At 35.6% G+C, this 264,801-nt stretch overlaps 5 protein-coding genes and 1 long non-coding RNA gene across 9 annotated transcripts; 4 read left to right on the forward strand and 2 right to left on the reverse strand.

Annotated features, from left to right (window-relative positions):
• The first annotated feature begins 9,137 nt into the window (after positions 1-9,137).
• LOC128991086 (uncharacterized) lies at positions 9,138-17,583 on the forward strand. Its single transcript, XM_054413813.1, has 7 exons — positions 9,138-9,322; positions 9,989-10,094; positions 10,995-11,081; positions 12,156-12,344; positions 12,900-13,039; positions 16,362-16,540; positions 17,357-17,583. Exons 2-7 carry the CDS (start codon positions 9,995-9,997, stop codon positions 17,382-17,384), a joined length of 723 nt encoding a protein of 240 aa, XP_054269788.1. The 5' UTR covers positions 9,138-9,322; positions 9,989-9,994; the 3' UTR covers positions 17,385-17,583.
• Positions 17,584-20,719: 3,136 nt separating this feature from the next.
• LOC128990079 (CD151 antigen-like) lies at positions 20,720-61,434 on the forward strand. Its single transcript, XM_054412313.1, has 6 exons — positions 20,720-20,996; positions 44,046-44,164; positions 49,449-49,640; positions 58,525-58,698; positions 59,365-59,520; positions 61,009-61,434. The coding sequence occupies exons 2-6, from the start codon at positions 44,069-44,071 to the stop codon at positions 61,156-61,158; spliced, it is 768 nt and encodes a 255-aa protein (XP_054268288.1). The 5' UTR covers positions 20,720-20,996; positions 44,046-44,068; the 3' UTR covers positions 61,159-61,434.
• A 2,274-nt stretch (positions 61,435-63,708) lies between these two features.
• On the forward strand, positions 63,709-71,090 carry LOC128989356 (probable cytochrome P450 6a14). Its single transcript, XM_054411242.1, has 4 exons — positions 63,709-63,786; positions 66,848-67,901; positions 69,949-70,073; positions 70,901-71,090. The coding sequence occupies exons 1-4, from the start codon at positions 63,709-63,711 to the stop codon at positions 71,015-71,017; spliced, it is 1,374 nt and encodes a 457-aa protein (XP_054267217.1). The 3' UTR covers positions 71,018-71,090.
• A 2,788-nt stretch (positions 71,091-73,878) lies between these two features.
• Positions 73,879-166,582, forward strand: LOC128990315 (uncharacterized). 3 transcript variants are annotated; one of them, XM_054412646.1, is made up of 17 exons: positions 73,879-74,088; positions 120,805-121,080; positions 121,882-121,990; positions 123,081-123,105; positions 123,875-124,021; positions 125,427-125,574; positions 126,792-126,985; positions 127,976-128,055; positions 133,599-133,663; positions 135,168-135,269; positions 136,158-136,280; positions 137,720-137,920; positions 144,938-145,138; positions 146,214-146,530; positions 147,708-147,906; positions 164,782-165,189; positions 166,443-166,582. In XM_054412646.1, exons 2-16 carry the CDS (start codon positions 120,805-120,807, stop codon positions 165,163-165,165), a joined length of 2,571 nt encoding a protein of 856 aa, XP_054268621.1. In that variant the 5' UTR covers positions 73,879-74,088; the 3' UTR covers positions 165,166-165,189; positions 166,443-166,582. The 3 variants fall into 3 exon arrangements, with proteins under 3 accessions (XP_054268621.1, XP_054268619.1, XP_054268620.1); XM_054412644.1 differs by having other exon boundaries at positions 164,782-165,161; XM_054412645.1 differs by having other exon boundaries at positions 127,979-128,055; positions 164,782-165,161.
• LOC128990316 (arylsulfatase B-like) lies at positions 148,480-163,631 on the reverse strand. 2 transcript variants are annotated; one of them, XM_054412647.1, is made up of 8 exons: positions 163,523-163,631; positions 157,514-157,673; positions 155,626-155,849; positions 154,770-155,031; positions 153,938-154,095; positions 150,183-150,318; positions 149,551-149,703; positions 148,480-148,989 (listed from the first exon to the last, which is right to left on the reverse strand). In XM_054412647.1, the coding sequence occupies exons 1-8, from the start codon at positions 163,619-163,621 to the stop codon at positions 148,568-148,570; spliced, it is 1,614 nt and encodes a 537-aa protein (XP_054268622.1). In that variant the 5' UTR covers positions 163,622-163,631; the 3' UTR covers positions 148,480-148,567. The 2 variants fall into 2 exon arrangements, with proteins under 2 accessions (XP_054268622.1, XP_054268623.1); XM_054412648.1 differs by lacking the exons at positions 157,514-157,673; positions 163,523-163,631 and adding an exon at positions 157,238-157,280.
• A 52,296-nt stretch (positions 166,583-218,878) lies between the features above and the next one.
• On the reverse strand, positions 218,879-220,918 carry LOC128990434 (uncharacterized). Its single transcript, XR_008490524.1, has 3 exons — positions 220,873-220,918; positions 219,695-219,847; positions 218,879-219,024 (listed from the first exon to the last, which is right to left on the reverse strand). It is a non-coding gene; the product is annotated as an uncharacterized LOC128990434 (long non-coding RNA).
• Between the last annotated feature and the right edge of the window lie 43,883 nt (positions 220,919-264,801).

Below are 264,801 nucleotides of genomic sequence, written 5' to 3' on the forward strand. Positions count from 1 at the left end.
ATTTTGTCAAATGAAATGGTACAGTACTTTGGTTTTGTTACTGTAGTATAATATTGGTGGGGAACTGTTTTCTGCAGATGCAGCTTTAATTATTGTCTGTGTCTTCACCCCGTTGCGATGCTTGGGCAAAGCAACTAATTTATAAAACTTTTTTCAAACGAAAAAATTCTATTAATTTGTACAATAGTTTTATACCTATGTAATAAAGATGAACGTGTCCTCAATCAACCGTACACGAAAGCCGTCAACAGGCTTACATGTTACAGTTTAAAAATAAGTAATCCTTTCTTTAGTTAAAGTCAATGATGCCATCATGTACGTTTTGTATATGTTTGTGTATATTTACAATGTGGTATACAAAATACAATTTTCATTACACTGTCTCAAAAACAGCCGCCACGGATCGTTTTAAGTCACTAAAGACAGCTTTTTGTGGACTAGTCCTTAAATTTTTACGACTCGAATCATATTGTTATGTCAAAGCTTATGTCAAAAACAAATCAGCTGTTCTGATCCTTTAAAATGCTTCAACAATATATAAACAAACTTTGTTTGTTTCGTTCCCTTTTAATCAAACGGTTTTGGCTATATTTTGTATTTTCCGCTATAATATATGACAATGTAATGAAAAATATTGTTCGTAACTCGTCCTAAAATGCTTTTTTTGTGACTTAATCGAATCTCACACGATATCGTCCCAAAAAAGCCTACTTTAGGCGACTAGTAACTAAAACTACCATTTTAGATTTTTTTATCGTGTAAGCCATAAATGGGAAAACAACTACTGTGAGTGTGATCCGAGAGTCTCGTTAAGTCTATTTCACATAAACGAATTTTTAGAGACCAATACAACATTGTAAATGGTAGATTCAATGTGTAGCATGTAAAATCTCGGTACCACAAACCAATTCCTATTAGAAATGTTTTGCTTTGGAGTACCCGTGCGAAAAGTGAATCAAAGAAAACAAACAAAGTGTTAGTCATGAAGTCTCTTGAGGCCGCTAACATTTTTCACATTTTAGCAAACGTTTTCTCCTGTTTCTAAGATCCGGTTTGCATTCGACGTGTGAACGGTTTGTCAGTTAGCACAGAGTATATAACAAGACTAGTGAGAGTGCATAGAGTACAGTGTCAAAGAGAAAGATGGGGCGAACATTGTACTTACTCTGTGTTTTTCTTCTCGTCACCTGCGTTCGTGCTGCCTCTCTCCATCAAGACAACTTAGGTACAATTATTACATTTTACCTACTTTAGGAAATTACATAATTACATAATATGTCGAATTTAGGGAATTTAGGTAGGTTCATTTTTCTGTAATCAATACTGTGTTTCAAGTTAAGGGATTTCTTTATACTATAGATTGTAATATTTGTTTATTTTCACTTTTACGTTATAAGAAATCCAAAATGAGTACGTCAGCCCGGTGCGCTATCCACTACACCACCGAGATTTAAAATTCGACCAAAAAGGGTTCTTGTGAAAGTAAGCTGTCATTAGATTGATTATTAAATAATTGTACTGAACTCAAGAAAGGTTGTGATTTCTAATTTAACAAAAACTCAATCCAAATATATATCAATAACACAAATGTCATAAGTTACCTTTTTTGTTGGTTACCTTGTGTTCGAATATTCGTTGATTTTTAGTCACTGTGTATTTCATAACAGGTGTGGCATCTTCTGATTTGTATAATACTTTTATTCGTATACACTGTAGGCCAAACTAAGGTGGTTGGGTTAGATAAGAGCATAACATCTTTAGAAACATTGATATTAATACATAATTATTAAATATTTTACTGTAACAATATAACCTACCACCGCAGAAATTAACTGTATACTTAATACGTGAAATTTCTTAACACGTGTGTTAGGTTTTACAAAAATTAAACTAACGTTGACCTCTCATAAGTTTTCTTTACAAAATACACTAGTAATTATTGTTCTACATGGTGACTTGGAATTGTTGGGGCCATAATATGTACACCATATACATTTTACAAACATAAGAAACACTCTTGTTAAAAAAAAAATTATATTTAAATTTCTTGAGGGAAAATTTAGTTCAAACGTAAAATATTTAATGCGTTATTACGATTTTGTATACTGTCCGTTGGAAAATGCATTACAATATAAAGGTTAAATTAGTTTGGCAGTGGAGTAATAAACGCGTAACTCATGAAATAATACAACATAAACTGATTAAAAGAAAACATAACTGATTTATGATTATATTATGTATACAAATAAAATACCACATTCATCAATCACAAAGCTCATCATTAGGAACTTTTAATCGAAAATTAAGTACATATGCAGGCAAGAAATATGCCCAAAATAAGTTTAGTGGTTATGTTAGCGGTTGAGGGCAGAGTTTACTTAAGTAGTTATCGTCCAACGTCTCAGAAATTGACGGATCGCTTGGCTGTGTTGAGTTGTTTATTATTCAAAGCTTTGCCTCCCAATTTCGAGAGCAAACAATTTGTCAAATAAGTCATCGTCAACTTAGTTCTCATTATTGGATACTTTTCTCCGAACTCCTTCTTAACACTCTTTATTTTGTAAGAGATCTTTGGATTAGTATGGTTAGCTACAGAAAATAGCTTTGAAAACTATTCTGTATGCGTGAGAATTTGTATGATATACATATAATAATGGTTCAAGTTTACTTTGTCGGTTGAGTAATATGTTAAAATTAATGATGTTCAATTCGTGATGACTTTAAGGGAGCCAATTTTATTTTTTGCAATAAAACAACTTACCGTAACTTCAGCAGGTCCGTATAAGTTGATGCACTTTTACCGTCGGAGTTTTTATTTTCTTCTCGTTATTCATGTTACGTAAAACCGTTAAAGTTGATAGCATCCCAAGTTCAACACATTTGAAAACAATAAAATCTCCTCGAGTAAAAATATGTTGCATATAAAAATTAAACTGTAATGTAGTGAGCATATCAATGAATAGTGTATGTATATTTTTATCAACAAAATTAATATTAAAGATTTATTTTTTTAAGATTAGCCAAATTTTGTTGATAAACACGTTGGGGAAATAAAAGTATCAGAGATATAGCTAGTTTTTAATCATATATATTATCATGATTTACAATATTCATAAATTCAAAATGGCATCAAAGTCGTATATACCCATGAATAATACCTTAATGCTAATTAAACGCACAGTAATACTTGTTGATAATCATGCCTTCAAATTCTTTTAAGAAACCTGATAAAGCAATTATTTAATACCACAAGATATTTTAATGAAGAGTAAAAAACCCTAGTTTTTGCAACAGTGGGTTTATATTAATACCCAAAGACAGTGAGAATACTTAGAACAATATGTTGTATATTGCTTCTTAGCTAAAATTTATTCTTAAATATTTAATCAAATAATACATTTAAATTAAAATGCAACTTTGAAACATGTTCACTACACAAACACGATTTATAACAGTGGCCAGTTTCACCTCTTCGCAGTTGAAGGTAAAATTTAATCCACATGGATTCGAGATTGTCATCCAATATTGGGGATTATACGTACGAGGGATCACGCGGAACGCAGTTGGCCTTTCAATAAAGGCTATCGACCAGCTGTTCAGCAAAGTACCACCCTTTCAGCTGGGCTCGTGCCAACCCAATTAAATCTCTTCATAGATTTGATACAAATCGATCAAATCCTTCAATTGAGTGGCTATTTTACGGTTCATTCGGTTAATTTAAGCACGGGAACATATTTAACTTGTATTTGTGTGTCTTGGGTATCTGGAAAACTACGCTGACGATTTGGATGAAAATTATTACACAATGTCTCAATTACTGTGAATTATCATTTTTTAATCGACTATATTATATGGTTGGGTAGCTGAGGGGTTATAGTGTCCATCTTATAAGAGATCCGGTCTTGAAAGGTACGATTAGCTTTTGGTTATTCGAAACTGGACCTTGCTGTCCTTTATAAAAGGGACAAAACATCTTCTGCATTGGAAGACTTCTACCAACAGTCATTCGGTAACAGTAATAAGCTAGGGTCAATGAGAACATAATAAAGATAATAATTTGAAGAATATTCATTCTTTAAATCCGAATTTCAGACATTGTATTGATGGAAACAATTATATTTAACCATATCTCTGCAATCTAATGTCACTAGCACTACCCTTATTATTTAAATCTAATCTTCATATTCATGAATTCATGTCTATTTTGAAAAAAAGATTTGGCACTTTCCTGTTTTGAGGGGCTACAGTAATTACTAATTTAATAAGGAAGATTCATTATTATCGATGGTTTCCTTCCAACTTCTCGATATTTTTTATTATTCGATATATAGATATTAATAAAATTGAAACTTATCAGCTAACAACTACGATAAAAAAATATTGGTCAAAGTATCAACAAACAAAAAAAGTTATATCAAAATGAAACTGTTCTTAAATAACCTAACTAACCAAACTTGCTGTAACATTTCAAAATTCCGTTTGATAGACTATTTCCTCATATGTCTTTTCTGTTATCAAACGGAATTTTGAAACGGTAACTTAGCCTACAGCAAGTTTGGTTAGTTAGGTTAGTTTAGAATATTTTCATTTCTTAATCCAATATACAGCCTATTATTTTTTCCTAAACAAGATTAGTTCTTAATCCTATTCTCTAATACGAGCCATAACTCAATAACTCGGTAATTGAACCAAGTATAACCTAGACATATTTGCTATGTCTGTTTGTCTGTCGGTCTGTAATTTAAATTTGTTGAAGATTTTAAAACAAATGCAATATGGATCGTAAAGGAAAACAAAAATATCGATATATCGAAAAGAAATCATTGATAATAATTAATGTTCCCGTTAACAGGAAAGAACTAAAGATTTAAAAAAAGCTTCCTAGTTTACTTAGTAATTAGTGAGTCCTATGAATGCAATCAGTCTATCTGAAATATGATTACCTAGATTAGTTTGAACCGCTACAGTAGTTGTACATCAAACCCTGATAAGAGCCCAAGCACGCATTGTGATGCTCTATTGTTTGTTGCACTGATTGTACACAGCAGCAGGTTGGTGTAATCGGTCACAAGCTGATTACAAGTTTCAATAGACCACATTACTAGAAACTTGTAATGTATTATATTAGGCACTCCTCTAAATTCTGTGCTATGTTTCAAACAAAATCCAACTTCGTCAATAACACAGTTGGAGTATTAAGAGCATCAAACATTATTTGAAACAGTTAAGAGAACTCATAGTGGTTGGAGCGCGAAACCTCTGTTGGCATATTGTTGCTTGGGTCCAAAAATATTATCCTAGGATACCTTACGTAGACTATGAAAACCTGGCTGGGTGAAACCAATGCCACACTAAAAAAAACACAACTAAAAAAGGTTTTTTAGTGTTAACTTGTTGAAACTCGATATAGGAGAAAATAGTTCCAAATTCCAATCAAATACTCGTTATTTAACTTGGCTCTCTCCTACCAAAACTTAATCCCCAAAGTAATCAGCTGTTTAAATTTCAACAAAATGTCAAAACAACGTTTATGCAAGTATGGGCTACAGACTTTTAATAGTCAGGTAATAAACGAGCGACCTTTCATCAACTCTAAAATACTGTAAATGAATGTCTTGAGGATTGCTAGGTTAAAATTTCCATCATAATAAATTGAAATTCCACTGAAACTTAAATAATAAAAGCCAAAATTAGTTGTAAGTAAAACTTGAGTTTCCTTTATATTGCTTATACAATCAAAATAAACAACACCGAGCCATGGGTCGGTCCCCAGGTACTCTATACTATACTATAATATGAGTAACGTTAGCGCACAATGATTTTAAAACCGGCTCCTATGATTTCCTCCAAATTGTAATGGAATATCTTGGTTTTAGGCTAAAAAAATAACCATGCTAGGCTCTGTTTTGGGAAAATTCGTTTGTCGTTAAAAACTTAAAATGAAATCTAATATTTTTATGTAGTCTTAAGGACTGTCAAGCAGCCATGACAGTTTTACGAAGATGTAACTAAATGAATTGTAACATCTGCTTGTAACAAATCATCTACTGTACAGTAGCAAATTGCTAAATACGGTTCAGAATAAAAGGCCATTCCTATCCTATGAATACTATTAATTGATCATTGATTATTTAATACACTTGGGGTGTATGATGGGATAATTATGACTGCTAAAAATTGTTAAGTCTTTTACGCAAAACTACAAGACGCCTGAATGGGCACGTTTTCCACGATCACATAATAAATATGTGATCGTAATTATATTATATTTTTAACCTCTTTAACAAATTAAACGCCTTGAGCAATGCTTGGTCCCCTGGTACTTATCCTTGTACGGATGAGTTGAAGGCAATATTTTCCGTATAATTCATGGAGAAGGCTTCTTGACGCTTACTATTGTTTAAGTTGCGTGTGTACTTAATAAGTTGTTCTAGACCCAGACGCCATTTCAAGAATCAAGAATTTGTATTCACCACAGGCTTCGTACAATTCATACATTGGATGAACGTCATTAAAATCTAGTGGAAACCTTACAATTTAATCCAGTTGATAGTTATTGTATGTTCCAGTAATAGTAGAGAGACAGCTGAGACCAGCAGGCAGCAACTGGTTGTGTGCCAACTGGATCCCTCTGGGTGTCCAGGTCAATATGTGTAGTCTTCTGCTTCGTGTTCCTCAGATTACCTTCTCTCAAAGTTTCACACAATGTTGTATGTTCCAGTGAGAGAAGAAAGACAGCTGAGACCTGCAGACAGCAACTGGTTGTGTGCAAACTGGATCCTTCTGGGTGTCCAGGCCAACGTGTGTAGTCTTCTGCTTCGTGATCATCAGATTACCTTCTCTCAAAGTTTTTACATATGTTGTATGTTCCAGTGAGAGTAGAAAGACAGCTGAGACCAGCAGGCAGCAACTGGTTGCGTGCCAACTGGATCCCTCTAAGTGTCCAGGCCAACATGTGTAGAGTTTTCTGCTTCGCGTTCCTCAGATTACCTTCTTTCAAAGTTTCACACAATGTTGTATGTTCCAGTGAGAGTAGAAAGACAGCTGAGACCAGCAGGCAGCAACTGGTTGTGTGCCAACTGGATCCCTCTGGGTGTCCAGGCCAACATGTGTCGAATCTTCTGCTTCGTGTTCCTCAACAGAGTTCCTTCAACCTCAGGATCGTCCTACCAAGGCTGCGTTGATGGATCTTGCAACTGTGAATGATAACGGCCATCGTTCTACCCACCGTGAAAAACGTCTGCAATATTCGACAATTTTGAGAACCGAGCAGTCCACTCTCACAAACACTGAGTCTGATACCCAAAGAAATCTTGTTTATTTGGCTTGGCTCTCAGTTGTGTACCAAGAAAACTCTAACATTGACCCTCCAGATGATTGTTTATTATCAAAATTACTTTCATTGAATTCCAATCCACACCATACTTCAAGCACATACATGGTATTTTGTTCTTGAAGTAAATTTAGCATTATGTATTTTTTTCAAATACTTTAATCAAAATAATGGTGTATCAAACATTGTTACAAAATTTTTATAGCTTACAATAAGAAGTTCATCGACGTATACTAACAATGGCGGACGGAAACAAACGTTTAAATTATTATTTATGCTATGGTTATAATAACGTAAAATAACTCAAAGCTTTTAAAAATTACCGAACTAATGGCTTATAAAATTCCTTACACCATATATAGTGCATACCAAGGGACCAACTTAACTACTACATCAGTAAACGCTAATGAAAAAAGAAGCTCATTCTTCTTTGAAAAACACAAATTTTTATGTTTAGTATTTGATGTTAATTAAAAATGTTTTGTACTATTTAATCAATTGTAATGAATGGATATTTCCTTTTCTCATTTTCTGTTTTGTTTGCAATTGTTTTTGTTACAATAAAATACATAATTTAATTGGTTGCAATTATTTCACCACGATGAGCCAACCCGTAAGTCTAAGAATCTTGAAACGTGCCACCGACTTTGAACAGAGCAAGTATAAACATAACGGTCTATTTGAAGGCCTTGAATTCTCAGCAGTGGTCTAGGGCTAATAGATATCTCTAGTATGTATATATATATATATATATATATATATATACATATATATATATATATATATATATATCAATGTATATCTCTAGCCCTGGCAGTGGTCTACAGGGATGTCTGTCGCACATCTGCCTCACTTGTTTCGTGGTCTGTGGATATGATGATTAGTAACGTCATATGAAAAATGTAGACCTCGGTCCGTGGAAATAACCACAGCATCGCATGTATGTGACGATCGGTAGCGAACGTGCTGAGGTTTAATAAACGAGCACGTAATATGTTGGGTTTAATCTATGATACTCTGTACTTGGAATTATTTGGTTTGGTAAAATCACCCTTCAATAACTGTTTTCATAATATTTTCTTAGTTGAAAATCATATGTGATTTGTTTATTTTAGACTCGATCAAATACGGATTCTTTTTTTAACATCTTATTTAATTTACAATCTGTTTAACAAAAATAGAACAATAAGCAAATATGATAAAATTTAAATACAGTAGTTAGTCTTTATCCAGCAATAAAGCTAACACACAAACTTTGCATATTGGTACAAAGTTTAAAGTCCATAAATTTCTAAACACAGTTAAACTTAAAGCAAGGTAGTTAGTATGGTACTCTAATTTCTTTAAGTATTTGGCACTTAACCTTCAAATTTCTTCTTTGACCGTTGGGGTTCGACAGCCCCTGTGAATCACTTCGTTAACCATGGTGCCTGGAGAAAGTGCCTTAGAACCTTAGATTGGAATCTTTGGATGACGTTCAGATTTTATTCACTGGATGTTACCCACAGTTGGATACCATACGTCCACACTGGTTTTAGAATAGTTTTGTATAAAAGTAATTTATTTTCTGTTGTTAATTTTGAATTTTGATTTAATAGCCAAGAATTATTAAAGATAGCGAACGTGTTTTAGTTTTAATCTATGATACTACAGTACTCTATGCTTGGAATAATTTGGTCTGGTGAAATCTCCCTTTAACAACTGTTTTAATATTTTCTCCTAACACTAAAAAAAATAGTTAAACATCATATGGGATTTGTTTATTTTAGACTCGATACAAATACAAATTTTGAAGATTCAAAATGTGTTATCAATTTCGGATTTTAAATTGTTCCAAAAGTGTTTTTACATGAACACACAATGACAACAGGAAGTAAATTGAATGCAAATTGTTTGAAAATATTTGTGAAAATTCTGTGAGATTTTAAGTGAGGTATTGTTTTGTTGAGGTTATGTTTCTAAAAACAAACTGCAAGATTTAAGTTTTTGGTGAGTAAGGAATATAATATAGATAAATTATCTTACGTGTAGACCATAGATAAATATATGTTCTGTTTTGAGAATAGAGTCTCTGTGTATTCAAACCGTATAGAACTATTCAACCATTGCATATAATTTGAAATTGCCTAAGAGGAATGAAATGCATGGCTGACTTTGAATGTACAGTTGGTTCCATAATTAGCCTGTACTAAATACAATCTAATATTGTCAGCTTAGTATGATTGATAAAGATATAATGGAATTTGTTTTTAATCAATTATTTTCAGTACCCGAGTTCTTATTTGGTGTTTACTTGCCTACCAAATTTATCTTTGTATACAGGTACTTTGCAATGTTAATTTGTTTTCAAACTTTATTGTGGATGGCTATTGATAGGTGTGAATGAAGACTAGCTTAGTTCAGTTTTAATCTTTGTCCGCAGCATGGTAACCTGATTATTTAGTCCTTGACGAGGTGAACTTCCCCTCTGGGTACCATCCCTCTGGGATGTTGGTAGTTAGTTTTAGACTAGTACGGCATAGGTTACAAGCCGTACTTACGCCCCAGTAAGTTTGCACTACTTTAACTTTAAAGTAGTGCAAATTTACTGGGGCTAAATATAGTATAGATATACGTGGAAATGGTACTGTTAATTAATTAATTTCTCTCTTGTAGTCTGGAATGGCAACGTTCCAAAATCGGGGAAGAAATCCTTGCACCAGCTACAAAAGAGAAGGTAGAACTAAGCAAAACGTTTTTGAATGTTTGCCTTCATCTGGTGGTAAGCTTTTACATTACAACCTACCACAGTATTTGTGCTATATTATACATAATAATAAGAAAAACAACTGTATGATTAATCTACTTAAACATTTAAAATATACCACTTACATCAACAGCTCGTCATCATAGACTCACAGATCTTGTGGTTGTCTGAGGATAAAGAACTATTTTTATTAAGGTACATGGGAAAGCCAAATAGTATCTCTTTATATGACACTTCAGTGTACATGAAGATAACGCTACACTAACGAAGTAAACCATATTAAATGTATTAAGGTATATAAAAAAAGGCTACAACTTAAGTGCCACAAGCAACTATTATCCTTTACTTATTCCTTCATTAATTGAGAAAATATCACTTCACACACATTAATTCAAGTTTATTTTCATCAAGCTATTTTAGTCTTTCAAATGGTACATAAAGTGGCTTGACGTCCAAAATCCTTAACACATTAGCTATGCTGAAAGTTCTACATGTTTAAAGGTGTATTTGGCCCCTGCAAACTTGTTTATCATATTTGTCATTGGAACACCATCAAAACTAGGATATTCCTTATTATTTTCAGTGGAAGAAATCTCCAACACAACGGCAGGTAAATAGTACGTGCTTTTACTATATCTGTAAATATGTTCGTTTTTCGTGTCACCAAAAGTAGTTTTACGAAAACTACTGGACCAATTTTTAGAACGTTCTCGTTTGATGGTGAAGACACACTGATGTGTTTTGAAATTATGGTACCTCTAACTAATAAATTCACCAATAAAACCAATAAACTTCGTTTAATGCTGACGTCGAGGTACTTGAATTAATTTAATTATTACATCTCACTCCATGGCATTAGTTAGAAATAATGAATCAGCTATTTTTTTTTTCAACTGTAATTGTGTCTTTTGACAGATTACCAGGGCGGATGTGAGGGGAAAAAATTCAGAACAGAGGGTAGAGCTAACCAAGATGTCTACGAGTGCTGCCCGCCAACACCATGTAAATATTACCATTATATTGAATTCCAAACTACAAATGTTGTTAATTTACACCTAAGGTGGATCAAAAGTTTACTTACGGTTCAAGCCAAAACTGTTTGGATTCGTCACTGGATTTAAGATGAGGATTGGATGGATGATGAAAACTTTCAATTCCAACTGTCCCCACTCTTATCCTAACCTCTCTTCTCAACCGTTGTACAGTACAATACCAGCATACGAAAAATACGGTCCAGTCATCTTGCTGAGACCACCAAATCCCTGTTTGACATCTAACATTCATTCGACTCAGAATGAATTCTCAACGTATAGTTATTATGCATCCCTAATCAGAATGTCTGTGTTTGTCCATAAATGAACAAAAACGTCCTGAAGAGTTTCAACATAAATTTCATAGTGTGGTAAAGATATAAGAAGAGAGCACAGATTAAGTATTACCCATATATGTTTTAAATTGAGCTAATATCTGCTTATGTTTGTACAAATGTTGAACTTAGTAAGTAGTTTCAGTAAATGACAACGATAAACTTATTTTCATGTTGAGGTTTAGGATAGCTTTTTGATGGTTCAAAATTGGACCAGCTATCCCTGATCATTGGGCTATAAACATGAGACTGGCTAATGAAACAGCTGATCATAGCCAGTAACAAAACATCACAGTCTCACACCATTCTACACTCTTCCTTCCACATAGGCTTAAAATACGCATCGAGACGACGTCCCCATCTCAAATGAGAATTACAGAATAGCCTTGGAACCAAAGCTGGTTTCTCAATGTAATTTGTGGGTTGCCATAAACCAGTTAAAATTCAACCTATTATCAGATACCACGAAGAAATTAATCGTGACACTTTTTTGCCAATCCAGTCCGGGATGACATCCTATTCACAACAAATGATAGGCCTAGTAATAAATTAAGGCGATGATGCAATTTTTACCGATTCAGTTTTCAAATATGGAAAAGCTTGCTGGAATACATCCTTCAAACTATATGGGCTAGGTGAACAGATAAAATTCTTCATAGAAACATGAATGTATCAGTCGATCCTAGGGTATCGTGTACTTTCCCTTGCAGTGGAGCTGAGATGCAGTGTGTGCTACACAGCTGAGAGGGATGGTTGCAACCTCTGGACTTGTGTTCCCTTCGTGTCCTACTCTGTACTCTGTGGACCGACTCTGGCCGATCTGCTGGTCCTGCTGCTCAACCTGCTGCCCATGTCCTTCCTCGCTTGTCTTGGCATCGCCCATCCACGCTGCTGCAAAGGTGAGAGCAAACCTGCTTACAGAATGCTTCGGTTAAGATCCAGAGGGTCGTATGTTCTATACTGAGTATGAACTGCTTTGATGAGTTGAAACTGGACCCAGCTGTTCTTGATCACTGAGATTTTTAATGGTCCTGGAAAAAGAACGATTTTATCTTAGTCAGTAACCAAATTATTTCAATCACCCATTCAAAAATCGTCCTTTATTAATCTCCGCCTTGAAAAACACACTCAGTGGTGCCTTGTATGGTTCTAATCTAAACTAAAAATCCCCACTAGTCTTTGATATTTGATTTAGCATCGTACCAACCGAGTGTGTGGCTATTACTGGTGTGAGGAAAGAACCATAGGTGATGTATTGTAGCTATGTTACTAAACAAGATGAAATATTCTGTTACGAGTGAATTTATGAATTTAGGAACTTCACTTTGAGGTTATTTACCAAGTTATGATGGAAAGTGTGTGCATTACTTGTTCAAACAACATATGGAGCTTAAAATTAAGCTATGTAATTTCTAATTATTATCTCCCTCTTGCCTCATTTTCTCTTTCTTTAGAAAAAGCCAAACCATTCATCAAGAACTGCAACCCAGAGAAGAAGCCTCCGCGGTGTGTTCCAGTCAACAGGTGTGGAGACAGGCGAGAGGTGAAGAGAACATCTTACCCTAAACCTGAGGCTGGCGACACAAGCTCCTGTGTGAGTTTTATGGTTGTAAACCATAATACGTAATTTTGAGTTGCTAAAATCTAGATATTTTAATAAAATGGTGTGTAGAGTGATCTATAACAATGACCACAGTATTTATAGCTGGATAAAATAAAAGGTCACTTTTGCGGCCCTGAGAATGCCAGTAGCTATTTGTTGGTTCGAAACTAGACCGAATTGTCCTTGATCATTGCTAATATACTGTATTGTTTGCTATGTCAAAAGAAAGCTCTGTAGACTCATGTTTTACCCCCATTTTGCCCTCAATGTCTGACGACAGCCAAAAGTTAATTTTAATAAATAAATAACAGATGATTTATGTTGAGATAAAACTATGACCCATTCCATTACTGTATGAACAATTGAACTTAACTGTAGTTTTAGCGAATTTCCCATACAGGAAATTCCAGACGTATATCAACTACTGCCGTAGTACTCATGGTAAGACCTGGACCCGGGACCGATTTACTTTTTCGTTTTGAGGACCCTATAGGCCAAAACGCCATCCGTTCAGATTCACATATTATATGTGTCCGTTAGCTTAGCACGATAACTCGAGCAAAAATTATCCGATTTTAACATTTACGTAACACACGTGTGCAAGTGGAATATTGTACAATATGTAGCCTAACCTTTTTTGATGCGTGTTTCATATTGGTTGAGTTTGAGTCCGTTGATGGTGACCAACTGTTTCTTTGAGGAGATAGATCACAAGGCTACATTTCGAACGATTGAATAACAAGAAAAAAATTTTAAAAATAAAACTAACTGTACATAAAAAATACAGGAAACTACACTGACTGTGTTCAGCAGATCTCTAAGGACTTTAGATCTTCACGAGTGTAAGTTTAATGTAGGATTGAAGACATTCGCACACCTAAGAGTTGCGAGGTTATAGACGGAGTTGCATATCAGTATCAGATTCAATTATTTGTCGAGTATCTCTCGTCAACTTCCGACATTGCATCTGTCACGCTTATTTCTCGCTTATCACAGACATTTCTCTCCTGCTTTGAATATCAAATATTTGCAGATGGTTTGGATTTCTTTGCGGTGTACTCTGTGCAGTTTTAAATTTGTTTACGAAATTGAACTTTTGATTAATACTTTGTTCGGTAAAAGATACATTGTTCAACAACTTCTATACCAAAAATATTTTACTTAAATTTTTTTGTTCAGTGTACCTATGTCCTGAATAAATTATTTTTAATATTACATTACATCAATAGTTGTTATTTTGTATCACTAATCTGAAATCGTGTGTAGTGGTAAAAGCTTGGAACTTTGGTCCCAAAGACCAGGGTTCTAATCTTGCCAAACACCACGGGGTAACTAACTAAAATGTATTTTGACGTAGTGAAAGCCCATTGCGCTAATAGGGCAGTGTGGTGGTTCTTCACTCTAAGTTATTTAGCCATCGTCACCAGCTAAAAGCTGTGACAACATTTTTATTGAAGTTGCAAACCATTTGATAGCTGCGGAGTTTCTATGGACTATATTGAAACATCGTGACTATGAATATAATATATTCATAGTGTGTTTTTATGTGTTTATAATATATAAGGTTTTATATCTATACTATTATATAAAAATCTAATGGTGTCTGTCTGTATGTGTATTACTAATAGGTGCAAAAACTACAGAACCAACTGGGCTTAAATTATACAAAAATATAGCTATCATACCAAGGACCATTATAGGACTATTCACATTTCAATACTGACCTAAGCTTTGCCCCTTTGGCTTTAAGAGTTCTGAGGTGAACAATTTAAAAGTAAATATTGATTTGTCTCCATGGCTGTGATGAGAACACTTAACAAGGTTTGTTTACATTTGTTTTGACATTTGTAAACAAGAAGAACTGCTAAACTGCATATTTCAAAATATCAGACAGCTGATACAAAGAAATTAAATATAATATTTTCCATAACTATGAGTTAGGTTTATTTTAATCTAACCTATGCTTTTATCATGGATTATTTATTCTAAAACTATGTCAATGATTATAGAAAAAAAGATTCTATAACCGTTGCTGTATCAACTCCGGCTCTGCTTTGGAATGAACATAGCTTTCAATTCACATTTACTTTATTTGATACATTTATTATTTGTGTTTTGCCACACAAATGATTAAATTAAACCAAGGAAAATATCATAAAACTAAGCAGTACACAGTGTTCTTTTGTTTCTAAAATCAATGAAATATCTGTTACTATGTTTACTTAATGGTAAGTGTGAAAATGTAAAGGCAATGGACGATGGAACTGATTAAAAGAACGAGTTTGTATATTAAGTTGTTTGTTGATATTTTTGTAGAGTAGAATCAGAGATGCAATGAAACATATACTGTATTTGCTATTACATTTTTTAGTCCTTGATGCTTTGATAATCATAATAGTTTTGTCTGTTGTCTTTAATGCTAAATTATTAGTTTATTTTTTATAGTACCTATAGATATAGTTTCTTTAATATTTCAAAAAACTGTATATTTCTAAAGTTTATAACAGCTGACTTAGTTTTGCTAATGATTTATTGTGAGTGAAGAAACTGAAGATGGAAGGATTTGTGATTTAATATAAAGAAGAGTGAAAATTTAAAAAAAAGTTTTTCTCATATCAGCCTACACAAGATTTAAAATTAATCAAAACCAAAATGGTGGTATCCACTACTTACCAGATTTAAAAGTCATATAACTTAAACGTTTCTATTAAGGCTATACAAGTTGAATTTTGTTTCTAAAAGCGGCGGATGTGTAACTATTATATATGCAACAGATGTAAAGATAAAAATGTTTCTATTTTGTGTCCTCTTCCCGTTGCAAAGCACGGGTACAACAGCTAGTATAATATATATTAATATATATATATAATATATAATAATATTAATATATTATATATAAAGGCCAACAGTAACGTTCGAAGACTAGTGGTATAAATAAGTCGTGGACAAGTCGTGCACTGTTTAGGATATTGGATACTACGAATAGCTTTCTTCCATATGAAAGCTTCGCAGCACAAAAGGATTTCATACTTAGCTGGGTTTTCCTAGGCGCGGATTCGGCGAGCGGAGAGAGGAACGCGGAGAGCGGAATTGAAATTAACATGGCATTCCGCTCCGCTTCTAGGAAAACAGTAACATTAAATTGCCTAAGACAAGTGGAGTCCGCTCTCCGCGTTCCTCTCTCCGCTCGCCGACTCCGCGCCTAGGAAAACGAAAAAGCTGAAGTCTCTTAGACAAGATATTTTCCTCTTTGTAAGGGATCTCCATCAACAAAAACACAATTACATTTAGATTTTGCTAATTGTTATGGCAGAACGATGACATCTACGCTTGGATGCACGGAGAGTACGAAGCTCTGGCCCAGGAGTTGGCTGAGATCAAGAGATTGACGACGGAAGACAACGACACTGACAACAGAGATTTGCTGCAGGCTAGGAACTACGTGCTGGACAGACTGGCGGAGATGCTGGCAATGCGAGAGGAGATAGAGAGGTTGGTGGCTATTAGTGTCATTGTTATGATACTATAATCCCTAATCTTAATATATAAAAGAATGTTGTGTTAGTTACAGCGTTTATAACTAGAAAACTACTGAACCAATTGGCATGAAAATTTACAGGGATATTCCTTAGGTACTATAATAACATAATAGCCTGTTTCCGTTTCAAAAACCCTTAAGGGACGCGTCCTATGGCCCTTTGCAGTTACCATGTTAATCTTATGCTAACCTGAAGGCAAGTGAGCGCAGCGAACGAGCTCCAACCTAAAGGTGAGTGAGCGTAGCGAACGAACTTCAACCAGGACGTGATTGAGCCATGCGAACGAGCTCATCTTGAAAATGAACGAGCATTTGACATAAAATCACATAAGGACAGGACGACGTCTGTCGGGCCAGCTAGTAGTGTTAAATATTCAATGTTAGTATATACTGACTGACTTCAGGGTAAACATGTATCAGTTTGTCAGTGATTCACAAGCTACAACCGCTATACCTAGTATGTACACGGATGGTCTGATTCACCCTTAGCCGACTGGTGATATTGTCTCACATGAGCTGATATCGTTATCTCCTGATACTTACTGTGCCATCAGAGAATTGGTCCACCTACTAAAAATTATTATACATACTCACGATCAATATCAGTTGGCCTGGTAACCGGTCTACTCCCTACTCAAATGTCAATTATATTGATCTTAAATGTCTTCACTTCTTAAATCTCTTCGCTTCTATATTAGTTTTTGTAATTTGCATAGTATTTTGGTTGTCACACATATTTTTCTAATTTAAAATCTGTTGTATGTTTCCAGAAAGGAGAAAAAGAAGCAGAGTCGATGATTTTGGATATTGCATATCTACGGCAAAAATTAACTCTCAACATACTCTTCATTAATTTTTATCTTTTGTGAAATTATAGTCTGTATAAAATTATGTTTGTAAAAGCTGTTTCGTGGTTGGCATGTATTGAAATACAGCCCTTGAGTAAACCTTCGAAGATAAGGAATGATTGTATCACGAAGTAAACGGTTAAGATGGAGATCTGTGTAGCTTCATTAATGACTAAGATCAGCCAATGCTAAAGGAAATTTTTATAAAAAGTCCTGTGATGAAGGACAACAACTGAGTCCATTTAACCATTGACTTTTGGATACTGATAGTCAAAGATTTAACCATCGACTTTTGGAATACTGAAGTACACGTCTAAACCATATGGACCAGCTGTCGCCAATTTTTTTAATTAAAAAGAACATAGTTGTGTAGGCCAGTCACAGATTGCACCAGTGTCTGAAATTCTATGTTCTACCTTATTTATTGTTTGTTGCTACCAAGTTAATGCGTTATAACAGCTGCTATAGCTCACAGTAAGTTATTCCATTAAAACGTTGGTGTATTCGACAGAAATCAGTAATTTATATACAAGATATCATTTGATTTTTTACTAAGATGGTATTTTTTGTTTCGATACCACCCGTACACATACTTTTACAGTAGTACGTTTTCACCAAGAAACGCAAAATAAAATTATTCCCCCTAAATCACATACGAAAAATCCATTTAAAATACTTAGAACATGATCAAAGCACAGGGTGTTCCAGAAATGAAGGTTACGGGTTCGAATCTCGAAATGTCCTGATGACAACCTATATCTCATTGTACAGTTTTAGAAAGGTCTTGAGTGACATTTTGGTTAAAATAGAACTCAATTATCTCAATTAGTTTTAAAATGGCGGCTACATTTGTGAATTTTCGCGTATTGACGTAATACCCTGTATTTTCGAAACCGCTAAACATGTTTCGTTCTTACTGAAAATTCGTAATCCTGGTAAACAGATTTACTATGACGTGTCACATGTAATAATTTTCAAACTGATCTTTTTTTTTGTAGTGTTGGTAGTGTAAATAAAAAATCAAATGGCAAAATATTTAAAATAGGATATCATTTTAGGTGTCTTGTTAAGATTAACAACTTTCCAATTTAAACCTAATGTACATTTCTTTTAGTATTTGAGTAATAAACTAACTAAATTTTCCCATATAAAATGCATGTTAATTTCAAAAGCCTAAAACTAAAAAAGATATTGTTTGGTAATGCAGTTACAGTAAAGTACGTACTATTACGGATGGTACACCTCACCCTGTATTTTAACAGTACTAATATTTTCATTTATTCATTTTGTTTAAGATGCATTAAATTTTTTCTTAGCCCTCGTACCATGTATTTGAACGTAAAAAACTGCGAAAGAAACAATAAATTATCGTATTCCGGCTAGAAGAAAAAAGTAATAAGGTTTTAAGAGATATTTTCTTACTTGTTGAAAGTACGTAAACCGCGCTATACTATCAATGTATAGCCTGAATGATATTTCTTACATGAGAGGACGAATTAATAATATGCGATTGCCGAATTACACGGGGATAGAAGATCATTTTAACTTTTACCAGCTAGTAGCAATAATTAGGAGTTGCCTCTGCGTAAAATCTTTTCCGCGCAAAAAAATATAGAAATATTTTTTACCTAGTTAATGAAAAAACTTAAAACTAAAAGCTAAAGCAATGAGTTTTGAAACTTGGTAATCAAGCAGAGTGGGTCATGCTCTTTAGAAAGGAATCTTCAGTCCCGTGCCACAGCATTTCATGTATGTTTTATAAGTTATAATTACATTTAATAATCAGTGTATTGGACAAGAGTTGTATTTTGTTGCAATTTTTTAATTCTTTGTTTAGAGGTGATTGTTATAATGATAGTAATTTAATGGGGAATTGAGGATTCCTTCAATAAAACCCCAAACCGATCTTTTTTATTTTTATTGTAACAATGGTCTCTTCTCAATTGTATTGGTGATTATTATTTTTAACCTTGATTGATTGCAAAACATGTTTTTAAATTTAAATTTCCAAAGTTTTTCGAGTTTTAAATTTAAAGTAGCCTATAGTTACATACGCAAATAACCCTGGCCGATTGTATATTTGCAAAAACTAAAAACAATAGTCGATATGAATTTACCTCTTTTCACTGAATGTTGGATTATTGTATTTTATTATATTTGGTTTTGTATCAGTCATACAAAACTAAAACTAATTAATTATTGCATTTTATATTCGGGATGGTAAACAGTTGTAACAGACAGTATTACGTATTGCACGCTAAACAATATGTGAACCTAATTAAATAAACAAGTAGGTATGCTAGTGATGATTAAACACTCGAACATATAATAAAATCTACAGTTCTGCTGGACCGATTTTATTAATTAATGGGTCATTAGAAAGCTCATCCCTGCAGATTTCCAAATAATTATGAAATATTATTTTTGTTAGTGTTTGTGGTAAAAATAAAAATAAATGTTTTCCATAAGAAATACATAGAAAAGAGGGGTGTTCATTTTTTTTAAAGGCATGTTTTAAGTATTTTCATTGAGTATTTTCAAGAAATGAAAATATTAAAATATTAGAAAATATTAGATTTGTAGGAGATTTTATTCTCTTTCAGATTATCAGCATCCCCTTTTTTGAGTTTTTGGTTTCCTCCCCATTTAAAAGTTATCTGCAAAAATGTAAGCGACCTCCGAATTTATTAGTGGTGGTGAGGAAATGCTGATTTAGGCTAGATATTTTTTTACTTTGTACAACTAAATCTACAATCCTTTGGGCCGATTTGATTAATTAATAGGTAAATGGAAAGCTTAATCCATGTAGATTTGCAAATAATCATGAAAGTTTAATTTTTTTAAGCATTATTAGGGTAGTAAGGGGTTTGCCGGTATGCATAAATTTGATCATATGGAACATGTGTTAATAAAACAGCTGATTATTGTATTGTTGTTTCCTTGTGTTTTCTTGGTTTACATGTTGTAAATAAATCATATATTATGTACTATTTTAGAGACTGTTGTATTTAACCACAACAGGCTCTGTTGCTGTTGCTAGTTATATATACATACGTACATTATAAACAAATAATAAAAAATAGTGTTTCAAACTCCATTTCCACTACTATACTTACTCCTTTTACATCAAATGCAAATAGTTCACAAGCCTATCTAAAGATAGCACTGACAGCGCACCGTGTTCAATCTACCTTACCGACCTAGTTTCAAGTGTCGCCGACAGGAGCTCTAGCGTACAGGACACAGTGAACTGCTCTGCAAGGAGTTCATTCCGGTACGGGTACATCAGCTGGGCTGTAGTGTATAGTGTAGTGGTTGTGTAAAAGTTGCTAGCGCGCGGTTGTTCTCAAGGACGTGGTTGTTATCATCAACAATTAGCCCTTTAACACAACTCTGATAACGCCGTTATCGTAGCCGTAGGATGTAAAACGTGTAAAGTGTGAATATTTGCATCTTGATATTTTTAAATTTAGAAAATTAGGCCTAGTTTGCCTGCAAAGATTACGTGATGGATTTATAGTGTGATTTCTGCTTGTGTGCTTGAAAAGGAATTCTTCAACAGGTAAGATTTTTCTTTTTTAAATTTAAAAACGAATTTTAGGAATAATAAATGTTTATTTAGAATTTTGTTTTATTTATTAGTAAATTATCACGTAGATTGTAAAAGAAAATTATGTGAATGATGTAGTTTTTATGGTTGCTTTTTATTTGGCATACTGGGATATTGCTTGATTTTTTGCTTTTTTTTAACTGGGCTATTCTAATATCGATTGAAACTATGATAGCCTAGTTTAATTTTATAATAGATATATACTATTTAAAAATATCGATTATTAATCAATATTTTCAATTCGATCGATGTAAGCATTGCCCAGTAAAGAAACTGTACCCCTTGATTTTAAATGTTTACCATTTTGATGGATCGTATTTATTAATATTTAGGAATATGTACTACGACTCCGACATGGTATATTGTTTGAGTGTATAGTAAACAGATGACGTCTTAAAATCTTACGCAAATAAATATATAAAAATAATACGATGAATATAAAATGAGAATAAGGTTTAGATAAAAACTGGATCAGGTACTTTAACTTGGTTTCAATTTCATAGGAAAAGAGATACAACTTTGAATTTTATTGGATTTATTAAAAGAAGTATTTTCTTGTTAACGCTAATATTCTATTATATCTATGTTCACTGCCAAATTATTAATTTTTGAGTATTTTTATGAAATACTGAATATCCTGCTGTAGCCATTAGTTAACAACTTTACAAAAAGTATACACTTTTAAAGAGTTTAAAATGAAAATATGCTATAGCATGTTAAATAACTCACCACACTGGACTGGACCAGTTGTAAAGATTTTTTCAATTTATCAGGAGTCGACAAAGTTTTATAAATAATGCCAGTATTCAAGATAAATCATAATTTACATTGTTGTACGTTACTTCACTAAACTAGGGCCTATGTTTTATTTTTAAAGTAATCTCATGTAGTATGTTACAAAATCTACATTGTTATTGTTGTTGTTTATCACGGTGTCCGTTTCAATATTTTTATTCAGATAGAGCATAGAGCATGGTTGAATAAACCTTCTTTTTACAGTAATTAGACTATGCATTATTTTTAATGCTACTACCGAAGTTATCTCACTCATATTCTGATTTGTGATTTTTGTAACGGTTATTTAAAGTAGTGTAGGGTACAAGAAGTTGTTTTATCTTTATTCTTTCATTTTTTTTACACCGGGTGCAACTGCAAATACAAAATTTGCATCTTCTCCAGGCTTACCAAGTAAAAGAACGCTTTTCTAATCATATCCATGAACCAAAGCTCCCGGACAAAATCAACAGTTTCAAGTCAAAGGGTTCCCTTCTCTGGACTCGAAACCAAGGCAAAGTCAATAGTCTTACAATTGACATGATTTTGTCAGGAATTGCTGTGTTTGGGCACTTGTGTCAACCGACAATAGATTGTAACATGTATTGTTGCAAATATATAGCATTTCATACTACTATTATTCGCATTACATAAGTTATTTTATTGTAAATTGAAAGATTATGGATTTTCAAGCAGCTTATCCAGTTTAATCTAACCTCCAGGAGGTAAGGAGGTATTCTTAGACGTCGGTTACGACAGGAGCACACTTGTGGAATACATTGACTTCCAGGTTTATTATAATTCATTATGTTTATCATGTTGTGATTATTATTAGCTGCTACATCTTGACTCCTTAGTAAAGTATACTTCGTTAAACTTTCTTATTGCATTCCTTCATGTTTGAAGAAGGTACAATTGGAAAGGAAAGTGTAAGCGTGCTCATGATAGTTTGATCCACCCAATAAAGACTACAACAAATAACATAGCATTGAATAATCCTTCGGTTTAATTTATATATCCAACTTTACGGAAGTTCCCATACCTTCATAGAATTAAATTATTATATTACTGGTTTTTCAAGACTAGGCCTATCTACAGCTTTAACATTGGGATCAGAAGTCTACTTCTATCTGCAGTCCTAGGTTTTAGCCTCCTTCAAGGTCTAGTTCCCTTTGTATCTTTGTCAGCTCAGCCTCCCGTGGACTCCAGACTCTCTCACACCCACACACGACGGCCCGGTACACCCTAGTGGGCGTAGACCTCCCACTATCCTAGACCCTAGACGTGTTACTGTTTCTTTAATAACATCTGTGATTAAATATTGTAACTTTATTGTTCTTTAGTCTCAACGGAGGTAATTGACATCCTTGACTAAACGTGTTGAGAATTGGTTCCAAAATAATTTTGTTGTAAAAATCGTTCATATAATTTCATTAGCATTTTACATTGTAATTGTTTTACAACAGACTTATGTTGTTAAACAAAGTGTGAACGAGAACACTATTTTTTCAATAATACAATAAAATTTGAAGTTTGATTTCTTTTGTGTTGTAATTAAACTATAACAGAACTTATCCAGTTGTTATTGTAGACCAACGTTATTTTCCACTTTACATGCTCGTCAGAAGTTTACATTAGGCTTCATGGAATTTCTATTCATTTACTTTCTCAAGACAAGTTCAACTGGTGTTTACAACTGAAATTGTTGGCATCGCATCATATTGTGAAATATAAACTCTGTTTCTAAAGTAGTAATGTTTTTCATACTAGAAAAGTTTAGGGTGGGGTAATGTAGGTAGACTAAATGCTAATAAGTTAATTTAAGGTGGATTTTACGAGTACCGTTTGGTTAAATTGCCAAAGGTAAATCTTTTGCTTATAGTTTGAACATTTATTTTGGGTTGAGGCAGTTTTAAAGAAAGTTAAGCGAGAAATATAATGGGAAACAACAAAATGCCTCTTAAACTGGAAGATACAAACTCTAAAATTGAGTTTAGCTGATCGGTGACTGATAAATCTGCAAAAGAGTATGTTTTGAATAGTATAACCCATGCAGCATCACATGATGGTGTAGTATGATTAAACACACTTGTAAAACAATTAGCCTAACGCCATTTCAGTTAAAACAGCTGTTTTGATGACGATCATTGCCCTATTAACTCCGGGGTTATCTGTTCAGTTGCTTTCGTCGATTTATCATCTGGCAACGGGCTATTTCGTTGTTTTCAATCGAAATCTGAAAGCCTTTTGTTTTATTTATTGTTTATAAATCTTCATGAAGTTTAAATTATTGTAACATATATGTATTGCCGTAGAATATATCTCTTCAGCCACTAAAAAAATAACTACGCTCCTGCACACGTTTTGCTTTGCGGTGGCTTAAGTTTGTGTGTTGTTCTTATACTGTAGGTAACATGTATCACGTACCCATTTTCTGGAAATTAATTAAATTTGTGTACATGTTGTAAGGTTGATAAGAGAAATCTCTTAGCCTGAACAATACATTTTTTGACCAATTTCTTGGTATGACGTCACCACGTAAACAACGCCCACCACTAGTGATTGGGGAAGAAGCACGGACTTCGGTTCCTGAAGTCCCAAGTTCGGGCGCACATGAAAAGAGCCCAAAAACTCAGGCAGACGCTTGGAAAGCGCCCGGACCTCCAAGGTCCCTCCCAGGACGGTGCGAAAAGAGCCCGGGCTCTTCCTAGAACGTTCACAACGGGTCTTCAAATGAGAAATAACCAATAACACAGTTGAAACGCATCAATTTATTTACAATATTAAAAGATACACTGTTAAAAGATACATTATTAAAATATAGATTATTAAACTATTTACATTACTCAAAGATATAGTCTGCTTACCTAACCTAACCTAACCCAACCAAACACAACACTATTTCAGAACACGAGTCAGCGTCCTCCTCCTCAGGTACCTGTGGAGACCCTGGCTCTTTCCATACTTAAGATTAGTTAACCTTATTGGGGATTAAAATTTCGGGCTCTTTTCATGTGCTCCGCCAAGTTCATATCCATCCAGTACATTTTATGTAAGTGACAGTGCTACTCTCAATGCCTAGACGAACGTGTAAAACGGTTCTGGGTGTTGGCTAGAGCTTGGGACAAAAGACACAAAATAACCGATTGGCAAAATTTGAGCCCCAGCTCAGAACCGCTCTAACTTCTATCCCAGCCACTACCGGAAGTTTTCACAAGGTTCTCCGACGTCTATTCACCGTCCCAGACTCTGAGATGTTCGTGGCCCGAGGTCCATCAATTACTCTAACTGATGGTCTAGAGGAAGCCGTCCAAGCCGACCAGCGAGTCTTTGTCATTAGCAGACCTCTGTGAAATTGGGCTTCTATGTTACGGACCCACCTCTCACCTCTACTACGGTGAACGGGTTCGTAGCGTTTTGAGCGACGCGATTCTATCGAAATTGACACAACTAGAATATAGTCTTGAATTCTCTAACGTGAATAATACAATTATCAGTTTAGAAACATCAAAATACTACTGCTCTTTATAAGAATCGAATTATTTGTACTTTGAGAGCAATAAACCCTCTCAGCTAGCAATGATTCTCGATATAACTCTTTATTTATTTTAAATATGTTAATAAGACCTAAAAAATAATTTATCCAAAATACAATTATGTACAATTTATGCCTGTGGTTTTGTGACTGATTGTCACTTAACATTCTGTATGTGACAGCTAAAGCATATGTTAAGTGACGATCACAAAACCACAAGGCAGGCATAAATAACCGTACACATTGCAACACTAGTCTGCCTAAATAGTATGAACTGCCAAGTAAATTAATACCTTCATATATGAGTGCAATATGTTTTTAAAATATTTAAATTTTGAAGATGATAGTTTGTCAACATGTTAAGTGATGTGTATACAGTATGATATGAACTAAAATATTAGCTGATGTTTTTTTAGGTGCTATTCATTTTTAGTGAACACGCCTTAACTTTGGGCATCCTTATAAAACGTGTAAAGTACATATAATAAAATTTCTAAGCACCGACTATATAAGTATTTCCATTTTCACCCACTCCAAACAATATTCGTGTCCCGAAATTTTTAATTTTTCATGAAGTTACATCGTTCTACTAAATCCACATATAGCCTACCAAATACTCACGGGGAGTCAAATACTTATTATGATAACAGGTGTTTGCCATAAAACCCAAAACGGTTTGGCAAAGTGTAAAAGGAGAAATGGACATTTCAAATGTGAAATGAGTTAGTGACATTAGATGACGGAAGTGTCTGTTAAGGGTGCCGGTTGACCAGATGGTACATTATCTACGGTATCTGCTATCTTCTGGTAACGGAGCAAGTCACCAACGTGCTGAAACCGGTTACTGAAGGTGCTTAACATCAACTATCCTCCGCTCATTACACCGCGGCCTGAGACACTGGACACTGTACACAATATTGTACACTGTAAACCGTACACTAGACACTGTACACAATATTGTGCACTGTACACCATATTGTACACTCTACTACACTATACACTGTACACAATATTGTACACACTGTACTGTACATCGTACACTGTACACAGTAAACAACGATTGGTGTACAGCGCCGTTGGGTTGACAGTCCCCGCTGTACAAAGGTAATAATTCTGATGAGATCAGCTCTATACATCGTGCACTGTAAACCTATTACTATACAACCAGTATTGCACGATTCCGTTCACCTATAAACGGCGACGCCAGTTTGTGAACGATTCTTTCGACAGATACATTTTAAATAAGAAAATTATATTGTAATCATAATGTTAGGTAAGCGAGTAACTCCAAAACATCGCCTTAAACGATTTCTTTTTGACATGAGTTTTATTTCGATAAAAGAACGTTTTGTAAGAACATCACATTACTATCCTCATAACATAATATTGATTATTGAATATGCACTATATACCGATCATAAGTCACATTCAAATGCCTAGTTTTTAATTTCATTTTTATCGTTATGTAACTTAAAGCAATACAAATAAATTTTTACAGCAATAGATTTTGTGTGTCAGACGCTCCCTAAACATTTTCCGTTCCGTGTTTGCATTTTCTGAAGGTCACTGCGAATCACATGCAACAGCTGTTTATGAATAATACAAGTGACACACCATAGAGTAGTGTTGATGCCTAGACCGGCCTGGTACCAGATCTCTGTGTGTGTGTTTGTAGTGCACAGAATGTTAACTGCAGTATTGCATCGCAAGGCCGTTTGCTCTGTAGTTTGCGCAACCACCCGCCACTTGCTCCAACGTCAATTAATTTCTGCAGTTGCGCAATAGTCGAACTCGTTAAACTAATTGCCTTTTACTGAAATTGCTTTTTGTATAAGATAATGTTCTGCAACTGTGTATACTTTGTTATAACATACTGTACTATCACTAAATTGGCATAACTGTTGGTGTGTTTGAAGCAACCATTTACTTTAAAGAGGACTGCTAGACATTTTAAATACTTCTAAAATCACTTGTGTATCCACACAAACCTTCTCAAGAGTTAAAACCAATATTTAACGCAGTAAGGGTAAATAATTCAAGTTCACATTTTGTTTAACCTGTGGTACAATCAACATTGCCAACGCATTAAGTGCTAATCGATAATTTATGTAACTCGATAAACTGTAGGAGAGAAGTCGAATAAGAAGTCACGAAGTTTAGAAGGCACTGAAGAACGTATTTTATCCATTCAATTGAACTGTAACTGGTATTGTAATACACATACACGTACGAGTTCCAGTGACCAGCGGCCACTAACAGTGGATCACATATCACATCACATCAGTGGGCGTCGACCTGCTTTCTCTGGTTAATGTATTCTCTCTAAACGTTCAACCCAAAACGGTCGTGAACAGCACATTAATCCGTCTGTTTCAAAACCTACGTACCACGGTCTGAGCGTAGGCGGAACATGTAAACAAACTTCTACTTGGAGCAAACTTCGGGGAGCTTGGATTTGATCCATTACAAACTGTAATCAATCAATCCAAAAGAGACAATACAATCTCAATAGTAAGCGATCAATCCAAAAAAGGCAATACGATCTGAACAGTAAGCACAACAAATAGTAAGCTATCAATCCAAAAAAGACAATAAAATCTCAACAGTAAGCACAACACTCAGTAAGCTATAAATCCAAAAAAGACGATAAAATCTCAACAGTAATCATAACAAACAGTAAGCGATCAATCCAAAAAAATACAATAAAATCTCAACAGTAATCATAACAAACAGTAAGCGATCAATAAAAAAAAATACAATAAAATCTCAACAGTAAGCACAACAAACAGTAAGCGACCAATCCAAAAAAGACAATAAAATAACATCTCTATATTAATCGGTTTAAAAACTATCGTTTCATTAACCATGCGGGATGGTACGGAGGTGCGTTATTTGGAACTTGGATGACGCTTTGACGATGAGTTTAGTAGTTATTGTAATCATTGTAAACGTTCAATGATTCAAATGTTTTCACTGAAGTGATGAAAATTTATTCAATTGTTAGAAAACTGACGTTTCAATTTAGTCAATTCATGGAGACGTGCAAGATGAGTGTAGCTTTGATACAGACTAAAATCAGCTGTTTCATTAATCAGGATAAAAACAACTGACTGTTGCCCTGGATCACGGGTCAGATACAACGGGGAATGAATGTGTCGACAAACTTTGAAGCTACCAACGTTCTACGAAAAATATACATGAATTTCACGTTTTACCAACTTCTTCAAATCCTTCATCAACTCGGGAACGGAATAAGGCGTGAGCAAATTTGGAATCTAGATCAATATTTTAATTTTAAAGAGGACTTGGATATTATTCAATGTCAATGCTGAATGCTCTTAAAGATAAACACCTCATTGAACGGTTTCAACCCGATGTTCAGCAGTACATAACAACAAAGCAGACAAATGTAAAGAAATTTTAAAAGAAACTTTGACTATACACTCATGCTATTTACCCAGAATTTTGAAATAAAACAGCTGTGTTCTTGACATGCCATATAATAACTGTTAGTTTTAAAAAGAGGAAAGCGTCAATAAAAGTGAAACTTTGGACCAGCTTTGTGAATGAGTGGCAAACATCAGGTGGGTCTGTAGCCTGTAATGCATGGATGCCCAGTGTTATAATAGGTGACCTTTTATGTAGTGGGTGGAGTACATGCGCAATTAACTATAATTGGACTTTCAGAAGGTTCGACGGTTGGTATGAAATTACGCTTGCAAAGACGGTTGAAATAACATTCGGTTATAGACTACTACTACTGTACCGTACTTATTTTACAATGCAATATTGAATAATCATATTTTAAGATAACCATTGATTAAAAGTGTAACACCGTTAATTAGGTTTAGAAAACACAAATGTGATTTTTCTATAATGATGAATTTTTTTGTGATGATTTACTTATCTAAAATATTAGAGTTCAACTTAGGCATTTAACATTTAAAATATTTTGTGAAGAGTGTAATAGTGTATTTAGGTTATATACACATTTTAACACGTTGGGTGCTGATGACGGGAATTCCCGCCATTGCTTAACATTGAAATAAATGCAATTTTCATGTTCAAACATGTCAACGGCACTTTATTTAAGTGTTAATCAGTCTAAATAGGTTTACCACGCATGGATTATATTTTTGGTTAATTCTTATTTTTGCCCCAAAATAGTTGTTGAATGTTTAAACAAATGTTTTTATAGAGACCAATTTACTAGAAACGGAGACCACAATATTAATCATTAATAACTGTTTTTCAACTTTAAACAATTATTAATACCTATATGTCGAATTAAACATCACTTTTGCAAGAGTTTACTTACTTTCGCTACATTCGCTAGAAACGAAAACCTACCCCTTGTTTTTCACTAAAAGTTCAGTTAAAATATAACTACAGCTGAAAACAGGTATAGTTTCTAAATCATTCGACGAAAGACTTTTTGGACTCTTTACAAAACACAGACACACGTGTTTACAAATATTACAAACACAAACGTGCTACTGTTTTTCTCTGCCAACGTAAAATTCAACAATGAACACCGACACAAATAGAGGTTATGATCTAACAGGCACTGGCGAATGTCCATGCAATTATATCAGCTGTTTACTCGTTATAGTCCAGGCAACGAATGCTAAAAAAAGGGTATAGAGGGAAATGTTTGGAACACAATTTCTGACTTCGTAACTTTGTTTAGTATAGTTAGGAGGTTAACATACCAAAAGTCCCCGCCTCTAGTCCTTGTGCTGTGGGGGAGGGGGGGGCTTGAAGGTACCATTTTTCGGTTTTTTGCTAATATCTCGGAAACCATGCGTCCAAGCAAAATTATGCTAATATACAAAATGAAAGCTTATTAAATTTCCAGCAAGTTTGTAATTTACTATTTTTTTATATCTTGTATGGTTTTCGTGTTATTTGCCATCCAAAGTTTGTAAATTTGGAAAAATACATTTTTTCGTCATGTTTTTTGTCATTTTTGACAAGTTGCCTCTCAAACTATGCACCTAAAAAATAAATGCTGGGCATAGGGTTGTAGAGAATTAAATTCCCTTCAATAATATATATGACTTTACTAGTTTACCTCCTTCCGTTCAGATTTTAAAGCAAATTAACCGTCAGTAAAAAAAAATTAAATTAAATTAAAATAAAATTTAAGAAAATTAAAATCTAGCGTTGAGCAAGGAATTTGAAGTCTTGCAACAGCTGATGACTACTTAATATTTCAGTTTATCACCTTACAAAGTCAACTAATTGGTTGGTATATTCACTATCATGTAGCTAAGGTAAGTGATGGGCGTCTAAAAATAGCACAGATACACTATAGAAAATATATACTTGTGGGCTGCCTAACCAGCTTCCTCACACTTTATGATCTAGACTATTGTAATGGGAAAATATGGTTTTTTAACCATGTTTAGGCATATAAGAGTGTCTATATGACACTGGAAACCAATCACAACCATAAAATTGAAACCAAGACAATTGACATGTTTAAGTAGGAATTAACATAAAACATTACATTAGTGAGTAGCCTTAGCCTACTATTGAATCAATTCAGCCTTGCTATCTTAGTTTGGAAAGGACTACCATCCTCATAATCGTTTTTATCCTCTTATTCTCTAAGAAAGAAGGTAAGGGACATCTTTTTCTGGCACCATAAACTATCTTAACAAGGATTAGATGATATTTTGAACGCGATTCTACTGGATGTAACAAAAAATCTTCAGCATTTGAGAAAAGCAAGGTTGCTTATGCGAAGTTGTATCTGAATTCGCCAGTGGCCCAAAATGCATCATCTGTCTTTCACGCCCCCTCTCCAACACCACCCAAATACAAAAGGTAGGGAAAATGTACATCTTGATTTGATATGGGCTTCAGCGAGAGAGGTATCGTGCACTTCAACTTCAATCTATACAGGTAGAAGTCAATTTTTAAATCGATGGTCTCCATGAAGCCTAATATCTCTTGTCTTCCTCCGACCGATGGTGCTTTCAAACATCGTTTCCTATCATGTACATTCCAAAAGGTTCAGCTGTGGCTGGGAAATAACCTGCCTTCTCTTATGTAAGAGTGGAAAAGAATAATAAAAACTCTGTAGTAACAGAGTACACTCAGCATGAAACTACACTGAAGGATATCCTCAAAACTGTTTTCTGCCTATGCACATAAAACTGTACTCGTGCAAAATCAGGTAGCAAAAAAGCAAGCCTAAAATAAGTATGCCAAAAATGTCAAAATGTTGTCCCTGGGAAAGATGACTAAGAATATGAAGAAAAACAGTATACCTATTTCCAAAATAGGTCCGATGGAGAAAAAAAGGATAAAAATGATGAGGATGGTGGTAGTCCTTATTAAACTAAGATAGCAAGGGATAGAATAGTAGGCTACTTACTGATGTAATTTTTATATTAATTCATTCAAATGTGTAATTTATCTTTATTTAAATTTAATGGTTGTGATTGGTTTCTAGTGTCATATAGACAATTTTATATGCATTAACATGGTTATAACACCATATTTTCCCATTACAATAGACTAGCTAGATCATCAAGTGTGAGGAAGCTGGTTAGGCAGCCCACAAGTATATATTTTCTATAGTGTATCTGTGCTATTTTTAGACGCCCATCACTTACCTTAGCTACATGATAGTGAATGTTCCAACCAATTAGTAATGTAAGGTGATAAATTAAAATATATTAAGTAGTCAACAGCTGTTGACTATTTAATTTAAAATTAAATTTAATTTAAAATTTAATTTAATTTCTATACTGACAGTTAATTTGCTTTAAAATCTGAACGGTAAACTAGTAAAGTCATATATATTATTGAAGGGAATTTCATTCTCTACAACCCTATGCCCAGCATTTATTTTTTAGGTGCATAGTTTGAGAGGCAACTTGTCAAAAAGGACAAAAACATGAGGAAAAAATGTATTTTTCCAAATTTACAAACTTTGGATGGCAAATAACACGAAAACCATACAAGATATCAAAAAATAGTAAATTACAAACTTGCTGGAAATTTAATAAGCTTTCATTTTGTATATTAGCATAATTTTGCCTGGACGCATGGTTTCCGAGATATTAGCAAAAAACCGAAAAATGGTACCTTCAAGCCACCCCCCTCCCCCACAGCACAAGGACTAGAGGCGGGGACTTTTGGTATGTTAACCTCCTAACTATACTAAACAAAGTTACGAAGTCAGAAATTGTGTTCCAAAAATTTCCCTCTATATCCTTTCGTTGCCTGGACTATTACAAAAATATCTTGAATGCAAGATGCAACGAGCGCTGTGGTCATGGCTAAACTGGACTAATGGATTCAGCCAACTATTTTTAGAGACTTCAGTTTAGCCAGTTTTGTATTTTTTTGGTGTTAATTAACAAACTACGAAATTTTCATATAAAATCATTAAAAAGAATCGCAAAGGGCAAAATGTTTGATTTTGACGAATAAAATTTTTTTAAATCTTATAATTAGGATATATTCGTTTCATAGTTTCATTGTTTGGCTTTGTACAGTTTTTAGCTACGATATGAAGATTAAAATTACAAAACTACTTTGGATTGTCAATAAAAACATTAGGTGAGTTGAATGAAATGCTTACAGATCTATGGATTACATAACTATCATGGGATTTAAGATGCAACAAAAGTGTATGTTAAGTTAAATTTAAGTAAATGCAGATGGTTGTGTAGAATTGTTACTGAATAATATAAACTGTTTCTTTAACCAAGATTATGTAAGCTACTACATACAGTAGCTGGATAGATGTGGGTAAATGAGTAGTCATCAATCATAATGTCACCAGTCCTAAATAAACAGTATCAGCATTCTGACACATACTTTCTCCCATAAGATTGTCAACAACCTTTCTCATGTGTAAGCGGTGAGAGTAAATATACGGAAATGGGATTTGTACAATTTTCTTCAGAATTTAAAGGACTATAACATACTCAATTTTTATCAAAATCTTTCTAGCCAATTTTGGGAAAATCCGATTTTCCGTTATTTTATGGGGCTTTTTATGGGAAAATAACATAATTTACCATAACTTTTGAACCGTAATTTTTACAGATATAGCATTTGTACCATTTTGTTCAGAATATAAAGGACTATAACATACAAAGTTTTTATCAAAATCGTTCTGGCCATTTTTGGGAAAATCCTATTTTTCCGTAATTTTATGGGGTTTTATGGGAAAATCCCCATTAAAAATAAAAATTTCTAAAATATGAAAAAAAAACTATTAAAATTGTAAGGGCCATAACATACTATGTTAAATCAAAACCGGATTTTTGTCAAAAATCCTATTTTTCGTTATTTTATGGGATTTTTATGGGAACCAGGGGGACCCAAAACGAATATATCCACTCAAAACTCAAACTCGAAAATTTTGACGAAAACAATACTTTCTCCATATACTATGGTATAGGGGGAGAAAGTAAAAATCAGAAGCTTTTGATGATTTGACTTGACACTGTACCCAGCTGTTCTTTAACTTTGACTTTAGCTAAATAACCAGCTGAACACATTGGCAAAGCTCATTTCATTCATTTAACGCTAAATTATACATACACCTTGTATGTCGTTTGCTTAAAACTCTAATAAAATCAGATAATATTATTTAACAACTTACAGAGCCGCATTTTTGTGTACTATATAATTTTATTAGCAACTATTCATTCAAGCTAGACATTGAACGAATTTCGATACTTGCAAGTGAAGCAACAGCAGTAATCAACCTTGATAAATCAATCTACCAGCATTTGCAACGTTGCATACAATGCAGGTAGTACTGCATACTAATTGATGGTGACATCTCAATTTGCATACATTTATCACTTGATTATTCTTCCATTACGAAGGTCGACAACCGAAAATGTCAGTGATTAAGGTATTGTTCTGATTAAAATCCAAACACTCCATTTTAAAAGGAATTTTAGATAACTAACAGTTTGCAAGAACTTCCTGATCCTTATTTGTGGATTTGGCCATTGCACCAAGAGAAAAATATATTTAATAAAATATGAGGATGGACAGAATGTGCTCAGTTATTCATCAATGTTTGTGGGTAATATTTACCAAATTCCTGAATAACTTAAGATCCGTTCGAGCTACAAACTTGAAACTTATTATGATTACTATACTGTGTATGTTGAAAACCGTGTACGAATTACACTTCAAGTTTCTAACATTTACAGTATTTAAATTGCGAATCTTAGTATTTAATTTTGACTTCAATATTTTAGTTTTAAAACGTTACAATCGGCAAATTTGTTTCATTCCATCCCTCGGTAGTTTGGGGATCGAGGTTCACTAATGTATGGACATTGACTATATATATTTACTGTAGATATATACAGGGCGACTAATATAAGTGTGCCAGCATTTTTATTTGAAAACTATAAGAGTTATCAAAAAAAGTTAAATGATAAGTGCCTTGAATTTTTATATTAAAAAATTGTAGTCAAGTCGAAAAAAATATTTTAGCTGCCATTTTTCCAATATGGCTGCCAACTTTGATTTTTCTTATGGAACACCCTGTATTTTATGATGTATTCAGGTAGAAAATGTAATTTTAAGACAATTTTACTCCTGAATTTTTTTTTCATTAACCTAACCGTTTCAAAGATAATAATGGTTAAAGTTGTGAAATTTAGAATAGTTTTAGAATAAAACAGCTAGCATGCTTGCTCAGGCCTTTATCGAAACTCTTTCTCATGCCGAAATTTCAAAATTCTAACCATTATTATCTTTGAAACGGCTAGGTTTATGAAAAGAATCACAAGAGTAAAATCGTCTTAAAGTTACGTTTTCTACCTGAATGCATCATAAAATACAGAGTGTTCCATAAGAAAAATCAAAGTTGGCTGCCATATTGGAAAAATGGTGGCTAAAATATTTTTCGACTTAACTAAAATGGTTTGAATAAAAATTCCAAGGCACTTACCATTTAACTTATTTGATATCTCTTAAAGTTTTCAAATAAAACTGTTAAGCGAGAACCTACTCTCTATTGGTGAACTTCCCCAGTGAATTGAGACATGGGTATTTAATCTCTGCAGAAAATTTTAAAACATCCTCCAGTTCCAAGAATGCACCCCGAGTTCATGGAGGAACCACACACGTGGTGTTCCAAGAGTTCGCACGCTGTCCACGAACCACCTCCAAATATCGACCACGTTTTATCGGCTGTACGTTGTGTGGTGCCAATTAGGAATTGATTTACTGTCCGACGTAAAAGGCACGGATTGGAGTATTGTGGTCGGAGGAATGCTCCTAACAAGCGGTGTATTTTGATTCTGCCGGACCCAGCGGCTCGGAACTTGTAGTCAATTAGCCAAATTTGGCAGAGAATACTCGCAGAGAGGCAAGACGTGTAGATACAGGCATGGGCTGTCGTAGAAACGTATGTCGGTATTTCCACAGAATAAATACTAGACACTGTATACTTTATTACTTTCTCTACTAGGCTATCACTGCATTTTCAAAAAGCATTGTATTAAAATGTGGTACGATTTGAAACCACACTGTTACATTGGGCGTAGAAGAAATCATTTCAGTAATTCCCACCTGGGAAGATAAAAACTATTTTGATATTTGAACAAAATTAAACATAAGAATGTTTGTGTGTGTTCACTGATCTGAAAACCATTTAGCTAACACGCCTACAATTAAGTAAAGAAGCAAAATTGAACAAGGTTTTTAGTTCTATATTTTAAATGACATTTAATTCCTCAGAAAAGTAGCATCGTAATAGATCACATACATTATTTTATACTGCTATTTCTTAATTTATTTACAGATTTTACATAGGTTAAGTTTTGTTATGTTGAATTAGCCATGTGTTTTAATTTTCACAGGTAATGTTTTTATCCTAAAGTCACGGTTCATACTAAGTTTGATTTTGTGGGAAATTTTAAATAAAATCGGTAATCTTCTGCTGAAGAACCCAATCCTAATCCTCCGAAGTTAACCAACAATACGAGTGCATACCGAAATTGCCATCACATATCACACATGGCCGAGTTATCACAATCAGAAAGCGACGCACAGCAGAATATGTGATAAGAGGCGTCGTCTGCGATACTAGCCAGCTGTCTATGCAAATCAAAAACAGAACATCTCACAGCACCAGCTGTTTTACATTAGGAGCTGTCAACGACTCTCAACACTCGACACGAATATCCTTCAACACGGACATGCGGTCGACGCTCGTGTTGCGACTGCTTTGACGACACGGTCGTGTCGTATGTGTAAATAATAAATAAATGTATTTTAGTGGCTGAGGTTCTCCAATACAGTTTCCGGTGGACCTACAGGCCAAGGGTCAAAGGTATTAAAATAGCTAAAAATCATGATTAACGTGATTTGAACCTGGGCCCTCTGGCCCTTGTACTACATGGTATTTCCATTAAAATCAATTTTTGTTACTTTGGCAGCAATGCACATCAACAAGCTTACTTTATACTAAATATGCAGGGTGAATGTAGAATGGTGTGAGATGACTTCTGTTGCTTTGTTACTGACTAAGACCAGAATTAATTGATAAAAGGACAAGGACAGCTAGGTCATGTTTCGAACCAACCAGCTACTGATTTATCTTAAAATTGAACTAGTGACATTTTGACTTTCAGGTGATTACTATAACCATTGAGTTACTTCCCGCTATCACACACAATGTTGTCTAGATGCAGCTTTATAAGAATGGTGACAATTCAAGATGCATAAACGTATTTGTTAACACCAAGGTTATGTCCATGCTAAAATATATACATGCTAAAATATATGTATGTGACAATTTACTACCAACCATATTTACACATTTTTGTTTTACGTTTCATCCCCTACAATCACCTTGTAACACTACTGAGTTGATAAGTATTAATCTCATTACATTTGTATCACGTGATCTCTGTAAATTAATCTATCTCAGTCGCAACAATGAAGATAAGAAATCAGCTGATTGAAGATCAATGACAGCGACAAGAGGATGATGTTTATAAACAGTCTAGAGACGCCCAGCTGGCCCAGATATACATTGTATATGTCAGCTGAGAGAATATATGGGAGAAAGGATGCCAACTAATTCCTTCTCGTAAATGGTTTTCTTAAAATAAACCATACGTATTATTAGTTTCTAACGTTTTGTGTGTTTTAAAAACTAAGTTGTCTTATTGTAAATTAAATCACTTTAATATCTTTACTAAACCTTAAGTACAGTATACTTAAAAGTGAAGCTTTGGTTAAGTCATTTTTAACAGGTTTTTACCCCATGATAGTACAGTGCGTTCCAAATAACCCTTAGCGAGACAGGTTACATTATGTAAGTAGAAAATTACTTACAGACATGATTTTGATGTCACTAGTTGTGAATAATTTTACATGTAAGCTAAGTAGGTACACTGTGGACTCCAGGTATAATTCAGTACAGGGTTTGGCGGAAATATGTCATTTAGAAAAAATGCATAAGTGCTTGTAGTTTGTCTAAAAGAATGATAAGTCACATATCTTTGATCAAAGGCGTCTCTAAATATATTTTCCTTCTTGGAGTTGGAGAATAAAGCTATCCTGCCTTAAATAAGAATTTTTATAAGAGCCATATTAGGTAGGGCTTACCCGTCTCAAGACTTAAATTTTGATGCAAGACAAAAATTTTCTTGACATTCATATCGCATCATCGGTTATTCAAAGGTCAATCTTTTAATATTTCATAATTTTTGCACGTGAAATGAACAAACCTACAATTTGCCAAAACTGCAAATTAACTTTTGACACACCCAGTGTTAGTGAAATACCAAAGTTACCTAGAAAATGTGCAACTTTACTTCGGAAAGTTGTATCGTATATTCCCTAAATCTAAGCCACGACTTGTATCGCCAGATCTCGTGTTTTGTAGGCTATTAGCCAGATTCGGCATCACATCTCCATCTCGGAGTTGGAGACGCCCTGATGGTAGATAGCGACCACTACTCTTTGAGGCACACAATGTATCAAATCGTACATCATGTCTAGCTTCAAAATAACCAGGAGTATCTCCTCAACATTATCGCATGCTAAAGGGTTCGTTACTCGTATCTATGACAAAAGAAAAATATTTGACTAGATGGGTTGCTCAGTGGTTATAGTGCTCATCGTAAGACTGATGAACTGATGAACAAAAGTTTACCAGTCTTAAAGTTTACAAATAATTGTACCCAGCTGTCCTTAATCTGGGCTTTATGAATGATTCTGGCTACAGAAACAGCAATAGTCACAAGCTACACAAGGCATCACAGTCAATTCTTGTTAGACTATATTTTAGTAGTTATAAAATAATAATTTAATAAGACTATTTCAATTTTCAATATAACATCTTCAAACCATTACAGTGTCAAAATTATTTCATGGAAATAAAATAAAATAAACGTCTTATAACACTTAAAACACATATTTACGCTTATACTGTTACTCACAAGACGGTAAATATACGTAAAAGATGGTAAGTGGTGAACAATTTCGATTGGACACTCCAATAATCATCAGACCCAGGCGAGTGTAGACCCTAACAGTATAAGTGTAACTATATGTTTGTGTTATAAGACGTTTCTTTTTATTTACTTTCCGTAAATTTAACAACACATACAATGCTGATCAAGAAGTTAACTATTCCATGTCGAATCTCCAGATTGAAAATTCATACTTTCATAAATCACTCAACTTTTTACGGTGGTGATTAAATGTATGTGATAACAGAATGATCAACAATCTTAAAATAATATTGTTATTTATTCAACTGTTAATATTTATCTTTTGAATATAAAACGTGGATGTATACACATTCAATACAACCAATCGATAAAAGAAAAGTATTATGTATTCTCTTTTAAATTCAAAATTACCAGTGGTCAAGAAGAAAATTTGTTTATGAAAAAATATAAATTTTATGTCAATAGTTTTTTCCATGAACGATTGAAGGACGTACCATCTGAGATGTTAAGCTCCAAGTGAAAATGTTGGTGTCCACCCAACTAACCTTGAATAAACTATAAAACATTTTTGTCGAAGCGAAGAGATATTTTGTACATTTTATGGAATATATTTAGTCTATTTAAAGGTGAACCGTACAGTAGTTTACATCATAGTTTCCTCCTAGGTGTATAGTGATAGTGATAATGGTGCAGATGGTATTTTATCACTAACCCCTCCTTGCTCCTTATCACTGCTTGTATGGCAGGCATCCCATGATAACACAGGACAAATATACCCACGTTCGTCTCCGTTAAGCCATATTATCATCTAGACTTCATGGATGTAGACGTAGACGCCTCGACGGATGGATTAGAGTTATTCACTTCCTCTGAGAAGATGTCTCTGGCGTCAATTCTCGCTCTATACTCCAGTAAAAACTATAGTTTATTTTCTGGATAGGACTACTAACTGGTTACTGTAGTTTTTATTGACTGTATTGAGACAGGGGCAAAATGTTGTCCTAACTACGAGCCTTTTATCTAGTCTTGACCATTTATCAAATACACAACTATACTATCATTTTATCACCTAACAGTGGCGTAATTCTAAAGAGCACAGAATCTTGTGCTCGCTGTGTAATTAGTGCTGAATAGAGATAGAGATTATTTACGTCGGTTGACACACCAGGGTGTAGAAGGTGTAGAAGTGAGTAAGATGGCTAACAAAAAGATTGACTTTTGATGATCATAATCCCGATTTTCCTCAAACTTCTACCGACCGTCTACTAAATGTACAGTACGTGATCAACTTTAACCACCCAGCTACCAAGAGAAAGTTGTACAACCTTAAACTTTTGCACATCTGCTTGAAATATGGCAGAATCTCAACCTCATCCTAAAAAGTCTTCGTGAGGCAGTAAAACGGATACAATTATTTTTCATGTCAGGAACGAAACTTCTGCAACTCTGTACAAAGAGGTAATTACTGACGTCGGAAATTCCAGGACATTTGCCATCAGAATTCCCAAGACTCACGTAGTATCTCTGTCATGATGTCTCTCTCACTCATGATGTCAGTGATGGTGATGTCCACGAGAAACGTGCTATGACATCATCTACTCTGACATTCACCGTACCTCTCCCACCGCCTTCTGAATTGCAGATCATCCGCCACAATGGCGCTTCGTTTGTCAACTTTTCACCTTTTAGGAAGAAGTCTGTTTGCTTTTTTTCTGAACGTGTCGGCAAATAACAGTTTTTTGAGTGGATTTTATGGCTATAGAAGCATTTTTGGACTCAACTATCAAGAAAATAAAGAAAAAACAATATTAAAAGAATTAAAAATGGCAATTTTTAAATATATTCTTTCATTTGACATTATGTTATTTGTTAAAGAAAATGATGCTCAAAAACTATTTTATTCACACTTAAAATAATATACAAATACACATACGCAACAAAAAAATTTCTCTTCAATTTTTTCCTTAAAAATTGGTTTTTCTTTAATTTAAAAATACAAATCGATGACTCATTAGGAAATTTAAAAACTCTATTAATGCAAGGAATAGACAAATATAAATCAATAATAACCAATAAGTATTGTTTTAAGGATAAATTCATGCAGAGGATGAACAAGTTGGAAGCTAAGTCTATATTTGGATCAACTGATATTATTTTACAGTTCACGTTTTCTTGACTGACGTAGCACGTGCCTAATATCCCGCGTCGAATAATAACTCTGCTGAAGACTCAAAGTACGACAGACCTATCTCTGTTGATTTCTCAACCGATTTCAAAACGTTGTTGGTACCAAACTGCTTGCTGCGTATAGTTTGGAATAAGACGTTTTATAATCAGAAACCTGTGGATTTGGATGTTTTAAAAAGCTTAGAGATTTAGATAGACGAATAAAGGGGACCTCACACCTTCATGACACTAGAAATTGTCATTCACAGTATTATTTTCCGATGACGACCGCCAATAACCTTGTCATGACGAAGTTATAATAGCAAACTTTGTGTTGCTCTGTAATATGCTGAACAGTTATCATTGGTATCACCGGAAACTGACAAGACTTCCAAGACCCACTGGAGATAATAACTCTGTGTTGTTCAGTAATTTAGGACAGTCATTGACTTTGTACAGGACAAAACCTTTTTATCCTATTCCGAAGTTTTTCCATCCTGGTTTTGTAAGTTGTTTATTGTTCGTTACATTTGAGTGCGCTGATGTTTGAAATGTAGATTTTAAAATTATTAACAATTGGTTACGTGGCTATAAATTACTCTCAACTGATAGTGCTGAACATTTTCGTTCGTTTGTATTGACAACAACCTTTCCTTGTTTCATAGACTACACTCATAAGCATTTCCAATAGTTCATTTGTGTGAAATGAAGCCTACCCTCTCATTGCGAACACCTTTTTAGTTGCAAATGGGCCGTTATATACAGTTCAAAATAGTTTTACAGCTGGTTAAAGATTCTAAGAAGTATACGCTGAAATCGTCTGATCCTAAACAAAACAGAATCTACGAGGGAATTAGTTTAATCTACGGTTTACTATAGCGAAAACAAACTCGGCAAACTTGTTAGTGAACAACACTATATAAATCACGAGATAATTTATAATCCAATAAACGTGACGTCGCGTCCCTCGGATGTGAACGTCCCCTCAGCCCTTGGAGGTGTCAAGAATGAAGAATTGAAAGGAGCCGCCAGGTATTGTGGACTCAGGCTGGCCAGGCCTAATTGCTAGGTGATACCTGAGTTCGTAGAAGCTACAGGGTGTCTCACAATAAACCTCCCCAACGGAGGGTCGCCCTTATGTTGCCACTCCAGCCATCACCGGCTGTCAACCGTTAGGCACTCAGCTGATGTCAAGTATCGCGTTGAGTACATCGGCAGTTAGGAAGGGTTGAAACAACCCAGTTGCTCTGCATTGATTAGCGTATTAGAATAAGCTGTTAAAACAGCTGTTACGATATCGATGGCATTATAGTAGGTTAAATACGCTCCAGAATTACTTTCGTATCAGAATTAGTATCCTTATTGATCAAAAGATTGCAAAGAGGTGTTTGTCCGGTGTAGAGTTTGTAGGCTTTTATTGTTGCCACGACCCAATAATTTACAAAATTATATTTGTAAATTATTGCTTGTCCAATGGTATAACTCAAATAAAGTAATTGTAGGTGTAAATTGTTTTCTTCCTTCGGGAAAGTAAAAAATAGTGCAAAGGGAAATGAAAATAGCATAAATAAGCAACTTTGTGTCAAAACAAAATAACAAATTTGGTATGTATGTAGTCCTAGGAAAAAACATATTTTTCGTAAGGGGATAACTCATATGCATTTGTTTTGGTAATTTAATTTAATTGGGAGGACCTTCGCTACTGGGCAGGGTTGCCAACTTAGGTTAGGGAAAAATTGGAACGCCCCCTCCCTACCGGAGAACTAGGTGTCGAAAGAAATCAACTTCAAATTTATGTTTGCGTTAGTTTTTCATCAACAATTTTACATTGCCAGTCGAAAATTCGCATTTCTCTCTCTCCGTCATGCTTGTAACTGTCGTCGTGTAGGCCCGAGGCACAACGGTCCGCTCACCCATGGTGGAAGTAAATACCGCCAAAGTGAATGCTGATGCTGAATGTCCGCGACGCGACGCCAGCCGCCACAGCTTTCTACGAGTTCGCCAGTTTAATCATGGCAGTCGTGGCTTTACCACTTTCTATCCACTTCCGCGGCTCGGCACCCGGAGAAATCTTTAGTTAAATTGATTCGAAAGTTCGTGATTGTCAGTTCTTTTGTCGCATTGAAATGTTGAAATGTTTTCACTCGAAGTAAAAGTGCGATTGTGAAGTACGTTTGAGACGGTAAACCATGAAATGCCTATCAGAAGGGTGATAAGCGATATAAGAGTAACGTGTGAAAGTTAAGTGGAGATTGAAATGAATCAGCCTCTATAATTTTTCTGACCAATTTGCGATTTCCTGGAGCATGTTTAGTCATTGTAGGTCGTGACTAGCTGTTGATTCATAATTGAGTAATGTAACTGAATGGTACATAAATCATTTGATAAAACATTCCAGAAATTCCATAAAACATACATTTTATTTTACCCAAACCTCCCTTGTTTTTCCTCAAATAACGTATGTACGAAATAGTGTAGATCTTAGATAAAAAATAACCAGAGATCTTATACTCTGCATATACTTAGACCATGGTAACACGTATTTTGTGTAGGAATCTACGGATTTGTATCAAAATCAGATAAACTGAAATTTCGTACAAAATTTCCATAGAAGTAATAAAAATCTATCGTGGACCAGCGTGCGTTTGTACGGCTTTTTTGGCTTAAACATGAATTTATTTCGTGTTCAATACATGGTGTAGATGAAGTCCATCGCCATAGTAAATATTATTGATAATGGTTCAATGTGTCTAAATATCTACCTGGATAAAGATCAATTCCAATCTAACCATTCCAGGCTTTAATAAAAACATTTGGTTGAAGTGGTCGATTGAAGCCATCTGCATACGTATCCATTTTAGCACGCAGGTTTACAATTTTGGTTTTTAAACCTTCTTTATGGAGTATATTTGATGAAGTTTGGTGACGGACATTACTGACCCATGGAAACGCGACCAACCCCGTATAATCAGTTGTAGATAAGCTTACATATACGTTGACAAGTTATCGCACTCTGAAACAGTTAGTGGAGGTGTGAGATTATTATCTGTTTTGTTGCAGAGAGATGATGATGAGATAACGGCATGGCCACCACCACCCCCGCCAAGACCAGAGACTCCGACTTCTGCTCTGTCAACTTCCTCACCTACTTCTTCCACATCTTTAACATCGTCTTCTTGGTAAGTAGATTCGACTGCTTGCAATGTTAAGTGAATTTAATTCGTTGTTTAAGGCCCTTTCATAATTTAGACTTAGTAAGTAAAGGTGTGGCTTGGTTGTGATGTGTAATACAAATTTTGAGCACAGGAGTTTATACAAGCAGCTACGGAACTGAAGAACGATCAAGAAAGTCTGTTAACCCCTTAGTATTTTCCACCTTTAAAACGATGGAACTTAAAAAGTGCAAGCTCACTATAGTTTTAACCGTCATATTTCTCTATTGGGGGAGGTCCTTTGAATAAATTCTCAAAAATATCTAATGTAAGCCAATACAGAATAACACCTTATTTTTAAGAAATTGGTTGAAACACATTAACGCAAACCTAAATGAAAAAACAAACACCTTTAATTTTAATCGTGATTTTTTAACACTTCCTCCACAACACAATACGTTCCACTACAGTGAAAGGAGAGGGAAACGGTTTCAAATTGCAAAAACAGTTAGAAAATACAGTATGGACGTAATCCTAGAGTTTTATCGGTTTATGGTTATTCGCAAGAGGAATACAGTACTTAGAAGGTTTCCACACTTTCCGAACACCCGGTAAGTCTCGGCAACAACTCAGCGCAGACTCAGTACTCCTAGCACTACATACATCAGCAGATTCAGCACCTGTGCTGATGAGAGGATTGGGTTACAGACACGTGCAGCTTCAGCACAGCGCGTGCTACGTAGCGTAGGGTGCTGGAGTTCTGTCATACGAGATCACTGGAGTAGGCCTACTAGAGTAGAGTACCATTCGGGTCTTAGGGCGCTGATGTAGTGGAGCACGTGCACTAGAGGACCTCTGGAACGTAAGACTGCGTAAGAGTGCTAAAGCGTTCGGAGCGCTAGAGAAGCGTAGCTCTGAACAGCAAGACCTTTGGATAGCTCTAGCTTTGGAGGAATGCTAGTGTAGAATTGTTGGAGTACTGTATAGTGGATGCCCTAGAGTGGCGTCTGCTGGAGAACAGGTGTGCCCAGTGGCTCTCAGACGCCCACGCTGTCTTAGGAATGCGGCGAACCCACTGTGAAGTGGATCTTGTATGCAGGTCTGACCAAGGTAGAATGCAGGCTGTTGAAGATAACAGTATGAAAAGAATATTTGATATGTTTACGTATTTAGTATCCACGAGTTGTCTTTATGAAATTAGTGTACGCAATTTAAGGTTGGCAAAGACTCAGATCTCGAGTTTTCAACATTTAAAAAATCATCCAAGGAGAAAACGACCTCCACACACAAAATGCATGCCTATATGCAGAGTTATGACTTTAATTAGACTTACACTTGTACCACAAAATAAAGCTGACTCATATCTTTGACAACATGCTCTCGAGGGCAAACTAAGAGTTGATTTGATCAATGCATAGTGAACCTCAAATTGTTTGCTATCAATGTTTCGATCTCCATTACTTTCGTAATGTGTAATTTGTTCTCCGTTATCCCCTGCCCCCAATACAATCTTGTTACTTCACTTATGTCAAACCCCAAATAAACATAAAAAATTTTTTCTCACCTTATATTGCAAAGAAGAAGCATTTTGATCGAGACACAGAAGAAAGCTATAATATAATACTAATACATAGCACATGGTTACTAATACGGCACACGTTTTAACACGTATTTATTACTGTGGGAATGTACGCTCATGGAATGCACGCCTGAGCGACGTTTTGAGGTTAGGTGTCAATGTTTACGGCACTTGGCCACGGTTTACAGTGCACGTGTGTGGCCGCCATGTTAGTAAACATTCCCGCCATCGCGGTCTCGGCTCGCCACTTCAGACACGTTCATTTATTTGTGGCAACTCCAATGTGTATTTGTGTTCAACATGCAACGGGTCAAAAATAGGCCAATGCTTTCATCTGTACAAGTGAAGAAATTTTTACCTGTGGCCGAAATATAAAATTATATCTTTCAAAAACTTTGATGAACTTGCTACAAAGCAATGACCAAGTTAAAACTTTGACGGAATTGATTAAAATGATGATTCACTCTTAAATTCATCTGAAGGACCTTAAAAAGAAAGAAACTTTAAAATTGTATTTAATGAGTTAAAATATATTAAAAGAATTTTAGCTAATGCAGTAGCTTTGGCTGTATATAAACTACCACATCGAAACCCCCATGTACAATCGAGATTGTCGATGTAAAATAAATGTCTCCTTCTAATAATGTATAGGCCTACCTACCATTCCAAATAATGTGAAACTGTGAAAGAGCATTGTATTCTAAACAAAACCAATAATACGACCTTAACGTTTCCTTGGCTATCACAGTCAGCAAAAACATCTGCAAGAGGACGTAGAACTTCAATACAGTACCTCTTTTTATGAGAGGTTCATCCAGCCATGTTGTGTAATGTCTTTCAATAAAAACAAATGCTGCAACAGGATTTCGACTTCAGTATCCAATGTCAATGGCTAACAGGATGTAGGTAGGTGGAAAATTATAATTTGAAGTACGTATTTGGAGGAATCAAGGACTATATCAACTATTGGAGGAACAGGGCTGAAAACGGGTTGATTATACAAAACAATCTTGACAAATACACATTCTCATTTACAACTCAAAGAACGTTTTTGCATATTTGTAAATGATTGTTCACGTAGTATTGTTTATGTCTCTATTGTCCGTTGAAACATGTCAATGACGTTTGCATACATTCACTTTATTGATTTGGCTTATGGTGAACATTGTGGGATCTGAAAAACTAAATTATCATGAATCTGCACCTCAATAAGCCGTGTCAACCTCAATCATATACGCACTTGACAATAACCATCACCTTCACCACGAAATGCTTCTGTTCTAGTACCAAATCTTGCTAATGAAAAACCAAATGAAAAAAAGGATGTCAATTCAGTAAGCGGTGTAAATCCTAATTCCACATTGGGAACAAAACGGCCAACCACAATATAATTCTTCTCACATCAAATGTTGTTCACAGTTTGAAAAAATTATACCACTGCACGCCGATGAGCGAGACATTTAATCAGACACTGGTGACTAACAATCTGGCCTCAGTAATTTATCAAGCCGAAGAGGGAAAAGTCCTAAAACAGACCCAGAAGACTCAACACCCTGTGAAGTCATTATCACTCTGTCTTGTACCAAATCTTCCGAATCTCAATAGGCTATGTCAGTTTTAATAACACACCCAAGTGACAAAAGCCATCAGCCCATGCAATTCATCTTGAAATCTCACCCATGTATATTTATGACGAGAGAAATAATTACAGCATAGATCAACTCTGACAGAGACAAATGTGCTGTTTACACTTGCTCAGACCTAAATCGACTCCGACACTCAAGACTAATGTTGACGAACAACCAATTCACTCAATTACCGCTGAAAGTCGACATTAGTTTAGCGGCGTGATTGAAGGCCCGCATAGCGGTGAGTGTGTGTGTTTGACACGTGCCAAGCATAGCTTGTGGGGCCCCGCTACTGAAGGGCCCCAGTCAGGACGTCACTACCCCGATGGGTCGAGTGTGTGTGTGTTTGACACGTGCCAAGTTTAGCTTGTGGGGCCCCGCTACTGAACTGAAGGGCCCCAGTCAGGACGTTAACCCAGATGGGTCGAGTGAGTGTGTGTGTTTGACACGTGCCAAGCATAGCTTGTGGGGCCCCTCTACTGAAGGGCCCCAGTCAGGACGTCACTACCCAGATGGGACGTCATTACCACACAATGCCACAGCCCGGAGTGAACCATTGTCTCACGGCTCGGTGATCCTGGATCAATGGGGATTATAACAAGCGTACAACTCCATTGCTGAGTCATACCACGCTCAAATTGGATCCGGATGATCATGAGTCATTTTGAAAGTTACATGCGGGCTCATAGACAAAAGTTACTTGTAAGTAGAAACACTGTCACTGAAACAACTGGATTAGTTACAAATGTGTGTTACTAGTGCCTATGCACTTTTTTAGTAAAATAGTGAACTCTATACCTACTATTAGTTATGGAAACAAAACTTTATTCTTCAACTCCGATTTGATTTCTATTCTATTCCATGTAATTGGCTGTTGCATAATGAAAACAACTATCGGAACTTAAGAAACCAAACTTATAGAGCAAACATAAAGACAGTTGAGGTATCTTTTTGATGTCTTGGACTCAAATGTTTACTAAAAAAGTGTCGATTTTGACTTTGGGCGTTCATGGTACATAATTAGGAGATGAAGCTATTTGTAAGCTGGTCTCGTAATAATTAACCGTTGTGTAAAAACAATTCTGTAGTTTGTGCGTTTACCTGATACAGACACTAAGTCAGAAACAATAATTTACTAATAAATATTGATTGACAATAAGTTAATTTGATGCGGTGATTTCTTAGTCTTCGACTACTTAATCGTATGGTGGGGATAGACATATATTATGATCAATCCTATAAAACCATTTAAAATCACTCGAAAATTGCTGTAAATTCCAAGACTACCTCCGATATTACCTCTAGAACAGAGATAAATAATTGTTGCTTTCATTTTATCTCTCCTTGGCGAGGTTTCCAATCTGAACTGAGGAACAGTGAAACTTAAGATTTCACTATAGACAATTATCATATCATAATTTATAGAAACTTCTTGTACATATTTTGGACTATGAATTACTTCACTTTATTTCTTTTTTTAAAGGGTTGGTGTCCTCTTTTAACCCGGCAATTAGCTAAAGTCACAAAGAGCTGTGTGTGGAACTTGCCATGGACGAGACGGTACAGTAAAGAATAAATTGTAAAGTTAATTTAAATTCGCTGTCGTTTTTGTACCGTCTTTCAATCTACTAAGCATACTCACAAGTCACTCTTTTACCATGTTTCTGTTTATACCACTTTTTTGAAGTATGAATCTAGAAAATGTATGTGAATCACTACAGTTTTATCTAAGCTATCTAAACGAATTTGTTCTTGTATTCAGGTGTACTTCTTAATAGCAAGGGATCAAGGCTTAGTGGTTTAGTTAAGGAAGAGAAGAAAATCTGAAGAAGTTTAAAGTTGGTTCTTCATGGGTTCTACTGTCCATGAAGATGTGTCTATAGCCCAAATGCATTTTCAGGTGGGGGGATGCAGTGACTTCCTAGCTACATTAAATGATTCCCATTCCAAATTATTTATTACCATTTTGAAAATGTATTTGAGCTATCTCTAGCATAACCTCACAATAATCAATAGGAAGGTCTTGCAGAATTTTTGAGTTTGGGTTACAGTTGATTTGGGGCCTCTCTCTAGAATGTTAATTACACCTCTTTGGTTGTTCCAGCTATCAGGCTGTGGAGTGTTGGCTGTAGGTCTATGGTCAGTGATCTACAAGCACCAGTACGTCTCCCTGTTGACAACCTCCACCTACGCCCTCACAGGGTACGCCCTCGTCCTCGCTGGAGCCCTCGTCCTCCTGGTGGTCGTCCTAGGATGCTGCGGAGTGTGGCGAGAGAACAGATGTCTTCTGTTGGTGGTAAGCCGTGGCCATTGTTCTAGCGTTTTGCATCCCTTCCATAGGTATATTGGTAAACTTATATCGAGTTTCGGTTAAGTTGTGAATGAAAACGACCAATCTGTAAGGCTAGCAATTTCTACTTGCTAAAATTGCTAAACTTCGAGCGATCCTGACAAAAAGGTTCACTCACAGGTTTAACTTACTTGAATAAATTTTTTACCTTGAATAGATTCGAAATTTGACTATTCAACATGATTTGTCCATACAAATCGTTAGTTGATTCTGATTGGGAAAGAACTTTATAAGAAAAACCAACTGAAATCAGCATCATATTGTTGAATTATTGTGATCTTTGCTATTTTCTTAAAGACTTGTTGACTTAATTCTCTTAACAGGTCTATTATTCTAGATCTACACATGAATTAACGACGGCATAGTTAGTAATGGCATAGTTTAATATTGAGAGAGGTTAGAAATTTTGTAACAGAAAAAAAGACAAAAACTAACATTAGTCAAAGATTGTGTTCTTATAAAATGTAACAATGCTTTAGAGGGGGAAATCGCAACTTTTAAAGATAGGTGTCAAAATTAAATAACAGTTTACGTAATCGTAGATAGAATTATTGTCCCGTAAACGTACTCAGACCACTACCACCATTATACTTCAGGTGTAGGTTTTTCCCATCTTGCTTAGCCAAAATATGGCAATCCTAATCAGATAAGGTTTCTGCGTCGACCTTCAATCCAAGCAAGATGAGACTCAGCGTTCAACAGAAACCAAACACTTTCTCAGCACCGGAAGTAGAAGATGGGTTACTCAATATCCGGTCTAGACGTGGCGTCAGCAAACCCCTGAGACTCGAAAAAACAAGTAAAACATCTAGGAACAAAGAAGTAGTTTATAGTGACGAGATGTTACTTTGCAGTAAATTCAAAGTTACTGTTTATACAGTACCACTGTGGAGAATATCTTTCTTGTAAAACAGGTAGAAAACAAGTAAAACATCTAGGAAGTACAAATAAGTAGTTTATAGTGACGAGATGGAGATGTTACTTTGCAGTAAATGCAAAGTTACTGTTTATACAGTACCACTGTGGAGAATATCTTTCTTGTAAAACAGGTAGAAAACAAGTAAAACATCTAGGAAGTACAAAGAAGTAGTTTATAGTGACGAGATGGAGATGTTACTTTGCAGTAAATGCAAAGTTACTGTTTATACAGTACCACTGTGGAGAATATCTTCCTTGTAAAACAGGATTAAAACATGTAAACCAGCTAGGCAGTACAAGTAGAGAAACGATGGTGTGTGTCTAGATGTGTACACTGAAGTTATTGTGTGTACTTCTGTGAAAAATATCTTTAGTCTCTTGCAAAAAATGAAAAACACCTAAACCGAGATCGCTTACCCTATCAGAAGATCGCTGGTTTAATCCTGAGAAAAGTCAGTAGTTTTACGATGGTTCCAGGTGTTGATGATATCTGTTTTAATAAATAATGGTCCATACTACATACACAATATCTGATCTTAGCCAGTAAAGCTACATAGTTAACCTTTGTGGGGTTGGACCACGGTTGAACACATGTATTCGAACTTGATTTAACGTCCATGCATTTTATCAACGATTGAAAATTTCAATAAAGTCTGTATCTGTAAATATGAAGATTGTGTACTGTAAGAATTGAAAATAAGATAAGCATCTACGAGAAGGAATTAGTTGGCATCGTTTCTCCCATTTATTATCTCAGCTGACAACAATGTATATCTGGGCCAGCTGGGCGTCCCTAGACTGTTTATAAACATCATCCTCTTGTCGCTGTCATTGATCTTCAATCAGCTGATTTCTTATCTTCATTGTTGCGACGTTACTCACGATATAAACAAACAGCTGATCGATCACCTCGTTAGATGTCTTTGAAAGAAGCGGCTCTGCACAAGAGGGTTGCTCACAGCACAGTTATATTGTCTGTGCTCACAGTGTGACGTTTTTGTTTAGTGAATGCCATTCAAAGTGGTGGATAATACAGCAAATCAAATAACAAAAAAGTAAATTAACAGTAAATATTGGGCATAATAAACTTGACAATTTTACACTTTCTATCATAAATCAAACGAAGTTATAAACATTACCAATAGTTGACTATTAATCATACTATTGTAACATCTAAAAATTGTAACATTTTATAATTAAAGCTTGGTTTGATATACGTTTCATGTTAAAGTGCTTTAGTCGGCAAAGTTTTTCCTCGTATTTTACAGTAATTATTAAATATGCATTAAAGTCATCCTATTTGAACCATGAGAATTAGAAATCCATAAAATAACATGTTTATTCTGTCCATTAAACGGTAAATGGATGAAAGCCTAAAAAAGAAAATTAACCCCACTATTGATCCAACAGAGAACAGACACAATTAATTAACAGTCACCATAAATCTTGATGAACCCATTGATTAAGACTTTTAATAGATTTGTTGTTGGGCAACTTTGTATCTACTTTGTTTCACGAGAAGATGAACAGTGTTGAGATAGAACATTAGTTTAAGGTTATAATATAAATTTACGTTGTAATTGTTGTAATTTTTTTATTATTATTAAAATACTCCCTGAAGTAACTCACATTCGTAAAAAAAGAAAAATTCCAATGTCACGCGTAGTATGTGATGCATAAAAAGTATGATGTAATGACATGACATCATATTTCACACTCGTGAGTTAGATCTTAAATGTTTTTAGATTCTGCATAATTTGTATTTCAATTGGAGTTCCGGCATATAGTGCGAATGGAGTAATTTGATTGGCTGGTCCAACAGGGACAGATGGCAGGTGCAGATATTCGATATTTAAACTAATTATAAAATAAAACTGTTATAACCTAACCTAACCAACCAAACTTGCTAATAATGAACAATACTGTTCAATGAAATGGCGACCATACATAGTAGGTATTTTAAGCCAAGTATGAATGGAGATGAGTGTAGTATGAGTGGCGCGATCTTGTAGTCTTGTAAGTGACCAAGGCCGACATTCCTTAGACACAGCTGTTAATTAATAGCTTATACAGCTAATGGCGACTAAGGGACCTAGTGGAATCCGAACCACGTTTTTCCTTGGTATATACGAATTGGTCTAATGATCAGGATAAATCGAATGAAGCTAATCGTAATATTTTCAATCAATACTAGGACAGCCCATAAGAAACTGTACCCAAAGTCATGACATCATATGTATGTTTTGTCATATCTATGTATTGGTTTGACCGATATGAATAAATAAGTTACGTCACTGTTGGATCAGCCAATCAAAAGACTCCATTCACAAGCCGGAACTCCAATTGAAATAAAAATTTTGTTTCTTGGCAGAGATTTGCACACAGCAACTGGCCATAACAGAAACAGAATGTTACTTAGCGGAATAAGTGATAGCATAGCATCGTTTTGTTGTAAGATTTGTGAGGTTAAGACTTGACTGTTTCTGAAGGATATTTTTACCCGGTGTCTGGCTACTATCACAGGTATATATAGTCAATGCTATCACAGAAGCCGTTATCACAAAGCCTTGTGAGGTAATCCTCAGACAGCTCAGTCTCGTGTGTTTAAATATACCCACCTTGCCTCATATAAATTACTAAGCACTCGAGATATCACTGGGTAAATGACCTCACATTGTGTTCTTATCTACCTAGGTTTAGTAAGAATGAGGAAATCATTGTTGGGCAATTATATGTGGATGTTAGCATAGCTTTGAAACGTAGCAGATCATGCGATCATACGTTCTAAGAGTGTGAACTATCGTGTAGTAAATAATGTACATTTACTAATGAAGAGTCGTATATATATTTGCACCAACTTTGAATATCTTTGCAATCCTATTGCAGAATGATACAACTTTTAATCCAAGACTGGATGACAAATGGAGTCTAGTTTGACGGATTTGTATTATTTTCATAGCAACGGAAACCAATTAAGCCATTTTCACAATTAGACTCCACTGGTAATCTTAGCCAGGATGATCAATACAAAATAATACATTCACATAACTTAATCACGTTGGTTAAGCCAATTACACTATCTGGGAGGCAAATGATTTGCTGCATACCAAACAACACCTCTAAATGTACAGGAAATTAACAAGTTTTCAACAAAGCCGGTAAAAAATACGTAACAAAATTGCCATACCTCAGGAATATTTGTTCAGAGTAAACCGTAAAGGTAACCTTGCCGTTTTACGGTACACGTTTTTTCATAACCGTACATTTCGCCGATGTACAGGGTGTTTCACGTCGGTGGGGTAAAGTCTAGCATAAAACTTTGTAGTTGTTTTAGGATATGTCGTTTTTGAAACACCCTGTATTTTCTCTCGCAATGTCTACCAGAATACGTCTGTTCGACGACATGTTTACGATCGTCCAGATATACCTCGGTCACAATGCACGTGTTCAAAGACGTGGCGACCAGAGATGTGGGCGTTTTATGGCAAGGGTTCCGAAGAGTTTTATAGTGTAGTAAAATCATAATTAGCTCCGTTCAAAAGTGAACAGACTGATCAGAGATGGAGCGGTTGAAGAATTTAGTCACATTACCAGCTAGAGTATTCTTGGTGTTCAAGACTGGAATCTCTAAGAGATTTAGTTTAAGTTTAAGAAAGACGAAACACTGGATTCGGTATCATTGTAGGTACTTGTTGATCACTTAAATGTATTTTTCTGCCGAGAGGACGTACTGCAGAGGAAGGTTATGGCCGTTTACAAATCCTAACTCTAAGCATAGGAGGGACACGTTGCGTAAATGGCTACTAAAATAGGACCATTCGTTTGGAAACGGTAGTCACTAAAAGTTAGTTTTATGCTAAAATTGTTAAAAATACGAATCAGCAAGTATTTCATTCCGTTCAATACGTTATTTGAAATTACATTAGCACTAAAATAAAACAAACCTTGGGTGGCTGCAATATCCCAAATGAATACAGTATTGCTGGATATAGCTGAGGGAATAAAGTGTTCGCCCAAGAACCTTAAGATCGACTGATCATGAAAAAAGTCAGTACCTTTTAAATGATTCCCAACTGGATCCTGTTTGGCTTTGAATAGCTTGAGGTGGAAGAAACAGTGTAAATTAGCCATTAACAAAGTAACATATAACACTCCTCTCTACACTCGCCGACCAATCATGTTCTGCTGAGCTGAAAATGCTTACAAAGTAGAACGTCGCTTTGCTGTATCAGTGAAGCCATTAAGGATATAGTCCAGTTCAGTCAGGAATCCAGCAATATGTTGTAGAGGAACAAAGGATTTAAAATATGGTATACGTCGACGTCTGCTTTCATTTTTATTTTTTACTTCCTACTTCCCTACGGCGAAATAAAACATCTTGAACGACAAAAATCTACCATGGTGATAATATTAAGGGGAAATATTAAGGCGGTATCAAATTGTTGGTACACGCTGCATATCCTTTTGTCGATCAGGAAGGTATGCAAGTAAATTAAATGACACTTTGTATCTTGCTTTATGAACCGTTGAAATCACGTTTTGAACCGAGCGAGCGAGAAAAGAGGTCGAAAGACTCACGGTTTGAAGCGGTTCACTTCACATCTGCGACGAATCCGTAATGGGCCGTCGCTGACTTGAAACCACTTTGAATCGCTCAAATGTGGAATACAGCTAAAAAACTGTTCAGCTGAAATGTAGACGGGACAGTAGAAATACTCCTGGCTCAGGAAACATGACGATTTTCCACGTTCCTAGTTGATAGAAGTAGGCCTACTTGTAATTCAGTTTAATAAATAATGCCATATGCACATCAATGCTAGTGTATTATAAAATTAGCTCATTCACTATCATCATTGTACTAAGTACATAGGACATGGGCACACCACGTATTAATTTGTATTTAAGCCTGAATAAGGGTGGCATAGTAGAACAGAGTGAGGTGCTTTGTGCATATCTGTTGCTGACTAAAACAACCTTTTATTTAACCAAGACCACTTTTTAATTATAAGCCCAACTATCAAGAAGAGCTGGTTCGAGATTCGAATCATCAAAAACTGCTTACCGTTCTCTGAATTTAACCGGTAACCAACTGATGGCCTGGCCAGCCAGTAGCTTCTCGGCTAAACCCTCAGCCTTTAGACTAGATCTTAAACCTTATCAGCTAACAAAACCCCCATAGTCCATTTTACACTCACATTTCACTCATATTCAGGATAAATACACATAATTGTTTCTCTGTTTCAACTGAATCATAAAGTGATAGAATGATGAACATTCTCGTAGTTTGCGTTTACACAAAATAAACACACATACACATATAGAAATGGCCGATTTTTTAACAAGTGGTAAAAAAGATCAACCACTCCACCAAAGCCAATTTCATTCACATTTGAAACAATGGTGCTATCCCTGTTTAGAAACTAAACACTCTACAGTAAATACTTCGTAAAGGAGCCAAATCTCAACAATCCCATGCAGATTCTATACCAAATACAGCTAATTGACTACAAGAGATACAGATAACCCAGTTTGCTGGTTGGATGTGGGATAGTGGGGGTGGGGGGGGGGGGGGGTCAAAGTAAAGGCCGGTCTACACGCAAGGATTTACCGTACGTTTTACCTGCGCAAGTAAATCGTTGCAGTCAAATATTTGCGTGTAGACCGCAAAACTGTGCATTTTAAAGAACTGCGCGGAGACGGAAGACGGAGCGATAAAACTATTGCGGAGAGCATAGTTTTGACAACGTTTTCAGGCAACTCGTTGCGTGTGGACACTGTCATCCGTTTCAACTCCGTCTTTACTCTCAAAACCCCAGTATGCAGTGTTGTCTTCACGTGCTGTCAGAGGTATAAATGTGTTTTTTAATTACGATCGCAGATCTTCGCCAATGTTCCCGTGATTTTATTGTTGAATTCATCGAACTGTCCAGAAGTGTCCTTAATTTATGGAGGGTCAAGAGTAAGGAATATAGTGACTGTGATAAGAAAAAAGACTTAGATACTTTTGAAAAATACAAAGCAGTAGATTCAAACATGAACAGAGAAACTATTATGAAGTTTGCTGTCTTTTTAGTAACCTACGTCTTGACCATACGAGCGCCGTCGTCTCTCAGACTTATTTCTTTGCTTACTTGTAACACTGGCTGCAGAAATTGCCAGCAGAAAACACATCTTCCATGATATTATATGCACATACACTGAAAGTTTTCACAAAACTGCACTAAAAGTTGGTGCTGAAACCTGTACCGTGTGGACGCATTTCTTTGCAACGACTTGACTGCAACGTTTTACCTGCGCAGATAAAACGTTCGCGAAATCCTTGCGTGTAGACCGGCCTTAAAAACCCCGCTTGTTAAGGTGGCATTCCTCGTCGCCATATCCCCCACAAAGCCCCAACACGCCTTATCCGCACAACAATACATCATTCGCTAATTGGCTCGATGGGATCCACAGGCAATAAAGCCGAGAGCTCAATATTATGGAAATGAAATCAGCTGCGGTCGTTCTGCAGAAATGCAACGGCCTGTGAAATGTTTATGTGCCATTCCAGGGGGAATGTTGGTCTACTGGAACGGTCCCATTTGTTTTTCAGCTCATTTGGTTCTTTTTCTCGTGTTTGCGGTGCGGTTCCGAGCAATGGGTCGGTCTATGAGGTTGTGATTTCATTGGATTACGCTAAATATGTAATTGCCGTTTGGGGCTTTTTCTCCAAATTTATATCATATATAATTCATATCATGCATGTTTTCTCAACACGCATATTCTTTAGCTTCTCCAAAAAAAGCGAGCATAAAAGTAGGCTCCAAACAACTGGGTCGAAGAATCATCACATGGTGGGAATTTACATAGTGGTATAAAGTAAACGCTAAAAGTTGCTGATGGATTGATGTTTAATGGGATTTTTTACTATTGATTACTTTCAAGTATTAACCATTGATGTCTGGTGATATTGACCTTGTATTACAAGCTATTCCAATGCTTTGATAAATAATGTGTTAAACCAAGACATCCCAAACGGTTGGCGTATCTTCACCAGCGTCCGTCTATTTGTGGCAACACTTTAGTCGGTTATCTCTGGCACTCTGACTGAGCGTGTTCGTGAACGTGTCGAGGCGTTCAAGCGTGTACTCTCATTTGTATAACCACAGCCTTCCTCATCTCATCAACGTGTGTTAATTAAGCCATCGAGGAGGCCGTGCTACGGCGACACTGTCAATGATTAACATTAATTAGACGCAGAAAAAAAATACATAGAAGCTGGCTGAAAGGTTTTGCGATTTTATGTTTTACATCATACAGAAGGCTACTTTTAATAAGAACTTTATCTATCCGTGATTATGATTTCTGTGACGCAATTTTGATTTGGCAATTATGTAGGATTCCTTATCACATGATTAAACTTATCAAGTTGACGTAATTTTGCAGTCATCGGTTTCATCAGAACGGTTACGGAATGTTTGGAATCGAGTGTCACTGTAGTTGGCTTGGAATCGAGTGTCACTGTAGTTGGCGTGACAAAATGGATGAAAATAAAGATTAAGACTAGCTTTACAAATACTCGTATTGTATCCTTCACATGAAATTTCTTAGGGGAATACGTGAATTGGCTCTTTACTTACCAAGGCGAACACAATTAAAATGTATCACGCCTTGCCTGTTGTTAGAGTGATTTGAGATACAAACATAACTTAGTATGTAGTTATTGTGCTCTTTAGTTATCAGAAGGCTACCGGTTCAATCCCTAAAACAGTTGATCTTAGTCAGTAAGCAACAAAGCTATAATCTAATTCATTTAAAAATCATCCTCAACTCAATCTCAATTCAGGTTAAAATATGCATAATTTAATGGTGTGACTGCAAATCTAATTTAATCCTATTTAACCTATTGAATCTAATTTATTTTGTGGTACAGTACACGTTCCTGTTGCTGCTGATATTCCTGCTGGAGGTAATGGCAGGACTCCTGGCCTACGTCTATCAGGCTCAGATAGATGACGAGTTGTCTCACACCCTCAACGCCACCTTCCTGGAGACGTACAGGATCAAGAACGAGCAGACGGCTGCCATAGACAGAATGCAGCAAGAGGTTTGTGTGTGTGTGTGTATTTTTCTTTTAACTCATTGAGTTCTGGGCCAATTCGTCAGGCAGAAAAGTAATAACTTGCCTTTTGTTAACCCAGGCCCCCTTGGGTGTGGAGGTGGTGTCTTATTAGATTACTTACTACATCCTTGGCAAATTTCAAGTCTCTAGCATGTTTCTAAACGGTTCAAATCATAATTCCAAAGTAAGCCACTTTCGAGTTTATTCGCCATGTCTCCCCAAACCAGAGAAAAGTCTGAATTAAGGGGTTGTGAATGAGAATTTATTTAGCCAGTAAATATTTCATGCTAATTCGGCAGTATCGATATGTCAAATTACAATTCCGGCTCTGTTAGTTCAGGTGGGCAACTCATTACGAATGTACCTGCCTGTATATGGCAGAGCTATTCAGCTATTGATGAAACATTCAACATTATAAGTACAGTTACAAAATGAAAATACATCTTAATTTTGTTTTCCTCATTGTGGCCATGAAGGAATTAGAAAATTTAGAGCTTGATAGTTCCTATAAGGGAGGTCTGATATACAACTGTGGGCGAAAATAAGAAAATATGTCTTCCAACCTGAAATCCTCCGCAAAGATGCTCCTCCCTGTTAAGTGCAGGAAGCTTAAGGCTATGTCAATGTTATATGGTCTATTCCTCTTCACAGTTGGAGTGCTGTGGTGTCAACAGCTTCGAGGATTGGCAGTATTCTGTATGGAAGCGGCAGAGTTCTGAGGCTCCTGTGAGAGTTCCAGACACTTGCTGCCTCAGTCCTAGTCCAGGCTGTGGCCGAAGCATCAACCCCAGCAACATCTTCTATGCGGTACGTAATACACCAGTAAACAACTTGGAGACACTCTCTACATGGTGTCCTAGTTATTGTATATCGTATAGGTACTCAAATAATGTCTAAGCTCTAACAAAATATCATAAGGCTACAACCCATGTCAATGGTGGTTTTAGGAGGGAAGCCACAGGGAATGCTCCTCCGAGAATACTATTCTGGAGCCGCATCTGGCCTCAACCAGTCAACTTTTGATGTTAACTCAAGCTTTTTCTTAAAGGATAGTACTGAACAGGTGCAATTGTGCTCATGAAAAAAGAGAGATCTTTGTAATAGCATATTGCGTTACTAGTCCGGACTGGACGAGTGTGGTCGTGGGATTACCATATGAGTCCAGTAAACACATTTTGGACGAGAAACGTACAATATTTTTTTCCTACAGTCACCCGACAAAGTGAGCTTCCTTGCACAGGTTATAGTACAGAAAGCCTTACTTTGGTGCACAGTTTTTACTTTGGCGCACACCAGTATTCCAACCAAACAACACAAAACAGCGTGCTTTTATTAGGCACGTAATACGTGAGAAAATAAGTTGGCAACACTTAAAGATATTACGCCTACGATCAGCTGGTGCAGTGTTTCCCATTTCGTTCAATGTTTGGATTTAACCTAACTTAAAAACGTGTTGTATAGTGTTTGAAAAACTAATTGTTTATATGATTTATAGTAACTGTAGGAAAAATATAATGTGTAACACGAGTGCAAACTGCCTTTGCTGCACTCAAGAAACTTTCCAAAAGTAAACATTCCAGTAAACATTTCACTCGTGTGCAGCAAAAAATGCCACTTTGTCCACTAGTTACACAAATTACCTATTGCCATGCTACTCTATGCTGACGTAAGAATAAAAAAAAACCTGTTTAAGTTATATATTCGCATCAACTTAACGACCAACAATAACTACTAAGAGAGGTTAAGTTTTTGTTTATAACCACTTCTTCCCAAATATGATCAGCTGTTGTCCGGTAAAAGCTCATTACAGTACAATAGTACATAATGAAACCCTATTTGATTAAGCTAGCTGTTGGCAAAAAGCTGTTTTCCGGACTAATTTCATGCGTGGAAACTGGAAAGTCTATTAAAACAGGGTAGTATGGTGAAAAAGAATTATTTGATCACTAGAGCTTGAAAGACTTAAATGACCTAAGTTTCATATAGGAAACTTAGGTCATTCAAGTTTTTGAAACTAGAATAGAAAATAAAAAAATATAGAAACCATCTAGTCCATAGGTTAGTTATATTGATAAATTAATAACTACAGTGGAACCTTGATAACAAGTGTCATTTTCTTATTCTCTAGAATTTAGGTTACCTTCCCCTAACATAAAGGTTCTACTGTAAATTCTTTGAGTGTAAGTATTCTTCAAGCTTTAATTATTCTTTGAGGTACCACCGGTACAAGTATTCTTTGAGGTGTATGCCTTCAAGTGGTCCACTGTTTATCTATCTTATGATCTGCTTGTACAGGGCTGCAAGGACGGGTTTGTGGAGGTGTTAGTGGAGCAGCTAAACATCATAGGAGCGGTGGGTCTGGGTCTCTGTGTGATCCAAGTCTTCGGCATGATTCTGTCCTGCTGTCTCTACCTCAAACTTCGCTACATTACCGACTACGTCTGACTTCAGAATCTTCAAGATTCCGTCCACCTGTACTTAGTCAGTGGTCAGAGACATTCAGAGATCACTCTAATCCGTCAATTCTGTCATTGATGTTTGCTTTATTTATTTTCATTAAAAGATCTTCGCAACGCCTAGTGTATGTGTAACAGTTAGACTAATAAGGAAAATGTAGCTTGTTATCTTTGTTCCTTTATGTTTAATGTACTAACATGTAAGTTCTCTTGAAGTGTATATATGTAGGGAATATATGTGTAAATAAATATACCAGTAACTGAATTTTGTAGTATATGTGTTTTATTTTGTAATCTTAGTCTTTGAAGGATGGGTACTTGTGTGGTATTGGTGTTATCTGGCAATGTTATAGAAAGAGCTCCTACCCTCGTCTCTTGAGCTACTTTATTGGATGCAAGATTAACTCTACTTCCACTTACTACAATCTTTGCTATCATATCTCATCCAATAATCTAAAATCTTATATCTGACTAAACTTGTTCTGCAGCCAGGGATTTTATTTAATTTCATTTTTTATTTTTTTATTTTGCCGTGATCACGGCTGATGTTAATATTCCCATGATAGCGGGAGATGTTGACGGATCACGATTCAGCCCCGATCGTGGGTGGCGATAACGATGTCCCCTTAATAGAGGGAAATGTTCACAATTTTGCTTTGATTGCAGGCAATTCTTTTTGCATTTCTTTTCCACCCACGACTCCTGGCTTGATCCACCACTGATCATATTAGACAAGACAATCAAAGTCTTAGCAATTATCACCAAGTGTCATCTCAATTAAACATATTTGAGCAACAAAAACTCCATTTTTTTAAAAGTTTTGAGAGCTGTATGTTCGTGACAACCAAATATTTAAAAAAATCTTTTATTTGTTCTTATAAAAATCGTACTTACATGTTTAATGGACACACAATAATATACCAATTGTGATGTGGAAAGAGAATAGGGACCTCATGTCGGGAATTTTTGATTTTGAGTTTTATATATATTTGCATTCTCTATTAAATTCCGAATCAATTGGCGAAAGTACCACGCATGTATGATTTTTTTTTTGTTAAAGTTATAGAACTTTGAAATTTTGTTATAGAAAATTGTCATTTTGAGAAAAACTTATTTAAAAATTACAAATACCCGTAAAAACGGTGTTTTTTGTATTCAAGAAACGATTGTGGTATCAAAGAAAAGCTTATAATGTCCTCTTTGGAACTAATAAAAATTTTTGTCTTAACTCACGGTAGTTTTCATTCAAATAATTGTTTTATTGAAGCATGTCGTAAAAATTGCATTTCAGAAAAGGGACCTCTTGTCGGTCCTATGTTATTTCTCCATAAGATAAGAAAAGGTACCTCTTGTCGGGACCGCAAAATTGGTGAGATATTTTGTTCTCCGTGAACTGAACTTTGTTGTTGTTTTCTAAATTTCCACTAGAATGCAGGACAATTCATTTTTTGGACTAAAATCTGTTTAAAAAGTGAATATTAGAAATGGGACCTCTTGTCGTTATGGCGAAATAGCATTGAGCGACAAGAGGTACCTTTTCTCAGACCGTGTAGAGGCTAACAAAATGATTTATTTCGACCTTTTGCATCTTCAATTCGATATTTTAACCGATACTGTCCTGTGTTAAATGAGAATAATCGATAAAACCCAAAATTCAATATTTTCGACCTTAATTACTTATATTGGCCGTACTGAAAATTTTGCATCTCCGACAAGAGGTCTCTTTTCGCTTTCCACATCACAATTTATAAATTATTACATTTTTAATATCCTAATATAAGTACCATTAAACCTTTGGGCCATTTTCGTAAAAATAAGTTTGTGTGCCTCGTGTTAAGAATGAATGTAAAATTCCATTGGCACTCAGAAAAATCCACAGTTGGGTGGTGAAAGGGCGGCAAATTTAGAACTTGCCCCCTTTCCCTAGAAAGATTTGTAGCTGCTGCCCTGGTTGTTACAGGCTTAAGTTACGTTCGAATACTGAATTGTATACATAAGAAACAAACAAATAATCAAATCAATCTAATAGAGGAAACACCTAATTAATTATGGTGATATTTTAAGAATATACATTAAGTCAGCTGAAATTCTTAATGTTTTGTCAGATTTGTTAATTTATTCTGTTTGTTCTTTGTTTGAAGTGCATTGTTGGTGATGGCGAGTTAATGTTGTTCAAAGGTTTATTGGGGACATTTTCCATCACGATGGAAAGTACCATCATTTTTTACCATCGTGATGGAAAATGTCCCAATAAACCTTTGAACAACATTATTCTGTTTGATTGTTATTTTAATTCTAGGATCGGTTTTGCTTAATAAAACCTAAGTTTTCTTCTGAAAAGGTTTATTAAAATTTTAGTTTGATTATTACAATATTAGGCTATGAGGTACTGAGTAGGAGGATGAGTTTGGCAGGTCATATAATAAGAAAAGAAGACAACGCTTTACCAAAGGAAGTACTGCAGAACCACCCAGAAGTAAGAAGTCCCCTAGGTACCAAGTAGAAAATGACATAAGAAAACTGGGAAGAAGGAAGGAGGATGCAAGATGCAGAGATGTATGGTGGCAGTGTGCTGGGGAGGCCAAAGTACCATTTAGGGTACCAGTGGCCACAGCAAGTAAGTACCTAAGTAAGTAAGTAAGTATTAATATTACATGACTAGTGAACCTGTTGCTCGAATTAGAGCAATTGCAAAGTATTACAGACAGGTGTTATTTCAAAACGAATAACAGTCTTAATTTCCGATTACTTAAAAGAGTGAACTCAAAGATAATGTAATCAATCACTCCACTCCAGTTATGGAAACTGAAAACGAATTCACTCTAAAAACAAACTCTCATGAGTGTATCATGTGTTTACTACGAATAGCTGTAATTAATAAAAAATTTTCGTCTGTATAAGTAAACAAAATCATTTCTCGATAAGAAATAGGGGTTTTGATGGCCTGTAGGGCAAAGCCCGAGGAGTTTATTACAGGAATTGGTGAAAGGGGGCGTCTACACAAAAATACTTAATTTTGACACATCGTTTGTAAAAATCCGTCCATTATTAACAGAGGAGTAGTGTTTCGTAGAAATCGCCTTCACGTATTATATATAAGGATTGTCCAGGCTTTCTCGATTTTTTAAATTGTAATATGTACGAATGTAAATTAAAATAGTAAATATTTAATTTCAACAAAATCTGTAAATAATGTACCCAATGCGGTTCATTGAATTGAAAAATAAATAACAGCAATTAAATTATGCAGCTGAGTAAAATGTAAACAATTATGTTCTTCATAAGGATTACATGGGAACTTTAAAAGCCACTGGGGCAGAGCCCAAGAGACTTTTAAAAAAATGTAAGGTCAGTTTGCAAATCTACGCGACACGCTCTCTCCAATGAGACGTCAATGGATAAAATCGGTTAAGAAATGGCAGAGGAGTTCAACCGACAAAGTTTCATGTAGCGTATTAATTATATAGATTAGTCTGAGACTGAGAATTCTATCCATGGGCCTACTATAAACCATTATATATTCAATCACTTAACATTAGAAACAAATAGATAAACTGTTAAGACCAGAAAGATTTGAATGTCAACCTGATGTTCTCCCAAAGCAGCATTTGAATTCAAACATTGGTTGAAGACTTTTGAAAATTAATTATGTATCCTCTGTTGATGAAGTAAGTTTTGCGTAAAAACACACACAAAATAAAACAAAATAAGTAACAAGAACAAAAACCAAAAACTACTCATGTAATGTTACAATGTGCATACCACATGCAACAAGAGGTTGACCATTGTAGTCAAAATCATGGTAAAATGTTCTGGATGTTGCCCTTTTGGCCAGGATCAAAAACAGCAACGGTAGAACTGCTATCTTTTGCAGGCAACTCAAAAGGCATGCAACTACTTCTTGAGCCCATAGCACATCACATGCAGAATATGGCTGGGTGCTTATAGTGCTCGCCTAAGAATGAAAAGGTTGCACAATTGATCCTAAAAAAGTCAGTAGCTTTTTGGTGGTTCGAAACTGGACCCAGCTGTCGCCTGATCATTGAGCTTTAAATCAAATAACCCTGACTAATAAAACAGATATTATTAGTCAGTAAAAAAGCTACACAGATCATCTCACTCCATTCTATACTGATTCTTAATCATATTTATTTGGGTAAATAATATGCACCTAGGTGGTGTTCGCATCTCAATAATGAGAATAAGACTATAGACTAACCAACACAAGTAGACTTTTCATCCCATTGTACATTTTGAAGCACGTTTTTCGTGTCTAGTTCATGTACAGTGACACTGGGCGCTAGTGTTGAAAATATTTTGTTCCTATTATTTTAGGGTTAATCTAGATTTGTGCTTTACTGTTATCTATATAAAAGGCAAAGCCCTCACTGACTCACTGACTCACTGACACACTCACTCATCACTAATTCTCCCACTTCCCATTTACCTAGGAGGCTGAAATTTGGTACATTGATTCTTTAGGCATTAAATAGGAAAACTAAGTTGTTTTTATTCTGATCGGACTCTCGGGCTCCGCCCCAGTGGCTCTGGAGTTTCCCATGTTAGCCTTATGATTTTTCATATTTAAAAGGAATTAATGAATCTTAACAGCTGTTTCAATTAAACAAGTTGGTTCTGTTCTATGATGTTCAATTGCATTAAAGTTACAATGATTACCAACAGGGTGCAGCACTATTATTTATTTTAATTTATGACAACAGCTAATTTACAACCAAAAGGTGAGTGAGCGTAGCGAACGAACTTCAACCTGGAGACGAGTTAGCATAGCGAACGAGCTAACCTGAAGGCAAGTGAGCGCAGCGAACGAGCTCCAACCTAAAGGTGAGTGAGCGTAGCGAACGAACTTCAACCAGGACGTTATTGAGCCATGGGAACGAGATCATCTTGAAAATTAAGAAGTTAAACGGGGCAAAGCCCGCGGGTACAGCTAGTACTGTATAACTAGGGGATAAGTTATTGTTTATGATTAGATCGTATTATTTGGTTAAACGAGGTTTTGAATGACTGTAATAACGGGAAACAAATTGTAAACAAAACAGAACCTCTACATAGACCCTACGGAACTAACAATAAAATTGTCATCAGCTGTTCCATAAGGATGAAAAATCTACTAAGGGAGTATGTTTTAACTATGATTTTTATCTTTATACTATGTCAAGTGCCAAAATATTAACACAGGCAATTAAGCATTATCTTGTTTTGTCAGTGCAAACCCCTGTACACTGTATAGGAGTTTTCCATTACTTTTATCTAATGGATTGTATTATCATTTTGTTCCCTTGGAAAACCTGCCAGTATCGATAAGCGTGTAGTGTAGTTTGAACATCACCTTTTCTTTAGTTTTAGAAATATTTGGAAGTTTTTGGTTTGATATTGTTCTTTACAAGTGCTTTGCAATGTTTGTATTTTTTATACTAACACTGGTTACTGTACTATGTTTTATATATTGGTTTTTAACAAAAAATAACAACTATTGGAAGGACAAAGGTATTCAATACATTGAACCTGCTTTCTTCTATGGCAGTTGTAAAGATGAAGTATTAAACAAAGCATCATGGAGAGAATTTCCTAGAAAATGTTACAAAAAGTTCAAAAACCACCAATTTGGAGGAATATTCTATTTGAATTTTCCAGCATTGTACGTCTGTGATGTTAAGGTTATTGAGACAATTTTAGTAGAAGATTTTTCATTCTTTAAAGACAGGTGGGTGAAATTTAAAAACCCTTTAGTAGATTCGCTCACATTCGGCAAAGGAGAAGAATGGCGTGAAAGACGTCTTAGAATTGCTCCAGCCTTTGGTCCTGGCAAAGTACGGGGTATGTTTCAGCAGATATTTGGTGCTACGGATGGAATACTTAAAGAAATTGAAGACCAAAATGCAAGAGAAGAATGTATAGAAATAGAAAATTTAGCAAACCAGTTCTCTATAGATGTAATGTCCAGTTGTTTGTTTGGAGTAAATATGCTTCACTCCCGTGAAGCCATTCTGATTAAAAAAGCCCTCGATGAAATGTATGTTGTTTCAAAAAGTCACCCGATAATAACGATGATAGGGTTGAAGTATCCAAAGATTTTTGATTTTCTATACATGATCAAGGGCTATCGAGATGCAATTATTTCCTACGTGAATGTAATCAATGACATAATTCAATTTCGGGCGGCAAACAAAACCAAAAGAAACGATATTCTACAAGTTATGCTAGACTTGGAAGATCAAGACGAGGAAATAAGTGAAAATGTGAACAAATCTAAAGCTGAGCAAACTAATGTAAATAATGCAACTGTTACCTCTCAAAAATCTAAACATATTTTCAGCCATGAATTAATTGCGGCAACAATACATAACTTTTACCACGCAGGTATCAAGCCAACAGCCGTAACTATTATGTTTGCTCTTTATGAAATCGCTAGACATCCAGAAATCCAGGGTAATTTAGTAGAAGAAGTAAAATCATCATTGACAAAATGCAAGGGATGGAACCCTTGTGCTCTTGAACGCATGACATACTTGGATCAGGTTATTCAAGAGACTCTCAGGCTATACAGCTTCAACATTTCACTGTCTAGAGTCTTGACCAAACCCTACACCTTGCCTGGGACTAACGTAACTCTAGATGAGGGAATGAATGTTTTTGTTCCAATCGATGCCATTCACAGAGACCCAGAGTTTTATCCGGAACCAGAGAAATTCAGACCTGAGAGATTCGATGGTATTGATTTAAGTACTTTTATTTAATTTTCTATTAAACTACAGATTAGATTAGATAATTGATGCCGATATACCAGAATGAACATTTTTATTCAAAGCTCAGCTGTTTCAGGACCATTTAAGATCAAGGACAGCTTGGTCCATTTCCAAGCTATCAAAAAGATTTTGACCCTTCTAGGATTGGGCCAACAATCTTCTGATTTTAATAAGCTTAAAGTACAAGTACTCCATAGATAGACTCTTTTAAACAATATGCATACCAATAAATTAGAATAGCCTCGTAGATTAGTGGTTATGGTGCTTGCTTTGTAACAAAAAGATTAGCTGCTCAATCCTGAGAAGAGTCAGCAGCATTTTGATGGCTCAAAATAAGGATCGCAGCTGTCTGTGGTTTTCAGGCTTTCCCAAAGGTCATCACCAAAGAAACAGCTGTTCCTAGTCGTAAAACAGACCACAAAGATTATGCTACTCCATTCTTCTCGCTATGCTTCCATTCTACCATAGACAAAAAGAATTAAATATAGACCGTCAGCTGTGCTGCGGTTACCATAGGTTCTGGCGCACACCGCTTGGAGCACCACGGTAGTTACGGCGTACGCGCTACGTAAACTACAGCGGTGTGCGCCGGAACCTATGGTAACCATGGCAACCGCAGCACGGCTGACAGTCTATATTTCATTCTTTTTGTCTATGATTCTACTCACCATACAGTTACTCACCATATCACATTTAGCTTAAAATAATACAACTAAAAAAAGTGTTCTGCTGCTTTACAGGATTTTGATTTATTTATTGATTGAATTCCTCTTTTGAAGAATAAACTTCTTGTTGTAAATAATTTAAATTAGAGTAGCATCAAAGCAAACTCATTATTGTCTAAAAAAATATTCTTCTCATTTAAATAAGACAGCCAAAGGTGACAACTGACTGACTGACTACCTTACCTTTTGCTGACAATCATAAGTAGCCCACACACTACACCGTGCCAAAAACAGATGAAATATGCAATTGTGTCGTGAACACCGTACAAGCACGGCGTGCATTGGCATGGCACAGAGGAAATCAAAACGAGTTTGATTTTTGACGTGCCATTCCAAAACACGCCGTTTTGACGTGCCAGTGTGTAGCGGTCCCGTGCCAGGTTCTGGTATTTAAAAAAATGTTGACAGAGATTGATTCTATAATAGTTATTCTTTCTCATTTGTTTTTTATTCTACAGCATTTTGTCTTTGCCACGACCATTGATATTCATATTATAACACAATTGATCACATGCTGTATGTGATGCGTGAGCCGAGATGCAGTCATGGTTCTCTATATATTATATTATAGAGCACACATCCTCCACCACAGTCCTGTGAACCGAGTGCCGTGTTTGTATATCTGTTTGGCAGAGGTGTAAGGTCTGGACTAACCTAAGGCGGTTTAGTGCTGTGTAGTATATATTTTTTAATAATTAATTAAGTATGATCTTAAAACATGCCATATGTGTGTGTTCTGCATTTAATTTTTACGAACAGACGATGTAATTTGGCAGGTTGCAGGCTTCGCTGAAGATCAAGTGTGAGGGCAACAACGTCCCGTGCTAGGGCACGAAGTGCCATGCACGTGTAGTGTGTGGGCCACTTAAACGGTGCCAGACAGAAACGTTTCTTACTTTCTGAACAGCCCTAATTCATAACTGTTGGCATCCCTGAAAATATATGCCTCACTTTCACTAGCCCTGTATATAGGCTCCCACTGACTGGTAGTGTACTTCCTTGAACATATGGGATTGTCTGACTGCCTAGCTGTCACAGGGGATGTGTCAATGTGCTTTTTGAACTATGGCTTTTATGATAAATGTTCATGGCTATAGAACTAAACTGATCTTAGTCAGTAACAAAGGTATTGTCCTGTCGTCTCATTTATCCAACAATCCTTATTTGTTTTGGAAGACCTGGACTTTGCCTCCCCCTTCACTTTGCCTCCCTTACCGCGTACTTACATATTGCTTGTTGAATAATGCACTCTGGTGAGCACAATATAAACTAATCTAATGGCTACAGGTCATCACTACAAGCCTACCTCTACATTCCTTCCCTTCGGCCAAGGCCCTCGCATCTGTGTGGCTATCCGCATGGCTGTCACTACAGTCAAACTTTGCCTGGCTCGCATATTGGCTCAATACCAGGTAATTACTAGCCGGATAGTCAGTGCTCGGTTTGTGGGGGAACGTGTCGGAATGGAGTTCCGGTACCTCTCTTTCGGAAAGTTAAAAATATTGGTATAAATAGCTAGGTACTAATTACATTAAATTAGTTACAGTTCCGGCACCTCATTTTTAACAAATCAAGCACTGCGGACAACATTTTATGATGGTATTTTCACTAGGTGGTACCTATGGTATTTCAGCTAGTCAAAAGTCAAATAATAATTTTGACTAGTTACTTACCTCTGTTAAATGTTAATTCAATAGCTTACTTATATAACCATTGACAGTTTATTTTTGTTGGGATACAATAAGAATAACCTAGCCTTTATGTGTCACACAAAAGATTGTTTTACAAATTCAAGATGTGCTCTGACGTTGTTCTTTCTTCTTAAGCAGACTATGCTTTCAGTACAGTATATGTTGACAATCAGGTAACAGCCATATGGGTGTCATGGTTTTTGGACTTTAATTCACCAAGCTTGATGGTCTGGTATGTAGCTCATGAGGAATTAACTCTGACTGTGGTAGAGACCCTCATAAACAAAGCCAAGGTATAAGTTGACGAGATTAGTAGATGTGTTACACTTCTCAGGGGTTTTGAAACTTTTACCCTCCTTTTCTCTGCGCCCACTGCTGAATTGTGATAATATTTGATTTTGTGTTTACAAAATGGAGAAAAGAATAAACAATATTGCTCAACTTAATTGAACCCATCAATAATGCCTGGGAATCAAAGGGTTAAATTTATTATTTTGATAGTTAATTACTTTCACAAATTTCTTAATATTGATCAACACATTTTCCAGGTGAAGATTGCAGACAAGATGCAGCTTCCCCTGGAGCTGATTCCGAGTGAGTTCTACCCCAGACCTAAGGGTGGCATGTGGCTGCAGTTTGTGCCAAGAGAAAATGTCACACAGTAACTTATATGTTAATCATGGGACCATTGCTATCTGTAATTTATAATCCTATCCTGCACTAATTAAAGTATGATCAAATAACACACTCTAGTCCTTCAGATTCATGATTTTGGTACCTAAAGATGTGGAAAAACTTTCTACAACGTGCAAGGTAGAATAAGACTATTTTCCTACATATAATCTTTTATTTCTTTAGTCAATGATATAATGTTCTGAAATGTATACTGTACTTGAGTTCCAAATAAGTTTACACAATATATAAACTTGTTTGGAACTCAATTATACATTTTACATATTAGACAAATTACATGTTATGTAATTTGTCTTGTAAGGTTTACAAGAGCTCGATTTTCATTACAATGATTGTTTCCCATGTTAATCTTATGGAGAAATACGACAATTTAAAGGGCCCCAGGGCCTCACTCTCTAATTATATCCTAAAAAAAAGTTTCCCGCACAGCTTCATATTACGCTCTTTACAATGACAACAAAAACATGTCCATCGGTTCAGTAGTTTCGGAGGAGTAATTGTCACAAAAAACCTGCTTGCGTATAAGTATAGATATATAGATATAGATTTATGTGAATGAAATGTGTGATCCTCTAAACCAAAGATCTACAAACCCTTTTGACATCATCTTGTTATCAAAGTATTTTGTAGGTTGAAAATTCTTCCAAATCATTATAGAGTTCATAAAAATGTACTAAAGTAGTGTGAATTCCATAATTCATTTGACAGCGCATTATACAAGTGGAATGCAGCAATTAATAAAATACCAACATTTTATCGACGCCTGCAACTAAACGACGCTAACCGTTCAACTGTCGCGTGTATCATAGTAGTATCATAAGTTTGGAAGGAGCTAAAAAATCACGTTGGGCACAGAAACCAGACCAAGGACGTCAACATGTCATTCAGCGAAAGGTTCATCCTTTGGAAAGTAACGCACCCACGACATTACCATCGGCATTGCCTTTAGAGGAGTGGATTGCGATATGTTCGGTTAAATGACCGACACTTGAAAAGGGAATAGATACTAATTTTGTGATTGTAAAATGTAATAGATAGACCAGAGTCTATTTGGATTTTTGTACAATCTTTGCGTTACGTTTTCACCTTTAAATGCAAACCACCACAGATACGACAATAGTATTATAATAAGTAAGAGTTTACATACTATTCCCTTCTTTGTGGTATTACTTGAGCTTTGCTTATACCTGCCGTTTGCTTGGGGCAGAATTAAAAATAAAGGTTTTGCTGATCGAGATTGGTTTTGAGATTTTTAGTGCTTGAACGCTCAGAAACGCTTTTTCCTACAGTTACTAGACAAAGTGGGCTTCCTTGCACTGATTAGAGCACGCCAAGTAGTAAATTGGGGCATTTACTTGATTTTGCCACACTATTTTTTTTGCCGTACTCATTTTTTCCCCGATTTCGTTCAAAGCTTGTTAACCTAACCCAAAAACGTGTTGTATAGTGTTTGAAAGACCATAGTTATTTCGTTATTTGTATAGTTATTTGTATTTTGTCTATACAGCAGTTTTGTAAAGACTTGGTTTGAAGGTGTAAAGCGGCATAAACTTGAATGAGTTCGCGAACCAGCATGATCGGACCATGGGAACGGGGTTTTACGGGGGGTTTTATGGGGTAAAAATTGGTTTTTCGAATTCTTGATCCTCCAAACACAGAATTTCCCAATTTCTTCTCAGACCTTTTTGGAGAGCTTTAAAAAACAAATAATTCAGTATATCAAAGTTTTTTTGTACAATAATTGGTTACGGAGAAAATTCTAAAAATTGTTATTTTTAATTCCCATGTTATTCTTATGGAGAATATTGTAAAATGTTGTAGTTTGCTTGTTTATGGATATATTTTGATCAAACTTGGTAAATTTATTTATTTTGTACTAAGTTATTAATACTTTACAAAAAACCACACTTTTCATCCTCCCTGTAGCAGCAAGCCTATGTACTCATAAAACCTAATGTTAATTAAATACATTTAATTGAAAATCAATTCAAACAACTGGAAATTCGCTTAGTCGGCAGGTTTGCTGCGGCGGGGGTATTGAGTTTAGTTATTTACTTTAGACGCTCAAGTAGACGTACGTCTGCATGAAAAATCTGAAGCCTATTTTCATCTCTCTCGTGCCCGGTTGACGTTTATAATTTGTTACTATACTGGGGTCCCAAGTGGTCTAGCGTAATGGAAGTTTGGATTATATTAAATAAACTTTATACTGTATGAAAAAGTTTGCGCTACTCCGGGGCCTTTGGTAACCTCTTGAACGCAATTAAAATGTACACATTAAAGCTTGATTAGTGTAATCTTCATTTTAAAATTATTTAATACTGAAGCACATCGTAAACAATTGAGCAAAACACAAAAAATGCAATGTGCTTGCGCGTTTCCTTGATTTTGATTCTTTTCCCAAACCCATTTCTTTGACATGTGCATAATACAAATTCCACCATAGAACGTATGGTGAATTTTAGCAGTTTGAAAGTAAATGAAATTTAATGCATTTTGGTCAAAATTTACCCTAAGCCGATCCTATAAGCCAAATGGAACCTCTTAAACCTGTCAAAGGTTTGGGTCCATCAGCATTGTTGGCTCTTTATTTTCTGATCCTGTCTTCAGATCTATTGCTCCCTGATGATCATTATTGTTCCCGCACCTGTCCAGAGTCCAGACCCTGATACCGGAAGCTACAGTGTTGTCCCGGTTGCCTGGGCAGCGACAACGCCACCTGGGGGAGGGGGGGAGGGAGAGAGAGAGAGAGAGAGAGAACCCTACTCTGTTCTGTTTCTGTTCGTCTATCGTCTGTTTGTCAGTTCACCTGTCTCGTCCCGCAGTCCGCACGCGAAACCAACGTCGCTGCGCTGTGTGTCGCGCCGGTTCTATAGTTTCATTGTTGCGTAGACTCTCCCTTGTGTTTTATTTGTGTTTTACTGTTTCATCCAGTGTTTTGTGTAATGTATCACCGTAGACTGGACGAGTATCTAGTAGCTTGTGTTGGATGCAGTGATCAGTGATCCGTGCAGTTCAATAACCTGGACTCAGCATTGTACAGGTAACTTTTCTTATTTAATCAAATTTACTATCGTTGTTTGGTGTGCGAATAGATATTTTTGTTATACAATAATTCGTTACGGTACTGTATGGTTATGATTAGTGCTGTTTAGACTTGCAGTGGTGTTTACTGGTTTTTGCATGTTATTCTGCTTATACTTTTACAACTTGACGTAGCCTGTCATGACTAGAGCGAAAACTAAAACGATTATCATCGGAATTGTTACAACTTTGAAATGATAATCATCTTTATTTATCATTATGAGTGTCATTGTTATATTGTGACGGACACAATAACTGTAGCATATTTTAACCTGATGATGGTTTTGAGTGAAAGATAAGCGTTGATGAGTGAGAAATGCTTTGTTAATGTGTAGCTTTGTTACATACCGTCTAACGCCAGTAAAACCAGCTTGTATTTATAAGCAGAACCATTTTACTAAACCAATGATAAAGAACATCATGTTTAACCATCGAGAATAATAACAAAGTTAATTCTCTTTTCTCGGGATCGAACCAGCGACCCTTTGATTGGTGGTACAGTACCATGTTGGTAGCATTGTTACCACAGATGTTTGAATACAGTAATGTGAGATCAACTGCGAATATGCTATCAAAAACCAAAGATAGAATGAATGTGCATGTCACATTTAAGGTTATAGCTATCGTAACACGTTGATTCAGGAATAGAGAATATTACAATTGATTTGATGAGAGCAGTCTATTAAAATGCATTTTTACTTTCTCCCCCTATACTATAGTATATGGAGAAAGTATTGTTTTCGTCAAAATTTTCGAGTTTGAGTTTTGAGTGGATATATTCGTTTTGGGTCCCCCTGGACCCAAAAAAGTGGTTTTCGAAGTGATGTCTGTGTGTGTGTGTGTGTGTGTGTCTGTGTGTCTGTGTGTCTGTGTGTCTGTGTGTCTGGATGTGTACAGAGCTAGAGACTACACCTGTGGTCCGATTTCGATGAAATTTGGTATGTAGGTTCTAATCCATGGTATCTCCAGGCGTTTTTTTCATTTTTTTGAAATTTTGATTTTTAATGGGGATTTTCCCATAAAAACCCATAAAAAACCTGAAAAATCGGATTTTCTCAAAAATGGCCCGAACGATTTTGATAAAAATTTAGTATGTTGTAGCCCTTTAAATTCTGAACAAAATGGTACAAATCCCATTTCTGTAAAAATTACGGTTCAAAAGTTATGGTCAATTATGTTATTTTCCCATAAAACCCCATAAAATAACGAAAAATAGGATTTTAGACAAAAATCCGGTTTTTATTTGACATAGTATGTTATGATCCTTACAATTTTGATAGTTTTTTTCATTTTTTAGAAATTTTTATTTTTAATGGGTATTTTCCCATAAAACCCCATAAAATAACGGAAAAATAAGATTTTCCCAAAAATGGCCCAAACGATTTTGATAAAAATTTAGTATGTTATAGTCCTTTATATTCTGAACAAAATGGTACAAATCCCATCCCTGTAAAAATTACGGTTGAAAAGTTATTGTAAAGTATGTTATTTTCCCATAAAAACCCCATAAAATAACGGAAAATCACATTTTCCCAAAATTGGCTCGAACGATTTTGATAAAAATTTAGTATCTTATAGTCCTTTAAATTCTGAAGAAAATTGTACAAATTCTATATCCGTATATTTACTCTCACCGCTTACACATGATAAAGGTTGTTGACAAACTTATGGGAGAAAGTATGTGTCAGAATGCTGATACCGTTTATTTTATTTTATTCTATCCTTCAAAGAAGTATTAGACAGCTTCGTTTTGGTTATTTCAATAGTGTGAACAGATGGTTATGCTCTTTGGGCGTTGAACTTTAAAAAAATCGTTTGTCTGTCAAGAAACAGCTGATGTTTGATAAATAGTTACAAAGGTGCAGAACACAGATCATCGCTATTTTAATCCATTCTAAAAAACTCACACTGTGTTCATATTCAGTTTACAGTATATATTAACACGTACCTACCTACTGTACGCATAGTAGGTGTCTTTGTGAAATGTTAGTTTTGTATTACTGTACATCTTAGCAAAAGGTACGGTACTAAACTAAGTCTATGGTACTAAACAATTTCCTTTTATAATAAACAACAGTAGTCTACCTTTATCAAACAATAGTGTATAAAACCACGTTTCGTTTAGAAGAATTGTTTGGTTGTTTTGTTGTAGTGACCTAACGAACAGAAAGCTTACTTTTAGTAAAAAGTTTATTGTTGGTGATGTTGAACTTATGTTGTTCTGTTTCTTGGTGGGAATTTGTCTTCATTGATTAGTCAACTGGTTTTACTGACAAAACACAAAAGTCTGTGGTAAAACTGACAAGTCATGTTTTGGGATTTGAAATCTGATCCTCTACAGTTGCGATGAAACCTATACCTCTGCTGTTTTGTGGTTGATTTATAAATTACTAGATTTGTCCAATGGCTATACTTAATGTTTGTATATATATAGGTACAGTATATGAGTATTTGGGTGTAATTTTTTCACTGATAACTATTGCTATCCACTGATTCACTAGATTTGGCTAGTGCTTTGCTGTAGGGTGAGAAATCGTGGAAAGATATTATTTTTTAAACATTCTTTAAAAAAAATAAAAAATAATTACACTTAATATATTATTTTTATCAAATATAATCTATTGTTTTTATCGGGCGTACAGTATTACAAATTTGGTAACATTGGGAAACTTTGAACAAATATAGCCTATTGTTTATAAATTGCATGTAGGTAACGATTTTGACTTGTAATATACTTGTCATACTTACTTTTATTCTGTAAACTACTTTCACAAGCGTATCATAAACACCTTTCTATGCCTTGGGCAAATCCCTAAATCAAAATGTAAAACTTTGATATGTGATCTGTGTTTGTGATTTAGTGAAAATAATCTAATAGTTTACACGTGAACACGTGACACGCAAACTCACATAGACACATTCAAGTTAGATAAATTAGATTAATTTGTTGCCATAAAGGGAAATGTCAGCTCAAGCCTGTCAAAATGTTATGACGTTTAAGCTCTTTACAATAAAACCGCTGATTCATAGAGTTTAATGCGTAATGAGTTAATGACGTCATTATTATCGCCTCGAGGGGTAGGACTAATTAAGGTTAGTCACTGTTACCGAACACTTTCCTGCAATGTTTAACTAACTTTTGACTTTGCCTAGAGATTAGTGCAGTAGGCCTATATGTGAGTCGATTAAAACTTAGTACTAAACTAATTGTTGATCTAAAAACGCTTTTGATTAAAACCCTAAAAACAGTTTGGGTCAGGCTAGGTTAATTATTGCATTTTATTCATGTAAGATATTATGAAATTCAATATAATTTATTTTAAATTATGAAAATTGAATAGTTATCCTGATCTGACGCAACCTGTAAAAGTTAGGGTTAGTATCTTACAGATTTCGACCCTTAATGTATTCCCTAGAACTGTTGCATGTTTAGTAATTTAAAAATATACTATAGCTTAAGATACTCAGTGACGGTTTTATGTTAAAGCGAAAAATTGGTCCTTCGAACCGGATTAACTAGAAATCAACCATACATTTGGTATACCATTTAACCAAATATTTTCAGATTAATTTCAGATTATTTAATGTAAAAAGTTATATGTAATGTTTCTTTTTCTGAAAAATTGAATTGAATTGAAATGAATTTTGATTCCCATTTTTTATTAGGGTTTTTTTTATTGAATCGGCTTATAGTGAACTGTGGACGCTAGGTTTTAGCTTGGGATTGTTTTCACATTACTGCAGTGGTTAAAGGTTACGGCTTTATAACTTAGGCTAGATAAAATATTTGCGAATGGCGGGATTTGAACCCGGACTTCCGAGACCAATGTGAAATCAATTGAAATGATGCCAGTAAATAAGCTTACCATTCTAACCCAACACAACTTGAATTTAAAAGAGTTAACACAGCTTACGGGATTTCACTACGTGTTTAGGTACAAACAAAGATACATACCTCTTACACAATCAGGTAACATTTGCCCACTGTCATCCTCGGTTTCATTTACATCTTGTCATCTCAGGAACTCTTCTACAGCCTACTATTGGTCAGTTTTGCCACAAAAGGCATCACAGCTGTTTTGACCCAGTTACACAATGTTCTTCTTATTCGTGAGTTTACAGCTGCTCAGTTATAGTCTCCAGTATGAAGTCCTTTCGCTCTTCTCCTTCTTGGGATTCAGATTACAGGCTTGTCAACACTCCGTGAAGAGTTGTTATGTTTATTGCAGACTGACTCCACTCCAGCCCATCTGTGGACGATTTTACGAAGCAATATCCTGCAAGAGTGAGTGTTGTTGGCGGGAAGAGGAGTTCTTTGATTAGGTTTTGTGTTCCGTAACTGTTGAAATAAATGGATATTGGTATAGTAAAACGGTTTTGATTGCAATTGGAGACAAACAAAGATATTCCGTGCAGTTTAGTAGATCTATTCGTGCTTAAACGGAACATTAGTCAGAAATTAAAACGATGCATAACGGCTGCTACTAACTACTGTTATTACCAATGATTATGCATTTCTCGTTGACAACAAGGTACTGTGTTTTGGCTAAATTCTACTACCTATGGTCATTTTATTTTTATAATACATACTTTTAGGTACCGTTGTACCCAGTATTACACTGGCTTTGTAACGGGAATAGAATGTCTTGTTCTGTCCTTGGTTCAAGCTTCAACCATTTCACAGATACACAAGCCGATGCATTTCTCAACTCCTAGGTTTGTCTACCTTCCACTACGGATGGGCTAAACTTTCGATTTTAGTTCTATATCTTCAGGTAGTCGAATGAGCCAACTTTTTAACCTAGTCCAATTGAAAAGACAATTTATCGTCGTCACCTAGCATAATTGAGGCGTCGAGAGGCCAAGGAAGATATGTGACTTTAAAAAAAATGTTGTCATGGTAACGGGTTTTGTTAAAAAAGGGTGGAATTTCAACAAATAATTCACTTATATCCCTTGGCCTCCAAACTAAACACCTAAGAGTTGGAAGCCAAAGGGTATAAGTGAATTTATTTTTATTTTTATTTTATTTTTTATGACTATGAAAAAAATACAATGACATTTTTTAAAAAGTCACATATCTCCCTTGGCCTCTCGACGCCTCAATTCATGTCACGTCAACTATCACAGCAACAACAGAGAATATTTATGTACCACAATCTGTGAGTCGATCATCAACTGTGGTCTTTTAGAATAAAATAAAACATAGATGTCTACAAGTATCCAAAAGTCACTGCTTCTGATTACCATGGATTTTGCTGGGTAGTTTTCTATGGTCCAAAGCTTCAACTCTCTCGCAAAACCTTAGCTAATGCGTTCTCACACCTCGACTTCCAGGTTTGTCCAGAACACGCTCACATACCAGGCCATCTATCATCCCTGTGGCTGCCTGAACCTCTGGTAGAGAGTGCGATTTGCCAGGAGAAAGTAGATTTGTTCACACTCTGCCACAGCCTCCGGACAACACGTGTGGGACTGATTGAATGTCCTTAGCAGTTTACCGTTGCCAGGACTGATCTTATCGCCGTGTTTGGTGTGGCCGCTGTTTAATGGTATAGCACGCGTGTGCTCCCGCTATCTCCGCGTTCCGCCACCTCCGAACCCAAATCTGTCCCGCCACCTCCGAATTCTTGAGTGACCCTTATAATCCCGTCACTGCCTGCGTTGGTAGCTGTCATTGCATATTGAATTTTGTTAGTAAGTTAATAATTTTACCAAGATTAATACATTTTTGATCTTATTCCATATATTTTTTATTGAAGCCCCGTGGATGGAAGATTTAATGAAAATTTAACCCGTGTGTTAGGTTAGGTTAGGTTTGGTTAGGTTAGGACAGAAAGTCTTAACGCAGGTAGTAAGCGAGGATTATAGGGGTCACTCTGAAATTCGGAGGTGGTGGGACACGGAGGTGGCGGGACGCGGAGATAGCGGGAGGTAACCATAGCACGTAGAGGGATTGTTCCGGAGATTGCCTATCACGATTAGTAAAATGTACCTTATCACGAAGATTTGGGATCTGGAATATCCGGTCCTTAGGTGATAAAGTACTAAACCATAACGATGTTACTTACTTACTCCTGTGGCCACTCAAATTTGCCTCCCAACACGGTGCCTTCATCCTTCTCTTGCTTCTGTTAACAATAATGTACACAAAAACTAGCCAAATCGGAAAATCATAAAAGAAACGTCAACACAAGATGGCGTAGGCTTAGTTCTCTAGAGAACTAAGCCTAAGCCATCTTGTGTTGACGTGCACATTGAGTTCGGTTACCATCCATTTGTGCAGTTTGTCGTTTTTCTCTGGTTTGTAGTCTTCATTGTGGTTTTACTTGGTGTTTTCCAGCTTTTCTTGTTACCTCTTTGGTACTTTTTCATCCGAAATGAGGTACTAGATCCAAAAACCTTGTGGAACGGTTTTCGCAAATCATAACGAGTTTTCATAAGTTTCAGCAACATCACCTTGAATAACTCATAATCAACAATTCACTTTAAACAAAGGACATGTTTAAGTTTGCAACAATTACGAGTTAGGACTGTTATGTGAGCGATGTATCTTGACAAGACAAGACTAATCAATGCAGAGACAAGTTTAGTTGTAGATGAGGAGTGATTGTGGTGACAACTCGCTCAAGATGTAGGAAATCTTTAGTTAGGCATTCAAGCATTATTAGTCAATCTAGTTAGAACATTTTACAAAACTAGTCGATACACATCTTGGACATTGAAAATAACATTATGAGTCAGACGATTCCCACTCCCCCCATATCCTATCCAATCCGGGTTAGAATTCTCAAATTGTGAAAAGTTAGAATCCGTTTTAGCTGTTTCTACTTCACTCTGAAACCACTTTTAAACATTGAGACAGACGAAAGTCTTGTAATTTCCTTTCAGCAGACGTGAGGTTCATTAGGGACAAACCAGATCGGCGATCGTGCAAGAGGAATTAGCCGAGTTAGCCTCAAGGTCTTCGGCGTGGTGGACGTTCAGATACCAGAAGGCCGCGTGGTGAAGATGCGTGGGAAAGCTTACCAGTTTCTCCTCTGCACACATGTTACCGGTTACTACTTACCATATCCAAACACAGGTCGAGCTGGTATGCTCGGACATGCAACTCAAAGATTAGCCGTTATGTGGGGGGTTGGTGTTCACCTGGTAATCTGTATAAGTAATGATGAATTATTCTCAAATAAATCTCTTCGAATTCAGATTCAGCGCAAAAAAATATTTTGGTTCTGAAACATGGCGTTCTTAGAATTGTGAGAATAAAAAAAAAATAAGTTCAGCATTCTGTCAATTTGTACACGTATCCTTTCATCTTGGTGGAACTCCCGATTCTGAAAAAAAGGTTATCGTACATTTCATATTGTCTGAATTAAAAATCAAATTTTTGAAGGTCAGCATTCTGTACACGATCCTTTCATCTTGGTGGAACTCCCGTTTCTGGAAAAAAGTATCGTACAAAAAAGGATCTCAAATCGTACATTTCAAAATCATTTTTGCATCAAAGAAGTTCTATGTTTTATACTACAGTGCGGTAGGTCAAGAAATGATGAATTTTGCATTTGGCTATAGATACAATCCAAATTCATTAGTTGTTTCATCATTGGTCGTTAAAGATATTTTTTGTATTCGCTCTCGCTGTGTTTGCTTTGACACATTTGTCATGTATAAGACTTATAGAATAATTGTCTATTAAAATAATTTCCCATACTCAGTACATTGATGGCTACATTGATGAGCCCCAAACCTAGTTATACATTTATCCGATGAAGCCTCATCAACGCATTCTTGATTCAGTTAATTTAAAAAGTTTAAATAACTCAATTACTAACACAACTCAGTAACGGCGTAACGCTGAATGAACTGTAACGTTGCAAACCAATTATTGCACCGGACACAACCGAACGTAACTCAGGATTATCTAAGTATCGTTAATTATTGCAGCTTACATCACGCGGTTGAGTCTGTCGTGAGTGAGATGGTCGGTTATATAAAGGCAGAGCTTGACGCTGGTGGTCATTGACGCGTGACGGTCCAACTGTTTGTCATGCTACCAGGAGAAACTACCGTCACGCCGTGCCGAGGAACTGCTACTGTACTGTAGCCGCTACAGAGGAGTTTAGTGTCTGGGATTCTCGCTGCTACTGTACTTACTGTACTTGCTAATCTATAGATTACTTGAACTTCAGCAGGTTTTGGTCCTAACTTCACATAGGACGCCAGGGTCTGTCCAGAATGATTAGGCCTAGAGGGCGTTGTATATACACAAAGGGGTGCCGCCAGAAAATTGTACAATTGGGAGCAACTTACCAATGGGTATAGGGTGTGCAAAAATATAACGGGAGGACTCAAAAATCTTTGAAAAATTATTTTCAAGACGCATCACACGAAAATTAATTATGTTGCTCGTATTAACAGAAATGTCAATGTATGATACAGAAAGTTGCCTATTTTATTCACTATTCCATGCTCTAACTGATGAACTTTTGGCCTCTCCAGCCACTAGCCAGTCGTTGGGGGTACAGTACAGTAGTACAGTAGAACAATCGCCAACTTCAAGAGGATCTAGAAGAAGAAGACTCATGTATATTCCGTGCTAAACAAAACGGGCTACACCACTGGTAAAGATACAATGCTTGCACCATAGATTAATACTTGATATAGATAATTTTTCTACTACAATACCAATATACTGTACACATTTTTAGCAAAATAAGATAATCGTTTCCGATACACCCAATACTGTACTTAAATGAATATTCTGTTCAATATTTGCTTGTGTAAATATTACGTATATATGGCAAACCTAATTACTAATGTAGTAGCGTGCTTAACGCTTAATGAACAGTTATTCCTTCACTGTTACCCAGCACTGTAATAACAACAAACGTGAGGTTTGTCTTGTCTCACTTTCCACAACTGTGACATTGTCAGTCGTGAACAGTTTAATTACAAGTACCAACTCCAACTCTCTACAAAGATGGAAACCTTCACAATGAACGTGTTTTGTAGTGTCGCCCTGGTTGTCGTGGTCTCTCTGAATTTGACGGAGTTTTTACAACGAATATATTCGTAGTTTTGTTAGTCAACGTTACTGTCAATTGTTATTGATTCTATCACCATTTGGGAATACATTTGTTCTACAGTATAAATTGTTGATCAGAAATAAAATACTGTGCAGCGAATATTTTAGTCGATGCGGTTACCACAAAATACTCATGGAAACGGGAACCTATAACTATTCAGTAATATAATAATTCTTTAACGTTTTGGTTCTATGATCCAATCATACCTGAATAGAAGGTAATATTATTATTATTTATTAATAACTAACGTAACCAGTAGTAGGAAATGAATTCTAATACCTGAATAGGTTTGTTGAAAATGACGTTTCCGAAAGAGTGACACCTATGTCGATGAGCTTAAAAATACTACAAAAACACCAAAATACATCCAAATCGTTAGAGCCGTTTTCGAGATACCCAATATTGTATAGTTCTAAAAAATGAATGAACACTGTACAAGAATTGATTTACCAGAATGGATGGGTTTGACTAATCTTTATAATGCAAATATCTTGTTATTTTTTTAGTGACATTCAAGATATGCTATGGGCTATTGACATTTTCATTTAGATATTACAGTACCAAGGTTGAGATTACAAAATGATATTTTATTTGTCAAAAGTGTCATAAAAAGCATAAAATGTTAGGAGGTTAAAATTAATTAATGTGATCATAAAAGTCTTATTTTGATGACAAACCTCTTAAGTGCTTTAACATATTGTACATAAACCCACATGTTGTTCTCATGATATAATAACTCAGTTATGAATGTTCTGTGGGAACCACGTGGGAATTAAATATCGTAGTTATTTTTAGAGTGAAGCATAATAGGGTTTATTATGAAACTATATCGTTGTTGTATAAGTATACCATGAATTATTGATATTAATAATCGATCAAAGTCGAAAACTAATAAAAATATAATGTACTTTAAACCCCAAAATATGAAATCAAGTAAACACAACATCATTAAATTTCTTTTATCGATACATTTCGCAAAAAATTTTTCTTTAGACGTTCTGTAATGTTATTAAATTAGCTGAAGATTATTCAGGTCTACAGTGTCTACAGATGTCTTAAACAATTTCTAGGTCATTCCACATAGTTAAACCAGGAAACGCAAATAACACTTTTAGGAAACAGCTAATCGCCGATAAAGGACTCAGATACCTTCATGTATTGACATAACGTGTTTACCACACGCCTAGTTTACGTGTACGACACCAAGATAACAGCGGAAGTGACGCAACGATGTAACGTAAGGAAAATACTCTGGAAGTGTTTCATTTCATCACCTACAGTACAACCAACGAACTATGCTTATGCTAATAGTGTACAGTAGTTTGTATAGTTCGTAGCTCGTAGCCTACAACATAAACGTGATGCATAGCGAGTTTTCTTGTTGTGCTATTTAAAAATAAATCACGTAGCTGTTTGATAATTGAGCTTTTGAAAAATGGACTAGCTTAAAAAGTGATCTTGGTCAGTTGTAAAGCTTCACTCATCCTACATATCTCATTGTATTTGGGTTGTTTTGGAATCCACCTTTGCTGGTTGCAGCATCCCAATATCGTAATTGTGATACAGGTGGCGTTAACTTGGCAATGTGAGGGCAAACGTCTTGTTGAAAAGCTTCTCAATGTAAAATAGTAAACTCAGACAAAACTTGTTTCGGCTTTTAGATGAAACGTCAAACCACAAACTTCAAGGTTCTATCATAAAACACGCTCCCAGTTCTACGCAACGCGAATTGACAAAACTGTAATTGTATTTATATAGACAGTCTACACCAATATGTTTAACTAAGGTAAACTGACCAAAAAAACTTAATAAAAGATAAACCCTAACGCAGATAATCTATATTTAACTACTAGTCGACTAGCATGTAAAACACTGTCTCGCGCCGAAATGGAACTTTCGTGACGAGTACCTATTGAAAAAAACGACTTCATCAAACTTTAAAAAAATTATCTGATATTTCCTAATCTAGAAGTTTTTTTAGTTGTAACTTTGTTGATGTCAGGCAAAGTATTGTTTGTATAGCGAAAGTAATGTTTATGTCAGGAAAAGTCAGCTGATCACTATTTGTTTTTGGTGTATGGATATTGACTATTTTCGAAGATCTCAGCTGTATGGGAATGGTCTATTTTCGAATACAGAGTGATGAAATAGTTATTTGTGTAACTAGTGGTGAAAGTGGCACTTTGCTGCTCACGAGAGCAATGTTTACGCACGAGCCGCAGGCGAGTGCGGAATGATCTCGAGTGCAGCAAAGGCCTTTTTCACTCGTGTTACACATTATATTTTCCCTACAGTCACTATAAACCATATAAATAATTAGTCTTTCAAACACCATACAACACTTTTTTAGGTTCAGCTGGCAACACAAATGGTGCCCTAGAGAAAGTAGTACCCGCAGTCCGTATCACTCCGCTATTTTTCCTCGGCAAGAAATGTGCTCCGCGTTTTGAGAATATAGTTCCGTATGTTTTAGTAATTTGAAGTGGTTTCCGCGCCTAAAAAAATGCTTTAAAGGTATTTTCTTGTTTATTAAGATCGTAGGAATGTTTTAAAAATGTTTAAAAGAAAAGTCCAGAAAGTTCAGAAATACCGAAACTATAAACACGAAATGACAGGTTAAATCGTAGTTATAATAGTCAATCAGCTGATCATAGAATTATTATCTTTAAGTGTTGCCAACCTATTTCCAAGCGTACACGGATTACGTGCATAATAAAACCACGCTGTTTTGTGTTGTTTGGTTGGAATCCTGATGTGCGGCAAAGTATAAACCGTACGGCAAAGTATAAACCGTACGGAAAAGTATAAATATGCAGCAATTAGCAGCTTTCTGTACTATAAACAGTACAGGGAAGCCAACTTTGTCGGGTGACTGTAGGAAAAATATTTTACACTTTAAAACTGAGTAAAATATAAGTTGAATAAAAGCGCAATCGAAGAGAGGCTGATTCAATTACGTTATTTTTAGTAAATAAACTAGCTACAGCTGGTCCATGATGATGGCAAGTCTACCTATACGAAATCATGCAAAAACTTGAACATACTCCAACCTTTCACACACCTCCGTAGTTTCTCTGGTGTCTTTAATGTAAATGGTCCAGATTGTTGACCTTTCGACCACATTGACACCGCATCTGATAGTACAAGTACAGTTATTGTTGATTCAGCTGCATCTATGGATCCTCGACATCGTTGGTATTCATTAGAGATCGATGCTATCACAGTTCCGATGCCGACATCCTTTCCTGTCAGACATCATGAGCGATGTTCTACTTGTCTCAAACTATGTCTTAGAGCTTGAGGTCTTGAACATTCTGATTATGTGATAATGATTAAACAAACCGCATAGGGTGAACAAAAACTGTTTCATCGTTTGGTATTTCTACACAAATCGCATGAAAAACTTGAGTTTGTTCATTTAATGATGAACATATAATGACGAGTTGGGTAGGCCTACTATATTTTTTAGCTTTTCAAAGTACTTATTCAAAAAAAAATACTGAGCTAAAGCCCAGAGATGCAAAGCTATACAGTTGTGATTTAAATACTGTAAATACCGTATATTTATTTACTTTGTAGTTCCAAATGTCTGACATAGGACCCCTTAAAATCCTCTGGGGTAAAGTCCTTTTGACGGATCTGCACCAAACTTCACACAAACCATCCTTGAATGGTTTCGGAGTCCATAGGCAACATACAAATATATACATACATACTTACTCTGTTATAGATTTAGATATGGAAACTAATCAAACTACATGGAAAACGCATCCAGATTCAATATGGAAATAGGTAGTCAAGTGATTTCCTGTAGTAAGTAAATCGCTTGTAGTATTCCGTGGTCAGATCACTTGAAATCCATCTTCCAGTCGCGGTTGTTTTTGAAACTGTCGACTTAATTGACTTGACACTAAATAGAAGATAACTAATGAGAAATTTTATCATGGCGAGTAAATCTCTGAGTGGTTCCGCATTCCGTTGAGTTAAGGCTGGAAAGGTGTGTGAGATAACGTTAGATAAGGCTATGCCAACCCAAATATTGCCTTAAAACTACCGTGTTCCTGAAAATACCGTTGCCAGGAAATAGTTACTATGAGTGATCAGTCCAAAAAGGCCATAGACAAAAATAATTCCTATACTTGTATCCGTTAAGACGGTGGTTGTAACGTTTTGAAGCAAAATGCTATCAGAATACCGATTTACTTTAATTCGAAACAATTTTTGTCTTTCACGTTTGTTGGTAGAATACATAAAAAGGCTTATATAAAAAATATTTCCAATAATTTGTTGATTAAAAATGACTTCTCATAATCTCAAACAACCATTTTTCGACCCTCATTCTATATAATAATACCATCATACCATTCAACTCCAGAGCAACATTTAAATCCGCTTTCGCCTCATTGAGTCTGCTGTGGAACGGCTTGGCCGCAAAATCGCATTTTGGACCAACTAGTTGCAATGATAATCAATTCTGCTGGGGCAGGATGTCAGTAAAATAGGTCAAGGTGGTGTTTGTGGCTTATCCGTGTTAACTAATAAGATACAGTTCAGTTAGGAATTTTTGAACTTAGTCAAACAGTCCTCTAATGCAATCTTACGTCAGTTTGAACGCAGGAGTGCAAAATGACGTTTGTAAAAACTGTCCCGCCCTCAAAGTGCTTAGATAAAGTCTAACCGTAACTGTACAAGAACAGCTTCTCTAAGACACCATTACCATAAGGAACAACAATAACAAATGCACACAATGTTACATAAACACCATAAACCTCCCACGGTTATCCAACTATAGCCTCCGCAGATAGACGATCAAGCAGTACACACTGTGACTTTTACGAGTCAATGGGAGTATTATGGTCCTGAGAAACCGCAGTACCGCAGTACCGCAACGTAGGCCGGTGATTCCCGCTGATTGATGGCCGAGGAAGGCCAAGGTAGGACGGCATTGTTCTGGACTGTGTTGTGGATGCCTCTAGGTATGAATGGCGAACGGTGACCTTATGTGGTGAAAGCCGCGGTAGACGCTGTGTTATGCAGATATTGTGTCGTCATATCACCCACAACACGGGGAATGTGACGCACCTGACTGTGGTGATCTGTGACTGTAAGTAGGTCATGTGGGGAAGACATAACTAGAAGGCTAGAAAGATATGAAGAATAACTGCTTTAGCTATTCTCTGTGTTGAGGCTGAAGATGGGTTCTAACCTTTTGACAGAGTACATAACTGAAAGTAGGTCAGAAGGAGATGTAGACACGAAGAATAACTGCTTAGTAGTCTGTGTGCTAAAAAGAGGCTAACCGTGTGTAGAACTTGTTGAAACCAGGACTGCAAGTAGGCCTGAAAAAAGTATATGTTTAGAATAACTGCGCTCACTCATTCTGTGTGCTGAAAGAGGATTAGAACCTATTGTCAGGATACATAACCCTGTGAGTTGGCAATTCTGTGAGCTGGAAGATGTTTAAGAGTTTAATCGTCTATAGCTGGCTTATCTGAATATTTCATCTTGGCTCAAACAAATATACGCTTTAAAAAATCTTAATGTTTATCTCTTGAGGTGAAATCTAAAATATGTTGAACTTCAAAATACAGTACTAATAATTTTCACATCATCAGATTAAAATTTTTAAAAAATTAAAATTATTGTACCCATATTATAAAATAATGTTAAAAATTGTTTGGACTTTTTAAATTTTTAAAGTTGTAATATTGTTTAAATATTCAAAAGTTGACACCCACGATATTTCAATAGAGTACCAGAATTTCAACCGTTTTGCCGTATCTCAAGCCGTTTTCGAGATATAAGCGTTTTTAAGCAGTTTTATGGAATAGAAAATTTCGAGGTGTAGGAAAATGTCAAAAAGATCTGGTTTTTGAGAAATATATGTGGATTTGAAATGTTTATGGAGTTGAACATTTATATAGGGATGTATAGGCAAAGATCAGGGTTTTTGAAAAAGTGGCTAAAAAATTATCCCCATGTTATTCTTATGGGGAAAACGCCTAAAGTGACTTCATATTGTCCACTGCCACTACTTGGCAGGTTAAATTAACAATGTATTCTGAAGGACTCCCCTGAAATGAAGACTTTTTCAATACTTTATTAACATGGTAAACACACACAGGAAGAAACGATGATAAGCATTGAAGTACCAAGTACCACTAAGTGCCGGCGAGGAATTCTTGTTCTGTGTACGAAACAAATTTGTTCAGGCCGCATTCCTGGACCCTACACTTCCGACGACAAACAAGTAAAGATAACTGGGCATGTCTTTGTGGTTGAGACGGTGTAGAAAGTCGGCTTCTCTGGTTGTGAGAGAACATCACGTTTAGACAAAAACAAGATGTGACTGTGAGATGAGGAGAGCAGCAAAATACACAGGATCGTTCGACAACTCGACTATAGCGCCCTGCGAAATCATTTAATAATAATATTCATAGTCATAGAGATTTTTTACCATGGATAAACATCATATCAAGTAGAAGTATAGTAATGCCACATTGAATGTATTGCTTAGGGAGAGTAAAAGAAAAAAAATTTATCAAATCCTAAAAATCTTCGTGATGATGCACTTTTTACGTACTGTACTATTTAAAGAGAGCAATCCTTTAGTTGTATATTGTATAGTATTCTAAATAAAGAATTATGTGTTGTAGTTGAATTTGACTACAGGTAGTGAAAACCTCTCTATTTGTTCATTATTACGATCCAATGGCCATTCCATCATGTACAAATAGATAGTATGTTAAGAGCGGAACAGGTTACAATTGCCAAAGGATCAATAACAACTATTGACTTTGGATTCCGATGCGTTGTGTGTCTATTCCATCAAACCAACCAAGGTCAAAACAAGAGTGTGCAATCAATTCGATTATACTCGTACATCAACGATTTTGAAAGCACTTCTCAATTAGCGATAACCTTATTTGAAATTTCACAAGTTCATTATTGAAACCAATCTCAATAAACCACCAAATCGCAACATCCGATCTTCATCACTTTCACAACAATCGTGAATTGACAAACTCACCGCTCAATCCCACACGATGAAACATTCCGCGATCTCAGCACGAGAAAAATCTTTACGAGTTCGTGTTCCGGTTTAAATGACGCGAAGGAACTGTTAATAAAAGTCAAACAGAAATGGACGAGTTAGCAGTCTGCAGCGTGGTTATATTAAGCAAGAAACTATAAAGGTCACCGAGCGCTGCCGTTGCGTGGAAGTAATCAGAGAACAATCCGGGCGATGTACTTTCTACCTGCACTCCGCACTCTGGTTGACCTTTACACTTATACCGACCATCGCCTCTCGGAACTCTCGATCGTGCCCGACTGCAGACGACTCCTCGCCTTGCAGGATCCTGGATGTTTTTGTCTGTATGCTGATGACTCCTTTACTTGCAGGATCCTTTATCCGTAGGATGTAGACTCCTCGCCTTGCAGAATCCTGGATCGAATTTGTCTGTATGCTGATCGATCATACTGGAATGGTGGATACCATTCATATTCCAGGATCGTGTCTGCCTTTATGCTGATGGCTCCTACATTGCAGAATCCTGGATTTTATTTGTATGTATGCTGATGGCTCCTACCTCGCAGAATCCTGGATTGTATCTGTCTGTATCCTGATGGCTCCTACCTTGCAGAATCCTGGATTGTATTTGTCTGTAGGCTGATGGCTCCTACCTTGCAGAATCCTGGATTGTATTTGGCTGTATGCTGATGACTCGTTGCAGAATCCTGGATGTATTTGTCTGTATGCTGATGACTCCTTGCAGAATCCTGGATGTATTTGTCTGTATGCTGATGACTCCTTGCAGGATCCTGGATGTATTTGTCTGTATGCTGATGACTCCTTGCAGGATCCTGGATGTATTTGTCTGTATGCTGATGACTCCTTGCAGGATCCTAGATGTATTTGTCCGTATGCTGATGGCTCCTACCTTGCAGAATCCTAGATCGTATCTGTCTGTATGCTGATGGATCCTACCTCGCAGAATCCTGGATTTTATTTGTCTGTATGCTGATGGCTAATTTACTTGCAGGATCCTTTATCTGTAGGATGTAGACTCCTCGCCTTGCAGAATCCTGGATCGAATTTGTCTGTATGCTGATGACTCCTTGCAGAATCCTGGATGTATTTGTCTGTATGCTGATGACTCCTTGCAGGATCCTGGATGTATTTGTCCGTATGCTGATGGCTCCTACCTTGCATGATCCTGGATGTATTTGTCCGTATGCTGATGGCTCCTACCTTGCAGAATCCTGGATCCTATCTGTCTGTATGCTGGTGGCTTCTACCTTGCAGAATCCTGGATTTTATTTGTCCTTATGCTGATGGCTCCTACCTTGCAGAATCCTGGATCCTATCCGTCTGTATGCTGGTGGCTTCTACCTTGCAGAATCCTGGATTTTATTTGTCTTTATGCTGATGGCTTATACCTTGCAGAATCCTGGATTGTACTTGTCCGTATGCTGATGGCTCCTATCTTGCAGTATTCTGCATAGAGAATGTATGTAGGCGGAAAACGCTTAGTTTTGCTGGATGTATTGTGAAGTAGTTGACTCCTCGCATTGCAGGATTCGTATTGTGCCTGTGTGTAAGCTGTAGTCTCCTTGAATTGAATTAATAACATGGACTTCTTCCTAAAAACACGAGGGTGTTCGTAAACACAACATCCGTGACACGAAACCATAGGGATTCAACACATCCGGATCCGTAATAGAACGCTCGTATCTCGTCCATCATGCGAAGGGTTTATTTACATTGGCTGTCTGAATTGTGATTCAACTTTTGGAATTTTAAGATCATTAGGAAATGGGTGATTATTAGTTTCAAAAATAATAAACCTTAAGTAAAATTAGGTTACATTTTCAAGCTCTTTGTTTTTTGTGTGTGTTTTTTTTAGTTAAGTGACTTTGACACGAATTGTTTTGACTAAAGTAGTCTAAACAATGAGGTGATTCACTATTGTCAGAGAAGTTGCAGACTTCTTGTTGCAATAATGTAATAGATGCACTCCACCCACAACATGCAATTGGAATGATGTAACAATGGATGTGTTATACTTTGATATATTTTCAGCTGAACGTTTGCTTTTTGCCTTTCGACAACTGCAAGGCTTCTAAAATGGAAGTGGTGGAAAGAAGTTATGTTTTTTTTCGTGTAAAACAGTCTTTAAAAAAAATAATTTGTATGTGTTGTGATAAAATTTTCCCTTACATCAAAGTTTTGGTTTAGAATCCTTTTTTAATATGATAACCTAAATTGTGAGATGACATGTAATAAACTAGTTGTTTATAAACACCATAAAGAAGAATCGCCGCTCTCCATAAAACACGTTTAACAAGAATTGCTTCGGCGAAAGACAATAATCTCCCGTCTTCCAGTTTAAGAGGATGTCTCCAATTAGGTCTGATGGAGATTTAGTCTCAGGCACGTAGATTGTTTTTCTCCAGAGGGAGAGATTTCGCGTTTCCTCTTCTTTACATTCCCCAAACAATAGCTCCAGTGTAAAACTCAATACAAACTAAGACTTCTTTTAGAATACCCTAGCAAAGTACACAGCACATCGGCATTTTCAATTTCTCTAGGTGGTTCAACTACGTTGTAGTTTTGGTTAAGCTTCCCCTTGAGCAATATTTAATTATTGCCCTTCTTGCGCAGAAAAAAACTCTTAGTTTTCTTCAATATCAAGAACTCCAGTCGGCATCTTCATCATTTCCTCGTCAGAACTTTCCCCCAGTGGTGGCCAGACAAGTGTTTCTATTTACCATAGCAACCCCTGGATTTCCCGGGGAAGCACCCCACGTCCACTTCCCCCAGCGGAAGTGGCAATGACGTCATCGATGTACCTGGCACTGGCAATGCCCTTCAATTTACATGCGATAGATCCAATTATTCTGTTTGGTTTCCCCTTTGATCGTAACAGGAACATTAATCTTATCCATTTCGAGACAGGTTGGGGTGAATCCTTTAAAGGGTGTTTACGTTGAAATGTAGAATTAAGTGATGATGAACCTTGGGGATAGCGTGATGGTAAATACAGAAGACATAGTACAAGGAGAAATCCTAGATTACACTATATTATTGGATCTAATTTGAGGAAATTGGTTTGGTTTTGAATGTATTTTTCTCCAGTCAACACTATTTCGTTACAATGGTCAAGGACAACTAGGTACATTTCCAGACCATCAAAAGACTACAGACTTTTCTCAGGATCTAGTCTATAAAGATATATTTGGGAATATGCAAAACTCTTACATTTGAACAGATGTGCAACCAACCTTCCAACCAACCTTTGTATAAGATTTGTAAGATTACGAGTATACATTGTGTCCAATCACTGACGCAATTTTGAAATCATCACCGCAAATTAAATTTGCTGAAAGTCCTCTCTTTCCAGATTTAATTTTAGTCATCGAGCATTTTACAATCACATCTAAATCGATTGGTTTCCTAATGAAGACCTACCTAGAAGGGAAGATTCCAGTTGGTCGGTGGAAGGTTGGTTTATAAATTGACGAACAACTTTCTTGTTTCAAGGATATCATGATCATACACACGCTTCGCTTCACCCGAGCGGCCGGTGATTTCCGTTGCATCACTTACCACGACCCACCCATTTCCTTCCCAGACCGTCGTCCTCCTGCTCGGGGCGAGATTTCGCTCAAGTATTGATTAAATAGTGAACATTATACTGCTAAGGGAAAAGTGCCCCTTTCTCCGCTTTGTTAATGCGGTTGCTATATCTTCGGATAGGTATTATCACAGATAAGAAGGAAAATGGTTTGGAACTACAAAAAGACACGCAGATTATCGCCTTTAGTTATAGATAGTCGTCACCTGCAATGTGCACATTCTCTTTAAATTTTGTATCAAAAATCGTCATAAAGCCGCGCCGACTTAAAATACGTGAGCTTGACTAGGAAAAGTTTACTTTATTTAAATTATTTAATTCTTTTTAGAGCGTTTGATAGTTGTATTTTTTACAAAAATAAATTATGAATTTGAACCAATAAAAGAAAACATCTGTATTCTGTTGGTTGGTTTTGGCCTTTCGAATGCGTCGTTTTCACAACCTATACGGGACATGACTATAATTTAACATAGTTTGATGATCATTTACACGGCATTGTTAGTCAAAAATTCTGAACATTATGTACCTCTACAAAACCTTAAAAGAACTGTAACCTGAACCTTCAACAACGACCTTTCTGGCTCTAATCTGTATACGCGTTATTAAACAAAACAGTATTTACCAATCTTCCATGGATTTCAGAGCAACATTTTTAGTCGCCTATTCTAAACATCTCGAATCGTTACCTTCGAAGTTTCTACCAAACGTGTCTATCGCTGTATTATCACGGTCGACACCTGCTCAACTTTACCAGTCAATCGGACTTTCTCCCACGAAGAAAGCATTAGTCCCACGGTGTTTGGGCACTTGATAGTAATGGACGAGAGGTTCAACACGAAACACATTCACTCTCCTTGAGTCACTGTTTACTGGGTCCCATAACTCTCTTTGACATGACTTCGCAGGGAAAATATGTTACAACTGGAGAAGCATTCGATACCTAAAAAATGGACGCAAATTTAACGCACACCACATTTACTGCCGAGAATCTTCACCGTTTATTGAGATGGTTAGCAAATTATGGCGCGAAAATTAGGGATGGGAGCACTAAAGTCCTGCTGTGTTATTTGTTGCAAATCATAGGTAATCAGTTGGACCTTTTCATTCCTAAAAGGTAGATTAGCAGATCTGGTTCTATTTTACGTCCCCATCCATCATCAGTCCATATTTAGCCCTATAACTTCACCCTGTAACTTTTCTTCCAGGGCCATGTAGAAAAAAATTGTTTATTTGCAAAAATTCATCCGCGAGAAATAATCAGTTTTGTTATCACTGCTGTTACAAGAGAGATTCTTTGTTTGAAGTTCATTGTTGGTGATGGTGAGTTAATGTTGTTCAAAGGTTTATTGCGGACATTTTCCATCACGAATGTAAAAAACAATACACAACGTTTCGGGATCTGGAATCTGATCCCGTCTTCAGGTGAAAAAACTTAACTAACACATTACAACTAACAATACACAAACGCCCAACCTAAGTTGGAATACACTACCGAGGCATTGTGAGGTATTGTATGTTGTATCATGACTTGACTGCTATACAGTGTATATTTTTTGACTACTACCCTCGGTAGTGTATTCCAACTTAGGTTGGGCGTTTGTGTATTGTTAGTTGTAATGTGTTAGTTAAGTTTTTTCACCTGAAGACGGGATCAGATTCCAGATCCCGAAACGTTGTGTATTGTTTTTTACATTCGTGATGGAAAATGTCCGCAATAAACCTTTGAACAACAAGAGAGATGTTTTGCACAGTATGGGGTGAAAGGGTGAAATGTCTTTAGAATCTAAGAGTGACGATTGGTTGCCAAAGTTAAAAGTATTATTAATGTATCACAATTGGTAACTCGTCAGGAGAAATATTTGTATAACCTTTATCATTTTAAGAGTTTGATAATCAAACCCAACCATGTTAAAAAATAAGAATGGAGAAATACTTTTGGAAATTTAAAACCCTCACATTCGAGGGTTTTGAACCTAACCACCGCAATCTTCTCCAAATGAAGTATCTTCATATTTTCACTCAAGTGGATTTCTTCAATGATACAAAATTCGTCACAAAATTGAATCAAAACGATCAACTTTCCATGTAATTTTCTCTGCTGTTTTTGCTCATCAAACATTAGGGCTACAGCCACACAACCATTGCATCAATTACTGTCAATGCTTCGCAGAACCACATTTCCATTACCATCTCATAACCAGTAGGAAGTAGGTTCAATTTCGCTCCAGTACGATCCAGTCCGATGCGGAGCGACGCTAATCTGCTGAAAGGTAAATCCATTCTCTACGATTTCGCGACTGCAGTGGGTCGACGTGGACGTGTATGCGATGTTACCAGTCGCTTGGACTCCTTACTTCCTCCGTCGTAACACCTCATTAAATATGGCCGAATAATGGGACACTAGAGGCTCCCGGTGAAATCGCAGACATCGAACAGCTGATTATATTGATCAGCTGATTGTCAGCGGCGTCTGATCAGCTGATAACCCTGGGTCAGTTGCTGTGGTGTAATGCTTCTTGGTGATTTCTTTTGCTACAAAGAGGGAGATTTGTTTAAAATTATTATAGTTTGTAGTTTTACCCGAGTTTTCTGCTTTTCAATTGGGTGAACGCATAAGGGATGAGTGTAGTGGTTTCAAGCTAAATGTAGAAAGTTTTTGCATCTGACCTTTTCTTATACCGTACACGATTATATACGTTTACTATATTAGTTACCAAATTTCCTTTCGTCTTTATTCAGTCATCCATACACAGTAATAGAATGTGTAAGTGGCTAGAAATAAAAAGTGCGAATGTAAACTTTGTGGTTACTATTTTGTGTTGCCAAGTAGTCTTAAGGTAAACACCCCTATAGTAACCCTCGGTCTTCCGTGTGATAGTTATATTTAATGTCAGCATTGTGAATCTGTAGTTTTTATCATGCAAAGTGAACTAAATGATCAAATTCAATAGTATGAATTATTATAACTAATTTAAAATGGGCCCTTTTTATTTGTTCATGGTGTGATAAGCTTGTTGACCCAAAATGGACAAGTTGAATTAAAGGTTTGCTATCCCCATAACCTTACTGACATAATTTGAAAGTCGGAATCAAATCGGATTCGTTTTAATCTTAAAATCACATAACTTAAGACTAAACACAATTAAGACTAAAGTTTATAAAGCAGTTGAAATGTTACATTTAAGAAGTCTCTGCACGATCTTGATACAGTACCACAACAATACAAACATCAAGAGAGTTACTTAATATATTATTGCTCGTGGGAAAGTTGAGATATTCTATTCAGCCGTTCCCTCCCGCCGTGATGTGCTTGTGGACAGAGGCAGGCGATTATTTTCTCCATGCCAAAACAATTGTGACTTTCCATTCTTTTCAATCGTAACAAGATTGTTGATTCATGTCTTTTTGTTATTTGTTTGTTTATATAACTTCCTTTTGAGAGATTAAATTAGTTATTAGGCGACAGCTTGCACTTTTCTTTTCAGGCTCCAATACCTAAAGTAGGCCAAGTAGGAGATAGACGATTTTAAGCTCTTGAATTATTGTTATGGAGTGGAGTGAAAACTATCTTTAGGAGGAGTATTGCGGGATAATTCTGGATAGGGAGGCGGTGGACTGGTTAAAGTTGAACCTCTAGGTCCAGATGGCTCAGGTTTAAGCCCGGCCAATGACCAAAAGCGTTTAGTTGTGTGATGATGCCGTGACCTGGTGTAGTGGTCCGGAGTTAATAAAAATGTTAATAAAAAAAATACGCCTCATAGGCGAAAAGGATTTTTTTTAATTGAAGAATATCCTTCACTAAATAAAATCCATACGATAAATAATATTGATAAAAAGAGCCTAAACAAAGATTCCATCTAAACGATAAGGTGTTGGTGACTTTTTGGAATCGCTTTTCAACAGTTTGTAGAATTTACTATGTAAATTTAAAATTAGGAATTTTGTAGTCAGTATCAAGAATAGTATCAAATGATTTCTTAGAAACCTCTTTTACACATTTTACAGTATAGGTATGATATAGTTATATTCACACTCAAAATACCTGGGTTGCTGATTTTTTATAGCATTTGTTTGTTAATACATAAGTTAATTTTTTTCAATAATGCGATCCTGGGAAAAGTCCGTAGCATTTCGATGGACTTGGCTTAGCTTACCTTTATTAGATCATTAGGGTTTTCATAAATAATTCTGGCCAAGAAACTAGCTGACCTTAGTCAGTAACCAAACCATACTTTTCCATTCAACGCTCATCCTACAGTAATCTTCACCTCATCATAATCTTAAAATGCGCACTCTTAGTGCTAGTGTATCGGTGTGGTAAAAATCTAAATTATTCCTAATGGTATTGAAATCTAGATTAATTATGAGCATGATCTACGCCCTTCTTTCAAGGAGTACAATTTTCCAAAAATAGAAGGTTCAGCATGATTGACCAGTTTATGGGATCACATCCCTTTCACAGGGTCATACTGCAAGTGAACGGAACCAGTCTGCCATGCCAGAGCACGTCTCGTCCTACACATCATTCGAGGCCGGCATTCGGTAAAGGAAGTTGACGGAGTTGCAAAAAGAGGTTTTATGCGGTCACTACAGAAATAACCTACAAATTATCAAGCAATAAAAGTAGTGGACAACTTTCTTGGCGGCAAGTTTCCTGAAGAGTCTTGGCGACTTTCTATTTCTGCGGCAGAGGTCCTCCTGGATCCGTGTCACCGGGTCGGACGGGTCGTCGGGCGTCTTCGGACATTGTCGGACATTCTCGGGTGTTGCCGGACATTTCCGAGTATTGCAGGTTTCCTTGTGTATTCTTTTGTTGTAGTTGTATCATGTAGACCATGCATTTTCATTTATGCTTTAGATACTTTCTTTGGCTTTACATGTTACCTTCAGATACATAGAATCTGATCTTAGCAACAACGCTATAGGTGGAAGGACATCTATTAATTTAAAATTCTTCCTGCTTCAGCTAGGATATTTTCTGTTACCTCAAGATTTATAGAAACTTATTGTTGATCTTAGTAAAACACCTCACTCCACTGCCAGATACCTTTGTTTTCATCCCACTTAAGCCTTACATGCAAACTGTTACCTCCAGATGTGTTTAAACAGCATCTGTTAACATCTTAGTTAACAAAGCTACATAGGTAATCTTTCTTCGTTCTACTATACTCCCTGTACTGTATCCATTTTTTTCAATATTCAGCCTATATTACTTGCACACCAAGATGCGTCACTGTTTAAATCAAGTGTTTAATTTTTCAATAAATAACAAGTAAATAAATATCAAGTATTTCTATGGACAGTTAATCTTAGTACCATTCGTACATTTATCCACCATTGTCAAAGCAGTAAAGAATAGTAATGCATATTTAACTCAGATAGGATGGTAAAATAAGATGGTAGAGATTCAAATAGATATAAGGGATTTGTTTCAAATTTGATTAAAGATTTAGCAGGTATTACACTTTTAAAATTAAATGTATACAATTGTATCCTACCTTTGACTATTAATACAACGATCTACACATAATGACGTTATCAGTGATTTCGGTTTTGTGACTCATCATGGTTTTTAAAGAGTGAAACTGAAACTATTGTTGATAGCCAATCATAGCTGTTCAAGACTAGTTGATGAATTATGACATAAGCTTATAGGAAATCATGACTCAATTTATTTTATGCTTTGTATTGTAACAAACTACAAAATAGATACAATACATGGTGTGACGAAAAGCAGTGACAATACGAGTAGGCCTGGCCCTCTTTACTACATTATCTGCGTTATTAAGGATTGGAAACGGCAACAGTCCAATTATTTCAATTATTCCTCGTCCCAGATGAATAATATGTCATTATGTACAACGTAGTTTATATTTCTATCAATGTCTCCCGTTCCTCATTCCACGGTTCCTCGTTTCGGAGTTCTTGTTCAACAGTTCCAAGTTTCACAGTTCCCAAACACAGTTTCTCGTTCTATAGATATTCGTTCCACCATACCTAGCATCAATAATGAATAATTCAATAATCAGCTGTTCCACTGTTCTCCATTCCTAAAATCTCAAGTTCTCCATGCCACAATTCTCCGTTCCACAATCCTCCGTTTCGCAGTTCTCAGACTCAAAACTCTCCACTCTTCATTCCGTTCTGCTACAGTACTCACTTGTGCAGTTCTCCATCCCAAAATTCACCTTGCCAAATTTCGGAGTCCCACAGTTCTTTATTTCACAGCCCAAACTCAAAAGCTCTCAATTTCACCGTTCACATTTCTACAGTTTCCAGTTCATAATTCCCCACACCAGAGTTCCCATTTCTAGAGAGGCGACACCACGGATGCGTATTAATTATGCGTTTGTCTCAGAATCGTGTCGCGTGTTGCACGTGACATTGGCGGGGGATTTCTACATGAACGCTACATGTCGCCAGAGAGAAAATGATACAGTAAGAGGAACAAAAGTAAAACATTTAACAGAAGATGGTGGTATAGGACAGAGTTGTAATTATAATGATGAATGGCTTTACGGAAATAAACCCTACAACGGGATGCGTTGCATCGATGGACTGACAGGAACATTTTACAGGAATGTTAAAATTCTAGAACCTAACTAGAGTAATAGGTTTAAAAGGTAAAGTGGAAGTTGGTGGAATAAGGTTATCTCCAAGCATTAGGGATTTTTTCTGACAAATTCCTTTTGTGGTTTTTGATAAACTAGTGGTCGTCCAGTGGTCGGAAACTCGACAAAAAATATGCATTGTACAGGCTATTTTTACCCTAGCTGTAAATAAAACACATCATTGTAATTTCTTCCATTTGTTTTAAATTTTCTGTTTATTTTTTGTTGTTGTTATTTCGTCACCAGCATAACAACCCATAAGGCCAATGTTAATATTTTTGAAATTTCAAATTCTTTTTTTGTGCTGCTGAGCCTATTTCAATTTATAAAAGGCTGCACATCTACAGGAAAATATATCTTTTTAACATGCGTAGATTTTCCCTGCGATGCACACGAGCTGAGAAAAAATTGTGTAAAGAAACATGCTTCCATATTGAGACAAAACTCTAATTTTTGGAAAATATGAAATTGTCTGAACTAGTATAAAATCAAAGGTATGGTTAAAATAAGCGCCTTAAGTGTGCATCGCATACTGTTATGAAAAAGAAAACCCTGTGTCATAAATATACTTATTATTTCGGCATCTTAAACTGTAGTGTTTTCTATTTTTAAGCACGAAGTAAATTAAAATGAATACATTTTTGATACCAAAGTCGGGGATCAAACCAACTCAGATGTAGGAACCACTAATGGGGCTGAACCGGGGTCAAGTTAGTGTCACGTATTTGTTATTTATACTCTTCAGACCCTCATTTCCAAATATCTAATATTACGTTGTCATTCATCTTCTTTATCTCCGATTTCCCGAGGACCGGTTTCGAAACATACGTCGGCCGCTTTTATGTTACCGCTATGTCTGTCATTCCCAAACCACCCTGTAATCAAGGTGTCTTCTTTCACTAAGTATAATTTATGTATATTTTGGGTCAACGTAACTGGTTATATATTGTTTCTAAACCTTCGTTTGGTTTCTTTAGCATTTGATGAAGTGTTTTTGACATAACTATGTACTTAAATCATTTTTTTGTATATTTATGATTGAATATGATTATACGTTTATTAAAACTTGTATTTTATTACGTCCGTGTGTTATCGTGGTTTTATAGGACAACTAATAATTAATTGATTGTATAGGTCATCATACCAATATAACACCAGAAACAGCTGATGATATATGCAAGACTTGTAGGAAGTATCATCTTCCTAAACCCCTTGAAATTGTGTTTCCCAGCTAATTTTGATTATGTGACCTTAAATTAATCAGCTGATCTTGGTCAGTAACAAAGCTGCAAAAAACATCTCACACCAATTTTTTATTCATTATTGGGATTAATCTTCATCAGAGTCTTCCTGATCCCATGAAAGTATATACTCTATCACTGATCACTTAACGAAGCCGGCGTCATATTTCACCACGTATTTTCAGCCTTACAAAATGAGTGTAGGATTTAGGTCAGCTGTTTCTATATCCAGGAGCATTTAGCCACATGATCAAGGACTATAACAATGCTAAAATATCGATACCAAACGTTTATCCTTTCTACTCCACACACCTTAACACAATCCAATTTATTCCCAAAATCTTATCACCAAATCTAACCACAACGCCATTGGGTTATTACCTTATCAGGTCTAATTCAGCCATTGCGTCTCGTGAAGCTATATTATATTACCATCCGCAACTATAACTTTCCATAAGGTCAGGCATGCAGCGTGACCCATGCAGCCTTGGAGTCCGTTGCGTTTACCGTTCGCATTCCCTGGAGACGAGGTCTATCCCGGTGTCCAATCGGAAATCGGAATAGTCAATGTGTCACAGGAGGACCCCGTTGTATGGGTCATGCTATACAGGCTGTCCCGGTAGACCCTGGTCCCATTTGATCTGTTCGTTGCATCCAGACACTCATGTTACACGATGTATATACATGGGCCGAGAGTTTGGTTTGAAAACATCTTGTACCGAAGATGGGTTGCGGCGCATCCAAAATGTTTGCGAGTATTTGCGCTAGTTCAACATATTGGTCATTTCCTGAAGATAAAGTGATAAAGATTGGACAGTTAACATCTCATTTTTAATATTGCGGTTAGGTTGATACATTTCTTTCTTTAATTATTTCTCTTTGACTCAATACGGGGTTTGATGAACTAATGCATAATTCATCGACCACCTTCCTTAGTAATATTTCTAGACAAAAAGAACTAATCTTAACCTGGATCAAGACAAGTAGAAGGTAGGTATAATCTCTTCTAGGCAGATCTTTGCTGTACGGTGACTCAGTAATTCTATGGATTGACAAGCTTATCCTGTAAATATCGACCTTCGCGATGATTTCGATTGGAGCGTAATCGGTTGGAATTGGACTCGAAGACAAAATGTAAATATACTTATAATGATTACTAGTGGTCGTCCAATGGTCGAAAGCTCGACCAAAAATATGTAATGTACAGGCTTATCTACTTTCACCCCACGCTATAAATAAAACATATGATTGTAATTTATTTAATTTGTTTTGATTTTCCATTTATATTTTGTTGTTATTTCGTCACTAGAATGGCAACACTTAAGAACCGGGTTATTTTTTTTTGTTTCAAATTAATTTGTGTTCTTTTTTAGTCTATTTTAATTTATAATGGGATTCTGAACATCTACAGGAAAATATGTTTCCAACAATAGCCTATGCGTAGATTTCTCTTGTGGCGCACACGAGCTGAGAAAAAAAGGTTTTTAAGAAACATTCTTGCCTATTTATATAGATGTGTATTTCTGTTCAATCATGCTTAATGTAGGTTTGGTTTGAATATTGTCCGTTTTGTTTACATCAGTATGCATCTACTTACATCTCTATGAATAAAATTATATATTACGCAAGAAAATACTAATTTTGTTTCGATATTCTTCGTAAATACATTGGAGGCGAAAGACAAAGTCTCTTTGATGCGGGAATCCACCATCATAAAACCGCGAGTGGAACGCTTTACACGCTTGTAGTACCTGTAGAGCGTCGTAGTATAATCTGTAACACTGTAGCAAACGATGGACGTCTTGCCAGTAACATCGTAACATCGGTTAACAACCGGGGGGGGGGGGGGGGGGAGGGGAGTCAACGACCGACAGCAAATGAGTTTATTCCACCCGTATGAATCTACGATTTGGACTGATTGTATCGCAGTTTGCACCAAACATTGCGTCTTCCGTGTGTCGGTGAAGGTCTCGGCCGCCATTCATGTTAGAAGTCACAGGAAATTGGTGGTCAAAGAAATGACTTGAAGGTCAACTTGGTGAGAACAAAGATAATTTATTAATTTTGGTAAACTCTAACTAAAGAGATGTACATGTTCTTCTAAATTAATTGTTTATTACCATGACCAGTCAGTAGCACGATTATAGACGATTCTTTTTGTTTAACCATTCTAGCCGTAGTGGACAGAAAAAAAACCCTTACTTGGAGCATAGACAAAAAATTCTTTTTGTCTATGATTGGAGGTTTGTTATTTTATTGCTCCATCTGGAAATAAAATTATCTCGGCAACCCTTACAACGATCAGCAAGTACCTCAAACATTGAAATTATTCAACGTTACCAATCGAAATTGCTACGTAAAATTGTCGGACCTTAGTTTGTTACCGACAGAACACTTCATATAATAATTATCTGAGAATTCGAACGGTCAAAGAGGAAATTACAAAATCCAGTGAAAAATATATTATCAAATTCAAATCATCTTGCATTAAATTTATTGGGCAATCACAACACTATTTACAGACTGAAGCGACATACGATATTGGACCTCCCATTCTGTTATCATAATTATCTTTGTTAGTTAGTGTTGACAGTGGTCAATCACTATATTATATTCTCCAAGGCTTTCGAAAATGTTGTTGCTATCAAACTGTTTCTCACGAGATCCCACTGCTGTTTGAATTCTAACAACAACCGAAAGTAATGGATATGATCACCCAATAGTAATTTTGTACACACTTAGTCAAAATATCCCCGTTTTTCTGTCTGGTTAAAACAGAAACCTTTGCCTATCATGACTGAGCATGAACTAGCATCTCATGATGATATTCTAAATCACTAGATTTCCTCAACCAAACAAAACCACCTCAAAGACCTTCCAGAACCACAATAACGACACAATAGCTCATGTCCAGTGATAGGGACTATTGAAGGACACATAATCACCGGGTTCAGTTAGTTTCTGAGGAAATTCAGCGTCCTGTAATATCCAGCTATTTTCACGCTTTCCATGTCTATCGGGGAAACTGTAATCTATGGAACACTCATTGATTGCCTATCGGGAAATTTCACATTATGTTTTCCACCGCGGGACTTTCTTTGTTGTAGATGCGTTTACTCGGTATTAAACGTTTGGGTGTTAGCATTAGTTTTTAACAAATGTATTTCTTATGTTTTTATGTAATAACATTTTCAGTTGACCTTTTTCATCAAATTTATGGGGTCCATTGAGTACGTAGAGCTCGGGATTTTCATCTTGGAGGTGATTTTATAAAATAATTTATGGTTTTCATGTTTAAGATCAGTAAATCATCTAAAATCCCATCTTTTGATGTTCATTTCTATTTAGTTCATCATCATTAGAGGAATTCGAAAAAGGAAACGCTTTCTATGGTAGATTTTTTGTTAATACCATATAATTGCTCGTAGCCAATCAACTTTGTGCAGAAGCAATAGTGCAATGATAATAGCACAGAGTAAAGAAAGAAGTTATAAAATGTATTTATCTTTTCATTCTGTGGTAAAAGTACCAGTACAGTAAATGAAACTGAGGAGCAATTTTGACTCATTGACAATTTTACCAAACAATCAATTAATTGTTTCTACAGCTTTAGATACAACAATCGACTATTCAAATGTTTAACATATGGTATATACCAAAGTATAAAGAAACATTGGAATTTTCAGTAAATACTCTACTTAGCTTTGGTTTATGTCCAAAACATTTTTTCACACGTAGTTAAAACAAATTAGTTAACTAGCTGATTGGTTATAGGGCTGGTGTGGTAATGAGGTTCCTCCGGTTAAACCTTTTGCTGATGAAATTCAACCTCCGTGTACCGCTATCTCCGAATTTCAGAGTGACGCCTCTAATCCTCGGTTACTTCCTGCGTTAAGACTTTCCGTCCAAACCTAACCTAACCTAACCCACGGGTTAAATTTTCATTAAATCTTCCATCCACGGGGCTTCGCAGCCGTGGATGCAATGACAGCTAACAACGCAGGCAGTGACGGGATTATAAGGGTCACTCAAGAATTCGGAGGTGGCGGGACAGATTTGGATTCGGAGATGGCGGAACGCGGAGATAGCGGGAGCACACGGATTTTTTATGGTTTTACACTGGGTCCAGCTGTTCTTCGTTAAATCATAGGATTTCAATAAAAGATCCTTACTAAAGAAATAGCTGTCCCAAATCACCAAACATCCTACTACATACACACAATACTTGATTTATGTTTGGGTAAAAATACTCCCATTTGCGGCCCAATATTAATTGTTAGTAGTAATAATAGTTATAAATATGTAATCGATCATAAAACACACTCAACGATTATCTAAACCAATCCATAAACAATATAATCAATTATAATGTATAACTACTATACTACCACACTATCGATTCTATAACTTTAATTTAATTCTATTTAGATCGAACTATTCGATTATTCAACCCATTTAACCCATTCGGTCGGTCTAATCTACTTATCGATTTTAAAATCAATTAATCGATTATTCAACTAATCGGTTATGTAAATATCTCATTGATTTACCAACTCATCGATTATACAAATCGACCCATCGAATCCAATTATCGAATCCCCTTTGAGGTGCATCAGGAGCAAGGGCGATTGTCGCATTACGCAATGGTTATGTCGGTAGCCTTGCGATTCGACGCGGGGATGATCAGTGACCAAGGCTGCCTCTCTAGAGGTCCTTTGTAATCATCTGCTGATGACACAGACTAGAGACACACGGATGTCGAGGGTATCATCAATACTTCCTAAGGACAAGAGGAGGCGTACACATGTCCTGTATGGGCTTATGATGACAACTCATGCATCATCATCAGTCAAAGGATAAACACAGGTTTCCAATCATGGGAAGGTTGAAGAAATACCAATAACGTTTTAAGCCGTAGGTTAATGAGTAGGTTAGGTTGGCCGGTAAGTAGGAACATTGTGACATAGATATCAGTGTTACAAGTGATAACCGATCAACTTCATCTAATTACATTAACGCAGCATTCCAAGGACCGAATCAGTGACGATTAGCATTAGCTGTCGAGTATTATTGACGTATTTACCAGTAATATAATTGTTAAAAATACATTTAAGATCTTTTTTCTGTCATCTACTATGTACGCGTTTGAAAATTCTCGAAGTGAATAACTTAAGGAAATTGTATAGATAACGTCAACCTACAAAAGCCCTCCACTTGTCTTCACAGTGGTAAAAAAGATTTCACTGGGAAAGTTATGGTGATTCTCAGATATTCTAGATGGGTTCATGATTTAATTCATGAGTTTTTAATATTTAAAGCCTTAACAAACCTCACCACAGAAGTCAACAGTTTTTCAATCCATTTTAAATTTCGGTACTTCAGTATTAAACGGAGGCCACATTTTGTCAGCGCGCTGCGGCGGTTATGTTAGGTTGGGTTATCGTAAATATTATGTGTGTAGGACTTTCCTCGCTTCGTTATGAATCGAACGATACTTTCTATTATGATAACCCAACCTAACATAACCGCCGCAGCGCGCTGACAAAATGTGGCCTCCGTTTAATACTGAAGTACCTAAATTTCTTCCAATCATTTTCTCCAGATGTTCTTCAACCCCCTTGCCGTTCGTCGACGATTCCATTGATGGACTTTCTTCAACAGCAATCCCAAAGGGTACGCTCGTTAGTGCGCAATCCGGACCAGTTCACATGTAACCCGATGTTTGAGATGCTGAGCGCAAACGCACAACAAAGGCTGTGCCATTCCCAGAGGTTTCCGTGAGGCGGTTTCTCTTTGTTGAATCACGGTATTAATTCCCACTTATGAAATCGTGTCTCCATCCAGTGGCAACTTCGGTTTAAGCGTGTCACCTCGCGCGAGTTGGTTCTCACAAACAAGACGGGGTTTAGAGTGCGCCCCTGAGGAACGCCAAATTCTCTCGCAGACGCTGAGGAATGCCATTGAAGGATTAGTTACTTTTACGCTGAGGTTTTGTGAAGGATTTCTCGTGATTCTGGTATGACAATTCCCTTATTGGAATAGTTAAACGATAACTCTTCGGGGAGAGTTGGTTTCATCAAGCTGATGAAACCAACTCTCCCTGAAGAGTTATCGTCTTCGGAAGATGGCCATATGGTCAAATGGTTAAGCAACATCTATCTAAGCGATCTCCGATTAGCCCTTTTATTTGTTTACTCTTGTGACACACTTTTTGGTACTGATAATACAATATAGTCAACGTGAATTCCACTATAGTTAAACAGTTAGTAAATGCTCTTACCTTAACTGCGGTCTTCTTCAGTGAGAGATGAATGTGTTTGTCTTCGGGAGATGGTTGAAGTACTGAGCGAAGTGGCGCTGCTGCATGAATCACATTTCTGGACTGCAAACATTTAGCAACAAACAGTAAAGCTGTGTTTTCTTCGTAGATGGAATCTTGAAAAATTTTGGAAATATTGAACAGTTTAGTGGTAAATCATCTAAGTATAAAATACTGCAACATGTTTATTAGTTGTTTTATGAATGCATTTTAAAATTCCAAGAATATAAAATAACTATATTATGAATATAGCGAAAACCCCCGTACTATACAAAGTATTCTTTTCCAGAGTTACCTTTTTATATACTGTATAAACGTATACAACATATTTCAACTCGCATAACTATTCAAGGACGGTTCGTTAACCAGTTGAACGACTGCGATAAGATAAGAGGAAGCGCAAGTTCAGGAGACGTAATAATACCATTGTGTTAAACGATCAACCTTGCATAGCAACAAGTTCTTCGCTTTCATAGTAACGGATTTAATTAAAACAGTTGACACAAAATCAAAATTCTTTCTTTGATCGAGTTCATGACTTACGATAACAGTACACCCAGAGCACTGTGTTTACGAACAATTATAGACCAAACTCAAACAGTTAACGCAAAATTAACTTGCTTGTTTAGTTTGTCTGACATAATATTGTACCCGCCTGACAACGCGCTGGTTGAAGTGCCAAAATACTCGTTGCATATGAAAGGCAACATTCGTGACCTCAGAAATAAGCGTGTAGACCACGGGCGAGGTGACGACATCTGCCATCTCCCTCTCTCAGATGCAAAACAGAAAATTACACCACAAACATTGCCTCATATCTAGTCTACGTCGAAGTCCATCATATGGTAATGGTGCTAATAGCAGTGCAGCGTCCGAGGAATCTTGAATGCTGTTATTCTTGACAATAAACATTCATGTTCTGATGGGTGAAACACGTTGTTTGCTTTTCCGCATTTATTGTGTAATGTATTATGTTTGGTGGCTCAAGACATTATTATTTATCGAATGGGTTATAGTTGAGGTAGTTCTGATTGTTTGAGAGTCGAGTCTTATTCTATAGATGCATCTACAGCATATTTCGATTTCATTGTCTGACTCTCTCTCTCTCTACACGTACAAAATGTTGGCGAGGAAGATCATAGCTACTTTAACTGTACAGTGAAGACAAATCATGAGATTTTCACTTTACAACAATGACCTAAATGAGCGAATTAATTCTGTTCAAGAAATACAACGAATGGAATGAATACAAGTGAGATCAACAAGATTTACCACAACTACAGGCACATCCAAAACCCCTCCCTTGAACCGGACCTTAACTGTTTCTTCACCTGCCAAACACCGCTCTATGTTTGCTCTAGTTAGCTGTTTCACCACAGTTTAACCACACTTTGCTACCATGGTAACAATGTCGCAATTAAAGTTTAATTGCGCGTCGCAACCACGCAAGCGACGATTGCTCGGTCCATTGCTTGTGGTTATATCACCTTTCATCGCAACCGCAGAACGTTATGCCCCATCTGTCACATGTTGAGTGAAAGTCCTTCATAAGTAGGTTAAGTCTTCTGATTCGGAAATTGCGCTGGCGATCCTAGAGTCATTGGTTTGTATTGGAGGAGCACACAGATTATTGCCAATTTGGGTTGTTTGGGATGCAGCTAGTTGTTAAGGTGAACACATTTTTATGACTCAGATTTGCAAGTAGTATTTAAAATGACTGATGAACTTAGATTACTAGATCATACACCGAATCAACATTTGTCTCTGTAAAAAAACAATACCTACAATGTGTAATTCACAATTCGATGTTAAACAATTGAAAAAATAATTACCATACTCTCCAAATACAGCAATTAACATAATCAAAAATGTTTTTGATAATCTACAACCATGTAGAGAAAATTAACATTATACAAATTGTTTTCTACATAGTCGATAACCCTCTATACGATAAATGACCTTTCTTCTTTTCAACAAAATATTAGGTATTTATTTCTTATATTTTAGTTCTCTACATGGTTTACGTATTTCATATTCCGTTAGCCTAGTTGATGAAACATTGCAGCCACACAGGACATACAACGGTAATCAGTACCGACACAAGGCCTCAACTGGCCCGGAACACAACCTGAATGGCTCAACATACCACATACCGCTGTTGCTGATGTTGACCTGTAATATGACATACTATTGTTGATGTTGCCCAGGAATGTGACAAACCACTGCAATAAAGTGTCAACAATTGCCTCTTTAAGGTTTTGGAGTTGAGGGTCATCGATGTATATAACCTAACATGTGCATGTTAGGTTATATACATCGATGTTGAGGGTCAAAAAGGTTGCTGTGAACTGCGTTGAGAAACAGTCTTAGAATTTAAACGATGTTGAAGTCTCATCGACCTGTTCTCCTACATCACAACTGAGTTCTGTTCCTCCAAAATATTTCGTATTTCTTCATACTTTTTCAATGTGTTACAGTTACACACGTTTCCTTGTTACTCGCACAGAGTTGCGATTACAAGGGTGGGAACTACATAGAAAGTGATACAATTCAGGAGTGGACAATGCAAAGTTCACATGGTTGCGTCATCGAGGCTGGAGGCTGCACGAGCTCTGAGCATTAGCATATCCACGCGGACCGCATCAGATAGAGGATGGAGGATGGACCGCAGTCCGAGGGTTGGGAAAGTAACAGAGCGTCGGCGAGTGTCCGATGTGGGATAGATATTGAGCAGATATGCGAGGTTTGGTCAGACGTTTCAATAGTCGCTTGATTTTCAAAAGACAATCATACATTGGCAACAAAAACAGTAATAGAAAAGATTCTTCTCCTAGGCTCACAACTTATTAATCCTACCTGGCAATAAGTGAGATATAACTTAATTTACAGTAGTGATTATATCTCATTGAATCTCAGTAATAATTTATTTTATTGATAAATAGAACTTTTAGCTGTATTATTTTCATCTTTTAAGGACATGATGTATTGCAGTTAAAAGTTAGGATTAGTTTAACATTTCTAAATTATCGAGTATTTGGTATTTATGGATGGACAGAAGATAGAACACTTAACATTAGGAAGTGCCAAATGTTCAGTAATTATACAATTGTATCCACCAAAAATCATTTTCACCTTAAAGAGGATTATTAGTTTCAAAAAGCCTTTGTTATTATTTTAGTTCCAAATAACGTCTGGCTGTTTGTCAAGTAGCTACGACCATTTCCCTTGATGTATGCAGAATCCATTTTTGGGTACCCTGTTTTATATCAATGGATGTGCAAGAAGAAAGTTCCCAGTCTAATGCAATTTGACGAAATATTCTTTAATCTAAAGGTTTGAGTGTTGATGGGGTTAAATAAAATATCTACGTAATTAAGGATCGGTCAGAAATGGTTCAGACAATACAGTCATCTCAAAAACATTTTATGCCGGTGATCAAGTCACAAATTGTTCATAGTCTGGAAAGGTACTTTTCTTTTGTATTCCTTCTCGATCAAAGCCCCCAGGATCAAGCTATTCAGCTATTGTGTACACCTGGAGTTTCGCAGCACCGTCGGTCGTCATGGTTCTGCCTCCAATTAACATAGTCTGGTGCTCTGCTATCAGTGGTCGTGTCCACCGGCGTGGTTCCGCTTCCACCGTCACCCGACAACGTCCACGACCAGAGGCTTCACACTCCTCGACGGTCAAGTCAAGACTGACTGGCAATCTTCAGTAAATATTGTATTCTTACTTGGAGGCGGACATGTGGTGGAAGAACAATTCTGGAACCCATCGTGGAAATTTTGGATTCATTGTACATTTTAATTGTCTCCAAATCGAGAGAGAATCCAATTCTTGTAATGAATTAGCCTCATAATTAACCCTAAATCTTGTAATACTAAACTTGGAATGCATCGAGCAAACTGGCAAGGTTGTGCTGTAGTTGTCAAATGTATTTGTTATAAGTGGCCCAACAATTATAGAGAATTCTACACTTGCAAACACCTTTATCTGAAGAACAACCCTGACAAACGTTGTTGGGTTTGTCCAATGTATATGCTACAGACAAATATTCCAATAACGTTAAAGAGTCTACTCTTCTAGGCAGTTGGCCTTTACTTGGGGGCTGTCCATGTGCAGACAATATCCATGGATAGTATCGTGGATGTAATGGGTGATGGTGTTTTTACTCTTTAAGCAAATGGTCTTGGGGGAGGTCTATGTTGGAAGAATAACTTTAGAAGGCTACTAGATTTGTATATTATGTATGTTTTAAAAATGTTCCTACCTAAAAGGCTAGACAACCCCACTCTTTTGAACAGTTATCATTGGAGGAACTCCATGCTGAAGAACAATTTTAAAGAGCCAATTGAATGTTGAAATTCTTTTCTCTAAAGCATTTACGTCTTAAGTTCTATTTGTTTATTATTTGTTTATAAAACTGTCTAGTAAACCATCGTATCACAATTACACTGAACCAATTAAAACTCGACTCCTTTCTTGAGCAATCGGGAAAAGGAGCAAATTGTGAAGGGAATTACGTCAAACTGTCACAGTGTAAACTAGATTGATCTTGTAAATGACATTCAATCACGACTCTGTAGGAAATGGTTTCTCAAGAGGTTCAATATGAAATAAGTTTTGTTTGTAATTATGGAATTAGTTGTTTTACCCAAGCTTTTTAACGGGGAGATGACGCAGGAGAGATTAATGTATGTATTTTAATTTACCATGGGAAAAACGTTACCCACTTGCCATTAAATAAACAAAAACTGAATTGTACTCCTTAGTTCTTCATGTTGAATACAATCACTTGTATTTGTGTAGCTGTGTAATAATTCTATTAGCTCTCTTTGATAGTGTCTATGCTAAAGGCATTGAAGAAACTCGAGCGATTTCATGAGAAAGCAGCCAACCCCCCTCGAACTTGTCTTGTGGACATGCCGGAAATCGAACCGACAATGCACCGAAATTCCAGAATCTATGTTAAGCTTGTATTAACATTCGTCGTAATGTAAAAAAATCTTAAAACTGAATTCGGGTTTGTTGCTTTGGTTACTTAACAATAACCATTATTCCCAATAAGTCCACAAATAAACCTTTGACGCCCACGAGGCGAAATCCTAGGGGAATTTAAGGCAAGAAAGTGCCTAACGTTGAACGGGTCATATAACTGTGTGAACTATTAGCTAAGTCGGTTCTGTTGTTTTTGCAAACGCCCGGAGGAAACACACAGGACTTCTAGAAATATTATACTTCGCATGAAATAAGTTGGAATAAACACAACAAAATAGAAAATTAAATTTTGACCTGAGTTCTCCCCAGTTTACTCCAAAACCAAACCTAGATCAATTTAACATTTACTGATCTGATTAAAAAACCATCGTAAACAATGTATCCGTGTGATCGCAGTCGTTCACACTAGTTTCAAACCGGACGAGAAGCTGGTTATCCCAAGGTAAGAAGGGAAATTCATTTTCCCTGATTGCTTCAGACTTCAGCCTAGTCCTGCAATTATCCGACAACTCTGCGGACTTTCGCCGAGCGAAGATCCGTGAGATTTCGTGTGCGTGTGCGTGTACACCTACATTCGTGTGTGTTAGAGGTCTAAGTGCATGGGATGACAACATTTATGTTTTGTTCAGACGAGTCACCGTACTTACCAACACTTGGCGGCTCGATTAGATGGATTACAGACACCAAGAGAATTACTCACATAATTTACCGTTGGAGGCCTGGCATGGCACCATTGTAGAATGAATAAACTTACACTGTAGTTTAGCAGTGTAAAACTGTAAAGTGAATAATACAACTTGTTGTTTCCATGGAAACCAACCAATAAAATAATTTAACAATCATACCATGGGAATTTGTAAGTCCAGGACATTCCAGTGTATCGTAAGATTAGGAATGAAGAGATACATGCCCAAGCTAAATTCTATTTGACCCATTAGATACCGATAAAATATCACAAACTGTTCTATGTTTGCCTGAGGAAGTTTTATGACAAGCTCTGATGGGTCGATTAGAAATTCATAAAGAAAAGACAGGTTGATTTTATGTTTGCCTTTCCTCTGCTAAATGTTCCACGGGACGAGTTTATTGAATTTTAATTTCTGTTGTTTAGAATATTTTGAGCCATCGGTAGCCTCGTTCGTTAAAGTCACCTTCTCCATCGACTAATGGAGAGTCTAACAGTCCGTTAGAGCCAAAGTGGGGAATATTTTGTCTGTCTACTATCAAAACTCAATAGTAGCATACCTATCTCTGACTGTAGCTTAGTAGATATAATGCTCATATAACAATCTGAAGGCCACCAGTTGAATCAGGAGCATATTCAACATCTTTTTGATGGGCTTAAATCTGAAACCAGCTGTTTATGACCATTAGAACTTCAATAAATGACCCTTACTTTTCCTAGTCAAAAATAATACCAGAGTCGTCTCACTCACTACCTATTCACATTTGGGTTAAATAGGCCTTAATTTCGTCTTCGAGGTCATAGTAATGCAATGACACCTCAATCAAACCCACTTTAAAAGATATCTTGGAATTTCCTTGAATTATTTGCAGAACAGTTTATCTTTAATTGCAAAAACCTCCGGAGAAGATTAAGATGAATTTAAATTTTAGACGTTTCATGACCTTTTTATGGACATATATTTTTTGTAACTATTTATCATTATAGTGAGCATCTCTTAAAACTAAAAGTAAAATGTTCTGTTGTATTTATATTTTTTATGTGCCAGGGGACTAATATTGCCTAACAATGAGAAGTTTGCCAGTTAGATCTTGAGAAAAGCCGGTACCTCTTTTCTTGTGTAAACGGTACCGAACTGTCATCCGTTAACATTTAACAGTCTATTTCTGTTCAATTTTTTTAGACATCTCATTCATCTTCAACTCGTATTGGGTTATAATACACCTTTGTGCGTCCCATGATGATGGTGTCTGCCACTCCCATCACATCCTCCACATTGGGACGTCAGTTGGACGGGCCAGACATCAGACAGTCTCCCAGTTACGAGTCCTACATTGTTCTCATTTCTTGTAAACACGACGTGGATCCCCGTTACATAAAGGCCGCCGCGGGACCCCGGGACCATCTCTCTTGTTTCCCTCTCTCTCTTCCAGACTAGACATAGCCTGTAGGCGATGGGCTAGGCAGGCAGAACAGTATATCATAGGTACTGGACTACGGCACGCCTAACGCCCGCTCACTGCATTGTTTTATACTAACTGTTTCATTGTACTAAATTGTAGAAAGAGAGGACGACTTAAAATACGAAACAAAGTAGTTATTGTTCAAATTCGGTTTACATCAAATGTAAGCCAGCAACTATAGGTTATACAACTTATAGGCCAATTCAGCTAGGTTAAACCAGCTATATGTTGATCAAGTTATAGCTGTCCATGATGATTAGGCTAAGCACAAATTGCAAAATCCATCCTAAAATAAGATAAAATTTGAATGAAATAAACACACTAAAATTCAACCAACTTAATACAAAATACTGTACTACAACAAAATGCTACAAATGCAAAAAATAAGTACTACAAAATACTAAGTCTATAACACTAGACAAAAAAAAACTACTAAGTCAAAACAAGTGTCAGTCAATTGTATAAAAAGTAGCCTAAACTACTCAAAGTCAAAGGTCCAACATAAATAACAATTAAACACATTGCAACGGAAGCGAAACATTTTTTGAGACTCTCCCAATGTAGTATAATACTTGACTTAAGAATTAACAAACTATGTGTATTTGAGTGGTTATACAGTATTTGCTTGTCTAACAACCATTGAATGTGATCAGCACTTCACCGGTTTGATCTATAACTGGATTTTTGATTAATAAATGATCCCGGATCAAGAAACAGATGATCTAATCAGTAAAAACCTCATCACTATTTTATACTCAACAAACGATGTAAAAAGTTAGTATGATGTTTAACTAATTCTGCCAGTTTAAAATGTATGCTCAAAGTAAGTCTCTGTTTTAGTAAAGTAAACAGTTTTTATTAACATTTTAAAACAATTTACTCTTTTAAAAATTTACTACACAAATCATTGACAGTGCTAAAAGTTGGAGACTTGACTTAATATGCAGTGAAGTTTGTGAGAACTTCCATACGTCAGTCCGGTGAAGTAGTTCGTGCGCCAACCGCGACTTTCAACTTTATATAATATCAGAATGTATTTCTATGGCCCGTCAAGCACAATAGATGAATACGATTCTTCAAATACCATCCGTAACAAGAGAAATGAATCAACCGAACTGCGTTAGGTAACACAAAACGTGCCATAACGTACTGGACGACTAATTGAAGAAAAGCAGCTTATGTTGAATGGAAACGTGCGTGGTTAATAATCCCTTGTCATTATCGGCCAATGCGGAACTTTCCCTGTATAACTACGGAACCAATTAAGGCGCGAAACCTCAACAGCTGTTAACAATAGAGACATCAGCTGACCGATGTTTTACAGCTGACCGTGATGGTTAGCGCCAGACAAAAGGCGATGTAATTTCTGGTAATCCAGTGAATTTCTCCCCACAAACAGTATGGCTGTAACTCTCGTCTGAAAAAGGACGTAAGTAGTAGGTATTAAATTTGACTCGCGAAATAGCAGTCGAATGATTTCCTGGTGTGCTGAGAAAGCTGTAATTGCTGAGGTTTGCTAATAGTTTAAGCGCTTCTGTTTTAGGCTCGATGTATTCTTTTAGACGCCGTTACTACCCGGAGAACAATAGCACTATAGATAATTCCTGTAGTTTTCTAAACGTAATGATTTCCTGTACTCCTTCCGACAGTTCGAAGTTGACTGGACATCCGAAAAACTGAAGTAGTAAGAATTCTGAATTACCAAATAGTTTGATTAAACTATGTCTTCTAGTTTGATTGATATGATACAAAGAATAATTGTATGACCTAAAACGCAGCATCACCGGTTTTCTCAATAAGTAGGGCTTCTATGAGCTCTGAATATTCATATACATATTCACACAACCATATAAATGCTTCGTAGTAGTTTTGCTGTATTTAGTTTTTCTTGTATTACCGAATATTAGACAGTTCTGAATCAGCTACCGCAGCTTTCGGTTTGAGATATAAATGGTTTGAAAAAATGCATTGACGAACTCTGAAATAGCAAGAGGTATTCACGAGATAGATTTTTTTAATTTTTTTAACCTTAATTATTAAATAGTGAGATTTTGTATTATCAAGACTTTTGACTTTTGATGTATCTAGTTTTTGCAGTCTCACTTTTGAGATTGCATAGTTCACAGGTCAATCCTCGTACTACTGTGAGTTCTTAAAACTGCTTCGTATGGTTCAGTTTTGAACTACAGTACCAGCGAGTATGAATCGAACTTTTGAAAGAACAAGAAATGGAATTGGCCATGCATTTACAAGTTATTGACATTTTTGAACTAATAATAAGCTGAATGGTAAAAAATAGACAAGTATATGCTTTCAGTGTTGGCCATCAACATATATTTTCAAAAAAACCCCGTCATGTCTTTCTCAGCTCCTTGCAAACTATTGAATCATGAAGCCGTGCCTGGACACTTCACAGATCTTCTCGAAATGCCAGTTGCATCATGGTAGTGACTCGGTATTTCACACTTTTCCATCATTTGACACTTCGTGCATGATTTTGCCAAACCTCAACTAGTGGTTTCCAAGATAACCTCTGATGTGTGCCACTTCCACGATAAGTGAGAAAATTGACGCAATCTTGATAACAGTCATACCAAATTGGAAGAGTCGGGTTTGTCTAACCACTGTCATCTTCGACTGTCAGTGACCTCAGGAATTGCATCACTAATGCTTGTTGACATGTCTTGTTACTTCATATGTTGATGTTGTATACTGTTATTTATAGGTTATGTTTATAGAGGTTCAAAAGTTCAACACTTTATGATGTGCTCTTTCAATTCGCGATATCAAATTTATCATGCAAATCATCATATCCATCTATTATATTGTAAAGGTAGTTTTTCTGTGTGTGGGGGTTTGTTCCGGGTACGTAAAAAGGCTGGAGTGATGGTTGAAACTTTACAAAAAGTTAGTCTCTGAACCTAGCGAAAATATATTTATGTGCCTTCATGTACAGTATTTGGAATCATTCAGTAATAAAATCAGTTACTCGTGTTTGTTTATGCTGTATAATTTTTCAAAGTAGGCAATATTTAGTTTTTAGGAGCGTAGGGGGTCAAAAGTTCAGTCCTTCATCATATATCGTGTACATACATCACTAATTTTACCTCTCAATCCTTCACTCATTTTTATTAGCGAATTTCCCTATAGGGAAGTAGCTATTACCGTAGGTGGCACGGTAAGACCTAGACCCGGGACCGATTTACTTTTTCATTTTGATGTCCCCAGAGGCCAAAAACACCATTCGTTCAAATTTTATATATGTATATATATATATATATATATATATATATATATATATATATATAGACTTATATATATATATACGTCCGTGAACGCGATAACTTGAGTAATTTTTGTCCGATTTTGATGAAATTTGGTTTAAAGGTGTAAAGCGGGATAAACTTGAATGAGTTCGCGAACCAGCACGATCGGACCATGGGATGGGGCTTTACGGGGGGTTTTATAGGGTAAAAATTGGTTTTTCTCACTTTTGACCCTCAAAACACAAAATTTCCCGATTTCTCTTTAGACCTTTTTAAAGAGCTTAAAAAAACAAATAATTTAGTATATAAAAGTATTTTTGTTCAATTATTAGTAACGGAGAAAATTAAAAAAATTGTAAATTTAAAATTCCCATGTTATTCTTATGGAGAATATTGTCAAATGTTGTAGTTTGCTTGTTTATGGATATATTTTGATCAAACTTGGCAAATTTATTTATTTTGTACTAAGCTATCAATATTTTACTCAAAAACACACTTTATTAGTTTCCTTGTAGCAGCAAACCTAGGTACTCGTTAAACCTAATGTTATTAAAATATATTTAACTGAAAATCAATTCAGACAAATGGAAATTCGCTTAGTCGGCAGGTTTGCTGCGGCGGGGGTATTTAAGTATAAAATATGTAGGGTAACATTGTGTCTTTTCAATGTAATAATAATGACAACCTTGAGGATAATGGTCACTACGCTGAAGTTGATAACTCGACAACAGAACAAATTTTCAATGTACGAAAACGTGATAACTTATAAGAATTTAAAATAATTTTGACCACTACAAAATTACAATCTCTTAACCCTCAACTCGGCAAATCAGACAAATATCAACACTTTACCACATCAATAGCTGTCCTCCTAGTGGATCGGATCGCACCTATCAGATAATTCCATAACCTACAATTCCGAGCGCCAACCTTTGAATGGAAGCTGAGGGGGTAATTATAGGCTGATAGAGGTGAGATTGAGATGAGCGTGTGATACCACCTCACCTGTTCTGCAATGTACTGCCCTCGTGATGTAATGAACTGTAATGTGTGGAATTACCTCCTTATCTGGGAAGTAAAGCCACATTACAAACCAGTGGCTATTGCTCTCCCTGGTGGCAATTTAAGTGCAATACGCACTGATGTGGTATTTAAACATGGTTAATATTAGTCATGAAGCTACTTCAGTAGCTTCATTAACATTTATGATGTTGGATTAGTATGGTTTTGGTATTAGTCATGCATATATAAGATTTACGTTTTTGCATCTTTAACATTTAAATAAGCCTTAGGATATTTTCATAGACTTTGAATGATGCAAGTAGACTTTGCTTCCTATAGCAACTTCTCCAGTATGTTTTTTGCGTGAGTGATTTGAAAACCATTGACATTTATAGGGGAGATTGCATACCATGATTTTGTTTTTATGTAATGTGATGTGAACCTTATGTTTGATACCGCCATGGATACATAGTCCAATGACGTAGGTCCAGAAATGGCCTAGATAATTATTGTGTCTCTTGTTAGTGTAAGATTTTCATATTCGCGTAACAAGGTTTCTCGGTCTTTTATTTGCTTTACTTATCTTTGTCTGACTTTCGTCTCTCTGTTTCTCTATATCTAACTTGATGTCCCCAGAGGTAAGAAACACGGTTAAAATTGGTTTATTTTATTATATACACAATAACTAGAGTAATTTTGGTCTGACTTTGATAACATTTGGCATGAGCATGTAGGGTGGTATAAACTTGAATGAGTTTGCGAACCAACAAGAGTGGACTATGGATGGGAAAAAGGTATTGTGGGGTTTTGATTTGTACTTTATTTATTTTCCCCCTTAAACATAAAAATACGCAAGTCTCACTGCAATCCTCGTTTAGAGCTTAAAAACAAACACATTTTTATTGAAGCATTGTTGTACGATTGAAGGCTAGGGAGAAATTTCCAAAACTGAACCGTTTAAACATTGTTATTGTTATTGAGAAAAATTTGGCAAATTTATTTATTTCATCATATACTATTAAAATTTGGTCAGAAAAATCACTTTTTATCATCCTCGTAGTAGAAAACCGAAGTACTCTTATGTAAGTTATTTGAATAGAGTATACTATACGACTTGTTTGTGGAAATATTTTCGCGTCTGTAGGGTTGCTGTGGCGGGGGAATTGTTTGCCTCTTTTGATCTGACTCTATTTGTCTGATCTGGGTTTCTCTGCCCCTGCTTTGTTCCAATTGCGTTTGTATATCCTGCATTTTCCCACACCCTTCTAGTCTTAAACGTATTTCTCTTATTCGTGTGTCTGACTTGTATTTCTTCGTCTCGAATTTTGCTTAACTGTGTATCTGACTCATACTGCTTGTTCCAGATGGCGTTTACCAGCACGCTGCTGCCGCTGGCTGTGCCAGCCCCGGCGTGCCAGGTCTACGCCGCCAGCTCCGGCACGTCGGACTCCGGTGGTGATACGTCCGTCAGCTGCCACTCCGGCAGTACCCGGCCTGGCCCGGCGGCACGCACCCTCACACTCTCCCGTCGCCGCCAGGGCAGTCTAGGGTTCAGTCTGCGTGGAGGACGGGAGCATGGCACGGGGTTCTTCGTCTCGGCTGTAGAGCGAGGGTCTGAGGCCTACTTGCAGGGGCTGATGGTGAGTGGAGCGGAGGAAGGTTGAATGTAACATATTTGTGAATAATGCAAGTCTAATAATATCCTAACCCAGCCCCAGTTGACTCATCTACTGAAATATTACAACCACGCTGTTGTTGGTTTTACACATCTTGACAACATTTATAGTCCAATCATATAAGGAATTTCCCGGGGAAAAATTCCCAGAGTTTTTTTCTCAGTGGTTTCTTAAGTATTTTTTGGCGCTGAATCCGATTTTAAACTTTGCCACCTCGCCAGAGGTGAGCTAACTTCAGAAATTGCAAAAAACTAATAAAATACTGTACATACATTTTGCTGTCAGTTCTCACTCCGTAACTCAAACCCTCCTAGGTAAAAAAAATTCTATCAATGATAGTGAAATATCCTAATTTCTGTGTATAGTGTAGAGTTTACTAGTGCTTCTTGTGCTGGAATAAACATTTCCAATCAGGTAGGCCTGCTATTATAATTCAATCCCTTAAGACTTTGGGCGTTCTGTTTTCCGTTTAATGTCACATCCTTGACTTATTGTAAATTAATTGGAAAGTATATTGACATACAAAGTAAAAGGCATCACCACTAATTAATTTCCTATTAGTCCTTACAACACAGAATCCAGTAGGCAGGTACTTGTAAATATGCCAATACAACCATAAAAAGCAAACGTTCACTAAAAGCCTTGATAATCAGTTGCAAACAATAACTTCTCCTTCTGAGAGTGCAACCTTTCCAAACAGCTGTTAGGAAAGGTCAGGGAGGATTGAGTGGTCAGGAGTGTAAGTGATGACCTCGGGTGTTACAGGTCGGAGATCAAATCATCCGAGTCAACGGTCTACCTGTGGAAGACGCGACACATCGAGAGGTGCTACATCTCATACAGAGTCAGATTAATGTCACGCTGAAAGTCAGATGTAAGTTTATGCCATGAAAGTCTTAAATAATTGCAAAGAGCTTACCACATCCAGTGGCTCAGGATTAAACACCTGATGCTTGTTTTATCAATGCAGGTGGATTCACTGGTTCCTACCATATATCCAAGAGAAAGAGGATGTAAGGTAGCCCTCAAAGTTGGGCAAAGCTCAATGAAAAACAATCATACAGGGTGTCATTTTAAAAACGCAACCGATACTAAAGATATTGCGAGATACTTTTTAATGACGAACCAAGCTCATATTTTGGAATATCTGTTTTCTTTACTTCATTGCAAGTCAGCTGATTTGCATTGTTGCACAGTTATCGTCATGAGTTATGAGTCATAGTGTTATTGGGAACTTATTTTGAAAAAGACACAAACATGGTGTTTTCGCAAGTTCAAAGATTATGTTTTGTACATTAAAAGTAAATCATTGGTTTTATGCCAAGAAAATTTTTGAATAAGCTTTCCAGAAGTGGTCCCATTACTTAAATAAATTTTTATAGACTAAAATAAAATAAACTTTTCATATAATTAATTGTCTAAAGTTTTAGGAAACCGGATCAGTAGAAAACCAATAATCAAACACATAGAGCTTGTGAAACATCTGTTGAATCTTATTTACAAGAAATTCCCAATAACACTAAACCCTTATAGATATCCTTGCAACAATGCATATAAGCAGATTAACAAGGAGGTAAAGCAAACGGGGATACCAACATGTGAGCTAGATTTGTCGCTAAAAATATGTTACAATAGTTGTAGTTATTTAGACTGCGTAAAAAAAATAAAAAAATAACACTCTGTATCATCAGCGTTATTAGAAAAGGAAAATCTATTACTAAGAAATAAGAATGTACAGTATGGAGTGTATCTCGCACACACCATACTTTTGGAGAAATCTGCCACTTTGGGCAAAGGCCCATCTGGAAACACATCTCTGATGCCTACCCATTTGATCTTATGGTTCCCTACGATACTTAACTGTCTTTCCATAACCATACAAACCTCTAGAACAGTAGTTTATAGACAATATTTTGAAAGTTTAACCAGTGTTTGAAAATTCTAATACAATTTTTATTTTTCAGCTGTGGGGATGATTCCTATAAAAGAGTAAGTAATACTTTAATACCTTTACGCCACACTACGCTGTTTTAACAAACTTTCCACACAAGGATTTAGTCCAGAAAACAGCTGTTTGCCACCACCTTAATCAAATGGGGTTCCATTACGTACTACTGTATTGTAATATCTTGAATTCAAGAGGAACAAAGTACAAACTTTTTTTGAAAATGCTGGGAAGGTGGAAGGATATGACAGGATTTTTACAATTGGTTTTGTAGATTTCATGATGATTCTTTGGCCAAGGAAGTTAAAGGGGGCCAGTTAATAATGGATTTGGTAATTTATATGAGGGCCATATTAACAGGGGAATAACGTTTTGCTTTTTTTTTTGGTACTCCAGCAGACATCCCACTTAGAATAGCTACAGCCAATTTTGTTTTCAAATTGCACATGATAAAATTAACATCTTTCAGAGTGTGCTACTGTTTAAATACCTTTTTCCTCTATTTTGTTTTTGGTAAATATTTGATTTGACATAATCAGTACTATCGTTCACATAGTAAAATTTCTTGGCTTGGTGAAATATTTTGCATGTCCATATGGTCATCAGTAATTTACATCAGCAAGCACTATCTCTCGGCAGCTCAACTAAACTACTTAATTGGTTTAAACTGGCATCCTTAAGATGGGAATGTATGTCTACTTCTATTTACACTCAATGGATAGAGTACTTAACATTTATTGGAAAATGCCTTAACAGTTTTCTTTTATTAAATTTAGAATGGGAACTAACTAGTGTCATGTTCTCACCCTACAGCAGCAGTCAAGATTCCCTCACCTGGAGGTTGGTAGAGCCAGAACCAGGGGGAGGGGAGGGAGGGGAACCTCCAGATCCTCTCAGAACCTCTTGTCCCACTGCTCACCTCTTCATCAATGTCGCTCCTAAGGCAAAGCTAGGTTGTGGGTAAGTTAAACCATAGATAAAGCATAAACCCCTATAGTCCGTGAGGTTGGTGAAGGACTCTGAGGGATTAACGTCCCTTCCACCAACGCACGCGCACTCACCAGCAGGGCCCTACCTACCCCACGGTGCGTGACCGATGTGTGTGTGTGTAGGTGTGTCTCTGTGTGTGTGAGGGCTGTAATCCCTTAGAGTCCTTTGCCGGCCTCACGGACTATAGTAGATTTCTCATCCTTATGAGCTGAAGCCAATGTTATTGTCAGTTCTGTCTGGTGCAATGTAGAGGTGGTGTTTTGTTTACAATTTGTTTTTTTTTCTAGTAATTTAAAACCTCTTTTAACAAAATAAAACAATCTAATCATAAACAATAACTCGTCCCCTATTTATATAACCAAACAGTAAAACACAACATGAAATTAACCCTAAAATAATAGAAACCAAATTTCATCGACACAAGCGATCAGTGTCACCAGACATGATTGAACTAGACACAAAAAAGAAGATTCAAAATTTACAATGGGATTATAAGTCTACTTTATGTTGGTTAGTCTATAGTTAAACTGTACTTTTCCATACTACACTTAAGTAAAACAATGAAAGTGTGCAAAGTTATTAAGTACTGTACCTGTACCAATTAATACTAAGTCTCTCTTCTGAATTACTGCACGTTTTTCTCTTGAAGATGTTAATACTGTACGCCTACTTTGTTAGAAAAAAAACAAACACCAAGCTGGATTTAAACAAGGCCCCACTAGAAATTAGCCATGCTGCACGATCCATGACATCACACTAGTGGATAGATTTATTGATAGATTCACTGCAATATCCCATATGTTTCAGGTAAATAAGCTGCCTGTTTTTCAGATTTTAACGGTAAGAATTTAGTACAACTACCTCTGTGACGTAGAGTTGCGCTGTCCGCGCTGCACCATGGCCTGTTTTCTTAATTTAAACCACACCGATAATCATTTCATGTGCTTAAAACAAACAAACTTGCTATTGAAAGAAAATTACTTAAATAATTATTCATGTACAACCAAGCCGCTTTCCATTCCCTCATGAGGTTCAACAATACTAAACCTGGACAGACACGATTATATTTTATTGCTGCAATAAATATGTGAATGGATGTCTTTGGATTCTTAGAAAAGATTTGGCCAGTTCTCAAGTTCAGTGGGAAAAAACCAACCTCTATTTTTACCTGGGCAGGGACGGTTAAACTGAATAGTAGTTGGTAAAGGTAGTTGGTTAAGAAATAGTTCACTGCCTGGGATTTCAAGTGAGTTTTCATCAACGCTTTTTAAAGATATAAGAAGACTTTTTACTCATACTTTAGAAAAAGGATATGGAACATGAACTGCAAACATATGTAAGCTTCTCACAACCTGACCCAGTTTCTGTGTTACAGCATATGCAAGGGTCCAGAGTGGAAGCCTGGTATCTTTGTCCAGTTCACCAAAGAGAACAGTCTGGCTAGAGGCGCAGGACTGAGGCCAGGAGATCAGATTGTTCAATGTAACAATGTAGTCTTCACACCAGACACTGCCTTTTCAGAGGTGAGATATTGTATAAGGAGTGTATTTGGTAAAAGATAAAATTCAGCTCATCTAACAAAATTTGTCAATGGGCTTATTGATACGCAAAAGGTCATGGAAGCACTGAGATTACATCCACATCACCAAATCATATTCTTGGTAAGCTACAGTTGCAATAATTTACTTGAAGCTATTCTTAATGATGGATTGATAGCACATCTTAAGTGTTGGCTAGTATTTTTGCCAGTCACCAAATCGTCTCTTAGAGACCAAGGTTTGACAAGCTATATTACAGTCTAATTTCTTAAGAAGCCCATAGCCTATGACAGAATATGAGTGACATCACAGAGAAGTAAGGTACAGAGGAAAGGTTCAATGGAACACTTAAGTGGTGTCTAGCACTAGTCGCTGGTGTTTTGGGAAAGTCCAACATTTCACATCTCGCCCTCATATACTACAACACTTAAGGTGGAGGAAGACCCTGTGTCCCGTGCGATAACCAGCCAGTCAAGTTCTTCCTTGCTTATCACAAGTATATTTCCCCTACAAGCGAGTACGTACACTCACGCCCAACATACTAGAGCCCCCCTCCCCAAGTAAGGGGGGAACTTGCCCATAAGCAAGTTTCTTTTTTACCTCACTTCTCTGTTGTGTTATGCTATGATAACTTTCATTGTGTATCCATTAGACACCTGGAATATATTTTTCTGTGTTAAGCTGCTGAACTCTAGCCCCTTTCTAATAACTTCTTAATCACCCATTTCACTTTTCTTTTAAATATTTAAATTGTATGCTTATTTAAGTGCAATGATTAACAACTAACAGCTAGCCCAGTTTCAAAATAAATACAAAAATTACCCACCCCTACTCCATTAATACCAACATAACACGTCATAACCTAAACATGATCTTTAGTAACAAGGATTTGTCATTCTAACTACCTTCTCCTTTTTGTGGAGTTTAAAATATGATATCTGATCTGAAGTACATAATAGACATCTTAACTCTAAAATGTGTGTATTTTGTTTACTTTAACACTTAATACTTTAATACTTTTGATTGATACGTTGTTAAAATATTTTAGCCTATAACCTAAATTTTACTCTTTCAATTCTGAATACACTTAACTATATTAGTGTTTTATCGCTACAAATTTTGTTTTCTTATATATAAAGATATAGGGTAACAGAGTGATTATTAGTGTAATTTTCTAACATCAAATAATTTATGTCAATCAGGCGGTGTCCATCCTAAGATGTTCCGGAGTCCTGGAGCTAGTGGTGGTTAAGGGAGCGGGAGTGGATCTGTTCCCGGGGGAGAGTTCCGGATACAACAGCTCCGCATCCAGCCTCGCGGGAGACCAGAGTCCGGACACTTGGCCTCACAAGCGACTCTCCGTGGTCCGGGAGGAATCCTTGTTGGACACTGAGAGGTTAGTACTACGTACTACTGTTGATTAAAGTTTGTAAACTTTAGGTTAAAGTATGGATTATCCCTTAATAAACCTCAAGAAGTTTATGGAGTTCTGTACACTAAAATTTTTTTCTACACAGTTTTAATGAACAACAGACCATTGGCAGATCCAGAGGGGGGGGGGGGATGAATGGGGCGACCACCCCCCCCCACAGGGCATATATTTTTTGTACTACATGTAATGTAAAAATTTTGCCGCGATCGGCGAAGACGATGATAATGTTCAGATACCACAGGGGTTATTCAGGATTTTAAACCTAAGGTGGTTATTGTTTTTTGTTTTGGCTTCACTGCTTTTCTCGCCCCCCCCCCCTCAATCTAAAGCGGGATCTACCACTGCAACAGACTGTGACTAGGAAGGCTAGCTTGTTCATCCAAAATTTAACATTTGCTTTGTGGTCGTTGCGTTGAATAGGTCTAACTTGTTTTTAAAAACCAGTTTAATGTTTGTAGAGACTTACATAAAATAGATTTAAGTAACTGAGCGAAATTCTGTTAGATCAAAAATGAATATTATACAATTTAAAGTTTCCACCCATCCCATTAATTTGTACCTTAACTGTACCACAGAGAAATAAACAGAGAATACTTTCCATGATACGCTTGGTGTCTAGCTCTAGTGGTGGTGTCTACGGCAAAGTCCGCATCGACCTATCTCCCCATGTACTACAACGCTCATGGTGGAGGAAGACCCTGTGTCCTGTGCAATATGAATTTTGGCTCAGTGCTCGCTGTTCAGCCTCTTTCTTGCTAGCCACAAGTATATTTCTGCCAAAACATACCAGAACTGGAAGGATGATGATGGAAGGATATGTTTGTACCATAAACATATATCCTCTGTACCTTTCTTTCTCTGTGACGGGACTGAGAATATAGTTACATATTTTTGTTGTGTCACTATTTTGCAGTAGCATTTTAGAAGCAATATTACTTATGATTTCCATTCCAGTAGATTGTCAGGAGAGAGAAGCAAAGACTCAGACAGACCTGTTCATCCTTCGCAGTTCTCTGTCAAGCCCCAAACCACAGGTAATCACGTTGATGAAAATATTTACACTTGAATTCTTTCCAAAATGTTTACCTTGAGGTTTTTAGATGGTTATCATCAAAAGCGATCAATAACACCAAACAGTGAAACCTCAATTGTCCGACCAATCTCACTGAATCTGGACAGCCATTTGACAGCTGTTTATGAACATTTCTTACAGCTTCAGTAGGTAATGCACTACAGTAAAATATCCAGTTTTGTTTTTGCTTGCTGGTTTTTAGTGTGTGACCAGTGATTGCATTTAAGGCCGTTTGGCCGCTAGGCTAGTCTGAAGTTGAGGAGCAGTAGTTCTACCCGTCGCCACCGCGCGCGCTTGGATGTCCGTTTGGAGGCAGCGCTGTAGGTGTGTGTTTCAGCTGTCCCCCCTCACCCCTCCTCACACCACACACTGCATCACTGCTTCTCGTATACGCGAGGCCTGGCACGGGCACGGCCCGTCGTATCCGCGGTCCGGGCTAGCAACCCTGAACCAAATCACGTTGCTAACTGACACAAATCGACTATCTTATTTTGATTGGTGTTTGCGCTTACTGTTATAGTAATACATAATATTAATGTATCAATAATTCATATGTTTTTAACACACTGGCTCTAATAGTGTGACAGTAATAATAATAATATTTGAAACTAAGTCACACAGATTTTTTTTTTATTTGCCTTTGGATATTTTGTAATACTAAACCTCTTTTTGGGTATATTTATAAAATCAGTATCCTAGGTCAATGATGACGTTGTGCTCGATCTATGTCATTCATCTGTATATCTTTGGATAAAACCCGTCTGAGGTTGTGGTGGTAATTTAAATCGTATTCCTGAGGATTCTTGATCTCCTTCATTATGACATCAATATTTCCGGGCCTAATCCAAACAAAGTTCAATCATTCAAAAACGTTGATTGTAAACAAAAAGCTACCCAGATGAATTAAAATTTGTAAAAAATGGATTTCCCTACCCTTTCCTAAAAAAGTTGAGCAGTAAAATAATTTGCATACCCTTTTTTAAGACTCGTGTACAGAGCCTCGACTTTTATACATTGATGGTGTGCTTATCTCGGTGGTCTACTAATCTTACTATACTTATTTCCTATAATCAATGACAAAATCAGAGTAAATAAAATAACCTCATAGTTCTAGAGAGCGTTTTATATATTTTTAACCAGCTTATATTTAAAGTTTAAATCACAAAAATATATGAAAGCTTAAACAAGGTACCATACAATCGCAACACAACAAACACAAAGGGGCGGTTCACGAGCTCGGGACTTCATGGTCCGCGACCAGACGCTGGTCGCAGACTATACAGGGTGTTTTTTTAAACTTGCATCTTTATTTATGTAAAAACCGCAATAGATAGAAATATGCAGTTGGCGGGAATCATCTATTGACGTAGGGGGCACAATTTTTTTTAAAATTCAACGATACATTCACATTCCCCCTCTTTCCCCCCTGCCCCCAACTTATTTTTTTTAAACAGCAAGGTACCCCTTGTGACATACCAAATGAAAGAACATGAAAAAAGTAAATGTTTGATGAAAAAAAAAAATTGAAAATCGGTTCATAAATTTGAGAGATATTTCCCCCCCCCCCCCTCCCACCCGGAACTTAATTTTTTTTAATAGCAAGGTACTCCTTGTGACATATCAAATGAAAGAACATGAAAAAAAAATGTTTGATGAAAAAAAATTGGAAATCGGTTCATAAATTTGAGAGATATTTCCCCCCTCCCCCCCCGGAACTTAATTTTTTTTAATAGCAAGGTACTCCTTGTGACATATCAAATGGAAGACCATGAAAAAAGAAAATGTTCGGTGAAAAAAAAATTAAAATCGGCTCATGAATTTGTGAGATATTCCCCCCCCCCTTTTCCCATACCCATAACTTTTTTTTAATAGCAAGGTACCCCCCCTTGTGACATATCAAATGAAAAATAAATTTAACCAAACATTTTCTTTTTTCATGCTCTTTCATTTGATATGTCACAAGGGGTACCTTGCTATTTAAAAAAATTAAGTTAGGTGCAGGGGGAAAGGGGGGATGTGAATGTAACGTTGAATTAAAAAAAAATTGGGCCCTCTACGTCAATAGATGATTCCCGCAAACTGCATATTTCTATCTATTGCGGTTTTTTCATAAATAAAGATGCAAGTTTAAAAAAAAAAACACCCTGTACTGTATAAGCATCGACCAAAAAACGGGTTCACGAGTCAGAGCCTAATGATGTGAAAGCCGGGCTTATTGCTGGTCGAGACCAAATCAGAAGCGGAGCCTAATGACAGGGATTCGCAGGGGATTTTTGTTGAGACGTTGGTAAAAACTTAAAATATATAATTTGTATGGTCGCCATTTCATTGAAAAGTATTGAAGTATTAACAACAGCATGGAAACACATGTGAAGCCACTACTACCGACATAGGTACTTCCATACAATAGGATGGTCGTGAAACAAGGCTGAACCAAAACGTCCAAAACGATTATTTTTCGCATATTTTGTTGTCTCAATGCTCGCCTATAATAATATATCAAAGTTTATTGATTTATAAACACAACAAGCCACGTTCGTATGAAATCAGATAATGGATGTCGTTAGTGAAATATATTTTTCTGTGTGCATTATTGTAATTCAATTAAGATGCATGACATAAAATAACCGGGTATTTATAACCGTATAAATGCCTATTTTGCATAAATGCCCGACAATTTATGCAAAAAAGCTTAAAAAGCTTATTTATTTCAGCTGTAAAATGTTGAAATAATATTATGTGGTTCGCTCGTAATATTATTTACGTAAACAGCTATGGTTTTTTATTTACATTTTGTGTTGTTGCGATCTATAAAATTAGTTTCATTGGTATTACAATGCGTTTATATTTAGGAAAACATTGTTTTTTCCTTTGGGCATAGTTTCGAACTGAACATTTTATTTGTTCTGCTTTCATTACCAAACAAATAGCTACCATCCAAGCTTTACTAACATCAAATAAATTACCAGTTTCTCGATGAAAAGTGGCATCAGTCAAAAATATTTGTGCAACATTTTTTTCAATTTAGAATACTGTAATGGATTTTGTTGTCGGGAAATCCTTGCCTTGAAGTGAACGGCTCAAATGACTCATTGACGGCACCTTATTTGGAACATCTAACTTTGAATTCATCAAGTCATAAAAGGGTTTTAGTCATGATAACGAGCTGGTCCTATGCGAGGTAGTTGAGTGGTGGTACGCATTTGTTAACATAATACAGTATAGATATTTCATAGTCATATTCAATACACACGGTGACCAGTGAGTACAACACAAGACGGTGACATCACCGCGAACCGTACTCAACGACTGAAGGTTTGCTTGATGTTTCCACGGCAAAAAAAAAACTATTTATGATAATTATGTTAGATAACAGTGGTTTAACTGTGGCTGATTAGTTATATTTTTATTCTAAGCATAATTTTATCGTTGAATTTGTAATAACATGGGGTTTATCAGTAAAAATATCTTTGTTATGATACTATTTTGTTACGTGCATAATTTATTTGTCGTTTTGAGTTGTTTGATGATTTTTTTATGTTTTATGAGCCTTTTTACCATTTTTATTTTTTTTTGTAATATAGTGTTGTGGGTAATGAAATTCTTTGGAATCTAATAAAGTTAAGTATATTTATTTTATATGTGAAGGGGGACATGGTGTATCAGAATAATAAACTAGAACAAAGTTTAAATCACAAAAAATATATGAAAGCTTAAACACTAAGGTACCATACAATCGCAGCACAATAAACACAAACTGTCCTATGCAACTCGAACACGTGGCCGGTGACAGGTAGACAGTTGTTGAGAAGAGCGCGCGGGAACGAGGAGAGAGTGGTGTAGGCGCGGGGGAACGGGGAGGGACGAGCGTGCGCCCGCGCGCCGTGAGTGCGCGTCTGGGCACTGTACACACACGCAACGCCTCGCAACCGTATTTTGCCAACATTTTGTTTACCATTACATTCCTAAACTGTTTAAGTTTTTTAATGTTATTAATTTTTTATTTATACTTCCATTAGTTGTCCGTCTTATGAGCTAACTTTTGTTGCAATACCAACATTGATTTTGATTTTGACATTGATTTTTAAAAAAATGTCACATTTTTATTTATAACTTTTATGAAAATTGAAATAGCTCATGAAGTTAAGGTGCATTAAACAATGGTTTTTGTAATTTTTGGTGTCTCAGTCTACATCCGTTCTTGAGTTTAATGGTAAAACGAGAGTACACTTTAAAGCACTATATGTCACTTGGTAAATGGGGAAAAATTTTTAAAACCCTTTTTTTCCATTCTTAATAATAGCTTAATGAATTGGTAAGAAAAAAAAATAAAAATAAAATATTTTTAAAAATGGGCCGAACACCCTTAATCTAACCAGAGACACTTTCAAAATTGTGTTTTCATCTCAAGATAACAATGTCATTGTCATGGCCATAGACCTAATTCTCTGTAAATTACACCAAAGACTTCTGCCCTATAATTTTTAAAATATGTTTTGGGTCAAAAACAGCGAGTTGAAAATTTGGGTCTCTGACACTGGCACGCCATGCATTAGGTTAAAAAAAGTAGCCTCCACACTACTTCTAAAGACCAATAGCAGGGAGCGAGCTGGTGTAGTGGTTAGAGCGCGGGACTCCGGTTCCTGGGGTCCCGGGTTCAAATCCCGCCAAATCACCAATGGATTTTATTTAAGTGATAATGCCGTAACCCCTAGGTCTAGACTGTAGTAATGTGAAAAACAATCCCAGGCTCGTGCCTAGCGTCCTAGAAAAAAAAGACTAGTAGCAATTGCGGTTGTATAGAGTCATACACAGCTGTGCTAACAGACAATGATAACTGTTGCTTAAAGTTAGTAGGTAGTAATTCATCAGTTGAGAACATCATGGTGGTCGTTCCGGAATAGCACAGCCCGTCTTTCTATAAATATAATTTTATTAAATCATTAAGCATTTTCATTAATTTGGACGTTTTAAATCAAAGTCTGAATCAATGAGAGTTTATGGTACTGCTAAAATAATTGATAGTAATTGGTTTACAGTTTGAATTGTGACATAAGCGTTTTAAATGTACCATTAAGCTGAACAAGTCTAACTGGAAGTACACTAAACTTGCATTTAACTCAGATCAGCCAAACACATAAAATCTAAAATTACCATCAGGCTTTTGGTTGTAAAGTAAATCAGATTTTGATAAGCCATCATTTGGGTCGTCAAGGATCATCCTTTGTTGGTTTTTTTAATTGAAGCTAAAATTTTCTTTGATGACTATCAGTACTATTACCGTTCTTAGTTTTGATCCCTACCCTAATCATTTTTAGAGTTTTATTTTTATTTTAGAGTTGCCATAGTTGGTTTAGTCTAGTGTGAAGAGTAAAGAAAAATTAACAAGAGAGTCATGTGATAGCTACTTTATGGTATTAAATATTTTTGGGCTGGTAAAAAATATAGAATAAGTTTTAAATATTGCTATTGAAAGTGCTAACTTAAATTTTAAATGTTTTTCAGATGGTCCTTGTACAGTTATTCGTGTTGGACCAGACACAGAAAATGAGAAAACTCCTTGTACAAAGGTAATTATTTTGATCCCCTTGTTACATTATATTGGTATGTTTTAGCATAGAAACACTTTACTGCCCTTCCTATCCCTTTCAACTTAATCCTTGATAACAGAAAGGGCCTTTGTTATTGTAATAAAATTATTTTTAAAGATTTAAATCACTCCCTACAGATTGATTAGCTAATTTCAATACCAGCTGATTTCATTTCATTTACCGATTATTTACTTCAATGGTGAATTGCCAATTCAAACCGGTACAATTCAAAATTGATAATAAATAAAGTAATTGTTTCCCAAGATATGATTTAGATTTTAAAGCAATGTGTGGGTTTACAATTTATATTGTTTGTTTTCTCTATTTGTTGAAATCAGCTGTTTTATCCTCAAACAATATAAATGTGAACAGAAATATGCATGCACTATTATTTGCTGTGTTTTTAGCCTACAGTCCATGTTTGTTAATTGCCCAATGAACATAACCTTGATCTTGAACTTATTTTCCCTTTATGTAGGTTTTCCTTTCCTATATACGCTTTGCCTTTATTTTTATTTTAGAATAGTGTTTATTAGGAAATATGATAGTTCTAATTTTACTGAGGCCTGTTATTCAGTATGTGAGTATTTTTTTGTTGTGATGAAAACTATCATTCATAGCTTGTGCTAAAAGTGATTTTCTGGATGCAATTAGTTATTCAGACCCTCAGCTTTGCCTTGTTCTTGGAAATAACACTGATAAAAATAATTAAGCTAATTACATAAGCTTTGGCCTGACATGTTCGGCTTCGCCTTGCATTTGAAATTTGAAAATGACATTTTCAGTACCGGTATGCTAATAGTGAAATGAAATAATACTATGCTGAACGTGTTAATCAAATCATAATAAACTTTTTTTTATTATTCTGTCATAGCATCAATACGTTTTCATTGTGGGTTTTATGTAAATTTTTCTAATATGTTCATCTTTTTCATCTTCCATATTTCCCAATGCAGGAACTAAGGTTGCAAAATGATTGACAATCTACATGCAGTAGACTCCCTCTTATCCGGACACCTTTTAACCGGACATCTGTTTAACCGGACTACACTCGGCGGAAATGACATCTCTTTAACCGGACAATTTTTATCAGCACATTGGTTTAACCGGACTAGATCAGCAGGAAGTGGGCGGTCCTGAAACAACTGTTCTTGTGGGAAAGATTTGAGACCAGTTATCACATGAATAAATACAATGCTCTCCTAAATTTAAGTTGAATATCACAGTAAATGCTCTGTTTTAACAAGTTTTTGGGGATGTCGGTTTAACCGGAAAAACCGTTATCCGGACTGGCCTCGGTCCCGAGGAGTCCGGATAAGAGGGAGTGTACTGTACATCGTAAATTCAGCGGTTGTCTGTCTAATGACTCGACAATGAGTCGTTTTACTGTGAAAAGATTGACAACCACTTTCAACAATTGATTTTAAATTATACTTTCTACTGGTAGGCCTACTTAAACTAATTTTGTGTTTGATTACAACAGTTAGCAGAGATCTGCATGGTTTCGCAGCAATTAGAAACAAAGACAACGACGGTGCTTGTAGAAGTACATCAGAGCGGGGATGAAGAAACCACAAACAACCAGGTAAATAGTTGGTCTAATCTAGTGTATTTTTTGGGTTACTCTAACATTCAGTTTGTAGAACTTCCTGCATGTGCCAGTTGGAAAAGTAGCTATCACTCCACTCTGCTTTTCCAAAGAACCTATCACTTCTCTGGAAGTTACCCCTTTTATTTTGCAACAATGGTGATCATTCTTGGTCTAAAAAATTTATGACTACAGCACTGGTTTTCATTCGTTCTGTACATGTCAACTGAGCAGTGCTACCTGAGCCAACAGTTGTAGTTGAATATTTATTTTTAAATGTTTTGTCTAAAATGTTTGTGTGTGCAAGTTTAATATTTTGACTACCTAAATATGAGTGAAGATTGATATTCTTGACAAGGATTTTAACACTAATACCGAAACCCTACCAAGGCTGACGCTAACCGAAACCCCCAGTCTGTGAGACCCCATTTGAAAGTAATGGACCCCGCTTAGAAACACACAAACCAAAACCCTGGGTTTGTGAGACCCCCCTTTAAAATACACTAACGCTGGGCTTCTGAGACGCACATGTTATGAACAGACAACCCTGTCAAGGTCACAGCACCCATGCAAGATGAATAAACAATATATCAACAGGTAGGGGAGGATAATGGGGGAAGGTATTGGGGGAATGGAATTCCTCAAGTAAACAGTGTTGCTAACATGTGTTTGTGAAAATTCCCGTGGGCCTGTCAGACCGGAGTATTGGTATAAGTGTTAGATGACATAGTCTTTCACTGAAACGATCATTATCCACCCTTATAGGAGGTATAAGAATCGCAAGAAATCAAGGTGAACTAACCTCTCATTTAAAAAAATTCGAGCTACTACTTCCAAATTCAACCTATGACTGATGTTATTTTGAAGATTGACATTCTGTTACAGAGTGACAGTAGCTTGTGCCAGTTGACCAACAGTTCATCTGTCAGTTCCTTCTCTAGCAACGCCAGTGCTGGAGCCAACAGTCTCTGCAGCGCCATCAGTCAGGAGCTGCAGAGGAGATCTGAGGTTAGTTCTGAATTTTCATGTAACAGTTTTTTTTTTTATAGTTTTTCTGGTGTGAGATCCACTTAGGGTCACTACAAGACATGATGAGTTGACATTTTGTTTTAGCTCTATCAAGCATGAATAACTAAAGTTTAAGATTGCTGTGTAAACCCTACATCAGACCAAGAAGTTTTCAGCTCCTTGTCAAACAAAGGTGTCCCCAAAACCCCCTCTTTCCTGGACCTCCCAGTAAGTATGGGTCTGAGAGCCAGTACATTTTACTTTAGGTCTCGTCGATTTTATGACTGTGAAAATTGTGACTGTCTAAATCGGCTCGACCCAAATCAGATAGCTTTTGATTTCTTAAAATAATTATTACTATAAACCACTATGGGTTTACAATAAATTGCAGACAATCGTGTTGATATTGTTTTGTCAAGCGTAAATTTAGTTTCGGAAATTAGCTTTTGTTTGATCCTGCTTCCAGTAATTCCATTCACAAATACATCTCTTGAAATATTAAAATCCTGAAAATTGCAAAACACTGCCTGCTTTTTTATTTTTGAAACAAAACTGTCAATATTTTCCTCTTCCTCCTGTCTCAGCTGGAAAAAACGTATATCTCTTAAAAACAATATTTGAGTGTGGTTTAAAGTGATCGTCAAAAGCTTTTATCACATTATCATAAGACTCATCTTTTGAGCAAATTAAATGTTTCCACTGCATTTACCGCCAATGTTAAGAAAAAGGGCCTTCTTAATGTCTGACTGCTCTTCATTAACAGAGGCTATGAAGAGTATTTCAAATTCTTGTTTGAATTGACACCATTGTGTACTATCACAATCATTATAACTTACCAGTTAGCCGACACTTCATTTTGTTTTCGATTGTGCAATCTTCATAGACGCTGTTTGCTATTGCAAGAATAAAAAGCTTGCATTCACGGACATGGAGCAGCTTGCACACCACTATTATAAATGACCCGATGCGAGTTTGACCCAAAAATTGTTTTTGGTCCGAGTCAATCTCTTTAGTGCCAATCGCAACCCAATCATTTTTTCCGACCGTACCTTTGCTGCAATCTTTTTCCTAAGCCTGTGTCCTTCCTATAGTTACAGCACAAGTAACCTGTCTAGTTCATTATGAGTGTAAAACCTTGAGGTCTCCAAAGGCGCAGCCATACAGTTGCAGGTGTATCGCTAGTCCAGTGGTTATTATCTTGAGGTGCAGTAGGGATGGTTTTGATCCCTAGAATATCCTCAAAAGCATTTTAGAGGTTTGTACCTTTTCCCAGAGTAGCTTAGAAGTGTTTAAAATCCTTTCTTAGAAAATTCTATAAGTTTAAAGGGACTTCCTCCTTCTCTCCCCAATAATTCCATTTAAAAATGCAACTAAAGTGTAACTTTACTTGTACTAGTAGTTTTGGAATAACATAATTGTGTCATTTTTTTATTTTACAGAAGCGTGCTAAAGAGGGTCCCAGTGATCTAAGGCCACCCAAAGTTGATCTTCACAAATGCGGGATGGACAAAGAAAAGGTTGAACAGCATCAACAGCTGATGGAAGAGTTTAGAAGAGCTCATAAGAAGATGTTCGCTCATACACTTGGCGAGGAAAATAAGACTGAACCCAACCGGACTTGCGCACTTTCTTCGAAAGAGGTGAGTGAAGTCAACTGTTTTTTAATCAGAAAAGATTGAGGTTCATATGTCCTAGAACAATAGTCTATTTGTGTCCAGTTTGACATCTGGTCCTGAAGTTGCCTTACATAAGCATTCTCAGGGCCGGATTTCCAAATAGAGAGAGACCCTTCCTCTATGGGCGCAAGCCCCCAGGGAGCACACGTCGAAGGGGACATTCTTTTTTTAATGTCTATCTACAAATAAAAATGAACAGCGATAACTTAACTTAACATATTTTGCAAATAGATTTTTAAAAAATCTGGCTGATAAAGCATTCTAATTTTGAAGTCCATTAGAAGAATTAATTGTTGGTAAAGTTTACTATTTTACAACTTTACGCATCAAATTCGTTACGAAGGCTGTTGGGATGTTGTTGAGCGGTAGTGCCAATGCATCGTATTGTCACTACCACTATGCCGGCTCGGCGCTACTGCTCTGAGTGATTAGGGGCCCAAGCGCGTGCCAATGTCTAAACACTGTGACCACTCTCCTCTCACCAGGCAAAACAAAAGTTACTATCCAAATTTTTGATTAGCTTACAACAACCTGCATGATCAAGTTATAATATATCGTTCAATAAACTAAGACTTTGTCTATGTCTTTAACTACTTTAAGACTATGTCTTTAAAATTAAGGACACATTACTAATCTGAGTTTGCCATAGGAAAAAATCCTGATCATTCTCGTCAGTCCATCTTTTAGGAAAAATAAACTCAGGAACTTATGCCTTTAAAAGATTGTATTATCTTTGAAATTCCAAAGTTCTAAACATTGTTTTTCATGCCCTCGTGCGCTTCCATATATCTTAAGGAGTTTGTGTGTATGGAGGTACAACCAGACAAAACCTTTGTGAAATTTTAATTAGTCAAAAAAGAGCTATAAGAGCCGTTAAATCTCGAGTTTGATGAATCTGTAAGGGAGCATTTTATTAACCAAAATATATTAACCGTCTATAGTTTGTATATCCTTGAGTGTATTATGCATGTCAGGAAAAATAAAGCCAATTTTACAACACATGAAGATTACATAAATACAAGACCAGAAAAAAAAAATTGTCTTACCTTTTCACAATTAATTCTGAGCTATATAAAAAATACCCCCGCAGCAGCAAACCTGCAGACTAAGCGAATTTCCATTTGACTAATTGGATTTATACTGAAATGTCTACTTAAAAATATAACATTTATTCTTGATTTAAATAGAATTAGTTTAACAAGTACTTAGGTTTGCTGCATCAGGGAGGGTAAAACTGTTTTTTTTTTGTAAAATGTGAATAGTTAGTAAGAAATAAAAACATTTTCCAAATTTGATCAAAATATGTTCACAAACAAGCAAACTACAACAGTTTACTTATTCTCCATAAGAATAACATGGGAATTTTAAATTTACAATTTTTTTGAATTTTCTCCGTAACCATTAGGCGCATAATAACGCTTCAATAAAGGTACTAAATTATTTGTTTTTTTAAGCTCTACAAAATGGTTTGGAAAGAAATTGCTAAATTTTATGTTTTTTGGGTCAAAAATGGGAAAAACCTATTTTTACCTCATAAAACCCCCCGTAAACCCCCGTTCCCATGGTCCGATCATGCTGGATCGCGAACTCGTTCGAATAAACGTACGTTTACACGTTTGTACCAAATTTCATCAAAATCGGATCATTTTTGCTCGAGTTATCGTGCTGACGGACACACATATATATATATATAAATATATATATATAATATATGAATTTGAACGGATGGTGTTTTTGGCCTCTAGGGACCTCAAAATGAAAAAAAAAAATCGGTCCCGCGTCCAGGTCTTACCATTAGTACTACGGTAATAGCTTATTCCCTATATGGGAAATTCGCTAAAAACCATCCTATGCCGGTTCTGTATTCTTAAAACATATTCCAAACGAAATATTGAACATAGAAAATCAAAACAAGTTCAAAAGCGAACTCAAAAGTTTTTTGATCAGAAATGCATTTTACTCTCTTGAAGAGTTGTACGATTTAATCAATGTGAATGCTGATGCTACATAACTGTAAATTTCATAACTGAACAATTCAATGCAATGTACTGAGTGACGCTATTTATTGTATTGCTGTACATGAAACAAATACAGAAGTTTTGAATTTGAATTTGAATCATTATTATATCATAGAAAAGTAAGAATACAATTGAAAATCCACACAATTTTGGTTAGCCAAACATCCAAGTCCACATTTATTTTTCACATGTATCAGAGATAAATGATATCACATATAGGATATTATATTTTATTAGCAACTTTATTTAGTCTTCCAGTACTGATTGTGTATGAATTAAAGCTGAAGATGGCATTGAAACTAAAAAAAATTGTATGGGCTGGGACTGTTGGAAAATATTTGTGCAGTCGTCTAAAATCTAAAAACACTTTAGCCTGGCTCTAGGATTTTCAGTGTGTGACCCTGATTGAGGAAATGTTAAAAATCGTTAAAATTATGATGGCATATGGGTAGCTGAGTTTGCCTATTCATCAGAAGGTTGTCAGTTGCGTAGAAATTTAGTTGCTTTTTGATGGTTCTAATCTGGACCCAGCTACCAATTGTCATTTGGTTTTTATCAAGCTAAAGAAACTGCTGGTTTTAGTCAGCAATAAAGCTGCACAGATCGTTTTACTAAATTCTTAGCTCTGAATTTATATATAGCTCAAAATACCCATTTAATTTGTCTGTGTCACCATCATAAAGGACTTCAACACCCTCAACAGCATGTTTGCATTATTATTTTCTAGTAAACAGCTTTTCCATAAGCAATTATTCATGCAGAGAGATTAATTAAATGTTTAAAGAACTGAAGGTTTAATGTTTGTAGGTAAATAGTACAAGGGCAGTATTCTCTCAGTTAATCAGTGGGAACACCAACTCATTGTTTGAAGTATTGCTCCACAATAGACAGTTGTAGAGAACTGGTTGAGTGTGATTCGGGAACTGTTCATTCAATTAAAGTTAAACTAGTGTCTTGTTAAATAGATTATTAAAAATTCAATTTTTATATGCTTTCTTTCTTCTGATTTCAATTTTAGTCGGCAGATACTATTTTGTGGGAAATCTGTTGCTTAAAAAAAAATTTAATACAATTGGGTTTATTTATGAACATTATTTTCTAACAAGGCTAGACTGTTTTGATAATTACGTTAACATCTCATTCGTAAATGTATGTAGTAAATCACCAGTTAAATTTAATAAATTTTTTTTTTATTCAACACCCTATAAGACAGAACAATTAATTGTTGCTGTAAAGTAATTGTAAAATCTCCGTTTTAAGAGTAATATCCATTTTTTTACGTTTAAAATATTTAATTTTAAAAAGGAAAACCTCCAAGTTAAAGAGTGAAATCTTCATGTTAACATTTGAACTCTCTACATTTAAGTGAAAAATCTCTATGTTAAAGCTGTGGTTCACCAGTAAGTCTTTACCTCACAACAAACAACTACCTGAGATTATTACCTAACTCATTTTAGAGTTTAAGACAATTTAGAAGATGTAAACAAGTCTATTTGTGTGACAATTGGAGAAAAGCTGTGAGGGAGGGAGAGAGTAAGAGGGATTGAGAGAGAGGGAGTACTCAGTACTGCCACTAAGCTCTCACATTTCCCAGCCTCCAGTAGTATTACATGGTCCCCCGCTGGTCTATTGTGTTGTTTGGTGGTTAGTTGTGGTTGTGTCAGCGACAATTCACCATGCATTTGACTACAACCTCCAAACCTTCCTTTACCCTTCAGACATATCAGGTAGGCTTATCATTCACACTGATAACATGTTGTGGCTTAACTGTTACTATTTTGATCTCTCTAGTCTCTTAGTTGATATTAAATTCTTATTTGTAGGCCTATTGTATGTAATATTGAATCAAAATGGTAGGTACTTAAATTTTGAATACAAAAACATAAAAATAATAAACATTTGGTAACTTTAAAATTAAAAACCCCCGTAAATAAGATCTTAATATCTACAAAAGCTAATAGAAAATCTAAAAAATTCACAGAAACCATTGTTATTCGTATTAACCAATTATTCGTATTAATATTATATTTAAATTGGTTTAAATACCTGCTTCTAGTAATCCAATAGTCACAATTTTTCGTCACGCAACTAGTTTCGACTTCATACAGAAGTCATCATCAGGCGTCCAGTGGATGTCAAAATAATCACTTCATCTGAAGGTCGTCGATTCACACATGGTACATTCACATGCAAAAACGCACACGAACACGAACTATGTTTTTGACAGTTATCAAACAATCTTTTATGGATTTACATGAACTCATAAAAAGTTTAATAATATGTATGCTACCAAGCCCAACTAATAACTTATTTCCTTTCACTCTTATTGTAATAGAAATACTTTTACTTAGGCCTAGATTGTTTATGGAAGCATCTTTAAAAATAAAATGTTGTGTCACTTATGGAATTGTAAACAACTGCATCACATTTCCTATTACAAGTTGTTGTTGATCAGATTAATCAGGTTTATGGGATTTCTAAAGCTCTTTACTGCAGTAATGCAGATAATTTTGGGATTAGATGATAAACACATTTCAACATATCTAGAATGATAAAAGTGACATTTTGTTCCTATATAACTTTGGCTGTGACCTAACCCAATGTACATTTTAGAAATTATTTCAGTTCTGCCAAATTTGCTCTTTTTAAATATATTTTTAATTGTTTTGTTTACCCTATCAATATTTAAGTCAAGATTATAACAGTAACAGTCGCATTGTTATAAACCTTGTCATATAGTCACACAATATAGTCAAAAATAATATACTTGAAAATTATCAATTCTGTAAAACAGTATACAGCAATTTTAAGCTGATTAAATGAGGACTCATTAGTTTTTTAACAGATTCCCCTGTTGGGAATGTTACCATATTATCTTCATAGTAAGAGCTATGACTAGGACCACAATAACTTTATGTTTTATGGTCACCAAATGGACAAAAACCCTGGTATAGTACGGTGTAGTTCAAATTCACATAAGTACATATTTGTGTTTGTATAGCCACAATCACCCCTAAAAGATTCTTCCTAAAATTTAAATATGTGAAAAAATTTAAACATGACTTGATATACAGTCATTCTTGTTTTAAAGTGTTTTGATGTCTTTATTGCTGTAAGAAACATAAGATAAAGATATGCTTACTAAGTTTATTGTCATGATGTTTGATAGCTTTCCAGGTGAATGTTCTTTTCATAGCTCATTAGTTATAGCTACAACCATGAAAATGTTATCATTCTGTCACCTACAACACATGGCCTTGTCATTACAGTAATTTCCCTTTCTTTTGCACTAATGATTAGTGAAATATATCACTTTTCATCACATTTTAAAACACAAGTACTTTAGCCTGCATATATTTTTTTCATACAAAACCACCAGCTAAGTGAATGCTGCTGCTTGCTTTGATTAAGTTTTAGAATTTTTTAGCATTAAATGCAATGCCAATACTTTAAATCTAGATTTTTTCTGTTATTTGTTACAGAAAATATCAATATCAGAGAAACGCTGGCTAATAAAAACGTTTTTATTTTATTTTATTTATTTATTTTATTTAAAATGCATAACAAATCCTAAATTTTTTTTGAAGGATTTATTTTAATAGGATATAGTTTAACTGGCTTTACCAAAGGAAATTTAGAGCCCATGAGATTAGGGTACACAGTACGAGGTAACAAACATAATATTCTTTTGTGAATATATAATTCCCTAGAATGTACATTAGTAATTAAATTACTTATCAGGTAAGGTATTCCTGACTAATTTATTTTTTTTAAACACCTCTATTTGGCATTATGGGGTTTTCCGTTAAAATATAACCTATTTTATTATTTATTGTTTGAAAACATCATTTGGATATAATACTTCTCGTGTTGTTTTATGTTATTCACACTATCATTAAATAATAGTGATAATAATTTCCATCTTTTAGTTTTGACTGTATTGAAGCAGAGGCTGGGAAAAACATCTTTGAACTAGAATCTTACTTTTTTAAGCTACAATTTTCAAATAAGTTTATTTATTTGGAAAATTACAACATTCAGCAAGGACAAACAATCTAATCACAATCCAGAGTGATTCGCTTACAAGGCTATCTCACATTGCTGTGTTTACATAGGAAGTCTGATTAGCACTGGTGGTCGGAGATCATTGTTACTGGAACCGATCAATTAACGGCGTACCATTCCCATTTGGTTTTAAGGTTGTGTTTTAGCTTTTGTGCCTCATAGTGTTATAGCCTTGCCTGTTGAGCTAGACATTTTATTTCCGTGGTAAGTGGTATCATAGTGAGTTATGGGACAAGAACAACATGAAGTTAAACCTCTGACAGTAGATTGCTGTCAATTTCTTTATTTCTATTAAATGATACTTTTAACCAATCTAGACAGCAAGGTATTTATCATTTACACTATTTTATCTCAATTTTAATTGGTAATACAGTGCACCCTGATCAATTCGGACTCCCATTATACAGGTTTCACTTAATCTGTACAATTATTTAACGTCAGCTTCAAATTTCTCATAACAAAATTAATTATGCGACTCTGTAAACAGTCTGTAGTGTTTTTGCTGCACAGTTTACAATGTTTCGGTGATTTACATATTCAATTCAGAATTCACTATAAAAGTTTTGTTTTTGCGAAAGGATGTTTCATTACACTTGAGTGAAGCCAATAAACACTCGACTACTTCCTATTTAATCCAAACTTCCCAATTCATATAATCCTATTTGGAGATCAAAGTCATCGGAATTATTGTGAGAGGGCTTATAAAGGTTTAACCTATTAAAATAATATAGTAACATAATAAATTATCACTGCTTTAATCTATTTATCTCTACCCTTAGGAATATGAAGTGCCCTGGAACTCATTTTCAAATACGGTACCTATTTTCAAGGGGACTCCCATATTGCTGTGGATATAACATTGTGTTAATAAACAATTTGATGTAAGGTTTTGTTACAGGAAAGAGAATCCTTCAGGGTGAAGAGGCAGCAGAAGGAAGAACAATACGCTGTGAAGATGAGTCAGGAGAGAGCTCTCGTAGCTGTGAAGGAGAGAGATCTCCGGTTAGAGAGAGACAAACAAGATACGACAGAGACGGAAAGAGAACTCCTTAGATTGGGACGGAGACAATCTAGCTGTGTCCCCCCACCTCCCCCTCCTGTGAGTTAACTTTAATCAATAATCAGTATAGTTTATCATAGACTACTCAAATTAGCAATTCCATCTATATGGACCATCTTTTGCCAGATTTATAATGGAAAAAGTTGGAAGATATTCTCACAGAGTGTGGTACTGAATATTTGTTTTTTACCTTAGTTTTCAATACAATTCTAATACTGAAAAGATGTTGTGATTTTTACAAGTTGACCTTTAATTTTGGATTGTTCAAACAGTTGCCATTAATGGGAGAAATCAGTAATGGACAGTAGCACATTTTTTGTAAGGTCAATCCAATTACATTAAATTTTGTGGTTATCATTTAAAGATCTAGACAACGGTAACTTCTTTAATTTGGGTAAACGTTTGATTTAAGGCACAAAAATCGATATACACTTAAATATGAAATTATGTACTTTGTATAAGAAAATTATATGTATGGTCAAGTATATTCAACTATGGCATATTATTATTTAATAATATGGACATCTCTTTTCCTCTCTGCTATGACTCAGAAACCCATGACGACACAACACATGCAGTGGAATAGTAAACTACAGAATTTCCCTGTAAGATTACTTAGTGATAAACCTATTACCATTAAACCTTAGTTAATTGACCAATGAAATAGAATCCAATGGGGGCTGTGATCCTTGATATGAGTTTTAGAGTTAACTTGACTTTGACTGGTCCCAACTGAAGGTCCTATCTTCACCTACCTTGAAAGGGCTTTCTTATAGATTTCTGATTGCTATTTACTACCTGTGCCAGTAAAATTACAAGAATTAGGACATCAGTCAGACTTACTCCTAGTTAATGGTGGCTTTACTACCAGCAAAAATACGTTCCACCCTAATAGGGCTGGACTAGCAAATGTATTAACCTACCTATCGGCTAGCGTAAGAAGAAGTGATTTAATCAAAGCACAAATACTTTGAAAATAAAAAGAGAAAAAGTGGATCAGTAAAGCTATTACTTCTTCATATTAGTACACACAAATTTCAGTGTACATCTAGGAGATTATTTTTTAGTGTGGGAATGTTTTTTTTGTTGATTTAATTGTAATTTTCCATTACAGATGCCCTCAGACGATCTAGACTCAAAACCCACCAACGGCTTTGTACCTTTAGAAGCTACTCTGCCACCCTTCCCCCCAGATACACCGACCCCTGACTACGACCAAACCAGTCTGGCGTCCGAGGCGAGTTCCACCATCAGAAAGCCAAAGACAGTGGCACACAAAGCTGTGAACGGCAGCAAGAACGGCAACGCAGACTTTGTGGAAATGCAGTCTTTGGAGTCTTTCAAACTGACAAACCCAGAAGTCAGTAAACCCAAGCCTCCACCAATATACTTCCCTCCAAACGCTCACAACACCGTGTCGTCTACTTCAAGGTAGAGTCTAAAATTACACAGTAAACTTTAAACTACTAGGTATCTCACTATCGCGTGTGCGTGAATGATCAAAGTAGACTTCTGAAATCTTAGTCTTCTGGAGACTGACTGATTCTTGAACCAGCTAAAATACAAGCCTATGATTTAATTTAGCCAATGTTTCTTTTTCGGATGCATGGCAGCAAAATACAGGTACATCTCTAGGACAATCTTGAATTCAAAAACTGTCTTCATAGGATGACATGGGTACTCCCGATATAGACAGTACAGTAGACTCCCTCTTATCTGGACTCCTTTTAACCGGACATCTGTTTAACCGGACAATTTTTATCAGGGCATTGGTTTAACCGGACTAGATCGGCAGGAAGTGGGCAGTACTGAAACAACTGTTCTTGTGGGAAAGATTTGAGACCAGTGATCACGTGTCTAAATACAATGCTCTCCTAAATTTAAGTCAAATATCACAGTTAACAGTCCATTTCAACGAGTTTTTGGGGACGTCGGTTTAACCGGAAAACCAGCAATACGGACTAGCCTCGGTCCCGAGGAGTCCGGATAAGAGGGAGTCTACTGTAATTGGATTTCAAATTGTCTTTGTAATTAGTAGTAACGATGTTATCCAATGAAAATATTTTCTTGTCAGGTATTTTTGCTGTTCAACAATGCAGTTATCTTCCTGAGACCAAAAATGCACAATATAATCTTTTATTTATTTTATGTCAAGATTTTTTATGAAACATAAGCAGAACATATCCGTTTTTTTAATAAATGGTGGTTATTTTATTCTCATAGACTCAATTATAACAATCTGATAGCCACTTAAATATTTCAGAAATTTGGTACCAATTCAATGCTACTTTTGGATTTTAATACTGTTTTGATATACAATTTTGTTATCTTTCTAGAATGAGATTTACTCTCAAGATATCTTAATAGATACAAATCCAGAAAACAGAAGCTTATAGTACGATTGAAAATTGCTTTGGATATTCTTAGTGGCAAAACAACAAGAGGCTATATAAACAGAGAAATATTATAGAAAAGTATGAAGTCGTCTCTCAGGTTATAGAAAATCTAGCTTTTTATCCTTTTCCCATTGGATATGATTATGAGATTATTTTATTAAATATATTAATAATGGTTTCTATAATGGTTCAGCCGTTTTTACATCTAACAGCAAATCGTCAGAGGTGAAGCCCACAATAACTATCCGAGAGTATCCAAAGAACAACGAGAGGAAGAATCCAGAGAGGTTCCAGTTCTTGGGTCACAACGGGACCAGCCTGGGCAGTGATGAGCCAATCACAGCTCGGCTACAAGACGAACTCACGCAGACTCTCTCCAAAGCCAACCTCAAGTGTGATACTTCACCTACTGTGAGTACAATTCTCAGTTTTAAATGTCAATAACCTTATCAACCAGAAAGGTTACTAAATTGGACGCAAGCGTATCATAACCTATCTTCTACTCACAAATATCGATCCGTATACAACACAACAAACACAACTAAAAGCTGAACCGAACATAAGCTGCAACCTAAAAGTCAAGTTTTGAACTAGTGCCCTTTTATTGGACAGTGATGTTACTGGACCATTTATTCTGATCAATGGCGGATAGGTCTGGTGTACTATCCCGGCAAATACCCCGGCAAGAATACAGAACTGTAGATTGAGAGTTAGAATGCCATCTAGATCATGTCGAATGAACCTTAATTCACTTAACGCAGCTATAGGCATACTCAAAAAGTAGGTCTTTATTGAACAAATCCAAGGCAATTGTTGTGAGACTAATCTAGGCATGTAGTGGGATAAAAGCAAAAAATTACTCCACAAACAAAACTGTAATCAAATTAATTCAAGTAGCCTATTCTACAGATTTACTTCACTTATTACTTTTTACACACATTTAACTATACAGAACAATCATTTAAACTTTTCTCAATGCTAAAATTATAAATTTAAAGATTAAATGCTGCTAGTTTATGAAAAAAGATGTTTTGATATGAAAAATATTCATTTAATGTCACTAAAACCGGTTTCATTCCACCCAAATACTCCAATCCCCATCAAAGTTCTCAGGATTAGACTCTGGATCCTCTATTAGTGGAATCACAACAGCTCCTTTCCTGTAGGGGTCGATAACTTGTCGTTCTATGTGTTGTGTTGCCTCCGGTAGCTCGTCAGCAATGTTGTATTGCTCGCAAGGGTCCTCAAGGATGTTGAACAAGCAAGGTTGATCTACACATTCCATCGCTTGGTCAAAGTCATGATAACAAGTGATAGTCGCTTGGTGTCTTAGTTGGTAGATACCATCGATTGGGATCAGAGTTTTCATATGTTTCTGGACAGCTTGCCATGTCGGTGATTGAATCACAGTCCTCAGGTTGTACCTGGGTTGCCTGGGAGAGAATATTGTGTTTGTGTTCAAAAACATGTCTTCAGGGCCTCCTCTTGATGGTCCTAGGAATAAATACATTCTTTTAATCCTTCAATAGAGGATAATAAATGGATTGTATTATTTAATGGACAGCACTCCTATTATTGTAGTGAGAAGTGACACAATACTGTATTTTGAACAGAATATGGGTGAAGGATGAGAGTAGGATATTGGTAGAATGGAGTGAAAATGTGTGATATAGCTTTGTTACTGACGTTAGCTACCTTTGTCATTATTGAAGACCAATTGCGAAAAGCCCAATGATAAAGGATCATTTGAGCCCAGTTTCAAACCATCAAAAAGTTATTTTAAGAAGCTTATCTTTGACTGACGTTATTGGTATAACCTATACATATAACTCGATGGTATTCCAATTAAATTTCAATAGCTAGTTAGAAAACCCTGACTAAGCCTGTGTCTGGTTTAAGCTCGATTCACAAGCAAAAAATATTTAGAGGAGATACTCAATCATATTATTACTTCAAACGATTTTCATATGATTTCCGTAAAAAATATAATTTACTTTTTGAATAATGTTACTGTTCGGTTCTCAAGGTTAAACTGTATTCTCAAAGTTATGTTACCTTTAACGTATTTAAAAGTTTTGTAAATCGCGGCAACCATCTTCTTTTTGTCATCAACATCGATGATAACTTCTTCCCTTGGCCCTGGGTAGCCTCTAGATAAAGCTCTCCACTGGTCTATCCCATCGATGTCTGAAATCTTGCCTTTGTAGCCTGAAAATAAAATTAATTCAAGTTTAGAATCTTTAAAAAGTATTTGACCTACATAATAGCAAAATAACGTAAGGTTGAAATATTACTGTGTATGCTGATTTAGAGGCCTTAGTAATTAGAAAGTAGAAACAGGGTTTATTATCACAGGAGTTTCACCCAGTTATCATCAGACCTGAACACAACCAAAACCTTCCATGGTTTTACATTTTGAAAATTTGTAATGAACAGAATAGTGCGGGACACACACCCACTGCTACACGGGACGCCGAGATCCAGGCTGGAATTCTCATCGGATTACCTCATACCTGGATCATGTACTGCATTCCATCAGACCATCAGTAACCTATCAGTAACTTCAGGTTGAAATTGACTGTGAAATATTTCAATTATTGAATACATATTACCTAAAATATTCCCCATTTTGTGAGGCCTGCTATTCCAATAATACCCCTAATACAACTAAATAAAGATTTCTTTACCTGCTGCACTCAACAGTGTTGGTAGCCAATCTGAAATATGCATCAGATCATTGTAGATCCTGGAAGGTTTGCCAATCAGCGGACTCCAGATGAGGGAAGGAGTTCTAACTGCAGCCTCCCAAAGAGTAGCTTTTTGCTGTCAAAGCATAGTTATGGTTAAGTCAAATAAGTACTCCTATAATGGATAACTCTACTAACTAGCTACATTGCAAACCTAAAAAGCCCAAGTGTAGTAGTTTAAAACTTGTCTGCCAGTTTGCAGCAGATGTCAGGCATAGCTGAGACGTAGGAATTGGCTAACTCAGGAACTCGGTCGTGTGTCGGAACTGGCTAACTCTGGAACTGGCTAACCGTCTCAGTAAGGAATTGGCTAACTCCGGAACCCGCTAACTCGATTTTGTCTCGCGGCGGAATTCGCTAACTCTGGAAGTCGCTAACCCGGCCGCGCCCACTGCATCGGGCGTTGCCAACCTTGTGTGACAAAAAAATCGTACACTGCCGTATTTCAAAATGTAAGTGTCAATGAAGATACAGTAAATGTTAATGTTATCTGTTATCAATTCTACTTTTAAGATATATAACTAGCCCAAAGTAATTCAAAGACAATTAAAAAAATCATGAAAAAGTGTTTTTTTTTTATTTAACTGTACAATGGCCAATTAAATGTTTATGATTTCGATCTTAAATATATATGCCATCAGTATAAAAGAAAATAATAGAATATGAAAAATATTGAAAATTCAGTTTAATAGGTACTAAATAATTAAACCTCTACGAAATTAAGCCAAAATACACGCACAACAAAACACAAAATACAAGTTCTCAAACACGGAAAACAAATTTAATTGTAATGTCGTAATAAAACAAAATTATTAATTAATACGCAGTCATCAATCATCGTAACTTTCATAACTAATTCATAGATTTTAAATTAAATGTTCGTCGTTGAATCGTCCAACGTGTACAAATATGGCAAAGACTAAGTTTCATATCAATTTATAGAATAGCTGTAGATGCCTAAATCTATTCCTAATAGTTTAAACCAAAGCATTGTAGGCCTACTAGTAATTGCCTAATTCTAAAATGTGTTGAATATTTTAGTAATAATGTTACATGTTTTAAGTAGTTTTAGATTGTACACCTAAGCATCACTAGTAAATAATAGGAGAAGTTATAATATTCATATAATAAAACGTGACAGGTTTATTTTAATTCACGATTCTTAATCAACAACTTGACGGATTTTCCTGATTTGAGCGTTGGGTTTCCTTTATATTATGCTTTCAATCGAAATAAACTATACCAAGCCATTGCTCAATTCCCCGTTCCCCGGTACTGAGCTACTCAATAGACAATAGCTTTGTTTTTGGATAAGATCAGGTAATTTCAGCTATAGCCACCATTCATAAAAATGATAACAAACAAGAACGACTGGGTCCATTTAGAACCATAAAAACTCCAGACTTTTAAAAAGTAGGCCTACTGAAAGACGTAAAAATTAAACAAAATTAAGAGGATGACCTGAGTTCTAACTAATAGCCTACGATAACAGAAATTTACAGAATTATAGAAGGTTACAATCCCAGTATATAAAATACGATCTTAATAATTTTATTTGCAGAAGTTCACAAAATGGTATTTATTTTAATAAAAGAAACAAATGGTGGACTACGAAAATAGATATTTCATAACATGTAAAAGCTCCAAATTAAATGTCAGTATTATCTTTTTGCATCCCAATAAGCTACTATTTAAGTAAGAAAACCACATATAAAACATATCCCCTTATATTACATTACATTATTACATTTAGTACATTTCTCATCCTTATGGATCAGCGAGATCTGTCCGGTGCACTGTCTTTAGAGGTCGTGTTTTGTTTACAATTGTTTCTTGTTTTCAGTCATTTAGAACCTCGTTTAGCCAAATAAAACGTTCTAATCACAACTAAATAACATGTCCCCTAGTTATATAACCAAACAGTAAAGAACAAGTAATAAAGTTAACTTTAAAATAATAGAAACACAATTTCATCAACACTAGCGATCAGTGTCACCGGACATGAACTAGACACGAACAACGAGCTTCAAAGTTTACAATGGGATGTAAAGTTTACTTGTGTTGGTTAGTCTATGGTAAGACTATGATGCATTTACTACCCTAATAATCATAAGAATAATATTAATCATACTTCTGAATTTTATCGACTACGTTGCTTTTAATCCTAATTATTCGTAGGATACGACATTATGGTACCGATATAGGTACTACACTTTCGGCAACACTGGCCAAAAATCTTCGTGCTTGGCTCCCATTGGACGACCCGTGAGGCTTCTGATTGGGAGTTAGCGAGTTCCGCCGAGGGACCGAGTTAGCGACTTCCGTACGAGGACGGAATTCGCTAACCCGGCTCTAGATCGGGTTAGCGGGTTCTGGAGTTAGCCAATTCCGAAACCGAACAAGTTAGTGAGTTCCTCTCATTGACCAAATTTGAAGATAGGGCGTTTAACATGGGGTTAGCGAATTCCAGAGTTAGCCAATTCCGCGGACCCGCATAGCTTTATCTGTTTTTTTTTTTTTTTTCGTACTCGTATCTAGATAGGTAGTTGTAAGTGGACACGGTGATCATGTTACTCTTGTGTTCAATTAATTGAACGTTACAACTCAACGGCTTAATTAAGTCATAAAACAAATATGACACATTATGTTCATGAGCAAACAAGAAAGGGTTGGACCGTTGGACCCCCAGTTACTTTACTGGTACTTACTCCTCTCCAAGGGTAGTTGAACCCCCAGTTAAGTTACCAGTACTTACCCTTCTCCAAGGGTAGTTAGATCTCCAGTTACTTCTTTGGTACTTACTCCTCTCCAAGGGTAGTTGAACCCCCAGTTAAGTTACCAGTACTTACTCTTCTCCAAGGGTAGTTAGATCTCCAGTTACTTCTTTGGTACTTACTCCTCTCCAAGGGTAGTTGAACCCCCAGTTAAGTTACCAGTACTTACTCTTCTCCAAGGTTAGTTAGATTTCCAGTTACTTCTTTGGTACTTACTCCTCTCCAAGGATAGTTGGACCCCCAGTTAAGTTACCAGTACTTACTCTTCCCCATGGGTAGTTAGATCTCCAGTTACTTTACTGGTACTTACTCCTCTCCAAGGGTAGTTGGACCCCCAGTTAAGTTACCAGTACTTACCCTTCTCCAAGGGTAGTTAGATCTCCAGTTACTTCTTTGGTACTTACTCCTCTCCAAGGGTAGTTGAACCCCCAGTTAAGTTACCAGTACTTACTCCTCTCCAAGGGTAGTTAGATCTCCAGTTACTTTACTGGTACTTACTCCTCTCCAAGGGTAGTTGGACCCCCAGTTAAGTTACCAGTACTTACTCCTCTCCAAGGGTAGTTAGATCTCCAGTTACTTTACTGGTACTTACTCCTCTCCAAGGGTAGTTAGATCTCCAGTTACTTTACTGGTACTTACTCCTCTCCAAGGGTAGTTGAACCCCCAGTTAAGTTACCAGTACTTACTCCTCTCCAAGGGTAGTTAGATCTCCAGTTACTTTACTGGTACTTACTCCTCTCCAAGGGTAGTTAGATCTCCAGTTACTTTACTGGTACTTACTCCTCTCCAAGGGTAGTTAGATCTCCAGTTACTTTACTGGTACTTACTCCTCTCCAAGGGTAGTTGAACCCCCAGTTACATTACTGGTACATACTCTTCTCCAAGGGTAGTTAGATCTCCAGTTACTTAACTGGTACTTACTCCTCTCCAAGGGTAATTGGACCCCCAGTTCTTGTAAACTCCAATGTTTGGGGCTCCATTGTCTGATAGAAAAACTATAATGGAGTTCTTCAACATTCCTTTCCTCTCCAAGGCAGTGATCACACTTCCAACAGACTGATCAAGTTTGGAGACCATAGCTGAAAGTTATTTCGTCAGAACAATGAAAAAATTTAAATGATATTTGTCCTATATTTTATTACATATAAATCTTAAAATTCTTGTGAAAAAGTTTAATATCTTAGTTTGAATGCATTTAAATTAATTCTGCTATCTATAAACTATAAAAAGATTAACCCACTCAAAGTACAATATTTGAGTCAAAAAGATTAATTTACATAGAGGTTTTGGTCTATTGATTTTCGTATATGGATACTCTGATTCCCCCATTATCAAATTGTTTTTAGACCCCCACTTAATCAAATCAGAATTTTGATGCATTTTTGATCCATCGCACCAGGATCGCACACCCCTACTATTGGTTAGTAATTCATCTCTCAATTGTAATGGTCGTTTACGACCACTGATGAATTTTAGCTGAATTTCATGTGATATTGAGGTTAAAAGCAGATCTTAAGAAGTAGTATCATCAACAAAGGATAAGTCTGCAAGTTTTTTTATTTGAAGTTCATTGTTGGTGATGTAGAGTATGTCATTTAAGGAGATATTGTGGACCATCAAGAATCAATGAAATTTTGGTTTTGGCTGTGTGAAACCCTGATCCAAACACTAGAAATCTTTTAAAAGAAGGATAAAAATAATTGGAATAGGTATATAACAAAATTAGAACTTACACACTTTTACCTTTATTCACCTGCGTAAGTTCTCCTGTTGGGATCGCTGATGTAGGAGAACTTGTTGATCTCGTCCTGAGGAGCCTCTAGCCACTTGCCCTGGTTGCCGGCGTGAGAGGCCAAGTGAGCCATGAACATGAACATCGGCTTGTCTGGCTCATGGCTCTCTATCACACGGACAGCTTCTCTGGTGAACAGATCTGTAGCGTACTGACCTACCACGTCACACGCCGAGGAGTAGCCTCTCCTCATGTCGTGGCCGCTGTAGTTGAGCGTCGGAATCTGTAATGTGGAGAAGGATTGTTGAAAGATTTGTGCCAATTGACGAATAGAAACCTGCTGGTGTGGATTACTATCAATCAAGATTTGACCATGCCATGCACAAACTAATGGAAAGGAGGATGAGTTGTTCTCATTGAATTCCATTTAAGAGATGGTCTGAACATTAGATACGATTTCTATGAGGATGCCAGTTCAATACGTTTTGTGCAGTTTTGAAACATGTATGTCAAACCACCTTGTAATTCAACATTACAAATTACATGAGGAATCTCATTAGCACAAAATACTCTAGTATTTAGGTTTTTATTCCAAAATGACTCCAAAACTACCCAGAGCCTTGCCAATGCCACGAAGACGAAACCATTGTAATAGTTCTTCTTTCAAGTGAAAATAAAAACCTAGGTATTCTGTCAAGATAGTGTCAATGTCTTAGAATAAATAAGGCATATTTTTGCCACCTGATACACAGCCACTGTCTTGGCTCTTCACATTAATCACCTCTGAACTTCAAAAGTGTTCCATCACTGACATTTTACTCCTACAGCTTTAATAAATTGGTGGCGTAGCAACCAGTCAGAAACCAGATTTACTCACCGGGTTTTCATCGATATGGTCGTAGTAACTGATAGCTCCAGACCAGTAGCCGAAGTGAGAGTCAAACCCTCTCTGTAAAGGTGTAAACTCCTTCTTGTAGAACCCGAGATGCCATTTGCCCACCAGATGTGTGGAATATCCAAGCTCCTTCAGATACTGAGGAAGAATCTTCTCTGTCAGTGGAATACCTGCCTTGTGAGTTGGTAGTAAAGCATCATGTAAACCTGAACGGGTATATCATCAATAGTGATATCTTGTAAATAAATAATTAAACTTTACTTTAGGGTTACCTAGTACACAAATATTATTTTTTTTCAGACCCCTTTTATGCTATTCCCTTAAAATACCAAAAGTGGATGGATTTTTTTTCCAAACCTGCTTTCCATCAAAGACCTAATAGCCGTGCAATGATCGAAGCACAGTAACATGTATTTCACACTGGATATTCACTGTCCAGTGGTGATAGGATATTGCATTGGCCATTATCATCATCATCATGACTTGATAGATAGCAACTACGTCACCTAGGTGTGTAGAATTGAACAGAGCTGGTGTGAAGTCAACCAATTGTCACACCGATCCGGAACAACAACAAACAACATAAAATAAAGTGGTGTGTGCTTTATGACTGACTAAGATCAATGAATACAAACCCTTTAAGAAGCGCAATGCCTTTGTAAAAAATCAGTCTGGAAATTTTGAATTTTCAATAATTTCCACGTGAGCCGCTAGGCAAACCATTGCAAGCGTGCAGCCAAGTCAGGTGACTGAGTGAGAGAGAGTGAGACAAAGAATTGGCTTAGAGAGAGAGAGAGAGGTAGAGCGCGGCAGCCGTGCGAGCGATCGTAGTTGCGGCCTGGCGAAGCTCATTTCTCCGGCAAAATTCCAGTCTGACTATTCTACACAAGCATTTTGTTTCTTAAAGGGTTTGTATTGATTGCTAAGATCAGCTATTTCTATAGCTAGGACCATTCATTAAAAACCTAATGATGAAATTTTGATCATTTTTGAACCATTGAACCATTGGCTTGATCAAGTTTCGAACCATTAAATAATATCTACTAACCTTTCTCAGGTTTGAACTGGCAACTTTATTAGGCAAGCAGCGCAACCGCAACCACTGAAATAACGAGCCATTTCCCAATGAGTAAACTCTGGCTTATCAACTTAATGTTAACACGCTAACATTGAGCTACCGTGTCCGCTAGAATTGGACTGAACGAATCATATAACTTATGGGAGTAACTGAGTAAAGAGAAGCCCCCCACCTGGTTTGATGAGAAGCTTTTATAGAAAAACTCAACAAAACAACTTGATAGTGGTATGTACAACGTACCCGTGTGTACAGCGTATTTGCCAGTCATGAGGGAGGCCCGGGAAGGAGTACACAGAGGCTGAGTGTAGTGTCTGTTGAGAATCACCCCATTGTAGGCCAGAGAGTCAATGTTGGGGGTGGGGATCTGGTCAGACTTACCTGTGTGCACAGCGTATTTGCCAGTCATGAGGGAGGCCCGGGAAGGAGTACACAGAGGCTGAGTGTAGTGTCTGTTGAGAATCACCCCATTGTAGGCCAGAGAGTCAATGTTGGGGGTGGGGATCTGGTCAGACTTACCTGTGTGTACAGCGTATTTGCCAGTCATGAGGGAGGCCCGGGAAGGAGTACACAGAGGCTGAGTGTAGTGTCTGTTGAGAATCACCCCATTGTATGCCAGAGAGTCAATGTTGGGGGTGGGGATCTGGTCAGACTTACCTGTGTGTACAGCGTATTTGCCAGTCATGAGGGAGGCCCGGGAAGGAGTACACAGAGGCTGAGTGTAATGTCTGTTGAGAATCACCCCATTGTATGCCAGAGAGTCAATGTTGGGGGTGGGGATCTGCTCAGACCTACCTGTGTGTACAGCGTATTTGCCAGTCATGAGGGAGGCCCGGGAAGGAGTACACAGGGGCTGAGTGTAGTGTCTGTTGAGAATCACCCCATTGTATGCCAGAGAGTCAATGTTGGGGGTGGGGATCTGGTCAGACCCGTGGAAACTGACGTCGTTCCATCCCTGAAAATGGAAAACTAAAATACAACTGTAAAATGTGGGACTATAACAACAACTGTTACAAACTGTAAAATTAAGTAATAACGTTAATAAGCCGCATTGATTAGACACGGAGCATTGAAAATTAAAATGAAGATACATTTTCTAACTACATGCAGGATTCCGAAGTTAGTCCTGTCCCTGTAAATGTAATAATATCGAACAAACAATTGTGATATGAAACCGGCATATTTCAACCATTGTTCTGTAACAACCACGCACGGGAAGGGCAGAAACTCAATGATCGAATGCTGAGTAGAGAATTTAACACTTGGTTTATTACTTCAAAACAACAAAGTTACTTAATATGAGTTGCTATCAGTTGCTACTGTTCATAAAAACCAGATTTTAACAGAGACATGTCTACCGCGATGGATATGCTGGAGAGGGAAGGATAGTACCGCGTCTTCTCGACTCTTCCAAACTGACTAACTAACCGTCCCCCAGGTTCGGCAGTCCTACACGTCACATGGAATGATGACACCTCCTTGTCAGCAGAACAATTTGGCCACACATTCCATGGCAGGATAAAAACAACCGAATGTGATGTAGCAATCGATGTACCCAATACTTTGTGACACTCAACAAAACCCAAGTAACTGCAAGATTATGCTGGTAGCGGAGTTGCGACACACTTCTACTAACCTATTACCAATACTACTGGCAATAACCAAAACTGGGTTTTGGGCTGGTATCCATGATATTAAAAAAAATACGGTTAATGACTGCCTGACCATCACAGTTCCACCTATAAAATAGATTGTTTTAAATAAACTGAAATTGTGTTATCGAAGAAAAACCAAAAAGTTTGCAACAATAAACCAATGATCTACATGGTTTTTCTTGTGGGAAGGTTTTGTTGGATGGAAACTAACATTCTGTTAGTTAAATCATTGACTACTGGTATTGGATACTACTGAAAATGACAGGTAGTTCAATAACTGACAATCAAAATTACTTTTTGTGGCTCCACTTATGACATAACTTTTAGAAAGAAAATGTTAGGTGGAACTGGCACAGTTCTGTTCCATAAAGTGGAACGTCCACTTAGTAACTGAATGGATGTGGAATTGTAAAATAAATATGAAACATTGTATGAAACAAATACATCTCGTTAGTCTAGTTACATAAAACAAATGATAATTGAGACCTAGCCTATATGTGTTGTTTTACAGGACTATTAAACAGTAGTCCACACAGTAAAAATTATTGGTACACAGTTATGTAATACAACTGGTCCCATAAAAGGAATACACACTGATTCAGTGGAGTTAATGAATTCCTCATTAAATCCGCCAGTTCTTTGTTCTTGTTTGTCTTAGGTGTATAATTTTGTTTTTTACTACTGGGTTTATTTCTTATAACTGGTTTTCCTTGAAGTCATTGCCTATTTGCAGTTTCAGAGAATCTTTCAAGATTTTAGGACTTTAAAAGGATACAAAGTACTACAGTGTCTTTCTCATTTTTAGGCTTCCATGAAAATTTTCCTGTACAATCACGTTAGAAAAGAAAACTGAACTTGTTTTAGTACAGTACTTCAAGTGCTTGTATGCTTGTATAAGAAACTTGATGAGTACTACATTGGTTTGTTTGCTAAAAGAACGTTTTTAAAAAGATACAAGATTATATAAATGAAACAAGATTTGTGTAACAATAGTAAAAAAAAAAAAAACTAAAAAGTGTTCATAAAGTAGCTTTTAGTAAAAGAAATATGAGTGGACATCAGTTAAACAAGTATAGACTTCATAAAATGTAGTCTCACTATTTTCTAAAAGTTTTGTTGGTTCAGAAGTAAAAACACTAGACTGTAAAATGAGGAAACACTAAATACTCAAAAGAGTATGGATTAAAATATTAACGGCAAGGTTATTGCACGTTTTGATATTTCTTGAAATTTGAACAAGTGATGTTGGAGGCAATCTGAATTGTTCTGTAAAGGATATCTCATTAGGAGGATGTAAACAAACCCTGGCTAATTGACAAACTATATTTTATATAGTTATAAAAACTATATATAAGTCAATGTAATATTTGAATAAGATTTTTGAAACGTTTTGGTAGTAAATGTTTACCCAAAATGCAAAATAATGCGTTTACTGTAATGGGTAACACTATTATTAAAATATTTGTTTGCCAATGTATTTGTAACTACCATCTATCAGTAAGGCAATTATACTGGAACATTATGTGGACGAGGATTGTTTGCATTTGAAGCTGCCACAATTTGAATAAGGCCTTTTAAATATTCATACTTTGTTCTAAATCAGCTTTTTTGTTTCAATTAACTTAGTAGAGATTAGCTAAAACTTAACTGTGCTGTTTTATATGCTGTAATATACATAATAATCTATAATGTAACCTATAATATAATCTTTTTCAATCTACATTATAATCTATAATCTATATTCTATAAAAACATTATGGTCAGTCTGTCTCTCTGTGTGTGTGTTTGTTCAATTCAGTTCAAAATTCTTTATTGAAATATAAATGTTTTATAAATGTTGAAAAACTTACAACTATCCCTTATTTACTGATGAATAATGTGTCTTAATAGGTCCCTGATGTTAATAAGTAATTGATACTGATACTAGTCTAAAAGTCAATGTTAAAAGCGTAAATAGCGTACATTTTGAAAATAAAAAAATAGTTGCAGTATTTTCATAATAACACGTGGCTCAGCACAGTTTACATTTCACACTAGGCACCTAATAATTGTTATAAATCACTTACCTGAATCAAAATAAAGATTCTTATAAAAAAATAAGTTATACTATTGAGTTTTGTTTTGTAAAACCAATGATAGATGTGTGACTTTTTCATACAGTAAAATTAAATAAACAAATTTTGCTCTTCTGCAACCTCTCCCCATTAGGGATAAAACTAGTATAGCTTCAATAAACATGTTACAATTATAGGTCAACCTGAAAGAGATATGGGAACTCTACTAGTAGTAAATAAATAAAATAAATATATAAATAAACGATAAGTAAAAGTTATGTAAGCTAACAGGAAATGTTGAATTTGTTAGTCAATACTGTAGTGGGTCATCCACCTTAAAACTGAGATAGGATAATGACTAAACCACGACTTGCAACCTCAACATGAAACTAGACCTCATTTCCTCATTTCTCCATTTTCCAAACGTTTGTTGTGCCTCTACTATTTGAGTCTTGGATTGAAACATCATGATTATATTTGGAAATTAGATTATTTATTAGAAGTTATAGTAAGTGATGGAGCCATTTTACAAAAAAATATCTCTGAAAATCTTTGATTTGTTTTTGTTTTTCAATGAATTATTTATATACAAAATTGTATCTGCTTGTCTGTGATAGTTTGTTCTGGGTAAAGGGAACTCTACCCTGACTGAGATGAAATTACACAATAAGGTACATTGTAAACCTGGGTAAATTATAGACCTATTCACCTAAAAATTCCCTTGGGCTAAGACCATCGATCTCTATTATTACGCTAAGACCTCTGGAGCTTTAATTGGGATAGATTGTATAGTCAATATTAGAGCCAATACATGAAAGATTTTGTTTAATATATTTCTGTGCCAGCCCTAAGTACACTTAAAAAATTAATTTATTTTTTAAATCACCTACAGACAGAGCTTTAGGACTGACTATGGTAGATAAATTCAAGATTATACTAATCATGTTTAAATGACTAGACTTAGACTTTACATTGTCTGTAGATAAGATACAGCTAATACTTAATCACTCCTAATTTTACAGTATTTTTCATAAGTTGATCGGTTTAATGAAAATAAAATTGAAGTAAGTAATCCTACTTGACTTGGACTTATCTGCATTCTGGATGAGCAACAACAATCTGTAATGTATAACATGTAAAAAATAATCATTGGTTATTTTCAACCTGTTTGAAATAACAGAAATTGATACTGCAATTAAAAAAAGTGTTAAATTTTCAAAGAAAAATTTAAATTAATCAAAAAACAATTTTTTTGTCCTATGAAGCTAGGCTCGAGCCTGGGATTGTTTTTCACATTATTTCAGGCTAGACCTAATGGTTACGGCATTATCGCTTAGATAAAATCCATTGGTGACTTGGCGGGGATCGAACCGGGACCTCAGGGACTGAAATCCGTGCTCTAACCACTACGCCAGCTCGCTTCCCAAAAATAAAAAAATAATAAAATGATTAGTGACTTAAAACTCAGTCAATGAAGTAACTGATAAAAAGAAAATGTGTTCATCATGTACATATTTTATAGGAAGCAGTGGTTTTGATTAAAAGATGAGCAGATGCTATTTCAAGTTTGTTCCAAATGGTCAGAAACACTAAGTGCATGTAAATAACAAAAACAAAACAATTTACAATATCACTCACTATAAGTTGAAATTTTTATCGTGCATTAAATTTGTGTAAAGTATATTTTTATAAATTTACAACCAAAATCTTTAGTAAAAAAAAAATATAGACCATCCATAAATGCATGTTAACTACTGTAACCTGTTCCGTTGGTCGGAATTATTAGAAATTATGGAAAAAACCATGATAACCACTAAATTACACTGTAACAAATTCTTTTATTACAAACGCAGATAAATTTAATTTAAACAGTCAAATTGATTAGTAAATAAACGGTATCAGCATTCTGACACATACTTTCTCCCATAAGTTTGTAATCAACCTTTATCATGTGTAAGCGGTGAGAGTAAATAAACGGAAATGGGATTTGTAAAATTTTGTGTAGAATTTAAAGGACTATAACATAATAAATTTTTATCAAACTCGTTCGGGCTATTTTTGGGAAAATCCGATTTTTCCGTTATTTTATGGAGTTTTTATGGGAAAATAACATAACTTACAATAACTTTTAAAACCGTAATTATTACAGAAATGGGATTTGTACTATTTTGTTCAGAATATAAAGGACTATAACATACTAAATTTTTATCAAAATCGTTCGGGCCGTTTTTGGGAAAATCCTATTTTTCCGTTATTTTATGGGGTTTTATGGGAAAATCCCCATTAAAAATCAAAATTTATAAAATATGAAAAAAGCTATCAAAACTTTAGGGACCATAACATACTATGTTAAATCAAAACCGGTTTTTTTTACTTAAATCCTATTTTTCGTTGTTTTATGGGGGTTTTATGGGAAATAAAATAATTTACCATAACTTTTGAACCATAATTTTTAGAGAAATGGGATTCGTACCATTTTGTTTAGAATTTAAAGGGCTACAACATACTAAATTTTTATCAAAATCGTTCGGGCCATTTTTGAGAAAATCCGATTTTTCCGGTTTTTTATGGGTTTTTATTGGAAAATCCCCATTAAAAATCAAAATTTCAAAAAAATGATAAAAACGCCTGGAGATACCATGGATTTTAACCTACATACCAAATTTCATCGAAATCGGACCAAAGGTGTAGTCTCTAGCTCTGTACACATCCAGACACACAGACACACACACACACATACACACACACACACACACACACACACACACATCACTTCAAAAACCACTTTTTTGGGTCCAGGGGGACCCAAAACGAATATATCCACTCAAAACTCAAACTCGAAAATTTTGACGAAAACAATACTTTCTCCATATACTTGTTGTTAGGTATAGGGGGAGAAAGTAAAAAAATCAGAAAAAAACACTTTTACATAGGCCTACTAACTATCTATAAGTGTGAAGATAATAGGGTCTAGGCTTTTATGTAAAGACACAAATTGTAAGGAGAGTATAAAATACTTTAGTAAATACATCTGATCCAACTAATACTTTTGGAAATAAAAAAAAAAAAAAAACAATTAGAAAAATTTTACATACCAAATCATCTGCCAGTATATAGACAATGTGAGGAGGTTTTGAACCATCTTCTACTTTTGAACCAGCCACAAAATATAACAGAGAGAGGAATAAAAACATCTTGCTACTGGTCAGTACTCTGACAGACACACAGACAGACTAACCAAACAACCTTGAGCCCCCCCTCCTTGGTGAACCCCCCTCCCACCTGTACTTAGTTACCTATAATTGCTCACTTCATAACATAAGTACAGTTTGAAAAAAATAATGGCATCCTTACATAACTTAACTAGGTACTTGAACAAACATTTAAAATTACCTTAACTAAAACATGTTGTCAGCGCTTCATGTTATGGGAATAGATCATGCACGTTTTGAAAGCAATTAAATGCTTATTTTGTTTGGTTGTTGCTTATGGTCTAATATTTTACATTCCCAGCCCATTTACTTATATTGGGAACTCGAATGAAAGTAATTCGTAATACACTAAAATAACGCTTAGAAACTATTTACACACAATATTGAGTAAATAATATTTGGAATTGGAATCACTTATTTTCACTCTATTCGTAACTTGAACAGTTCATTAGAGACCAAATGATGACGGAATAATATACATCCCTGTAGATTGCTTGCTATGAATATATACCTTTGTAAAATTTACGGATCATTTGGTGTAGTGGTGTGGATCTAAAAGTATAAATTGCCTTTTCTAATGAACATGTTTAGATGAAATTACAATAAAGCAACTGGAAATTCCATTACTTTGCAGGTTTTGCAAATGTGATTATAATTGAAAATGTGTTAATCATTAGGAGATGTTTTCAACTAATTAGTGATGTTTTGATTTCCATAATAATTGAGAGCGGGAGAATGATGTAACATCATGCGAAGGTTAATACAGGAAAAAAATGTGTTTATTAATATAAATTTGTCAAAGTTTTGTGTGAATCAAGAAAGCTAGGAAATAGGTAAAATATATAAAGTTAATAGCATTATTGTTATGACTAAAAACTTAACCCTGATGTACTTGATTGGGCTTTTAAACAGCCTTGCCTTAAGAAACAATTAATTGCTAGAAGTCCGTAACCAACCTACATTACACCTTTATCCATTCCACCCTTGTCCTTTGGCCCTATTCGGGTTTAAATAAACAGCATTGTGTCCTCTAAATAATAATAACAATATGATAAATCAGGAAAATATTGTTTTATCAAATATACTCGACAAATACAAGTTTTTGAATGCTTTAGATCTGAAAAATTCTTTTCTTGTTACAGAATGAAACTGCGCCTCCAAGGCCTTCAGGCAAAAACACAGTAACAATATCCATCAGCGCTCAACCTAACCCTCAAAAGATGGAAAACGGGACCAAGCAACCTCCGTTCTTCTTGCACAACAAGAACGACTCGACCGGGAAAGAGAATCAGCGGAGGATCAGCACAACTGTGATAAGTCCTTCGTTCACGAATGGCAAGAACGAAGAAATCATTGGCAAGAACTGTGTGAGCTTCAACATGGGTCAAGGCAGAGATGGGAAGTCAGTGACTGTAGTGCAGCCTAACGGAATATTGAAGAACGGTCTAGCGGCCAACGTCGGCCAGATACAGACGAATCCTCCAGTCAAGTCTCCATGCAAGAGCATCAAGTTTGCTGGGATGTAGGTGTCAACTGCCTTCTATTTGAACGTAAGAATATTTTTAGAAAAAGTGTTTAAATACTGCTGAGTTTATACTGTTGGATGATCCGGACTCTTTTCACATGTGATTTAGAAATGTACTTATGGGGCTGAAGTACATGTATTTCTCATGTTTTATAGTCTGTCACAAAATTTTAGCCGGTTTAAAGGCAAGGTTTCCTTGGTTATCCCACCATTTCTTAGCCTTTGATCAGCTGTTGGCTGTTGTTTCAAAGAAAGCATGAGGTGGAGGGAATGAAATTGCTTCAAACCGCCAAAATTGTTTAAACAGAGTATAGTTAATCATGTTGTAAAGAGTCATCAAAATTCTTATTCAGATTTTTTGTTGTGAAAAAATATAAGAATGATTTAGGAAAATGTAAAAAAAACTATCTACTTTTCTTTTCTGTAGACTGTATTTTAATTAAAGATGTCTCTTATTTCACAAGGCACTTGCACTAGAGGATTTACGATATATGAAATGAGTCTTGGTTGATACAAACCAAAGGTGAGTCGATGGCTCAGTTGGTAGCGTCGCGGACTTCGGGCCCAAGGCAGCAATGTCGTGGGTTCAATCCTGGTCACTGCCGATAACATTTTATCAGTACAGATCACCTTTGTTTTGTACCGGCTCACCCCTTGTATACTGGATACTATCCACGCACGGGCAGTTAGTCTATGTGGACGGGCAAATGCAAGGTCAAAAGAGGCCGCCAACCTCTTAATAAAAAAAAGAACCCTTCTTTACAAACAATAAGCAATTAAACACTTCCAGGACCATAGGCGGATATATCCGCTTAACTTTTTGGCTCCCCGGACGGAAGGGTGATATTTCCGCCGATTATTATGACAGTTTATTAATTTTGTTATAGTTGATTGTCTATAACATAATTTTCTTTGTAAAAACGTTCTTTTATTCAATTATATCGTTAACCAATGTACAATACTAGAAATGTTTTTCTAGAAGAATAAAAATTTAATAAAAAACTATTTTTTATAAAAAAAGTTAACAAAATATAAAAAGCAAAAAAATATTTGAGGCAAAAGTGCTGCATAGGTTAGTTGTTTACAAAATTCAACAAACTATAATTATAAATAAAATATTTTTTGTTTTTATTTAAATAAAATAATTTTGCTGTATCTATACATACTGGGAAGTGTTAAAACAATAGATTTATACATTCAAATATTTTGAGAGAATAGTGAAAAATTATAATATTTCTAGTCAATAGATATTTAAGAAACTGTTCATTTTGTTTTCAGATCTACAGCAGAAGTTCAAAAACCAAAGAAGTGAATTATTGGAGGAGTTCTATTTAATAGATTACCATTGATAATCATTGTAATGTATTTGTGTATTATTATGTTTAATATTGTATAAAATAAAGTAAGCCTTTCCTTTTTATATATTGTGACTTTATTAAATAATAAAACCAATTTAATGCAGCTATGGGTCAAAAGAAAACACTATACAGTAGATAAAAAGCCAAATATCTTCATACCTGTTTAATACAAGGAAATGAATGAAATTAAAATACACTCATTCTAAAAGGTAGCGAATTTCCTTAACAAATCCATAAAACAAAAATTTGTTAACATACCAAAAACTAGGACGTGTTATTTGTGATATTGTTTATCAAGATATCTAATGGCTATAATTTGAAAACCCAAGAAAAAATATTTTCTTATCTTATACATTTTATCTAATAACTTTCCTTGATGATCAGAGTTCTAGACATTTTAACCTTGTTATTAAATAATCGAGTTTTCCTTACTCTCAAAACCTTTCGCTAACTGCGCTAACCTTTTTCACAGTTTGGATCAAAACTATTTGAACTATAAAAGATTGAATGAGAACCAGCTTTAAAAACAAAAATTTGTGAAATTCCAAATTAATAAGGCAACTAATTTGGCGGGAGAATAGTTAGTTATGGTGCTCGCCTAAGAATGTCGTCAGACCAAATTCTGGGAAAAATCAATTGTTTTTGATAGAAACTGAACCGGCTGATCTTTTCATCATAACAAATTGCCTTGGTTAAAAATACAGCTCATCATGGCAAGAAAAATATATATCATCCCATCTATGTTCAACACTCGTCCTTTACTCATCTTGGCCTTAAATACACCTTTTGGTATAAAATAAGAACCTTATCGTACCTTTTGAATATCTTTTTAGCGAATTTTCCCTATAGGGAAGTAGCTATTACTGTAGTACTCATGGTAAGACCTGGACCCGGGACCGATTTAATTTTTCGTTTTGAGGTCCCTAGAGGCCAAAAACACCATCCGTTAAAAATTCTTATACATATATACATATATATATATATATATATTTATATATGTGTCCGTTAGCGCGATAACTCGAGCAAAAATGATCCGATTTTCAAGAAATTCGGTACAAACGTGTAAACCTACGTTTATTCGAACGAGTTCGCGATCCAGCATAATCGGACCATGGGAACGGGGGTTTATGGGGGGTTTTATGGGGTAAAAATGGGGTTTTCCCATTTTTGACCCTAAAAACAAAAAATTTTGCAATTTCTTTCTAAACTGTTTTGTAGAGCTTAAAAAAGAAATAATTTAGTATATTGGAGCGCTGTTGTATGTCTAACGGTCACGGAGAAAATTCAAAAATAGTGTAATTTAAAATTCCCATGTTATTCTAATGGAGAAAATGAAAATTGTTGTAGTTTACTTGTTTATGGATATATATTGATTGATAAAATTTGGAAAATTTATTGACTTCATCCTATACTATTGACATATGGTCAAAAAACACTTTTTATCTTCCCCGTAGCAGCAAACCTAAGCATTCGTTAAATCTAATGTTATTTAAATATGGGATAAATATGTCTTATTTATGGAAATATTTTAGTACCTAAAAAAGTAATCAGACAAGTTGAAATTCGCTTAGTCTGCAGGTTTGCTGCGGCGAGGGTATTAATTGGCTTTCAAATGGCCCTGGCTGAAGAAACAGCTGATCTCGGCCAGTAAAAAAGCTACACAAACCATCCACTAAGTTCTACAGCAAACAGCTGATTGATTTATCACTTGACACAGAATATTGTCATTAGATGGTAGATCATCTCAACAGACTGCACCACGTTATTTGGCTTCAGATTTTTACATTACATGGAAAGTCTATCTATATTCACATTACATAGTGCAATCTTAGCTATACAGTAATTGTTACTTCCGAGCTATCATTGCGGTCTCAACAAGAAGTGTGGTGCAATATTAGATCGTGTTGTGTTGTAGCAAATGTTTGACGAACTAACAGATCAACAACTGGCACATCAACTGACGACTGCACTGTCAGCATAGCTAAGGTGACTTCCTCTACTGTAGTGTTTACATTCTTTTATGCATTGAATGACTTCACCTTAAACCATAAACACCCTTAAGCCATAAACCTGAAACACTAGAATACTCGACTAAACTGCAACAGGCAAACTACTAATAGACATCTGGATTTCTGGGATATGCAAATTTGCTTACATAACCAAACCTGTCAAGAGATCTATGTTTAGTAGAAGTCAGTGTTTGACACATCAAAAATTAATCAACAACATTAATCAATAAACATTGGAGGGGTTTCGTTCACATAAAACCATAGACTAAGAAACACATCTATGATAAAACTATGCTTTAAGTATAATTGAACTTTACTTCAGTGTGTAAAGTATATTATCTTTGATAAATATTTTCAAAAATCATTGCAGTTAACATAAACCCCAGTTAATACAGAGCTGATAATTTAAGATTAATTATTATAAGCTTAACTAATTTAACAAGTGAAGATAATTTAAGATATTTCGTAATTATAAATTTTCTTGGGAACGTTTCACAAACTCCAAACTCCACCAACTCAATGTAATTTGAAAAACAATTCATAGTTTGTATATTTGTTGCTCATGTTTAACACGTTTTATTTTTTTCTCGTATATATTTTTTACAACAAAGTAGGGGGGCCAAGATCCTCACCCAACCATTCTCTCGAGGTTGTTTCCAAATTAATTTCGTTACTTGGAACAACATCTGTCCCTGTTTACTTCACAGCTTTACTGCTAAGTTAATTTAATTGTATAACCTGACAAATTCGCCGGAGGAACAAAGGTAATTGTACCACCTTATTGTTACACCAAAACTCTTAGACTAACAACCAACAATAATTGTAGCTTTATAATGAATTCTCTTGTAACTTTACATTCGGCTATGGTTTTTTTTTCATGGTATTTTGTAGTCAGGCAATCTTTGATTTTTTATGGAACAGGAATGGAAAAAACAACACAAAATAATTTATTGTAGCAATGAAGCAAATGTGGATGCTTTTAACATGGGATGTGAGACCTAAGTTATAAAAAAATAAAAAGATCTTTATTGAGCCTGTGTTTTTCAGATACAATTCTGCTTTTCAAAACAACTTTTCAAAATATGCTTTTCTGCTTTTCAAAATATGCATACAAACAATTTCTACTATAATACGAGTAACGTTTGTGCATTGGCATTGGTTATTAATACACTTGGGGTGTTTTATTAGGCAATGGGATAATTACGACTGTTCAAAATCGTAGAATACTTTACTGTACAAGCTAATACACAACAAAGAGTATTGAGGAAAACCCAAGGACGTTCTGTAGTTTTTGACAATGCGCCACTAGAATGGGTGGTTGTTTGACAATTTCACGGATTGTGAAATAGAAACTATATGAACATAAACAAAAAAATGGCCCGAAAATAAACATGTTTGTATTATTATTTCAACGCAACTGTCAAAAAACATCCAAAACACATGTAGAGATTATTAGTATTAGATTCCATCCAGTGACGTCATTATTTTATATTTAGATCCACACTGATACTGTTTCTATTCTAACATCTGTGGACGATCCCATTGTTGCGAAGTTCCTTGATCCAATGACTAACATGTTGCAACCAGAGAGCACATGATATTAGCAGCTCGCAACAATGCTGGTCAACAGCTGAGATGTTAAACCTTATTACGAGTTTGTTATTAAATTTTATTTTTAGAGGTTTTCAATATTGAATGTTATTTGTTATGTTGTTTAGAGGCTACCATCTTGATGTACACAAAATTTGTAAAATTGGTTTAACCTTGGGAATTAAATAAATAAATAAATAAATGTTCTTCTGTATGGAAATTATTGTTAATTAAATTAAGAATGAAGAGGGAACGTCTACTGAAGAGAAATTGGCTTTAGAACTTAATCAAACGTGGCAAAATTTGAAAGTGGAGATAATTTACACGAAAAAATAAAGAAATAAGGTATAATATTTGTATAGGTTAACTCTTGTTCTAAATTAATAGGCATATTTTGGAATATTTTAAATGTAATTCGATTTAAACACTAGCCTCTTCCCACTAGTAAAAAGGCTCTAGACTCAAGAGCATTTAAAGGCTACGCCTTTTTTGTCTCGCAAAACCTTAAATTAAGCCCTTGAAACTACAAACTACATCATACAGCAGACAACCACATCTTAAAGTATTCGGAGTGTTTGCTTAGACGTTTTACTAACTGTTTTGCTGTTTTTGTGTCAACACTTTAACTTATTCCTGATAGAAGATTCATCAGTTGAATTCATTAGTTTTGCATAAAAAATAACATTTTCTTAGGCCTAGCACAAAACTATACGACGGCAATTAAATAATAAATCGGGCAGAGGAAACCCGATGTAAAATATCGGCCAATAAACTATAAAATATGAGATTAACTATTGTATAACATTAATTCGTTTATAACTAGTTAATTGTTAATTGTTGTTAATTGTTAGTGTAGTTAGTTAGTTAATTGTTTATAACTAATTAACATTAATTAATATTAATTAACTATTGTATAACATTAACAAAGGCCAAGATAAAAAAATGACAATACTGTAATGATACTATTTTTAAATTAGGAATTTTATTTTGGATTTTTTCACTGTAACCACACTTCATACGTAGTAACACGACTTCATTTAGGCCTATACAATGATTTTTAATGACCTGAGACAGGCCCGTGCACAAAATGTACAAATAGACCCAATACGTGAGCACTATAAAATATTTTTAATAATTTGTTTTATACATATTTTAGACTGTGTTTTATAATATCGTGGTAATTGTACATATGCAAGGCCTATGTTTTTTTACGTCTTCAATTAATTAAACACCACGAGCAATGCTCGGTCCTCTGGTACTTTATATAATCTATGCTTCACGCAGGCCAAAGAAATCTCTTCTACCATAGCCCATTTTATCAACTTGAGCCCACGCCAAAAACTGTTACTTCAAGCCTAGTATTGAAACATCTTGAACAAAAAGAAAATATAATATGAAACCAAATTTGGAATTAAACCAAACTTTATAACAAAGCAAAGAGTCAAACAACGGTTTAACCGCAATTCAAATTATTTATCCGCAGTAACAAATCAGTCTGCACCGCAACTCTACAATATATAACCACAGTCGCATTTAAACGTTATATTTGGCTAACTGAAATATAACAATGGTAATTATAACGTACAGCAGAGCGTTCAATTTCAGTGCAAGACTTTTTATAACAGTTTCCCGCTTTGTTGGTAATAGCCTGTTCAGCTGTTAATCCTAAAATGCTTGTTCTGTATGAGTTATGAGTTAAGTTTTACAGCTGGAGAAAGTGGGTGCGAATTATTGCCTATGCAGCTGTAAAATCCACTAAGATTTTTACCTAAAACATAGATAACTTATATATTTTTTAACAATTTCATGGACGATTTACATTCATATTTTTTACTCTTTGTTTATTTGATTAAAATAATGTTAGCTACTTTTAACTTTAGATTTTTTCTTCCACATAATTCTCAGTTCTGTGATTGGAACATGTCAAGCAAAACAAGAGGTAGCCGCAAGTTCAAGAACTAACTGTAGGTACTTACGAATATGACACAGGGTATGAGGGCAATTGGACCTGTGTGTCACATTTCGTCCAGGGTATTCTCCGTGCCAAGAAGCTTGACCTTGACCGGGATGCAGTCTAGTTGTATTCATTGGTCTAGGTCGTAAAAGAATTAAATGCCAGAAACGGCGCGAGCCCTGAGGGCCTAGGTCACACGTTGACCTGATCTGAACAGAATAGAGGGGTTTTTTTTTTAGTGTGTAGTCTGATAAGCGAGTCACACACTACAGGCTGGCCACCTGTGTGCGTAAAACCTTTTTTACCTCCCCTCCCAAAAAAAGATCCCTAGAGAATATTCATTCTGAAATTTTAAGCAGAAAGGGGACTCTCCTCATTATGGAAATTCTCAAAGAGTTTATGTATGTGTTCATCCTCATTTAAAAACTCCTATATTTTTCATCGAGGTTTACATTTTTACAAAATTCTTCATGAGTCTTTGTAATTCTATCATACAACATGCATACACGAATGAAAATGTATACAATAACTAAACAGACTGGCGACTCACCATGCTCAATACAGAAAAGCACTTCAAGTAAATTAGATTATAAAACAAGCTAAAACAAATTGTTCTGTTGGTATGTGGAATTTACATGATAATCTTAGCCAGTGAGGGCTTGGAATTGAATCAACTCTGAATCTCTCTGAAAACCCTCAGAATTAGTAGAGAAAAGCAGCCACGCCTGGCCTGCATAATTAGCGAGAGAGTTACATGTGGAATTCACAGAATCCACTCGGTGAATATAAACATCGTACAACGCGCTTTGAATATAATATGTTACATTACATCTCTTTATTTGAGTAGATTTTGTATTTCATTAATCAAAGAATTTACCCATGTACAAATGAGCCTTAGGAGTAATGGTAGAGTAGACTGAAAAAATTCGTTGATAGGTTTTAGAGAAATATTGTAATCAAAGGTGATCAAAAACGATAAAATCTTGTCTTAAGAACTTACAGATAAATGTAGAAGTGAGATAAAGCTTTACTAATACAAGCAGGCGCATAAAATACAACGGAAACCAAAAGTTTGAGAGCGTTAACAGTTTAATAACGGGTAAATCTTCGAAATTAGAAAACTTAAATGTTTAAACACAGTAATTAATAGCGTGGTAGAGTTTAAGTAATTTTAAAATTACAAAATGTATAATATGCCAACCTCTTATGGTTTTATATCAATCGATTTTTGGCAAATTTGCCCTTTAGGGAATTTGCCATTACCGTAGGGGGCAGATATATATCTGCATGAAAATATTTATAAATATGTCCATAAAAACGTAAAATTGAGCAAAATTGGTCCGATTTTTTATTAGATTTAGCGAATGAGTTTCTCGCAAACCAGCAAGAAAATTTTTCTAAAATTAAATGTTTTCTAATTTTTACCTTTAAAAATGAAAATCCGCAAGTAGAACTACAAAAATGTCCATATTGTTGAAAATTGCAGGTTACGGGGGAAATTAAAAAAAAATTGAAATTCTTATGTTATTATTATTATGGGGAAAAGTAAACTGATTTAGTTTGCTTGATTGTTGCTATTTTGTAATCAAATTTGGCTAATTTATTTATCTTACAATATACTATTAACAATTTAGAAAAAAATACGTGTTGCCTCCCTGTAGCGGCAAATCTAGGCACTCATAAAACCTAGTGTTATTTAAAAAGGAAATACATGTGACTAAGGAAATATTTGATTAAAAATCTAATCAGACAAATGGAGATTAGCCTAGTCTAAAGTTTTTCTGTGACAAGGGTATTTTATTACTAAATTATTAAATCCCATTCATAAAGACATAAAATTATGTATATGGCTTATGGCGAAATCTAATTATATACTGGCGTGTTAGATGCTGTAATAAAACAAGTAAAAAAATTGAAAAAAAACTTCAGACACAAGAATAGATACAAACATTTACATCTAGGTAGCTCATACGTCATACGTATGAGTCTAGGTCATACGTCTTTTGTACAGTTACGTACATGGTAGATGGTTCAATTCTGATAAAAGGCAATAGCTAGTAGCTACTGTTCGAAAATGGGCCTAGCTTTCCCTTAGTAACCAAGATTTTTACCACAAAAATCTTGATTTTATAGTAAGTATAACTCATGTCAGAACATATTATATTTCATTATACAGTCACCCTTGTCACAGATTTTGAGTTGAATAACCCCTTTCATTTGTTATAGCTGATATTGCGAAGGTCGAATTATTGTACATAATTAAAACAGAATAGTTTATGCAATTTCTCAATAGTCACTGATGTTATAGATGTAATCTTTATATTTCAAAGCGTACAACATTATAGAGTAAACAATAATATTTTTTCAAGAAGATAATTTAAATTACAATAACGATTTACGGGCCTTGAACAAAGTTTTTTTTTACGTATTTATTACAAGAAACACAAACATTAATAGGAGCGAATTTCGTTTAATATATATATTTACCTATTTCAAAATCCCTTTTAGAGAAGCGAGGTCATAAAAGCGAAATTACAAAGATAAAGTTTCCAGTCCAAAAATCAGCTGATCCCTGAGTCTGTATGTCTGACTGCTAATTTTAAGTTAACATCGTTTGGACTTGAACATGTTCCAGCGAGATTTTCTCTCTACCGAATTTTATCCCAAACATTATTTTGTTTGTATAATGATTACCATAGGTTATGGTACAAATATTTTACATTACAACTCGTGCAGACACAGATTTAACAAACGTGTATATAACATCAACACTTAATTAAAGAAATATTTATACTCAGTTTTGTAATAAAGTAACATTGTAGTAATAAGTTCGTGACTTTATTTTTAGGTAAGTTCACACAGTAACAAGTATGTTATAAGTACGGTACTATATGTTACTACTATAAGTTGTAATATACTGTATAAGTAGGTTATACTGTGTGTTTCAACATGCACTCAATGCACTCATGTCGAGGGGGTGTGAGCCAACCCCTCGCACCGCCCCCAGACGAACAACTTTTGGAAGCATGCCCCCCCATAGTGACAGTGCGAGTGGCCGCCCCACATCCCTAACAAAATGAAAGGCCGTGGGTGAATATCAAAAAACAAACAGTTGTCAACAAAGCCTATAATTAATAAAAAAATTCAACAATAACAACAAAGCAGCCATCCAAAGAATTATTTTATCAAAAATTTTAATGAAAAGGAATTTAGCCTACCCTTCTGAACTTACAAGAACTGGTACCAGTAACAAAATTAGGCCTAACAAATAAATAATTAAAAGTGGTAACTGTAAAAGGAAGGTAACAGTGGACTAAAACTTTAAATAAATAAATAACTTTCAAATAAATAAATAACAATTAGCTTAAAAATAAATAACAAATAATAAATTATTTGGGGGCCCCTTTGAGATTAAGTCTTTAAAAAAGCTGATATTTTCAAAATAACTTGCGTTAGGTGGCACTTTTCACATCACACTAGTGGCGGTGTTCCATCTGGATGTCGGAAAACATCACATCCGGATGTTTGTATGGTGGGCGGCATAATGGTCCCCGGAGAAGCTGGGCCGTAGGCAGCCCAAGGAGGCAGAAGATGGCGTGTCCCTCCGGGCGACCCTCTCCGAGGACAGCGGCTGATGAAACCTCACATCCGGGACCTCATCTGACGACTGGCAATCCGTTTAATTACATGTTACAAGAAATTGGTTAGTAAGAAGCACAGTAAAAACGTGACTAGATGTTAACTGAAATAAAAATAACATTACAAACACAAAACTTGACATGAAACGATGACAGTCGCTGTTCTTCTGGCGAAAATGTGCTCGACAGCGGAAAAATGCCCCGGGGTCTGCAGGACTGCTGCCAGACCCAAACTGAACGAGTTCCGGCGCAAGGCCAGCACTCGCACTATACAAAAACACTGAGGCGTGACATTGGTGGGACGCTTGGTGGACAAGTCACGGCTCAACCTCCCCCCCCAAAGGAGGACTTCCTCTCCAAAAAAAAAGGAAAACAACCTCTCCCAATTCTAGAAGATCTCAACACCACAGATCAACTCAAGTGTCTGAAGTGGGGAACGCCAAAAGTCTTTCAACTGGAGGGACTACTCACCCCCAGGGTTTGCACTGGCCAGTGCTGGAAAATTTACTAGGGAAAAATCTTCAGCAGCGCAAAAGGGACAGAAGAGGTGATCAAGCTCTCTGGCCCAGTGCACTTCCCACTCAGACACAAGAGTAATGAAAGATGACCTACGGAATTGTTCCCCGGAAAGGCTTCAGATGAGAAATGTGAGCCCTCCGGAAAACTTCTCCAGTCTGCGGATCTCCCAGCCGCACGGAGACAGGAGTCAAGAACTTCAAGATGCGGTGGGGACCTGACCACCGATGAGACAACTTAGCGGCTCTCTTGTCCACGGCCGAACTGACCGGATGAGCCTTACAGAAAACCAAATCCCCCACCTGGAAAGGATTGTCCAACCGACCTCGATTGTGCTTCCTCCGGACCAATTCCCTAGCCCTGATCAAGTTCCTCCTAGCCGCCTGCCAAGTTGCCTTGACATCGGCAGCACCAGGGGGTGGCAGAAGGTCGCCAATTTTCCACACATTTGCCAAGGGATTATTGGGTGGATAGCCCAATAACAGCTCGAAAGGGACCGCCTTGTGACTCTCATGGTGTGCAGTATTGAAAGCAAACTGAATCCAAGGAAGTTCCTGATCCCAGGTGGTCTGCTTGTCAGCATGAAAATCTATGAGAGCGGATCGAAGATTTCTGTTGAACCTCTCAGCATGGGAAGGCTGTGGATAGTAAGGAGAAGTGGTCACATGACGGATACCGTGCCCAAAGCACATTCTTTTGAAAAGGTGAGACACGAACTGAGTTCCGTTGTCGGAAACAATGGTGGCGGGTATTCCAAAGTGTTGGAACAAATGGGTACGAAGTGCCTGCACGGTGAGCTGTGCAGTGGCGTTCCTCAAAGGAAAAAGCCAACAAAACTTGGAGAAGGCATCCACACAAACAAGCAAGAATTTGTTTCCTGACTTGCTACGTGGGAGAGGCCCTACATAGTCTATGAAAACCTTCTCCAAAGGTCTCTCCGCCACCTCAGATGACAACAACCCATACTTGGTATTCTGAGCAGGCTTGCTTAGCGAGCATGTTTGACAAGAACGCACTCGTGCCGCAATGTCCCTGTCCATACCCTTCCAGATGAACATGTCCCTAACCTTTGCAATGGTCTTGTGAATCCCTAAGTGCCCACCCACAGGGGAAGAGTGAAAGTACGCAAAGACCATGGGTACAAGAAGACTAGGCAGCACAACCTTGGGTTTACCCCGCTGTCGGTCTCGACAACAAAGGGCACCCTGCGACAGAAAATACGGGGGGTGGGCTCCCCCGTTTTGAAGCTCACCAATGATCTTAGCCAGCTCGGGATCTTTTAACTGATGTGGGATGAACTCAGAAAAGGCAAGGGGAAACTCCAGGAGCACGGCACACCCAGTGTGCTCCTCCTGATCAGAAGGTTGGTCGTCAGGTGAGTGATACATCCTTGATAAAGTGTCAGCAATCACATTCTGCGTGCCTCGAACATGTTGCACTTGGAATTTGAGGGAAGATATTTGGACCACCCAACGACCAATTTTCCCAAGCTGGCGAGGATGTGCAAGGAGCCACGAGAGTGCTTGGTTGTCGGTTTCCAGCAAAAACTCTTTGTGTTCCAAAAAACGTCTGAACTTATTCACTCCAAACACGACAGCCAAACACTCTAACTCATACACAGAAGAGCTTTTCCTTTCGCATGGGTTCAAAGTGCGTGAGGCATACGCAATTGGCTGCCTAACACCATCTACCTCTTGAGACAACACAGCCGCAATGGCGACGGAGGAAGCATCGGTTTGCAAAACAAACTTTTGACTGAAATCTGGCATCGCCAAAACTGGAGGTTGCATGATAGCTTCTTTCAGAAGATCAAAAGACATCTGTTGTGCTTCACCCCAAACAAACTTGGCGCCCTTCTTCCGAAGCTCATTGAGAGGAGCCGCCAACTCAGCCACATTGGGGATGAAGCGCCGGTAGAAACCCACCATTCCAATGAAACGGGCAATGCCTTTGACATCTCGGGGAGGAGGAAACTCCCTGATAGCCTGGGTTCTAGCCGGATCGATACAGACACCTCGAGATGATACTAGATGACCTAGGAAAGAAATCTCAGCCTGAGCAAAACTAACTTTCTCGGGATTTACGGTAAGGCCAGCCCTAAGCAACCTATTCATGACTTCCTCAAGATGAACCAGATGGTCTTCAAAGCTCTCACTGTACACCAAAAGATCGTCAAGATAGTTGAACACAAATTTGAACTTGACGTCATGGAAGATGGAGTCCAGAAGTCTGGTGAGGGTCTGGGCCCCCACAGCTAGGCCCATGGGTACACGTGTGAACTGGTACAAGTTCCACGGAACGCAGAAGGCAGTGAGAGGTCGAGATTCAGGTTTCAAGGGAATCTGATGGTAAGCCTGGTTCAAATCAAAGACGGAAAAATACTTGGCCTTACCGAACCAATCGAACGCCGAGTGCAAATCAGGGAGAGGGACAGAGTCAATTTCAATCTGAGCATTCAACTTGCGATAATCTAGAACCATTCGAGACTTGCCATTTGGCTTTGGAACTAGAAAAGCTGGACTTGCGTAACTTGAGCGAGAAGGCTCAATTACCCCATTTTCAAGAAGCTCATTGATGATTCCACGGAGTGTCTCCATTTTGGGTGGAGCAAGCTTGTAAGGATGGGAACGAACTGGACGGGTGTCAGTCAAACGGATTTCGTACTCCAAAAGATTGGTGACTCCAAGCTTTGGCGTTAGCACCTCAGGAAAACGAGAACACAATGTTCTGATAGCTTCAGCCTCACCAGGAGTCAGATGCCCTAATGGATCAACCTTTGGTTTGCTGGGTGTCTCAGGCTCGACCACAGCTGCACCATCCACAATTTCATCCGCAAAAGGAATGAGCACCCGTCTTGCGAAACGAAAGAAGCACTGGCCTCTGCCTAAATCCAAAATCAGGCCACAATGCTTGATGAAATCCGCTCCCAAAATGACAGGTATGCAAAGGTCCTTGGCTACCCAAAAACTCCACACCCAAGAAAAATGTTCAATCTTGAATTTCAAACGGGCTTCATAGATGATAGGAAGTGGGGATTTCGATGCAGTCCAGCAGATGTGGGTACTTCGCTCAACTTGCTTGATTAGCCCAGAAGATTTTAGGTTTTCAAACAGGGACAAGGAAATGAGACAACGGGCTGACCCAGAATCCACAAGGGCCTTCTGCACCGTTTTACCTAAGAAGATGTTGAGTCGTGGGCAAGTTGAGCGCGCCGCTTTCACTCCCATGCATGCAAGCTCCCTCATTCCCCGCGACAGAGGCTCCCCAAAACCAGCACTCCCAGAAGGGGCAGTACTCACAGAAACCAAATTCTTACTAACTTTCTCCAAAACAGCTTTCTCACAGGGCGGTTTAGGCAAACTTTCCCCTTGTGAGCTACTTAGGTTTTTGGACAAAGTCCCAAGATTAACCCTCTGATGACACTCTCGTCTCAAGTGACCTGTTAGACCACAGCCAAAGCAAACAATAGGACGCCTCTGTCTCTGCGGTGTTTCAGGACCTCGACACACGGATGCTACAGCGGGATGGGGACCAGTCCGGGGAAGATGCCCCGCAACGTGCTCCCTTTGACAATCAGCGTCTTGAACGCTCCGTGAAAGGATGACCAACCTATCCAGGTCTGCAAAAGAAGAAGGCTTTGGAGCAAAAATCAGTCTGGACCGCTCCTCAGGCTTCAACCCCTGCAAGACAATGTCCACCAGTTGGTTTTCAGGGATGCCCAGCCGTAGGACACGCCACACGCCACAAATGTCACCCACATACTGACTGAGAGTTTCATCAAATTTTTGAGGACGAAACACCCTCTCAACTTTCAATCTCTCCATGACCCTGAAGGGGACAAAGAGCTCAAGCACTTCACTGTGAAAATTGTCAAAATTTACTCCCCGTTTCAAACAGTCTAACAATTTGTCACCAAGAGGTCTCAGGCAGAGTGGAACCAGCAGTTCCAACACTACTGAGTCCTCCATGCCTGGGAACTCCTTCAGGTGCAACACCTTTCCCAAAAACTCTAACAAAGGTTCCACCTCTAAACCATCAACCGGGCGAATGTCGCTCAAAACCCCAGCTATGGGATTGGGCAGTGGAGCAAACAAACCCATTTTGTTCTCAGTCAGTCGGTCTACCTTCAAAACACACACAAAAAAATTTTTTTTTTACAACGAACAATTCACAAACTTAACTAACTAAAGACTCTGGACTGAAATGCCTACAGTCAGATGAGGTCCCAAACAGAAGAACCTGCCCATACACACCGCCTAAGCCACCAAAACAAAAACACGGACTTACACTCACGACATACACACATACATACATACACTAAACAACAACACCTAACATTTGTGTGATGAGGTAAACACACACACACACACACACACAGTTTCAATTTTGGGTTTGGCCATGCTTTTGACACTCTTGCTCCCAAAGGATGCAAGTAATTAACCAGATTCCACCCGGTGACTCGGCCAAGGGCGAGCTCCTAATAAAACAACAACAGTGTGCTTACCCCACCACGACAACATTTCTTCAAAAAATTCCTAAGACTGCCAGACCAGCATCACCCAAAAATCAAATCCAACCACGGCCCTTCAAAACAAATCAGAACGTGGACAGTGATCGGATCTCTAAGTATCCAAGTCGTGAAACCGTAGTTTCACGACAAGGCACCCAGGACGCAACCAAAAAACCACGCTCTGCTACTATCTGAGCCAACCCCTCGCACCGCCCCCAGACGAACAACTTTTGGAAGCATGCCCCCCCATAGTGACAGTGCGAGTGGCCGCCCCACATCCCTAACAAAATGAAAGGCCGTGGGTGAATATCAAAAAACAAACAGTTGTCAACAAAGCCTATAATTAATCAAAAAATTCAACAATAACAACAAAGCAGCCATCCAAAGAATTATTTTATCAAAAATTTTAATGAAAAGGAATTTAGCCTACCCTTCTGAACTTACAAGAACTGGTACCAGTAACAAAATTAGGCCTAACAAATAAATAATTAAAAGTGGTAACTGTAAAAGGAAGGTAACAGTGGACTAAAACTTTAAATAAATAAATAACTTTCAAATAAATAAATAACAATTAGCTTAAAAATAAATAACAAATAATAAATTATTTGGGGGCCCCTTTGAGATTAAGTCTTTAAAAAAGCTGATATTTTCAAAATAACTTGCGTTAGGTGGCACTTTTCACATCACACTAGTGGCGGTGTTCCATCTGGATGTCGGAAAACATCACATCCGGATGTTTGTATGGTGGGCGGCATAATGGTCCCCGGAGAAGCTGGGCCGTAGGCAGCCCAAGGAGGCAGAAGATGGCGTGTCCCTCCGGGCGACCCTCTCCGAGGACAGCGGCTGATGAAACCTCACATCCGGGACCTCATCTGACGACTGGCAATCCGTTTAATTACATGTTACAAGAAATTGGTTAGTAAGAAGCACAGTAAAAACGTGACTAGATGTTAACTGAAATAAAAATAACATTACAAACACAAAACTTGACATGAAACGATGACAGTCGCTGTTCTTCTGGCGAAAATGTGCTCGACAGCGGAAAAATGCCCCGGGGTCTGCAGGACTGCTGCCAGACCCAAACTGAACGAGTTCCGGCGCAAGGCCAGCACTCGCACTATACAAAAACACTGAGGCGTGACATTGGTGGGACGCTTGGTGGACAAGTCACGGCTCACTAATGAAACAAATAAATAGAAGCAAACTTTACTACTCAATATTTTTAGGACAAACATATATTGCAGACTATACTATAGGTTTTCCTAAAATAAACTCAATACATAAAAATAGAGAAAACTAGCTTGATAACCGATCCATTGCTACTAATCAATGTTTATTGATCAAGCAAATAAATTTAAGAAAATCTTAACATTGTGCCAAAACTTCACTGATATTGTATATTTTTTACTGCTATAATTTTTCATACAAACACAAATAATCTGAAAACCCTCGGTCTGTGCAGTTTTTCATGATACTTTAAACGTCTTTTCTCTCCTTAGCAGTTAAGCTTGAGAAATATCAGAGGTGACATTTGTAAGCTTCTTACAGTGGTGTGAGTGCAAGATATCGACAATGTATGACCAGACATAGTAACTGTCTGAGAAGTGAAAAATAGTGCAAATAGTTGTTTGTGTTATGAAAATAGTTATGATCACTATTACGACAGTGATGCAATCTCAGGGTGTGGTTTTAAATCCAAACATGAAATGGTGGGTGTAGAAAGGAGTGAAAGAATCTTTGTAGTTTTTGACTGAGTAAAACAACGCCTCCTTGGATGAGATAGGATTTATTGTAGTAAAATAATAATTACATATCCTTAAATTAAATTTAAACGGTTCCACATTTAACCATGACTGGGAAAATGAAATGGTTTCCATGCGTTTCTCAAAACTCTACTGAGTATTAATTTGGATTACAAAGTACCATTATGTTCTTCGATTAAGTTCATTTAAAACATAAATTCAACAGAATTTACTTAGCATGAAATGTATACGCAATGTATTTGTCTGAAAACTGGGCAGATGTATAAATGGCGAGTAGCCTAAAAGTACTATTGAGTTAATTTTAATTTTATAAATTAGTTTATATAAATAAATACCCCCACTGCAGCAAACCTACCGACTAAGCGAATTTCCATTGGCCTGGATTGGTTTTCAACTAATCTATTAAATTAACATTTCTGTTTAACGAGTACCTAGGTTAGCTGCTACAGGGAAACTAATAAAGTGGGGGTTTTTATTAAAATATCAATAGCTTAGTATTAAATAAATATATCCACCAAGTTTGATAATTAAATATCAAGGAACCTAAGATTAACAATGGAGTATTTTATTTTAAGGAATTGAAACCATCGCTGCAATAGCCTTAGCATTGTTCTCAAGATGGTTGAATATTTGTGAAAATAAGAATCTTCATTAAACGAACAACAAAGAAAAGAAGCTATCATTAGAACTACAAAGGTGGAAAAGTAATTTTGCCGCAACCTTGCGATTAACCTTGTTATCTTGGGAGCCTCGTTTTCTCGAAATGTTTGGTTCTTTTATCAGTTTGATGGGTTGTTCTACTATTATTAGGGGAAATTTTGTCCAGCACAAAGAAGAATAACGTTCGATATGACTATTATGAGAGGGAGACGCTACCAAGGCCTAATTTACAATTCAAATATCAATGGGTGGTGGTTTCTTAAATCAAGAAGATTTGGTAAAAGTCCAAATAGCACCGCTGTGTCAAGTTTCATATTATAAAAAGCTACTGGCGTGACTCAGGATGAACCGTACGACCTTCGGGATAGATCGTAAGGTAACTTGTTACTGAGTTCTACATAATTTGGCCTTGAATAGAGATGGGAAGTTTTGAAAGCATAAAATAGGTTTATGGTTTCAACCAAATCAAGGGACGACACATAAATATTTAGTACAAAAAAAGCGTTTATTTCCCTCTTTAGAATTTCCCATGTAGGGAATAAGCTATTGCCGTTGGTCTCATGGTAAGACTAGACCCGGGACCGATTTACTTTTTCGTTTTGAGGTCCCTAGAGACCAAAAACACCATCCGTTCTTATATATATTTAAACATATGTGTCCGTTAGCATGACGATCCGAGCAAAAATGATCCAATTTTGGTGAAATTTGGTGTAAACGTGTAAACCTACATTTATTGGAACGAGTTTGCGAACCAGCTTGATCGGACTATTGAAACGGGGGTTTAGGGGCAGTTTTATGTTATAAAAATGGGGTCTTCTAATGTTTGACCCTGAAAACATAAAATTTTGCAATTTCTTTCCAAACCATTTTGTAGAGCATAAAAAACAAATAATTTAGTATATTGAAGCATTGTTGTGTGCCTAAAGGTTACGGAAAAAAATCCAAAAAGTGTACATTTTAAAATGTTTATGTTATTCTTATGGAGAATAAACTGTTGTAGCTTGCTTGTCTATGGACATATTTTTATGAAATTTTGTAATTTTGTTTACTTCATACTAAGCTACCAATATTTTAATGAAGAAACCCCTATTTTATTCCCTGTAGCAGCAAACCTAAGTACTCTTTAAAATTAATGATATTTAAATAGGTAAATCTGACAATTTTAAGGTAATAATTTAGAGGAATTCCAGCCAGGTAGATGGAAATTTGCTTAGTCAAGTTTGCTGCGGCAGGGGTATTTATGTTATTATAAAATACTGTGTTATCTAAACTAAGAGTCAACAGTTCTAATAACGTTATCTTCCAAAGATTCTTTCAATAATTTTGCAGCTGATTAAAATAGCAAACGAAATCCAGATTTTTTAGAGGAACGAAAGAGTTGAAATATGTATAGTATGTACTGCAAACTTGACGTAAATTTATACATTTTCAACAAAACGCATCACTGTTTCCAAACACGGTCCGCAAAGGCAAAATTACCAAGGTAAGGTTTCCGGTCGAAACATCACGTAATCCCCTTAGCCTGTGCCGGTGGAAACATTTTATTTTAACATCATTAGGACTTGAACATGGTTTGCAAAGAGGAACTTTTAAATTTTTATTTTGACGTAAAAACTTAATAAATCACATCGACAGATTACATAAGAAACTCTAGTTTTCTGTCAGAATCCCGATAATTTCAGACATTTCATCTGAATGATTCCTAAATATTATTATTTATTTATGCATTTATACCATTGGAATAATATTAGTTTGCAAAATATAATATACTCTTTGATGAAATTACTAACATTATTTATCATTGTAGATTAATTAGTGCACTGTATGTAATCTAACGAAGCTCCGAAATACTAAAACCGTACTGTAAAAAACTATAGGGCAAACTCTGTGGTAAAACTATACTGTAGGAGTTACAACAAAAACTACTTATATAATTGAAATAGATTGTTTGTCCTACTGTTACTATTACAACTGTGCATCCCACGATCATATATTTTCTTCAGGGAACAAGAACATTGGTTAGTTTTTTATGGATCTACTTAGATTAGGTTTAGCAAATTTATTTATTAAATACTAAACTATTTACAATTCACAAAAAACACGCAATGGTAAATAGGTAGATATAGGTTTGTTCGCAAACACTGACTTTGAGCTTTGAGTTATGTAATTAAGAATCAAGAACGACAAACACTCGTTTGATATTAAGCCTATCCTGGATTTCTTCGAAACAGATGAGTTTGCAAACGACTCTCTATCCGAGATGCGATCTTGTAGAGCAGAATTCGCTTTAACCCCCGTTACAGCGGTTGTAAAGCTAATGTAAAGCATGAAAATATTTATTGCTTAGGAGGGTAGGTGACAAAACTCTTTTGTAGCGAATTTCCCATGTAGGGAAAGCTATTACCGTAGGTCTCATGGTAAGACCTGGACCTGGGACCGATTTACTTTTTCGTGTTGAGGTCCCCAGAGGCCAAAAATCCGTTCAAATTCATATACAGGGTGTCCCGTAAGTAAACAGCCAAACTCCGGGAAATGGTTCTATGGGCCAAAATAAAGAGAAAATCTAGAGTTTTATTCTATCAGACTGTTGTACAACAATATAAAAATAATAACAGTTTGACTTTTTAAAACTCTTATGGATCATAATTTTTTTTACCTCCAATGTCTAAGAGTTGTTCCTGTCATGAGATCTCAGAAAATTAATGAAACACACATTGGCAAATTAATGTACAAACCGAAACAGTGTGTACAACAGTACAAATGGGTTGAACCGCTTAAGAAAATAGTTAGCATTACCATTAAGGAAATTTAAATAAACAAATAATGCTTCTTAAACCATAACCTAATGGAGTATGTTTTATCGTCTATGGTTTTATCCATGCAACATCAAAACAAAAAAAAAATCTGTATAAATCCACTTTTTTCTGTCCTAACTATCAGCTGTTCTTTGAATAATACAACAATCACTTACTTTCTTCAGTTTTTGTTAATCCACGTTTATTTCTGTTGATTAAAAGTTTATCGGTTTACTGTAGTTGGAGGTTCAAGAAATATTTCTTTCAAGACGATTGCAATAACAAATTTTAAACTTACATTGCTAAAATATGTATTTATTCAAAATTCATCCTTTAGACTAGAAAAACAACCAAGTCTCAATCAAGTGATTTCTTTTCTAAATTGAATTACGGACAAGAGTTATTTACAGTGTATCCAAGAACTAACAAGTCATGGATATTATTAGATTAAACTTTCCCCTGTGAACTCTCAACAGCACGGCAGGTAGCGTGCTCTAGGCTCACATTATGCGACATTTCTGTGGTCTCCGACATAAAGAATTGTACCTACTGCGGTGTTGGTCCTTGTACCATTACAAAACCTTGAAAGTTTTATTAACACAAAATGTATCTTCTAAATACAAATTCTGCATGACTAAGTTTCGTTTTACACTCCATTTTACATCAAAATTATTTATATTTAGGTAAACACTTTATAGCTTTATCTTGAGCTGAAATAACATTATGGATTTTTACTTCCCCCCCCCTAGGGTTCCTACTTTCTCCTATAAATATATGGAAAAAGTATTGATTTCGTCACAATTTTCAAATTTGAGTTTTGAGTGGATATAACCGTTTTGGGCCCTCCTGAACCCAAAAAAGTGGTTTTCGAAGTGATGTCAGTGCGTGGGGTTGCCGGATTTCTACCCCCGGATATTTACCCCCATGAAAAAACGCCTACGTCATTTTGACGTCACGAGGGGCGGGGCTTATACATGGTCGAGAAACAGCCCGCGACTGGAAATCTACCCCCGGATATCTACCCCCAGACATCTACCCCCGGACATCTACCCCCGGAAATCTACCCCCAGTGGTCAGCTCTGCCACGTATCGGCCAATATTCATTGTTGTAATTGATTTTATTAATTATTTTATGTAAATCAACGTCTCTTCGGTCAATCATTACCCTCTAATATCTAGTATTAAGCATGTGATATGTCATTGCCTTGTTTAACATTATCTATCTTCCTAATAAAATAAGTTGTAACAGCCCTTTTTCACCCGAACTACTTCACTGATATTTATGATTAAGGTCTAATTTTAAATCTTAAGATCCAGCTCAACGCAAAATGGTATTTAAAACCTTATGTTGATAAAGGGCTTCAAAAGTGTGACCCTTAAGCATTTGATTCATTTCCAGACAGTGATTTAAATGGTTGACAAACTTTCACATACAGTAACAGCTAACGGCGCATGCATGAGCGCGGATCGGAAGTGTTTATCACAAAAGATTGACCAATACGATTTTAATACTATTTAAAGGTTCTTCCAAAAGAAGAGAAACCGGTTAACATTGTAATAATAACTCTTATGACGTACGGTATGGGAAATATTTTATTCATTGAATGATCAACCATATTTTGTAACTAACACAATAGTCATTATTGCTTTTACACTTATTACTCATCAAAAAAGCTAAAGAGCTAAATGCTCAAAATTTGTATAACTTCAATCTATTTATCGCAGTTATATGAATTAGCATAAGCCTTGAAAGTAACCGTCAGTGTCGACGGGTTTAACCTAATTCTGTTCTGTATACTACCTTAAAATGCCTCATTTTAACATTTTACTGGCAGGAAACCTGCTTATTCACTTCCTATATAATATTCTTATGAATGAATCTTTTGAACACTTATTTATGGACATAAGTTGACAAGTTTTGTTTTAAGGCAGGATTTTCCAATAAGACTTTATACATGCTCTGAATATGCAAATGTGCTGCAATAGGGGTATTTAGGCGTATATATATATTAAAAGATGTTAGGCTACGCTTAAATAATTGAATGTGGCCATTATTTTGAATTTGAATGATTGTCTTATTTTAGGTCTTTAAGAGAAAATACTTTAAAATCCTTTTATTAGTACGCATCTAAAATCTTAGAAACTAAATATTTTTACTACTAGGTGATATGAAAAATTTACGATTATACACCTGACTTTTTATTGATCCTCTTTCTCAATTTAACAGTTTACAACTGAATTGTCTTATTTTAGGTATTTAAGAGAAAATACTTTTAAATCCTTTCTTAGTACGCATTTAAATCTTAGAAACTGTTTTTTTTACTAGGTGATATGAAAAATTTACCATTATACACCTGACTTTTATTGATCCTCTTTCTCAATTTAACAGTTTACAACTGATTTTTGGTTTACTAAACAATTATTCCTACTAGGCCTACATTGAATAAACCGGAAGTTCACCACAGTTTATTCACTTTATCCTTTAAGAAATATGTGTAAAAACAATGGTTCAGTACGATGTAACACTTGACCATGTGAAAAGTGCGCAATATTATATTATTTTCATAAATTTTCATCTCCTGTTTACAGTTGCAGACCATCATTCATGTTTTCACAACCTAACTTAAAAATTGATCTGATGAGTACTCCTCACATTTCACTTTTAAACTGTTACTGTATAGAGTAAAAGTTGGTCAACCATTGGAAGCACCTTCTAGGAATAAATCAAAGGCTTAGGGGTCAACCTTTTGAAGCTATAATCGAAATATCCTTTTAATTACCATTTTGTACTGCGCTAGATCTTAAGCTTTTAAAAGACACCTCAGTCGTAAAAATCAGTGAAGTAGGTCGGGTTGAAAAGGACTGTTACAACTTATTGAATTATAAATATGGATAATGTTAAAACAGACATCGACATATCGCATGTTTACTACTGGATATAAGAAGGTAAAGCAATTTATAAAATCAATTATACAACACAATGAATATTGGCCGATACGCTGCAGAGCTGACCACGGGGGGTAGATTTCCGGGGGTAGATGTCCGGGGGTAGATTTCCAGTCGCGGGCTGTTTCTCGACCATGTATAAGCCCCGCCCCTCGTGACGTCAAAATGACGTAGGCGTTTTTTCATGGGAGTAAATATCCGGGGGTAGAAATCCGCTACCCCAGTGCGTGTGTCTGTTTGTGTGTGTGTGTGTGTGTCTATCCGTACGTATTGGATGTGTAAAGAGCTACAGATCACATCTTTAGTCGGATGTTGATGGAATTTGGTATGAAGGTATTGCATAGTATCTCCAGGAGTTTTTAATTTTTTTAGAAATTTTGATTTTTAATGGCAATTTTCCCATAAAACCCATAAAATAACGAACCATTAGGATTTTATAGAAAACGGCCCAAAAGATTTTGATAAAAATGCATTATGTTATAGTCTTTTATATCCTTAACAAAATAATACAAATCCCCTACGGTAAAAATTACGGTGCATAAGTTATTGTAACTTTTGTGATTTTCCCTATAATAGTTAGCTACTCCCATGATTACCCATGGTAAAGGTTGTTAACAAGCTTAAGGGAGAAAGTATATGTCAGGTTGCTGATGCTGTTTATTTAAAGTAAATGTTTATACCTTTATATATAAAGGTTTCTGGTTCAACCACAGTACAAAATTAAAAAATGTATATCTTTACACTGTCATCTTCGACCACCCTTAATGTAATGTTCAAATTACAATAACAATATTCTGAACCAATACCTATTATAGTAGAGCAATTGTACAAAGCAAAGTCGTCTATAAATACCAGAAGGATTCAGTAAGGATTTAATGGCGACTGTTTGCTGCCTTAACTGAGCACTAAACTAGACTACAGATTACATCACTTCTACTTAAGATGTTACTTGTTAGGTGGACTGTACATTGTACATTAACAAGTTAACTAGTTAATGCTGGAACCTTAATGAATATGAGTATATACAGGAGCTTACTAAAATATAACTACAAACGTCGCTGGAGTAAAAGGTAGTAATAAAACAACTAAATTTATATAATTATTTACGCCTTATTGACCTTTTACAGCCAATTATGTAAAGTATTTTACGCCACAATACATTATTTTGATGAACTTTCCACGCAAGGATTTAGTCCAGAAAACAGCTGTTTGTCGCCAGCTTATTCAAATGGGATTTCATTGCGTAATACTGTTCTGCAATGAGTTTTACCGGACACCAATCAGCTGATTATACTGTATTTTCGTTGCAATTAGTGGTTATAAACAAAAACATAACCTCTCTCAGAGGTTATGACTAGTGTTTATTAGTCCTTTAGTTGGTGGAAATATATAAGGATTTGTACGGATTAAGTAGTATGGCGTAAACTATCGTACGTAACTCGTCCAAAATGTGTGTACCGGACTCGTATGGTAATCCCGTACTCGACTTCGTCTCGCACGGGAACGACCACACTCGTCCGGTAAACACTTATTTTCAGGACTAGTAACGTAATATACTATTACTGATTCTTTGAACAATGTGGAAATACAGCAGCATTATAAAAAAAAATCAACTCGAAAAAAGAAGCAAAATTTGTTAAATAATGTTAAATGTAACTGAAACGGGTTTCTAAACTACAGACGTTATATCATGTTTCAAAAAATTATTTTCTTCTTCACATTCTAACCTAAATTCAGATTTCTTGACAAATTACTTACTGTTTATTTGTTATAAAAAATATATATGAATCATATTTTTACCCATTTAAGATTTGAAAAATAAACTATCGTTTGCACAAAGGTATTAAGTAAAACGTCTATCGTAATTACTGTTCTATTGTTTTTGACACTTTTTTAAAGAGAAGGAATATAATAATAGTTATTGATTATAAATTAATAATAATAATTGTTCTTTTATACAAGTTTTTGTATTTTTGAAAAAATAATTACTACATACATTAACGTGTACTGGGCTAGCGTTACATATTTTCGGATAACCATTGTAATCACATACAAATCCATTATAAATGAATTACTTGTCTGGTGATGTACTACAATTTCATCTGTGAAAAACAGATACCTGACTTTTCTGTTCTCTTTGAGATGGGAAGTAACAGGGTTACTCCGTTCAGCCAAATAGGCATGACGAAATTAAAATGTTAAACTCTTCTGCTTTGGAATTAGGGGTTGTTTTTAATTTCTGTCCCAAAAAAAACCCGGTCAAGGGCATTAGGTTTAACAGAGCCGATTGAAAAAGTTTAGTTTCAACATAGTTTAAGTAAATGTTTTTACTAATAATCTTTTTTTATTGTTTTAATATGTTCTAATATGACATGTGGTGATGCCATTAAGCTCACACAATCTCGAATGCAAGCTATTTACTATGTATTAGAGTAATATTTGTTTTGATAAAATATTGCTGCAAAAAAGTTGCATTAGGATTTTATTTCTTAAACACATTCATACACTCATATGACGTCGACAAACGTCAGTATGGTACCTACTAGTTCTACGGATGTGCGCACGCATTTTAAAATTATAATCGTAACGGGTTGTCAAGTAATATTTGGATTCAAGATGGTTTTGTGAAGGAAACAAACATCATTATTGACGCTAAAACCTTAGATTAATCATACTTCCTTGACCCTTTCAAATCAACTCCAATATGTTGTTCTAACTATTTTTTCACATATCTTAAGCTATTTAAGTAGGCTTTACTTTTCGGGCACTTGAATGGAATAAAAATACTGTAGGCCTATATGATTGCAATACTTCTCTTCTCACGTTATGAAAAATATCATTAAAGAACATGATGATAAGTTTACAAAGCGATATGTTTAATATATGCAATATTATGCTCATCTACATGTGATGCGATACACTTTGTGAAGGTCTTTGAACCTCAAGTTGTAATAACGAGACATCCAAAGGAAGCAATTGAAAGTTTTGATGTCGTCAATGTCTTACAGAAAATATAATACTACGTCCGCATAATGTATGTTGATTGAATTTGAAAGAGACTGCCATCAGTTTTATTCGTAGCCTTTTTTTATGTCCCACCTTCATATTGTAGGACGCTAGGTTCTATCCCGTGACTGTTTTACACAGGCTGGTCCTAGAGGGTCACGGCAATATCAAAATAGATAAAATCCATTGGTGATTGGCGGGATTTGAACAATGGACCTCAGGTTCTGAAGCCCCAAGCTCTACTACTAGACCAGTTCACTCACCTTTAGTCAAAACCCTTAGATGTTTTGTGGTAGTCCTATTAGAGCTTTGGCTTTGGGCTTAATTTAAAATACCTCAAACTCTTTTACAATAAAGCATGAATTTCAATCAACAACTTACATGTTTCATTATTATGCAATAGAGTTACATATTTCACGATCACAAAATTGTTTTGGTGTTCCAAAAACCCCTTCCGTTCAAATTCATGTGTGGCCGTTAGTTACGATAACTCAAGCAAAAATCATCCTATTTTAATGCCATTTGGCACAAAGGTTTAAACCTACATTTATTCAAACTAGTTCACAAACCAGAATGATCGCACAAGGGGAACAGGATATTGTGGGGTAAAAATTAGTTTTTCTAATTTTTGACCCTTGAAACATCGAATTTTCTAACTCCTCTCCAAACAATTTTGTATAGCTTGAAAAAAAAAACTAATAATTTAGTAAAATGAAGTGGTTTTTTACTGTTATTGGTTTCGGAGAAACAAAAAATGTTAAATTAAATTCCTATGTTATGCTTATGATGAATAAGTAAACCCTTTTAATTTGCTTGGTCATTTTCCAATCAAGCAAATGGCATTTCACTTAGTCTGCAGGTTTGCTGCGGGGTTAAATAGATAATATTCAGTTTTTAATTCACTGAAAATACAGTCCGCAAAGAAAATGTTTAAAAGACAAACGCCCATAAACTGCTATCTACGTGTAACAGTGTCTCAAGTTAAACAATGTGAATAGAAGACGTTCAAGTGTAAGTAAATGTTTAGGATCCACTTACCTTTGCTATCTTCCTTGTGAATACTGCTCTTGATACAACAAGTAAACGTATCTCGGGCAGCTTCTTCTTTAGCTTCCCTTTAAATATTGTAAATAGGTACAGTACCTTTAAAAAGTAGTTCGCGCAACGACCGGGTTAAGACTATACATGGTGTTCAAAAAAGGTGGGGACATAATTTACTTAGTCATTCCTTAGGTCAAAATAAAGAGAAAATCAAGGATAATATTTTTTCCAAAATCCCTTCGTTAACCAGATATCCACCATTTAGAATTTTTTACATAATCATTTTTATCTTTAAACTATGTATGTTAAGGTAAATGAGACCCATGTTAGAAAAAAAAAACATTCAATATGATTCAACTTAAAATTTCGAAATGGCGGCCATTTTAATTTCTTAAACTTCAATTATAAGGAAGTGGCTGGTTGTATGAAAAAATTTTAGGAACAATTTTATTTAGCATTTTTATTTTTCTATGAAACAATTTTAAGTTCAAAAAGATGAAATAGGAAATAGCTGAAATATTACGATTTGTTGTTGTAAAATCGGGCAAACTTGACTAGCTTCTGCCTTATTTTACCCCATTTTATAACTAAAAATAGTAATATTTCAACTATTTTTATTCGAACTTTTCGAACTTTGTAAGTATCGTCTGATAGGGAATTGAAAATGCTAAATAAAGTGTAATTGAATTTTTTTGATAAAACCAGCAATTTTTGAGTAATTTAAGTTTAAGAAATTAAAATAGCCACCACTTTGAAATTTTAAGTTGAATCGAGGTGAATTTTTGTACAACATAAGTCTCTTCTACCTTAATTCATAATACATTCATACCTTAATTCACCTTAATTCTACCTTTATTCATACCAAGTTTCATAAAGATCGGTCGAAAAATGTCAAAGATAAACATGATTATGTAAAAAATGCGAGAGAGGTTATAAACGAAAACATAATGGTGGTAGGTAAAGTAGTGTAAGCACCTCGCATCAATAGTCTTAACGACACTCGTAGAAGTTTTTAAGGCCCGTACCTTAAACTTTTACTCGTGTCAACACTATCTTTACGTGATCGTTGTGACAAACTACCATTAATTGAAAACTTTAACAATTATTTTTCTAAATTAGTAAATATGAGTGTCAAGTGGTCAAGCTATTAAAAGCTAAATTGTTAAAAACTGCTTAACATATTTTAAATCATAAAAACTAAAGAGATTTCTCGGAATCAAACCAATCTTCTGACTAATAGAAACATTTTAACTACTCAATCAAGAGTGAGTAAATAAAAAATAACAAAAACAGTTTCTATGTGTTTAGGGGCAAATATTCTATAGCCTATACTGTAATTAATTGTTATGTCGGTTTCTGTGTTTGGTGCGATGAAGAAAATCTGATAAACCGTTGTAATAGTGGGAGTTGGAGGTTCTGATGAAAAAAAAGATTCATTTGGTTTGCAGATGAATACTTGAGTTGTAATTCGTCAACAGCTTATTTATTCTCTTTTTTAACCAATCTCATTTGTGAAATCATTCTAAAACTATAATATTTGTTGTCTGACAATTAATTTGGAACATTATAATACGTATGAATTCTTAATAATAAAGATAAGGTGGCATTTAATCAATATATGACTGAATTCCCTACATTTTAAGCCTTAAATTGCAACGTATATAAATTATACTTTGACATGATACCTTTACAAGTATCAATGGAAATAATTTAGAATAAACTATGTTTACTCACAGTTGTATAAACGCTACTGGGTTTCTACATTACCACATTTTGGAACCATATCAACGAATTACTATTATGTGACACCTAAGAAAAGTCTATAAATTAACTGGTCCCAATTGCCTGTGATAACTGTACTATTAATTATTGGTCTTGACCTAAAAACAGTAAGCAACAACGATTAATGGTACAATGATTGGCCAAACTTAAATAATCATCGGTCCAAACAAGGCATCTCACTTTGACCTACAACCATTCGCGATTTGTATTTCTTGGAGGGTAAACTACTTGAAGATGTTTAGGCTTTGTTCAAAAGAGTTATAACAAGGTAATTTTCTCGGCAGACCAAAGCCCCGAGATTCCGCGAGTTTCACACAAAGGTAACTTACCGGAATTCCGACCCTTCCTTTCCCTAATTAACCTTTGGCAAAACCTCGTTTCGTAAGCTTCTTTATTCTCCAACGTTTGAATTTGAAACGGATTATTTTGTCATAAACAATTTTGTTATAAGAAATATTATTACTTCCTATGGTTAATTATTTACTCCTACAAGTATGTTTACATACACTAGAGTTTCATTTTCATTCAAGCGGGTGCTTTAGCATATTTTATATTATTCAATTAACTGTGTCTTTTGTAGATGTTAACAATATTTAAGTGAATTCCCAACTTAATGGTATTTTCTAACACACAGTATTCAAACAAACTAATTAAACCTATTCGAATATGTCGAAGTTCCATTTGTAAAAGGTGGTGTAATTGATTTTTTATATCGAGAATCTTTAAATGTAGATTTAATTAAGATATTATAAAATTAGTAGGACAATAAAATCGGTTTTCTGCAGATTCTTGTCCACAGCATGTATCAAGCAAATCGTAACAAACTAAAGACCATAAATGCTGTAGTAACATTGATTTATCTAGTTTTAAATAACAACTATAACCGTACAATAGTTAATTTTAGCAATTACCCTATCTGAGTTTAGAATTTCCGACTTATACAGCTGAAAACCATGGACAAAACTGAAAACACTCTGAATGAAAAAAATCCAATTGCAGCACATTTAGCTCAGAACGAGACTGGACAAATGTTTAAACGTATTTTCACGGCAGGCTAGCTACAGCTTGGGGCTGTATAATCTTGTTTACGGAATTACGCACCTCAAAGAGTTAAGGAAAAAAATCTGTAAAAATAAAAAACCCATATAAACTAGAGTTTTATTATATTGTGAATATTTATGTTTATTCCTTTCAAGTCAGGTACTGCAAAAAAGTACTTTTTATTTTCCTTATTGCATTTAGCCCGTTTACGAAACCGAACAGTTGAGTATCATAAATCTGCAGGAAATTAAACTTGTATTTTGTTACGAGATTGGAAAATATACTAGCAGACAACTTATAAATTCCATAAATCAATTCTACATATTAATAATGTGGCTAAACCTAACTGAATGTGGTAAGAAACATCTGTTCATTGCCTGTATGTTGCATACAAAATAATCAAGAAGATACTAATAAATAATATTGTTTTTTATTCTTATGTAGTTAAGTTAAATCTAGTGTTTGTAAATTTACTATCAAAAGTAATATTTGCCATTTTAACACCCTTTAATACCTATGACTTATCACAGAAAGATTTGCTTCAATTCTTTATCAAACCTTAAAAATAATTTATTGATTGTGATGAAAATAATTATTGCCGAAGATTTTAAGCGTAATAATAAGATGAAACCTTTCTAATGGTTAATTTACATTTGATGCAAATTTATATCAAATTAAAGCTTCTGTCGATTGAACGAACATATTTAATCTACATCCGCTCTATATACCCGTAACCATTATCCGTAACCGTATCAAAGGCACGTCAGAACTAAATTGCATCTTATTGGCAAGGAATTCCCTCATATCCTCTGTACAATTAAGGCTTAATATCCTCATTAAGCATCAGCATATGTGGAAGCATTCAAGACATTTGTATGTTGGCATAATTGTAAAAATAACATCGAGAGTAGAATTTCACGTGTTTGTACCATCATAATAGGGTAGTTTTATATTTTATTAGTATTTAATTAAGTAGTTTAAAAAGTGGGTGGAGGAGAGATACAAGGAATTGAATTGAGACAAACTGACTTAAAGAACACAAGAGCGCGGTGAAAATATGTTCGTTGACTTTATTCACGCAACCAACTAAGCATTATAAAAAAATTAACATTAATCATAATTGAATTGGAAATTTATGATTTTATACAGTAACTAGCTGTACCCACGGGCTTTGCCCTGTTTAACTTCATAAGTGAGCTCGTTCGCATGGCTCAATCACGTCCTGGTTGAAGTTCGTTCGCTACGCTCACTCACCTTTAGGTTGGAGCTCGTTCGCTGCGCTCACTTGCCTTCAGGTTAGCTCGTTCGCTACGCTAACTCGCCTCCAGGTTGAAGTTCGTTCGCTACGCTCACTCATCTTTTGGTTGCAAATTAGCTGTTGTCATAAATAAAAAAAAATAATAGTGCTGCACCCTGTTGGTAATCCTTGTAACTTTAATGCTATTAAACATCATTTTCCTATTTAAAGCCCAAAGAATCGGTGTACCGAATTTCAGCTTCCTAGGTACATGGGAAGTGGGAGAAATTAGTGATGAGTGAGTGAGTGAGTGAGTGAGTCAGTGAGTCAGTGAGTCAGTGAGTCAGTGAGTCAGTGAGGGCTTTGCCTTTTATATACATATATAGATATTTAAGTAGTTTTCCTAACTATCACCTAAAGGCAGTTTCTCTGTCCACTTACTCCCTCGTATAATACAAAGTGTTGTGACTTAAAACACCACTAACTCCATTACATTTCCTCCTCTGTAAAAGCTCTAAGCTTAACAAGAACCAGTATTGCATGAGCTAGACTTTGTTTTCGGGCGTTTGCTGTAGTTATATGTAGCATTGCCTATGGAATTAAAACTAAAGGAATTTGTAACCTCAATAGTAGTTCATTTTATATAAAAAAAACTATTTTTTTACATAAAAACCCTAATCTTACAGTGTCATCAAAACAGTTTATACTAAAAGCAGCATTACTTAAGTATTTAGAAAGCGTTTAAATATAAACACCAAATAAAGACTAAGGGAAAAATATGGGTTGGTAAAATACACAACTGTATGCAATTCGTGCAAATAGTAATAATTAGTGGAGTTTTCCTTTTAATTATTCCACACAATTTTGTCATAATTTATGCAAAATACCATATAGCAACTTAACGTACATGATTATTCCTAGATAGCACACACCATAAATAAAGTGTTATAAATTTATATATATATATTAAATGTTCCCCTTATTTTATTGACAGCAAATACTTCTACCTTTTTTATTTTTATATATAGCCCTTACCAAAACGGAAGTATACACCTCATTTTTTTCAGACAGCTGGTGGTACTGCAATATTCCTTCTAATTATTTTCGCAAAGCACGAAAAAAACAAGTATTATTTACAGAGAGTACATATCAGAACATACTTTAATCTGTCACTTTTTGAAAATCTTGTTTGTAATTCCTACGTAATTATGTTCAATCTCACACCGGAAGTCCGGAGCTAGAAAGGTGCACAGGAAACGCACCGAGTTGTGCACATCCTCCGTGGTATACTGAGTTTTATTGAAGCGCGTGAGGATAAAGAAATTCCAGGAAAAGTTTTTGAAAACTATTGAAATTTAGCAAGGAATCTTGATGTTTCTTATTTGTGATGAATTAAATAATTAAAAATCATTATTGTGTGATTGAGTTTCATTTAATTTAAATCCCACCTTTTCCACTGCATTGCCTTAAGCATTACTTCCATAACTAAAATTTCAATACGACATAGATGAAAGCCATTATTTTCATTTGTCAATCATCTGTTTTTGATGTGATATTTGTGTGTTTTACTTTATGTTTTCAGTAATTTAGTTGGTTAGTTAATTCATTTTCATCCATAGTAATTTTAGATAAATTAACTCTTGTTTAGTGGCCAATTTAATTCCGTAACGCACAGACACTGCTTATATGGAAAACTATGTATTTATGCTAAGATGTTTCTGATATGTGTGTAAATAAACTTTGATTGACACAATTAACTATTAAATGTATGCACCATTGTCAATGTTGATAATTTATTTTTTTTTTGTCCTAGGACGCTAGGTACGAGCCTGGGACTGTTTTTCACATTACTTCAGGCTAGACCTAGGGGTTGCGGCATTATCACTTGGATGAAATCCATTGGTGACTTGGCTGGGATCGAACCCGGGACCTCAGGGACTGAAGTCCCGTGCTCTAACCACTACGCCAGCTCGCTCCCCGATAATTTATAAATGGAGAGAATCGAAATAACAACATTATTGGCAGTTAGAACTTTGATTGTTTATTCAAAATTATGCTAAAGTCTTAAAATTTATCCAGAAAGTATTTTTTTTTTTAAATTTAGTATCTAACTTACTGTAAGACTTTAAATATAATAGGCTTGTTTTACTTTTACGCCAGCTTTTTATACTAAACAAAGATGGTTGTCAATTAAGTTGTAGTAAAAGAATAGCAACTATGTGTCAAGTTTAGTTGTTTTCAATACTATTTTAATATTCAGTATTTTTTAACATTAAAATATTATCTTGAACTCAAGCTAAAAAATTATAAGCTTTCAATTTTATAGAAAGTACAATTAAATATGGCGTAGTACTGTATTAAAATAAAAATTATACAAGAACTTTTTGAGCACAATTAGATTGGATGAACATTTTTTTATTGTCTCGTTGATTTTTTTTTAATAGTATCATTATTATGTTACACTGTTTTTTAGTTTTTTCACCTAAAAAGGGTAAATACCTAGTGGGCTTAACATTTGTGAAACTGGTATAAAACATATGACTTTAAAATCACAATAACATCGGTATAAAAGTTATTATTTCTACCAGAATCACTTATCTTTGAAAACAAATTAAGTTCTAAAACTCAAAGCAAACATCACTTAAACTTAAGTAGTTTTGACATTCATATCTCTGAATACACGAATTACTGAACGGAAAGATAAAACTGTCTGAGACATGAACTTTGACAAATATTTACGTTTCAACTCTAGACTTTAACACTTAAATTGATAACTTTCCCAACTTCAACATACCAACAGTCCAATAACCTAAATAAATAAATATTGATTATTATTTTAAAAAGTTAATTTTACATTGACAAACATTTCATTTATGTAACTTATGATGTATTATTCATTGATTATATAGAACAGACTCGGATCATTTATTTAAAACTTTTTGACTTAAGTAGAGGTAATACCAGAATATGACCTCACTTTCGGCGTTTTAGAGGCACTTTTAGGGCACTTTTTATAGGGGAAAAATGAGAAAAAAATGGAAGAGCTTTTTTTGGCCACTTTTTTAAAGATCCAGCTCTCGACCTATACACCCCTATATAAATTTTCTACTTTTTTAATACTGAAAAACACGTCTGGAATATGGCTCATTTTTTTGGCCACCCGGCTCTCGGCACGCGAACTCGGGCGCGCTTATGGCTATGCGTAAACTATGCCTGACTCAAATGAATGACTGTGAGTGTAACCTAATGACCCCAATCAAAACCAATTGTCAACATTCTCTGCCTGTCTGGCGCCAGTCTGTCTGGGGCAGGTTTAGACAATTACCAAATATGTTTGATTGATTGACCTTAATTATTCAATTGTTCAATTTCAGTTTGTTCAATTTCCATTGTTAAGTTCTAAATTAATTTAGACAATTTTGTGGTATATAAGGGGGGCATTCTACGGAATCATCACTAACTCTTCCACCTGGATCTTCTTGTTTTGGTAAGTCTTTGACATCTAAGCTAGACTATTGTAATATGTTGTCGCGTGTCGGGTCATGGGATCAATTGGTGACGTAATTGATGCTTCTCTACTCATACTCTGTATTTCTTTCAACTTAGGAGTGTAGCTAATTTCCCGAGTCCATTTTTAAAAACTTAGCCGAATTGAGTCACTAAGGAACTTGTAAAAAAATGTATATAAGTCTATTTTTAAACACTTAGAGTATTTTGAACAGTCACCAAGGAACTTAAAATGTATATAAATCTATTTTTAAACACTTAGAGTATTTTGAACAGTCACTAAGGAACTTAAAATGTATATAAGTCTATTTTAAAAAACTTAGCCAAATTCACTCATGAGGGGGACTTTGAGTCAAAAGTTTGCACAAGTTATTATTTAAAAACTTAGCCAAACTTCATGCACTGGGGGACTTTGAGTCAAAAGTGTGTACAAGTTATTATTTAAAAACTTAGCCGAATTATACTCACTATATAATTTTTTCATAGGTAGTCTTCTCTATAACTAACACTCACTCTGTATATATGTAGACTCAGCAATCTGAATTGCTAAAAAGTATTTTTATTTAAGATTTTGGATTTAGTTTTGATTTAAAAAATTACAATTGCCAAATTTTATTGTATGAAATTATTTTGAATATTAAAATTTAAAATTCTGATTTAAATTATTATTTCCCATTAATTGAAATTGTCTAAAATGTAATTTCCACCATATAGAAGATGCTAACTTTGTTTTTTAGTTACATGTCAACTGTGTGCTGCTTCTCTATCAAAAAAAGTAACTTATTTTGTTATTACTATTTTTAAGTGAGTCAAAAATATATACAAGTTATTATTTAAAAACTTAGTCAAATCTCAATCACTGGGGACTTTGAGTCAAAAGTGTACAAGTTATTTTTTTTAAACTTAGCCGAATCTCAATCACTGGGGACTTTGGGTCAAAAGTGTACAAGTTATTTTTTTAAAACTTAGCCGAATCTCAATCACTGGGGACTTTGAGTCAAAAGTGTACAAGTTATTTTTTTTAAACTTAGCCGAATCTCAATCACTGGGGACTTTGAGTCAAAAGTGTAAAAGTTATTTTTTTAAAACTTAGCCGAATTTGACTCACCTGGGGACTTTGAGTCAAAAGTGTACAAGTTATTTTTTTAAAACTTAGCCGAATCTCAATCAATGGGGACTTTGAGTCAAAAGTGTACAAGTTATTTTTTTAAAACTTAGCCGAATCTCAATCACTAGGGACTTTGAGTCAAAAGTGTACAAGTTATTTTTTTAAAACTTAGCCGAATCTCAATCACTATATAATTTTTTCATAGGTAGTCTTCTCTATATAACTAACACTAACTCTGTATAAATGTAGACTCAGCATTCTGCTAAAAAGAGTTTTTATTTAAGATTTAGAATTTAGTTTTGATTTAGAAAATTTTAATTGCCAAATATTATTGTATAAAATTGTTTTGAATATTAAAATTTAGAATTATTACTTCTCATTAATTTAAATTGTAAAAATGTAATTTCTACTATATAGAAGATGCCAACCTATTTTTTAATTTCATATATAAAAATGAAGACCACATGTCAACATTGTTTTGCATTGCTCTCCAAAAAAAGCAACCTTATTCGCCACTACAAGGTAATACATAAAATGAAGGTGAAACTGTGCAAAGTTTGTGATTTAATCTGTGATAGTAACATAGCTCTAAAATCTCATATATTACAAACTCATAAGACTTGTAATTTCTGTAAAAGAAATGTTGTTGGTCATTTTAAAAGACACGTAAATTCTTGTAACAAATGTCCATATACAATGATTAAATTTGTCGGTGAATCGATTAAAACTGAACTTAAAAGTACTCTTCAGTCTTGTCCTCTACCAATAAAATGGACTTTAGTAAGGAGAATCAAATTTATAAAATATTCAATGGATCAAAACGGAAAATTAGTTAATGAGAAAGAATGTATTGCAGATTTTAGAAGCCTTACTATCCTAACCATTGAGAAGAGAGATTTAAAGCATCAAATTGAAAATGCTCTTTTAAAGATTGACACTTCCATGCACAAATACCAAGCCGAAGGTAGTGGATGGATATATGACTATACTAAATATTGGCAGTTGCACGTTTACAAGTATAAGCCCCTAACTCCAAAGTCATATATCCCCACACCAAAAAGTATTAAATTGACAAAAGCAGTTTTAAATATAAAGAATGCTGATAATAAATGCTTCCTTTGGTCAATTTTAGCAGCTTTACATCCAAGGAATGCTAAAAATGCTGAAAGGGTATCGAAATATGCACCCTATGAAAATCAGTTAAATATGACAAACATAAAGTATCCTGTTAAAATATCTGATATAGATAAATTTGAAAGACAAAATAATATAAGTGTTAATGTATTTGGAGTTGAAGACCAAAAATTTATATATCCATTAAGAAGAACCAAACTGAATAGTAATGCTCACATAGATCTATTATTATTACAACAAGGTCGTAAATCACATTACTGTTTAATTCGTGATTTTGATAGGTTAATGCTACGGTCAACAAAAGATAACAGTAAAAAGCATTTTTGCAAGTTTTGTTTACAACATTTTTACACCAAAGATAAATTGGAGCGTCATATAACATATTGTAAAAACTTTGATGTCCAACGAGTGGAAATGTCTAAACAAGATACATTACAATTTAAAAATTATAAATATCAACTTAAAGCCCCATTTGTAATTTATGCTGATTTTGAGTGCTTTATAAACTCAAACAAGCATATTCCATCGGGATTTGCATTCGTTGTAGTGAGAGATTCTAAGATTATTTCTGAAGAGTTATATAGTGGTGCAAATGTTATGGATGTGTTTTTCGAAAGATTATTTGAGACTTATGATTGTATTAAAAGTCAAATGGCGATATATATTCCCCTTGTAATGACTCCTGAGCAAGAGGCATCTTTCCAAAACTCAACACATTGTCATATTTGCGAAAAGCCTCTATATTTTGATAGGGTACGTGATCATTGTCATTCAAATGGCCGATACCGTGGAGCTGCCCATAATGATTGTAATTTAAACTATAAAGTAACAAAGAAAATACCAGTATTCTTCCATAACTTGAAAAATTACGATGGACATTTAATAATGCAACACTTGGGAAAATATAATCGTAAATTAAATTGCATAGCCAAAGATATGGAAAAGTACATTTCATTCTCTGTTGATGATTTAGTATTTTTAGATTCCTACAACTTTCTATCCCTTCCATTATACAAATTAGCTTCCAATTTAAATACATTTAGATTTATAGACAATCTATACCATCAGATGGGGAAAAGTTACAATTACAAAAGATGTTATTGCAAAATACAAATTTGCAAATTGCATTTAGAAGTTTAGAGTTGCATGAACTTCCATCATATCCCAATACTACAAGACATACATGGTCAGTAAAGACATCTTCCAGTTTGGAGAAGCCTAGGTATGTTATATTTGGTTTCCAAACAGCTAGGGATAATAGTGCACGAAAAAGAACTGATGAATTTGATCACTGTAAATTAAAAAATCTCAAAGTATTTCTAAACTCTGAATATTATCCTTATAGTGATTTAAATCTCGACTTTGAAAATGGAGATGTCTCTAAAGCTTATGAGATGTTTATGAGATTTAGAGAGACTTACTATAATACTATCCCAGATCCTATGATAAGTAGGGCTGAGTTTATGAAGAAATATCCACTAATTGTAATAGACTGTTCTAGACAGAACGAAACAGTGAAGGAAGGAATTGTTGATATTAAATTAGAGATTGAAACTGCAGAAAATGTGCCAGCAAATACATCTGCATATTGTTTGATAATACATGATAAAGTGTTTGAGTACAATCCTTTGTCAAATGAGATAAATAAAATGTAAATAAAAGATGAAAAACATTCAACAAGAATTGGTTGACTCTGCAAATCAAATACGAGAGAAATATAGAGCTTTAAAACGTGGCAAGTTTCTAGAGGCTGAAGAGAGGTTTCAAACATTCCAACCTTTAATAGAGCCATTACAAGAATTAAAAAAAATCTCCAAAACAGAGAGGCCTCGAATGGAGATTCTCCCAATGACTCCATCTAGAATACCAATAATACCAAGATTGCAACCATTACAACAATCTACTCCACAGAAATTAGATTTTGGTCTTTTAGCATCAGACTATTTAGGAAATTACCTCAGTAAAAGTAGTATGACAGACACTACATATGGTATTAGACGAGAAGCAAATAAATTTTTTATTGGAAATAAGGAAGTTGACATTGCCAATGATGATGTTACAATTGCAAATAAAACCTACAAGGGGACAAAAGGTTTGTGGCAATTGTTAACTTTAAAAGAACCTGAGGATTATACTCCGGCTGATTTGCAAAATTATAAAGAAATTTTGGAAGCTACAAATGGGCATTTAAAGAGTTACAAAGATGGTGCACCAATTTCAAGTAATAGACATACTAAATATCTTAATATAATTAAACCTCTTTTTAAATCTGTTGGTGAAGGTTTGAGACAAGTGACTGGTAATAAAATAGACTATATTTATTGGGATGATCCTAATGAGCTTGTAGATAGGTTAAGACTTCTTTGGCTAAGTCGCCAAGCCGGTAACTCAGGAGTGGATAATGAAATAGATTCCATTATTGAGGAATTAAGAGAAAGTGGAATTATTTATTAAATAAAAATATGTTTATAGATAAATTTTATCGTTTATATAATCCATATAATAAGCCTGCAGAACCCAGGGCTAGTAGTGAACCTACTTTAAATTTACAAGACGATAGTTGGAATGGTTTAAACCGTAAAATTGGTAATGTTAAAGATGGGGAGTTTGTAGATGATGTATCAACTTTGGGACAGACATTAACTAGAAAAGGTGATGTCTTTTTACAAGGTAAAACTAAATATGAGTTTTTAGAATCTAAGAATAAAAATTGGAATGCTAAAAAACAGAAAATTACTAATGTGGGAAAGGGTGAAAGTTTAGATGATGTGCCCACTTTACAACAGACTTTAATACGAAAAAAAGATGGTACATTTGTACAAGGCAATAATAATTATGAATTTTTAGAATCAGAGAATGGTGTTTGGAATGCTAAGAAACGGAAAATTACTAATGTAGAAAAGGGTGAAAGTTTAGATGATGTGCCCACTTTACAACAGACTTTAATACGAAAAGAAGATGGTAAATTTATACAAGACGATAATAATTATGAATTTTTAGAATCAGAGAATGGTGTTTGGAATGCAAAGAAACAGAAAATTAGTAATTTGATGGAAGGTACAGATAGTAAAGATGCTGTGAATGTTTCACAAGTTCCAAAAATGGAAGCAGGCTATTGGAATTTTAATAATAAAAGGTTAGTACGTGTTAAACCTGCCATTGATGACACTGACTGTGTTACAAAAGAACAGACTATAACTTATAATAAAAAACTATATTGTTGGGATGCCAAAAATCAATTTATAAGAAATCTACCAGAGGGGAAACATTTGGATGATATTTGTCTAATGTCACAAGCTATGCGTTATGATGGATCGAAATTTGTGTATGGAGAAAAAAATTTTAATTTGATGGAATACAATCCTGATTTATTAGTTGCTGACCCCACATCTTTGAGTGGATTTAAGTATATAGATAATAGACCATATATACCAGAAAACTATGTATTTAAAAGAATGGAAGATAATCTATTGATTGGGGCTAATGGTGATGTATTTAGAGTTACAGGAAAGGATGATGTTATAAAAAATGAATGAAATTGCATACGAACTTCATAAACCTGCAAGAAAGAATTTCATAAGAAGGTCTTTCAAAGTATTAGGTATAAATGAAACCGTACAAATAGATTTAATTGATATGCAAAACTATGCTAGAGAAAATTCTGGCAATAAATATATTTTAACTTTAATAGATACATTTTCTAAAAAAGCTTATGCTGCTCCACTAAAGAATAAGACAGGGTTAGTGGTTACAGAAGCCATTAAAACCATTCTACCAAAGGGGGTTAAAAACATTCAATCTGACAATGGAAAAGAATTTTTTAATCAATATTTTAACAAACTAATGAAAAAATTAAATATTAATCACTATCACACATTTTCTACAACTAAGGCTGCAATTGTGGAGAGGTTTCAGAGAACTTTAAAGAATTGGTTATATAGGGAATTTAGTGCTCAGGGGAGTTATAAATGGTTGGATTTACTTCCAAAGTTAATTCGAAAATATAATAATAAGGTGCATAGATCTATAGGAATGAAGCCTAACCAAGTGAATGTTAAGAATAGTAAATATGTGCATGAGAGGTTGACTTCTAAAGTAGAGCAAGTTAAAAAGCCAAGATATAAGGTAGGTGATAGCGTAAGGATTTCCAAGTATAAACATGTTTTTAGTAAAGGTTATACTCCAAATTGGACAGGGGAACTATTTACAATAGCAGAAGTTAAGAATACAAAGCCTGTGACTTATATCTTGAAAGATGAAAATGGCAATATAATCAGGGGAGGCTTCTATACAGAGGAGTTGTTAAAGACAAAGTATAAGGACATGTATTTGGTAGAGAAGATAATTAGGAGAAAGGGTGATTCGTTGTATGTCAAATGGCTTGGGTTCCCAAGTAGCCAGAACTCATGGATTTCCACTAAGGATGTCCAAGGGAGCGCGCCCGAGTTCGCGTGCCGAGAGCCGGGTGGCCAAAAAAATGAGCCATATTCCAGACGTGTTTTTCAGTATTAAAAAAGTAGGAAATTTATATAGGGGTGTATAGGTCGAGAGCTGGATCTTTAAAAAAGTGGCCAAAAAAAGCTCTTCCATTTTTTTCTCATTTTTCCCCTATAAAAAGTGCCCTAAAAGTGCCTCTAAAACGCCGAAAGTGAGGTCATATTCTGGTATTACCTCTACTGACTTAACTTACAGCTTTATCCCTTGATTATTTTAACAGTTTCATGTTTTAAATTGTATATTGTACACATTCGGGATGAAAAAAAAACAGAAACCTTTTAAATTGTTTTTGCAAATTTCATGATTACTTAGTAATATTACTTGGACAATTTTCTCACCAAGTACTGTCTTATTGATTATGTAGGAAACACTACATTTACATTTGTTTCATGTACCGAAATGGAAATAAGTATCGTAGTTTGTAACGTGTTATTAAAATGCCAAAAATGTATAATAATATAAAATTAATACCGTCCCCATTTGATTGTCATTTCATATATTTATTGGTTAGAATTTAGTATTGGTCTGAAACTGTGCAAAAATATATTTAGATGAAACAGATTTATCTTTGAAAATAAATGTATATACAATTATTGTAGAATGAAAAAAAAAACACGTTAAACGTATAAATGTTAAATCAATTGTACATTAATAGGGCATACCGTTTGGTTAATCCTTTTAGATATAAATATTAGTAAGAAATTCGAAAATTCTAAAACATTCCAGCTTGAATTATTTTATATTTTGTTTGTTTGATAAATCAATATAGCAACATTTAACATTTAACGCAAATTATCATCAGGTTGTTTTTTTTTCATTTTCACATTACCAAATTACATCTTTTTTCTTTGAAACTATCTTTTGCAGATTTTGATAGTTTTATAAAGCTCTCTAAACAAAAATTAGTCAATCAGTTAATAAGAGTACATGTGAGGCTCCAGTCAAAATTGGTCACAAGAATCACTTTTTATAGTCTGACATGTTGTTTAGTGCAAGAATAAAATGTCATATCATTTGTTGGTGTATTAAGTATCATAATTTGCGTTTTAAATACTTTTAATTGGTTTTTACGGTTACACAATAATTTATATTAAGAAATAGTATATTACGTTACAAGTCCTGAAAATAAGTGTTTACCGGACGAGTGTGGACGTTCCCGTGCGAGACGAAGTCGAGTACGGGATTACCATACGATTCCGGTACACACATTTTGGACGAGTTACGTACGATAGTTTACGCCATACTACTAAATCCGTACAAATCCTTATATATTGCCACCAACTAAAGGACTAAAAATCACTAGTCAACCTCTCTTAGGGGTTATGTTTTTGTTTATAACCACTCATTGCCACCTAAATACAGTATAATCAGCTGATTGGTGTCCGGTAAAACTCATTGCAGAACAGTAGTACGCAATGAAACCCCATTTGAATAAGCTGGCGGCAAACAGCTGTTTTCTGGACTAAATACCTGCGTGGCAAGTTCGTAAAAATAATGTAGTGTGGCGTAAAATAAATTACTGTGTGGTTCAGTTCACCTGATCAGCATAAATTAGTTTCTTGATAGGGAAATCTTAGGATGGCTGCAAAAAGCACAATCAATTGGTCCAAGGTGTACTTAGTATTTTGCATATCTTATAGTATGCACGTTCATGACGTCTGCCTTACCTGGGCATGTTTTGAAGTTTAAATATTTGTTCGACAACAATGGATCAGCTGATACATGCAAATCATGTTGAAAAACTGTATAAGTTCCTCTATCTTATGGTAATTTAAAAAATTAACTATGGATGCCTAAAATGGTTATATTAGGCTTCAAAGTGGGTCAGTTTGTTTTGACAAGCTGTATTTTATTTCTAGATTTTATTTTATTTCTAAATTTTATTTCTAGATTAAAATTTGATCTGATACAAAAAAAAAACAAAAAACAAAAAAATAACAATAAATAATCCTTCCAACTTAGTGTTGATACAAGGCAAAACGCGTGTTACTGCTTTATCTAAAAAACAATTCACTCTGATACTTTAAATGCAGCTAAATTAAAGTTTTCTGATATTTTTATATAAGAATCTGCGTTGAATGGTTTCAAAACATATTTTGATTCTTCAAGTTTCTTATTAACTCTGCAAATTTGTTAATGAACACGCAAGTTTTTAAAGAACAACAATGAAACAAGTTTACAACGCTTCCAGGGACTCACAATTATACTTGAAAAATATTCGTTTGTTTAGAAAGTTTCTAATTCACGCTTTAACCATCTATCGTGTCTTGCGTTCCATTGTTAAGAGAAGCTCCTGTTAAAGCTTTTATGAATTTAAATCCATTCAATACACGGAAAATCTGGTACTTTTTAACGTGTCAATAAATCTACCTTATTCTACTACTTTCTGGTCAAATTGGAACAACGACATTAAAACAGTAAAACTCATCTGTAGAAATATTCGATTTGTTTTCGTGTCAAAAAGGACACTTTTTTGGAGCATTAGATTTGACAACACTGGCTTTCAGAAAAGGTTTGGCGTTTATTAAGTTTGAATACTCTTGATATAACATGCGAACGTAACTTGAAAAGCTTCCTTTTTTGGGCAGTTAAATTATTATAAACACTGATACATGTTATTGCAAACTTCTACGATTTCATTGTGATTAACAAAATTTTTTTAAAGAGAAAATAATGAAAAGTGTCCATTGCATTATTTTCAAAGAAATGTACACCTCTTAGATACGTTTTGTAAAAAGGCAAAGAAGACAATATGGTTGAGCTAAAATAGGCTGTTTCTTTAGCATAATTTATAAAAACCCTATGTGCAGTTTGGAACCAACTTCAGGATCGAACCCGTGACGGTTGGTTTATTCAAAAAAACACTGAAACTATTTACCCCAATTAAATAAAGTAAAAAATGACAAAACTGAAATGAAACATGTTTTATTTTATTTGTTAGGTCTATTTACCAGGTGAAATTTGATTGCTAACTTGATAAACCGTTGTAATAGAGAGAGCGGAAGGTTAAAATACGAACAAAGGATTCGTTTGGTTTGCAGATGAATACTTGAGTTGTAATTCGTCAACAGCTTATTTATTCTCTCTTGAAACGCCATTTGTTAAATCGTTCTGAAATGTTAATACTTCATGTCTGATAGTCAATGTGATATTATACACATGAATTCCTTTAAAATAAAATGGGCACTAAACAAAAATTCTGCTAAAACTACATATATTTATAAAGCCATAATTAATTTTATCAGCATCATACTTTGTCATGTATAACTAAAACACAGTTTTACAAAAATGTATCAATGTGATTTATTTAAATAAGTATGCGTTTACTCACAGCCGGATAAGCGCAATAGTTATTCCCATATTTTGAAACCATGTCTACCAACTCAAGAAAAGTCAACAGTTGTTGTAATGGTTTTAGGAACCCAGCTGTCTATGATGGTTGCGTTTTCAGTCATTGGTCCTCGCCCTGAATGCGAATTTTTCACTCGGTAAATAAAGCAAGGCGTCTCATTTTGTTGTATACTTATTATTTATTAATATTTGGACAAAGTTACATAGCTATCCAACCGATAAATTTGAATACTAATGATAAATATGAAATTAATAATACTGTAGCCAACTTAAGCTTAGAGGATATAACAGCCTGAAGATGTTTTGTTCAAAAGAGTTATAACAAGGTAATTTTCTCGGCAGACCAAAGCCTCGAGATTCCGCGAGTTTTACACAAATGTAACTTAACGGAATTCCGACCCTTCCTTTCCCTAATTAACCTTTGGCAAAACCTTATTCCTCAAGCTTCTACTTTCCACGTTTTCAAATTCAAATCTATAATTACAATAGTAAGTCACACCGTGGATATTTTAAAAAGTCAATTTTTAACCATTAGTAACTCTCTAACCATTTACGTTTGCAAGATTGGTGTTTGAAATTTATTGCAAATTATCTTCTCAAATAATAATAATAATAATTCTGTGACAAATTGCAAAGTTTTTGAAACATTTAATTAGAAAAAGTATCAAAGGTGAACATATCTACATCTGCCTTATTTACACTTGACTATTCAAAGTTCCTTCATACCAAAGGTGCATCAATATTAAATTGCATCTGGTTGGCTGAAAGGAAATTTATGTAAGAAATTCCTCTATAATTAGGAATTAATATCCTTGTTAGATATATGGAAGCATTAAGCCAATTGTACTGGAATTGGTGTAGTTGTTAAAAATAACGTCCTTAGTGACATTGTACGTCTTGATGTTATTATAATAGGGATGGAATATAGTGTATTTAATAACTAGGATGGAAAGTGGTATTTTCCAGCACGCACTCAAGTTTTTGTCGGAAAATAACTTTCGTACGTTTTATGAACGATATTTTTCACCACGACGCAAAAATACACAAACACAGAACAACAGACAAGATGATTAAATTAAACAGTAACAAAACACTAGCGCACATAGCGAGTAAATGGAGAACTAATCAAGAGCGAGGGAAAGTAAATTTAGATTGAGGGAAAATCAGCTGATCGAATTTCCCTTGCCCTAAATTAGAGCTTGGGAAACAACTATTTTCTTTTCCTACAGTTACCTAACAATGTACATGTTCTCTCACTGATTTGAGAAAGCAAAGTGGCCAATTTTCTCATCAGTGAGACAATGTTAACATTGTCTCACTCTAATTACTTTGTCTCACTCCACATTTGCAACTTGAAGGCACGAAATAGTGGGCGCGTAACATGCAGGCAACGTCGTATGCGCGCGAAATACGTTGGCAGCACTGGCTGTAAATCAGCTGGTCAGCTGTTGTACTGTTGTATTATTGTCACTTCACATTAAATGTTATATTAAAAGTTCACTTCTGTGTAAAAAATAGGTTATGTTTCTTCACCAATTATTTGTTTTATGGTAACTATAGGAAAAGTATAATGTGCAACTCGAGTTTAAAGTACAATTGCCTCACTCGAACGGCGAGTGAGTAAGGATTTCTCTCGAGTGAGTCAATTGCTCACTTTTCTCACTAGTTGCACAAATAACTATTTCTATCAGCTTATGGAAAATAGTTACTATCGGTAAGGAGTGATGTAAAAACCTTTTTCGTGTTGGTTTTATTAAATGTATATATTAAAATAAGTTGTTCAAAATCATATAATAAATGTTGACCACACAGTAAATGTGTATAGCATAAGTGTTATTATATCAAATAGTGTTGGACTTCTGTGTAACGGTATAAGCCCATTTCCCCACTATTCCCTAGCAAGCAATTTACCTGTCCAATTACTTCCTATAAGACAATGTGTTGTGACTTAAAACACCACTAACTCTATTACCTTTTGTCCTCGGTAAAAGCTCTAAGCTTAACAAGAACCAGTGCAGTATTTCTTTTAATACTTGTACTCCGCTAACCCTTAAAGATCTGACGTCATCGTCAACTCAATCACAAGTAACAGTATTCGTTGGAAAAATTGGTAAAATCTAACTACCACCGTCTTAGAATGTTGTAAAAACCGAATAAAAAAAATTACTATATAATAGTAGGCCTACTCAGAAAGGGTGTTCATACACTGAAAACTTACACAAGGGGTTTTTATATATTTAAAACTACTGATTCATACTATAAAAATACCTTAATATTTTTTCATTAGGGCTTACACCTGTATAGAACACATAATTAAGAAATCAACCCTCGTATAATTACATACATTCATAACATGAAGGATGGTTAGCCTATCTCTCGTATTTTGTAAAGAAAACAAGGAAAGTAAATATAAGAGACGTCTTATAACACTTAACCATCTTTTTTGTATATTTACCGTCTTTTGAGTAACAGTATAAGCGTAAATATATGTTTTAAGTGTTATAAGTCGTCTCTTTGATTTACTTTCCGTAAATTTAATAACACGTACAATGCTGATCAAGAAGTTATTTATAGAAAACACCACAACAATTTATTATTTCACCATTGAGTACTATAAAACCAATTTGTTCTTATTTTTGTTCAATATCACAAACTAATAATAAAATTTTAGACGTAATTTTAATTACAAATAAGTTTTGTTCTTATTATTTTTAGACATCATACATTACAAAATGGTTTTGTTGTTTTGTTTTACAAACTATAGACAATTTTTATTTTTAATTATTTTCTAACAACCCTGTTTGTAATTTCTACTTAATTATGTTCACGCTTGCACCGGAAGTGTGGAGCTAGAAAGGTGCACCGGAAACACACAGACTTGTTTAACATCCTGTGTGGTATATTGAGTTTTCTCAGTTTTCTTCGGGTAAAAATAAGGCTACGATTTATTAATGTAAGGAGTTAGACTATTTATGAACTAACCTCGATTGAACAATTACATCCATAAGGCAAGTTGTCGATTATTATAACTTTGTTTTTATTTTTAGTACAATTTTATAATTAATAAATATGGCCAATCCTAGCCAAGATTTAAAAGGATGGGTACTCAACTTACGAGTTTCTACTTGGAATCGATTTTTGCCCGTGTTGACTATATTATTGTCTACTATCGAGATGTTGCCTGTCTTAATCTTAACACTCAAATTTAATTTTAGTTATTTAAATTATTGTTTTGAACTCAAGCCAAAGTTGTAAACTTTCAGAATGACTTGGAGTGTTTGAGGTAATTAATATGATAAATAACCGTATTATCCGAAGCTATTTGATGTAAAAAACAATGACTGTAACAATATCTGATGTGTTAAATATTGAGTAATTTCAAAGGGTTAAACAATGAATCTAATTATTATAGCTCAACTTTTTTTGACCAAGGATGTGTAAAAAGCTAAAAGAAAATGTGATTGTATTCACACTTACAACATTTGAAGTACATACAATAATATTAGTTTATAAGTTTCTTGCTATAATCGCGGAGTACCGTAATCAGTTGTTGAAAACAAATTAAAAATCAACATTGAAACCGAACATCACTTAAACCTTAGTAGTTTTGACATTCATACATCAGAATACACAAATTACTGAACGGAAAGATAAAACTATCTGAGACATGAACTTCGGAAAATATTTTTGTTCCAACCCTTGACTGAAACACTTAAATTTATAAATTTCCTACCTTCAACATACCAATAACAAGAGATAAGTACGGATTATTGTTTTGAAATGTTTGTTTTCCATTACCAATCATATAATTTATGTACGATGATTATATATCTGAAACATCTTTAACCTTTAAAACTGCAATAGAAACCCGTTTTATGTTTTTATTTTATTTTAGTATACATTTGGGATCAATGATAATAGTTTTAAATCGTTTGGACAGATTTTTCGTTTAACAAATGTTATTAAAACTACTTGAACAATTTATTTGTTTTAAATATTCTATTACTTACTAATTTCTACACAAATGTATGTTCTACACTAATTAGATGCATTAAACACAAATAAACGTTCTCGTTTATTTAAATTTCTTTCCCTGGATGGACAACACATACATTTAATTCACTTAACCTGTTCAATACTACCTTTAAATAGTTTGAATTTTTTTACTTTATATCTACCAAAACGTAAAAACACCTCTTTCAAACCTTTTGATATTTAATATCCATATTATTATGGTAACATATTTCTTCTTAAATTTGCAAATACGAGATTGTCTTAAGGTTCTACTGATATCGTTAAAAACATAACTCACTGAAGACAGCCAGATAAGGTTGGTTGACATACGAGTTGAAGTATTTATGAATTCGTTGTGTCACTCCCTGAATTCAAAACTTTTGTGCCTTTTGATTTGTACTTCATTTGATCAGATACACAAAGACTGATGTCCTGCCAAAATTCTCGTATAACATATCTCGGAGTAAGGTATTAAATATATATAATCCAATACAGTCTTGTATTCTCGGTGTATTCTACAGGGTGTCCCGGAACTCTCTACCAATATTTTAGGGCATTGCTCTTGGGTAAGAAACATAACTAAACATCATATTTAAACTGTCCGGAAGTCCTTAGTTTCTCACACAGCCGCCATTTTGTTTTTTCGGTTATTAATTTTTTTCTAGAGAATGGTTAAACATACGAAAAGGAAACTTTGCACAAACATGTATGACAACTAGACAAAGCTACCAAAAACTTATCACGATTTTTCAAATTCATAAAACAAAATGGCGGCCATTTAAAATTTTTGTAAAATCAATGGTTTTTGAGTTATTTAAGAAATAAAATTGTATATGGCCGCCATTTTGTTTTATGAATTTGAATAATCTTCATAATTTTTTTGTAGCGTTGTCTAGTTGTCATAAATGTTTGTGCAAAGTTTCCATTTCGTAGGCTATGTTAAACCATTCTTTAGAAAAAAATTAATAACTGGAAAAAACAAAATGGAGGCTGTGTGAGTAACTAAGGACTTCCGGACAATTTAAATATGATATTTAGGTACGTTTCTTACCCAGGATCAATGCCCTAAAATATTGGTAGAGAGTTCCGGGACACCCTGGATAAGTACGTGGCATTTTACACGTAGTGTTATAGAATTGCATTTATTTAAAAATACGTGTAGCTCGGTAATCTAAAATGAATCGCACGTTACAGATTAAATCTCGAGCACCTGGTTTGTACACTTTGCTTTATTCCCAACAAAACAACAATATGACTGACTCCCTAGAGATCATGAATGTTTATGGGTTATCTCTCTTTCGCATTCTCTTTTCAAAACACTCATATTACAATTGTTATCTCTTGACAGTTGAGTCTGTCTCTTTAGAGTTAAATACAATGTACACAAATCCCATTTCATTGCAGCAAAGTTGCTTGTTGATATAATAGAACTATATAAGTTGAAATCCTGCCATAAAGCTACGTAGTATATTTTGAATGTACCTCTTAAAGTTTTTAATGGTACTGAATTGATTTTGATGGTTATATACTTACTCATGTTACATTTAAATAATATTTAACTCTAGGTTGCTTGTTAATTTAAAATAACAAGTGCTTGTGGAATAAAAAAAAATATATTTTGGCCTTTTTGAAATTTTAAATGTAGTATTACATTAATTTGACAATAATATCTTCAATATAGGTTATTAATAAGACTATTCCTTGTTCCTAACTGTTCGTATTGGTATTATATAGTCATTTTTAACTTGTAATTTTGTGTTCGATAATCCATTACTGTTTTGGCTAATATTAATATCTCCTAGTAGTAGAGCGTGGATCTTTGGTTCTTGAGATCCCGAGCTCAAATCCTACCAAATCACCAACGGATTTTATCTTAGGAATAATACTGCAACCCCTAGGTCTAGCCTGAAGTAAAGTGTAAAACGATCACAGACAATACAAATATCATCATTAGCATATTAGCATATTAGCATTTTTGCCATAACGCTAACAACATAGACAATATTTGGTTTCTAGCTTGATAAAAATTAAAAAATTAACTCAATTAATTTTTGTTGAAAGGTATAATTTACGGTTGACAATATGTGGGTATAAAGTCTAGACTATTACTCTAAATCCATCAGATAAACCCATGCATTTTATATATTTTTTTATGAGAATTTCCGTAGTATGTTTAAAAAAATTGGTGGCCGTTTTGAGCTTTATTGGTTCTACAAAGTTGTTAATGAACACGCAAGTTTTTAAAGAACAACAATGAAACAAGTTTACAACGCTTCCAGGGACTCACAATTATACTTGCAAAATATTCGTTTGTTTTAGAAAGTTTCTAATTCAACGCTTTAACCATCTATCGTGTCTTGCGTTCCAGTGTTGAAAGATGGTTCTGTGAAATGTTTTATGAATTTACTTTATCCATAACATGAAAAGGGAGTTTATTTATAAATCAACCTTGTTTTATTGCATAATTATCTGTAATGAGGAGTTTCCGTCAATAAATAATAATATGTAGGGTTTTAAACGTGGAATATGATATGTATATTGCAATAGTTTAAATGTTGTGATAAACAATAAAGAAAGGTTTTAAAGGTATTGAAAACATGTTTACATTTTCTAGTGGATTTAGTGATCTGTAATATTGTAGGTGATAAATATAAAAGAAAAATAATGTTTTATGTTTCAAAAAAGTCAGACCTGCCAGATACATTTCTTACTAAAATTCTTACTGAAGCCACTATAAAATGACTTTATTTTATGTTAATGAGTATTAGTTTATCTTTGGTATTTTGTTACGGAAGTATGATAGTAGGCTACCAAAAGTATTTCTATTAGAGGAAAAACTCAAGGTCTACATTTTTTAAGAGCTCATTTGAATATATTATGGGCTTGTTTGAATACTCCTTTCAAAAACAACTAAAAACTAAAACCTGCAGGTTATATTACAGTTAAAATAATTAAGGTCCAAAACCATAACTATATTTGTCTGTAACTGAAAATATATTAAGACTAACTGAAAGTTAAGGTTGATAACAATTCGTACTAATTAATTCTCAACAGCCTAAAGTGAAGGTAAACAGTACTTTGGCCTTTGTAATTAAGTACTACGGGAACCAAACACATGTTGAAACTTCCTGCCAACATGTTATGCCTAGGCTTCTCGAGAATCGTGTCTATATTTTCATAGAAAACACCTACTTGACTGAACATGTAGTAAAGCGTAACTGTTGAAGGGATAAAAAGTAGTAATGTTGTTTAATACCACTGAACTAATATTTTTCATACTCTACTGCAAGTTTTAATAAACTAAAGTAAATTAGTAACTTTGTTACAAGTGTAGATATTTAATTCATACTTTCTAAATTTATCGCTATTCATCACTTTAAGTAAGTCATGCAAGGACCAGCACTGCTTTTGAAATATACTGAATTTTCACTGAACTATTAGTAAAGAGTTCAACTTGCCAAGAACTAAACTATAGGACTTTCAAAATTGTAATTAAAATACATATTGAATTAAGTATATCATTGGAATAAATCTCTTGATACAAATTTATAGTTTTGTTGAAACCTAATAGCTCTACACGTTTTTTTAGACATAATAGCTCTACGCATACACATTTTTACCGAAACAAATTTTAAGATTGAACGTTTTTTTCTCATACAAACGATTTATGAACACATTTAAAGTTCTTTGGACAAAAACCAACTCCATCATATGTCTTATTCCTATTAGGACGGGATTAAAGAACTTCAATATTGTTATGTTTTACATACCCGTATATTTATAAATATATACATTTTACAAATATTAAAAAGAAGTTGTAAATAATTTTATTTAACTAGTAAAATAGTGGTACATTTTGAATACCTTTGTAGCAATGTTAAACAATAAATGTTTTTCTTAATTTGGTTATTCATTCATACTCTCATCTTGTACTAATGTTTTCGCTATACTTCTGAAGTAGTCATTCCTAGTATCTCAAGTAACCCATATGCTCCAATCCCCATTGAACCTCTCAGGATCGGAAGCTGGGTCCTCCTCTACAGTGATTTCAACAGCGCCAACTCTGTACTCATTGAGCCTGGCTTGCTCGATGTAGTTGACAAGTTGAGGGTAAGCACCTGCCACGTTGTATTGTTCACAAGGGTCATCAATGACGTTGAACAGACAAGGACTGTCAGAACAGTTGAGCTGCTTGTCAAAGTCATGTTGACAGACTACAGTCGCCGCCCTCCTGAGGCCTAAGATCCTGTATTGAGCTCCAGGTCTGGAGTATTTCTGCACCGCAACCCATGCTGGGGAGAGGACCACGGCGTTGACGTTGTATCTCGGTTGTCTTGGAGAAAATATATATTCAGTACTCAAGAATGTGTTTAACGCAGGGTTACTTCCTCTTCTGTTTGCTCCTGAAATCATGTTAGTTTTAATTGATTAATGCCATGGCTGATTCTATTTGACTTATTGCAGGTTATTATAATCGGCAAAATCTTGGTGCTCGGGAACTTTCCGAAATTTCTGGCCAATGCTTTGAATGCGTAACAGCAATAGATCTCCGGGTTAAATAGTTGAACCAAATCGGCTCTAAATTAGTTGAATTGCATTGATGGATTTCTGCAACACATCCGAACGTCCAGCATTATCTTGGCCATTCCATTCCAGGAAACGACCGGTACTCCTGAAGACTAAGAACTAAGAGCATATTTTGGCCATGCAATCTTGCTTCTACTTCTTACCATGACAAGTGTTGGAATACACTTAAAATATAAGGTTAAACCCCAAAAATAAAAATGTATATGTATTAGAATTGGGAAAACACTTTGGGTAATATTAAAAGACTTACTTAGGGATACTGGATGTTCATAGAACATTACTTCTGTATATTAAATGTTTAAATCACAATTCAGATAGATATACTTGGCTATGAGTAGCAGTTGAGTATCTTTATCAACTACAAGTATAACTAATCGTATTTTTTTTAAATTTTTGGTAACATGGATTTGTTATGTTGTTTACTTAACATATATTTAAATTAGTTTTCTTTAAATAAATGCATCAAGAACTGTATAAATAAAATACCTTTTACGTATTTATAAGATCTGAAGATCATGGCAGCCATTTCATTTTGATCATCAATATCCACCACTAGTTCGTGCCGTGGAGTTGAGCGTCCTCTTGAAATCGCTTCCCATTGATCGACTCCATCTATACCCGATACTCTTCCCTTGTGACCTGAGCATATAAATCGGTAATAAGATTAGATATTTAGTTTATAAACGTAGGCTTGACACCTTAGTTATTACGTTTTAAATTACTTCTCTATAGTTCGGCCGCTTAGAAAGCGACCTCCTCCAGCATTGGTTTAGCATTAGCGCGCAGGTCGTTTTCTAAGCGGCCGAACTATAGCATGTGCAGCTTACACACCAGTAATTATATTACACACAAGTAAAGAACATAGGTTAAAGGTCAATGAACATTTCCGTTATGTGGCCTTTATAGAGCGATGATTAATCTTAGTCCGGCAACTGTATCAATATTCAAATGTAGGTATCTTATTATTGAGCCTATTAACGATTAGCTACTGCTGTGTATTCATGGTACTAAACACATGTAATTTTCTCTCTTTAATTCTCACTTTCTCAAAAATGTTTTCCTCATAACTCTCTATCAAGCTTAAGAAAATACCATTGTTCGTTCTAATTTTATTTTGTTAGACAGCACTGCATATACTTGTATTGTAGTTTACCCAGAAAAATAATCACATTCTAAATTACTTGTAATATTCATATGGTAAACACCTAATTCTAGTTGACTACTTCATTAGTGTGTGTACAGACTGTGTGTCATTTGACGGACCAGATTGCTACGTAATCTCTTTTTATTTATTCTTCTTTTTATGTGACCTTGGAGTGTTTCAGATAAAAGCCAAGTCGTTTGTTTCATAACAAACTATGGGGATACTGAGGATTAATTTTTTTTATGTTTCAACGCTTGTGCATGCATTAAAGTTTGCTTTTAGGTAACTAAATATGATCGTCTCACTACCGTGCTGCATCATTAATTAACTTTACTAAAAATCTAATTCAAGAATTGGCATAATTTGGGATCAAACCAGTAACCTCCGGTTATGAAGACAAATCAATATCACATGGTTACTCACCTGCGACACTCAGCAGTGTAGGCAGCCAATCAGTGACATGCATGAGGGTGTGGCTCACTCGAGAGGGGTTGGTTATCAGTATCACATGGTTACTCACCTGCGGCACTCAGCAGTGTAGGCAGCCAATCAGTGACATGCATGAGGGTGTGGCTCACTCGAGAGGGGTTGGTTATCAGTATCACATGGTTACTCACCTGCGACACTCAGCAGTGTAGGCAGCCAATCAGTGACATGCATGAGGGTGTGGCTCACTCGAGAGGGGTTGGTTATCAGTATCACATGGTTACTCACCTGCGACACTCAGCAGTGTAGGCAGCCAATCAGTGACATGCATGAGGGTGTGGCTCACTCGAGAGGGGTTGGTTATCAGTATCACATGGTTACTCACCTGCGACACTCAGCAGTGTAGGCAGCCAATCAGTGACATGCATGAGGGTGTGGCTCACTCGAGAGGGGTTGGTTATCAGTATCACATGGTTACTCACCTGCGGCACTCAGCAGTGTAGGCAGCCAATCAGTGACATGCATGAGGGTGTGGCTCACTCGAGAGGGGTTGGTTATCAGTATCACATGGTTACTCACCTGCGACACTCAGCAGTGTAGGCAGCCAATCAGTGACATGCATGAGGGTGTGGCTCACTCGAGAGGGGTTGGTTATCAGTATCACATGGTTACTCACCTGCGACACTCAGCAGTGTAGGCAGCCAATCAGTGACATGCATGAGGGTGTGGCTCACTCGAGAGGGGTTGGTTATCAATATCACATGGTTACTCACCTGCGGCACTCAGCAGTGTAGGCAGCCAATCAGTGACATGCATGAGGGTGTGGCTCACTCGAGAGGGGTTGGTTATCAATATCACATGGTTACTCACCTGCGGCACTCAGCAGTGTAGGCAGCCAATCAGTGACATGCATGAGGGTGTGGCTCACTCGAGAGGGGTTGGTTATCAATATCACATGGTTACTCACCTGCGGCACTCAGCAGTGTAGGCAGCCAATCAGTGACATGCATGAGGGTGTGGCTCACTCGAGAGGGGTTGGTTATCAGTATCACATGGTTACTCACCTGCGGCACTCAGCAGTGTAGGCAGCCAATCAGTGACATGCATGAGGGTGTGGCTCACTCGAGAGGGGTTGGTTATCAGTATCACATGGTTACTCACCTGCGGCACTCAGCAGTGTAGGCAGCCAATCAGTGACATGCATGAGGGTGTGGCTCACTCGAGAGGGGTTGGTTATCAGTATCACATGGTTACTCACCTGCGGCACTCAGCAGTGTAGGCAGCCAATCAGTGACATGCATGAGGGTGTGGCTCACTCGAGAGGGGTTGGTTATCAGTATCACATGGTTACTCACCTGCGACACTCAGCAGTGTAGGCAGCCAATCAGTGACATGCATGAGGGTGTGGCTCACTCGAGAGGGGTTGGTTATCAATATCACATGGTTACTCACCTGCGGCACTCAGCAGTGTAGGCAGCCAATCAGTGACATGCATGAGGGTGTGGCTCACTCGAGAGGGGTTGGTTATCAGTATCACATGGTTACTCACCTGCGACACTCAGCAGTGTAGGCAGCCAATCAGTGACATGCATGAGGGTGTGGCTCACTCGAGAGGGGTTGGTTATCAGTATCACATGGTTACTCACCTGCGGCACTCAGCAGTGTAGGCAGCCAATCAGTGACATGCATGAGGGTGTGGCTCACTCGAGAGGGGTTGGTTATCAGTATCACATGGTTACTCACCTGCGGCACTCAGCAGTGTAGGCAGCCAATCAGTGACATGCATGAGGGTGTGGCTCACTCGAGAGGGGTTGGTTATCAGTATCACATGGTTACTCACCTGCGACACTCAGCAGTGTAGGCAGCCAATCAGTGACATGCATGAGGGTGTGGCTCACTCGAGAGGGGTTGGTTATCAGTATCACATGGTTACTCACCTGCGGCACTCAGCAGTGTAGGCAGCCAATCAGTGACATGCATGAGGGTGTGGCTCACTCGAGAGGGGTTGGTTATCAGTATCACATGGTTACTCACCTGCGACACTCAGCAGTGTAGGCAGCCAATCAGTGACATGCATAAGGGTGTGGCTCAATCGAGAGGGGTTGGTTATCAGTATCACATGGTTACTCACCTGCGGCACTCAGCAGTGTAGGCAGCCAATCAGTGACATGCATGAGGGTGTGGCTCACTCGAGAGGGGTTGGTTATCAGTATCACATGGTTACTCACCTGCGGCACTCAGCAGTGTAGGCAGCCAATCAGTGACATGCATGAGGGTGTGGCTCACTCGAGAGGGGTTGGTTATCAGTATCACATGGTTACTCACCTGCGACACTCAGCAGTGTAGGCAGCCAATCAGTGACATGCATGAGGGTGTGGCTCACTCGAGAGGGGTTGGTTATCAGTATCACATGGTTACTCACCTGCGGCACTCAGCAGTGTAGGCAGCCAATCAGTGACATGCATGAGGGTGTGGCTCACTCGAGAGGGGTTGGTTATCAGTATCACATGGTTACTCACCTGCGGCACTCAGCAGTGTAGGCAGCCAATCAGTGACATGCATGAGGGTGTGGCTCACTCGAGAGGGGTTGGTTATCAGTATCACATGGTTACTCACCTGCGACACTCAGCAGTGTAGGCAGCCAATCAGTGACATGCATGAGGGTGTGGCTCACTCGAGAGGGGTTGGTTATCAGTATCACATGGTTACTCACCTGCGGCACTCAGCAGTGTAGGCAGCCAATCAGTGACATGCATGAGGGTGTGGCTCACTCGAGAGGGGTTGGTTATCAGTATCACATGGTTACTCACCTGCGACACTCAGCAGTGTAGGCAGCCAATCAGTGACATGCATGAGGGTGTGGCTCACTCGAGAGGGGTTGGTTATCAGTATCACATGGTTACTCACCTGCGGCACTCAGCAGTGTAGGCAGCCAATCAGTGACATGCATGAGGGTGTGGCTCACTCGAGAGGGGTTGGTTATCAGTATCACATGGTTACTCACCTGCGACACTCAGCAGTGTAGGCAGCCAATCAGTGACATGCATGAGGGTGTGGCTCACTCGAGAGGGGTTGGTTATCAGTATCACATGGTTACTCACCTGCGGCACTCAGCAGTGTAGGCAGCCAATCAGTGACATGCATGAGGGTGTGGCTCACTCGAGAGGGGTTGGTTATCAGTATCACATGGTTACTCACCTGCGGCACTCAGCAGTGTAGGCAGCCAATCAGTGACATGCATGAGGGTGTGGCTCACTCGAGAGGGGTTGGTTATCAGTATCACATGGTTACTCACCTGCGGCACTCAGCAGTGTAGGCAGCCAATCAGTGACATGCATGAGGGTGTGGCTCACTCGAGAGGGGTTGGTTATCAGTGGACTCCATATGAGACAAGGGGTGCGGACACCACCCTCCCATAGACTGGCTTTTTGCTGAAAGAAGACTCTATTTCAACTCAGCCAGCAGACGTATATTGTAAAGTACATGGTATATTTTGTGATATTATTCTTTTTGCGAAGAAGATGTTAACGGGGCTTTGACTGATTTTATACACACTATTTTAGACCACAGGATTTGTTTTATGTCAAAGATATTTAGGTTTGGTTTAATGTAAAATTGGACTTTTGAAGTTTTAATCGGTTTAAAGTGTAATTTTCAGTAAGTATAGAATATAGGCTGTATACACTTTAGATTGGTCCTTCAACTATAAATTTTTAACAGTCTTAGTACTGTCGAAATAATGAGTACAGCAAACTAGAAATGGATGATAGCAGTTTTATTTTGTTCTTTATCAGCTCAAGTAAGGTTTTTTGCTTGATACGTTCATAGCACAGGCTTTGTGGATGATCAATGCGATATTTATAGGCATGCACTGTGGATGCAATACTCCCTGGTGTGGATTAACGTCCGCACTAGTGAGTACTACGACTATCCGCAGTACTATCCTAACAATTAGACCAATTTGTTGATACCAAGGCAAAAATGTGGTTTGGATTCCACTATAAACTGTAGGTCCCTTAGTTGTCATTAGCTGTATGGGCTATTAATTAACAGCTGTGTCTAAGGAATGTCAACCTTAGTCACTAACAAGACTACAAGATCACGCTACTCATCCTACACTCATCTCCATTCGTACTTGGCATAAAATACATAATTTTAATGGTCGCTATTTATTAAGAAAGAAAATAAAGATGTAAAAATATTCCATCCTTTCTCCATTTCCAAAAAAACTACTATCCTTACGCTATGTTTGTTGTAAATCATCTGTTACTTACCCCCCTCCAGGGAAAGTTTGAGCCCCAGTTGTTGTAGAGTCCCAGGTTCGGGGCACCGTTGTCAGCCAGAAGCACAACTATCGAGTTCTTTAGCATTCCCCGATTGTCTAATGCAGTGATCACCGCTCCAACAGACTCGTCCAGTTTGGAGACCATCGCTACAACGATTGAAATAATTGGGAAAATCATTAGAGTTGGCTAGACTGTTAAACGTAATGTAAATATTACCATTCCTATGGGACCTTTTGAGACAGAAATGACCCCTAGCAGCAAATTTAAAGCAATATTATGAGTGTAGAATTCAGTTGGATGATCTGTATAGTTTTGTTAATGACAAAGATCAGCTGTTTATTAAGAAAGGATCGTGTAACAAATTTTCAATTTTTTAGGACAACCGGGCAAGTTTTGAACCTAGTTACTGGTTTTTGTTTACGTAAGATGATAACTTTTTACCGTCAGGTAAAAACTTTAAGACTTAAGAACTTTCCTCTCGTTCAAACTATTTAAAACTGCAATAATTTAGTTTACAAGAATATCAGTTCTCTTATTAAAAAGATGCTAGATTCAGCATCTTTATAATATACCACTAAATAGTTTTTTGGAACCATCTATTCAATATCATCCAGTCCACACTCGAAAATGACCAAAGCAGTATTATCTCAACAGATATATTTTTATTCATGACCATTTTAATCTATGTTAAATTAATTCATTCTAGTAATGTTTATAATACATTCAATGGTCTTGACATTATGCGAGCAGGATGACAATTTATCGTACGGTAATTATATATATTTGATGTATTTATTGACAGTAGAAAATATGTCACAGACCTGAAATAAACTAAACATAAATCACTGCGCCCCAGAAATTACAAGCTATATAATTTACACTGTCTATTTTAATCATACACAGCTTATTTTGAACCAGTTCCCCATAGTACGTTCATATCCAAAAAAGTCTTGCACCGGTCCAAAAAATATGTTTTTTTTTTCATAAAATGTCTTAATTTTTTTACAAGCTTGCATAAAAAGCACCAGGATTAATACCTGCAAACGTCCTCCTGTTGGGATCGCTGATGTAGGAGAACCTGTTAATCTCTTCCTGAGGAGCCTCTAGCCACTTTCCCTGGTTGCCAGCGTGAGAGGCCAAGTGAGCCATGAACATGAACATCGGCCTGTCTGGCTCATGGCTCTCTATCACACGGACAGCTTCTCTGGTGAACAGATCTGTAGCGTACTGACCTACCACGTCACACGCCGAGGAGTAGCCTCTCCTCATGTCGTGGCCGCTGTAGTTGTACTTCCTGTCCGGGGTTGGCTAGAAGCGTAATTTTTATTTATTTATTAGATAACGATAGTGTAGAAGAGTAAATGGCTACGTTCAATGAGACCGTTTCGAAAATACATTAAGCGCCGCGCAGCAGAGTGGTTAGAGTCGTTTACTAATTTTTAAAGTCTGTTAGATCCTAAAAAAGGCAGTCACATTTGACAGTTCAAATTTGCTTTGGATATCCTCGAACTTAATTAATGATCCTGGCTCAAGAAGCAGATGGCCTTAGCCAAAAAAATACAAATAAAACCTCACACCCTTCACTCATCTTTCAGGTAAAAACATGCAGCATCACAGTGTAATAATGGTATTTATTTGTGATGTTAATTAAATTGGAGTAAATATAAGTTTGTGACGATAGTACGTTGTGCATCTGTAAAAAGTATAACATTTTCGGGACTGGGGTGAAAGAAGCTTACCGGGTTTTCATCGATGTGGTCGTAGTAACTGATAGCTCCAGACCAGTAGCCGAAGTGAGAGTCAAACCCTCTCTGTAAAGGTGTAAACTCCTTCTTGTAGAACCCGAGATGCCATTTTCCCACCAGATGAGTGGAGTATCCAAGCTCCTTCAGATACTGAGGAAGAATCTTCTGTGAAATACCAAGTCCGACTCTGTCAGTTGGCTTAAGCGCGTCGTGAAGGCCTGCAAAATGTGTAGAACCTCAATAACCGAGTTTCAGATAGACTTATACTGTCAAGAAAATTATCTACGGCACCAACGGCTATAAACGAGACAACCTGCATTACGTGACAAAACGTGAAGAAATACTTTTTACGGTCACCACCCCATAGACGTTGTTACTTCCCCACCTAGATAGAGCGCTGCACGCACAAGTCCAAGTGCTCTCTGGTACTAGTTGGTGTTCTTGCAGCTTAGAAAGCTACAAATATATGCCTTCGTAAATCTACAATTTAGTCTGTATTCAATATTTGTATAATTAACATTACATAACACTATAAGCACCTATAAGCACTATAAGTAGAGATTAATATGAAAAGGAAGAAATGATATTTGTCCTTGTATATGGCTTACCCATGTGCACAGCGTTTGAGAATCACCCCATTGTAGGCTAGAGAGTCAAAGTTGGGGGTGGGGATCTGGTCAGACTTACCTGTGTGCACATCGTATTTGCCAGTCATGAGGGAGGCCCGAAAAGGAGTACATAGAGGCTGAGTGTAGTGTCTGTTGAGAATCACCTCATTGTAGGCCATAGAGTCAATGTTGGGGGGGGGGGGGACTGGTCAGACTTACCTGTGTGCACAGCGTATTTGCCAGTCACGAGGGAGGCCCGGGAAGGAGTACATAGAGGCTGAGTGTAGGGTCTGTTGAGAATCAACTCATTGTAGGCCAGAGAGTCAATGTTGGGGGGTGGGGATCTGGTCAGACTTACCTGTGTGCACATCGTATTTGCCAGTCATGAGGGAGGCCCGGGAAGGAGTACATAGAGGCTGAGTGTAGTGTCTGTTGAGAATCGCCTCATTTTAGGCCAGAGAGTCAATGTTGGGGGGGGGGGGGAACTGGTCAGACTTACCTGTGTGCACAGCGTATTTGCCAGTCATGAGGGAGGCCCGGGAAGGAGTACATAGAGGCTGAGTGTAGTGTCTGTTGAGATTCACCTCATTGTAGGCCAGAGAGTCAATGTTGGAGGTGGGGATCTGGTCAGACTTACCTGTGTGTACAGCGTATTTGCCAGTCATGGGGGAGGCCCGGGAAGGAGTACATAGAGGCTGAGTGTAGTGTCTGTTGAGAATCACCCCATTGTAGGCCAGAGAGTCAATGTTGGGGGTGGGGATCTGGTCAGACTTACCTGTGTGTACAGCGTTTTTACCAGTCAGGAGGGAGGCCCGGGAAGGAGTACACAGAGGCTGAGTGTAATGTCTACATTACACATTACATTATTTGTCATGAGAGCCGAAGCCCCCTGACTACATACCCGGTACCTGTTGTGAGACTTACCCGGGCCCCATGATGTAGGCCGAAGCTTACGCATCAACCTTTTGCACATCATGGGCGGATGACTTAAGGTCATCAGGCTCACCGGCTGCCGAAGCAGACCCTTCGGAAAGAGGGTTGCCCCTCAATCCTAACCAGGGTTTCCGGCTACTTGTTTAAGCGTCACTCCACCTGGGTTCCAATAGGTCGGGACCTAGAGGACCATGGTAGAGCGCCCCGACGCATTTAGTGCAAGTAACACTCGGGACCTATCTAATCCCTGACAGGCAAAACCCGCCATCAATAGCCAGAAGGAAGGGGACCATCAGCACGCTGACGGGGGGAACCCCAACCTCCCATTTACACCACTACCCGATCGAGGCCTTACCCAGTTGCTGGGAAACCAGAGATAACCAGAGCGATTGAGAGTGTAATGTCTGTTGAGAATCACCCCATTGTAGGCCAGAGAGTCAATGTTGGGGGTGGGGATCTGGTCAGACTTGCCTGTGTGCACAGCGTATTTGCCAGTCATGAGGGAGGCCCGGGAAGGAGTACACAGAGGCTGAGTGTAATGTCTGTTGAGAATCACCACATTGTAGGCCAGAGTGTCAATGTTGGGGGTGTGGATCTGGTCAAACTTACCTGTGTGCACAGCACATTTGCCAGTAATGAGGGAGGCCCGGGAAGGAGTACACAGAGTACGACGTCACACCATTGTAGGCCAGATAGTCAATGTTGGGGGTGGGAATCTGGTCAGACTTACCTGTGTGCACATCGTATTTGCCAGTCATGGGGGAGGCCCGGGAAGGAGTACACAGAGGCTGAGTGTAGTGTCTACATTACATTACATTATTTGTCATGAGAGCCGAAGCCCCCTGACTGCATACCCGGTACCTATCCTTGAGGACATATTATATTATATTTGTTGTCATGAGAGCCGAAGCCCCCTGACTGCTTACCCGGTACCTATCCTTCAGGACATACCCGGGCCCCATGATGTAGGCCGAAGCTTACGCATCAACCTTTATCACATCATGGGCGGATGACTTAAGGTCATCAGGCTCGCCGGCTGCCGAAGCAGACCCTTCGGAAAGAGGGTTGCCCCTCAGTCCTAACCAGGGATTCCGGCTGCTTGTTTAAGCGTCACTCCACCTGGGTTCCACTAGGTCGGAACCTAGAGGTCCATAGTAGAGCGCCCCGACGCATTTAGTGCAAGCAACACTCGGGACCTATCTAATCCCTGACAGGCAGAACCCGCCATCAATAGCCAGGAGGAAGGGGACCATCAGCACGCTGACGGGGGGAACCCCAACCTCCCATTTACACCGCTGCCCGATCGAGGCCTTACCCATTGCTGGGAAACCAGAGATAACCAGAGCGATAGATCCCCAGATACCCCTGGCGGGCTCGGACCCAGCACCCGATCTACTTCGTTTGCCCGTCAGACCCAACATCACTGCCAGGCCATCAGGGTTTCCCGAAAGGAGGCAGGTATAGAAGTGGGACCCACCCGGATGAACCTATCCACCAGAGGTGGCGACACCCTTGACTCAATTGAGGTTCCGGGAAGAACCCCCCACACTCAAGATAACCATACCGTCCGTGCTCAGAGACAGGGATTGGTTTGCATAAGTACCTACAAACCGTTGCCCTCACACTGCGGAAAGTTACGTTGCCCTTGAGTGTCCCCGTGAGCTGCGGGTACTTGCCCGTTTTCACCTCCAGGAAAGGTTACTTCCAAAGTCGAGGATCTGCCCACTGAATGCTGGTCGCACACAACAAGCAGGCCGAAGCCCAAAGAACCACAGACACAGGTAGGTTAGAGATTATGATGTACTTCCATCTCTCCTAGAGCTAAACACCCCTCCATCCTGGATAAAGGAATGTCACTGGGACCCGATGCCCAGTCGACCATGTCTGTGGCCAACTTGAAAATGCCGATACCAACACGGAGCATTTACCTCCCCTCTGGGGGCTAGGTATTTCACCTCCCAGGACGAGGCTACTTCCAAAGTCGAGGATATACCTCACAAAATGCCAGTCGAACACATCAGGTAGGACTCAGTCACAACCACAGTTACAGGTAGATGAGGAGAGGCAGAATTAACGGCGTCACTGAGAGCTAAACACCCCCCCCACCCTGAATGGAGGGAATGTCACTGGAGGCTCCCCCTAAGGGGCTGGCGCTTACCAGTCGTCCATAACTGTGGTCTACCTGAAGTGCCGGGTCTGACACCGGGCAGTTACCTCCCCTCTGGGAGAGCTAGGGTCCGCGTGGTCGCCCAGGCCACGAACCCACGCAAGCGTGAGCCCCCTGCGGTTATCCTTGAGGACATACCCGGGCCCCATGATGTAGGCCGAAGCTTACGCATCAACCTTTAGCACATCATGGGCGGATGACTTAAGGTCATCAGCTCGCCGGCTGCCGAAGCAGACCCTTCGGAAGGAGGGTTGCCCCTCAATCCTAACCAGGGATTCCGGCTGCTTGTTTAAGCGTCACTCCATCTGGGTTCCACTAGGTCGGGACCTAGAGGACCATGGTAGAGCGCCCCGACGCATTTAGTGCAAGCAACACTCGGGACCTATCTAATCCCTGACAGGCAGAACCCGCCATCAATAGCCAGGAGGAAGGGGACCGTCAGCACGCTGACGGGGGGAACCCCAACCTCCCATTTACACCACTACCCGATCGAGGCCTTACCCATTGCTGGGAAACCAGAGATAACCAGAGCGATAGATCCCCAGATACCCCTGGCGGGCTCGGACCCAGCACCCGATCTACTTCGTTTGCCCGTCAGACCCAACATCACTGCCAGGCCATCAGGGTTTCCCGAAAGGAGGCAGGTATAGAAGTGGGACCCACCCGGATGAACCTATCCACCAGAGGTGGCGACACCCTTGACTCAATTGAGGTTCCGGGAAGAACCCCCCACACTCAAGATAACCATACCGTCCGTGCTCAGAGACAGGGATTGGTTTGCATAAGTGCCTACAAACCGTTGCCCTCACACTGCGGAAAGTTACGTTGCCCTTGAGTGTCCCCGTGAGCTACGGGTACTTGCCCGTTTTCACCTCCAGGAAAGGTTACTTCCAAAGTCGAGGATTTGCCCACTGAATGCTGGTCGCACACAACAAGCAGGCCGAAGCCCAAAGAACCACAGACACAGGTAGGTTAGAGAATATGATGCACTTCCATCTCTCCTAGAGCTAAACACCCCTCCATCCTGGATAAAGGAATGTCACTGGGACCCAATGCCCAGTCGTCCATGTCTGTGGCCTACTTGAAAATGCCGATACCAACACCGAGCATTTACCTCCCCTCTGGGGTCTAGGTATTTCACCTCCCAGGACGAGGCTACTTCCAAAGTCGAGGATATGCCTCACAAAATGTCAGTCGTACACAACAGGTAGGACTCAGTCACAACCACAAGCTACAGGCAGGTGAAAGATCTATGAACTTAATCAACACTAGCAGAGCTGAACACCCCACCACCCTGAATGGAGGGAATGTCACTGGGTACTCTCACTTTGGGTACAACCCAAAGAGGCTGGCTTGTCCAGTCGTCCATAGCTTGTGGTCTACCTGAAGTGCCGGTTCCAACACCGGGCAATTACCTCCCCTCTGGGGTGTAGTGTCTGTTGAGAATCACCCCATTGTAGGCCAGAGAGTCAATGTTGGGGGTGGGGATCTGGTCAGACTTACCTGTGTGTACAGCGTATTTGCCGGTCATGGGGGAGGCCCGTGAAGGTGTACATAGAGGCTGAGTGTAGTATCTGTTGAGAATCACCCCATTGTAGGCCAGAGAGTCAATGTTGGGGGTGGGGATCTGGTCAGACTTGCCTGTGTGTACAGCGTATTTGCCAGTCATGAGGGAGGCCCGGGAAGGAGTACACAGAGGCTGAGTGTAATGTCTGTTGAGAATCACCCTATTGTAGGCCAGAGAGTCAATGTTGGGGGTGGGGATCTGGTCAGACTTACCTGTGTGTACAGCGTATTTGCCAGTCATGAGGGAGGCCCGGGAAGGAGTACACAGAGGCTGAGTGTAGTGTCTGTTGAGAATCACCCCATTGTATGCCAGAGAGTCAATGTTGGGGGTGGGGATCTGGTCAGACCCGTGGAAACTGACGTCGTTCCATCCCTGAAAATGGAAAATGATCCTACAAACTGACTTGATAATAAAACAATGTAAGATTGTAGAAACTGTAAAAAATATATATTTTCATATATTTCCAATCTATTCCATTCCCAATGGTAAACAAATTTTGTATTAAGTTTCTTAAAATGACATAACACAATTATAATACGGTAACTATAAACGTTGCATGATAGCACAGGGCCGTCGCTCGAAAAGATATAGGGGGGGGGGGGGGAGATACGTAGATTTTCCCAACTATTTTACGTGGACTTCGCAAATATATTGCACGAATTTTCCAACTATACTACTCGAATATCCCAAATACATTACTCCAATTTATTCCTAACTAATTATTAAGTTTTAACAGTAGAAAGACTATTTTACCAATTAAGCCTCTTTATAGCTGACACAAATAACAAGAAATTGAGGTTTCATTGTGTCTAAAGTGTCTCGACAAATATTTACACTGTATGCTTACTGATCAATAATACATTAAGTGGACAGTCTCCAAAAATCATTTTAAAGACCCTTAATGAATACGTCTCTCCACGTGCAGCTCAGAAAAATTCTCTTAAAAGCCTTTAAAATTCCTTCGAGGCTAGTGGTTATCTTGGATAATTTAAAACAGCTACTGAAGAGTAATTTATCGTCCAAAAATATTTTTTTCAAACACCAAAGTGATTATAATTTAAATATCTAGTATACTGTGGGATTAGAAATGTTTTTTGTAGTTTTGAATTGCTATCCAAGGGAGTTCATGGAAGCTAACGGCCATCTTGGATTTGCCTGCCATAAGACCAATGTTAATTCCGTAAATTTCAAAAAGCCACTGAAGAGTTATTTACTATCACAAATCATTCTTTCAAACATCAGAGTGATTGTAATTTAAATATATAGTGTACTGTGAGATTATAATTTTTCTTTGTAGTTCTTTAATTATTTCATGCGTTAGAACGGCTAGGATTCAAGGGCTTTTAATTACTCTGTACTACAGATACGTTACGTAAGGTACCATAGTTACACAAGATAGACATTTCCAACAGTTTTTTACTTAGGTAAAAGTAACAGCTGATCAAAATGTAACAGCACTCGACTTAAGTCCTAGAGTAATCCCGAGGTCCAATATTTTGGGATCCGACTACATGGAAAAACATGCGTTTCCCTACATTAGAAAGCTTAGAATTTATATGTTCAAGAAAACTCCTTCTATTGCAGGCATTGTATAATAGGCCTTATTGTATACATAATAATGGAATACACAACAAACCATGTCATCTGCAAGTATATACACAATGTGAGGTAAATCGGGGCCATCTTTGTAACCTTTTACACTCACAAACGAAACAGACAGAACTAAAATTAGCACACACGTTTTACACCAAGACATTTTAAAAACTGAGATTGTATTATCAACCTCCTTCCACTTTTCACTTATAACAATGTAATTTTAGGCTTTGGTTGTGTTTACACTGCATTGAAGTATTTGTAAAGGGTTTTAATCTGTGCGGTGCTGCCTAATATCTTGCAGATAACGAAACTTTGAGTTCTAGTTTTAGTATAATAACTCTTAAAAAAACTCTCTGGTATTTATGAGATTTACACTAAATAACAAAAACTAACAGCTATTTGGTTACGTCCAAGAACTACTCCAACGATCCAATAACGTCAAACGGTATTCGAGAGTTCCTTTATTTGCAAATAGAAATGCCATTACATTTTTCCATATAGAAAATGTAAGTAGAAAAATGGTTCCAAAATATGCTGTCACTACTGAAATCAACTTAAAATAAAAATTGAAAGAGAAAATGAATAATCTTCTTATAGATAAAAAGCTACCACTGACTGACAGATGATAACTATGTTTTAAAACACATGAGACAATTATAATATTTGGCATAGGTGGCCCCTGAATGGTGTAGATTGCAAAATTTGAAGTTTAAAGGGGGTTTAAGAAGGAGTTAAAGCGATTTTCGGGGGTTTTTTTAAGCAGTTTTAAATAAATATTAGTTTTAAGTAAAAATTGTAAATGAACAGTAACGTTCATTTACAAACAAAAGCTAGGTTAGGAAAATTCTTCAAAACATAACAATAAAATTCAAGCGCACAGCTGATTTCTAGCGTTGAACGTCGTTGGCTCCATACAGGTATATTTTATAAGTTAAGCACTCAATGCTATTTAAATGGGCTTCATTACCTCACCGAGTGAGTTTTTTTCAACTTTACATCACTTGAGAAGTAAAGAAGTTGTATACATCACGCTTGGGATAGGGAAGTTTAACATGGCGGGTTAGGTAAATCAATAAAAGCTGTTAAAACCTATAGTACAAAGGTGATTAAAGTAAGCACTTTATTACATTATTAAGTTATTGTTCACGCAATTTTACAATACGTACCGAATAAAACCCGTAACTTAAAAATTGAAATTTTCCTTTCTAAAAAAAAAACATGTTACTGTAGTACTAGTTGTTAACCAAACCATAACCAAACCTTGTAAAACAGGAATAGTATTTTTGGTAAAAATATTATATATCTAGTGCCAAAAAAAGTAGTTTGTAGCTCCCTTCCGTAAATGTTTCAGATGAAGAAGAGTTCCCTTAGTTTGACTTTAGTAGTCCCATTTGTCAATAATCAGCTTAACTCAATCATCAATTAAGGTAATAAGGATATAAACGGATTAAATCTTTTATAACTGTTACTATACAGAAAATTAATGCAAAAGGTTAGTTGCGAAGTCACAGCTTTGGCGGATTCACAGGAGTAAAACCCAAAAGTATACCTATGTCGGGCGAAGCCGACGGGCACCAGGTAGTCTTAATCATATAAAACGCTAGGGCAAGGGTTGGTTCCATTTTGCTTTGATTTCTTTATGGAATTATATTCAAAGAAACGTCAATTAATTCGCTTACTATCCTATCATGTCAAAAAACGTCTATGAAACCCATTTCAATGTAAATATTAGAATAATCACGCTACACCATGCGCATGCGCATGTTAGTAGCATGTGAGCACCAACTGTTTATTATGGGGTATTTGGCCACGAGAAATCGATTGGAGTTGGTTACAAGTCTAGGAAAATCCAGTTTCCGTCCTACAGGCCTTTAAAGTGCTCATGTTATCGTCAATACCTTTTTATAGCTGCAGTGAATAAAACAGCTGATACAGGTAGATTTTATTGCAATCTGTGTACTTATAAAGGTGTATTTAAATGTTATCTTAATGTAGGATATAGTGATGGGAGTATATTATAAATTGTGTGAACACTTTGAAACAATAAATATTTACAGTTTACATAGAAAATATGTAATGTGTTAACAATCTAACACTATAACTACTCATCCACCAGGGGTTTTCACCTTTAAAAATGAAAGTTGCTGATTTGACCCCAAGCAGGGAGATCATGGACTTAGACGCCATTTACCATTGTCACGTTCGCTGCTGAAATTGCTGTAATAGACGTTGGTTAATGCTGAAATTTTTATTTTACTTCCAAACGATGTTATATGGTGAATATCAACTTAAATAATTAAAAAAAATTCTGCCATAGCTTGTTTGAAAACCTAGATTTCCCTTACAAATATACCCAATGATGATTCGTTTGAAAATTGAAATACAGTAAATGAAAAAAAGTAAAAACATAAAAAATTAAAAAATGATTAAATTAATTCATAACTTGATCCAATAACTTCACACGTGTAATATACAAACACGTCGTAAATATTTTCCCAGCATAATAGCACATTCGGGAAGAAGGGTGATTCTATACAAGATTTATTGAACTGAATACTGTTGTAAATATGATTATCCAGATTTATGATTCTAGCACCTGTAGCTATTGCCGCAATCCTCTTACATGAACACGAATAGCTTTGGCTTGCCTTCGTACACACCTAAATATTATATAATTCTCACTTTAACAGCAGAATATCATTTATAAAGATGTAAAATAGTAATTAGCAATTATTAATATACGAACATTCAATTAACAAAAGAAATTCGTCTTTCTAAATTTGTATCAGTTGCAATGACACATTGTCACAAACAATGAAAATATTCTAGTAAAAATTGACCTTCTCAATATAGTAATGTAATTGTATGATTTTGTCGTATAGACAGGTCACAAGTAATGTGAATAATTAATTACAAATACACTTTTAGACCGTATGATAAACCATATTTTTCGGTATACTAGTATAAGCCATTCTTATAACGAAGTGAAATTGTTAACAAATCTTCTACATTATTTACAAATCTCTATTTATGTAAAGACTGCCAAACCCCAATTTAAACCATCAGTATCATGTGCGTGGCCTGGGAACAGGTTTTTAACACCGTTTTCATTGTTTATACTAATTAATTTAGAACAGGGGGAAGTATTTAAAAAAAATCTACAGGAAAAAAGGTAGGCTATACAAACAAAAAGGAATCAATAAAATTTATTGCATACATTTCTTTAAGTACCCTATTTTAATGAATATTGCCCCACCAAAAATAACATTTCCAAACAAAAACTTTGGTTGTTTAAAAACAATTATATTTTTTTAGTCCTGAAAATTAAATAATACCGTAAAAAGTATGATGCAATAAATGGGGAAAACAATGTTTACATAACATACCTATGTAAAAAATTGTTATTTTAAATATATTCTTGTGTTCAAGGTAACATGATTGGTTGATGTGCTCATCGATGCTCTCCAATTGTAATCACTGAAATCGTCGTTGTATTGTAATTGAACCTTTTACGGTCCAGGGCTAACGAGCAAGACTTAGTGTGTAAAAGTTAACGAGTTTTAAACGTATCCATGCCCCCATTGCGATCTTTACAATATACATAATGTACAATATACAGGGTGTCCCTGAACAGACAAAAAACACCTCTTAATAGATAAATCATAGTTACATAGATAAGTACATTTAAGTTCAAGCCTAATTATTATTTCATGACTAGACAATTTAATAAGAAGAGGCAGTAAAGGCCGACCAATGAATAAGTGATTCATTGTCATAAACAGCTACGTCATAATCAGCTGTTGTTGCCTGTTTTGAGATTAAATAGTTACATATCTACCCAATGATGACGGTTAATTAATTTAAACCATATTATAATTCAGGTATTAATAAGCCAAATATACCGTGGTAAGACTTGAAAGAGGAAGACTAGTAGAGAAAAAGATACTTTTTAAATCTTGCTCGCCATTTACAAAGACAGATTTTGAAACTTCAAACTGAATTGTCCCCGAATGAAATAATTATAAACAGCAAAATTAATGTGATAGTGACTTCCTTGTTATATATTTTTTAGTGGCTATTTTCGTATGGCTTAGAAGAGTACAAAAAGTAAAGAGCCTTAATACAAGAAGAAACGGATATTGGTATAAGCTCTACTAATTTTTCTCATAATTGAACATAATCTTAGCAGGTGTCCAAAGTACTTTCTATCTGGTCTATTACACTATATAAATCCAGTGAGACTAACTTTAACCTAGTGAGTCGGTGGCTCAGTCGGTAGCGTCACGGACTTCGGGTATTTTTGCAGCGATATCGTGGGTTCGGATCCTGGTCACCACCGAAAACATTTTATCAATACAGTTGAACTTAACGGCTCATTCCTTGCGTTGCTGTATACGATCCACGCATGGGTGGTAAGTCTATGTGGATGGGCAAATGCAAGGTTAAAAGAGGCCGCCAAGCTCTTAAAAAAATAAATAAAATAACCTATGTCCTATTGTGTCCCAAGTATGTATGTCCTACCAATACACAAACACACATACCACTATTTAAAACACTATCGTACTTTTTGTGTGAATTCATATATGAAACACTAACATTCTTGTTAGTTTAAAAGTTTTTGATTTTTAGGTCATCACAAAAAATATGACTGTGACTAGGTTGTTAAAAAATATGATTACATCGAACAAAATAAACATATTTTTACCGACACAGATTTAGCCAACTGATTGTCAGCACTTGAAGATGTAAAAGCCATTAAAGTGAATCACGTGAACGTAAGTCCACTACGGTATCGAGCGCTTTCCACAAGATTTACCCTGAATCGAATCCCGCTGTAATACTGTAATGTAAAGTATCGCATGGACCGCGATACAGTTTAACGATAAGTTGATTTCGTTTTATTCTTTCATACAAATTTCAATATTCAAATTGCAATTTATTTTTACGAAAATTGAAACACACATTTTGAAATATGACGTTGGTTTCAGATTCAAAGTAAAAAATCTGGCAATGATTAAGATTGGTTGTATTAAGATTACCGTGAGATAAAAAAAATAATTAAATTATCATGGCTTAAAAACCCGTTTTTACCAACAATTATTAAATCTAAATTCGATTAATTAATATTTCTGTATTTTGCAATTCCCGCTTAAAATCTTAGTTATTTATTTCTCTTATTTACATAAAATTGAATAGCTAAGATGATATTGTTGTTGTTGTTAGTCACACGCATGTAGAATGCCTGATGTAAAATATTGATCTAAACGTTACATTGCTCAAATAAATTAGTTATGAAGTTATGAATAGTTGGATATGATTTTGAAGTTTGTGTGTGACGTACGCATCTGCAAATAATTTAGTTATAATGCATATTTTAGCATCATTATATACATTTTGCGTTAATTAATAATTAAATCAAATACTAAATATACAAAGTTAACGACCGCAAAGTAAAAACAAACAACAATAAAATGTAGCAAATGGTTTCGACAAAATACGAATTTGAAATACAGTATTATATTTTATAAATACAATGTGCTTAAGCTAATTGAACAATACTCCTAAATACGTGGCACAAACCAATAGTAAATACAAAATCCTTTAAGCGTCCACAGGCTATCAAGGTGAGTTATTCCCAGTCTATTCGAAAACGAACCGATTAAATGGATAAAGAACATAAATAAAGGACGATAAGAAAAACACGTTTGTATTGCAAAAGAAGCGAGATTCAGGGAATACAAACGCAATATGTCAGGAGAACCTAGAGATAATGATACCTGTGTTTTGTTGTTGAAGTTATACCTAAAAGAATTAAAAGATATCTAAAAATAGTATTGCTAACGTTTACACAAAACTTATCGTTTTGTTAGCATCACCAATTACTTTAACCAGAGAATTAAAACTGTTTTCCATAAAATAATTCCGTTGGCTTAGCAAAAACTTGTGTGTGGAGTAACCTGGTGAGGTATTAGGTTCATATCCTGCAAAACCCTAATGGATTTGGCTGACATGCAGTTCCCCCGGTGGTCACTCCGGTGCATTTCGCATGAGTTATTACACATGTAACCTGACTCACGCATGCTCACAATCCTTAGGTAGCCAGTGAATTGGTATTGTTATTATTTAAGTCCAACTAGTGAGAATTTTAAATTACAACTTAAATCCATAACATTTCCAAATAACCCAACACCCTAATCTAACCTAACCTAACACCCTAACCTAACGTAACCTAACCTAACCAAACCTAACCGAACCAAACCTAACCCAACGTAACCGAACCCAACCTAACCTCTAAATATTATATTAAGCGTATTTGCTTTTATTTAACACTTATTTTATTTGTTACGTTAGCAAATAACGTTAATACAGAAAAGACCGCTGGGGAACTGCAGCACGCCCAAAAAGGGGCTCCGGGGCAACTGCAGAACTTCCATGGATTTCATCTATGTGATATAATTTCCCATTTAGCCTGAAATAATTTGTAAAACATTTCCAACAAAGAACATAGCGTCTAGGATGTTAACGTATAACATATTTTAAAACAAAAATCCGTGCGACTTGTTAGTGGGAAGATCGCAGGGTTTCCTTCCCGAAGACCTGAGTAAAGATCCAACCTAACATTATATATTTTAGGTATGTGGCAATTGATTTACCTTGACTCAGTGGCTTGGCTTAGAGCCAACCTTACAACAATAATGTTAACTTTTGTTGAAGCAAACATTGAAAACAAATTTTATTTTGTGCTTTGATTAAGAAACGTAAAACATTTACTTTCAAACTAATTAGACGAAAACCATACCGCATTACACCCCTTATGCTTTTAAAACTAATTGCTATCGTGACTCCAAATACAATTTAGAAACAAAAGATACTAAAAACAGCGTGTAAAGGGTTCATACCCTAATCCCAAGGGTCGATTAACCAATGGGCTCAGGTATTATTCCAAATGTATAAAGGCACTTTTCAACGCTTGTTTTGTTCCACAATCACGTACGTGTGAAATTGCCCGTGAGAGTTTCCTATTCCAGATTGCAGCGTTTGATTAAAGTGAACAACGTGAAATGCTGCTCCCGTGCAAATCTTGTATACATATCATTTCACATGTTCTCATTCCAAAATCTCATAACTGAAAAGAAAGAAACATCGGTAAGGAAGCAGGCCAAAATTAGGTAACGCATTTTTTGGAAAGGATGTTTTTTAAAATTTACACAATGAAATATATCATTTTATCGTTATACTGAGTGAGGTGTAGTAGATGTGAATTAATGTTAAACAGTTGTGTTCTGCTACATATATTAGGTAACACTTCTAGAGAGAGGGGGGTTTATAAGCGTTACTGGGTAGAGTGGGGATCAACTGTGTTACGTTGTGGGGTTTTCTGATTTTGAAAATTATACGAATATTTAGGTTTGTAGTGACAATACGTCCGGATTCCTTTCCTTTGTAGATATTTTTCAAGTTTTAAAATACGTAATATTCATCATGTTTGTGGTTTTAGGTATTATATGAATGTAAAAATTACAAAATAAACTTCAGATGCTTCAAAACTCTCTCAAAAGCACAAGGTCAGAGTTTTGACTACTGTGTCGTAGCAAAATTATAAATAGTACTTGGGGGGTTTTACGCAATGGGATGTAATTATTTGGGGGTTGCATTAAAGTTCCATCCTTTTACATAAGTATGTTTGGGAGGGGGAAGGGGGGTAAACATCGATGTTTGTATATATTGAGTAATACAATATTTAACAATCAACACACCTATCAGTTAATTGTTTATGAGTAATTAAATAAATATCGGATCCGAGCCACCAGGTTCTTGTAGTTGAATACCAACAGGTTCAAGCCATCGTAAAAGAACATCTATAATGTAATGTCCAGCTACCCGATACGTCTATGATATGCTTATTGAGGTACTTCATGCAATACCCAAATTCTGAAATGTACTAGATACTTCTGGTTACTACTTCCAAATTCTGGATACTTGATGTCATTGACTTTAAAGTTAACACTTTAAAATTTTAGTATCTAAAAGAAAAATTTGTGTAGAAATGTTAAAATTACAGTTTATGTTCATACATTTGCAGTGAAATTGTGTACACAATTTATACGGTTGATCGTACATTTAATTCTTGGTAAAACAATATTTTCACAGTTCATGTTCATTTTCTCACTATTTAAGTATTATCATTAACTTTTTGATACTGAATGTTTTTCCTCAATAATCAAAAGCATCACGCATCGCTACAAAACTTAGTTTTTCGAGTATTGTAACATATTTTTAGTTTATTTAATCCTGACTTAGGTATATTTCCTTAAATAGCGTTATTTGCAATCTTATTTAGTTTACAGTCAATTTTCATGTGAAATTTTAGAACTGAAATATCAAACTGGCCGATAAACCTACTATTTATTCTTGTATTGAAATAATGATGTGCAAACAAATCCAAGCTCTTTGGATTTTAATTTCAATAGCCAAACAAGAGGTGAAGTTTAAGTATCTTAGTTGGACTGAAAGTAGTTTTTATGTACTTATTGTTTTGAAATGTTCACTACTGACTTGTCCTTTGTCTCACTTAATTAAACCATTTCTTTGCAAGTTGCATTCCAAACATTTTTAATGGAGTTACAATAAGATGAAACAAAAGGATTCGCCACTTGCGTAAGACTTCCCAAACGTGGATCTGAAGTTTTAGCTTAGAAAATATTATTAATTTTATAATCCAACGATTTATTTGATTTAGTAATGGTCATTTTTAAATTGTTTTAAATTGTACGCAAGCCATACATTCAACAGAAATCGGGAAAGTTTCATTGTAAATTAGTTTCTTACATTTTAAATGTTGACTTCAGAAAATGTAACAGTTTCATTAGCTGACCTACTAAAACCTTAGCTTCTTCTACTGTAAAATCGAAACTGGGTGTATTTAAACCAAAATATGTTAGTTGATGTCAGATCAATATGTTTGACAAAATATACAATTTATCTGGTGTAAAACTTAGCTTGAGTCTTTTTTTTAGTTTGAGTATTTTGCAGTTTATGAAACCTAACAAGGGATTAAGTCAAAGTCAATTACGAATACGCATCTCCCCTTTCTTCGCTAGGTACTCGTATAATGGCATTCCCTTTGCATTTATTAAACTGGATTCCCAGTAAATGAAATATTTAACCCTGCCGTAATATTTCCCAGGAATATTTCTAACCCAGACAAAATACAACGACCTTATATCCGACCATTTAACATCAATCAATATATGAATTTTTACCGTACAATAATTAGTATTTAAATCACAAGACACTTGATTTTACATCCAAGCACATTCATATTATTTTCTATGTTAATTAGACTCATAATTTTTAAGAGGTTGGTATCATCTAAAATATTTGTATTTGCACATTCGCATAGGACACATGCCTAAGCGTGGGACATCCAGAAATGCAAGGAGTACAGTACATAGGTGAACTGTAGTAATATAACTAGTAATGGTAGTGATAGGTACCAGAACCTGAACCCAGGACATCGCTGCCTTGGATCCAAAGTCTGTGACACTACCGACTGAATTACCGGCACACCCTTTCACCTATGATATTTTATGATGCTCAATGACAATTTTATATTCTATGTAATAAACTATATGTGAGCTAACATACCTGAACTATAATACTTTTTAAAGACAACACTGCAATAATATACCATATAAATTAATAAGTAGATAAGATGTCCCGTAAGTAAACAGCCAAACTCCGGGAAATGGTTCTATGGGTCAAAATAAAGGGAAAGTCATGAATAACATTTTTTCCAAAATCGCTTCATTAACCAGATAATCCGCCATTTTGTATTTTTTGCATAAACATTTTTATTTTTGAAAATTTTCTCCCGATCTTTATAAAAGTTGGTATGAAGGTTAAGTTAAAAAGACCAATGTTAGAAAAACAAATTTGGCCATTTAAATTTTTTAACTTAAATTACTCAAAAACGGCTAATTTTATGAAAGAATGACAAGAACACTTTTATTTAGTTTTTTTTAATTCCCTATCAAAGAATACCAAGTTTAAATCGAATAAGAAATAGCCGTAATATTACGATTTTTAGTTGTAAAATGGGGTAGAATAAGGCTGAAGCTAGTCAGGTATGCCCAATGTGTAGTTAGTTTACACAGTAACATAAAATATCATAAAGTAATCAACATCTTGCAGTGATCAAGGGACTCTTTAACATTTAAAATACTTAACCTTATCATTCTTTTACCGGAAGAAGTCAAGAAAATCATTACACAGTACTTACAAAACGTTTGTTAAGAAAATATGAAATAAATAACCATGAACATCAATGAAGTCAATGTCGCGTCGATTTGATACTCATCAGTGCATTTGTAAAATTGACATCGTTAGTTTTGGACTACAATTATAACAACAGCACACTTTGAGCTTTATTGTAGTCGTATAGTATAAAATTGATTGAACTGCAAAAAAATTGCTAAACCTTCCATTACTTAAGGTTTGTCCATTGAATATCGTTTTCATACTTTATTACAAGCATTTAGTAATCGATGGTTGAATATGATTTGAAACTCCTAAAAATATATTCATTTAACTAATATATTTTGCTCGATCTTTACGCAGTATCAATAACTACTTAAATGTAATCCTCCTAAATGCTGTTGTACGAAACAAATTGTAGAACATGTAGCTATTCCAGTAAACAGGATTGAGTACAAAATAACCCAGTTGCACCAGGAAATAAAGTGTGTCTACCTTAAATAAAATACAGAAAGATATCTCAGTTTAGAGATACTTTATAAACAATTATATACCCTAAAGTATATTTAGTCTTAGTACAACTTTTGGGGCCGTAACTGGCATAGTGGTTAGGGCCCTCTTAGAGGTCAAAATTCAAATAAGGCCAATCACCAATGGATATTTACGATACCCCCGCCGCAGCAAACCTGCAGACTAAGCGAATTTCCATTTGACTGATTGGATTTACACTGAAATGTCTACTAAAAAATATAACATTTATTCTCTATTTAAAAAGAATTAGTATAACTAGTACTTAGGTTTGCTGCATCAGGGAGGGTAAAACTGTTTTTTTTTGTAAAACGTTAATAGTTAGTAAGAAATAAAAACATTTTCCAAATTTGATCAAAATATGTTCATAAACAAGCAAACTACAACAATTTACTTATTCTCCATAAGAATAACATGGGAATTTTAAATTTACAATTTTTTGGAATTTTCTCCGTAACCATTAGGCGCATAATAACGCTTCAATATACTAAATTATTTGTTTTTTTAAGCTCTACAAAATGGTTTGGAAAGAAATTGCTAAATTTTATGTTTTTTGGGTCAAAAATGGGAAAAACCTATTTTTACCCTATAAATCCCCCCGTAAACCCCCGTTCCCATGGTCCGATCATGCTGGATCGCGAACTCGTTCGAACAAACGTAGGTTTACACGTTTGTACCAAATTTCATCAAAATCGGATCATTTTTGCTCGAGTTATCGTGCTAACGGACACATATATATATATATATATAAATATATATATATATATATATATGAATTTGAACGGATGGTGTTTTTGGCCTCTAGGGACCTCAAAATGAAAAAAAAAATCGGTCCCGCGTCCAGGTCTTACCATGAGTACTACGGTAATAGCTTATTCCCTATGGGAAATTCGCTAATATGATAACTATACTGATTTGTTACAGTTGGAAACATTTAATTCAGTTATAATCATTGAACTAATTATTGTTGCTAATCTATTGCGTTAAGTTGGAAGGTTGGTAGCCCTTGTTGTACAGATCAATCTCGACATAGTTAGTTTTTAAGTGGAGAGCGGAAATAGAGGAGGCCGTTAGAAAATGTAAGTAGATCGATTGTAAAAAGTTGTAATTTTAAATTATCCGAGCACATCCATTGTAAAATATCATTTATATCAACCAGAAGTATTAAATGTTAAACAGAACACAAAAGAAATTTAGTTTATCTGCAAGACAATCATAGTATTTTTAATAACTTGCCAATCATAACCTCTTGCCTCGTGTTAAACAATTGTATTTACCTTATTCAGTATTTTAGTTAATTTAGTATACCAATATGTAACTCAGACAATGTATTTTGTATTTCAGAACGAAGATCCTCCTTTTCTTCCCTGAGTATAGAGCGCTTTCCATATGATTGTGTATATGCATGTACAGGTATCACTAGCCTAAGAATTTATTATTGCATAATGGATAATCATTATTAATTGTAGGCTGGTTAATGTGAATGAAAAATAAATAATTACATGGTGATTTAATCAGACTCTATTATTTCCATGGATCTTGGCTCTCGTCACTAAAACAAAAACTAGGCCTAACATAAATTAAAAATTAGGGTAATAGGTCAGTACATAACGCACTCACCAGGTAGCTTAGAACAAACTTGCTAGATGGGATGTATTAAAGGACTAGACAGTAAAACACATACATCATAAAATACATACTTACATTTACTCCAAGCTTTACTTAGAAAACAAAAGAGTTAGATATTTCTCGGATGAAAACTAACAATAAATTGAACTTACAAAACTGAAAGCCATTGTCAAACCTGCCAAATACTTTCTAGGTAAATGATAGTTAAAACATTACAATAATGTAAACTTGGAAGGCGTAATCTTAATGTTGTATTTCAAGCTTTGTTTGATCAACCAACAAAAGGGAAGAGTAAAGTTTTTAAAACTTTACCTAGAGTTTATGAATTTGAAGTATGATGATTGTATCGTTAGCCTTGCCTCGCTCATCCTTTGTTTGGCGATCTATTATCTGAAAAGTTCCTTCTTTATGAAATATTCAAAACTTCATCTTAGCTTCGAGATATCTTATGAGGTAATTTAATCTTTAGGGCATTATTCATTAGCATTAATTGTAAAATATCATGTTACTCAGAATAGTATTGTATTAGTTTCATTATATTTATTTTCTAGTTTGTAGTAGCTGTGAGTATTTTAAAACGATATCCCAATATTTATGTTTTGGGTATAAGTTTGTTTAAAAATCCCAATTCGTTGTTTGGTTTTAGCCCATTGTTTTGGTTGCAATTGTTTTTGAAAGCGTTTTTTTTTTTACTTAAAGTAAATAATTTACATGCAAATATGAGTAGTACTACATATTTGTCCCCATTCATCCAATACCAGTAGACGGTTTTTATTATACCCGTTTGATCCATCACAAACAATCCTATATCCACAGATGTTAACATTTCAGTTCAATAAATTCCAAAACCAAATGTTTCGTTCCATTTAATTGTTTAAAACCACGAATCTCCAAATGTAACCGCGGAACACACAATTGTATTGTAATTAAACCCATAAATGGCCTCAACTAACGACCAAGTCAACCATTAGAAACGTGACGAGTTTCAACTGATTCAAACATTGAGTTGAGTCTGTTTCATAACAAATTATTAAAACTGTTTCTTTAGTTAAACGTAATTAAACATGCAAAAACATTGAATGATGATGCTTCAGATTCAAATATAACGCAGAATGTAGATTTATACGATCCTACTGCCTATTGTTAACGTAATGGAGTCCTTGGAGCATAAAGGCTACATTCTTACTCATAAAACAATTAAAAACTACAAAACAAATTTCTGATCTCACAGTAAACTAGATATTTAAATAAAATCACTTTGGTATTCAAAAAAATGTTGTGAGGTGGTAAATAACTCTTCAGCGGCTGTTTGAAAATAACAAAATTAACGTTGCTCTTATGGCCGGCAAATCCAAGATGGCCGTTAGCTTCCATGGACTCCCTTGGAAATACATTCAAAACAACAAACAACATTTCCAATCTCAGAGTCTACTAGATATTTACATTATAATCACTTTGGTGTTTGAATAACTATTTTTGGATGATAATTAACTCTTCAGCAGCTGTTTGAAATAATCCAAGATGGTCGCTAGCCTCCAAGGACTCTTAATGGCGTTGGAAAACTGAACAAAGATATTTAACAGTTCCAGGCTACATTTTCAGTTTCAAGACGGAATTTGATTATTTTAAAAACAATGTCCGTATGCTATTTGAAAACTAGTTTCAACCTTTTGAAACATATTTATAAAACTTTCTACCATGTAATACATTTCGTTTCACACGAGAAATTAAAGGTTTCAAAAACACAATTTGCAGACTTTACTCACATTTGACAAATGTCGATTCGATGATAGGCTTAACCAGGACGCTCGATTATATTTGCATTACCCGAAAACCCCGCAGGTTATGTTCAAGTTACTTATAAGCCTCAACATAACATGTTTGTAACAGACATTTTAACTCACAGATGTTCAAAAGGTTTAAAAAGATCTGCAACATTTTTACTCAACTGTTTCAAAGGTTTATTATTGTCCATTTTGTTGTATCCAATGAGATTATGAACAGAGACATTACATAGAACGTATAACACCCCATTTCGCATAAATAAAATACTTAAAGTAAGTCAAATGCAATGATTCCAATGATATCTTACGATTTCCACAAGATTAACCTGAAATTGGCTGAGGTAGCTGTCTTGTACCGTACAGTAGTGACATAACTTTTTTTTAACAAAGACTTGTTTTGAAATAAAATAATACTGTGACAATGCTTAATTTACATAACAGCTAGTATTTTTCATACTATTCTCTTAAGTATACCGTGCTTATTATACCGTTAATGTACATCTTGAGGTTAAGTAGCCGTGTCACCTTTATGTGCAAATTTATAATATTGTATATAAGTAGAAATTCTTAACAATTATTAGTTAGTAAGCCATATGGCGGTAAAATCTTAGTATGCTGGCAAATATACCTGTTCGAACATATTGTAGTTACACGTCCTATGTAAAAGAAAATAAGAAATCAGTAATTAATTAAAAAAATATTTCTAACTGATTAAATAACAAATTAAGCCACATGATGTATGATTGTACAAACAAAACCCTTGTTAAATTTAAATGAACTCTTCTTAGCACTTGAATTCAAGAAGAGTCGTAATGGATCCATAAATACTTCAACTCGAATGTCAACCAACTTTATCTGGCTGTCTTCAGTGAGTTATGCTTTCAACGATATCAGGAGAAACTAGAGAAAATCTTTTATTTCAAAATTTAGAAAGACACATGTATCATAAGCTAAAAAAGACTTGTTATTAAAGACTAAATAGATTTATTTTAAGGATGTTGTTAGGTGCAAAATAAAGGAAAGATGCAACACATAAAGTTTTACTCGAGTCTAGGAAATGAAAAATTAAGAAACAAAGTTATTAATTAATATACTAGTTTAAATAAGTAAATTTAAAATATTCATATTATACAGATGAATATGAAATGATAAACATAAATTAATACATAAATAACCAAATATTGATAAAATAATACTGATACTCAACAGTAATAATAATCTGCGATGTTCTCTTTTATACATTGACTATCTAGTTCTCTTTGTACAAAGCCTAGTGGCTCTTGTGATCCTTATAAACTTGAGTTAAGTTCCCAATACACTCCATTTAACGGTGTACTACCCTACTTAAAAACTTCTTTTCGGAAACAAACTATATTTAACTATTCAAAATGATATCAATTGGTAAAACATTTCTACTGTAACTTAAAAACTAAAAAAAAATCAATTAATTTAATTTTTCAAAAATTCTACGTTTTCGTGCACTTTATTTGTCTAATTATTGAATATTTATGCTAAGGCAAAACCTAAAAATACTACAATGAATATAATTCAATCCAAAAGTGTATTTATATATAAATAAACTATATATAGTTCGAAACCACCAGTAGTTTTGTTTCATAAAATAAAATTGATCCTTTATAGATGTCAACTCTTTACGGTACTAGATAAGAATAGTTTTTCATCGTGTTATATATCTTTTCACTTTCATAAAAATAAGAAGCCCAGGTAGCCACTACGTCAGCGAACCATCTTCTTCGCAGAAAGCAGAGAGAAAATGCGGGAAACGCAATTCCCATCGATGGGTTAAATTCCTCAGAATAATGTGAGCCTAAATATTTAATATGTTTGGAATCCAGTTTAATGAATAGGGTAGAAATTTACGGTGCACCATATTTAATATCTGCATTCTAAAACGTATTTTTATACGTTGTAAAGAAATTATAAAAAAAATAAATAAGTTGTGCAGTAATTGAGACTAAAGATAATAATATTCTTTTACCATATTTTTTATTAATTGATGATGATTTGGACGTTTACTTTACTTTTCTATAACTTAAGAAATTAAATTTATATATTTGTGCATTGACCCTTAATGAGTATTTACAAAATCACAACCAAAACATCTGTTATTAACGTTATCTGTATAATCCATTTATATTTCATTTTAACTCTTCAAAAAGTTACTTAAATATGGTTAGGAATGCTTGAGATTATTTAGTTCATTTACATATTGTCAGGAAGTTTAAACATTACAACAAAAAATGAAGATGTTTTCAAATGAAAATCAATACCTACTGGCAACCTTTGGCCCTTATTTAAAGTCATAAGAATGTATTTATTCTGTTTGAGATGTAAAGAACCCTCGAGAAATATCATTGCTGTCAAAGTATATTACTCCTTCATTTTTCATGCTGGTTATTTTTTGCTTAAACCAAGAAAGATTGTATTTTGTTATGTAAAGTTGATAAAACAATCTCATGATACTTTGTAGTTTGAATGATAAAGGTGTTTGTGTTTAACTGATAAAACAACTGAAGATAAAACGGTAATCCACGCCAGGGTGTTTTTTATGATTACCTGTACTTTGAGAGAGCCTTTCTCTATCACTTATTTGCTTTGATAAATGTAGATCGAGTTAAATATTTATAGTATACCTAAACCAAAGCCCAACCAAAATATATATTCAAAATTAGATTCATAACTATTAAAAAGATCCCAAAACAGTAATAAAGTTGCTTTAAATATTGCTTTAAATTTTGCGTTTCATAGTATCTGTTGCATATTTAAATATAGTCAGATGAATCCTTGTGACTTAATATATATTCCCATAAGTCTCCTATACTAAATCAAATTACGTTAAAACTAATCTGACAATACTATGAATAGATTGTTCCCATAACTTATACTGTGTTATATTGATATCATTTAAGTAGATGTGCTGTAAATGTATTTTTAGTATATTTAGAAAATTATTTAATTAAACTTCATTTTTAACATGTCTAAAAGAACCAACCCTACATTGTGTGAAAATTAAAAATAGTTATATAATAACTAAAAGAGACAACTGTTAAAATGTACCTTATTTAAGAGGGCTAAAGGGGCATAATCTCAAATTTCGCCAAGGTAATATTAATATTCAAACTTCTTTTTTGCTTGAATTACCCAATGCTCATTGCAATGATTGTAAATTACTAGGTTTTAGCACGCTATTCATTTGTGTACACATTTTATAAGTAAAATAAATTTAATAATAATATAAATATCTCAAACCGATATGCCCATTTTTGAGCAAAACATTCGTGTCCTCCTCCTCTACACTATTGTAAAAAGTAGCAAAACAGGTATTGTGTGCAATCCCTATTAAACTCTATAATGCCGTCGACTTCCAACCATTAAGTTCTTAAAATTAACCTAGAGGTTCTTAAATTAACAGGCCTTACCGGACCCCCTTCAACAGATTGATCTCTTCTAAACGAAATAATCTTTAAAGTCCTGTTACATTTGCTCGATTTGTTTTTTATTATCACCCTTAAGGTGATAACGACCATGAAAGACTTTCCCATAGCCACAACACAACACATTTGCTTCACCTTTCCAATTTTAGGCATTTCATTGGTCACAAACATTGCTCATGGACACTATGAACCAATGACCAAAAAGTTCAGATACTACAACCAATCAATATGTTTACCGTTATTTTGTGGGTTTAATCATTTATTGCTTGTTGTAATAAGTAAAGATATATATTCTTACCTACATCACTATAAGTCCATTATCTTATTCTTTCAAATTTGTCCAAACATATCCAACAAATCTTTGCCTGGCGTACTTGTTATAATCGTTTACCTACCTTACACAGATGAAATTTTCAAAAAACCTGAAGCAAGCATTAACCTTTCCATATGACGAGGTACCGAAAACAACACTAAAAAGGTAGAGTCCAAGAAATCAATTCAGTTTAAATTTTTAGGTTTTTAATTCATGGTTTGTTCATGATGTAAAAACTAGAGTTATAGAAAGAAAACTAAACTGTACTAATTAAAACACGAATTTAATCTGTGTAGACATAATCTATAGCCAAAATATAGCTAACACTAGTTAAAGATAATATGATTGTACGTAAATTCGTCCATGAAAAACAAACCTTTAAAAACATTTTTTCATACTTGTTTAGACTATTTGACTACTATTATGTTAAAGATAGCAAAGTTATACATGCAAGTCAAGAGTTGATACATAAATATTTGCTGAAGTTTATGTCTCAGACAGTTTGATCTTTCCGTTTGTGCATTTATAGATATAAATGTCAACTAATCAATATTTAGGTGATGTTTGCTTTGAGTTTTGGAACTAACATTGTTTTCTAAGATAAGGAAATTCGGTTTCTGTACAATAAGTAACTTTTATACCGATATTGACGTGTACTGTTTTGATTTTATGTCCTTCGTATAAGTTTTGACTGTTTATGGATATAAAAACCCAAATATAATAATTTCAATTCAGATGAAAAACAATGAAATAAAAGTAAATAATTCCTTCACTAAATAAAATATTTACTAACTAAAACAAAACATTTATACAGAGCTGTTCTTAAAATTTGACCATTTGGCTTGGATAAAAATATATATTTACTGAGATATTTACTCAGGGATCAATTTATTCAGTAAACTTCATCCATGTTATTTAAACGCTCTTTGTTTAACACTATGTTTTACTTACTTAATACCTGTATTCTCAGAAAAATATGTTGTAATAAAATATAATATGTTGAATTCATCTCGTTATTGTTTGATAACATGTGTTGTATTTAAATGTTAATAAAACAGTGTTTTTACCTTGTTATCTAAGTGTGCTCATCTTTTTTTCTAATAAATTCTTTCAATTTAAATAAATCCATTTCTCAATATTTTATCCCTCTGGCCTTTCAAAAAATTCATTATTACTGCTCCTAAGTTAAACTTCATTACGGATTACCTATACTGCGCTTGTGCACACCCTAAAGGAACGAGTTCAATTGTGTCAGCAATTTAAGACCATCACTGTTTAAAATAACTGTGGTTAATAAGCTAACCAAATCACCGAAATATGAGGTGAAATAGAAAAATATTATCACGGAGAAAAAGTGATCAATATTTCATTAGCGCATGGAACTAACAGCCGATTGTAAAATTAAACTCATATTAATCAACTCTCTATGTATTTTATTGATTCACAAAAGAGTAAAATGTTGATATTGTGCTATAATGTAAATAAAAGTGTTTTCCTAGTAATTCCCTCTAGTAATCATCATAGTAATTCCCTCTAGTAATCCTCCTAGTAATTCCCTCTAGTAATCCTCCTAGTAATTCCCTCTAGTAATCCTCCTAGTAATTCCCTCTAGTAATCCTCCTAGTAATTCCTTTTAGTAATCCTCATATTAATTCCCTCTAGCAATCCTCCTACTAATTCCCTCTAGTAATCCTCCTAGTAATTCCCTATAGTAATCCTCATAGTAATTTTCCATAGTAATCCTCCTATTAATTCCTTTTAGTAATCCTCATATTAATTCCCTCTAGCAATCCTCCTATTAATTCCCTTTAGTAATCCTCCTAGTAATTCCCTCTAGTAATCCTCCTAGTAATTCAATCTAGTAATCCTCCTAGTAATTCCCTCTAGTAATCCTCATAGTAATTCCCTCTAGTAATCCTCCTAGTAAATCCCTCTAGTAATCCTCCTAGTAATTATCTCTAGTAATCCTCCTAGCAATTCCCTCTAGTAATCCTCCTACTAATTCCCTCAAGTAATCCTCAAAGTAATTTCCTCCAGTAATCCTCCCAGTAATTCCCTCTAGTAATCATCCTAGTAATTCCCTCAAGTAATCCCCCTAGTAATTCCCTCTAGTAATCCTCATAGTAATTCCCTCTAGTAATCCCCCTAGTAATTCCCTCTAGCAATCCTCCTAGTAATTCCCTCTAGTAATCCCCCTAGTAATTCCCTCTAGTAATCCCCCTAGTAATTCCCCTAGAAATCCTCCTAGTAATTCCCTCTATCAATCCTCCTAGTAATTCCCTCGAGTAATCCCCCTAGTAATTCCGTCTAGTAATCGTCCTAGTAATTCCATCTAGCAATCCTCGTAGTAATTCCCTCTAGTAATCCCCCTAGTAATTCCCTCTAGCAATCCTCCTAGCAATTCCCTCTAGTAATCCTCCTAGTAATCCTCCTAGTAATTTCCTCTAGTAATTCTCCTAGTAATTCCCTCTAGTAATCATCCTAGTAATTCCCTCTAGTAATTATCCTAGAAATTCCAACTAGTGATCCTCCTAGTAAATCCCTTTAGTAATCCTCCTAGTAATTCCCTCTAGTAATTCTTCTAGTAAATCCCTCTAGTAATCCTCCTAGTAATTCCCTCTAGTAATCCTCCTAGTAATTCTCTCTAGTAATCCTCCTACTAATTCCCTCTAGTAATCCTCCTACTAATTCCCTCTAGTAATCCTCCTACTAATTCCCTCTAGTAATCCTCCTACTAATTCCCTCTAGTAATCCTCCTAGTAATTTTCTCTAGTAATCCTCCTAGTAATTCTCTCTAGTAATCCTCCTAGCAATTCCCTTTAGTAATCCTCATAGTAATTACTTCTAGTAATCATCATAGTAATTTCCTCTAGTAATCCTCATAGTAATTCCCTCTAGTAATCCTCCTAGTAATTCCCTCAGACACTCCCAGAAACCTCAATATACAACCATTGACAATATAAAGATATCACACAGGTTGTATAACAACCCGGTGTGTTTCCGGTGCACCTTTCTAGCTCCGGACTTCCGGTGCAAGCGTGAACATAATTAAGTAGAAATTACAAACAAGGTTTTTCAAAACAGCGACAGCTAAAACTGCTTTATGGTATGAAATGTCTGTAAATAATAACCTAACTATTCCGTGTTGTTTATTACAACTAAAAACTATTAGAACCGAAACTTCTTAGGGTTCGTGGAAAAGTAATGTCTCTAAATAATACGACATAAACCTATTTAGCTGTAAGTGCAGTAAAGAAATTATTGTAGGCTAGGGATAGTACTGTGGTAAAAAACCCTTATGGCATATTACTGTAAAAAAGTACGAGGGAAAACTTTGCTTCATGGTATGTAACACAGATATCAGATATACACAAAAAGTTTATGGATCATAAATATAAACAAATACGACTGTCAGTAAACAAACTTTCATTAATATTTAAATTGACTCAAAAATCTGTTAGGTCTATTTGAATAGACATTCGGGCCAGTACGTCATCTGTTCTAATATTTGTGGTATGCACTGTATGGAAAAATACGAGAAACCCGTTCATAAGATATTAGGTGTTAAAATTACACCTAAAGCTGTTGTATGGTAATATGGTAAGATATAGCATCCATTGTTATATGGATAGTAATAGGACTGCAAATACCATTAGTCTTAGTTCTGTGTCAATGTCAATAATATGTCTGCAGCAAATACCATTGGACAAAGTCTAAATCATACAATTTGGAACTGGTTCTTATAAGCTTAGAGGTTCTACAGAGGAGAGAGGTTAAGGGTATGTGTTATACTTTAACCTTTTTCGAACAAGTTCATGTCATATAGATTTGTAATCCAGCGAATGTATAATCTGGTCTTTTACATGTTGAAGTTAAAAGGGCTAAATCTAAGAAGGACAATAAAACATATGTTCATTTGTACATGACATAACACGATAAAACCTCGTTTTCACAATCCGTTAATACTGAGAACATGGAATTTTATTGTATTTAATTTTGTACAAATGGCGAAGTTTTTTTGCCTGAACTCTTTGAGGTGCGTAATTCCGTAAACAAGATTATACTGCCCCAAGCTGTAGCTAGCCTGCCGTGAAAATACGTTTAAACATTTGTCCAGTCTCGTTCCGAACTTAACGTTTACAGTGTTGTTTCTATTGAACGATTCTTATATCATATTAGTTCAGGTGTTAAATGGTCTACGGTTAAATAAAAATGTACAACTAGCGATTCTGTTATGCTCTAATTTGAACAGGTATAACACAAAATTAAAATAGCTAGAATCATAATTATTTACTTTTGTGACATTGTACCCTTTTATGAAATCGCCTACTTCGTTGCTGTAGATGTAACGAATTTCATAGATAATATGCATTGTTTTGAACACTAACATGTATCTATAACGTCTATTAAGTCTACTATGATGTCATAATAACAGTCCTTTTCAAATTCGAACATTAGTCAAAGCAAAGGCTGGAGTAGCTGATGAAATAAGGGTTAATCAAAGGTTAATAAGGAAAGGGAAGGGTCGGAATACCGTTAAGATATCTTTGTGGAAACTCACCTAGTCCCGGGGTTTTGGTCTGCCGAGAAAATTATGTTGTAATAACCCTTTAAAGAAAATACAAACATCTTCAAGTTGTTAACTATTCAAACTTTAGGAGTAATATTGTACAGTTTGTTTTAATTAGACGTAGATTAAAAAATAACTTTTTCATAACGATTCGGACATGTAAACCAATAATTTATATTTAGGTACAAATGTAGAATTGTGGTTGCTACGCTCTAGTTACACTTTTTAAATTAAATTCTTATAATATATTATACAGTATTAACATATGTTAACATATGTTAACATATAACATATACAGTATTAATTATATATATAATATATATATATATATATCTTATAATATATATTATACCTCTTATAATACTATCCAGTAATGTTCTCGATCAAACCTCAAACATGAATGATTTACTTATACAAATGAGGTTGGTTAAAGAGAGAATAAATAAGCAGTTGACGAATTACAACTCAAGTATTCATCTGCAAACCAAACGAATCATTTGTTTTTGTTTCAGCCATGCGCTGACTCTATTACAACGATTTATCAAGTTAGTTTAATCTAATTTTACACGGAGAAAGCAGACCAAATAAATTCATTGTTGATGTTTTGTTTATCTATATATACAAAATCCAATGTATGTTTGTTTGTTTGTCGTGTATGGACTCCGAAACCGCTCGACAGATTGTAATGAAACTTTTAGGCTTTATTAAGCATTATTCAAGGATGGTTTGTGTGAAGTTTGGTGCAGATCCGTCTAAAGGGCTCCGCCCCAGTGGCTCTGGAATTTCCCATGTTAACCTTATGAGTACTCATATTTAAATGGAATTAAAGAATCTTAACAATCAATTTGATTCTGTGATGCTCAATACATTAAAAAGTTAATAGGTTTACCAACAGGGTGCAGCACTATAATTTCTTTTAAATTTATGACAACAGCTAATTTCCAACCAAAAAGTGAGTGAGCGTAGCGAACGAACTTCAACCAGGACGTGATTGAGCCATGCGAACGAGCTTATCTTGAAAATGAACGAGCTTTTGACATTATACCACATTCGGACAGGACGACGTCTGTCAGGCCAGCAGGCCAGCTAGTTTTTTTATATAGAGAAGTGTTACATTCTAATTCATCTTTAATAAAAGAGTACGTTTTCCAAATTAGGTTAACATGTTGTATCAAGAGCTGTATTCACAAAGAAGATACGAAGGTAAGGGGTTCACAAACATTCAGTTGGACCGAGTCGTCTTCCATTCACATTGTTTAACTTGACATACAGTATTGTGTAATGTTAACAATGCTCTAGACTACTCTGAATGGACGTCCACCTGTTCATATAATGCTTTAGTGACCTTTGAATATAAAAATGTATATACTAATTACAATGTTCACCCGTCCTACTTAACCGAATTTTACGAGTGATGTGACATATTAAACATAGTGGCGAATAAAACTAAACAGGTAATTAATGTAAGGATTCGCCCCCTAAATTCACAATACAAATTTCATTATATTCAACAACAAAATTTAAATAAATTTCTATAAACTTCTCAAGAACATTGAAGAACTAAACACGGTAGCGACATACTAACCTGATGAGCTCAATCTGTAGTACGAAACAGGTGTAGTAAAATATTCATGAAGATGCATATGAACTCATGTTTCACAACGAAAGACACCTTTCATAAAGTATTCAAGTATCATTCCTATTCAATAGCCACTATTCCGCCTCAGTATTAACATTAGTAAGACATTAGTAACGTCAAAACTTTAAATTGTTTCCTCTAGATGTCTTGGTATCTTAACTTCAAGTTCAAAGACTTTCAAAGAGCATCGCATCTGATGTAAATGAGCGTAATACCATAGAATAAACACTGTGTATTGTGGTAACATTGATTTTCTTTGCTGCAACCAAACTTCTCATACTTAGGTAAAATGTAGTATTTTTAAACTCTTGACATTATTTCATGATAGTTCATGATATGTTCAAGTTTGCTGATATAGGCTGAAAATTTAAACCGTATTTCTCAATTAATCTTTACTCTTTGCCAATAATACTGGAGGACGCAATAGCTTACGTAGATTTTAATTTACTCAAAACTATTTTAAGGCTAGTTAATGATAGATTTTGGTCAATAAAATGCCTTCTAAAAATAGTTATCTTTATTTTCCATTAGGCATTTTTATGCAATGTGGATCGCCACAAATAAACATTAAAAAATATACTCTCAGCAACCAAAAGCATAACAAAAACCCAGCACACAGTAAACAATAGACACACCATGCAAAATAAATACAGAAAACATCTTGCAATTAGTTACTTAGTTGGAAAAACTTACAGTTTCTTTTAGAATGGCGAAGAACTCGTTAATATCATAAAAAGGAAAATCCAATAAGGCCAGAGGATGTTTTTGACCTTTTTGGGTATTTCTTTTGTCTAAATCGAGAAAGGAACACACCTTAAATCATGATTAATAAATTGGATTGTATATTAATCGTTCGTCCCTTTCCTAAGAGATTGTTTGTAATGTCAGTATAAATTAAGAACATCTAAATGATATTATGAGTGTAATGCTTAAGTTCGTGCTTTTTTACTTAATCATACAAATTTAACTTTACATACTAAGTGATTTGACATACAACAAGAAATAATTTCGGTGCGTGATAAGCCTAAAAATATAAAGCTTGAGTAAACCTTTTTTCAAATAAACATTTTTTGTAACCAACATAAAAATGTCCCTAAACAGTTTTGCTTTGAAACTGAAATAAATTAACTTTGTACAATTTAACAGACGAATCCAAGCTTGTTGTTGTGTCATGACAATTTACCGCAAGGAGTAACTAGTTTATCTCCTAACTCAAAGAGAACGTAAAAGGCAGGCAAATCAGTTTGTTCTCAGATAAATTCTGGGAAAACGTCATCAAGCAGACTTCTCTTTGTCATTAATGTTGTATAACAAACTTAGATCAAGACGTTATATGCAATTAAAATGGTTTTGCAAGAAATTCCAAGCAATGGCAAGGTAAATTAGTATTTAACATGTAATTGACATATATAAATAATGGATTCGCTCTAATATTTAATATTTTATTTTTCAAATAATTTTTTTAAAGAACTTATATGCTGCTTTTTGACTTCTACATAAATTTTTTATTTTTTTGCTATGAATATTAGTAAATTTATTAGAAAACTGTTTAAATTAAGTATATTTAAATTAAACCTCTGGACAGGTGAGATGATTTAAATCAAGAAATTTATAATTTATAGCAGATAGACCTGTCACATCAAGCAATTTTGCTTTAATAAATAAAAATAATTAGTAAATAATATTGGCAAAATAGAACCAGCCAGTGCTTTGCAAACTTGTAAGTAGCCAGGAAGGAAAATATGAACCATACCTTAAATTTATGCGACTAAGGGGAGGCGGGAAAAAGTGTTTAAACATCTCAAATGACATATAAGAATCCCATGGTTTTTATTTTCAGTTAAGTAAAACAACTCTTACTGTTATAATTAACTTAACTTATAAAACACAAACTTCACATTTTTATTTAGCGGTGAGGTAGTTCCATTTGCCTGTTTAATGACTGAGTTGAAGCACTTACCAATGCCTTAAAGTTTCCGTAGAAAACAAACAAGCAAACTACGAACTTTGTCATTAACATTAGTTAAGACATACCATAAACTAAAATATATTTTTCTTTTATAATTACTCTTTATTATGATTTGGTGCTTATTTTGTCCATGTAAGATGCACTCTGCACAACTTAGCCAATTTCATGTTTGTACAGTGTTCAGTCCAAGTAACCTGTAACATCTTACATGTAGTCTAGTTTAGTGCTCAGTTAAGGTAGCAAACAGTCGCCATTAATTCCTTACCAACTCCTTCAAGGGATTTAAAGACGACTTTGCTTTGTACACTCGCTCTACAATGAATCGACTTTACATTTTGTACTGGGAATTAAAATATTATCTTTATCAACGTAAATGATTAAGTATTGTTTTACTAAGCAATTGAAGTATGGAGTTTTTGCACTTTGCTAAATGACTTGATGTGAAACAAATCGTTATCTTGGCCAGTTAATATGGTTGCTGAAGGAGTAAGTTCTATTGTTATTTCTACTAGTGGGAAGGGCGGTTCAAATTTTACTTTGTGTTTTTGGAATGTTACGTTGTAGGGATTTTGGAATAATTATTTTAAGCAAACAGCTTAACTACTGACTGTGTTACAAGTTCGATTTGATATTTTTTATATGTTTATTATTATCATTAAATTATAGACAAATGGGAAACGATACCTTGTCTAGAATTGACTCCACTTTGAATCAAATCAGCAAACCCAGGATTTTAAGGTGAGCACTATAACCACGTCACTATTTTATTTTTCAAATAATTGTATATTTTACCCTTGCTTATTGTAAAGGAACGGTCCAATAATTATACATAGAAATAAGGACCTTATATACAGACATAAATATATATTTTCACACATAAACCTTTAAGGTTTTGTAATGGTACAAGGACCAACACCGCAGCAGGTACAATTCTTTATGTCGGAGACCACAGAAATGTCGCATAATGCTAGCCTAGAGCACGCTACATGTCGTGCTGTTGAGAGTTCACAGGCGAAAGTTTTATCAAATAATATCCATGACTTGTTAGTTCTGGGACACATTGTAAATAACTTTTGTTTGCAAAAAGATTTAGGGTGATAGCACATAATAATGATTCAAAAGTACTTATTCATTTTCAAATTACCTAGGACAATTATTCTGTTATAGTATATTCGTGTATTGTTACATTAACGGTTGGATTTTAGGATTTTCAATCTGAAAAATGTTTATTTGTATACATTAAAAGCTGATTGGAATTACTGAAAGCAACAATTTACCCCCCTAAAACAAAATTTAATAAACGGACAACAATAGTAATAAATATATTCAAATATGCTAATGATCTCGTTTGCACCGCCATATAGTGCAAACGATTTCGTTGTACAATTCCACCTTCTTACTGTATAAAAATATTTAAGCTATTTTGATTCTTTATTTGACTAATAAGCAGTTCTCAGTGTGCTTTTCTTACATGATTTCCAGTTTAGGCTGGGCTCATATACTATTCTTGTTCTAATTTCTGTAATCATATTCTAGACCCAGATTTTATCGTGAAAAATTCCTTTTGTTTGCTAATCATTCTGTAATATTTCTTCTTAACGTCTTAATGACATTTTCAACGATCTACAGATGTTTCAATGTAATATATGAGACACAAAACCGTCATGGCTAATGGGTGCACAATAAAATGGATAAACATAAGTTTTATTAAAAATGAATACAGTGCGTTATTGACTGTAAAAACAAAACGAAAACAAAGCTTTACTGTTCAATGAATAAGCTGAGGCGTTAAGCGAAATTCATTATCATAATTCACTCTGTGCTTGAACTTACCATATGATTGTCCAAAATTGAAATGAATATCACATCACACACAGTGGAGTTTACAATTAACATATAGAGGTCAAAAGACACGAAAGGTTGCGTGCTACACACGTTTTGAGCTAATAAAGTATAGTAACACTTTATTGAGCTGTAGTAATGTAAGAATCTAGATTTAAAAGATCAGGCATGGATTGAACAAACCATTTTATGGACGTATCATCTTTAATGAACCACTGAATATAAGTTTAAGGAGTTGTGTCAACGTCCGGTTTTTGTTGATAGCGTTTCGCTGATTTTAAACTTAGTTTCACTTCACCAAAATCTTTTTCAAACATCACCCATCCTTGAAATACTACTCGTAAAATTGTATCCAAGCATTAAGGTGCAAAATTCAAAGTGCACCCTAAAATACATAAATCTTTTATCCAACTTTGGCACACTCAAAAGTTACTTACGTTTTACTAATGTAGTAAATGTCACATTTGCACGATCAATTGTTATGGTGTATATAATATTACTTGTTTTAAACCCAGATACAAAATTATTTATTTGACCTTTAGCTAAAATCTTTCATAATTAAGCTCAGTTTATATTGCTATATAGCTATCATATATTAATCATTATATTTCCCTCTAATCATACTTTACATCATCACTAACAACATCAATGTTACAAAGGAGAATGGGAATATTTCCATTGAGTATAAAATACTTTAACATTCATTTGTATCTCACTGTTGAGGGAAACGTAGAAGGAAGACACCCAGGATGTCAGTTGAATTATGTCACATCCTTTCTGGGTAATAAACACATCCATTGTGCTGTTGCTGTTGCTGTTGCTAATTAACAAAGGGGTGAAATTTCACAGAAACAACTCTTATAAAAGATAAGGCTTGTGTCAATGAAAATATAGACAGATTTTAACTGAGAATTCAAGTAACTAACCCAACTAATTAAACTAGTACTTTCCTCCAATAAGATATATAAAGGCGAGCTTTAAAATTGTCACTATTGTTGTGCCAAAACAGATTAAACTAGCTAAAATAGTAAATTTTCATTGTTTTTATTACCAAAAGTTATTATTTGTATGATATAGTTTTTCAAATAAAGCCGCACCCCAAGAATCCATTAAAATAATAGTAAAATATTCAGCTAAATGATAAAATACTGTACTTTTTCTGTGTGGAGGTGTTAGTACATTGCGGGTATTGGGTTACAAAGTTATTTCTATTCTTTATAATCGCCTTGGGGTGGAAAGAGATTGTCACACGGCAGTTCTTATACACGCAATATGACGTGTTATGTCAAAGTGGCAGTCAAACAAGACTTAGTCGGAGTTGTAAGGTGTCATGTGTGAGGAATGTTCTAGAAGAATGGCTTGAATGGTAGAACGGTTTGTAATTTCCTAACAGTTTTCTCAATAAAAAATTTACATTTATAAACTCTTGTGGTTTTTCAAATATGTTGATCTTGTTTCTCAATGTACTTCTACCCCCTTCTTCCAAAAGGACAAATTATTATGATCTAGAAAATTTGAACTAGAAAATCTGTCAATTTTTCTTATTTATATTAAGTGAGATCAGCAATGTTGGTTTTTTGCCTAAGTTTTTTCAAAAAAATTCTTTCTTGTTCTTAAGAAATTGAATAAAAAATTTCTCCAATTAATTATTTAAATAAGAATTTTTTGACAGTTTGCAATATACTGATAGTTACCTATCCCCTTAGACTATTAATACAACAGTCAATGGTATCGCTCTCAAAAGCCAAAATCTTAAAAGCGAATACAAAATTCTCCACTAAGATTTAATTAAATCAGCTTGTATGTTAGTATTTTTTTGACGGTCCTATCATTCATTTCTATTCATTTTCACGATTGAAAAGGTTACCACCGAAATATGATCTTCGAGGGTTTGTCTTAAAATGATCTCTTAAATGTTTCCTTTATGTTAAATTAAAGGTACGGTGTAATGAGTATGATAATACCTTCAGTGGATTGCCTTAATAGATATATTTACCGAATGAAAATAGTTTATTTTAATTATGTAGTCATCATAAGTCATTTGTTCACACGGGCCAAAATTTCTTTTCAACCCTCACTTTATTCCGACCTGGCCTTGACTTGGTTATTAAAGTAGGAGGTGGAAAAGAATCTTTTCAGGGCCAGGCAATAGCGATGGCATATATTTATATTGATTCCCATCACCTGCTATGAGTCGTTACCGTAGAGATAGAAAGTATATAGTTCAGATTCACGTTTATATAACAATTTAAGTAACTTTCCCATCACATTTAAAAGTCAAATGAGAGTTAGCTTAAAGCAGAACACGTTGTTATAGTCCCATAGTGTTCTTGAAAAAAACTTCTCTCGAAACTTACAGTATTTTTTTTACATTTTTACAATTTTTATGAGGATAATGTATAGTGCATATACTTGTCCTTCTTAATAAACTTGTATTCGGGTATTTATTATACTGGTGTCCCACGAACAGGTCCCTATTTTTTAAATTTTATGACAGACGTATAGAGCGCGCTAATGATTTGAAATTCTACAGACGTAACTAACACAAGTGTAAAGGTGTTGCCCCCGAGATCTCAATTAATTTTGATTGATCCAAATAAAATGGCAGCAAAAAATCAGCAATCGTACTTTAAGGGTAAACCTACTTCTATTTAGAATAGGAACAGCTTCAGCTGTTTAGATTGTATCCCACCATTTTGTCCTTATGTGTCAGAATTAACTGATACTCAGGGCATGTCTTTTACATATGTGTATGTTAGGACTGTTGAGTTTCAGGTTTATAGAGTGTTCGGTGCGTCTAATATATTAATTCAGAAATAGGGACCTCTTCGTGGGACACCCGGTACATAGATGAATATAAACACCATACTCTATATTGTGATAACGACCGGATTTAAACTTCGGAGCTGTAGGATTACAGTTTTTGTCTATTAAATAAGCTACTCTCTAAACCTATTTGAGACCCTTTGTTCCTTTATAAACAATAGTGATTTTTTAACCCGAAGAATTGACCTCACTAATATTATAGCCTAAACCATTCAAGGGATTGCAAGAAGCAGATATTTACACACAGAAAGTAACAGTATGTCTCAGTATAGTATAATTAATATACATATTCGTACATTTAGTTTATTT

This window comes from Macrosteles quadrilineatus, unplaced genomic scaffold, assembly GCF_028750875.1.
Source record: "Macrosteles quadrilineatus isolate MER2022 unplaced genomic scaffold, UCM_ALF_1.0 Scaffold_3__2_contigs__length_128488019, whole genome shotgun sequence".
Classification (NCBI taxonomy): domain Eukaryota; kingdom Metazoa; phylum Arthropoda; class Insecta; order Hemiptera; family Cicadellidae; genus Macrosteles; species Macrosteles quadrilineatus.

Coding starts and splice junctions, on each gene's coding strand:
- LOC128991086 (XM_054413813.1), top strand. CDS start 9,995: ATGGCAACGTTCCAAAATCGGGGAAGAAATCCTTGCACCAGCTACAAA. Junction 10,095..10,994: donor ATGTTTGCCTTCATCTGGTG/GTAAGCTTTTAC, acceptor GTCTTTTGACAG/ATTACCAGGGCGGATGTGAG. Junction 12,345..12,899: donor CCATCCACGCTGCTGCAAAG/GTGAGAGCAAAC, acceptor CTCTTTCTTTAG/AAAAAGCCAAACCATTCATC.
- LOC128990079 (XM_054412313.1), top strand. CDS start 44,069: ATGGCCACCACCACCCCCGCCAAGACCAGAGACTCCGACTTCTGCTCT. Junction 44,165..49,448: donor TCTTTAACATCGTCTTCTTG/GTAAGTAGATTC, acceptor TGGTTGTTCCAG/CTATCAGGCTGTGGAGTGTT. Junction 58,699..59,364: donor TAGACAGAATGCAGCAAGAG/GTTTGTGTGTGT, acceptor TCCTCTTCACAG/TTGGAGTGCTGTGGTGTCAA.
- LOC128989356 (XM_054411242.1), top strand. CDS start 63,709: ATGCAAGATGCAGAGATGTATGGTGGCAGTGTGCTGGGGAGGCCAAAG. Junction 67,902..69,948: donor CAGACCTGAGAGATTCGATG/GTATTGATTTAA, acceptor TAATGGCTACAG/GTCATCACTACAAGCCTACC. Junction 70,074..70,900: donor GCATATTGGCTCAATACCAG/GTAATTACTAGC, acceptor CACATTTTCCAG/GTGAAGATTGCAGACAAGAT.
- LOC128990315 (XM_054412644.1), top strand. CDS start 120,805: ATGGCGTTTACCAGCACGCTGCTGCCGCTGGCTGTGCCAGCCCCGGCG. Junction 121,991..123,080: donor TGTCACGCTGAAAGTCAGAT/GTAAGTTTATGC, acceptor TTTATTTTTCAG/CTGTGGGGATGATTCCTATA. Junction 133,664..135,167: donor AGAAAACTCCTTGTACAAAG/GTAATTATTTTG, acceptor TGATTACAACAG/TTAGCAGAGATCTGCATGGT.
- LOC128990316 (XM_054412647.1), bottom strand. CDS start 163,621: ATGTTTTTATTCCTCTCTCTGTTATATTTTGTGGCTGGTTCAAAAGTA. Junction 155,032..155,625: donor ACCATATCGATGAAAACCCG/GTGAGTAAATCT, acceptor TCCACATTACAG/ATTCCGACGCTCAACTACAG. Junction 154,096..154,769: donor CAACAGGAGAACTTACGCAG/GTGAATAAAGGT, acceptor AATAACTTTCAG/CTATGGTCTCCAAACTTGAT.